At 39.6% G+C, this 288,358-nt stretch overlaps 1 protein-coding gene across 2 annotated transcripts; it reads left to right on the forward strand.

Annotated features, from left to right (window-relative positions):
* Window positions 1-23,487: 23,487 nt before the first annotated feature.
* Window positions 23,488-240,228, forward strand: PBX3 (PBX homeobox 3). 2 transcript variants are annotated; one of them, XM_063432286.1, is made up of 9 exons: window positions 23,488-24,882; window positions 26,411-26,484; window positions 201,505-201,746; window positions 216,300-216,490; window positions 218,352-218,487; window positions 227,851-228,016; window positions 228,541-228,653; window positions 229,704-229,793; window positions 236,245-240,228. In XM_063432286.1, exons 1-9 carry the CDS (start codon window positions 24,686-24,688, stop codon window positions 236,338-236,340), a joined length of 1,305 nt encoding a protein of 434 aa, XP_063288356.1. In that variant the 5' UTR covers window positions 23,488-24,685; the 3' UTR covers window positions 236,341-240,228. The 2 variants fall into 2 exon arrangements, with proteins under 2 accessions (XP_063288356.1, XP_063288357.1); XM_063432287.1 differs by lacking the exon at window positions 228,541-228,653 and having other exon boundaries at window positions 236,245-236,335.
* Window positions 240,229-288,358: the final 48,130 nt, after the last annotated feature.

Raw genomic sequence — 288,358 nt, forward strand, 5'->3', positions numbered from 1 at the left:
TTTGTTTTGAGACCTAGGGGTGTCTTTGTGTGGTTTAGAAAGGAGCCATATGCAGGGGTCCATGGTGATGGTTGTATGTAGGATTCGGGACACTAATTGAGCGATTTGGAGCCATAGGTGTATGTATGTGCCCTTAGTCCCGCATCCTTTCCAGCAGAGGTCAGAGTCCGATCTGCCCGTTTGTTTTAGTCTGAGGGTGGCTAAGGTACCATCTCATAAATGTTTTGTATGCTTGTTCCTTATGGTTGACACAAATGGAAATCGTAGCCGTGGCCTCTCAGATGCTGTTTAATAACATAGTGCTCCTTCGGTGAAGGACTGGGTGATGTGTGAGTATATCATTGAAATTTGTCCTTTCTGTATGGGGCATTTAATGCAAGCTTTTTCAATTGGTGTGGGGGGGGCGCGTGCCTTTTTGTTTATAGATCGGGGTATTTAAAAAGCTTTGGAGTTGTAGATATTGAAAGTAGTCGAATGTCGTGAGCGGGGTGGTCCTGGGTAGGTCGTTGAATGGTATAACCTGTCAGACTTGGTAGAAGTGGTGGAGTCTGAACAGTTTGTTGTGTTCGAATCGCGCAAAGTCAGGTGGTGTCATGCCTAGGGTGAATACGGTGTTGCGTAGTATTGGCATAAAGGGGGATGGGTTGGATATGAGGGCGCATTTGGAGGCCATCTTGTCCCAAACTTTAATAGATAAAAGTATAGCGGGGGAGGTAGGGGGGGAGAGGCGGTCGTGCCTGTTTTGTACCCATATATATAGTGAGGGGAGGTCTCTGCCTAGGATATCATGTTTGAGATCCACCCATCGTTTGGTTCCCGCTGGTGCATGTAGGTTTTGAATGTGGGTTAGTTGCACTGCGTGGAAGTAGTGTGTAAGGTGCGGTAGGCCTAGCACCCCTTTTCTGTTCGGGACATAGAGAGTCAATCGCTTGATTCGGGCTCTCCTATTAGCCCATATCAATGTATCTATTTGTGTTTGCAATTGTTTAAAGTCAGTAGTGGATATTTGTGAGGGTAAGGCTTAAAATATATATAAGAAACATGGTAGTACGTTAATTTTATGGATGCCAATCTCCCCAGCCAGGAGATGGACATCCCCTTCATGCCTGTAGGTCTAGAGACACTTGTTGTATGAGAGGTAGGTAGTTAAGTTTGTATGTCTGGGTAAGGTTGGCCGGTAGGTTTGTGCCGAGGTAGTGAATGCTATTGGATTGGAATTTGAATGGGTATGTCCGTTTTATTCTATGAAGGGTGGTGGGATATTAGGTGTATGGGAAGAACTTCTGTCTTGTCTATGTTTAGCTTATAGCCGGATATGTTGGCGTATTCCTCCAGTGCTGAAAGTAGGTTTGGCAGGGAGTGTTGGAGGTCTGTAATGGTAAGTAGGAGGTCGTCCGCGTACGCTGTGGTTTTGTATGTTTCACCCCTGATTTGTATGCCTTGGATTGCTGGGTTGCCTTGCAGTGTCTGCAGGAGGGGTTCTAGGGATAAGGCGAAGAGGATGGGGGAGAGGGGGCAACTCTGTCATGTGCCATTTCGATTGAGGAATGAGCGTGGGGTTGGTTAGGGGGAGGAGTAGGTTTGCTGTGGGATTCGTGTTTAGTGCTTCGATGGCATCGATGAAGGGCTGTGGAAAGCCGAATTTGTGGAGAGTCGCGAATAGGAAGGGCCATAATAGCCTGTCAAATGCCTTTTCGGCGTCAAGGGACATGAATAGTGTCGGGATGTGTCTTGTGTGGCTGTCCATAGGAGGTTGTATGTGCATCTGATATTGTCGCTGACTTGTCTGGAGGGGATGAAGCCGACTTGGTCTGGATAAATGAGTTTTGGTAGGAATGGTTTCAATCTGTCTGCAAGGAGTTTAGTAAATAGTTTTATGTCCACGTTTAGTTGTGAGATAGGTCTGTAATGACTGGGTTCAGTGTGGGATTTGTTTGGTTTTGGCAGCGGGCATATGTTAGCTTTGAGCATATCCTGTGGTATTGGGTCTCCCTGGAGTATGGAGTTGAATGAGTTGCAAAGGTGTGGAAGCAGAGTCGAGGCGTAGGTTTTATAGTATAGCCTAGGGAATCCGTCAGGGCCCAGACATTTGTTGGGTTTGAGTGTTTTGAGGACTCTTGCGAGTTCCTCAATAGTCACCTGTGCAGTTATGCTTTGTGCTGTGTTGGGAGATAGTGTGGGTAGAGTGATCGATTTTAGATATTGGTCCGTGAGCTAGGTGATTGTGGTGGGGTTTTGTCGGGCTTGTGGGTTGTGGTCGTATAGGGATCAAAAGTATTCCTGAAATAGTTTGTCGATTTGGTCTCAAGAGTCCTGGGGTTGTCCGTCCGGGCCTGTGATCCTATCAATACATTTATGTTTGTTGTTTTAGGCGGCAAGCCAGGAGGGTGTCTACTTTGTTTGACTTTTCGTAGAAAAGTTGTTTGGTCCACTGGAGGGCTTTGGACGAGTCTCTGTTCATGAAGTCTTTAATGGATTGTTGAGATTGTGAAATTTGTGTGAGTATTTTTGTAGTAGGGTTGTGTTTGCGTTTGACTTCTAGGGTGCGAAGTTCCTGGAGTGTTTGTTCCAGGGTAGCCAGTTGTTTTTTGTGAGCAGATGAGAAAGGCTGATAAGTGTGCCCCTTATGAAGGTTTTATGTGCCGCCAATAGTGTGTTTTTGGAGGTGACCGAGTCCGTGTTGAGAGTAAAGTAATCTTCAATTGCGGTTAGGATGTTTTCCTTGATGGAGGGGTTATGTAGGAGTGTAGAGTTGAGATGCCAAGACCAAGGGCGTGCTCTATTAGGAATTGTAATTGTGAGGGATATGTCTGCGTGGTCAGACCACGTGATGGAGCCTATGGCAGTTATTAAAACTGAGTCCATGAGGAAGGGAGAGACCAGTAATAAGTCAATGCGGGAGTTTGATTGGTGGGGGTGGGAGTAGAAAGTGAAGTCGAAGGTCGTCGGGTGTTGTGTCCTCCAAACGTCTATTAGGTGTTGTTGTGACGTGAATGATTGGAGCAGTTTTCCTGCTTGGGCTGTCGGGGTTTGGTTGTGGGAGTGTGTCCTGGCCCTTCATTTGTCCATATTTGGTAGGAGGGTGGCATTTAGTAAGAGATGGGCCAGCAGGGCTTGCCAGAAACTACTGGATGGGACATAAGGTGCATATACAGATGTGAAGGCATATTTGTGTGATCCAGCCCCTCCGGAGGCTGTGATCTATCTCCCTTGGGGGTCGGTCACTATGCGGTCTATGGGCAAGATTTACGGGTCATGATTGCCACTCCGCTGACCTTGCCCTCGGGGGAGTTTGCAGGGTAGTAGTTATGGAAGTGACAGTTCTTTAGTGGAAATGGTTTGTTGTGTGCGATGTGTGTTTCCTGCAGGAAGATAATGTCAGCATGTGTCCTGTTGGCCCAGCGTAGGAGCTGGTGGCATTATGAGGGATTGTTGAGTCCCTTTCAATTAATGGATATACATTTGAGAGTGTAGGTGCCTGTCGGTACTTTATAAGGGACTAGTCTTTTGATTTCACTTTGGGGACCCGGCTCCAGCTAATCCACGGTGGTGTGCGAGGAGGGGAGTGGTAGGAGATGTGCGGGGGAGTATGAAATGGGAGGGGATGAGGGAGTGAGTGGGAAGAGGGGGGGGGAGAGATCGAGTCCCCGAGGAGGTAGGTGGGGTGAAGAAGTTAGGGAGGGGTGGTAAGCACGGTGGAGCAAATCCCTGTTCTTACACCTAGGATGCCAGGTCTGGTGTGGGCGAAAACAGTGTCCCAGACTGCTATGGACAGATGGGGTGTGTCCGGTCCGGGGGTGAGTGAATCTGTATGCAGGGGGGGGGGTTATGGGTGGGTGGTGAGTCCAGGGTGTTCCGGAGAGTTGGTCTCAGATCGTGTGAACCAGTCCCCACCAAGCTCAGCTGGTGCTATATCCCAATGTTTGGTATGTGTGCATTTGACATTGGGATATTATCTGGCGAGCGTCGGTGTGATCTCAGCCACATACCACCACTTAATAGGTGGTGGTATGTGGCTGTCTTGGGCTATCTTGGGCTGTAATGGGAGTAAAGGTGGGATAAGGACGTGACTGAGGAGGGGAAGAAAATAAGTAAATATGTGGAGAAGTTGGGAGGGATGGTGAAATCAATATTTGAGTTACCATAGGTTGCGAGGTAGTCGTCTGGGTTGCGTATGTATTTTGTGGGATGACGAATGCGGTTGCCCGTTTTAGCCCTCTGGTGTGGTGCAACCTTTGGGTTATGGTGTTTTCTGTCGGTGCGTGGGGGAGGAGGGGAGAGAAGGGGTGGAGGGGTTTGGTTCCCCAGGGGAACTCATGATTTGCGTGTGCCAAGAGGGTCTGTTGCTGTGGAGCATTATGTGGAGCAGTTTAAATACATGAATGAATATTACATAGCGATAACAGTATCATAACTTGTCACAACATAACAAAACATAATTTAAGGGGGCCCAAAGCCCAACATATTCACTTTCTCAGTGTTTAGATAACAAATTATAGGTATACCGGAATATATGTGGAACATTCTGAGCGGAGTAGGTAAGAGGCCCTACTGTCCCTTGGGTTACCCCAGTGTCTGAGTGCCTTCAGTGACCCTCCCAGTTCCCGCCCATTGTCTAGTTGGTTGTAAGGCCCCTAGGTGTTGGGTGTGGGTTCCGGGGGGAGTCTTCTGGCCTTGTTCTTTCAAGTGCCCAGTGCCTATGCTCAGTGCCCATGCCAGGGTGCGCTCAAGGAGTGGAGTGGATTCGGAGGGCAGTGCGGGGGGGAGAATTGGTTGCTGGCCTGAGGCATGGGTGGTTCGGAGGTGTGCACCGTAGCACTAAGGGGGAGTGATTGGTGGCCGTGGGCATGTCGTCCCCTACCGGTGCGACCCAAGGGTAAGGTCGGGGTGGTTGGCCCAGGGAATTTGTCTTGGGGGGAGGTTGTTGGTTTAGTCCCTGAGGGCCTGGTGAGATTACTCGAGGTGGGTCAACAAGGTGCCTTGCGGTGGTCTGGGTCCCGGTAGGGGGAGGGTGGTATATCGGACCCCTTAGAGTGAGCACTAGTGGTTTTGGTACCTGGACAGGTTGATGGTGCAGTTCTGCAGTAGCATGCGCTGGCCGTGTAGAGACCCATCTGTGGGGGTGTCATTCTTGAGGGGAAGGGGGTTGCAGACCAACTTTTATCATAATGTTAGGGAGGTGATTACACATAAGGATTAAACAGTTAATGCTATACAGATGGAACCTTTGAAAGGGTTAAGATGCTATCCGGGGAATAGAGAAAAAAGGAGAGGAAGGGAAAAGGGAAAGGGAAGACAAAGACGTGAAACAGTGGGTATCATAAAGGGGGGCTAGTCCCCTGTGACCTTGTATCAGGAAAGTCATTGAGCAGTGGGTATCAGGGGAGTGCTCGCTCCCAAGGGTGCGTTGAGTAAGTTCAGGTGGTGGCTTGATGAGGGTCCTTGTGCGCTGGGGTTGGTCTCTTGTGGATTTTGTCGCGGCAGGAGGGAGATCTTGCGGCCTCTGTCTGTCAGGTCCGGCGTTCTTCCCGGCTGTGCGTCTTGAATGTGTTGTTGAAGTTCAAGGCCTAGGTGGTCAGCAAAGTCCTTAATTTCAGCTACGGAGTGCAGGGTGTAATATTGATTGTCTTTTCTGGCGACAAGTTTGAACGGGTGGCCCCACATGTAGCACCACCCGTTCTGGGTCAACACGGTGGTGAGAGGCTTTAGGTCTATTATTTTATGGAGTCATGAATTGCAGTTTTGGTAAGTAAGTCACTGACTTTGGCCTCCATCTGGTTCGTCCTGGAGGTGAGTGCATCGACATCTGCTTTGAGGTCTGCCCCGTGTCTTTCCAGTTCTGCAGCTATGTAAGACTTGATGTCCTCCGTGACCTCCCTCAGCAGTTTTCGTAGGTCTCTTTAGTGAGAGGGGCGTCTGGTTCCGACTGTCAGGAATGAACTGAGATCCAACACGCAGAATGCAGATAAGTAGTAACGTATACTGGACCCTAGAATGGCCGGACTAACGTATAAGCACAAGGGTAGTCAAATTCAAGCCGAGGTCAAGGAGTACAGAAACCAGGACGAGCAAGTAAGCCAAAGCCGGGTTAAGGAATACAGAAAGCAGAATAGTCACAAACAAAGCCAAGATCAAATACACCCTGTTCCAAATTTTAATGAAAATTATATTTTTACTCAGCATAATTCTCATGTTATCAACTATTAAGAGTACAATTCAAATTCTATTGAACAAACCTCCTAATGATAACAGTATTTTTTTTAAACATAAAAAAACCTTACAATGCACTGTTCCAAATTATTACGCACAGTAAGTTTCAAAACACTTTATAGCTTGTAAAGAACTGAAAATTGTCATTTGTTGTGTTTGCAGCATATTTACTGAAATCAAAAGCTATTCCAATCAAACTTATAACAACATTTTAACTTTTTAAAACATTTTAACAGGTCACGTTACATTTTAACATAGGACCCCTTATTTGATAGTAGCTTCACAAGTCTTGCATCCATTGAACTTTTGGCAGTTTCTGCTTGAATTTGTTTGCAAGATGTCAGAATAGCCTCCCAGAGCTGCTGTTTGGATGTAAACTGCCTCCCACCCTCATAGATCTTTTGCTTGAGGATGCTCCAAAGGTTCTCAATAGGATTGAGGTCAGGGGAGGATGGAGGACACACCATGACTTCCTCTCCTTTTATCCCTATAGCAGCCATTGATGCAGAGGTATTCTTTGCAGCATGAGATGGTGCATTGTCATGCATGAAGATGATTTTATTACGGAAAGCATAGTTCTTCCTTCTGTACCAGGGAAGAAAGTGGTCAGTCAGAAACTCCACATACTTTGCAGAGGTCATCTTTACACCTTCGGGGACCCTAAAGGGGCCGACCAGCTCTCTTCCCATGATTCCGGCCCAAAACATGACTCCACCACCGCTGACATTGCAGCCTTGTTGGAACAGGGTGGCCGTCCACCAACCATCCACTACTCCATCCATCTGGACCATCCAGGGTTGTACGGCACTCATCAGTGAACAGGACAGTTTGAAAATTAGTCCATGTATTTTTCTGCCCAATGCAGCCGTTTCTGCTTGTGAGCATTGGTTAGTGGTGGCCGAATAGAAGGTTTATGCACAGTTGCAAGACTCTGGAGAACTCTACACCTTGATGTCTGTGGGACTCCAGAGGCACCAGCAGCTTCAAATATCTGTTTGCTGCTATGTAATGGTATTTTAGCAGCTGCTCTCTTGATCCAATGCATGGATCTGGCAGAAATCTTCCTCAATGTGCCTTTATCTGCACGAACCCGTCTGTGCTCTGAATCAGCCACAAATCTCTTAATAGTGCAATGATCATGCTTAAGTTTTCGTGAAATATCTAATGTTGTCATACCTCGTCCAAGGCATTGAACTATTTCACTCTTTTCGGCAGCAGAGAGATCCTTTTTCTTCCCCATATTGCATGCACCTGGCAATCTAATTATCAGAGGTGTCCGAGATTGTTTTCAGTGATCAAAAGAGCCATGAGACACAATGCCATCCATGAGTTAAACTGAAAAACAAAATATTTAATCTTTGTGACACTTAAATAGAATTTGCAACAGGGTGTATAAGCTGAAATACAGAATACAGTATAGCACTATTGGGACCAAAAATGGACCACAACAAGGCAAGGAACCTAACCCTTGGAATCCTTTTTATACTGTGGCTGTGGCTTGTTAAGATGGTAGCCACGCCCCCAAAATGTCATAATTCGAACGTTTTGGCGGCACGTGGCGTCATTAGCGTTATGACATCGACGTCATAAAAAGGGGCAAAGCTATCCCGGCCTGCGTGAAAATGGCTGGAGTAGGAAGAGGAGAGCTGAAGGGGACCTGCCACATCATGAGAAAGATATGTACCATGGGGAACTTTTCTGGTCACCACAGAAGGAACCCTGACACCGATATGGTCTCACTTTCGTCTGTGTCTGAACCTGTTAGGCCTTGGTTCGAAGATGGCCACCTGTGCGGGGTGCGGAATAAAGATGACACCGACGGCGTCTGGTCTTTTCTTTTTTTCGTGCCCCTCATGTTTCTCAAGGTCAGTGGAGTTAGTGGCTGTAGGTTTTGGGTGAAAATTAAGCTGGATGTTTGCGGATGGAAGAAAATTATAAGCTAACGGCTCACACATCTTTCTCCATGAGAGGTCAGGCTCCGCCCCTCGTAAAATGTTTTTAAACCCTTTATTCACCAGACCATTGGGGCGAAACGAACAGGTGAGAGACTGGGACATTATAACATTAGGAATACAGGTTTTCATTCCTAACGCTATAGTGTTCCTTTAAAGTAAAAGTTGACTATTTTTCCATATAATTTTAAATCAAACAGTATGAAAGTTTTTGACACAGCCTGCCTGGAAGGATTAAAGAAATCAGGACCTATCAATAGATTTCAAATTAGCTTAACGTCTAAAGAAAAAGTAGCACTGGAGGATTTAGCAGATAAAGACATGATTACAAACCCAGCAGATAAGGTAGATAGTTATTATGAAAAAGGAATTCTATTTAAAAGAGATTTATATACAATTGTGTTAGCAACCCCTGATATTAAAAAAGAACAAACTATACTACATTTTAGATGGGAAACTTTTAAACAGGGTTTGAAATGAAAATTAATATATATTTTTAAATATAGAGCACCCATAAATTTCCGTTATTTATATATTCCCAAAGTTACACAAGGACACTACAAATCCAATTAATCCATTTAAATGGGAAGACAGATTTTTAGTAGCAATTTGTGATGTTAACAGCCGATATACTAATAAAGAACATAAGAAGGGCTGTGAGGCATTTAGGAAAATACCCGCAAGCATAGATTCATTTTAATATGGAAGGAATTGAGATGATCCTTAAAAACATTTTTTTCTGGTTTGAAGGTGAATATTTGTTATACCTTATGGGAACAATCATGGGGACCAAGTTCGTACGCAAAACATATTTATGTCATATTCAGAAAATGTATATATATTCCCACCGTAGCTGGGTGATGAACTTGGTTCTCTGTAAAAGGAGATTATATTTTAAGTAGAGAGGAGATAAAAAAATCTTTAGTAATGCTATTAAAATTAGATTTTATGTAATAATAAGTTAACATATAATGGCAGCTCTGAAATAATTAATTGTTTAGATCTTGAGTTTTTTGTTGTAATTTTCAGCATTAGTTTAATAATATAACTTGTATTCTGTTACAAGTTTAATATTATAAGTGATTTTAAAAGTAATGAACTAAGCATGTAATGTACGGAATGTATACTGTTAAAGTTGATTCTTATAGGCATTATAATCTTGGAAGCCTTTTTGCCTTCTTTCAAATATGGCGGTATAAGAATAAACATGGAACAAGGATTCCCAGAAAATATTCACTGAGGGCAATTATGCTAATAGGGCAAATTAGATTTCCAGAAGAGCGATTTTTAATATGGGACTGGCACAAAGTAGATCATGCACCTGGAAGATAACCCAGATGGTTGAAACACGTTGTGCTTTAGCACTTATAACTCCTTTATGCAAAAGACTATCGGATGATATAGAACCTCAAGCCAACGTTAGGGGTTGATACCAGAAAAACTTTCCAAATTTGGAGCCTTATAATCTGAGTCTGTTGCTCAGCAGTATGTCTATGTTATTTGTGTCCCATTAAGAAGGTAAATATTGTGTGTGTCGTCATTTTTCTATTTCTGTATCTAGGCATCATAGATGCCATCAGAGAGGGCTTGGTGATCCGCTTAGAGAATAAATAGAATTAAATATAGATGGAATTGATATTTCAAATGGAATCTAGTGGAACCTCCGCATTAGCAATCCTGCAAGTTGGAGCTTGGCAATAGGTACCTCACTGACCCTCACATCTGGTCAAACCTCTAGACATGTTTGACCAATATTTGGGGGTACCATCCACAGACAAAAGGCGCCATAGGCACTGCATCATCAATTTATTAATTAAAACTTATAACAAAGCAACAGTTCTGAAATCAAGCCTTATGATCGTGAGTGTAAGCAACTTGTTTTATGTTGAAAAAAGATAATATAATAGAGAGATGGGGGTGACACTTTGTCAAGCATAAAACTTGTCATCAAGTGTATCAAACATTTATTCCACCTGACACAGACGCTAGAGAATGGAATTATTAAATTAATGTCATGTTACACAAGATTACTATACTCAGAGTATAACATGATATGGACAGATCTTCCTAAACACTGCTTGCTTCCAAAAAGAGCATATTGACCAATGTCATCTGTACAATATCCTAACAATAATTAATTTCCCAGAACCCTCGGTTCTCTCTCTGTGAAAATTACCTAATAGAAACTAAATGTCATGCCGAATTTGACTTCAAAATATTAGCAGAGAAAGGCAATGGTTAAAATCTGGAATTGCACAGGAATTTGCACACTTTGGTTTCGTTTGTCAATTCTAACCCAATTAAAATAGAGAAGCACGCTACAGTCTAGACGTGAAATATGTCATAGGAAATTCTCCATTTACAGGAAAATGTTACATGGAAAGGCTGCTGTTAAGAAAGTGGTTCCTAAGACAAAGAAGACACTAGAACTGAAAAACAGCAATAGTATAAGCAAGAGTTATAATAAGGAAACATAGGATTAGATGTGTTTATTTGAGACAAATTATATAAATTAAAACAATTAAAACCATAGCTGTTTGCTTCACATTATTGCACAAGTGTTTATTCCAAAGATATATATTTGAACCTCAGAATAAAGAATAAATTATGTTGTATTAACTACAATTAAAATGAAAGGGGAATTGTGACGTTTGGAATTTAAAGGGACAATCATAAGTAGCCACCCCTCTCCCAAAAAAACCCTAACCCCTACCTACTTCCCCTCACCCTAAAAATAATTAACTAAGTACCTGTAAAAAAAATAAAACTTACCATTTTATGTTTTCTTTCTTCTAAAATCTTCTTTTTTAAGCCCCAAAAAAGGCCAAATAAAAAATCCATAATAATAGACGCACTTTAAAAATTTTTTTACAAAATCCTTCTTCACCCATGGAGGGCTCTGCGCAGACTGAGCTCTGCAGGGCAGGGGAAGGCTTATAAAGCCTTGCCCCGCAATTAGGCTCAGAGCACTCTGATTGGTGGGTTTAAGCCATCCAATCAGAGTGCTCTGACAGGTAAATGAAGAGACCGACAGGTAAGCATCTACATTTACCTGTCACAGCACTCTGATTGGAATCCACCAGAGTGCTCGGTGTCATTTTACACAGCGTGGGAAAGTTCTTTGGAATTTTTTTATCACCCCTGCTGGCCTTGGCCCATGGCCATCGTGGCCCACCGGGCATTTGCCCAGTTTTCCTAATGACCAATCCAAGCCTGCTACCAAGGATGTAGTTATCGTGTCCGCACAATTTAGTACATTGTGCACACAAGTTACTTAAATCATAGGCATATTTTAACTAGCTAAATTTACAAAATTGCATGCACAAGATATTACAGCGTGGCTGCGATGTTAAAAAAACACATATCACCTCCGGGGGCCCGTGTAAACTAAAACATTTTTAACACAAGTTGAAGGTGATTTTCAGTGGTTTATTCAATTGTGTAAATTATAGAGCAAGAACGTGTGCCTATTTCATGGACATTGGCCTGGATCTTCATCTCCATTAGCCCTATTTTTATCCAGCAGTGAATAGAGAGAGAGAGTTACGGTGGTGTGTAAAGGAGAGAGAGGGATCTGTGTAGAGGGGAGAAAAAGATGGAGATAAATAAGGGGAAGAGGAGACAGGGAATGGAGGATCATATGTAAATGTAGGGAGGCCAATGTCTAATGAAGAGAGTGATGAGGGGAATAATAGAGAGGGAAGGGGGTTTGGTGGAGGAAGGCAATGCCTAAGCAATGGAGAGAGATGGGAAGAGACATTTAAAGGCAAAGGGGATGTTTAAGTGTGGCTAAGTTAGTGTAGTTTAATTAGGCATTGGTGGTGTAATGGTGGTCTTAATGCAAATTTGTCTAATCACAAAGCAAATCACACATGCTCAGTATGCTCCTAGTAGTGATTTTTCAATTGCACCATATAGTCTCCAGCAGCAAATCCCTATAAATGATTACTTACAAGCTAGCTTACAGGTAGTGCACTGAGCGTGTAATGCAAAGGATTTGAGTTCAACTTTCCCATATGGGGACTATTTATTTCTACTCAGTCTGTGCACATCAGATTCAGGGGTTGCATTTTTTGTACGCTCATCATGTTTCCACAAGTGTTATGTAGTTATCACATATATATTATATTAATATATTTAGCGATTGTCCTTGTCCAATACAAATGTGCATTCCTAACGCTCTAGTGTCATAGTCACAGTTTTGGTGACCATCATCTTCCACCCTGAGGGGCTAAAAAGGTAGTTTTCTTACCATTTCTCCCACGCCTCACTGCTCTTTCCATGGTCACTCAGCCTCCTTTATTGAGATCATCAGTCTTAATGATCTCAGCCAATCCAATGTGACCATATGAGTGAAATAGCTGAGTGGCTGTTGTGACATCCATTAGTTGCATTCAAACCCTACAATGTAAACATTGTTGTTTCTGCAGAACGGCAATGTTTTCACTTGCAGCTTTAAAACTACAGGGAAATGGCACCCAGACCACTTAATTGAGATGAAGTGGTCTCGGTGCCTATAGTGTCCCTTTAAAGTAATAGAATGTGAGCAAAATATTACTTTGCTGCAGAGGAAGTTACACAGGTTAGATGACTGGGTATTCAGATGGCAGATGAAAATTAATGTAGATAAATGAAAACTTATGCACTTCAGGATGGGGAATACACAAGCAACTCACCCTAAATAGTAGTTAGGGAAAACAACAGCTTGGACAAGGACAAGGAAAACAAGGATTTTGTAATAGTTATAGACAACAAACTAGGTAACAATTTTTAAGGTTAAAAATTGCTACGGCCAGAAAGGTATTGTCATGCATGAAAAGGGGTATTAATTCCTTAATAAATTGATGGTAAGACCATAGCTAGAATAAGCCACGCAAGCTTGGGCACCTGATCTAAAGAAGCATATTAATGCACTTAAAATGTGCAGAGGTGGGCTACAGAATTAATAAGGAGAATGCAAGATTTAATTAAGCAGAAAGGCTAACAATATAAATCTGTTTGGTTTATAAAAATGGCACCTCAGGGGCGGAGCTTGCCAGCGCAGCCGAGCGGACGCCATCTACTTGGGGTCCGATAAGATAACTGATTCCCTGCGGAAAAAAAGGATGTACCAGGGGCAATCCAACCCCGGTGACACCACCATCAGCTTGGGGGATTGACCTGCTGCCCACCGATGCCCTTCTTCCAGCCGCCGAAATCGGGCAAATCTAAGCGCTGGTCCGGGGCCTACAAAGCACCGGCCTAGCTGGGACACGCTTCTTGGAGGTGCAGTACTTACCAGAGCTGACGAGATACCTCCACAACCCCCACAGAGTCCCACAGCAAACCCGGTGGACATGAGGCACAAACAGCAAAAGCCCTCGCACGGAGATGTCCAGGACTCAAGGGACATAAGCACAATGCTGCAAAAGTTGGCACCATCCAAAATGGCGGCCGGGGAGAGCGGGAGCACGAGGAGCACCTCAGACAGGATGGAACACAAGGGGACACAGGCCACAGTGGTGAGGGATGACATGGACACCACACATCTTGACTCCATAACCAGCAACCTAGCCACTAAACAGGACTTACAAACTCTCTTACTGAACATACAGAAACTATTGGCAGCGGACACAGCGGCAATTAAAAAGGACGTTAGCAGTTCACAGACCGCGTCAGTGCCACAGAGAATGACATACAAGATGTCCGCACAGAGATATCAACTATGCAAAACACCCTAAGCAAACTTCAGTCCGCTAACCAGGTACTTACCTCACAAATTTCAGTGCTAGAAGACCGCCACAGGCGTAATAACGTAATTACTGGGTCCCTGACACAGTAACAGCAGAGGACTGCCCCACTACCTGCGATGCCTAGTGGCCTCTGTGCTACCGGCCCCAGCGGCGAGAAAATTTACTATTGACGGGGCGTACCGCTTACCTGGACCCACCAAGGCACAACCAGCTGCCCCCAAAGGACACTTGCTGACAGCCCTGAGGGACAAAACCCCATATACATTCGAAGGCTCCCAGCTCACGGTCTACCAGGACCTCACAAGGGCCACCCTACAATGGCACAGATCTCTACAACCAATCACATCTCAACTACGCATGTTAGGGATCGCATACAGATGGGGGACCCCACGATCCCTACTGGTATCACACGAAGGAGCCACACACAAGCTGGGAACTGTCTCCGAAGGACCAACGCTCCTGACTGCACTGGGTCTACACATGCCCACCGCTATCCCATCTGGGCCGCCGAACCCTGGAGGCTTGGATCCAGCTAACATTGCGATATTTGAACCAAGAACTGGTGCAGCCGCGCCCCCACCAACCTGACTATATAACATGCTACAGAAAATCGCACCAAGGCTGTTACCCATGGTGTGCCTGCGTTTCCTTTAAGTTTGCTTGTTTTCTTTTTCTTTCATGTTATCTACAAATGTTCTACAGCTCTCTCACACTCTTGACCACCCTGCCAACCATGACATACATGCTATAACGCAGCACGAGCGATATAGCCTGACACGGCCTTAAAAGGTGTCTAATATACCGCACCTACACGCGGTCACAGACCGACGATCCCCGCTGGCAAACAAATTTTATACACCCCCCGCCACCCTCATGGTTAGGGGCACCCCACGCAGACGAGAACCTCAACACCAGAGGTGCTCAGACCTACACTACTAGCATGAAGAAGGGCTACTGCCCCCCTCATAACACAACGGACACCACCGGTCACACTCCTTACTTTACCCCTCACTCTTACTCTACTCTCCCAGTTCAACATGCAAAACACAACCCTCATGCAATCTCTAGATCGAGTCCTACATCACCCCCTCAACCTGTCATTTGTAAACGTAATCTTGACTCGTGTTACCTTGTTTAACTACCATATAAAACGGTGCCGATACCCTAACAAGTGATATGATCTTGTACTATCATCTTAACTGTATTGCTGATGTTTTGAAGCGTTAATATGTCTATGCAACGCACCAACAAAATAAAGAAATTTACAAAAAATGGCACCTCAGAGGATATATGATTACATTATACAAATATATTCAGGGCCAGTACAAATCATTGTCTGGAAATCTATCCATAAATAGCTCTATACATATGGTATGAAGCCACCCATTTAGATGGCATAGGAATGTGTTCTTTACAGTAAGAGTAATAAAGATGTGGTTTTATCAGAGTCTGTGCAGATTTTTAAACAGAGAATTGAAGAATTCTTGCAAAAACATTGTATTCAGGGATATAATATTTAATTAGAAAAATAGATGTAACTGCCATTATGGTGTCTAGGTGGAAATTTACCCTAGTTTGTTGCAAAATTGGAAAACTTTTTAAACTCCCCCCCCCCCTTCTTTTGGATCAACAGCATTAACAGATACAAGAAAGGTGGAACTTGATTGACACATGTCTTTTTTCAGCCTACGTATAACTATCTAAGGAACCGAGCAGGATACTGCATATTGTAGACCTGGCTAAGTGGCTTGCCAAACTGGAGTTAATGCATAATGAGATGTGGCTGTTAACATCACCACTGAGGTAATTTTTCCCAGGTTTGCCCTCACCAAGACACAGTACTATGTCTGCCAATAATGAGAAGCATAACTGTGGACATTTTTTAATTCAACTCCTTTGTTCTAAAATGTGCAAATCCTGGTCAATTCTCCATGTTTCTCGGTTTAGTTAATAACTCTCTGATGGGTTCCTTTAGTAGTAATCTGAGGCCCATTCATAGTAACACAAACACAAACCTATAAAAATATAGGCCACTATAGGTGGAAAATAAAAAAAATATAATCATGCAACCAAGAAGTAAGAATTATTTTGTTATTCTTCTATCTGGCCTACATTTTGTTAGTTGCATGTCATCTCATCCTACCTTATCAGAAATCTCTGTGATTTGGGCTCTATGTTTATAGAAAAGCTTACCATTTTTGCTCAATTTTATTTCAGATTTGTCACAGACAATAGAGCATTTTCAACCGTGTATAGTCAGTTTATCGGAGCCTCGGCAAATGAAAAACCAAAGACAAATCCAGCAGGGGGAGAAATAGAGATTGAATGGGATCGACGTTCTGATGCTGCATTGCTTGTAACTGTGAAAGGGTTAATCATTTGATGGAAACATACTGGATTTAATGATTTTTAAAAACCCACAACAATTAATGTTTTTTGTGCTTTATTAACAATAGGAGTTTTGTTAGATCCTAGGATAGAATCTCTTGAAACTCATTGACAGGACGCTTTGTAGCTAATGAGTTTTAATTTAATAATTACAATTTTATGAGACTGTAGTACCTTGGCCCTATTTTAATTAAATCTTCCAGTTTTGCACACTGCAACATTTAGCTGAGAAGCTGAGATATGATGATACTACTATGCTTTTATGTACGTTCAGAGACATTATACAGTATGGGGTTTATTCACTGAACACCGAATGAAAGTGAAGTGAGAACCAAATAGAAAAACGCAGAAAAATGATTCAACTCAGATACAGTTTTTCAAAAATTCTGTGGTTAGTCAATTAACCCCTGTCTTTGTAAATCAGCAAAATTGTGATATTTCTGTCAAATAAGAATTTTAAACACTGTTTAAATTCTTCAGCTGATTACTGTATTCACTACCAACCAAATACTTGCCAAATTGTGCTGAATGAATTTCTGCTATTTTCTTCTGAAACTAATTTGAAAACAGGTGAAATGAACTGAAGTCAAAAGGCAGCTGAATAAAACTCCCAGCAATGACCACTTACGCCATTCAAAATTCCCAAACAGGGCCACTCACATTGTTACACCAATACAACTCGAATCAAGGCTAATAACTCCAATATATCTTACAGAGGGTGCTACACATGTAGTTGCGCAAGTATAACAAGTAAACAGGGGCCCCCACAGTGTCGCCCCAACATAACTCTATGCACAACAACGGGCCTTGTTTAATCTGGAGAGACAGGAAGACATTGCTGATGAAGGTGACAAGAGTGAATGTTCTCTATGGCCCCATTCTGCCTCCCTGAGTGATCCCCCTACTGTCCACATGACAAGCCCTGCTCTTATCTATTGCACTCTAAAACACACTTAGCTTATATAGACACGGTCGACCTCTGTATAACACGTCATGCATCTTCTGTGCTGCTGCCTCTGTATAACAGAATGGATTTCCATTATCACAGGCAGGCATGTTTTAATTGCAATCCCCATTGTCTATATCAGGGGAATTAGAACAACCAAATTAAGCCAATTTGGTTGCTCTGGTTGGTTGCAGCTCAGCTGTTTGTGACATGGAGATTCAGTAGACAAAACCAAATGTGCCTTTTGTGAAAGAAAATGGGTTAAAACATCTGTAATAAACATTCAGTAAGCGTTTTTTTGGTTGCAGTTTGGTGTTTAGTGAATATACCCCTATCTATCGTGCAAAAGTCCTTTGTGTTTTTGTCAGTTCCACGTGTGATGTTAAAATATAATTTGTGTTTTTTTTTTGTTTTTTGTAAGAAGGCAGAAAAGGCCTTATGTTAGTGTTAGTGTCACTAAACATATAAATATTCTATTTAAGCATATTGCTAAACGACATAAATGTACCGTATTTAAAATAAATATATGACTACGGGTAAACCCTATGATTTATTTATTTATCACTATGGTCTGCTTACAATGTTTGAGCTGCCCAAGGATAATCATTTTACCTTTAGTATTTGTTTGTATATTTATTCCAGGTTCTCTTTTTCTTTCTGTGCTCTGTTTTGTCCTAGAAATGAAATAAAAATGTAAATTAAAGAAATTAGAACAGAATCTGAAGGGAAAAAAAATCAATGACGGAAATGTTCTGCAGATAAATTGTAATCATCCTGCACAGCGATAATGAGATAAAGATAACATTCACCTGGATCATAATTTGGATCACCATTTTGATGACAAATAATTCTTGTTGTAGCTTATTTCCCACCTGTAAAATATTTAAAGTTATCTGTGCATAGGGGACCCATAGTTTTTATTCAGAGTGATCCCCAAAACTAGTGATTACAATATAACACAAAACAATTAGTAAGATCAGTACATTGAGCCGTATTGTGAGTCACATAATAGGTTAGTGATGTCATTATCGCTTTATTCCCCCGCACACAGTGATGTAAAAATGGGGTTTTCAATTTCCAAGTAATAAAGTTAAGAAAGGGTAAAATGTGAGTATATTCCAAGAATGACAAGTCAGCACCATGGAGCTCCCAGATATTGGATATCGAAGTTATAATACACATAGTTACATAGCTGAAAAGAGACCTGCGTCCATCGAGTTCAGCCTTCCTCACATGTTTTTGCTGTTGATCCAAAAGAAGGCAAAAAAACCTAGTCTGAAGCGCTTCCAATTTTGCAACAAACTAGGAAAAGATTTCTTCTTGACCCCAAAACGGCAGTCAGATATCTCATTGGATCAAGCAGCTATTACCCCACTAATTAGAAATGATATCCCTGTATGTTATTTTTTTGCAAGTATTTATACAATTGCTGTTTAAACATCTGTATGGACTCTGATAAAACCACCTCTTCAGGCAGAGAATTTCACATCATTATAGTTCTTACTGAAAAAAAAAAAAACTTTAATTTGCCTTAAACTAAATCTCCTTTTTTCCATCCTAAACATTTGTATATTTATTGGATATTCACCCACATTGTTAGCACAGAAGGTATAGGGATTGTGTGCCAACTTCAGTAAATATCAGCCCGAACAAAAGCCCACCTAATTCCTCAATATACATTTGTCTTTCCTCATTCAATATTAGTTAGGAAAGCTGTTAAAGAAGATCTGTCACGTTACAGTATTTCATAAAAACATATTCTTCATGAAATTCAGATCAAGATTGTGCTGGAATTTCACTGAAATTCCAACACAATACAAATAAATCATAAGACAAAGTACAGCTTTGTTTTATGGTAAAACCTAAGGTTGACTTAAGGCGGAGTTCCGATGTCAACTTTTGTCCAGTCCAAGCAGCAGGCACAAATGCCAACTTTGGGATTCAGGCTTCAGGCTCTGTCTATGGAGGATCCTGTGTTCTCGTGTTCTCCATAAACCTCATTGTTGTCCTTTTGCGAATCCCCTGCTATGTTTACATTGCAGGGTTAATCCAGCCTCTAGTGGCTGTCTTCCTGACAGTCGCTAGAGGTGCTTCTGCGACGCTGGATGCGAAAATTGCATTCAGAACTTCTATAGGAAAGCATTGAGAAATGCTTTAATATGAACTGTTTGAATGCGCATATGGCTCTTGCCGCGCATGCGCATTCCACTCCACTCAGGCAGGGGAGGAGAGGTCACCAGTGCAGAGGAAGCCCGGCGCTGATTAAAGGTAAGTGGCTGAAGGGGTTTTAATCCCTTCAGCCCAGCGGAAGGAGGACCTTAAGGGTGGGGGGGACCTAAGGGTTATATAGTGTCAGGAAAACAAGTTTGTTTTCCTGACACTATAGTGATCCTTTAAGAGGAGAGCTGATAGGGATCTCTACAGAAGTGTGTTTTTAGGGATTTTTTTGAAGGACTGCAAAGACATGGAGAGTTGGATGTCCCGCGGGAGAGAATTGCATAAAGATAAGTCTGTTATCCCTTGATGTATTGCTAGCCAGAACACTCAGACTTTTTGAGGGTGCACAGCGGAACAAACAGGCCTTAAGTTAACTGGCAAAAAAAATTACACACATGACACAGTGGTAGGATGCTTATTAAGATCTTCAAACTTCACATAGTATTTTATACCTTTTCAACAAAAAGCAAGTTGACGTTTGTTAAATTTTCTGTACATCAATAGGCAGATGGTCAAGCATTGATCATCAAGATAACACTTTGCCTTTAGAAGTGGTTCTAGCTGGGCAGGCTATCATTTTTTTCTACTTTATTGGTCATCTGCCGAAAGCATTTGTGACACGTTCTTCAAAAACAATTCTAGTAATTTTCCACAGGAAACATCTAAGTTTGTGAATAGGCCAGGCTGGAGCATATCTGCAAAAATGAAGGAGATGTAGACCAGGGCACGGTTATGAAGAGCTTTATAAGTAAGCACAAGAACTTTCAACCAAATCCTAAGGGAAATAGGAAGCTAGTGTAGAGACTGACAGAAGGGTGCGGTTTGAGAGTTACTGGACGTAAGGTAGATGAGTCTGACAGAGACGTTCATTATGGACTGTTAACAGGCAATCTGGGCAGCAGAGAAAATATCTAAATAAAATCAAAACATACAGGAAGCTATACATCTCCACAAAGTAGAATAGGGCACATATATTGCTCCTTGACAGAAGTGGACTTTGTAAGCACCAATGTGTAAGAGTGGGTTCATGCTTCTGAGTAAAGGAAAATAGAGTGCATTAATTTCAACTGGTAAATTGTGGAGGTACATTGCAATCATCTGAGAGACTAGGATCTCATTGTGAATACTTTCAGCTGCATGTATTTAACAGATGTACAGCTATAGCTCATCGTTAGGACTTTACACCATATTTTTTGCTCCCTCTAGCAACAAATGTTTATCCAAGTAGTGCAAACATATTCTGCTCTTCTTTTGATCTTTATGCAATCCCTTATACGTATGATCTTCGGCCATTAAGGAATTTTTTAAATACAAATTGATGTTTTATTGGGGCAACGAAATACTGTTGAAGAGAAATGCTTGGCTGCCTATATCACTGTGAGCATGGCTGCCTTGGTTAGTGTCCATGTGCAAGTGACCATAGTGGTGGCATGGATCAGCCACATAGAGACAGATATCAAGGTGGTCGGATCTAGTGATGTCATTTATATTTTAGCATAAAACTAGCAATGCTCAAGTGTTGTAACACTGTTGTAACACTTTAGGAAATTTAGAACACTGTTAGGGATAGCTGGTCAGCAGAGTTAAGTTAAGCCAGGCCTAGGCAAACAATCGATCCCCAGATGTGCTAGAATTTCAACTGCAGTGATGTATTACTACTCTGTAGCATGACAAAGCATCATAGAAGTTGCAGTTCTACGTCATTTGGAGATCTACTGTTTGCCCAGGCCTGGGTTAAGCTGCCTTGACTTTTCTAGTTGAATCGCTGCATTAGGACTTTACGATGCATATAGCTAAAAGTTTTAGTTCATGTTTTGAGGGTCTATCAAACAGCTAAAGGTGCCTCTCACTATTTAAATATTGGTGATGGGCTACAGCCAATTCGCCAGGCTCTAGTATATTTGAATTGAGCCTTTCTGGATCTTCCATGTGTATATATGTTTGAAGTATATTTATATTTATTCACTACTTCCCTTCATAATAAAGTGAATTGTGTTTGCAATTAATTTGGAAATAAAGTGAATTTGTCAACCAGGCTGAGATATCTAATTAAACTCATAATAAACTAGCTTATCTCAATAAAGCAATATTAATTTTCCTATGTTTTTTTTTTTTATCCAGTCCCATTGCAGAAAGATCAACAAGAATGTAATTCAAATATTTTATGACTCAAATATTGTATACTTGTTAATTATACTCCAATCAAATAGCGCCAGGATTCCTGTCACTTAACAACACACTGGCTGCCATTGCTTCTCTCTCCTGGTAGTTTGTTTTTTACCTGAAAGGAATTCTTGCACTGACTGACGGGAGTATAATTAACAATTACCAAATACTGTACTTATTATTAATCATAGGCCTATTTCAGAGTATATGAATATGTTTTATGGCTGCAGACATCTTATGATTTAAAGCCAGACATACAGATAATGATGAACAAAAATATTATTATTTATATTTTTAGAACACTGTCACAATGTTTAGTTGTCTTTGCATCAAAAACGAGTTGACTTTTATAAGTAACTTACTGCTATTAAATATTAAAAGACGGCATGTAAACTTTATATCAATGCCCATTTACTATAATGTGCTCTTTTGTCTCATAGATTTTATACAGAAAACATTTGCTTTCAAAATTCACTTGACACTCCAAGTACATCATTTTCATTCCCAAATTATGAGTATATTTCTATTAAAATATTTTAAAGAGTTTTAAAGGATATTTCATATAGAAATGTCTGCATAATAAACTTGCTACTACATATAAGGGATATCTATAATTTGTATATTCATTATCATTTTATTATAATGATAATGCCTTAGCTTTAATATAATTCTTTTTTAATTTCTATTTTTAAGAAATTACACCAGGGATTCTTTGGTACCTAATTAACTACTATTAAATATTAGTGCCTTTACACCGTTTTATTATTATTATTTTTGTAAATGATAAGAGATCTCAGACTAGGAGGCTAAGTTGTAGGATTGCTAATGCAAACAATGAGTAAAATGTTAGCCGTGGCTGTGATTCTAGCACTGTGTGAGCGCTGAGAGGAGATGTTGTGACATGGCTGGGGATGCTCAGATGCTGCTTCCAGTCACACAGCATCCCTCATCCTCCCTGTCCTGCCGCTGCCATGGCAATCAGAGGAGGACCAAACTCCCTCGCAACCCCGCCCCCCCGACGGCGAGTCAACGTTCGAACCGGCCAATCACAAGTGGCCGGGCGGGCGGGAAAGTGGGGCGTGGCCAGCCTACCTTGCTCGGCTCGAGCCGCCAGTCTCTATAGGTAGAGGTGGGCGGGGCCGAGACTTCCCATTGGCTGCCTCTCACCTCTCCGTTAGCAACGGCGCCTGCACCACTCCATCCTAGCAACCCCCACGCCGGCGCCATTACTCTCCGTTGGCAGCCCCCCCTCCCCGCTCCGCCCCCCCTCCCTCCATTCACTCAGTGTTTTCCCAGTCTCCTCCTCACAGGCCGGGGGCTAGCTGCCGTGAGAGAGCGCCCGCCTCCTCTCCCTCCTCCTCCCGGGGCCCAGGACACGAGGAGGAGGAGCCTGCCTCCATTATTTATATTTTGTCTCCCTTTTTATTTTCCTCCCCTCCTTCAAAGTCTGACACGTCCGCAGTGAGTGAGTGGCGTTGGCAGCCTGTCAATCCGTCACCGGGGCCGGCAGCGGCAAATAGCGGGCAACACAGCACAAGCCGGAGCCATAAATCCCCCCCCTCCCCGCCCGGGAGCCCCGGCACCGGCCCCCCATCCATCTCTCAGCTTCATCAAACCCGCCGGCCGCCGAGCAGGAGGAAAACAAACTTTTTATGATTGCTGCTCTGAGGCATCATTCTCCTCATCATCCTCACACCGGGCACCTTAACCATTTCTATCACCCACCCCAGCAACCTGGCTCTGCTTAATACCCTCATTAATACTCCGAGCTAGCTAGTACTGCTACCCCCACAACCCCCTGCACACAACTTTCACACAGACTTTTTATCACCCCCCCACACCACCACCACCTTTTTTATAGATACACATATATATTTCTTTTCTTTCTTTGACTGTTTTTTTCATTGCTTTTATTGGAAGGTGGTATGCAAGGAAGCTCCATCCAGTGCACTGATTTATTTGTTTCTCTTTGAAAGGAGACGAAAAGAAGAAGAAGAAGCTGGAGATTGAGAGGCGCCTTAGATTGGAGAGAAATTGCTATTTAAAAAAAAAAAAAAGGGTGTGAAGGATTGAAGAACCAAAAGAGCAGCCCTGGTGTGAAATGAAACAGATACCATAAAGAAAATAAAACACACAGACGATCGATGGACTGTGCTGCCAGCAGCGAGGATCGTGCACCATGTGTTATTATTACCTTTCCTGATGAGATCTATCTGACTTAATTGTGGGAAAATCCTCTACATATCTGTCATTTGCTTTGCTTCTTCTTTTAATTATTTATTTTTTGTATGGATGGGGGACGAGCACTGAAAATAAACTTGACTGAACAGATAAAGCAAGCAGCCCCAGTACATCAACGACTGACAGAGAAGAAACGTGTAGCTTTTGCTTATTAATGACATCTTTAAAAGACGTGCCTATTTTTTTTTCTGACTGTTTGCTGATTTGACTTGTTTTGGAATAAAAACAATTGAAGTTGTCATTAGAAATATATAAAACCGTTTTTTTTTCTCTTATCAAGCAGCTTTCTGAAAATTCTGAAAGAACTTTAAAACAAGAACACTCTCCATTCTTTTTGAAATCTAGACATGATGTGCAAACCACTGCATGCCTTTCACTGCTTTTACCTCAATGGGATAAACTGTCACTGGCCTTGTGTTTTATGAAAATTTTCATGACCAAGAACTAAAAGGGAAAAAAAACAAAAAACTTGACAACTTTTTTATGACTTCCTGCAGAACAGCTTTATGGTGGAGTTACAAATCTGACTTTTAAAATATACAAAACAATCAGAAGTTTGTTTCACCTATTGTGCTACTTGTTTATTTTGTATTATCTGTGTTAGTGTCCAGTTCATTTCCAGATTTGTGGATGGGCCTTATTTTTGTGGAATGAAGATCAACCATAGAGCTTGAATTGAAGCCAGCCTACCCAGGGTGATAAGAGGTCTCAGGCTGGGATCTGAAGCTTGTCATTGTTGATGTGTGGGGCAGTGACCCCCCAGCGGTACTTTTCCTGACTGTGAGGTCCTCCTTGCAGTCTGCGTTGCCATTGATTGGGTTGCGGTGAGGAGTATGGACGAACAGACAAGGATGATGCAGACTTTAGCCGGAGTGAGCATGGCCGGTCACTCAGTACAAGGGGGAATGACTTTGCCTCCTCCCCATGGACACGATGGGACAGACGGGGACGGCAGAAAGCAGGACATAGGAGACATCCTGCACCAGATCATGACCATCACTGATCAAAGCCTGGATGAGGCACAAGCAAAGTTGGTTTTCATTGCAATAAAAAAAAAAAAAAAAAAAAACAACAACAAAAAAAAAAGCATCACCCTTTTCCCTCCCCACACAATCACAGCAGCTCATCACTCCTGTTCATCCTGGAGTGAGCCACTTCTCCGTGCAGGCAGTTTGTCAAATAAACCAACACATGTTTGGGTAGATATGAGCGAAGGCTGAACGATGCAGCTGGAGGCTCCTTCTCCTTGCGTGGGGATGAGATGGTACACAAGCACACTGGTATAAGCACAGCTCGCAGCAATAATCAGGCTCTTGTTTAATCTTGTGTGTAGATATACTCCCCTGATGCCTGTAAATGCTACTTCCAGGACCCCTATTGTCCTGCCTCTGGGGTAGAACACGTCCCTACGTAGGAAAAGTGATAATTATATATAAATGCACCTTGACAGAGACCACTTTAATTTCAGTCATTTATAGGTGTATATATATTGTCAGGCAGATCCATATAAATTTAAAAAAATCACTCAGGTGTCCTTTTAGGGAGTTTCTTTATTTAATGTCAATCCCCATATAGAGTATTATTTATAGGTACAGCTCTGCATCACTTAGTTTCCTACCAACAAATATATATGATGTAGATTACATGCCACTTATCTAAATAATCATGGACCAATAACTGTTTTTTTTTTCCTACTAAATCATTTATTGTTTTATCACTGGCAACATGTTTGCATGCTTTGTACATAACACTCTCTCTTTAAAAGGGTTTATGTAGAAAGCGTGCACAGTTGTGTTTTTTAATCATGCTTTGTTTATGTGACTGTGCTTAGTTTATTAGCTTAACATTACAAAATCCATCTGCCATTCATTTCCTAAGGAGCTCCTATCGTCTCCTTATCCTTCAGCAAATAGAAGCATTATTTATTTTTGTGTGTACATTAGCTGGATTATTTCTGGAGTTGCTGCAGTTTAAATAAAATAATAAAACAAAATGATTTTAAAATACATGTTGTATGGTAAACGTGCTTGGAAAATATATGTTAGACAAAAGTTGGCCCCTTTTAATAAATCAGTTGTGCTTTGAATTAAAGCTGCTTGTTGAAGACACTGTTAGATTTATATTTACAATAATAGCAAACTAATTTGACATGTGAGTAAACATTACAAATTGCAACCCCTTTATGTTAAAAGCTCAACTTGCAACTTATCTAACAGCTTTGGCATGAATAGCAGGTGTTTCTTTAATTCTCCCCAAAGTAAAACATGTTGATGAAAATTAATAAACAACATATGGCATATAAATCAAGTATTTTTTATGACAGATACACGAGTGAAAGTAATGCCTATGTATTGTTTTTTTAGTGGCCATGGCATATTATTGTAGTTTAGTCCCAGATTAATTTTCATTATTAATATCCAAAATATTTTATACTGTCATTATTATTATTTATAATGTATAGTTTTTATTGTACATCACTGTTGTATATGTTGGCACATGCTAAAGAATTTGTAATATGTCACTTTGGGGTAATATTTTTATACTTAATTATTTTTCAGAAAACACGCACTTAATTGTCATAGGATGAAGCCAGCCCTCTTCAGCGTTCTCTGTGAAATCAAAGAAAAAACAGGTAGGGGAATGCTATTTCTTTTATCTACACCCTGAAAATGGCTTGTGCTACATACTGTTTGCCCTGGCTGTACACAGACTCATGTCTTGGAGCTGGGCAACGCCATCTTTGTTTCCTTGTCTATTCTGTGTATTAAAATCAGCTTATAAAAAGGAGGAAAGTGTTAATAACCTGTCCATAGCTAAAAAGGTGGAAACCGTGATTATTCTATAGGGGATGGGGAGGGTAGATTTGAACCTGCATCAGACACAACGTTCTTCTCATAGGTTAAGGAGCAGTTGGATGTCTCCTTGGTTTTATCATTTCTTTAACAGGACAATGCAATTGGCAGGTATATGACTTTAACCTGTTAATGTCCAGTTAAATATGCAATGCAATCCATAAAAGAAGAGCTAAGGAAGTTTAGGTTTTGCAGTTTAAGATATATGTTTCCTATATGTGATGTGGTCCCCAAAAAAGAGATATTGCTACAGACCTGTACAAGCAGGGGCCACAGGAGACTAGGTCCTGGTATGTGTTTGTGATGAAATGTGTAGCCCATCATTACAGCTATTTACTTCTCAGAAATGTCCAAATCCCCATCATGAGATCAATAAAAGAATCTGAGCTGCTGACACCAAATCAGATTATTAATTAACTTCAGGTCTCACTGAAAAAGAAAACTGTTGTGAGTTTAAAACATTTTTTAAAGGCATCCTTAAAATGCACAAATAAAATAAATATTTAAAATAGTTTAACACAATTAGTGTTTTGTGTGCTTGTTATGCCTTGGGTTCTTGATTTATAATAGGTATTATTACTTTTGTTCAAAGGGCAGTGTTAATTTGCGATGAAAACAATGGTTATTGCCTCTTGTCATATTTCCGAGATATAGGAAAATTAATAGATAAAAAAGAACGTATCGCAGACGTACACAAATATATGCGTGTTATTGTTCATGAAGAATGTTTTATTCTTTAAGTATTTTCTACGTCATGGAATAAGTAATGTTATAAAATTAATCTTGATATATGCTCTTGTATCCAATTTAAAATATATATTTAAAAAAGTAGTACTTAAAGTAGTAGAATTATACCCTTGAAACATTACTATATAAAGATTATTTTATTTTCAAAAATATGTATTTTCCTAATTTCATATATTTTTCACCAGTATTTTTCACCAGTTTTTATGGTTAATCAGTATTATTGGTTAGAAATTCATTAATAATGTAATCTACAGAATGCATAAAAGCTACCCTAAAATTTGATTGTTTTGTACCAGTGGGTATTCCTATGTATTCCCTAAATTGCTAATATAGTTTATTAAATAATATAATTTATCGATTACACTGGTCTAAAAAATATTATTCATATAAAAATACATATTTTTGTTCTCATTGGTTTATTCATTAAAGTCCTGGGTCCAGCCATGCGGAAGTTAAAATACTCATTCTATATTTTGTTTTATTTAATTTATTTATTTCATAAAAAGTGATCATTAAATAATCCAGGGATTTCAAGGGTGTCAGATCACCAGAACCCATTAAGGGTGTCAGTTTCAGTGTTGAGCTTGTCAGTGATACATTGTAGCAAATCAAATGACTACAATATATATATTAATTGCTGGCACACCTAATCAATCACCGTCAATTTTCGTGTGTGGAGGTTTTTTTTCCCTTAAACCCCCAAATCTATCTCTTTAATTGCTGCTTTCTGTTGGAATAATACATAGTGATCTGATCATAGGAACACTTCCATAGCTAGCAATAAGCTGTGCATATTTTTAGTGTCCTTTACATTATGTTAACAACAAAAACATGAATTTTAATTGCATCAGATCATTTTCTTGATCCAGGTGTGAATACGCAGCAAACCACAAAATCTTAACCTGTAAATTCTTTAATTTTAATACGATTATAGACAAAAGGACACCAGAGCCACACTTAAAATATTTAAATATAGCCCTGGGTGTATATGAAAAATATAATTTTTGTGTCATCTTGCACTCTAAAATATGTAGCTATTTGACCCATATATGCTAATTATCATAAATGTAGATTTGGTTATGCTATAATTAAAAACTCATAATAGCTAGAAAGAAAAATCTCCAATCTCAGTCCATTGAAGGTTAGACTATAAGGAAATGCAGTCTCTGTGGACAGGGGGTTTATCCAGTGCATATGTCCAGTGATTTCCTAGACTCGTATGTGAAAGTAAAATTGACAATGGAAAAAAATACATAAATGGATAAGGACTGGCCTATTCCATTATTAATGAGAAGATGTTTGTTTAAATAGTCATTTTAACATACAGAGAATCATTGGGCTTTATATCAGTAACTCGTGTTTTGGTTGAAATTCTGGCTCGTATCGTATTGTAAGTAAGACAGTAATCACCTTGCATCATTGTTGTGCTGTGATGTAAAGACAAGTGTTATTCAGAGAGGGGAAAAAGAATAGACAAATGTAATTTGCACATTGCATTACTGTTATCTGTCCGATTTTGTAACAACTGTGCTGTAACGGTAGAAGCAGCTGGTTCTGTAGTTATAAACAATGCTGAATTTCAAGTGTTTGTTTTTACTCTCAGTGGCTGCAATCTGTTTAATGTCAGCGAGGGCGGCTGGTTTGTGTGCTTATATTAACATGGAAACTTTACCATATTAACCATTCTAAATGAAAAGGCTCATGAAATGCTCTTTGTCTTTTAACCATATTATTGTTTCAAAGCCTATGCTCTACACCCCATATCTATCAAAATGCTGGATCAGAGGAATAATATTCTTTATTTCATTTTACATGACGATTGTTTAATTCTTTGGCAATTTTAATCTTCACTTGAGATCAGAAGCCAAGTTGACATCATTAATGACACATAGGGCACGTTGGTATATGAGTTACTTTTATTTTGACTAGAAATGCACTGGGCCTTTCTTTAAAAATATTTGTGTGAATGAGACCAGCTCTGAAGGTTTTTGTACATGTGTGCCTTCTAAAAGGCAGCTACAAGGTTACAGGCATTTATAATTATTTTACCCATAAATATTAGTTTTAATTAAATATCGGTTTTAAGAAAATAAATATCGTGTTTGTGTGTTTGTATTTTGGATCCAAGACCTTTACTTTCCCAGAATTACCCTCCTATTGTGGGTTTGTGCATTTTGATTAATTTTAAATCAAGCCAAGAAAAAAAAAGTCTAAGATTAAGCCTGCATGCTCAATGTTTGTTGCATGTAGATGAAGAATGACTTTTTTTCAAATTAAATAAACAGGCTCTAGATTTTTCAGCTAGCCACAGGCATAAAAATCAATACACGTGAACATATGATTGTGTATGGATGTTTTTTTTTTTTTCTTCTTTTGTCAACGAGCGCAGCCTGAATGTAAGTTTTATCCCCAAGTGGGTATACACTGGCAAAACTGAGATTGCTTCATTAGTATTGTGAACTGAGAAAATTAGAAATATTTCTTAGTTTGTCATAGGAGACCTAACAACCTCATTGATCTCCGAGAACACCAGATTTAGATTTCCACTGAGTTGTGACATCCGTCAGTGATGAATTGCAAAGAGTTTTGGGTAACACACAACACGGACTTTTGCATCCCTAAAACATTTTGTATTTTAAAAAGAGTCTGCTCGCTGACTTCTTGCATTTTTCCATTCACACAATGAAAGGTAATGGTTTTTGTTTCTGATCTAATAATGTAGCTTATAACACTTATAAAATGAGGGTACACTGACAGTTGATAGTCACCCATAAATATATGCTCACCATGGAGCAGAAAGCTTAAATGGCGTTCATTTAATAGTAATGTCTAATGGCATACGTGATGGTTTGCCAGATTTGTGGCCTTTTGCGAGTCTTATAAGCAGGACCTACTTGGGAAGATCATAAAATGTAATGAACTTCTCCAGTGAGTGCGGTGTCCGTAGGGGAAGCTAGAAGGACCGTCTCGGGCTAGTACAAGGATTTTTATATGCCTAAGGAGGGTCGGTAAAAACGCTCAGTGAATGTTTTTGACCCAGAAAAAATGATGTGAGTAGTCAGTAGGGAGACATTAACTGCTTCAATGCCAGTCCAGCCTGTAGAGAACAACATAATATGCTGTTTGTCCATATATTTACTTAAAGGTTAACCTTGTAATAACATATTGAAACAATACTTTTTAATGAACTAGCTCCAATGTTTGTACTAGTACACAAACTGAAGTTTCATATGCATTTCCAACTAACAAGTTTAGTAGGTCCAAATTCTTAAAAGATTGGTGAGCGTGTCTGAATGTTTCTGTCTAAAAGGATCTGTATGTTACACCTTTTGCTTTATAAGAAAGTTACCTGTATCTCCGATGGATATTCAGATAATTAACAAAGAAACCTCTCCTCGGCTAGTACTGTAAGCAGTGCAATTTTGTCAATGTATGGTATGTGTTAAAAGGGTCATATTTATTTTTAAACCTTCATTATAAGGTAAATCTCAATTATCTACAGAAAATGTCTTTATATTGCATGGTTTTAATTTTAACTTCTATTTTTGACGTAACTATTAGAATAGAAATTTCTCATTCAAAATGTAAAGGCCTTCCTTTAGAGAGTTATCATAGATCGCATAGCTGCATAATGCTTGCCGTCTTCACTAAAATGTTTCCTTTAGAAACCCATGGCATTACTTTAAGAATGACCGATTTCCTATTGTCCAGAATAAAAATATCTGCAATATCTTGGAAAATCAATGTACGTGCACACATTTGGTACAAATAAAAGCAGCTTCAAAACCAATTTAACCCGTTTTCAGATTTCTTCCTAAACGTAAATACAACCCACTTTGACTCAGTGTTTTCTGTTTGAAAATTCATAGTGTGATTAAATGTATGTACAAATGTTTTTGTTAAATCTTATTTTTTTTTCAAAATCCCATTTCCGTTCCTTTTCCATTTTTATAAACGGATACGTTTTAGCTATAAATTTGAATTTAGACAATTGGCAACAGTTTACCATTCAGGTTAATATGTCCAATTTGACACTGACATTGCAGTCATCAGCTGACCAAATTAATCTTGCTGCTCCTGCAGCCTTAGTTCAGGTATCACAAGAGTTAAACAGCCAACATGATTGAACTTGATTATAAAGGTCTGTTTCCAGAGAATATCATAGCTTCCTCTTCTAAGGTTAAACGCCATCCAGTTATCAATGCAAACTCAATAAATGAAGATAATCATGTGCAGTTCGAAAACATTAGTGAGCACACCATTTATATTATGTATAATAACTAAATAAGATATATTAATGTTTTGTCCTATCCCTGTTTATTATACTTTTTGTAGACAATGTGCATTTTTGTCTAGTAACACAGGTTCATAGATTCTGTGCTAGAGGGCAAAAGGTTATAATAAAACTCATTTACCTGGTCTTTTTGAATCAGTTACTTAATTTTTGTTTTCCTGCCGTAGATAAGCTACATTGCTCCCTCAATCTCAGGTTGCCAGTTGTTATAAAGAAATCCTTATGTTAGTAATATATAAAATGTGTAATTATTGCAGTGTTGGGATAGAAGAATATTACACATTTATTCCTTTCTGCACATTGAGATACGTTTTATGAGGACAGCATGAATGTCATATATTTCAAATGGCCCTATAAAAGTTATCACATACTGAAAAAGAATATTGGAATAGGGCTTGCCATATTCTCTATCGTTTACGGGGTCCCTCCAAGATGTTGTTATACAAAAAATCTGTCTGTTGCCGAAGTTAGCGTGTAAAGTGGGGTGCTTGTTTAACCTCTTCATGCCACCATCCCAGAGAAATCAGAAGGTACGTAATTGGAGAGCATGCATTTTACCCCATATGCACTGAAAGGCTTGCCTCTGCCTCTGTCAGAGTGGGGGATAAGGGCAGAAATTATATATGACATTGATTCAATTTGAATATTGACCTACATGTAATTTCAAGAGATGCAGCTGGCCAGGAAAAAGCAATAAGAACTAGATTAGTGTCAGTATTCCTTTCACAACATATTTGCTAACAATAACATATTATTTATATATTAATAGTTACTAGTTCACTGCACATTATATTTACATTTAGTATATATTACTTAGATGGATTACAGTACAGTGTGCATGTTTTGTTTGCTGGAATTTTCCAATACAATGCTATAGTCAGATAAAAAATAAATAATCAGAATGCTAGAACCTTTAATGTACACAGTTTATTTAAAGCTTCTTACAATACATGCATGTAGAGATCAGTATATATATATATATGTGTGTGTATGTTTTGTACAATTCGTGAAGGATATACAGACTCACTCTGACAGACTCTACATGATCTATTTACTAAACCACACGTTGTAGTGACTTGGTAACTTCATTGCAAAACCTAGACTTATACAGCTAAACTGGAAAAAAATCTCCAAATCAGCTTTATTAACAGCTTGTCTCTGTTAGCATGACATTTTTTTTTTTTTTTTAATTCATTACAATTAACCGCTGAATGAATAACCTTAAAATGATACAGGCTGTACAGTCTTATTCACTAGTCGGCTATATACTTTTTTGTTATTATCTGATTCATCATAAATAGTAGTGACCCTAGTTATATGTATATCTCCATCAGTATTGTCTTTGAGGCCCTAAGCCAGGGATAGGCCACTTTCAGCACTGCGGATGTTGTGGACTACATCCCCCATGATGCTCTTACACCTATGATGCTGGCAAAGCATCATGGAAGGTGTAGTCTAAAACATCTGGAGTGCCGAAGGTTGCCTATGCCTGCATAAGCTATGTATTAGTGCACATTTGACATCACGTGTACAAAGTAACATGTTTTAGTGAATACAAGGATTAGCTGTGTGACTGTCTTGTCTTATTGCTGGAAAGAAATGTATTTGTTTGCTCTGACATTTTATTCCCTCCCTTATTGCACCAATTCATGCCAGGAGAAGAATACAGTGTTTGTTTCTCCACAGCTTTGTTTAAACCCACCCTCTTACCAAGGCTGATGAGACATGCTTAGATAGATAGCACCAGCCTTACAGTACATGCCTTTCCTATCATGCTGACCTTGTGTCACTTTCTCTTTTCAGGCTGCACAGGTTGTGAATTATGAACGCTGTAAATAATTCACATCAATATTTAATATAAATTATTAAAGTTTCTGTCAGGTCTCACTGTCGCTGCTTCTGCAAACTTTGAGCAATTTCACAAGCCTTACTGATGAATGGCAATTTAAAAACCTACAACTTATAGCAAGGCTTTCAGTAATAATGATGTAGCGAAAAAAACAGCTGGAATTTCTAGCCATATGCCCCAGTCACCCCATAATACACTTATTATACTGCATTTTATACAAGCTAATTTTCAACCCATTGTACAACTATACTGAATTCATTGGTGCTTTTAGCAGTCTATTATTGACATATAATATGCATGCAAACCCTCAATCTAAACAGACTCGTTACAGCTACATCACTCGCAGATTTGAACCCTTTGATATAAATCTTTCCTGAAAACCCTACATACAATTGGCATAGACTAATATAGTGCATTTTCCAAATCCCAATTCTTTAATTTGTTTTCTTAAGCTTGAAAAAACTTTGGTTTCTTGTGTTTTAAAGCAATGCACACTTTGAACTTGCTGTCACTACTCAACAACAATAAGATTTTATTTATGTATGCATGTGTGTGTGTGTGTGTATGAGTGTATATATATATATATATATATATATATATATATATATATAGCTATGCTTTGATATTAGTGTATATATACTAGGTATTGAAATTGCATTTCGAACTTCTCCATATTTCCTGTGAATGGCTTGGATATATTTTCTTTCACCTACTATTTTTTTATTTAGCTGCCCTTCAGTTTCCTTACATCAGCAAGTGTGTGAGAAAACACAAATTAGAATTCCGGCATTTTTACACACTTCCTACAATCTCCCTGGTGTGTGTTCTCCTTACCGTTCCTTGCAACAGCAGGGAGCTTATAGAAATTGCTAATAAATTTAACACTGGCACAGAGACGTAAACCCACGAGGATTCCTAGTTTGTCACATAAAATAGCAACACACACAGCTTTAGTTGCCAAGTATAAGGGTCATCTGCCCTGCATGTGTCTTTTCCTCCTCAAAACCCACATCATAGCTTGTTCTTCTGTTAACTGTCTGGTGTTAGCAGATAGGGACATGGACCAACAATTTGAAATGATGAAACATATTTGAATGTGATGTGGTTACGAATGTAATGCTGCATCAGTGACACAGGGAATCATAAATGAAATGTTTCAGAGCAGGAGATTATAAATAATCGAAATCCACATTTGTGCCTCGTGTTGTTTTTTTAAGTCTGTACTTGTGTTCTACTAATGAGAGAGTTTTCTTTAAACTCTGAAAGAAAGAAAGATCAAGTTGTACTTTAAGTAAATAGAATATAATTGGACTGAGTTAATTCTGTGTCGTGCAGAAAAATTCAAATGTGTTGAGGTTATTGCTGAGCATTATGGGAAAATGGTCAACAACAGAAGGTGTGCCAACAATGAGCATTTAATGTTCTAGAGAAAAATTAATATATGGAAACAGTATTTCCATTTTCGGTAAGTAAATCAATAACGAGAGAGCATTTTACAAGTTTATAGAATAGTATTCATATATAGTATTCAAAATATATTTTGAAATTATTAGAGTTGCAACTAGAAGAACTAATTAGCTATTCAGATTGACCCTTCTTCCTGTATGTGTATGTATCACATAAATCAACATGCTCAGCCTGTCTGAACGTTTTAACATTAAGATTTTCTGTTACGGTCTAGAAGTTGATCATACGATAAGGACACATGAAATTATACATCTCTCTTTCGAGTACAGTATGTCTTGGGATATAGTGCAGACAAACTAAGTCAGCAATAAACAGTCCACAATTACCGTAAGTCGCAAATAATAGCTTTGTCTCACAGCTGGTGAAATCATACTCAGACAATGTTTAAAAAAACAGTCCTCTTCTCGACAGCTACACATTCCTGTTCCCTTGGCATTAGCCCTTGCTTTACAGACACATACAGCACTACATTGTTTGCTTTTATTAATATTATTTAATATCATGTTATATAGTGTCCAATCGATAGGCTGCATATGTGAATAGCAGCACTTGGCATCATAGTTGGCATGGTTTAATGCTTATCATTATTGTTATTATTATGACCAATCTATTTAATACATTGATGATAGGTGTTTTGTCTCTAGCTATCCCCCACATGATTTTACGTTTACCCTGTTTGCATATACATTATCAGCTAGCTGTTTTTTGTGTTGGTGCAGACTGAACATTTTTTCTGACCCAGGGCAGAGACACTTTACCTCCCTCTGTGTCTTATTCCTTAGGTATCATTCTGCATCTATTATATCTACAATTTTTCAGCAATTTTGTGGAAGAAAAGATTGCAATTGCTTAACGAGGAGATATTTTGTATTTATTTAAGCAAATATGTTGGAGCTTTTGATCTAATTAGAACCCCTAGGAATCTAGGGTAAAGATCCACCTTCTCATAAAAGCATTACAGTAGTGTAAATGAATGCACATCTTTCTATCAAACGTACTCATTTAGCCTCACTTGTACACTGCTATTAAATAAGCCCTTTCATTTATTCCTAATGCCAGCATGCGGATTATTAACTAGATTACAGTGTGGAAATTTGCTCCAAATTATTTAGGGCAATTTGCTCCACTGTTATGCCTTATTTTTTTCAATATTTTAGCACAATAAACTTCACAGTGATTATCCGTTTTTATTTTAGAAATATTTTTTATCTGTTTTGTAATTTTTAGTTGACTTGAATCAGATGGGCAGCCATCTAGTAGATTGTAAGCGTTGGTACCATTTTCCTGTCTCTGTGTGTATGTGGCTAATGGGTTTATACATGTAGCCTCCATTTGCACTGCCGCATTGTTTGTTGTAAAAAGGAAAATGTAATAACAATAGGAACTGACAGTATATTACTATGTTTAATTAATAACTTTAAAACCTACAGTAACTATGTATTATTGTCTTTCAGAGATTTTTATTAATGATAATAATTACTTATGTGGGAAACATGCTATGTGCACACACATACATACAGAGGGAGACTTAAAGGAACACTATAGTGTAAGGAATACAAACATTTCCTGTCCGGAAGCACCTCTCGTGACCATTTGAGTGGCTGCCACTAGAGGTGTTACTAGGCACCAATGTAAACAGCATTTATATTGAAAAACCTGCAAGTACAGGCTATAGACACCAGAATCAATACATTAAGCTGTATTTGTTCTGGTAACCATAGTGTCCCTTTAATGGTTGGACACATTTTGGGCTTAGCATTGGTGGTGATCCACACATCCACACACAGAGGTCCACACACAGATGTTCTACCGAGCTTCCCTGAACTTATGTCTTCAAAGAGGCTCAGAGGGAGACACTGATCCTCCCTGTATGAAGTCCAGATCTGTATGTTCTACCAATGGTTTCTTGCAATGTCAAGATATACCCATAATCATAGACTGCAGTCTATGTCATTGAGAGTAGGTTTAAATGTGTATTGCCTGACTTTACCCATGCTATTTATACGCAGTGTTGTGGATCACATGTGTCATCTCTCTTTGTTACCAATCTGAACTTCACATAAGTGGTCCTTCATTCACACAGTTAAATAAGTGTTTAAAGCAGGGCTGCAAATATCCACTCACCTTTGGCGAGTGAAAATCCAGCCTAGTGAATCTCCTATGGACCATCCACATTTACAACGGTGAGTACATTTTAAGGCTTCAAGAGTACACATCTTACATACATTTGTGCACACACATACTACAACTATTCTACATATAAATACTCAAATACAGTTTTAATTAGATGATGCACACAAACATATGTATTCACTGACATTACACATGTCCATTCACAAAGATGTTTTACACTTTTTTTTTTTAAATGAATACATCTTACTTATAATCACACTGACATTACGCAGACACCACATTTCACATCAGTACACAAAAAGATGCACAGACTCTTAGCTCAGCCATCGACTGCACCGACAAAATTCACTACTGGCACAGAAGCAGGGAAGATCACAGAGACTAAATTTCTGTTTTCAAACACTGTCTCGCGGAAGGATCCTGTCATTGTACTAAAGGTTTTACTCATATTTTATATATATATATATATATATATATATATTATTTTTAAAAAAGCAACAACTATATACTTTCAAAACTTGATGAAAGGATTATTATATTATAAAAAACGTTTTGAGGTGATAGTTGTCCTTTAAGAATTGGTGAAAATGGATAGATTCCTGTATACAGATTACACTTGTATTTAATTGCAGGTGCCAACCTTGCCATAGTCATGTATATAAGCTTTATACAAAACATTGTGATTCATATCTCAAGACAGACATTTGAAAAAGTCTGTCTCAGACAAAGCAGTTCTAGGAATTTAATTTTTTTTTTTCCAGAATGCCCTGACAAATTTGCAGATGAGCACAGGTACGTTTAAGATTTCTTCTAAATTTTCTGCAGGCACCCTTTGCAATGGAGCTCTAAAACACAACTTTTCAAAGCAAGGCATGGCCTATTATTATTGATACATCCATACATTGTTTTGATGTGGTCAGAACAGGCATAGGAAGTTAATAACATGGTGCAGAACCGTAACAATTTACATTAGAGTCCCATCTGCCTCACTATAAAGTATAATAACAAAGAGAAGTTCTTGGATGTTCGATTATCAAATAGCGTAGATACCCTTATAGTAGTAATTGTCCCTCAATTCATTCTTACTGGTATCTCACAATTTCTTAGGGACATTTAAAAAAAAAAAACAGACACTGTCAGATGCTGGAAACAGAACTTGGAAACGCAGTAGAGATTTATTAATCTAAGATGTAAATTGGAAACCATGACATGTACACTATCTTTGGCCAGGGATTGTGTAAACTCTGCTGTTCTGGGCAAAAACAAGTCAACTAAGTCTTTTATGAAACATTTAACACTTACAGGGTTATTCACTAAAGCTAGACTTTGAGTTCATCTACTCTGGCCTTAACTTTGAATTCACCATACAGATGTCAGAGAACCTCTGTCAGTCCTTACATTGGCTTCCTGTATCCTATAGGAGTCAATTCAAGGTACTAATCCACACCTATAGAGCACTGACCAATTTTAGCCCCTCCCATATTTCTTCACTGATCCGCAGGTATGCCCCTTCTCGGTCTCTCCGCTCTGCCCATTACCTTCTCCTGTCTGCTGCTCGCACACGTACAGCCAACTCTCGCTTGCAGGACTCGTGGGTGGCTCCTTTCCTTTGGAATAGCCTGCCTACAACCATCAAGCTCTCCCCTAGTCTTCAATCATTTAAAAAGTGCCTCAAAACCCATCTCTTTAGGAAAGCTTATGGCCTCCCAGAGTAACCTCTATCTTACATACCTGTCCCTTGCTCTCTCCTAAAGGGCAACACTCTATTCTCTCCTCTAGCTCTGCTTCACCCCACCTTGATTAATTGCTACCTCCTGTCTTGTTGGGTTTTACGCCCACCTCCTTTAGACTGTAAGCTTGTTTGAGCAGGGCCCTTTTCTACCTATTGTTCCTGTTAGTTTTTGTAATTGTCTCATTTATTGTAAAATCTCCCCTTTGATAATATTGTAACGCGCTCCAGAATATGCTGGCACTATATAACTACCAGTAATAATAATAACCCTTAAAGGACCTGCCACCTCAACATTATTTTTTAATATAATAGACATTCCATCAAGTTTTGAAAGGACATTTATAATTTTTTTACATATCAAAATATATTTTAAAACAACAACAACAGAACCCCCATCCCAGACAACTCTTCCCTTACTTTAGTATATAACAGGACCCTCGATCCATAATGCATGTAGCATGGCATTTTGTGGAGGCTGGACACTTGTTTCATTGCTATCAAACAGGTCAGTGATAATGACTGAGTTGGTGAACTCCTTAGATGTGAGGTGTACTCGATTCACTCTCTTGATACTATGCTTGGATGCTTGATTAGACCTCTGACCGTTATAGTAGCTTCATTACTTGATGTTACCACAATGTGAAGCTTTTTGAGTGTAATCAGTATATTTATGGATACTACTTTTTTTTTTGTCTGGATGTATTATTTTATAGATTGTTTCTCTACTATTTTGAGAGTTACGGTAACTTGAGCTTTGGTTTTGGACTTTTTGGATAATTTTTGTATGCTACTTAGGTTCATAAGTTATTAAGATATTGTTGGATTTGCTAGTATCCCTTATTGTGACATTAATTTTAAAGGGACACTTGAGGCATCGTAACCACAATAGGTTGTTGACGTGGTTATGGTGCCAGGCCCAGTTGCACCAATCATCAGACAGATGGGCCAGGCTTTGGATGAACCGACATTTATTTCCGGGTAGCAGTGTATGTAAGTCATGCGTGCCAGCAGTGACCTATTAATTCACTGGTGTGAGTTTGTATGTGAACTGAAAAATTTAATTCCGGGTTTTCTGACTGACAGAACTTGGAGGCAACATCTGCTTTCAAGCCCTATTTTGTTAGTTTGGCAAATCTGTCAAAGGTAATGCTAAAGCCCTGTCAGCATAACCACTTCAATATATTGAAATGTCATAGTAGATAAATTATATGTATTGTTTAATAACACCAAAAACTTATGAGTGGAGTACTGTAGAAATTCACTCAACCTCATACAAAAAACAATTTCAGAAATGTGTGGCAAAAACAGACTATATAGTAGTATAGTATGACAAACACTGGTGAAATAGTGAGACACAGGGAATATCACACTCACGTATGTCAAAGCCAACACAAGACCAGCTCTGATCTGTAGCGTAGATGTGTCAATGTAGATGACACTGGCCTTCTTGAAGATGGTCTACACTTGTAGACACCCTGGAGACTCTGATGGTGTAGCACAGTACCTATAAAAGTATGAGTGTGAATATAGCCAGATTAAATAGTCTCTCACCTTCTAAGGAGGTTTCAAAGGATGCTGGATCTTATTGAGCAGAAATCCAATTAACAATTGTCACGGTGTTTGATCAATTCAGGTGCCTGTATCATGAGATACTCGATGCCAATCTTTCTGAAGTTTTGTCAGCGAGTCCATTTTTAAGGTTGAAAGCCAGGAGCATTGGACATGGAAAAGTGCCATTGTTCCATCAGTTGCAGGCCATCTTCTGGAGTAAACAGCGTCTTCTCCACTCCATTACACTTGGTTATCAGCTTTGTGGTAAATTCCCATTGATACGGAATACTTGTTTCTCTCAGGGACTTTGTGATTTATTTCTAAATGCTTTGCATTGCGTAGAAGGTGGAAGATCCGTAAAAAATTGGATTTGTGGATAGTAAGCAGATCTGTGGTTCCCCCTTTCTGGATCAGTTATTCTTTTATAGTGTAGTGGTGCACACGTGTGATAGTATCCCTATGGAAGGTGGCAGGTATGTGTTTTGTTCTCATCAGCCGATGAGTACGGTCAAGGGGGAGATCTTGAGGGAGGGCTTGCCTCTGGTAGTAGTGCTGGGAAAATTGTACTTATATTATTTGATTAGGCTGAGGACCCCATCTTGGTCTCTCTTGAGCATTGGGAAGACGAGGGCCGTTATTTGCAGTGGCGTCATTGCGGCTTAATGTTTTTTTGCTGGCTCGATGGGCCATGTCTGTGGAAGATGAATACTTTGTATCTGGTTGGAATTCTCAATTAGTTGCTTTGTAACTCTCTGTGGATCACCCAAGGAAGACGGAGCCGAGATCACGCACATGTCCTATTCCGTAAGAGTCACTTGTTTGGATTAATTTACTATTTATTTATGAATATTATGCAAAATGTTCTCACATGTCCAATCAGGGTTTTGGTATAGTACTTTACCTTAACTTATTCTTGCTATGGCATTCATTCATTTACTTGTAATTGCTTAAAATATCTTCACAGATGGTGGTGTGACAATCCCTGGATCACTGTGTATGTTTGTCAGGATTTTGACAAAAGTCACTGTGTGAAATTCATTTTTTTCTTCTTCACAGTTATGCTAAAATATAGAGTATGTACGAAGAACCATGAGTGCTTACACGTGTGGGGGGGGGGGGGGGGGGAGGGAGGAGGAGGGGTGTACATGTATTTGGGTATGTGTGTGTATATATATATATATATATATATATATATACACATACATACACACACACATACATATATATTGCAGTCTGGGTTCTAATTTTTTTTCCACACGTATATTTTTCATTGCATATATTGCAGATATTTTTTTTATCTATACTATAGTACTATAAATCTATATTGTACGCTTGTGGGACCAAACATGAATCAAAATGGAGCAATTACAGCATTGGTCGTAATTTAATCTAGACAGGATTCCAGCATCTTGTAAATTCACATACTTAGCAGATGCCGATAAGTTTGGCAATTATCATTTTCTTTTCTTTTCTTCTTCTGTCTTGGCGAACAGTAGTAAAACAGTGTGCGGTAAAAGTGTTTAGAGAGAGAGATAAATAAGTTGAACAGTTTTGCAATGCAAAATGGTTGGTGGTATGTGTATTTTTTTTTTCTTCAAGCCTTTCTTGGCTTCTTCTAAACTGCTATTGTGAGCCCCAAGCAGATTTTCCCATTGCTAATGTCCTAGAAGTATTAATTCACTTTGAAATGCTAATTAGAGGGCATTATGCAAGAAATGAGATTAAGTGGCAGCGTGAAGCCATTTGCCTGTCAGTAAATTGAGAGTTTTAGCATCAAGAAGAGCTTTGTTTTTTTTGTTTTTTTTCTGTGCGTTTCTCTCAATTTTGCATATAAATAAAATTGATTGAAAGCACTCAAGAAGCTTCCAGAACCATGCAAGATCTTTGTATCTTTTTATACATACTATGTTACTATTTTACTTACAAGAGTGCAGCCCACAAAATGATATAACTATTGGGTTATAGCTTTCTGTGTCTTAGTTGTGTGCAAACATTTGAAAATATGTTAGCTGTTTGGCTATGACCGTTGATTGTAGGTTGTGCTCATAAAAGCCTTTTACTATAATGGTTCTATTATTCACTTGCATAATAATAAAGTAAAGTTTGTGTGATGCTAATTGTGTTATTAGTTTTTAAATCCCTATTTTTTTCTTACATCTCTTAAAGAGACACTGTAAGTACTATAACCATGTAATCTCATTGAATTGGTTATACTGTCTGGAGTCCCCTGGCACTGTCCATCCATTCAGTGTTAAACAATATTTGAGCTGTTTAATGTTGAATGAACGATTCTGATCACCCACGGACCGGCCCCTAATGAGGTATGCCTAAGGTAGGGATTGCGTACTTCTGTTTAGCCATACTGATTCATACCTGACACTCTCAGCCTATCACAGTCACCCATTACATAGTTACATAGCTGAAAGTTCAGCATTCCTCACATATGTTTTGCTGTTGATCCAAAAGAAGGCAAAAAACCTAGTCTGAAGCTATTCCAATTTTGCAACAAACTAGGAATTGTCAGGGTACCTGTGGTCTCTACCTCCGAAAGAGGTAGAGACTTAGCTGTTCCTCCATCCAGACGGTCTGATGGCTCCCTTCCCCGCGGTCTATCCGGTCATGCTAGGCCGGCCGCGAGGGAGTGACTGCCTTTTACAGCATCTAGGCAGGAAGTAGTCATCAGGACACTCCCCCGGAACAACCTGTCAGTCAATGGCTGCAGGACCAATCAGGACGTCTTGGAGGCGTGGTTACTGCTCTGAACAGGGTATTTAACAGAGCTTCTTTCATTAGCTCATTGCCCTGTCGTGGTTCTAGCTTGTTCTAGTCACTCAGTGCTTGTGTATTCTATTATCCCTTTTGGTTTTGACCCGGCTTGTTTACCTTACTCTGCTTATCTCTGTTACCCTTGATTCGGCTTGTCTCTCGCTTACCTGTCTTCTGTTACCCTCGACCTCGGCTTGTCTTTGACCATTCTATACTGTACTACTTACGTTAGTCCGGCCATTCTAAGGTCCGGTATACGTATCTGGCTACTGTTTGTACTCTGCGTGTTGGATCCCTGTCCCGATCCTGACATTACGACAGGGCCAATGGATCCTGCAAGTACAAACAGTCAGCTGGCTGCTCCTGATCCTAGGTTTGAAGCCATGGATCACAGAATGGATCAGATGGCGCTTGCGCTACAGGCTCTATTAGCTTGTGCCAATAACCCACCAGAGGAGATACGTAATACCCCTGTTTCTCCTGTCGGTTCAGGTCTAGAGGTAGCCACAGTGGGTGCTTCTTCTCACATTACCCCCCCAGTACGCTATGGTGGGGCTCCTGAGAAGTGTCGTGGTTTTTTAAACCAAATTAGTATCCACTTTGAATTGCAACCTCGCTCTTATCCTACAGATAGGGCAAAAGTAGGATTTATTATCACCCTACTCATTGAGAAAGCTCTGAGATGGGCCAACCCACTATGGGAGAACGATAATCCATTAGTTTATAACTATAACGCATTTGTAGCTGCTTTTAGAAGAACATTTGACCCTCCAGGTAGAAAGGTTAATGCAGCCAGATTACTGTTGCGCCTGAGACAGGAGAACCAAACACTGGTGGATTATGCACTAGAGTTCAGGTCTCTGGCGGCAGAAATCAAGTGGAATGAGCAGGCGTATATGGATGTATTTTTGAATGGCCTATCTGATGTAATCCTTGATGAGGTTGCTACCAGAGAACTCCCTGAGAATTTAGAGGATTTAATTTCGTTCATCTCTCGTATAGATGAACGTCTAAGAGAGAGACAGAACACTCGAGAGAGGAACCAGAGACCTTCTTTTAGGTTAGCTCCCGCTGTTCCAAGTCCTGACTCCACGATATCTTTGCTTACTGAACCTATGCAGATAGGGTATACCCGCCTCTCTGAGGAGGAAAGACAGCACAGGAGAAGAGAGGGTTTGTGTATGTATTGTGGAGCCAAGGGTCATTTACTCTCGAACTGTTCTAACCGCCCGGGAAACGCTCGCACCTAAGTCTCTCTAGAGGACAGGCCTTGGGTGTTTCTATTTTGTCCTCTACTCCTGATTATAAAGATCACAGGCTTCTGCTACCAGTTTCCTTAACTTGGGGGAAGGAAGTAGTAAGGGCTATGGCATTGATAGATTCCGGTGCTGCTGAGAATTTTATCGACCAAGCCTTTGCTAGTAAGAACAATTTCCCATCCCAGCTAAGGGAGACACCCTTGGCCGTTGAGGCCATAGATGGTAGACCACTACTAGACCCTGTTATCTTTCGTGAGACCATACCCATTAATTTAAATGTGGGTATCCTACACGTGGAGAATTTATCTCTTCTGCTCATTTCGTCTCCTTCCGTTCCCATAGTTCTGGGGTACCCATGGTTGAAAAAACATAACCCTATTATCGATTGGGAGTTAGGAGAGATACTCTCATGGGGCCAGGGCTGCCAGGATCGGTGTTTGTGCAAGGTTTCTCCATTAGCTAATATTAACATACCGGAGAATCCCACTCAGTCCACAGAAAGACAAATACCAAACCTTTACCTAGACTTAAGGGCAGTGTTTGACAAGAAGAATGCCGATTCTTTGCCTCCACACAGGTCATTTGACTGTAAGATTAAGCTTCTACCCGGCACTATGCCTCCGAGGGGCCATGTATATCCTTTGTCTGTTCAGGAAAACTCTGTTCTAGAGGAGTATATTCGGGAGAATTTAGAAAAGGGATTCATCAGGAGGTCTTCTTCTCCGGCCGGGGCTGGGTTCTTTTTCATTAAGAAGAAGGATGGCACGCTGAGACCTTGTATCGATTACCGAGGCTTGAATAAAATAACTGTCAGAAATGCCTATCCTATCCCACTGATTACCGAGTTATTTGATCGTCTTAAGGGCTCCAAAATCTTCACCAAGTTAGATCTCAGAGGGGCTTACAATTTGGTGAGAATCCAGCAAGGTCACGAGTGGATGACGGCATTCAATACCCGGTATGGCCATTACGAATACACTGTTATGCCATTTGGACTATGCAATGCTCCTGCAGTATTTCAAGATTTGATTAATGAGGTACTTAGGGAGTTTCAGCATGATTGTGTTATTGTTTACCTGGACGACATACTAATACACTCTAAGGAGATTGAGACTCACCATAGACAGGTCAGAAAGGTATTACACAAGCTGCTGCAACATGGTCTATATTGCAAATTGGAGAAGTGCAGTTTTGATCAGTCTCAGGTAGACTTTCTTGGATACGTGATTTCTGGGGAGGGTTTTAAAATGGATCCTGTAAAACTTCAATCTATTTTAGTCTGGCCCTTGCCCAAAGGACTCAAGGCTATCCAAAGGTTTATTGGTTTTTCCAACTACTATAGGCGCTTCATTAAAGGATACTCCTCTATCATTGCGCCTATTACCAATATGACCAAACAAGGGGCTGATACTAAGTTCTGGTCTAAGGAAGCTCTGGGTGCTTTCAAGACTCTCAAGGAACTTTTTGCCTTGGCTCCCATTCTAGTCCATCCTGATACGACTCTGCCTTTCTTGCTCGAGGTCGATGCCTCTGAGACAGCAGTTGGGGCTGTTCTGTCTCAAAGGTTAGGGGTGGATAAACCGTTACACCCTTGTGGTTTCTTCTCTAAGAAATTTTCTGGGCCTGAGAGCAGATATGACATCGGGGAAAGGGAACTGTTAGCAGTCATTAAAGCCTTAAAGGAGTGGAGACATTTGTTGGAGGGGACCCTACACCCTATTACGATTTTGACGGACCACAAAAACTTGTCCTATATTGGGGAGGCTAAGCGCTTATCCTCTAGACAAGCTCGTTGGTCCTTATTCCTGACTCACTTCAATTATGTACTGACTTACAGACCTGGTTCTAAAAACTCTAAAGCCGATGCATTATCTCGCCAATATGAACCTTCTACTGTACCTGAACCAGTTCTTTCTTCTATAGTTCCGAAATGCAATATCATTGCTAATACGAATCTCAGGATTCATTCTCCATTACTGGCCGAGATCATTAAGTTGCAACATCTAGCACCTAAACAGACTCCTGCGAGCCGTCATTTCGTTCCTCCTGCTCTTCAACTGGAACTTTTACAGTGTTTACATAATAGCAAGATGGCGGGACATCCTGGTATTCGCAAAACTTACGCGTTGATCTCTAAGGACTTCTGGTGGCCTGCTTTACGGAGGGATATTGAGGAGTTCATCGCTGCATGTGAAGTTTGTACTAAAACCAAACAACCCCATACGCTTCCATGTGGATTCCTGCAACCCTTGGAGGTTCCAGAAAAACCATGGTCCTGTTTGGCCATGGACTTTATTGTCGATCTACCTATCTCTAAAGGACAGACTGTTATCCTCACCGTGGTTGACAGGTTTACTAAGATGGCACACTTCATTCCCCTGCCTAAACTCCCGTCTTCTCCCGAATTGGCAGAGATATTCGCTAAGGAGATTTTTCGCCTACATGGGATACCCTCTCAAATTGTATCGGACAGAGGCTCCCAATTTGTTTCCCGCTTTTGGAGGTCCTTCTGCTCTCAACTTGGTATTAAATTAAACTTTTCTTCTGCCTATCATCCTCAGTCTAACGGAGCTGCTGAACGTACCAACCAGAAAATTGAACAATATTTACGATGCTTTGTTTCTGAACACCAGGATGATTGGGTCGGTTTGATTCCTTGGGCGGAGTTTGCACACAACAATCTCGTTTGCGATTCTACTCATTCAAGCCCCTTCTTCATGAATTATGGTTTTCATCCGTCTATTCTTCCTTCGGATTCCCCTTCCCAGGGGGTGCCGTCGGTTGATGTTCATGTTGCCAATTTGAGGAAGTTGTGGGATCAAACTCGACAAATCCTTGTGCACAACTCTATGTTGGTCAAGAAACACGCTGATAAACGTAGAAGGGCGGCTCCGGTCTTTGTTCCAGGTGATAGGGTATGGCTGAGCACGAGGAACATCCGTTTAAAAGTGCCCTCCATGAAGTTCGCTCCTCGTTATATTGGACCCTACAGGGTGCTGACCCGTATCAATCCAGTTGCGTATCGTTTAGCTCTTCCTAATACCTTACGCATCCCGAACTCGTTTCACGTTTCATTGCTGAAACCACTCATATGTAACAGATTTTCCTCCACAATAGCCCCTCCTCGCCCCGTTCAGGTGGAGGGTCAGGAGGAGTATGAGGTTAACTCTATTATTGATTCTCGAATCTCCCGGGGGAGAGTACAATATCTGGTTGATTGGAAGGGATATGGTCCTGAGGAGAGGAGTTGGGTACCTCAGGAGGATGTTCATGCTCCCCGTCTCCGCAGGGCGTATCACTCTCGCTTCCCATCTCGTCCCGGTTCATTCCGCCCGGTGGGCGTATCTGAGAGGGGGGGTACTGTCAGGGTACCTGTGGTCTCTACCTCCGAAAGAGGTAGAGACTTAGCTGTTCCTCCATCCAGACGGTCTGATGGCTCCCTTCCCCGCGGTCTATCCGGTCATGCTAGGCCGGCCGCGAGGGAGTGACTGCCTTTTACAGCATCTAGGCAGGAAGTAGTCATCAGGACACTCCCCCGGAACAACCTGTCAGTCAATGGCTGCAGGACCAATCAGGACGCCTTGGAGGCGTGGTTACTGCTCTGAACAGGGTATTTAACAGAGCTTCTTTCATTAGCTCATTGCCCTGTCGTGGTTCTAGCTTGTTCTAGTCACTCAGTGCTTGTGTATTCTATTATCCCTTTTGGTTTTGACCCGGCTTGTTTACCTTACTCTGCTTATCTCTGTTACCCTTGATTCGGCTTGTCTCTCGCTTACCTGTCTTCTGTTACCCTCGACCTCGGCTTGTCTTTGACCATTCTATACTGTACTACTTACGTTAGTCCGGCCATTCTAAGGTCCGGTATACGTATCTGGCTACTGTTTGTACTCTGCGTGTTGGATCCCTGTCCCGATCCTGACAGGAATCAGCTATTACCCCACTAATTAGAAATGATATCCCTGTATGTTATGTTTTTGCAAGTATTTATCCAATTGCAGTTTAAACATCTGTATGGACTCTGTAAAACCACCTCTTTAGGCAGAGAATTCCATATCCTTATTGCTCTTACTGTAAAAAAAACTTTTTCTTTGCCTTAGATGAAATCTCCTTTCTTCCAGCCTAATGCGTGGCCTTGTGTCCTATGTATAGCCCTGTTTATGAATAGATTTCCAGGTAATGGTTTGTACTGGCCATGAATATATTTGTATAATGTTATCATATCCCCTCTGAGATGCCGTTTTTCCAAACTAAAGAGATTTACATTTTTTTAACCTTTCTTCGTAAGTAGAATGCTCCATTCCTTTTATCAATTTTATAGCTCTTCTCTGCACTTTTTCTAGTGCCATGATATCCTTCTTTAGAACAGGTGCCCAAAATTGCCCAGCATATTCAAGGTGTGGTCTTACCAGCGATTTATAAAGAGACAAAATTATATTTTCATCCCGAGAATTTATGCCCCTATTTATACATGACAAAACCTTACTGGCCTTAGCAACTGCAGATTTACATTGCACATTGCTGCCTAATTTGTTGTCTATAACAATTCCCAAATCCATCTTGTGTGTGGTTATCCCTAATTCACTACCATTTAGGGTATAAGTTGCTTGTGCATTCTTGACCCCGAAGTACATTTCTCTACATTAAATTTAATCTGCCATTTTAGTGCCTAGTCCCCCAATCTATCCAAATCCCTCTGCAGCAAAGCAATATCCTGCACACATTTTATTACTTTACAAAGTTTTGTGTCCTCTGCAAACACTGAAACATGGCTTTCAATGCCTATTTCAAGATCATTTATAAATATGTTAAATAGAAGCTGTCCCAAAACAGAACACTGAGGGACACCACTTACGACTTTTGTCCAGCCTGAAAATTTACCATTAATGACAACTTGTTGTACTCTATCCTTAAGCCAGTGTTCTACCCAAGAACAAGAATATTCATCTAGACCAATTTCTTTTAGTTTTAAGACTAACCTATTGTGAGGAACCGTGTCAAATGCCTTGGCGAAATCCAAGTAGATCAAATCCACTGCAACACCCTGATCTATACTTCTACTTACTTCTTCGTAGAATACAATTAGGTTAGTTTGACATGATCTATGTTTCATAAAACCATGTTGATTATTGCTTATAACAAAGTTCTTCACAATGAATTCCTGAATATTATTCCTTAATAGCCCTTCAAATATTTTCCCAATCACAGAAGTTAAGCTCACAGGTCTATAATTTCCAGTCAAGGATTTTGAACCCTTTTTAAATATAGGAACAACATCTGCATTCCTCCAATCCTCCGGTACAATACCTTAAACAAAATAATCTTACAAAATTAAATACAGAGTTTTACTTATTTCCCCACTTAGCTCCTTAAGTACTCGTGAGTGAATACCATCAGGCCACTGGGAGTAATGCTTCCTCATTAGCCCAAGCAGCACAGAGGGAATAGGATGCTGAGTACCCGTGTATAGCATTCAAACATTAAAAATGGTTTAATGCTGAATGGACGTGCCCCATCAGGAGACTTCAGACACTATAACCGCTTCAGTGAGATGACGTAAACCCACCAGGCACATCAGTGAAGTGGTTGTAGCGCTTGGAGTCCACTGGTGGCTTCTCATCTTTCTGCATTATCCATTTTTGAACATGTAAACACTAAGGTGGAGTCCCCCAGTCACCAGTCCTCCCTCCTCTCCTGCAGTCCTCCTAAATGCAGACGCATTCCCTTGGGCAGCAGTGAAATGCTAAGAGCGTCAGCTGATGCACTTTTCTGAATCATTACGCTCTATGGTTGGCTAGTGTTAGGCTTAGTGCTTGACTGAAAGCCGGGAAACCACCACTTTGTTGTTTCTCAACCCAATGCCCTGCTGGGAAAGATGGTAGCCTTATCCTTATGTCAAAGGTGCACATAAAGAAACTTGTATAAAGGCAAGTACATCTGGAACATGTGAGTTTCTAATGCTTTTGCATTTAGTCAACCTATGGGAAATGTGTCTAGCTTTATAGTATTAGTGTATGGTACTCACACTAAAAAGTAATGGGCAATGGAAGTATAATTATTACATCTACTAGACTTTTTCCATTTCCACAAACGTTTAGTTCGAGTCATCCTTTAATGTGAACAAGGATGTTTTTCCTCATTGTGTTGAATTATGTTAACCTGGTAGTTCTAGTCTGTTACTGCCTAGTTCTATTTATACTAGTATTCCAGTCTGTCATTGTATAGCCCTCTATTGAACAGCTGGAGCTGCATCATCAGGGTTAACCTTTGATGTGGCCAATAATTCATAGCAAAATAAGCTTAACAATTGAAAAGAAATAGTTAAAAATGGCCTGGGAGAGCAACAAGATATAGTGTTTCATTTAAAAGAAAGAGTGTGTCAGACCATTCATAAATTTGCCATGTTTTGCATGAACAAACAAACTCATTGTACTCTTTTAATAATACCTAGTTTAGAGTAGGGCTTGACAAAATTTGTCAAAATTTGTGAGCCTGACAAAAGTGTTAGGAGTCAGATTTTTTCACCATTTTCCGACTTTTGTGTTATTTTGTAATATTTCACATGTTGTAATATATGCGTGTGTGTGTATATATATATATACTACATGGACAAACATATTAGGACACACCTATAATTATTAAATTCATGTGTTTCAATCAGATTCAACACCACAGGTGTATAAAATTAAGTGCCTAGCCGTGTTGTCTGCATTTACATACATTTATGAAAAAAAATGGTAATTCTAAAGAGCTCAGTAAATTCAAGGGTGGTACTGTGATAGGATGCAATAAGTCAGATGGTAAAATGTCATCCGTGCTAGATATTCCATGCTCAACTGTAAGTGGTATTATTGGAAAGAGCAGTTTGGGGGAGGCCCTTTTCTATTCCCGCATGACTGTGCCCCAGTGCACAAAGCAAGGTCCATAAAGACATGGTTGGATGAATTTGGTGTGGAAGAACTTGACTGGCCCGCAGAGCCCTGACCTCAACTCATTAAACACCTTTGGGATGAACTCAAGTGGAGATTGTGAGCCTGGCCTTTTTATCCAACATCAGTGCCTGACCTCACAAATGCTCTATTGTGTGAATGGGCAAAAACTTCAACATAAACACTATAAAATCTTGTGGAAAGCCTTCCCTGAAGAGTGGAATCTGTTATAGCTGCAAATGGGGGACCAACTACATATTATTGTCTATGTATTTAGAATGCAATGTCATAAAAGTCTCTGTTGGTGTAATGGTCTGCTGTGCCAATACTTTTGTCCATATAGTATTTATTAGATGTATAAATTAAAGTTTACTTGGGTGTGGGCAAGTGTATGGTTTTAGTGACATGTGAACAGATGTACTGAAAGTATGTGTATATAGGTATAAAGATGAATGTGTATTTGTAAAAGTATGTGTATACATAGGTGTAAGTTATAAAAGCATTGGTGGACTATGAGAAGGCATGGCTACAATGTGTGTAATTCTATTTTAAACAGACTCTATAACCCAGTGTGAATCTGGCAGATGGTTAGGGTACATTCAGCAAGTGCTGTGCTCATAGTAGTTGAGGGATAACCCTGCTAGCACTTAAAATCTACAAGTGACCTTAAAAGCACCTGTCTGTCTCTTGCAGTCCTTACTCCCCATCCACGGTATGAATAGGGTCAGCAACATGGAGCAATTAGCAGATTGAATATTGGGCAGCTTCAGTGTAAAGGAACTGCCAAGTGGTTAACCTAGTTATTAATATGCAGGTCCTGGCTGATTGGTCATATTTATGAGTATGTGGCTGTTGTAGCTGCTCCAATAGACCTTATGTTAAATTAGCCCTGCAATGTAGGCAATAACCTGGGTGCTATGTTGACATTTCTAGATCACCATGGTGTCCTGGTGCCTGGGATTTTTAAAGCCCTGTTTTAGCGAAACGGTAAATAAATAAAAACTTCATATCAAATTTGTGTTGTCACTGGTTGAAATCTGCAGCCATTTGGAATACAATTAGTGATCCTTGTCAGCAATCAGAAATTACTATATTAATAAATAAATGGCGGTTAAAATGTGCAAAATGGGTGGGCGGGGCCTGACTCGCAAGCTAGCCAGACGTGTTTTCGGGGAGCTCCTGCCAGCTAAACTCTTGAAACTACCCAAATCGCACACAAAATAGCTCCAGAATACTCCAAAACCAGCACAAAAGCCTCATCTATCAAATGGGACACCGAGGTCTCCCAACTCTCATGACTTAGCCAACTTTTGTTTGCATTCTGGCCCTGCAGCCTGCCAAGATTATTGATCTGACGGCTGAGAGAGGTGGCCGATCTCCCACCTGGGACCAAGTATTCCAACAAGCACCCACAGAAGCCCTGTTGCCATCCCCCTTTGGACCAGTGGGGGTTATCCCGGTCCCCGCCGGACACACCAACGAATAGATGAGATCTGCTGAGACCTGAGATCTGCTGTACCTAAGGACCGCGTGGCTGACCTAAGATGGCCGCCGCACCAAGGCCTTCACCACAGCCAGCCAGCCCAGAGAACCTGGAAAGGCAGCAGCAATTCGAAGCCAGATTAAACAAAGTGTGCAGCGTCTTCTGGACCTGCATAGCCACACGCTCCCATACCCCCATCTCACCTCTCCAAACCTACCATAGACCATGGAGGCCTGCCACCGCAGTCAAGCTCCACGTACATGTTTGTTCGTCCACCCACTTTAAAGCACTGCAGAATTTGGCGCTATATAAATAATAACATAAAACATAATAATCATGCTCAGACGAGACGAGAAGGGCGAAACCCAAATGTGGGGCCGACAGTTGGAGCACGGAAGCAGGCACCTCGTAAAGGGCATTTCTGCCGAAGTTTTGCCAATTCTCTGAACAACCAACGGCATGGACCACAGACCGACAAGAGAAGTCCCCACACCACTCGCTCACACCCGCTGGCGGCACCTACCGACCGTGACCAGAAAACACCTGGAAACAGTCTCCAGACTTGGGTCCTATGTGTGGCTCGGCGAGAGATGGAAGAGGCGGTCAGACGAGACAGTGCTCCAGCCCTTGGCTGTTGGGGAGAAGCTAAGTGTGCCACCCATGAACACTCTCCCTGGATAAGGGGACAATATCTGTCGGCATAGGTTGAACCAGAAGCTCACATACCGCAATGCAACAGTGGCTGTGACACCAGTTGTATATACTATCTCACTCATTGTCATACACAGTAATATTTGCATCTCATGTTATTAATGTGATTGGGTGTCCAACCAGTGGTATAATAGCATGCTTTTTTCTGCCAGTTACCCATAACAAGGTATAACCTTAACCAGCAGCCACACAAGTTGTGGCCTAACCTTAACAAACACACTCGGCTAGCATACACCTCAGCAGGCATACAACACACATATATGTGCATATAGCCTGAACGCATCACTGGAGGCATGCTACTATTATCCTATTTTTACCCTATGCTGACCTCTACAAATGCCAAGTTATATAACCCTGTATTACCCTAATACCTACTCATCTTTTGTCATGACCTACATTATCTTGTTTCCTTATTTAAAAATTGTCATGATACTCAATGCATTGATGTGTCTGTGAATGTGTCTGTGAATGCTGTTGTGGCACTGCAGGACTGTTTGTAACTCATCTTACACAACAAAAAGAAAGAATTATAAAAAAAAAATGAATATTTGCAAAGTGTGGTAAACTTACTTTTTAAAAAAAATTCAACTGAGCTCGAGTTTAAACAATGATGTTTTTTTAAAGCAAAACTGTCATATACCCGATTGATTGTGCTATATATATATATTTTTTCTTTTAATTTTTGATTAATTTTCATTGGCTTTCCTGGCAGAGCAATAGCATGCAATGGAAATGAATTAAGCCCATAGTGTAGTGCACCTTTTCTCAGTATTGTGCATGAGTGCACCTGGAGCATCATGTGGTTTGAAGTTACCATGGAAACAGAAATGATGCAGAGGTGAGGGATCTCTTTCTGGTTCTAGCTACAAATACGCATGTTACTTACATTTATCTCATCTCTCTGAGTCAAACACATTTTCCACCACTTAAATGGTAATAATAATAATGATTTTATTACCATTTGAAAGAACCCTATGTTGGCGAAATGCTTTTAGTTTGTTTTTAATTACTATTGTACTATTAAAGGAATATTGGCCATTTTACTTTTTAGTGCCATATACCTTTTTTATCTTTATCTATTTTGACCTGTCACCTAGAATTTCAGAGAACAACTCACCAAAGAATCCCAGGTGGGGATTATACCACCTGCAGCTTGAAAATAGTTCTTGCTCAATCAAATGTGAGTATAAGACCTTTTTTTGTCAATCTTTCTTTTATTGAGGCAATAGAAGGAACGTTATAGAAAGAAAAGGGAGTTTTAGTAAATAAACACATCATATATGCACGAAGAATGCAGTAATACAGAAACTCCACTATATGACTGCCTCGTTTTTTAAATCAAGTGTAGACAGACATCTCCTTTTTTTTTTGCAAGCTACAAATGTATTAGCAAGATACACGCAATGCACACAGGTTTCGATAGGAATGACTGAAAAGACATTGTCGGTGTGATGAATTGCTAGACATTATGATTAGTAGATAGTGCTATGCTATGAGTAAATAGTAAGGTAAGGCAAGAGTGGAGTCACATGCATAGGAAAAATAAGGCACAACGGGCTAAACTGACGTGGTTTATAGACCACTGAATCCCCACATATCTGCTCATCCCTTAAATAGATTCTCTAAAATATATTCGCCCCATACAGGCTACATATAAAAATAAAAGAAAATATAGGCACAAAAAAAAAGTCACTATATAGATTGAGTAGTCATGACATGAGAATGCGAGATGGTGACCAAGGAGGGGACGTCAAAGTGGTGCATGGGGCAAGTCCCAGTGAATGATTCCAGCTTCAGCCAACACCAATACTCGGGAACCAGCAGAGCCAGCTAAGAAGTGCGTTCAAATTGGGACGGAGCATGGCCTCCCTCCAGCCTCAGGCCATGATGAGGGTCCGCATCTTGGTTCCACGGACTTGAGAGCTCGTAATTGAGGTCAAGTCCTTCCCAGTGGGGGAATAGCAGAAGCTCCTGGTCTTTTGCCACCGCCTGCGGTGGGATTTAGCCTCTGTGGAAGATGCAGAGGTAATTTAACCCTAATGGCTCTCAGCCCAGGCGGGCCAGTGGAGGGAAAAACTGGTGTACATGTGGAAGTTGTGATCAGAGGGGGCCCGCTCACTCCCTGCTCCTCTTCACCTCGCCCACTTCTCCAGCTCATAGTCGGCACCGGCATGAGGTAAGTTCCTAGTTTCGCTCAGAAGCGGCTGAAGGTCGCGTTGATGCGCTGTGTGATGCCATCTATTGAATGCCATTGGTCAGGCTCCGACTGCATGGGCCCATGCTTTGGCGCGGTTGCAATCTTGGAAATGTGTGCCACAGCTGGGATCTGTGCTGGGACAGCTACTTGCAGTCAGGTACGGTATATGGAGCGGATCAGTGGGGACCGGTATAAACCCCACCAGTCCAGAGGGGGTGGGGGGATTTAGCAGGGTGTGGAGCTCACCCGGTCAGCTAAAGAGTGAGGAGAGCATCCGTCTCTCCCCTTCTCCTTCACAAGTAGGCCGCAGGGTCTAAATTCTAGCAATCTGTTGCCGTAGGGTCCCGAGAGAGGTATCATCCGATTCATGGTGAGTCCCTCTGCAGGGTCAACATGCGGCAGTGTTTGTGTCTGCGACCAGGTCGAGGATTCGCCCCGTATAAGATCTTTTTACTAGTTATTTTATACACATTTTATGCAGAGAGAACTATTTTGCTTTGTCTTTTTTCTTTTTGGGACACCTTAACTCTGAGAAATTTGTTGGAAGTGCTGTCGCCTATATCCTACCAGTGGGGGTCAACGCCACTGAATGTAAATCACACCAGAGCTTGTACTAGCTCCATTATATGTTCTCTATACTACCCATAATCTGTTTGTGACATACTATACTATTTTAGTTTCTTCTTCATTTTTATGGTTAAAACGGATTGAAGAAGCAAGAATCTCCAGATTCCCACAAGAAGAACAAACTGAAATAAGGTCTTCATTTATTGTAATTCTATTTTTGGACTTTTTGTTATTCACCTTTTCAATTTTATTTCTGTAATTTTTATTGGACGTTTTCTGATTGTATTTTATCTACTGATATTTTTACCACTAATTTAATATTATTTATTTGTGGCGAAACCTATTTTAATTTTGTGTACACCCTTTTATCCTGAGGTTTGTGAGGGATCCCCATACTTTAGATTTTGATGCCTGTATCCAGTGGCGTAGTGTGGGTTGTCAGCACCCGGGGCAAGGCAAGTAATTTGCGCCCCCTAACCTGTGGATTTTAGCACTCGAGTCTCTTCCACTAGATTAGTTAAAGAAACCCTTACCCCCCCAAGCACATGTATTGTTTGTTATGAAAATACTTATGTAATTAAAGTAAAATGCCCTCCCGCCCGCGCCACCCCCACCCATCCCTTCCCCCGCCACCCCCACCCAACCCTTCCCCGCCTTCTAAATACACACACACATTCGCTGACAGATACGCATACACTAGCTAACAGAAACACACACACTAACAGACACACACACGCACTGACACACACACTAACAGACACACACACTAACAGACACACACACACTAACAGACACACACACACACTAACAGACACACACACGCACTAACAGACACACACGCACACACACACACTAACAGACACACACACACTAACAGACACATACACACACTAACAGATACACACACACTAACAGACATACATACACACACTAACAGACACACACACTAACAGACATACATACACACACACACTAACAGACATACACACACACTCACATTTTTAACACATTTTTTTTAAATGTAACCCCCACAGCATCCTTACCTTTGGTAAGGAATGCTGGGGGGGGGAGGGGGTTCTCTTCCTCCCTGGTGGTCCAGTGGCTGCTGGGCGGGCGGCATTGGCGGGCGGCAGGCTGGCGAGGGAGCACTTCCCCTGAGCTGTCTGCTCAGCTCCCTTGCGCGTCGCAGAGTGAGGCTGGGAGCCGGAATATGACGTCATATTCCGGCTCCCAGCCTCACTCTGCGGCGCGCGAGGGAGCTGAGCAGACAGCTCAGAGGAAGTGCTCCCTCGCCGGCCGCCCACCAATGCCGCCCGCCCAGGCTTTTTTTGCCGCCCCCTGGAAAATGCCGCCCAAGGCAAATGCCTTGTTTGCCTCGCGGCTAATACGCCCCTGGCGCCCCCCCAGATGTTGCGCACGGTGCGGCCGCCCCTCCCTGCACCCCCCACGCTACGCCTCTGCCTGTATCCATATATTTGCTGGCTGGTCACCTAGCGCTGATTCATCTGTTTGTCTAGATATTATTGTATTACCTTTTCTTCATAAACACAAGTTATTATAATTATTATGAATTATGACTGAGTTGTTAAACTCTGGGATTCGAAAGTCATTGAGTTTGGGTGTATCCAGTAGATCTTAAAGAGATGAGTTGGACAGGGACTGGTTGACAAGACATAGTGGTCTTGGATTTAATAGGAAGATAGAAATGGTTACAGCTGAAGTTCCAAAAGGGATTCAGTAGAAATGGAAAAACAATTTTAGTAAAAAGCAAAGGACATATATTAGGGGGGGAATTGGGAAGTTAAACTAGTGCTGTGGATGAAGTTATGGACCTGTCATGAAGATATCAATGTTTTATAACTTCAGACACCTGCTTATTCTTTTTTTTGTTAAACTATGCTTTACCCTCTGTGTTTACGGATACTGTGCAGGTTTGGATTTGAACATACCAGTCAAACCATGCAATGATTCGTTTTTGACCTCCTGGATGTATATTTCTTACCATTCCTGAGTAAATTACCCCTCCATAAAAGGTACAGGCTGCGATTATACAGAGGCTAACATGATCCATAGCAGTAACACGCGAGTTTTATGGCATTTTATGCTGAAGTTTTCTCAAAAATTATAGCACAATCCTGTCACAATAAAACCAGATGATAGGTAATAACAGGCAGGGGGAGGATTTCAACATTTTTCCTCTTGTTGTTGCTCTTGAAGGAATTGATTGTTTTTTTCCACCTAGCTGTAACAATCCTTGAAGAATAAACTATTACAATCATTTGAGCATTATTGAGGTAAAATGATTGCCTCTCATTTTGTAGGCATTAATAGATTAATGGATCACTTATGACGTTGTTATCTGAGAAGTTATTTTTTTAGGATATTTTTTATGTTAAGGGAGAACAGGAATTGGATGTACCATATTTGAAAATCCTTACAAAATGAGTATTATTGGATTAAGGGGTTGTCTGGTTTAAAACTTTTATGGTATAACTTAAAAGAACTGTTGTCAAATGTGTAGATGCCATTTTATACATGTAATTAATTCTTAAATTTCATTTTTATTTAACATGCATGCCTAAATTTGGATTCCCGCAATGATGTACACTGCCCAAGAATTAAAGTTTCTCTGTCACCTCAAACTTACTTTTCTCCAATTATTTATTTTCTTCCCTTTTCAGAATCTTTTCTTATTTTCTTCATTTCTTATCTAGTTCTCTTTAAAACTTAAAAAAAATTGACAAAAGGTTGGGGGCTTAAGGCAAGCTCCACTTCTTTTGTCAGTCTAACAAAGGGTAAAGCTTGCCTTAAGCCCCACCCTTTGCCAAGTGTAGGAAAAATACATTAGTCAAAGCGATCCCTATTTTTTCTTATGTTTTAGAGAGAAATAGATGAGACTTGAATAAATGAAGAACAGATTGTGAAAGAGTAAGAGAAGAGGAAACAATAGGAAAATGAGGTTGAGGTGATAGAACCACTTTAAAGAAGTCAGGATGATCATTATCTGTATCCAGACTTGCAACCCGATGAATGCTGACTGTTATCGCCACTCTATTCAATCATTTCTGGGTTTCTTTTCACTCACAATGATAGATAATATTATCTTGTGAAAACATGCCAGTGCACATGGATTTTCTTTCGGATGTATAATTATTTGTTAAAATATAAAACTGAGTACAAGCTCTAGTAGTAATTGTAGAGAAGGGAAATTACTGCAATATTTCTACTCAGTGTCCTTAAGTGATCTCCGCATTCTATGAGCTTCACTAATTTCCACTAGCTCAGTTAAACAGAAACTTTAGGGTAAAAGGTACCCAACATTGAATTCATTAGAAGAATAATGCATTACAAAGCACCTGGCTGATTGACATTGCCAAAGATGGAGTTGCACCCCAGTTAAAAATGTCAAATATCAGAATTTTATTTAGAATGTGCTGTACAGTTCTTTGCACTATAACCCCTTAATTAGGCTGAAGTGGTTATGGTGCTTAGAGTAACCCTCTAAGTACATTTACTTCTTGTTGTGCCACAATGTGTTAGGGACTGTTGTGAAGAATAATTTGTAAATAGCTTGAATTCAAAATGTTTTTTATTTTAAAGTACCATTACGTATGGTAAAAAAAAAACTGATTACAGATATATTTATATACAAAAGAAACAGTGATAGAATGTGAAAATTTTAATAACTGTTTGTTTGTATTTGGGCCAATAGAAATAATTTACAAAGACTTGTACATATCTAATTAAAAATAAAAACTGCTTAAGCCCTCCATATTTAACCTATTAAACATACATCTGACATTTGTTCATCTCAGTCCGAGGAAGGACTGCCAGTTTACCAGCAGTCTGCCGCTCTGAGCCTGCATTTAGCTGTAAATTTGTCTTCTGCAGCTTAATGAAATCTGCTAAGATCCAAACAACCTGACTTATTTTTTTGCAAATTGATTGCAGAGACTCTGCCAGCTTAGTTTTGCATGACAAAATGGCTCTTTTTTTCCCCTTTGATTCTTCTACATTCCTAGGTAGGTATGGCAAGGATGCTAGTTTTTAGTTACATGTTGCCAAGCTAAATAGTGCATTTTGACATCTCAATAATTAAGATTTCATTTACAAAGGCTAGAGTCACCAAGCCCTGCTTTACAGTCATTAAAATGCTTACTATATTACCTGCAAAGATTTTTTTTTCTCCTAGGATTGCTAGCTTTTTGAGAAGGTAGTTTTATTTTAATGCATGACCATACAGTTGGATTTATACTGCAGAAAAAGAAGGATTATGTATACTAATCATTCACAGACACATTTTGTTTCTCTGGAGCAATATCATTTATGGTTAAATAATTGTTGACTGTCCAAGTCTAAGCTGAATTTTAGCAGAGCCTCCAAATGTTTCTCCTTTTACCGGGCACTCATCCGAGTTGGGCAACACAAATGTAAACATTTGGGTAGCCTCCAGCTACTGGTCTGTTGGAGACCTCCTCAGTCTGAACCAGCAAGGCTTGCATCAAAGGGGACACTCTCCAGGCCTCTGTCCAAAGCCTGGAGGTAGAGGCACTTGTGCTTCAGTAACAAGTCAATCCGGACATACAGGGCATTAATCTCCAGAACTACAGATAAGTAGCGGATGCAGTCCCCAGGTCCACTCCCAGTCCATCACTCGATAGGGAAGAGAGGAAATCAACCAAAGAGTAAGTACTATGCAATCTTGAAATTTAGCACAGAGCCCGTTGGTCAGAAATGGGTGGAATCATGTTCAGGTGGAAGCATTCGCTGTAAAGAGGATCATCCTGTTGGAACAAAAAGCACATGAAAATGTTGCTGGAGGCTCATTAGTGCTAGATGCAGCTAGTGAGGAAAGCAGTTGAAACTAAACAGGGTGTCTGTAAGAGATGGCATCCTGTCAGCTCAACAGTCCAGCTACAGACCTTGTTACACCACCCTCTGACTGTAAATCAGACAGCTGGTTCTGTTACTTCCTGGTTTGGTTAGCTCAGTGAAGCTAAACTCAAGAGGCAGACAATTGCCAAGAGCATCTGCCTTGCAAAGACTTCTCATCCTCTTTGAAGTCTGTTTGGACAGCCACAAAAAGTCTGGGGACAAAGGGGCAAGCTATTTTTAGGCATAACCCCAATGAAAAAAAAAATGCTCACATTAATTAGTGCATTTTTCAATAGGGTACATCTACTAAACAGGGATTTTTTGTTTGTTTTGCATTTTGGGCAGTGGAGTGTTCCTTTAAATATTGCAACGTATTGGAGAAAATGCCCATGAAACCTAAAACAGAATTAGTGAAATAATATGTTTAATAATGTTTACACAATTAAATGATGAGCCCATTGAATGAAAGTAGATTAGTTATGTTTTCGTCAAATATAACACAGGTAAATGCTTTGCTAGAAGTGAGTATTCTATAAGATTACAAATTGTTTAGAACAACCTGTATTTGGTATTGTGTTGCTCTAATATATTTCAAACACATCTCGATATATACTGCTTGTATAAAAACTATTTTTTTTTGCTGAAAACAAAATTAAAAATCTATTATTTTAAAAGGAAGGAATATATACATACACTTCTCATGACTTACATGTTTCAGAGCAATACAGTAGCAAAAGTGATTGATTCTTAGCAATTTGTCTGGCTGGGTGTCATATATAGAAACTGTAGATAAGTAGCTGCTGACTCAGGGACATTTGAAGGAGCCATCTAAACATGGTTTTGTGCAATATAACTTTGTATATGTTAAAGTCTCTGACCATCCTCATTTACCCTCTACTGCTTGACTTACCCAATAGTAATAATAACACACATTACACAGAGCTGCTGGTATGTCACCCCAGAGGTGGCTGCACGCTGACCTGTGAGGAATAATTGTAAGAACACAGTGGCACTGATAGATATTATTACAGATTGCCTGTCCGGACTGGAGCTTTCCAGCAGGAAAGCAACTTGTCTTGTTCACAAAGTGCTAGTGTTCTTGCTCTTATCCGCAGCATCAATATAACCCATTCTGTCAGGAGCCTGCCTGTGGTCAGCAGTAATGTAAATATTTGTTGGATGAGTGTGTTCCACAGACTTCAGTCAAATGGTGTAAATCTGTTCTAAACAGCTTGGTAACTATATGCTGGGAAAACAGATTCCCATTCATCCAGGAAACAATTGTCTTTAGCTGCTTTGTTATCTAAGTGGATGTACTGGGACTTATGCAGCCACCATATCCAGGCTGGCTGCCACAGGCTGGAGATTGCCACTGCCAACACATATTTCCTCTGTACCATTGCCAGGACATGAGGGTATAGAGGACATATATCGTGCCCAAAACAATTTGTCATTCAAGGATGGACTGGCAGTTCGTTTGCACAATACTAAAATGTGAGAAAGCAAAACAAACAAAAAGAGCTATTTAGTCATGCCTACTTCTAATGGTTGACTTTAAATTTAGTTTTTTTTTGTTTGTTTTTTTAATAATGAAACTATTTTTAGTATTTAACCAGGAAGCAAATGATAAGCTTTTGCATTTTCCTCAAGTATATTCTAGACTTATAGGGACACTATAGTCACCAGAACAACTACAGCTTAATGTAGTTGTTCTGGTGAGTATAATAGCTCCCTTCAGGTATTTTCACGTAAACACTGCCTTTTCAGAGAATTCAATTGATTCAATGCATCTCTATGAGGAGGTGCTGATTGGCCAAAATGGTGTTTGGCCCCGCCCTCTTGACGATTTTAGCTAATGGCTAAAAATCGGCAGTTTTGATGGTGTAACCAAGGGGGCGGGGCCAGCGCCGGTGGACATGTGGAGAGCTGAAAATAAGGTGAGTTTTAAGCTTTTATAGAGGGGCTAAAGGGGGGGGGGGGAGGTAAACCACCTCAATGGTGGGATTTCACTATAGGGTCAGGAATACATATTTGTGTTCATGACCCTATAGTGATCCTTTAAAGAGGAACTGGCACTGACAGAAAATTATAATTAGCCTTGCACTCCAGCTCCAAAAAACATTAAGTATCCAGTGCTTAGCAACATTAGTATATAGAAAAAGATTAATATACCAGCACTTAAAAAAAAAATTAATATACCATTCTTTAAAAAATCAAATGGTCGACATTTAAGTTCTGGCACAGAACTTTCATCAGGACAAGCATACCATTATTCATCTCCAACCAGAAAGAAGAGACTCTGGTTTGGGTTATTCAAGCTGCCCACCTCATACAGTAAACACACACTAGAAGCCTTCCCCTGTAACACTGCATATTAACTGAATTAACTCATTAAGTTGCAGTGGGTTCATATTTACACAAAGTAGGGCTTTATGTTGAAGTCACTATTATTCATCATTCTCATTAAATAATTATTAATGTCATTATTTTATTTTTAAATGTTGTAGGATAGGTAGTAGGATGCTGCGTTCTAACAGCTGAATGCATTCAGTTTAAGTTATGGAAAGTGGGGTCTTTTGTTCAGCCTCACATAACCACAAAACCACCAATTCTATTATTGGAGAAAGGGCTATGGAGAAGCAACTTTTGCATTTACATTAGTCCGAATTGAATGCTGCTTTTTTTTTTTTTTTTTTTTTTGGCAATGATCTTATATTTATAGTACAAATACAAGAGGAATAGGGTTAAAAAGTTAAGTACAGGGGTGCTACTATCACCTATGTGAGTCACTTAATCACATAAACATAAACCATACAGTGAAAAAAACTTTAGGTGGTGAGAGCACTCTTAATTAAAATTGCACATTACCCTTATTACACACTTTGGTATATCAATGCTTAAAATGTCCTGTAAATTAAAAAAAGAGAAAACCGCAGCATAGGGTAATAACGTAAAAGCTCACAGTGTAACTTAATTAATAACTGGTTACACTAACATGGTCTTGAGCCACTTAATAAAAGCTGGCTCAGACTAGGCGGATATAAGGTGAATGCACGTGGTTATCAGACTCCAAGCTGTTTCCCCTCCGTGGTCCTTCAAAATGTTGTTGCTTTAAAATATTCCAAGATGCAGGAAATATTGCAAACAATTTATTAGACACACTCTCTAAGGCAGCTTGATAAAAACAAATAAAATACAATTGTTATATCTGTAAAGTCCACTTGTGCATAGATCAGACTTAACGCGTTTCGGCAAAGCCCTTCCTTCACCTTTCCTTCTGATGGTTTAAATATCTTCAAATTTGGCGCCTTTTTCCGTCCGTCTTGATGTCATCAGACTTCCGTTCTAATTTCCGGCAACGTAGCCGCATCATCCGTTTCGGCGTGTATCTTTGCAGCTTCCGTCTTCCTTTCATGACGTCACGACGCTATCTTCATCATAACGCCGTGACGTATATTCTAAGGGACGGATCGTCCTCCGATCCTATTGCCTTTGCCCTCACTAAATATGAGTTCCCAAATGTCCAAGATGGGCAAACTACATGTTCTCTACATAATTTCAACATTTTCATAAGAACTCCATATATTTAAACTAAACATTAAATAAGTGACTCAATTATGATATTCTTAAGGCATATTCCATTATTACACATATATATCTTTAAGTTGTTAAAAAGTTTTTAAGTTTTCTATACACATATATTTTTAAGTTGTTAAAAAGTTATATAAAAAGTTTTCTATAAGATTCTAATACATGTTTTTTCTCCTCTCTCCCTAATGGATTCCTTGTTTGAAACACTCGTATGAATTTATGCTATAATGGAGTTTGGAACCTAAAGAGTATTTATCGTATAGATTACAGTGTGCCATATAATGATTTTTTAATAAATGTTTTTTGTATTATTTTATTTATTTTTTAATATAATGGAATATGCCTTAAGAATATCATAATTGAGTCAGTTATTTAATGTTTAGTTTAAATATATGGAGTTCTTATGAAAATGTTGAAATTATGTAGAGAACATGTAGTTTGCCCATCTTGGACATTTGGGAACTCATATTTAGTGAGGGCAAAGGCAATAGGATCGGAGGACGATCCGTCCCTTAGTATATACGTCACGACGTTATGATGAAGATAGCGTCGTGACGTCATGAAAGGAAGACGGAAGCTGCAAGGATGCACGCCGAAACGGATGATGTGGCTACGTTGCCGGAAATTAGAACGGAAGTCTGATGACATCAAGACGGACGGAAAAAGGCACAAAATTTGAAGATATTTAAACCATCAGAAGGAAAGGTGAAGGAAGGGCTTTGCCGAAACGCGTTAAGTCTGATCTATGCACAAGTGGACTTTACAGATATAACAATTGTATTTTATTTGTTTTTATCATGCTGCCTTAGAGAGTGTGTCTAATATATTGTTTGCAATATTTCCTGCATCCTGGAATATTTTAAAGCAACAACATTTCGAAGGACCACGGAGGGGAAACAGCTTGGAGTCTGATAACCACGTGCATTCACCTTATATACGCCTAGTCTGAGCCAGCTTTTATTAAGTGGCTCAAGACCATGTTAGTGTAACCAGTTATTAATTAAGTTACACTGTGAGCTTTTACGTTATTACCCTATGCTGCGTTTTTCTCTGTTTTTAATTTACAGCACTTATATTTATAGTAATTGGTAAATACTGGCATTGTATGTAGTTATGGTGTCGGACATTTTATTTATTCCTGCATGCATCTTATCTTTGTGTGTAAAGTCAACTTCTTGATAGAATTAAAAAATTATTACGTTACAGAGTTTCTTCTAGATTGTAAGCTCATTTAATGTTGGCTTCTTCATCTATTGTCTTGTGTCTGTCAACATTATTTTTGTTTGCAGGTACTTGTAAAATAACCCCACTGTATAACTGTAAAGCGCTGTGGAAAATGTTGGCACTTTATAATGATAATACAATCAGGTTCCAAGAGTCTCTGTTTTGAGCAGCCTAGACCTCCATAAATAGTTTTCTCATAACTCATTTCCCATGGTTTGTAAATAAATTTGGGGTAGTAGTTTTCCGTAGCTGAAAAGCTCAGTAGCATTTGCGACAATCTCCAAGTCTTGTTTTTACATAAACAAATCAAATTAAGATATCTACCGAGCTCAATTTGAATTCAATTATTTTAGAATCTGATTTCATAGGGTGTAGGTTAAAGTTTTATATTTCTAACCAGTCAGTTCCCATGGTAATTACCGATAGAGACATATGAAGGATATAATGACTTGGTCTAACATTAAAATTAGCTGAACAATCCTGTTAACTCACTTTATGCTGTGTGGCTATCGTTAACCTATTAATTAGAGAAAACCAGTGAACTATGTGAAGCGCACTACAGATGGCCCTTGAGTTGTGTTAAGGGCTTATTCAATGAAAGGAGTAGAATCCCTATAATAATGCATGCTTTCCCACTTCCAATCTTCTTGCAGTGCTCAACAATTCCTGCATAGTTGCCAATGGGTGGGAATGGTCTTAACAATAATGTAAGAGATATTCTCAATATTGTTTTCCTAAATGACAGGGAATTGAGCTGTGGGCATGGGTATGATCTATACACCAACTGCTTCATTAAGCTAAAAAATTTTGGTGCCTATAGTAGCCCTTCAATGTACTTGTACCTCATATATCTATATTCTATCACCAAGTGGTTGATTTGTGTTTTGTTTTTTTGTGTTTTTATTAACAAAAATACTTTTTTGTTTCATGACCCTTATGCCGTACCAGTAACACACCAGTTCAAGTTCATTATGTTTCTCAAGTGACATAGCCAACTGAATGATAGGCTGACTCTCATGGAAAATGTTGCCAGTGAGTACTGCAGTGCGAAAGGTAAAACATTGCTACTAAACAGTTTAGTTCAGTTTTTATATGCAGAGTATCAAAGTATTTATATGCAGAGAATCAGGCAGTGCTTTCAGTTTCTGCCTGGATGGGACTGCAGTGAAGAGAGTGAGGTAGGGACAAAGCATAGAGCCAGGGGAGGATTACCTGAAACTGCAGGGGAGAAAGTGCAGGGATAATTCTAGCAACATACTTTTTCCACACATGAAATACATTCTATTCTTTCCTCTTGTGTCACTTTACCCTACTACCTCTAGAATGTAAGATCGTTTGAGTAGGGCACTCGACACCATCTGTTTCTGTGTGTGTTACTTGTATTGTCGCTGTAAATACTTGTCTGTTAGTCTACCTATTGTACAGCAGTACGGAATATGTCTTAATAGCAATGTGTAAAAGAATGGAACAGGTGGCTATTAGACAGCCAATGAGAGTGATTCACATAACTTATTACAGGATTTAATCAGATTATTGGGCAAACAACCATAAATATGTTTATGCTTTTTTATTCATTTTTGTTATACTCTCCCTAACAGCAATAGAGGGGCATAGTAAGGGAGATGGAAACTGAAGTAACGCATCACGCATGTTTTATCAAACAGACACATCTCAAAGGTATACGATTACACAAAAAAGGTTAACAATCTGAATAGAAAAGAACATGATATAGTTTTATTTTTTATTTTATTGCAATAAAAACTGGTGGGGTGCTACCCCACCTGTCCCTATGGACGAGCCTTCACTGTTTGCAGGTTGAAGCTTTATGGGATAGCTGACTTGCTATTTTTGTGTTAGCAACTAAGTTATTTTTCTGATGAGATGCAACTTTAGCTGTGTCAAGCATTTTTTGTTGTTTACAGTAAATTCTATTTTCCCCATGTCCATCTTTTCAGCAAACATGTTCAACCTCTGGTGAATGGGCTAATTTTGTTCTATTTTGGCTGCAACTTGATAGTTGATGAAAAGAACCCCTAAGACGAGTTCATGTTCTACCCCGACTCCAATACAGAGCTAAATTTGGTTTGCTAATATTTTTGTGGTTCTTTCTGTGAACTAAAGAGTTAATAAAGGATCAAACAGCATCTAGATATCTTGGCAAAGGATATTAAATAATGTGTAATCCACTTCCAAGGACACTGCCATTACAAATTTGAAATTCCTAAGTGAGGCTACAGAGTTCACCCCAGTAATTCATCTGACTTTTATTTACACATTCTTTCAGCATGAGGTAGAACCTTTCTTTCTCAGTTTGAAGGAAAGTTTACTGGAAAAATGAATTGCATTTAAATGACCATTTCTTATCTCAGACTACAGTTCATACTGTTATTATTATTTTTTTTTTTTACATATGCAGACAATTTTAAAATAAATCTGTCTGTTAAGAGAACTATTATCTGAAATATTAGTTTTCTTATATTGGCCACTTTTTTTTTTAAATGGAAAAAAACTTACACTTTGCAATAAACTGCCCGGCGATCAAAAATAGCTGACTTCCGATAATCTGTGATATAAAAAAAATGAACTCCATACTTTAATAGTTTGTGAAGTAAGAAAACCCATAGTTCTGAAAATGTAAAAAAAATATTAATTATACGACAGAATATAACATATTTTCAAATATTAAAGAATAGCACAAAATGAACTCAAGACAAATGCTTAAAGTGCATTACTCTTCATGTATGTGTGAGGATTTATTGCCACTAACCAAATTAGTCCAGTAATTATTTTGTGCGTTTGTACTGTCCAGTATCAGATTTTTATGTTTATCTAGTTATGGAAATGCTATTAAAGGAGCATTCCAAGTCTACTGTAGTGGTTATGGTAACATTCCTGGTTCCCACCCAGACCCTGCACTGCATCAGGTCTTCTCAAACAAGAAAAGCCAAATGTCAGTTTGTTCAATGCAGCTACTTATTAAACCCGTTCCTTGGGCTGAGAGAGCTCAGATGACACTCTCAATGAGTGAATGTCAACATCTGCATTCGGCTTCTCCAGTTTGAGAAGACTTAATGCAACGCAAGTATTCGGCAGAAATGGTTTCACACATTACTCAAGGACTACTCCAGGTCACTCCACTACTCGTTATGGTCCCAAGAGTGTCCATTTCAGTAGTTATAGCAACACCTAAAAATTGTGCTGAAGTTGTAGAAAAGAAAACAAAATCATGATCGATTTTACAGCCTTGCTGGAGAGGAATTAATTTTGTTGCAAAAACAAACAAAAAAACACATTTGTTAGCGTTTTAATTACTGGGGATAAGTGTGTGTAAAAAATAAAAAAGGTTTCAAGCGCTTACAATGACTCTAGTTTGGGGGTAATAGCTGCCTTTTACATTGGACATCTCCTCTACTGATAATTGTGTGTGTTAGAAAAAAAAAGTTGTGCCTTTTAGTTGTGCAGTGCTCCACCACACTGTTGATGGCTGAATATACTGGTGTGAGGCAGATTATATCTAAACATGTCAAGATTTTGTAATATTTTTCAAAACTCTATTGGTATAAACCATCAGGGATGACACATTTGCTTTAACATGACTTTTGAAGTCACCCTATGGTTTTGCATTGGTCCATCAAATCCAGGAAGCCCTAAAATATATGATTGTCTAGTCTTCTAGGAGAGTATTAGAAAACAACATCAATGATTAGTTATTTGATATCTTTATAGTGTTTGTTGTTTTCCATATATGTGCATGAATAGGTTTATGGTATTGAACAGGGCATGACCTCTCATTGGGTCCAGGTTGAGTTTTGGGATTAACTGGGCATAGATCAACAAGTCAGTGGGCAGAGTGAAATTCAAGGGGTAGATTCTAGCATCCCACCATGTTTAAACTTTACCAACCGCTGTAAACCTATTGATTAGTACTTCCTAAAAACATTAAATAACATTAGAAACTGCATATAAGACATGTTACATGGTTTTGTTCATAAGCCTGAGTGGAACTGACTTGTTCTTTTTTTTAACAGTGGCGGACATTAAAAATCATTATCTTACAAGTATGTTAGTGCTAACCTATTGTATTAGAGAGGTTCCATTGTCATTGAGTTGTAACAATAAAGTCTAAAAGTGTAATTATACAGCTGTTTAATGTCCCACACTCTACCGGTGTCACCATTGTGCTCACTGCTCTCTTATGTGTAATTATTATAATTCCTTCTGAAATATAGATGATAGTAGGATGCTTACGATTTGCTAAAAGAAATAAAATTAGTAGTTAGGACTTCAGCTTGTGACTTTCATTTGTTAAAATTTCAACCCAAAATAAGAATACGGTGCCATTTATGCAGTCGTTTCAGTAATTCTGATGTGCGTAGACGCTAGTCTGTATTTAATATTGTAAGTATTACATTTTATCACAAGTTGATTTTGGCAAAGAGTTGTAAACCATATATTTTCATAATTTTACTTTGCATATTTGTAAGTGAAATGTAGTTAATTGTGCTCAATTTAATGTTAATTGTGCTTGTGGATGTAAGCAAAATAAAATAATATACTCACAAATACAGAAAAATATTTAAATAGTTACACATCTGACTTGATGAAACAGGTTGCATGTCAACAAAGCTTATCTGTTTTAAAATATGTTTAGAGCTATAAGAATATGCTGAAGTGCCCAATGTATGAACAATGTCCGTGCCTTCCCATAATGTGTTATTCCATCTATTACACCCCTGTTTCTTACCTTTGTTGCTGCAAAGGGTCTTGCAGGCTGTGTGAGAGATATGACTGGACACTGCATCTCTCTCACCCCTGCTTTGTATAATGCACTCATTTGTACTAAAGTCGATACAGGATAATTATTCATAAGTCTCAACATTTCAAATGGATGAAGAGAACAGTATAATTGTAAAGGAGCACTATAGGGTCAGGAACACAAACATGTATTCCTGACCCTATAGTGTTAAAACCACTATCTAGCCCCCTTTGGCCCCCTTTGCCTCCCTAAAGATAGTACAATCTTACTTGTATCCAAGTCTGAAGCTGCTGCCTCTGCCTGTGAACTTCCTCTGACATCATCAGAAATGGTAGCCTGATCTAATCACAATGCTTCCCCATAGGATTGGCTGAGACTGACAAGGAGGCAGAGCAGGGACAGAGCCAGCACAATTTAAGCACAGCCCTGGTCAATCAGCATCTCCTCATAGAGATTAATTGAATGAGGAAAGTTCAGTGTCTGCATGCAGAGGCAGGAGACACTGAATGTTTGGATGCATTTCAGGCAGCCATGAGCCAGGAAGGATCTCTAACAGCCATCTGAGGAGTGGCCAGTGAAGTTATCACTAGGCTGTAATGTAAACACTGCATTTTCTCTGAAAAGAGTGTTTACAGCAGTGTTTACAGCAAAAAAAAAAACGCCTGAAGGTAATGATTCTACTCACCAGAACAAATTCAACAAGCTGTAGTTGTTCTGGTGACTATAGTGTCCCTTTAACCCCTTAAGGACCAAACTTCTGGAATAAAAGGGAATCATGACATGTCACACATGTCATGTGTCCTTAAGGGGTAAAGGGTGTTTGTGGTGGTGTGTCCTGGAGCAGGCAGAGCAGGTGGTTTTTATATTGATATAAAATATAATTTATAACAAGATCAGCTCCATGTTTTTACACAAACTAATTTCTAAACATATGTATTGTAGGTAAAAGACAAACTACTGTGAGTATTATTTCTGTAAAACTTTGTTATACACTCAGACACACTAACAACATGGAGCACCTAGAAAAGAGGAACATTAGAATAAAAAAGAGGGGTCGGGGGATTTGGGCCCAAAATACAGATTGTCCCTCATAAATAGGAAAATTTGGGTGGTATGATTACAAATATTTCAGAGCCTGTAGCACTGTTAATAAGGGAACAGTGGTATATCACCCTCTCCTTCTACATACTTGGATTTGATGGTGTCCTATACAACTCCACTGGACCCTGTCACAATTACACCCCCCACAGGTTCCTTGTTGTAGTACTTAAAAACATTTATTTTTATATGAGCTAGCAGTTCCTAGGAACTAAAACTGTATCCCCTCTTTGCTTGGTGATTCAGCAATAGCAACAAAAGATTATATTTTCAACCCTCCTACTTATTGTTTGAAAACAATTACAGTTTTGACACAATCAGTTGTGCTTTAGTATAAAAATACTAAGATAGAGAAATGTTCTTCCATGTCACACTGTTCTAATATTTACATTGTGCAGTAACGTGTCAACATCCCTGTGTGGCAATTCTGATATGTTGCAATCAATAACTCTGTCACACAATAGAAGCATCCATTTTAATCCAACCTTTTAATCACTTTTTTTCCCCAAGAGATGTGAAATTAACTGAACATTCAAATAAGGAATCTCCACAGTCTGTGACTGTATTCATGTTAAACAGATAAAGCAATGATTTTTTTTTCCAGGGCAGCATTGTGCCCTGCATTTAGAATTCACTACTGCATATTGTTTCTTAAACATGGCTAAATTTACTACCGCACAGCACCATTCGATATCTGTTCACTTATGTACATTGTAATTGAAAGTATTGTATTTTCAATAGGAGTAAAACAAGATTTCCCTATCGTTATACTGACTGATTAAAAGCTCCTCTTTTCCATTAAGAAAGGGAGCAATTTCTGAAAGTGCTTTTTGGTATAGTTTAAAATATAAAATGTAACCCTATCTTTGCGCCAGAGAACTGGAGACTATAACGTGTTCCATTTATATTATCTAATGCTCAACAAATTTATTTTTTCAGTTTTTTTGAATGCCCCAAGTCTTCTAAACAATAGATGATAATAGGTTTGTTTAATGCAGTACAGTTTATGTATGTGTGTACATGCCTGTCTGTCTGTCTGTCTATCTGTCTAGTCTTTTTTTGTATTGAGATACATAATGTGTGTGTGTGTATATATATATATGTGTGTGTGTGTGTTTTATTTTATTGGTATTTTTTAACTGTATTATAAGGCTCTGATAGTATTAATGTTAACATAGGTTTGTCTGTCTGTCTGTCTCTGTCTGTCTCGTTTATTAAAAAAAAAATGTATTATTGTATTGCCATGTGAATAATGAAGATAATTTTTACTGTCCAGAGAAAAGATGTTTGTATATGAAACATAAAATACACATTTTGCCCATAAATATACACGTAGCAAGAAGCAAACACCATAAATGTTTATTTATTGGATTGCTATAAAACTCGGAAAATCTATGCGTTACAAGCAAATAGCTACCTCTCTCTCTGTTTCTGTCTTTCTCTATATGATGCTGTCTGAGTGGAGAATCAAACCTAAAACCCTAACCCTATCACTGCTGTTTGGGGCTGTATATTTACACACTGACAATCATCGCTGAAATACAGGTATTATAGGAACACTACAGATGAAACAGTTTTTCATAATCCTCATTATATAGCTTGTATTTGTGTGTGTGTGTGTGTGTGTATATATATATATATATATATATATATATATATATATATATTTATTTATTTATTTATTTAGATATTAGCTTCTTGGTATTGATCAGTCTTTGGGGAAATATTGAGAGTTATTAGCTTAAAGAGGGTCAGAGGCAGAGTCTGCTTCCAACACAAGTACTCTCTCAGTAATGACGCTGCTATTTATAGATCTCCCATTTCATTAGTAGCAGAGTTTCAGGGAAGAGATTCCTCCTGGGGAATGGGATACTTGAAGTTCATTTTCTCCCTCACACACATTAAAGTGCAGGATAGTAAAAATAAAATTGAAAAAAATCCAGCCTTCATCCCTGTGTATTTATCTAGCACACAATCTGACATCTGGATTAGCTAGTATTCCTGTTTGTGTGTCTGTGTATTTGTGTGTGTCTGTTAAATATAGCAGCAAAGTCCCTGGCCGAGTGCACACTCACTGCACAATTTATGTAACTGTATTTGTAACATAGCTGTGTACTTTTGAATGGGGTAAATGCATGGTCTTGCTTATCACTATGCATTGCGATTTTAATATTCTACAGTCAACGTAACAAAATAAAAAAAGTACTATAAAGATATTTTTATATAATATGTATATGAATTTAATGCAGTTGGTGCCGTACACCATTATTTTACATTTATACATATGTACCTCCTCCTGTCCCTCTGTCTACACACATAACTCTAGTATTTGCAAAGATTTTGTATTCCTTTAAGAATAAATATTCCTAATTTTGTTATTGCTTTAGGAGAATATAGGCGAATATTTACTTAGTTGTGATTCACTTAATTAGAAGTGACTTCCGAATGCTGCCTGGGAAGGTATTTATAGTATTTTCTTTGCCATATTTGCATTCCAGAAATTAAGTCCCCCACGCCAGTACTCGGCATGCCTTTCATACATTAGAATGATGAATTGAGAGCAGAAATGGGGGAAAGACTGCAATGCAATGAAAATTTAATCAGCGTCTTCTGCTGCTTTAATAAGGCAAATAATTCTTATTGGTCGCCGCGTTAAGATTTCTAATATTTAATTCATAACAAACCTTGCATTATTTCGCAGCAGTCTCAACAGCTACACTTTTCAGTCTGCCAAAAGGCAACCATAACAGCTTAAAAGCAGATGTAAATGCCTACTTCAGCTAAAGTGATTTGATCTAGGTCGGAGAAAAAAATCTTCAGCAGTGTCACCAAATCATTTGACATGTCCGTCCAAGCTGTTTACCAATGATGGAATCATATTAAGTATAGATTCAAACCAAGGAGGACTCCCTTAGAGATAATACGACATATAATGCAGATATTTCAGCCCAAGTCAAAAGTCCAAGAGTATGGATCTGTTTAGAACCATTGTCTTTTTTTCTTTGCTTTGTTTTTTGTTACACAGACAGATTATACTAAATATGGATTTAGGTGTGAACAGTTTACAGTTCAACTGCCTTACATGTGGGGGAATATTTCGATTACATTTATGAGAAAAATAAAAACCTAAAAACAAACCAGCAAAAAAAAAAAAAAAAAAAAAAAATTGTGACCAGATGACTATTTGTTTCTGCTCCTTTTGAGAGTTTGATAACTATGAGAAAAAAAAAATATGAAAAAATTAAATAGTTCTAGTTGCAACTAGAGAAGGCTAAAAAAAAATAAAAAATCCAATCTAATATTGCTATAAAAACAAAAAAAAACACATTTATGGACTGCATCCCCAAAATATATACAGGTTTTAGTCAATGGCACATCAACAATATAGAATATAAGCCAAAAACATATATTTTGTTTCGCTGAAAACATCAGAGCCTGCAAATAATTACAGGTGCAGAGCTTCAGTGCTTATACCCAATGACCTTTAACGACCTCAAGCAAGGATAGTAGGTAGTGCTTACTGTAGTGCAGTCTGGAAGGCTGCATAGCAAACTGAGGAATCGGGACACATCAATAGTATAATAGTGGGCTAACCTTATAACTGTCTAACGGTCTTAGTGTGTAAATCAGTGGTAATGTAAATAATGTTAAGGGAAAATTGGCCATACCTTTTTTCTTTTTTTTAAAAACATAAGACAATCATTTACAAAGCATTACACTTCCACAGTAGAAGTACAATCAGGAATAATAATTTCAAATTGAAAGTGGTGTCATAACTAGGAATTTGTATTTCCCACTGGACTGGATATGACAATTGATCTTCACTATCTACACACAAATCTAATAACAATCTGATCTGTGCTCTGTCTGGTGTCTGAAGCAGCTCTATTGTATCCTGATTCTTTTCTGGTCTCTGATTCTGTTCTACTGTCGGTTTCCCCCCTTTTAATCCTACCACAATGAGTAAACTACCCAGGCAGCTAGGTAACTGTATCAATATAGACAGAAAGGTATACAGAGTTATCAATATATTGATTGATTTATATCTTTATCTGTCTATAACATAAAATCAGAGTAGCCATGTTGGTGAACATAGGGAAGTCTTATACATAGTGTTATGATTCTTATGATCTGTGCTGTGCAGCACAATATCTGAAAATACAAGCCGTTCAATCGATACAAATAACAGCAGACATCCAGAACAAGGTGTCCCCTTGCAAGAACTACCATATTCTCTAAACTCCTTTAATTGATGTCATTTTCCCAGAGGATGCGGGCTCCCGCAAGCCCCAGAGCCCACACCGTCCACCCTCACAGCGCCCTGACAGTCTCCGGCCCATGTTTGGCATGACAGGAATTAATACACGCAGGCTGCAAGAAAGCAGTGATTAATGTCAGGTGAGAGAGGATGCTTGCTTGCTCTCTCGCTCTGCTTTGATCGGGATTGAGAAGTGGGGAAGCCTGATTTCCTACCAAGCAGAAAGCAGAGGTCGCGCAGAGTACATTAAAGACAATTTCTCTGTCCTCACCTTTACAGTGCTTGTAATATTTGTAACACCTTTACTGATATAGAGACAGAATACTCAATATTAACAAACATAAGTATTTTATATACTTCTTCAGCCAACTCATGCAGATATTTGTTTAAACATTTGTGATTTACCCCCCCCCCCCCCCCCCCCGCCATAGTCTTTACCCTAAATTCCGATATGAATAAATACTAGATAAATGGTACAGAATGATATAATGCATCATTTGGAATAATGTATTCTGAACTACAAATGCATCTCAATAGTTTTACAATTCTGGTTGCTTCTGCTTGATCCTAAGACACATAATTACCTGCATTTGTATTACTTATTTGTAAATGTAAAGGTTAAAGAACAAATGAGCGTATGCCTCAGTGAACTAGTAAGCTTGTTTAATGACCAGTAAAGGTAAGAATTTCATCCAGGTAAATGCAATTTACAGGCTCTGTGTGAGCCTCAGCAATTGTGCTGATCTTTTCACAAGGCTACAAATCGTGGAGAGATTTTTTGTATTTTATGTTTTTTTTGTTTTTGTTTTATAATTCCAAGATTATAATTAAATATGGAAAAAAATGCTGGAGAAATATTATGTATGCAAATTTCATCTTTATTTCGTAAAATAAAAAAAGTAAGTTCTCCAAAATTTCCAGTTTAAAATCATGTTAAATCTGGTTTAGGGTCAGTGTAAATTGCAATTTTAGATGTTATGATAACCGTGTGTGTTTGTGCACCCCTCTGTGTATATGTTTATAATATTGTTACATACACATATACATATTACATTTATTCTTCTGTCCACTCCCATATCTGTAGCATATATCATGGTAATTATGGCTGCTTCAGTAATTTAAAGACTTCTTCTACCATTATTCTGGGCACAGTGCCATATTTTATATTGTAGTTAATGACACATTTGTTTTTTATTTTATTGTCATATTAATTAGTTTAGGGATGTGTCAATGACTCTTCTGTCTGTATTTTAAATTAGTATAATGTTAAAAGTATATTTAATATTTACATCTATATTCTGGTAAGCTACGAATATATACAAAAAATAATGGATGATCATAATATTAATAAATGCAAATATTTTAATCTATAGGTGTAATTTGTAAGTACCAAGGTAGAGGAGCATTTGCAATTGAACTAAGCATTCCTTCTCATGCTCAATAAAACCTGTATCTTTTTGTAGTCAGTCTGCTGAAAATAAATGATAATAAACTCATTTCTTGGTGTTTTCAGCCTTAAGACATATCCTGGGCTTTTATACCCCAGTGAAACGTGAGCGAGGAGCCTGTCAGTAGCAGTGCATGACAAAATAGATTATTAATGAAGATCTGATCTCCAGAACTCTATTAATTTATGTCTGCCTGTCGCATCTCACAGATATATCAGCCTCCTCACTCAGGGAAAAAATATCTGCCAACATTTCTGCTTTGTTTTAAAGTTCTCCCTAAGATAAAGGATTCGTTAGTAGGAACATGGTGTTGCAGACGCTGTAGCTGAATGAAGAATCTTTTTTTATCACTTATCTCGAAAGTGTGTTAAGAATATCTAACTACCTAGATAGGTATTCAGATCAAAAACTTATTCTATCCAAATATTTTTAATTTGTTCATTTTTCGTTACTCGATGTTGAAAAACGTGTCATCCTTTTTTGCAGAGAAAAACGTTTGATTTGGTGACATTAGTTAAGCTTTGGAACTGATTCTCACTGGTCCATTTAATAACCACACTTAGAGCCATATGTTCTAAACAAAGAATAGAAATTAAAAAATATGTACTGACCACATGATAGAATTATGAACTCAATGATGGTAGCGATACACAATGAAGCATGAAGTTGGTTAACAATATAGCAACTATGCATTTATTGGTGACATTATCCGTGCATCTCTTCATTCAGTAGAGGAAACAGTGACGATTTTCAACCATATATTCTGTCATAGTAAATTGCTTATTTATGTAACTTTCGGATAACCATTTATATAATTCTTGGAATTTAATAAGTTAAAATACTTCAAAGTCTTATATCTAGCTTTGAGTTTCTGTTTCTTATAAGAAATGTTAGGGCTAAAATACCTTATCTCTTGCATTTTCGTAGTGTCCTTCTAACCTACTCACTGTACAATCTGTGTGATTTGGTATAGTTCTTTGCCGTTCATATAGAGAAATTAGAAATATATATTTATATACATTCATAGACGCTCACTTTGTTGTACGATCAGAATGATGTCCCTTTGCAATCCCAGCCCTTGTTACTAGCATTTTATTTATTAATTTTTTTTCCCTTGGATATGAGGGTATAGCAGCTTTTCAGATGTAAGAATGAAAAATGAATGTCTCTGTCTTTAGGAAGTAAAGGCAGAGTGCTCAGTTCCTTCATATCACCTCCAATAAATGCATTGAACCCCCTCCCAACCCCCATCTGTCCCCTCCTCCCAGACACATAGACGCATTTTCGAGGCGGACAGCTATATTTTTCAGAGTGCCTCGCGCTGAGAGATTTCTGCTCTCTGCCTGACATTAGACACCAAGAATATTTCCTGAAGTCGGGGGAATTTTGAAAGGAGAGGGGGAAAAATGAGCACACTGCAGTATGATTTTGTGGTCGGTTTAACAACAGAGGAGTTTAACCTCTTATTGATTTAATTCTGGCAAATTGCTGACCTAGAGTGTTATTATCAGTAAAGGGTTAATCTTATCCTTGTTAGTGGCATGATCAAAAAGGAAGCATATGACCCTGTTGCCTAACACAGAGAAGGAAAGCAGAGGGTGTCTGCATAAGTAGCAGAGCCTGATAGGAGTAGGAGCAAGACTTGTGTGGCTGATGAATATCAAAAGGAAGAGGGGAACCGGAAAGAGGGAGAGCAGTAGAGGGCAATGGATAATATCTAACAGGGAAAAAGAAGCATGGAAGGGAAATTAGATGAAAACACTATGCAGTAGTAACAGTGAAAAGAAAATATGTAATCCTCTTTTATTTTCCAACAATGACGAGGCGAGATTATTCTGAATCGGTTCGCTCGTTGAAAATATTGGGAAAGCATTGTAGCGTCTGAGATCACTGGAAAGGGTGAGAAAGGAAGATACTTAGCAAAACAAGCTTTCCCTTGCCATGTGTGTCCTCACATTAATAACAGTTTGCTAAGCAGCTTGGCCATTTCATCCCTTGGACAACAGTAGCCTTGGCATGCAGCTGGATGCAGAATTGAGACTTATTCTTTCAGTAGGACCCAAACTCTCCTCCAGCACAGGGAGAAGGGGCCGTATGTGTTGCAATTCCCTCTGGCAGCAGTGGGATCATATCTTTGGTTAAAAAGAAGCGGCTGGCATTCTCCAAGAATTTATTTCCCCCGCTGGTCTTGCCAGCCAGATTTTTGCATGCGTGCATGAATATTCTGACGAGAGCTGGGACTGGAAGCATCCCACGGCCGCACAAAGATGCAAGTTTGGCCAGCTCCCTCTCTAGAAAGAAAAATTGATGGCTGTGCAAACAAATCATTTCTATTTGCCAGTGCCTTAACCATCACACACAACAAAGCGAGGAACAAAAGATAAAATAGCCCAATCAATCTGTTTAGCAACATATGCTTTACACAGGGATTTGGATATGAAGGTGTCAAGGTGGCAGATAAAGCTCTGTTATGTCACAGTCTAATTTTATGGCCCACAGTATGTTACTATTATAGAAATGTGAATGGGTTCTGGAGCAGGGTTTGCTGCCGATCTGACGGCTGGCTGTTATCAAACAAAACCACAGATGATTTTCAAGGTGGACAGATACACATAGTCATGCACACACGTTTATGTGATTCTGTTTTGTGTCTACAGGCTCTGAATGTCACCAAACATGTTACGTATTGAAACTGACATATATCAAAAGAACTCGGAGTTCATTTAACTTTCTTCCTTATTTATTTTTAAATCTACTTAAAAGAAACAGCTAGTATTTTATTCACTAAACACCGACTTGCAGAGTTTTAGCCATAATAACTTGTATTTGTTAATAATATCCAAGTTTGAATAATTATTTCCCAGTTAAGTGATTTGTCCAATATTCTTAGTACGTTATGCCTGTGCTTTTGCACAATGGCTTGTGTTTTTATATGACCCAGGCTCAATGAGATGAATTGGTTGTAGTCCCTACAGTGTCCCTTTAATAGTGTGTGTTGTGCATCGCAATGAAGCTAACATTTTTAAACATTCTGGTGAAATCCCAACAACTCACAGTTTAATAAATAGCCCTGCTAGTGTGCATGCAACGATTTTATAAGGGTTTTAAAGGGCACCTGTCATGCACAAAACTTGTGTTTTAAAGAGCATGAATCCTATCTACACATTGTGCTAGACGTTTTTCTAGCAAATGTGTAGATTGGGAGAAAAACGAAAACATTCCAAAAATAGGTATTTTTCCCACCTGTCAATCAGTTCTTAGGAATAGACTATATGAAGAGGCAGTGCTTCTGCTCTCCGTGCATAGAAACCACAGTGCATGCATCAGGCGCTGGATGGCAATGAAGCCAGTGTGCTGGCGTTATGGAGGAAGTTTACAATGCTTGGTGAAGCGTCTCCAAGTAGGGCAAATCAGTGAAGGCATGGGGTGGAGCGAGGGTGGACCAGACGGGCTACAGATGTGTAACAACTACCTCTGTAAGAACAATGCAGCTCAGGAATGGAGGGTGAGGTGATTCATGACAGATACCCTTTATTAAGGTATTTTTGAGCGTTTTTGAACACTTCCCCATTTTTAAATTCCTTCAGCTTTACCAGCTTTACTTTTTGCAAATAAAATATGGTAATTCGGAACAATAGTCTCTTTCGCCACATAATAAAGAAAAACACAAGTAGCATTGGATCTTTTAATGTAGTCTGCAAAGAACCTTGTGTTGGATGGAAATGTTATGAGGGGCAATCCAACAAAATTCAGAAGCTGATTGAATTAAAAAACAAACAAAAAAAACCAGGACAGTGGCATGTGACACGTCTGCCAGAGTAACAATTTTAGTTCTAATTGAGAAAACCCATATTCTGCAAAACCTTGATATGACTAAAGAAATGGCTTTTCTAGAACTGGAGGAGTTGTGGAACATGAGGAAGAGAGGCCCAATTGAAATGCCATTGCTTGTTTGCACAGATGTAAAGAATATAATCAAGTAGGGTTGGCTATTGTTTGTATCCACATTAGAAAGTCATATGATGATGCAATTAAATATATGATCCGAGATTCAATGCTATATTTAAACACTCCCCAAGTTTTCCTCTTTTTCTGAATGCGTAAGCCATATCTCCATTAAAAGTAGTGGGTGCTACCACTACTTTTTTCCAATGCGGACACTGGAGAAGAGGCCGAAGCCTATAAGCCCTTTCTAAAACAACAAAAATATGTATTTATTTAAGTCCTCCAAAATAGATTGCAGACATTTTATAAGTGTCTTAAATAGGCATTTTAAAATTATATTGTATCCAGGTCGTTCTAATAAAACAATTCTCAAGTGTAACAGATCACAATTTGGGTTCTGGTGCAATGCCTTTTATTCATGTAATGTTCTGTTTGCACCTGCTTAGTAAATAACAACCTAAGTTTAATAAGATGCTAGGGAATACTGATGGAATCAATGTTCTGAAGCACATGTCGATTATCTGTTCACAGTCTGGATTCACAGCTTCATGTAGCAAAGCAAAAGTACCCCGCATCTACACATACATCTTTCTGTGGAGTAGCAAAGGACATTTGTCTTTGCGAATTGTGGTGAGATTTTAAAGAGCGGATTTGACAGGAGACATTTTGCTGACATGGAATATTTTGTTCACTTCTGACTCTGGAATAAGTGCTACTTCTGTCATGGTGATTGATTTATATTTGTTTGAGGCCACACTGCTCTGTACTGTTCATGTTGCTTCTTTTTCTTTTTTGTCTTTGCTGTTGATCAGTAATGCAGAGTATGATAACACGTATCTGCCACCTCTCACTCTATACGGTGGTATGAGCCACATACAGTTTTTTCCATAAATATCTCTATTTAAACACAACAGTGTTAAGATTTTCTTTATTCGAGTTCTATATTTTATTTTCCAGCTTTCAGCAAAAAATTAATGCAGATGATATGACACAGATAATTCCGATTATTCTTTTCTACCGGACTGCTTATTTTACTCTGTTGTCTAGAAGCCTTCACAGTGCCTCAGAAGCTCAGAAGCCGAGAGCCAAGGCCCCTAAAGATATTACTGTTGATATATTACATCTAATGAGTATTTTATATAGAACTACTTAAAGAGTGGTACATCTTCCTTTGCTAATTAATATAATTAATCCGGACAAATTAGTCAAATGGGTATTGTCTACTCTGAATTCCATTTTTTTGTCATTTGTATGGAATGCAAGTGTTGACTTCCCTTTTGGTTATTGTTGGGGATATTAAAATGTATGATTGCTGTGTTACTTTCCTATTGTATTTTTATTATGTTCTCTATATTTGGATTCTTGCATTGTATGAATATTTGTTTACCCCTTGTATACATTTTGCTGTTTTCAAATGCACTGTATCTAAATAAGGTAAAAGGGACAGTATATGTCTTTGTTGAGCTACAGTTACCTTCAACCAACTATACCTCAACCCAAAAGAGTGAAAATTATGATCCAAGCCATGTGGCTCTCGCCTCTTTTTAAAAGATATTATTGTCAATATAATAGAAGTGATTAACGTAAGACAATTTATGCAAAAACTATGTAAGCAGGTATATTAATAAGCAAAAAATAAATAAATGTAGGAGCGAATTTTGTGTAGATAATCCTAATTCTATTTGTGATGACATTACCTCGGCCAAGAAAGTCTGGCTCTGAATCACTTTCTCCACGCACACACAGATTGTTCCACCGTACCAAGCCAGGCAATGACTAACGTGCATTAATCAATTGCTGTGTAGTAGGACTGTGGCTGACGAAATCTACAGACAAGAGGAAACCATTTCTTTCCAATCTGCATAGCATTGCCACCAACTGAGAGACACTTTAGCAAGCCATCAGAATGTAGGTTCAGTGTCTGTTTTCAACATATAAATATTGAATGCTAACCATACAATAAAGACCATTGGCTACTAACATGAGTAGTCATATTTATTGAAAATAATTAATATATGCATGCCTTTTTAACCCACAGATTTAATTCAAATGTTTTAGTGTCTCAGGATACCTGAGAAAAGCAAGACAGTAAACAACATGCATTGTGTAGCCTCCTGTTCTACATAATTTTGCTATTGTTTCTCCTACTCGTGACTACAGGCCATATTTTGTGTTTTATTAAAAAAAACTTAATTACAAGCCTTTAAAAGTGGAATTCCACCTGTAAAACTAATTTGGCACAGTGTTTCCGCAATCCATATGGGACTGGTGTCAAGAGCAAGTAATTTACATCACCTTCTGACCCCACTGCCCACTAATGGCTCGGAAAATTGCTCATTAGAGCATTCAGCACCTAACAAGCTAACACCTCAACATCTAATATTAATGTTAGGGTACTTCTGTTTCCATTTCTATAACCACATCTGATTAAGGGTCATAAAAGACAGAATTCTCAAGCTGTGTGAAATTTTACAGAGTTGCAATAAGGGCCACTGCTAAATCAATTACATAAAAAAATGTTTTAACATTGTTCTCATGCATAACCTTAACAAACACAAAATATAATTTTAAAAGTTAAATAAACATCACTTAACATTTAAAATTGTTTCTCTCTCCTTTTTGGGTCTCTAAGATGTTTCAGAGTTTTGACTACCTCACAGCTGGTGTGTTCAAGTAAATTTGGACCAGAATGTTTACTTTTGGTCTTGAAGAAAGCTGGTCAACCCATTAAAATATTCCATTAGTATTGCGAACTAAAATATGTATAGTTCTCAGAATTACCGCAAAAGCTTAATGTTGAAAGCTAGTTCTTTCCAGAGTGGACCATCACTCATCAAGAAGTCTTCATAAGAAGCCAAGTGGGAGAGAACACAAATTATATGTCCCGACTAACAATGGTTCCAAAGAGATGGTGGAGAACGCACACTGAAAAAAAAGTAAAGTGGTGTATGATTTAAAAAAAATGCCCACAAAATAGTACATTATTATTATTATTAAAATTGCAAGTTCTGTATATTGTAAAGACTTTACACCACAAGTTGTGACACAAACCCATTAAGAGAGGGTAGTGATTGTTAACTTTGTCTCGCTTGGATGGATGTGAAACTACATGAGTACCAAGGTCAGCCAGGACTTATCTTTATGATAGGCTGGATATGTTATCAAGGGTTTTGTTTTTCTCATACAAGCATTGGCAGCTGTACTGACGTTATCACTGACTGAAGCATGTCTTCACTAGTTGAAATTAAGTTCTGTGGATGTATAAGTAGAAAATCATTATTCTTATTTCTCATTCAAAACCACAAAACCATGCGTTTATCCTTTGGCTTTTCTACATTTGGCACCATTTTGCAACACAGGGAATTGCAGCCCAAATAAAATATTGTTTGTTTCCACAATTTTAACAAATAGAATGGGTCAGCCACCCTAGTAACTGTTAGGGGGTGCAAGTAACAGTGTTTTGTGGTTACCTATTATATATAACATTGTATCTGTGTTCTTAGTAAAAACAAACCACTTTGCTGTCAATGACCCTGTCATAAATTGCATTGGGACCAATACTGGGAAGTAAAACAAAAATAGTCTTAAAATATGTTTTGAAATCTTACTTTAAGCAAAACATGCCAGTTATATATTGTATATTGTATATGTGTAAGAACGCCTTTAAAATACATTTCCATAATGGCATTACAAAAAAGAGATCATGATGATGATTTTAACAATTTTCAATTGGCTGGTATTCTGTCCTAATTAAAGTAACATTTTTAGAAATACAATACAAAAAATGAAAGATAATTCTGAGAATGCCTTTCATATGAGCTATACTAAATTCAATTTAAACTGTTTATGATAGGACATTTTTTTTTCAGTTTCGAACTTGACATAGCAGGAGTGCATCATAATTGTTAAAGCCTCTTGAATTCCTAGTTAGTGATAGATAACGTCTTTCTTGCATCATGGTATTTTGTCATAAATACAATTAGGGTTATCTAATAATGCTACTAACATCTGATTACAGTAGTCTAATGGAACCTATGATTTTCTTGATTAGGAATATTCCAATAGAAAAATGCTTTTTAAAGCAATTTAATAGACATACCCCCAATGAAAAATGCATGCATAAAATTGCAGATCTGCTGTCTGCAGCCTTTGCAAGCCTGACCCCTTTTCCTCCTAGCAGTCTGCTCCAGGAAATTTAGCAAAAAGACCCTGATTTTGATCTGTAAGCATGGCTTTCAGCCTAAATTCTCCAGGCTCCCATCCAGGGAGTCCACACAGAGCTAAAGCGCTCTCTGTGGATGCACGGTGTGTCTGTCACTTCTGTTAGATCTGTGGCAAAAACTGTGCAATTATTTTAAAAAAGTACAATTTTCAAATAGAACTCAGCACTTTTATTAAATACAATTAAGATGAGATGTTCCTGACACATAAAGCACTTGAGCTGAAGTATTTTATGTGTGTGGAGTGTCCCCTTAACAGAGGAGTTTCTAACATTCCACAATTTAAAACAATGTCATGTTAGAATTGCCTGATGATGTAAAGTGCCCAATGTACCTTTTGACAAATCTCAGAAACTTTTGGTTAGTTAGGTTTTTTCTTTTTTTTTCTTTAAAATTGAATTAAAAAATAAATAACTAGCGAACAGCATTAAAAATGGTCAACACAAGCTATGGAGAGTGTTTTAAATATGATTGTATCATGGAAATTTCTTAAGCTAGCATAATTTAACAAAACGCACTTTCTCCTATTTTTTCATTTATACAAAACATTTCTTTTCCCCAAAGCTTCATAGTTCTCTCTTTACATTTTATGTATTTCTTGGGAAGCCAAATGTATTGGTGTAGAATTATATTGCATCTAAAATGGCATTAAAGGGATTCTCCAGTGCCAGGAAAACATATTAGTTTTCCTGGCACTTCAGGACCCTCTTGTGCCCCTCTCCCTCCCACCCCCCGTCCCAAGTTGCTGAAGGGGTTAAAACTCCTTCAGTGGGGGGGCGGGGCCTGGCCGCCGGCGGGATCAGACGCGTTCTGTCTGAGCTCCTGCTCCGGGACTGGAAAAACGGCGAAAACCGCTAGAAATAGCTCACCCAGCACTCCGAAACGGCAAGCAAACTGACCCCCAGCTGCAGAGGTACACGGGGACACCCGCCAAGACCACCAGCACCTTCCCGACAAGGGCCTGGGGCACATGGGAGCTTGAGCCGGGACGAGACGGCCGCTCGCCCGGGTCTCCGGCCGGTGCCTGGCCTCCCCCCCCCCCTCTGGACCGGGGGGGTTATCCCGGTCTGCATGGGCAACCGGAGGTGCGGCAAGCTAATGAATACCCTGCCGCAGATCACGGGGCAATCCTCATTAAGATGGCCGCCGCACGCCAGCCATGTGCGCGACCTCCCCGCAAACGGAGCGAAGGGGGGAAGCCTTCCAACACTGCAGCCGGCCCCAGTGATATACCGGCTGACCATCACCAAAGGTACAGTTGATGAGCATAGAAAAAGGGGGCATTAAAAAGTAACACCCTACAGGCTAACCCCTATCACACTAAGCCACAACGACCACCGCAGGGACAGCAAACACTGACCTGGGGGGCCGAACAAGCTTACCACCCACCCAGCACACTGCCAGAAATAGCCCTACTTAAAAGTCTGGACCAGAGGCACAGCAGCCACAGCCGCCCATTACCAAGACACCGTCTTTTCCCACCAGAATGCTGACAAATGGGGTTACCACGGCTTGGAAGACAGACCACCTACTTACCTCTCACCCAGCTTGCAATAAACTGACCCACGAACCGACGAACAGACGCTAGTGACACCAAGCTCACCACGATGGCTGACCCAGACCCTCAGAGGACCGAGAGGGAAAAATGTATTGGAATGCAGCTGCAGCCTCAGAAAACTCGCGCACAAAAGCATACTGCTTTTATTACTCATGTTTGCCTAGCAATTGTTTAGCTTTGTGTATTAGCCTGCAGTGTTATAAGCCTTACCAATAAGCAATATGATTAGCGACATATGCAAACTTCATATATATCTATCTCACTGCAGCCTTGTATGAGAGTCATGTCAGAATAAAATGTAGATTTCCCTCCTATACTCAGACGACAGTATACCACAAACCTAGCGTGTATCCTTCATCTTGAAAATGTAGATGCCATACACCACTCTTGACAGGTATACTTTGTGCCACAGCCTCGCTACACCTAGCCTGCACGCCTCGGTTTGTTAGCACGGTTATGCTTAGGGATACCCATTGTATTTTAATTCTGATTCATAAACTTACACAAATAGGATATGCCACAGTTTATTAAGCTGGTGACACTAGCACCTCACAATAAGTCAGTCAGTTAACCAGAATCCGTACCTCGTTTGCCCTACCTTACAACTGACATGTTGATTTAACTATTGTTGAAACTGCTTTAAAATATAAAATGTGCAATGTTCAGATAAGCCATACAATTGTCTGTAAATGTAGACCTAAAAACTGGCAATAGCTGTTGTGGCTTTGCTGGTATCGTTGTATTTTTCATGCACAATAAAATAAAGAATTAAAAAAAAAAAAAAAAAAAAACTCCTTCAGTGACTTACCGGAGTCCAGCGCCGATGTCCCTCGGCGCTGGGTCAGGCTCCACCTTCTATCCTCCACGCCGACGTCAGCCGGAGGGGGAGACCTAAAGGCAATGGCCGCGCACGCACATTAGACCTCCCCTTGGGAAAGCATTGAATAATACTTTCAATGCTTTCCTATGGGGATTTCCTTGACGCTGGAGGTCCTCACATAGCGTGAGGAGGTCCAGCGTCGTTTCTAAGAACACGGAAGTGTCCTCAAGTGGCTGTCTAGTAGACAGCCACTAGAGGAGGACTTAACCCTGCAATGTAAATATTGCAGTTTATGAAAATTGCAATAGTTACACTTGCAGGGTTAAGGGTAGTGGGAGTTGGCACCCAGACCACTCCAATGGGCAGAAGTGGTCTGGGTGCCTGGAGTATCCCTTTAAGTATCCAACTGGCTTCTTTTTCTTACAGAAGGAGTTGTGCGTTTTGTATCCCTAATACTCCCTTCTCATGAAATTGCTAAATAAACCCACAATTTAACATTTTCAGATATTATTTAAGTTTTTGTCATAATCTATTGCCATGTGTGGAAATCCACATAGTAACTCCAAACAAAAGCCTATCTCCACTTTACTGCCTTTTCTCTTAGTAAGTAATAAATTGATAAATAAAGTGTTTCATAGATGAGTTCTTTCTGTTTATTGCTACTACAAGATTTGTTGCTAAGGCAGCACCTTTTTACACGTAGAACAAAAGTCAGAGACAGAAGCAATATGTAACGGAGGAGGGAGGCGAGAAATAATCTTCCAAAACACACCACATTATGGATATATTTGACAACATTAGCAATGTAAACTACAGATTGAGCATATAAAAAAATAACTAGCAGGGAGAGAATTTTACAGTAATGCCAGGAAACTGAGCTTCTGTGATTTTCATGAGCAATCATCAGTTATGGTGTAGCAAGTTCACAAATCAGAAATGATATCTTCAGGCAGCGCTGTCAAGTACTATTCAAATAACACCAGCCTCGTATGTGAATAACAGCAGACATTTTGAATTAATTAATCAGTGGAGATAGCCCGATCCCTCTTCTCATTAGTCTGCAGGTCGGGAACAGGGAGATGTATGTGATGACGATGATAGTCTTGTCTTTAATGGTGATTTATGAAGATTCAGGATTGAGTGAGATTTGTATGAGGTTTCAGGATAAAATAAACCTGTTTTTTTCATTACTTACTCCAAATTCATTGTCAGGAGAGAGATGTCCGTGTTTACTGAACTATCCCTGCAAATTCAAAATATGCCATTCTATTCCTTCAGTGTTAGAATATGCAGTGTTTTAAGACTTCATTTGCACCGAACGGACTGTGTTATGAAACACAAATAGTGTGTTATTATATTACTTTCTTTTGTTTAAGTCAAGTGTTTTTGCCCCTTTCTCCTTTTAAAAACTCTGGTATTGTTGCAAAAGCTAGCACTAAATTCCATCTCACTTTGGCCATAGTTTGGAAATATTATATTTTACTCTCGGTCTTAAGTAAATATTTGAACGAAGAATTTGAGATGGATGACCACATCTCATCACTTCTCACATCTCCCTGAAGTATTTGAATCATTACCATTCTTTCTTTTTCCTTTTAACTGCTTCTATCTCCCCTCCTCTTCTTTACCATTGTTTTGACTTTCTCTCTCCGTTTTCCACTATTACATTTATTTATTATTTGGTATACTTACATTTTATTATTTTGTCTCTCACCTTCAAGGAATACAGAGACTCCTTGCTAGGAACATACATCTTTACATGTGAATGTACATTTACAAATGAACGGGCAATACAACTGTAAGCTTCTTTGTATTCACTTGCTAAACATCAGTTGTGAAATTACAGTTTTTTCCCTACAATATAATATACTTTTAATATACTTTTTGTTAAATAAAAACTTAGTACAAGTTTACAAAATAAACCATTGTTCTTTTTCTATTGCTAAACAGTATATACTGGGGTAGAATAGTTAATATTGGGCTAAAGGAGAAGTTATTAAAATGACCCTTAATGAATATAGGGGAAAAGTGTTTGCAATTTTGAAATCAAGAATGATTATAACATTTTCCCCCGTCTGACACACATTTGGTTATTGCTTCAGTCATGTATAGTGCAGTGTGTTACCAAAATAATGTATGTGATGAGCTGCAATGATGGTATATTAGTATATTTCAGCTTTGGAAAATGGCTTTTAGTAGGTGTTTTTTAAAAAAAAGTTATATTCTTTATTTTTGTGTGCATATATAAACATACAAGCTCAGTTAGATATTTAAGCAAAAGTAAAGTCCAGGTATTGGTAGTCAAGCATCGCAGTAAATGTCAAAAACATTGCACAGTTTTATAGGTAAGATCTAATGTAATTGAAATGATAAATGTAAATTAAATGATAAAACAGTGAAATGGACTAAGCGCATCTCCTGCTTGTGGGTTGTGTTGATCATCGTTGAGTAATCATTCAGGGCAGGGATCACTATATGCCTCTAGTACTGAGTAACGTAATAATGGTAACCAGGCTGCATATGCATGTTATAGAGGCTCAGCCCACCATTTGGGACAGTAAGTGCAAATGGAACTATAGTTCCAGCGGTTTAAGTGTGGGGGGGAGGGGAAGTAGGAGCACGAAATGGTTGTTTGCATTCAGAGTAGCACCAGTTAGGTTATCAGGATATTTTTAGAGCATATTTTCAAAATCTAACTAAACTAAGACACAACGTATAAAACATAACTAAACAGGACACAAGTGCCAGGTCTTAATAGTGCCAAGGTTAGAGAGAGTTCAGGACACTGATGTGGAAGAAATATCTCCTCGTCAGGCTGCTGGCACGAATGGATGAACCCTCGCCAGATCCCAAGAAGTGGAAGTCGTCGGCACCACTGTAGCAGGTTGTTCAGGTCGGGTGTGGCTATGTCGAGTTTCCGCAGTGCATCTGATATTTCCGCACCTTCATACACTTTCAGATTACCAGTGTCCCGAGGTATGATCAAAAGTCTAGGCCTGCCCCAACGATAGGGTATGTTGCGAGTTAAAAGTTCCTTGGTCAGGGGTCTTAGCGATCTGCGCCAGTCCATTGTATCCCTGGACAGGTCGGGATAAAAGGTCAGGGTATGGCCCTCGAAGTGTAGAGGAGATTTGTTGCGTGTGGCTGCCATGAAGGCCACGCGGTCTTGGTCCTGCTGGAATCGGATGATTATATTCCTGTCCTTACCCGGGTGAGAGTGGTCAGTCTAGGAAGTCTGGCGCAGTTGTGCCTTGTCGATCTGAAAAGCATTTGCGATCAGCGTGGGGCAGCCCTCCTTTGAGGCCCATGGAGGTAATCAGCCTCTGGATAAAGGGCTTCAGCGCCGCTTCCCTTATCCTAAACCTTTGGTTGCTTGCATCATGCTGTCCTCTGTGCTCTCTCTGGTTTCCACATCCTGGACTTTCTGGCGGAGGGTTCACATCTCCTCCTGAATCTCTCTAAGGTCCGCTTTCCACACCTCCCGCATGTCTGCCAGGAGCCATTTAATGTCTCCTTTTGTGGAAGGCGATGAGTCTTCATCTGACCCGGGGAGGTGAGTTCTTCCTCTTCATAAGACTCCAAGGCCTTTTCCTCCTCATGAGGCTCGGGTGCTATCTTAGGCGACTCTGGGCGAGTAGACCTCTCAAAGGAAAGCTTGATATCAGGCATTCTAGGGCTCTCCAGGAGTTGGAATTTGCGGTGCTTGCGCCCCATATTGTCATATGCTGGGGGGGGGGGATCAGTTATGTGTCTCCTGAAGGCTCACAGGGTGACAAAAATGTCAAGATTTAGAGTTTGGTGCAGAGCTCAGTAGAGACACGTCTGTGCTGCTGCTCTGTCGGCCATGCCCCTAGATGTGTTGTTTTAATAGGTAATGCATTTGTGTGGTTTCTTGTATATTGAGTTGTTGTATGATTTTGTATGATTTTGTATGAGTTAGAAATGGACAGACCCGATTTTAGCAGGTCAGTCCCAATTACGGGGTCCTGTTCCACTGTCCTGATTTAGTTCTCCAGTGTCCCGCATGCGGTGGCACCAGGGACCTGTTCTTAAGAAGCACAGCATGAGCTGTGAGCAAGTATACTGCAAAGAGGGCTTCAGCAGAGCACACTGCAAGATTCTGCAGGCAGAGTTGGCCAAAAAAGACCCCTTATGTCCTTGATGCACTTGTTCTTTAAATCTTCATTTTTTAATGTCTATTCTGCTGTATCGAAAGCCGTAACAGACATATGTGTAGTTTGTATTTGACATACTTGGATATTATTTCTACTGCATTATATTACTGTGTTCATTTGAATAGGTTTGTTGGTTTGCTGCAGACACCGTTTAGTGAACATGTTCCTAAACAATGGATTGCTGTTAGGGTGTGTGGGAAGAGGAGCTAGACACTGCAGTTTCAGACCTTTTTTTACAAGCTTATCTCCACAACTGTCAACTGCTGCTGTAAACCTTTACTACCAACCGTTAACTGGCTCTGCTTTAATTATAGGCAAATTCCTCATTCTGTCCTAAGAGGAAGTTCCAACAGTTCTATATTTACAGCCCATAACAGAGTTACTAACCCGCTGATACAGATGTCAGCTCCATAAAGGAAGCCAGTGCCTGCCAGTGAGAGCACACAGCCATATCTGTATGTGTGCTCAGAAGGTCAAGAGAGGAAATTAGTAGAGAAAGCTAGCGCAGCTTGTTCATATCAGTGCTCAGGGCTACAAGGACCGAGCCTGCAACAGAACATCAGAATAAAGGGCCCATCCTTGTATGCTTATATGTGTGGTTGTTCATGTATGTGTGTGTGTGCATGTGGATAAAAAGACACAGGGATGTTTTCACTAAACAAAGAAGGCAAATGAACAGCATCTGAATGACCTTTAGTTATCACATTTCAGCTGATTTAACAGAATGCAACCTGTAAGTATCTGTTAACTCATCACAAAGCTAATCTAGGCCTTAGTCATTTCCATCATTTGATGCTGTGAGATGGTGTTTTTTTTCAGCATGCCCTGCATATTAATAGTTAAATGGCAAACTGTTTAGGACTTGCGTCTGCATAACATTTTGTTCTTGTGAATTTATTTCTATATGTATTAATACTCGAGTGGTCAAATGGGCGATTGTGTTCTATTGGTCGATCTCAGACAGCTGACTGGTAGATTTGTATTGGTAGGGACTGAGAGGGTCTTGCACACAACTAGGGTCTTGATATGGCTGTAACTCATAAATTAGAGATCCAGTGACAGCCCACTCCGATAACTGAGCGGGCCGGCTGTATCCACCCCTAATGTAGCCTAGATGGTCTGCATCCTGAGGGAAAAGGGTGCTTATGACAGCACATTGTGGCTTTAACACACAGGTACTCTTCATTGGTTGTGAATGGGGCCAGAAAATGCTGAAATTATAGGAATATTATTATACTTACGGTATACACCTCTAAATATCCAGATCAGTGGATTGTCCTGTAAGAAACTCCCTCACCCTAAAGGCTCTACTCATCCACATTACATCAGTGGGGTATATATCTGTATCTGTGTGATTAAGTGCATATGTGACTGAGAGTATGTGTGATTGTGTGTATCTGGTAGTGTGATTGTGATTGTGTGTATCTAGTAGTGTGATTGTGTGTATCTAGTAGTGTGATTGTGTGCATCTGTGACTGTGTATTTGTGATTGTGTGACTCCTTGACTATGTATGATTGGGTTTATATTTATGATTGTGTGGGTATGTGTAATTGTGTGCATCTTTTACTGTGTGACTTGTGTGTCTAGGATTGTGATTGTGTGTATTCTTAGTGTATTTCTTGTGTGTAGCTATATGGAAAGTGTGAGAATTACATCCAGCTTTAATGTGAGGACTCGCCTGTATGTATTGGATTGTGTGAGAATGACTGTCTGTATGTCTGTCTGAATGTATTGTAATTTGTAACCCTTTGTGCCATTCTGTGTGTCTCTGTGTGTGTGTGTGTGTGTGTATATATATAATGTGTGTGTGTATATATATATACATACATACACTATAATACAATTTATAGAATTGGTATAATAAACATATATAGAGAATAATATATTCTGTACTAATTATATATAATATACATTTATATACACACATATAAAAATTAGTTTGCTGGGATGTTAATGTGGTACATTATAACATGGTTATCAAAAAAGTAGATCCTGTGTCACTTATGTGCCACCCCTGTTTTAATATATTCTTGTCCCTTGTAGAAGATTTTCAGCATTGCAATTCATATTTCTTTCCTAATTTTATATCCTACTCCCACAGATAAAATGTCAGAATTTAAAGTGTGAGCTGACTATCTACACCTCACTTTATATTAGGTTAAAATTCTTATTGGTTGGGATTTGAACATGAGATTATTTTTCTCTGTGTGTGCAGTGAGGGGCCTTTCCAGTGCTCCATATGTATTATGAGAAGGCAAATATGTTTTGGAGGGTGGAATAAATTGCCAAATCATTCAAATAGTGCAGGTTTTATGGCTATGAAAAAAACATTACAAGAATTTGAATGTGCCCATTCATTCCTAAAGAATGATTCTTAAACTGCAGGCAGAAAGGCAGAATGCACAGGTGTTATGAAGTGAGTCGCTCATTCCGACGCGCCCAACATATGCTCTGTATTATTCCCATTATTAATTGAGGTAATAACATGTAATAGTCAGCCGATGAGATACAAATGGATGCCATTGAGTAGAATACTCAGACAGCAGAGCAATTACCCAGACAGCTCACAGTCAGAAAATCTGTTCAAATCTTAGATTATCTGGGATACACTGATGACAATACCACCTTGTCAGGTCTAAAGTATGTGCACAATATGAGTTTTAATTGCACTTGCACATTAAAGGGAAATTATTACCTTATTACAAGTTATGTTAATTAAATGCAGCATTGTAAGAAGCTTTATATGATGTGCATTGGGATGAAAATAAATGCTACTTTATAACTGGTGTGTATTTGATTATTGTAACCATGTGGCATTGGGCATGCCCATTTATAGGAGCACATTTTTGCCAATATGACAAGAGTAAAGGTAACACAAGGGCTATTTATCTCTGTTGGACAGGCAGACTAAATCAATTTCTATATTCTGGATCTGGCACACAATGCCAGGAAACCACATAGAGGAGACTTGGTAGAATTTTTTTTTTACGGTAGATGATCTTGCTCGGAAATAAATTACTTATCCCATAAACCTTGTCTGGACAGGTGTTTATGGTGTTAGATCGTACCCCATGGACTAGCATGAGAAGTTTCTGATCGGTGGAGCATTTTGCTGCTATGGGAGGGATCTTTTAAATCTTCATTCAGCTGTTATTAGTTGTGTAAGTACAGGATTTTAGGTGTTAGTGTTTTTTTTTTTTTTTAAAGGGACACTCCATTTACCCAGACCACTTCTGCCCATTGGAGTTGTCTGGGTGCCAACTCCCATTACCCTTAACCCTGCAACTGTAAATATTGCAGTTTTCATAAACGGCAATATTTACATTGCAGGGTTAATTCCTCCTCTAGTGGCTGTCTACTAGACAGCCGCTAGAGAGCACTTTCTGGTTTGTAGCGTCGCTGGACGTCCTCACGCTATGTGAGGACCTCCAGCGTCGCTAAAATCCCCATAGGAAAGCATTGAAAGCATTTTCAGTGCTTTCCTATAGAGAGGTCTAATGCGCATGCGCATTAGGTGTTCCCTGCCGGCGGCCGCGCATGCACAATCGGGGGACATCGGTGCTGGTCTCAGGTAAGTCACTGAATGGGTTGGGGTGGGAGGAAGAGGGGACCTGCAGTGCCAGGAAACCGATTTGTTTTCCTGGCACTGGAGTGTTCCTTTAAGCTTTTTTTTGCACACACCAGGTTGACATGCCTATACTTTGAGTGCGTCTGTACCCTCTCTGAGTGGATGCGTCCCTTGTGGCAGTGTTGCAGGTAATAAAATTTAAAACAGAGAAAGGACACAAATGGCGCTAAATTAATAAGATCCGGTGCAGCAAAAATCACCGAAGTGTAATGTCACCACTTACACTAAAATGTGATAAATTCTAAAAAATAAAGTGATTTGCGCACACAGAAAAGACAGGTGTGAGTTTTACCTCTTGCACAGGGTATTCTTGTGTGTTCACACTACATACAGTATGTATCACCTATATACAGGTAAATAAAATACACATAGTGTAAACTGTAAAAAACAAATAATGTTTTAAAAATGATGTATATCATCAAACTCACACTTTTCAGAGCCCATTTAAAGTTGGCTCTAGACTTATAGCGCTTTTCATCTCACTCTTGAGATATCCAGTATTGGAAAGATGTGTATATCCACAGGAACTTGGAACTGGTAGCTTGCAGTGATGCTCCAAAAAGTCCAAGGCAGGTGTGTAGTTAAAAGTGTTTTATTCCAAAAGTTATTTTAAATTACAAAATAAATATATACACAGTAAAATATATATATATTAGCAGCACAACGCGTTTCAACCTTTCAATAGGTCTTTCTCAAGTGCATCTGATTTTCCAATGGGCTCTAAAGCCCTAATATATGCCAAACAATCAGTTAATTACCTTAATAATATTCACATCTGTGAGTTAGTTCCCACCCATGTCCAAACATGGTCACAGCCGGAAGTGTTATGCCACACTCAATATGGCTACATTTCCGTCTGTGCACTCCTTTCCCCAGCCCCCCCCAACATGTCCGATATTTCATTTATCTTTGTCAGTCCGTGTTCCTTCAGTTTGCTGTTTATTCTTTCGGTCTCCATTTCGCCGCGTCACTTCCGTTGATGACGTCGTGATGCAGTCCGATACGTCACTTCCGGTTGTAGTTTTTCCGGTCTCTCATGATCTTCCAGACGGTTTCAGCGCACAATTGTCCATCATTAAGAAGGGCAAAAATGCCAATAGTTCATATTGCACATAGATAGGAAAACGTTTAAAAGGAAGGGAAAACGACATATTAATGTTGGAAAAGAGAAAAGGTATTCATGTCTGGACATTAGTGGAGCATGTGTTTTTTTTGGGCAAAACGTCGAGGCCACTAAAAGTACGGATAAGTGAACATGTTAGGAATATCAAAAAAGGTTTTATAAACCACAGTGTATCCAAGCACTTTTTAGAAAAACACAGCTCAGACCCTAGTTTTTTAACCTTTTTTGCTATAGACAAAATTAATTCCCACTGGAGAGGAGGGGATCTCCCTAAAAAACTAAGTACCCAGGAAGTAAAGTGGATCTTTGAAATACGCACCTTATCTCCCTTGGGTCTCAACATCGACTTTGAGATTAATAGTATTTTATAATAGGGTATGTTTGTACACATATATTTGATATACATTCCCTACATATCTTTTGTCTTCAAAATTGCACTTTTGGATGGAGGGGGTAGTGTCCATGTAATGGTGGCATTTCCTAACATTAAGAATCATTCTGGGATATGTTTTCTTATCCTACTGTGTATTATTTATATATTTTTTAAAATGCTCCACTAATGTCCAGACATGAATACCTTTTCTCTTTTCCAACATTAATATGTTGTTTTCCCTTCCTTTTAAACGTTTTCCTATCTATGTGCAATATGAACTATTGGCATTTTTGCCCTTCTTAATGATGGACAATTGTGCGCTGAAACCGTCTGGAAGATCATGAGAGACCGGAAAAACTACAACCGGAAGTGACGTATCGGACTGCATCACGACGTCATCAACGGAAGTGACGCGGCGAAATGGAGACCGAAAGAATAAACAGCAAACTGAAGGAACACGGACTGACAAAGATAAATGAAATATCGGACATGTTGGGGGGGGCTGGGGAAAGGAGTGCACAGACGGAAATGTAGCCATATTGAGTGTGGCATAACACTTCCGGCTGTGACCATGTTTGGACATGGGTGGGAACTAACTCACAGATGTGAATATTATTAAGGTAATTAACTGATTGTTTGGCATATATTAGGGCTTTAGAGCCCATTGGAAAATCAGATGCACTTGAGAAAGACCTATTGAAAGGTTGAAACGCGTTGTGCTGCTAATATATATATATTTTACTGTGTATATATTTATTTTGTAATTTAAAATAACTTTTGGAATAAAACACTTTTAACTACACACCTGCCTTGGACTTTTTGGAGCATCACTGCAAGCTACCAGTTCCAAGTTCCTGTGGATATACACATCTTTCCAATACTGGATATCTCAAGAGTGAGATGAAAAGCGCTATAAGTCTAGAGCCAACTTTAAATGGGCTCTGAAAAGTGTGAGTTTGATGATATACATCATTTTTAAAACATTATTTGTTTTTTACAGTTTACACTGTGTATTTTATTTACCTGTATATAGGTGATACATACTGTATGTAGTGTGAACACACAAGAATACCCTGTGCAAGAGGTAAAACTCACACCTGTCTTTTCTGTGTTGCAGGTAATGCCACTGGCCCACTCCCTTTTCACATGCCTTTTTGTATCCTGCTTTACAGCATGCCAAAGTAGGTATGTTAGCTTGTATTTCTTTTAGCTGCACAATAAAAAAGTAATGCAAAATTTTACATTCCAATACATTTACATTTATGGAGTGTGTGCACAGGATATGAAAACATTCCTATTTTCTGTTAGTCTTCTTCATAGTTTCCAGTGAAGAAGCAAGTGCCTTGGCAGCTTGCATGCTCAGTCAAGTAACTAACTCCATTTAGAAAACACTTCTTTGAAGTTCCTATAGGATAGGAACAAAATCCTTTATTAATAACGCTATAGTGCCCTTGTCTCTATTTAGATTACACCCATCTGTAATAAAAATCAGTAAAATAATAGGTTTACTTACCTCATCTTCAGTGCGGAGACTCCGTCGGTGCTGCTCCGCCTCCCACTACATCACCTTGGAGGCGTCGCCTTCCATGTGTTCATCTAATCCAGGGGTTCTCAACCCAGTCCTCAAGGACTCCCGAACTGTCCAGGATTTAGGGATTACCCTGCTGTGTCTAATGTGTTTTTAGGGGTGGGGACACAACAGGGTAATCCCTAAATCCTGAACTGGTAGGGGGTCCTTGAGGACTGGGTTGAGAACCCCTGGTCTCATCGAATGTTCCTCATAAAGGACATTTTGTGCATGCGCAGCAAGGTCCAGTGCCCATCCAATCAATTGCTTCCTATTGGAAAGCACGGAATTGAATGCTTAACTGTGAGCAGCATTTGGTCACATGACAGACTTTCTGTTGTCACATGACGGACTAGTCTGTTGTTGCTGAGTAAGCACCTCTAGTGGCTGTCTGTAAGAGGTGCGTTTAATCTTGCAAAGTAAATATTGTTGTTTTCTACAAAAGTGTAATGTTTTACATTTCAGGGTTAACTACAGCACCCAGACCACTCCAATGAGATTACGTGGTATGGGTGGACTTTAGTGATCTTTTAATAAAACTATAGATATAGTAATTGTGCAAGTGTAAGCTTGTTCAGAATCATTTATAAAATATTGAGTAGGGAAGGTGGGGAAGTATCAGGAGTGCTTTATTTACGTGTACCACTGTCACTGTCATTCATTATTTATTGCATTTGGCAGGTAAGATAGCTCATTTGATCATTAACTGTTAACTCCTGTTTTATAGTCACTGCACAGAGACCCTACCACCTCTCATAATTTTATTCTTAGAATGCACTACTACTATAATGCTGACAGAAAAATGTGCAAACAGATCCTTTCACAATTCTTGCCGTGCTTTAAGCTAAGTTGCTCTCCCTCTTTTCTTGATTCAATACCTTGCAGTCTTGTTTTATTGATGTGCAAGAGTGATATTTTTGAAGGCTGAACGGGAGTTCTGACGGGTAGTGCAGGCTTTGTTGGCTCCTTGGGAAAAGAGCAAACCGTTGCTTACTTTATTGAATAGAACAGCCCCATAAATCGTATATGTGATTCAACACCAAGCTTGCTTGTAAGAGAATGTTGTAAGAGACTTGCATCAAGATGGTCTTAGAAATACACAGTTTGCAATGTTTAGAGAAGGAAACTGTGTTTGGCATCAGTAAATACATTTATTTTAACTACATATAGTTTATGTTATTTGTGATATATATTTTTTTTTTTTTAATAGGATAGTGTCTATTACTCCATTTAAAAGTTAGGAACCATTTGATCAAAACAGAGCTGAGTTTTCATTTTCTGAAAACAGTTCCCTTTTCTTTACTTCCAAGGCAGCCAATCAGCATCAACTGCATTATTTGGTAGGGCATAATATTTGGTACCCACGCATTATCTGTAAATACAAGTCAATAGATGTACTTACCAAATGGATCTTAGCTGGGGAAAGTAACATCCATTTTAATCCAGTTCTTACCTGTCAAATATGCCTTTGTGAAAATACACTTTTTGATTCTTTATTTCTATTTAGTTAAAACCTTCAGAGTCAAATACAATATCCCAAATTTGTGGGTTATTCTGTTAAAAAAAACTTTCAGTATTCCAATACATATTTGCTGTTAATATACATATTATTTCATTTTGGTTTGCTGCAGTTAATTAAAACATATGCAATAACATATATACATACATCTTTGGCAAGTGTAATGGGAGAATACCAAATACTGCCAATATTTGCCATAATGTTGCACTGGCCACATCACAAAATGTTGGTTGTTGGACAAAATGTCTGATTTAGGAACCTGAAAATCTCTAGAGATTTTTGATGACAGATCAGCTTGGGGTACAGTTAATTGCTGACAACACAGGCAGCAGCTTTAAATAAGATCCCAGTACGAATTATGTTCAGTAGCAAAGACCTTTTCCTATTATCTACCAATTCAAAATGCCACTATGTTGTACGTTAGAGTCACACAAATTGCTTTGTTACTGCATGCTAATCCTTCAGGGGTTTAGAAGAAGACACCATATTACTAAAGCTTCCAAAGATCTGAACAGTCATATCTAGAAATAAGGGGCAAATGTGTTTTCTGTCTTTGAAGATGAGTATTAAGATATTCTCCTTGTACATGGTCAGGAATTATATGGACAATATGTGAGATGTGAAATTGAGCTGTTTATTTGAGCTATGTGTACAATTACATGCATTCACATACACAGGTGTATATTAGAATGCATTCAACTAGTAGCCTGCACATTATGAATGTTTGCCGCAGGTAAAAAAAAAAAAACGGGGATGAAACTGTAAAAATGCTAATAAAGATTCAAGAACTGCTGGCAGCCTGGAGCAGTTCCTTAGCTTCAGATTGTGTCCGATTTACCTCTGTTTCATTTGAAGTCAGCAGTAGAACTAACTCTGCTCATAGTCCTGGCTTGAAGGTAGCCTCTGGCAAACTGCTTTATCGCCTTGTGTTTCTATTTACTGAAATCTAAGGGGGTCGTAATAAAAATACAGTTTCCCAGCATCTTTCCTACTGACCACTGTATGCTCTCTTCTCTTGCCAACTATTGCCTGCCAAGGAACCTATTGAAGGTTGCAGCACAGTTTAGCTCCGAATACATAAATTGCTTTTTTGCTTTTGCAATGCCTGACTTGTAACAGGTCCTTTAAGACACACACCACAACAGTGACTGTGAAAACTGTAAGGTGCTGTAATTGGCAAACTGGTGTGTGATTTCTTTGGTCTTATATCGTCGATTTTCGGTAATTCTGAGAAATGTCAGTTCTGAAATGGGACTTAGCAGGAAATACATTTAATTGATGTAATGGCTTCCAAGCAAAAAACTTAAATAAAATTGTAGGATGTAATGTTTTACAGGGATGACATAAATTCCCATGACATATAACTATCCTGAATTCAATTCTCAGTACACTTTAAGTTAAGCATGTTTCACTGTAAGCAACGTGCTAAAATTTTTCCAAGTATTTCAATAAAATAGTTTTGAACAAAAATGTAATACTTTTACTTATGTTCACCAATGCCTTATTTTAGAAATATAAAAAGTGTCAGCGCTTCAAAAAGTCTTAATTTTTATAAAAAAAAAAAGGGAAAATGTGACAGTATATTAATTTACTGTGTAGTCTTTATCCACCTCCACAGTGGTGAATATGCGTTAACCAAATGTAATAACTATATTTCTGGTATTGTGAGCAGAAATAAAATGGTGTTGAGAATCCATAGCTCGGTATTGCAGTAATGTCTTTACAAAAATTACTTCAAGTGGGATAAAATCAAACACAGTTTATTTGACAAATGGTTAAAATAAGAATCCTTGTGAAAAATAAAAGAAGTGGTATAAAATATAATGATAACCACTAGTAAGTCCGTTGGAGCAGCTGAAACAGTGTAAAGCCCTTTCTTCAAGCTGCAATAGTCATGGTGGAACCAGAGGGACGCCGTTGCCTCAAACCACTAAAAATTACTGCTGGTACCGGAGGAATGAAGATGAATGGAAGCTTGATCCTCAGCTCATCAACGCGTTTCGCCCGTACTTGGTGGACTTTCTCAAGATCTTGAGAAAGATTCTGCAAATCTCTCCAGAATATCTCCACTGTTTCAGTGTTATAGAACCTCGAGGTTAGTGCGAGTGTGTCTAACACTCAAATATATAGTGGAATACTGAAAGTTTTTTTTTAACAGAATAACCCACAAATGGGATATTGTATTTGCACTACAAAGATGACTCAGAGGGTTTTAACTAAATAGAATTAAAGAATCAAACAGTGTATTTTTACAAAGGCATATTTGACAAGTATGACAGGACTTGAAAATCGGTACCGTTTTGTCAAAATTGGCATTGTTTGAGATTATATTTTAGTAGAGTAAACCAGCTTGCAGTATATATTCTCTCTAGTTAAAATTTACAAACGTAGGTTATGACCCACCGATATTGGGGTACTATGTAAGAAGTGGTGGGCTTAAACCATATGGCTGTATGGTGTGATTACCGTAATTTTCCCTATTTTGAATATGATAAGTATTCTTAAAAAACCTTGAAATGTTATTTGCGTGTCTGCATAGCCTTATTGCTATACTGCAAAAGTATAACACCCACCCCGGTTCCACCCACTCCTTAGACATTTGTAATGCAGGGCACACCTCCCATATGCCACCTGGAGCCATGTAACAGCTACCTCTTTTATTTAATGTTCCACGATTTACCTTCTCTCATCAAGGACAACCAACATACTAAAACAGTTTCCCTTTTCATCAAATCATTATACCGTATATACTCGAGTATAAGCCGACCCGAATATAAGCCGAGGCCCCTAATTTTACCCAAAAAAACTGGGAAAACTTATTGACTCGAGTATAAGACTAGGGTGAGAAATGCAGCAGCTACTGGTAAATTTCTAAATAAAATTAGATCCTAAAAAAAATATATTAATTGAATATTTATTTACAGTGTGTGTATGAATTCAGTGTGTGTGTATGAATGCAGTGTGAGTGTATGAATGCAGTGTGAGTGTATGAATGCAGTGTGAGTGTATGAATGCAGTGTGAGTGTATGAATGCAGCGTGTGTATGAGTGCAGCGTGAGTATGAGTGCAGCGTGTGTATGAGTGCAGCGTGTGTGTATGAGTGCAGCGTGTGTGTATGAGTGCAGCGTGTGTGTATGAGTGCAGCGTGTGTGTATGAGTGCAGCGTGTGTGTATGTGTGCAGCGTGTGTGTATGTGTGCAGTGTGAGTGTATGAGTGCAGTGTGTGTGTGTATGAATGCAGTGTGTGTGTGTGTGCGTGTGTGTGTTGCAGAGCCTTGGTGGGGGGTGGGAAATTTTTTTATTATTATTTTAATTTTTTTTAATTTTTTTTATTTAATTTAATTATTATTATTTTTGTATTCTTATTTATTATTTAATTATTATTTTTTTTTATTTTAACTAATTATTTTTTTTTCGGCCCCCCTCCCTGCTTGATATATGGCAGGGAGGGGGGCTCTCCTTCCCTGGTGGTCCAGCATTTGCAGTTCAGTGGGGGGAAGGGGGGGCTGGCAGAGCTGTACTTACCTTTCTTGCAGCTCCTGTCAGCTCTCTCCTCCTCCGCGCCGTCCGTGCAGCTCCCTCTGTCAGCTCCCAGTGTAAGTCTCGCGAGAGCCGCGGCTCTCGCGAGACTTACACTGGGAGCTGACCGAGGTGCTGAACGGACGGCGCGGAGGAGGAGAGAGCTGACAGGAGCTGCAGGAAAGGTAAGTACAGCTCTGCCAGCACCCCTCTCCCCCCTGTCTGTATTATGGCAATGTAAATTGCCATAATACAGACTCTGACTCGAGTATAAGCCGAGTTGGTTTTTTTTAGCACAAAAAATGTGCTAAAAAACTCGGCTTATACTCGAGTATATACGGTACTCTCCAGGCATGCCAATTTTCATTGTTAGATATTGTTACAAACCATAATTAGCTTCAGATCCTTGTACATCTCAAGTCACTGCCCTTCATTAGTTTATATTATTACATTACTTGATGGACCTTGTTCCCCGTTGCTACAGAACATGTTGGTGCTTTTTCAATAAAATATTGCACTAGGAATGTCTGACTAAGAGAAGCATTAAACTGTGTGATATCGTTAACTGTGTAAACTAATACATTTAATTTACCAACACACAGAAATGAGTTAATTTGTTATAACAATGTCAATTGTTGATATATTAACGTTAACTGCATATCAATACTTTCAGAAGGGTTATGAATTTACTGAGCAGATAAATTCTGTTACAAGAGCTCATTAAACCCACGTACATAGAGTCCAGCATGAACATCAATTTATCAACATTCATTTAAAAATGTTCCCCAGGTACAAATCTGCTTTGAACTTAGAGTGGTACTGGCAGAACTCACTTCACTCAAATGCTTAATTCCTTTAGCATGAAATGCTCTAATTTAAGAAGACAATTACACTAGATTTGGGGGGTATATGTTTAATTTTGTCTCCCACCAAAGGGGCCTCCAAGATTCATTGGCAGGGTTATTTACTGAAGTGAGAATTCAAAGTGAATTTCAAATTTATGGCCAAAGTATCCGAACTGGAAGCATAGCTTACTTAGAGATTTTCTAGCGTGAGATTTTCTAAGTTAGCTATGCTTCCAGTTTGGATACTTTGGCCATCAATTTGAAATTCACCTTAAATCCCTTTTTTTTGTCAATATCCATATGGGAATCATACAGTCTGCTCTGGCTACCAACATTCATTTATTTCCTCTTCTTTTTTTTATCTAGAATTAATAGAGCAAAATAAAACTAAAGGAGAAATTACAATCGTGCACCGGATTTTTTGAGAGCTTTATGTCAATGCATCATAATCCCACTGTTCTCACACTTTTTAACTATGACCATTATTGGATTGGTGGAAAAGAGTTTCCTATACCTTATTTTATGTTTCAGCAATTATACCCCAGTTGAGGAGAGTGTGTGTTTGTATTTAGGGACATGACAATACGGACCAGTAGTGATGAGAATTTGTGATGAATAGTTGGGGCTCATAATACATTGCATTGCACTACCTAGAGATGACTGCTATGTCCCAGCGAGTTGACAATGAGCTTCCAAACGCTGATTCCACATTACCATCCAGCAAGTTCCCATATATTGCAGTGATCCTCAGTGAGGCTCGAAAAATACTGCAATATCAAATTACTGGAAGCTCTTAATATAAGGATCTATTATTATACTTAAATGTAAGAAATGTGAGTTTCTATGCAGAAGTTCACTTCTATTTAAGCCAAGATTTAGCAGAGGGTTTTGGCGTTAGTTACTGGGAGAGCCCCAGTTTTGACAAGCACCTCTAAATTGGTTTGACTCTGAATGGAGACATGGCACCATTTTTTGCTCCATAACTTCTACAGTGCCCTGTTATTGTAATTAATGGTATCATTGTATTTTATATGAAAGCTTTAGCAGCCCAATGGGCATGTTTGTAAGTAGTAGAAGACAGTCAAAGTACACTAGTTTTCAAAACAAGGAAAGTAATTTAAATGGAATCTCTCCAAAACTATGGTCATTTATTGTCTCATTATATCAGAATAATTGTTGCGAAATGCCAAATTTTTGATACAATTTGTAGACTCAATAAAGAAACATTGTTCTTCAGTTTTGATTTGTCCTGTAATAGGATTAAGGCACAGCTGTTTTATCTGTTCAACATTAAAGGAGCACACTACTTAACTACAGTCAATCCATAGCAATCTTTACTATTCAGTACTCCTTCCAATAAGGTCAATGACATGACACTTGCCATAACATGTTCATATAATGCAATAATATAGCAGCAGTTTAATGGGATTACATTCTCGAGTGTCTGGTTTAGTTCCTTGTGCTCAGGTCAATTATTGCTATATACAGGCGATGCGAAAATGAGAAAACGCATTAAAGTAACAGTAAAAGGTATTTTACTCTAATCTGAGTTTAAAGTTATAAAAAAATCTTGTTCCAGGCCTGAATCTAGTGTTATATTTGTGACAATTACATGGTTCTTAAACTAGACCAGCCTACACAATGAGGCTCGACGAGCTGGCCCTTTCTCATTTCCTGTCTGCCATTGCTGAGTGAACAGAAAGGCTTACAGTGACTGGCTGCAACATTGAAACATAGTACATGGCTTATATCACGGAATATGGTGTTTCTTCACATGTGTTAACAGCATAATACTCTTTATAACAACTGTTGTTTGAGCAAACACCCCTAGCTAACTGAAAAGGTATCCGATTATACATTCTGGTAGGTTATTAAAAGAACATGATTGCAGAGATTATGGATGGCAGGATTAATGAAAAAAAGGATTTCACAACAAACATACTACAAAAATAGCTGTAGGAAAATAGGATGATGGACTACAGTGTATCCCATACATACACCACAAATATCATATACACATAGTAGTCTACATGTTTTTCTATAAATAGGCACTGTATTAGTACGTCAATAAATAAGTTAAAAAGCAATGAATTCAACAAGTAAATCCAACAAATTATATAACATCTGCAAATCCAGAAAAAAGGAGCGTAGATAGCCCGCCAAAATTTTGGTAGCTAACAACTGCCTTTTCAAGGGATAAGGTAGTGTATCCTGCACTAAACGCCATTTGTAGTTGCAGAGAGATAGCAGCTGCCATTTTCATGCCAACCACATCTTCGTAGCTATTTCCCATATTGTTACATTTTTTTATTTATGCTTAATTTATTCCCTTTTTCCCTTTAATTTATTCCCTCTTTTTCTGTCATCTTATTATTTATTTAGTTCATTTAGATTAAACATTTTTACTTGTATTTTCTGTGTATATTGTCTTTTTTCATTGTGTGTTGTGTTTTCCTTTTTTTTTTAATTTATGCTGTGTGTGGAGATAGTCTTTTCCTTTTGACTTCATATTTTGTGTATTGACAATGTGCAGTTAATGTGCTGGACTATGAATATATGTTTTTAATGTGGCAATCGTGACTGCACTTTCTTCCCCATTTTTTTATATATGTAGTATGCGCTGGATTTAATTTGTTTATTTGAGTGAGACTGCTTTTATTTAAAGCCTTCAGTGTCTGAAAGCAGAGGGATATATATGAACATGTGTGGATTAAACTGTGACGTTGTGAGTGATTTTTTCCCGGTCTGAGTGCAGCGTGTCAGCACGGATGTGCTTATTTGAGTGAGAGTGCTTCTATTTTGGAGGCTTGCATTATCCATAAGCAATACATTTGTGCATGTGCAGATATAAACTGGGAAGTTGCAACCTTAAGTAACATTAGTTGGCTACTTCTAGCTTGTCAGTCTGCATTGTTGTGCCACTACCACAGTATAACTTAGACTAAGGTGTAAGCAACCGTTGGCACTGCAAATGTTCTGGACTACATCTCCCCTGATGCTTCACCAGCATTATGGCAAGGTTGCCAACCCCTGGCTTAGATCATCCTTGATTTTTCCTAAAGTCTATCCCAAGTCTTTATTTATCCATCATTTGCATTGACCTGGACGTTCCAGACCAAGCCTTTTGTCCCATCCAAACCTGTTGTCACCCAGAGCTGTATTGCAAAAAATACACATTCTTTACTATTCTCCAGTTATAAACATATCTGCTTATACTAGAGAAGTAGCATGTTACATGATTATTTGCTTTTGTGGCACATAAGCTTGTATCTCCTGTTACGTACCTGTCAGAAATACTGAGGTGGCCTGCCTGATGACCCCATAATACTACTGTTACTGCACCATGTCAGCCAATTCGATTCACATTCCATTCTTATGTCTATCCTAAGAAAGCAATAAAAAAAAACGTTGTCAGTGTACTGACAAAGCCAAGAACTTTCATATTCATGTCATGTTCCAGTTCTTTTCTATACTTTCTCATATGCGGAGGTGATTTAGTCATCAGCATTGTCCGAGGGGCTGTCAGAGTCTGAAGGCTCAACCTGTGGGTGTTATCATAAAGACTTGGCCTGTACTCCTAGCCTGGTCCTACACAATTAATCTAGTAAAAAGATCCAGTGATCTACATGGCTTATTATTATTTTTTTTTATAAAATTATAAAACTTTAAAACATATATATTTATCAGTTGATCATGTATTTATTGAATAAATAAACAATTGAATCTTAGCAGATGTTTTCAGGGGTACATTTCAGATCTTAAGTAAATGACTTTCAGTCCCCTTCTTCAAGCAGAATTGGAAGCAATAGCATTCTTACCTACTTCCAAGGAATGACTAACCTTTTCTTCAATCTCCTGTGCCAAACCTGCTCCATCATCCAACACAATTTGATTTAATACTATAATTAAAGAGGATCTTTAAAATGTTAAATAGAAAAAAGTAGCTCTACTGCAGTTTTATTAACTGAGACAATAGACGCAGCAACCCAAGAAGAAGTAGAAAATAAATGGCCTGGAACTTGTAGCAAGTTGGAGAAGCCTCCTGCCAGGGAAAGAGATTTGGAAAGTGTAAAAACAGACAGAAAGAGAAAAGAAACTGTTGTCTTTGTTTTCACTTCTACACATGACATGTCGGCAGCATGAAGGACACAACTTATTCTAGCACAGTGGATTGGCACGGCTTGTCAACACTTTGTAATGATGTTAAGTCAGCAGTATGTAGGATTTGGGATGCCACGATGTCTCATTGTCTCCCGGGATGCATGTTTTAACTGTGCCACTTCACCAACTCCTCACTGAATCATTAAAAAAGAAAAGTCTGTGTTTCTTCACTAAACCTGTAGCATCTGGCAGCTGAAAAAGTGCAGCAGAAACGAGCAACATGGTGCAGAGCATGGGAGAAATTTCATATTGTGACAACACATCAAAATAAATTGCTGTCAACAGACCCAAACACAGAGTGCTGTGATTTTATCTGACGTGTGAAGGGCTGAGACAGGCTGTCTTGACAAGTATTCCTGGAGCACCTGATATATACACAAGACAGTGATATAAATCTGATTTGCCTGATACGAGTGTGCAGATATAGTTACAGCTGTAGAAAATATCCCTATTCTCTTATTATTCGTACACATGCTGGTCTTTGATTCTGGTTCCAGATTCCATCATCGTCCATAGTTGCCCAATAGTATCGCTAGTTGCAAAACATCTTAACCATTCTGCTGCCAGAGGGATCTGCAGAAAAGGCGGGGAGACAATTATTTGTACATATGTTAGTTCTGCCAGCCTATTACGGTTCTATGAAACAGATCTGTAAATTAGAGCAATTTTTGGTACCTACAGGGATTTGGTTTGCAAAGTGATAGGACTTGCCTAATTGTATTTACCTTTCACAGACAATCTGCTTGGCTCCTACTCAGCACCATTACAGATCGTTTAGGAATGCTACATAATCTCCCCCAGATTCTGACCATCCTACAAGTATAAATACTGCATATTTCATCTTCCCTGTGGCAGCTGTACGCGTACAATGATGCATTGAAATTTGATTCTCTGTATATCATCCACTTGTATGCATATTTCACTTCAATCATCTCAATGTAGATTGTAAATGGCGAAAGTGATTGCATAGGGGCGCCACACTTTCTGAAAGGGGAAAAAAGGAATGTGAACATAATCTACATGCAAAGATATTATGCAAAATTCTGGTTTCTCTCATGACCATCATAAAACAATATTTTGCTTTGCATATACATGGTCCCTAGAGACCTTATATGTGAACGGATAACATGTTGGAAAAACTAGCATGCCTTGCTATTTGCTGTGCCTTAATATGGCGTTTGCAAAAGGTAGACTGACAATGAATGTTTTTATTATTATTACTTAAACTTTGCTAAAGAATATTGCATAAAATGGTCTGTTTTGTTAAATACCAACAATCTTAGAAATATACTGTCTCATTGGCCATACTATTTCTATAATTACTTCTCATTCTCAATTTGGTTGTTTGTGATTACCAGTTCATTTAGATATAATAACAAGAGGCAGAGAGACAGCCACTAGAGGCTGGATTAACCCTGCAGTGGAAACATAGCAGTTTCTCTGAAACAGCTATGTTTTTAGTTGCAGGGTTAAAACTAGGGGGACCTGGCACCCAGACCGCTTCATTGAGCTGAAGTGGTCTGGGTGCCTATAGTGGTCCTTTAAGTCCATAAAACTCTGGTACACCAAATGTAATTAGGCAATGTTTTGCGTTTTAACCGTATTGGGTTTTCATTTGATATCCAGTAGTTATTGCCTCTGAGCAGGTGTTAGTGATGCCCTATCTTAGTTTCAAGCTTAATTAAGTTCTGGAAGTAAGCCTTTTAGTTTTCTAGATTGTAAACTTATTTGAGCAGGGCTTCTTCACCTGTCTCTGCTAATATTTTGTATGTCAACTGCATGTCAATTATCCCCATTATATGATTGTAAAGCACTGCGGAATATGTTGACGCTGTATAAATAATAATTGGACTTTACCTATGTATCTGGATTGAGAAGCTAAACAAAAGCAGCGTAGGAGACCCTTTATATACCACCACCTTTGCTGCAGAATATGTTGTTGCTATATAAATCTTATTAGTAATATGTTGGTTTTGACACAAACACTTTTTCTGCTGGTGTCCTCCTGACATAGTAAAGTAGGTTAAAAAAAAAAGATGAATATAACAGTTAAAAAGGAACTGTCACTTCCTCAATATTAGTACAACTTAATGGCTAACTAAATGTTAGCTATTGCTTGTGCTATTTGTTTTATTTCTTTTTTTTTTATCTTCTTTTGTTTTTATTAACATGCTTTGCTGGGCAAACCCAGACAAAGTATGTCAATTGGTTAACTCTTGCAGTGCCATATAGATGGTGCATGCAAACATATAGCATATTTAAAGAAAATGCTGTGCATGCATTTTCATGTGTCATCTCTCAGTTAGATGCCATAGTTTGAAAGTGCTTGAATGAGATCTTATGGGGTAGAGGAGACTCCACAGTAAGGAAGTACAGTTGTGATAAGTGTTTTACCTACCTCCACTGCAGTATTTACCCCAGTAAATGCTGAAATAGTTGGGAAACAAGGAACTGTCACTTCTCTGCGGTTCCTTTTTAAAATGTAAATTCAACCTGAGTGGTGTAAACTTGTACGTATCTTTGCATAAACATTCCATTTAGACTGATCTTCACTTCACAGACGATCAGGCTGAAGGGGAGCTTAGACAGTGACCGTATAGTCCCCAGATAATCTGCAGTGACACACAGCACTCACCTTCTCTCTTTGAATCTTGACCTTTGATGTAAATAAATATAGTTATTGATTCTTTATCAAATCTAGGATCATATGTAAAATAATGAGTGAGTTTTGGTGACTGAATCATGAATACTCCAGTACATGGGATTGCAGAAAAGGGAAACCAAAAGTACGCAGATACTGGTGCGTACAGTATCAAAAAGTACCTAATGAACTGGTTTGAACATTAGATTGGCACAGCGCAGAGTTTTGCCACTCACTAGCCATCCAAAGCATTACATTGACAAAATGATTATCTCAGCTGCGGAGGTGGGGTGACTGCGGCAAGACCAACGCGACTCGTTGGTAAAGGTAAAACATACCTTTTAAATTGTCACGGGGTGTGTGTATGCAAATACCTAAATAGGTAGTGTAACACTATCACATGTTTGTATTCCTTACAATATAGTGTTTTATTTGGCTTTTATGGAAAAAGAAAAAGGAGAAAGTTTAAAATACGTTTCGTCAATTATAGATGCTTCTCGCTCATGTAGCATGTTTTTCTATTACATTCTGATTTTCACCTATTGAGATTCGGCATTAGTTACTAATAATATATCTGTGTAAGTACGTGCGTCTTTAGAGAGGGGGAAAAAAATGCCCATGAGAAGAAATACTATGTATTCACTTTTGCGTTTTGACTATAAAAATGACATATACAATTATTTTTGCTTTATACCTTAAGATAAATAAATGTACCTAATGTCATTATACCAGGAGTGACTACAAGGTATCCGTATATATTTGTGTACCAGATTAATCTATGACTTTTAATTTATCTGTTGGATATATTATAAAAATGTGTAAAAAGTAGATCTGCCATTTGTAGTTTTATTTCAAAACAAAAACCAAGGTAACATCGCTAATAACTTGAAATGAAACCTTAGAAGTAAAAATTGAGGTTTTTGTTTTTTAAAAATGCTGGTCGCCTTTTACCAGTATTGTTATTTTATCCCTTAAAGGCTGCTAATGAGAAATAGAGCCTCATTATGATTTTAAGGATGAGAGAGGAATGCTTTTAATTAATGATATGTAAATGCTCTTGAATTGATTATGTTAGAATATCAAGAGAGATGGGTAGAAGCTGTGGTGTAATATATTTTAATTAAGAATTAATTAAAAATGATGGCAATTTCATAAAGCCTTGCAGAAAATAGTGGGAATTTACTTTCTGTCAGGAGTAAATTAGCTTGTGATTAAATAAAAGGGCCTTGCATTAATAGCAGAGTTATTTTTACTTTGCGCTATGAAGAATTACACACTTTCTCCTAAATATGTAATCTCTAGTTTTATGTAGTCTTTCCTCTAAGCATTGTGACGGAAAAAAAAAAAAAACTAAAACTAACAAAAGTTTTAAAGAAAATACATTTTGATATCTTTACCTTTTAAACAGTCACCTTGAAAATATTTGACTTTCACAAAATAGCAGAATGAGCAGGGTGTCTCAGTCTACCAGCGTCGCGCCTTGTCCCAAGTTGCTTTGAAATCTCGTGTCTCATTAGATCTCTGGCTTCGATCCACACTATAACGAGAGTGTGGTGGCTAGGGTACTGGTGGGACGTGTCCAAGGTGACCTGTGTTTGAATTGAAGAAATCACGAGAAACCTGGAGTTATAATCCAGGGTTTGCAGTTTCTATACTCCTTTAAATCCATTTTGTGATTTATTTGATACACTGCATTTACCCTATATCCTTCATACTGTCGTTTCCCTTTACCCTTTCTTCTCACATCACCTCCTTGCTGTGCTTTTTCCTTTGTAGGTTCATACCCAGCTGACCTTTTCTGACTCAACTGTTATGGCCAGCAATTTTCATCCTTTTGCTTAAAAAAAATAAATAATGTGGTTTTATTAACAAAGATTTGAATATTATGTTAATCTGCTTTGCAAATTTATTTGAAAAATCTTCATTACTTGTGAGAGTTTTCAGACGAATGCAAAAAGTCAAACAACCTTGGTCACGTCTGTACCTCTTTTTCACTTTTTTCCCCTCCCCTTTTCAGCTTATTTATCCCTTACTGAATCTGCACTTATCACACATCTCACTTTCATTTTCCCTATACCAAGCATGGGCAACCTTCAGCACTTCAGATGTTGTGGACTACATCTCCCATGATGCTCTTAGTGCAGAAGTTTGTCTACCTTCCTGGGCCTTGTAATAAAAATTCTCTTTGATCCCTCCTAGAGATATATATATATAGTTACATACATAGCTGAAAAGAGACTTGCGTCCATCAAGTTCAGCCTTCAAATGTATGGAAATATTTGTAGTTATCTATTGGCAGTTTTTCAAACCTATTTCTATATAGAAGAACACATTACCATTTATCTTATTTTGTAGTAGGTCCTGAATGTTGGTAAGACAGATAGATAACACAATTTATTTCTATACAATGCATAGATTAATATGAAAATGTAACTTATGACTAACCTGTGATCGTCCAGTCGAAGATTCACCAGATGTGTTGCCATGAATTTGAAAGCCATCCCTAATATAGAATATATAACACATGTTGGAATTCCAAAATAATGCTACATGACAGGCTGCCATTATGCATATGCAGTATGTGCTGTTTAGTGGGACTACTGCCCACATCCCTCCCTCTCTGCCTACAATTTTGGATGAAGAACTCAACTAAAGGAACAGTCCTGATCTCCATACACAACATGAGTTCAGCAGCACTTAGCCCTGGGAGGGAGGCAAAGACTATCTCTGAAATGGCTTTAAATTGACTTCACACCCATCGGAGCATCAGGGTTCATTCTCTTTAAGTATTCTCTTCCCCACCACGATGCCACCTAATTGCTTCTTGAATAATTTCAGTCTTTCTGCCTGGACAGTTGTGCCCGCTGGCCCAACCGCATTTACCATTCTCGGCGTGAGAAGCGTTTCCTTCAAATGCCTCAAATTAGTTTCTGCCTTAATCTCTGGTTCTATCTCTGTTTGTGTTCAGCTAAGATCAGATCATTACTTGCTCAGTAAAGACTTTTAACGGGCATGTCTCACTACTAATAACTTCTATTTACATAAACACAACACTGGTTTTCTTTAGAACTTAGTTCAGTTCATTATCCACTTTTTTTTTTAATCATTTGTTTGCCTATTATATAACATTTAAAGTAGGCTAGCAATAATGTTTCCCCCCCCCCCCCCCCCCCCAATAATTTTAGTCTTTAGCGTCTAAGACCGGAGCTTAACAAAAACTGTGGTATTTAAAGCCATGTTTGCTGTTTTCTCTACTAGACATTTTCATAAAAATCTTTTTATCTTGAGAGATGGAAAGAAAATAGGTAACGTAAATCTCTAACTTTTGATATCTAAAAATGCATTGTAACATTACAAAATGATCTTAACTCTTTCATAGATTAATACAGCCATAATGTAAATGTTTGCTTTGTATGCAATTGAATTTAAAGTGTTCAACATGCTGTTTCTGCATTAACTGGTTTTCCATTGCCCTCCAAGGGACCCACGCACTTAATTAGCCATCAGATATTCACTTAAAAAAGGGTTAAACCAAAGGCAAATTATATATGCGTACCTGCCAGCCAGCTCTTGTCACACACCCATCAGCCTGAAAACATTAAATGAGTCGGAAAACATTAGCCAGATATGACAGCAGCAGCTTTTAAAGCATTTAATGCGTCTGCTACCACTCAAACTACAATGACCCTCCCAGGACTGAGGGAGTCACAGGGACTGCTGGGGGGTTGTTTGTGGCTCTTTGTGAAGTGGAAGGTTTAGAGGTGTTAATCATCTTAGATAAGAGCTGGCATGCAATCTATTATATCTCAACTGTGTTGAATACAGGGAGCCTTTTTACAGTACAATATATAGAAATCTGTCTGCAGTTACTGCTTAGGAGAGAACGGTGGTCAGTATATTCTGTATTTGGCCCACCGCAGAGTCTTGGGGGAAAAAAATAAAATGTGGTTAGCTTATGACAGGCCCCATGAATAAGAAGTGTTGTAGCAAACCATTTCAAAATAACTTTGCATAGACACTAGAGTGTGCTCTATATAAGAGATGATGGCAGCCATCAAATGGGGTCAGCAGGTGTTCAAATGGCAAACTGGGCTGATGTAGGCATTCCAATCTGCCATCACTTTCCGTGTTTAAAGAAATCTGCATAAACATTTTAAGGGCCAGAACCTGACTTTTTCTGGTCCTTCGAGGTTGACAACCCATTTACTCTCTGGGTGATGCATGCCACATCGCAGTTGTGGAAATGATTTGTCCTTTCCTTTGTGTTTCTTGACATTAAGGAACTAGCAGCAAAGATCCAGTAACAAAAGGAACATTTTCTAGCTTGGCGAGGACTGCATCATAATTATACAGTTCTTAAACCTTCAGACCCCCTGGCTGCTTTCCCCCCCAGCTGTGCGCCAGTCACTTCACACCCCTGCCGACTCCCCATGCCTTCCCAGGAATCCTTCCTCACACCACCCTCTGCGTTACAATCTGCCAGCGCAGATATAATTGCCGGGTAGCTCCTCTCTCTCTCTCTGTCTTTCGTTCTGAGCCTGTTAAAGTTGGAGCTGACACTGCCCTATGAATCTCCTGTCAGAGACAGCAGAACCTTCGCTTTTAACTCTCTCTGGGCCAATGTCTTGAATACCTCTACTATGACTAGCACATAACATGAGCCAGAGTGACTAGCTAGGGATTTTTCATTTTTACCAGCAGGCCCATGACACATAGGAAGGATCGTTCTGGTTTCATAAAACATATTGGTTATTATGCTGCATATACCGTATTTGTTTTTGCTACTGAAATGAAATGCAGTGTACTAGCCTCCGTTAACAATTTGTCTGTTAAGCACATCAGAGGCCAGTTAGAGCCAACTTGATGTTAGTGTCAGAAATTGCAGTATTAAATAACATTATGTTTATCATAATAATATTTACAGATATAGGCAGATTCACAACATAATATTGCACAGGGCCCATTTTCAATATTTTGTCTACGTGCTGTTTAAGATAGCATATATCAACAAGTTTCTTATAATGCATATTTATGGACTATCATGGTCGCGTATGCATGTGTGTACATGGACTAGCATAATTATAATGTATATTAGCTAGATATTGAGTGTACCATTCAGAATTGCTTCCTTTTTCTATTTCCTGTAATGTTGAAAACTCTGTTTACATTTTTGCATTCTTTCGTATTCTTCTTGGTTATGAATATATATATATAGATAGAGTGAAACAATATATATAAAACATCCAGAAAATCACCATGAGAAAATAATACCTCTATATAACTTGTACTGTAGATATACCAAGTTTCCTCTAAAACTTCACTAAAAACACACACGATATCCACAGATATGAAAATGTTTCCTATTTGTATATATATTGTATGCTTGTATATAACAAGCCTCTAACTATAGACTGACCTTATATGCAAAAATCACATATCTTGCTAAATGAAGTCAGTCCTGAATTTCTTTGTGCATTCAAAAATTGATGTTTTGTGTGGTCTAGCATTATTTTACAACTTGTATTTTCTTAAGAACCAGCTAATCCTATTTCAATTTACTCCTCTGGTACATTGTACTCATAAAGGTCATACATCAGTTAAACCCGTGAGGACAAAAAGTTAGGCAAATCCATTTTTATTTTGACCTGAGTGGTTGGGAGTTAATAACACCAACAAAACATGATTAACATCACACGATTAAATAATTCATTTTTAGAAAACAATTATAGAACAAGAGAAGTGGATATGAGAACCACACATGACACCAAAATGCCACTATCAATATTTTAAGATTGTTAAGAAAAAAGTTAATTGATGTCATAGATAGAACATTATACTTCTAACTAAATGTAAATGTCATTGATTACAGTTAGTTAGTCAAAAATAACCCTATGAAATTGTATCCTAAGAAAATTGCAGACACATAATGCTAAAAACTGTAAGTGATAACATATTGTAGGATTCACATCTTTTCCTCCCAATCATCACATTTCATAACTGGCATTAACGTTTGCTCATTTATGCTTATGTTCAGTTTTTAAAATCTTTCTTTGCTCTGAAAGATGTTTGACACAAACCGAGATGTTGTCACCGGAAGAATTTGCAAACTGTACCATATATATACCCTACAATGAGCTGTGTTTGCTATGGTGCTTAGACTGTCCCTTTAAAGACACATTGCATTTTTTTTTATAAAACCTGGACTTACAAATAACCAGTTTGGTGTATGCCAGGAACATTGGCAATATGATGACAGACAGTAGACACGAGAGGATACTTAAAGAGGAATGTGCATATTTTGGAAAAGGGTAGAGTCAATGCATAGAATATCAGTACACGATACTAGAACAGGACGATGTTGTAGTTCGTACAGAATAATGTACACTGTGCCATTCCATCTACAGATTTTGTGCATGCATCTCAGATTGTTTGACAATTACAAATCCCTTAAAGGGACCACAACACTGAGGGACTGAGTGACTCAGTGTTAGCTAGATTTCCTTTTTGTCAATATTGCTTCTTGATGTGCTTCAAGTCAAAATGTTGGAATGCAATTACTGTTTTAAACCGTGAGGTTGTATTGCTAAAATATCTTCTTGCATACCACACTGGATTAAATTTTAATTTTAACCTGTATTAAATAAAGCCGTTAACAATGCTGGAACAGACAGTGTAAATGTCTGGTTTTCAATGAGGTTGCAGTAGCCACAATACATTTTGATGGAACTCTGAATTGGTTATCTGTGTTCTGACTTAGCATGCATTATATCAAAATAAGTTTGTTTTATTTAAGACCTCTTATATAAGAAACAATAAATTGATTATACTTTTGGAATTAGGAGGAACACAGGAATTTTAAACCTATGAACCAATTTAAATGATTTATGTGATTTGATATGGAATTGTGTTCCTCTCCCATCTGTTCAAATGTTGTAAATTTGTCTAATTGTAAACCCCAAAACTGCTTAGCCATGCTTCAGATAGCTTAGAGAATGGACTCTCAGATCAGAGCCTTTTATCTGGCGAACAGGAGGATCAAGGAATGCATCACCTCCTGTATTTAACTTTTACCCACAATCTCCTACACAAGATATCTTGGCGTTGCATAAACTTTTGACTTCCTGGTAGTACTGCGTGTGCTTAATTATTTCAAATGTTCAATCAAGCGAGCAATCTGTAATTAGAGGTCCTGTAGATTTGTACTCATAAAAACTGGCTGCTTTTATAAAACACTTAGCTAAATATTAGGTACAATCTGTACATTAAATTAGAATTAGCAATGTTGTTTATTTTTTATATTTTTTTTTTATATTTTTTTTTTTGCTCCATAAAAAAACATCCTTTCTACTTCGCCTTCCCAAACTGCAATGTACACAGTCACACTTCCATATGGTGAGAAACAACTGCAGAAACGCCAACTCCGGAAAATGGAGTAACTTCAAAATGTAAATTTTTTAATTTATTTTTTAAAGAAGATTTGCATATATTTGATGCATTTAAAAATAAAAACTGTCAAATTCTGCCAGGATTGTACCTTTAATGGACACAAAAATCACCTATACCACTTCACCTCAATTAAATAGTCTGGGTGAAGTGGCCATGTCATTTTAGCCCTTCAATCTAAGACACTACCGTTAAGTAGATACAGGAATGTTTTGATTGAAGGGTTAAACACACCTTTCTTCTTGACAGCCTGCATTTCTGCACACGTGAAAGAGTTTGACTCAATTATGTGACGATCAGCATCCTCACACATTGCATGAGGACGTCAAACGTCATCAAATGTTAATCTTAGGGAAGCATTGGATGCAATGCTTCCTCCTGAGAAGCATTTGATAGAGCGAGAGGGGTGCCTGCCCCTATGTGATTTTCATCTGTAATGATTCTCTATGAGAATCATTTAATTGGATGAGAATTGTGAGAAGAGACAGCCGACAAGATGACGACATGGTAGGAGTTGTTGCTGACTGCAAGGACTGCGATGTGACATTGAAAATTACGTTAGAAATACGGCATTTCAAAGAACTTTTGAATTCTAAAAGGGGGGGGGAGCGGTGAAAGGGTTTGTTAAGAAGGCATAAAACAATTAAAAGAATAAAAACGAGTTATTCCACCCATTAGTTTCCCTTTAATGTCTGCAATGTTGTATCACTTTTATTATCTTTCCATTCTTCGAATCTATCTTTTCATTCAAATTGTCTATTTATATTCCTAAATGGACCTGTTCACTATGCAATGATGCCTAATATCCTACGACCTCTGTCCACCATTATTTAGTCAACTTTTATTTATTTGACCTAGTAAGAAGGTTTGTAGCTGCACGCAAGACTATTTAATTCTATTGTTTGTCAGTATATTATCTATTATACCATAAGGACCAGGACAAATTCCTATACAATATGGCATAATTGGCATGCCATTGATCATTATTTTTTTATCTATTTATTAATGCAAGCTCTGCCATTTCATGATATTGTAGTCTGTTCTTTTAGTGTGTATGGTGCTACTTGACAGTTGTATCTTATGTTTTTATTTTTATTTTTTTATTTTTGCACTCTTAAATAGTTCTTTAACCCCTTAAGGACCAAACTTATGTAATAAAAGGAATCATGACATGTCACACATGTCATGTGTTCATAAGGGGTTAAATGAATGAACAGGATACTGGAGGCTCCAAACAACTAAAAACATATGCATACTGCCAGGATCAAGTGAAATAGTATTAAAAAATACCATTTACTGTGCTTCCTACTTTAACCTATTCACTGCCAGCATGTGTGAAAGTGCTAAATGCCTGGCAGAGGACACACTGATTGGCATAGTATGCTTCAGGTTCCCCTCCCTACTGGAACTAGATGCAATATATCACTGTCAGACCAGCGCCCTTCGCACCTCAGCATCTCTACATCAGGTGCCCGGGCGGCACTCACCACAGCAGCTGAACAATCCTGACACACTGTCCCCGGTGGAGAACCGAGGTGAGGCACGGTTGGGAGGAAGAGAGATTGGCGTCACTGTCTGTTGCCTCCTTATGAGGGGAAGCCTGATTAAAACTGAAAGGAGGAATTTATCGTTAGCTGCCGACACGGGCAAAAATAATCCTACAGGGCTGGGGGCATACAATTTCCATGCTCCTCAGGCTGTGCCTGTTATCATTCACCCACATAGTGAGAACCACTGTCATCCTTGGCTCTCAGTAGCTACTATAATATACTGGACACTGCCAGATGCAATGCGATTTATACTAATGATTATAGTCTATTAGTTTATCTTTATATTCGTACCTAAAGCTTTTTCCATCAAAATATACAATATATTCCTTTGAATCTATCGCTATTTCTACCAATGTTAATGTATATATAACCTATTATATATAACCTATTCCTGTATTAAAAAGAACATTTCTGACTCTTTGTAAATACTTTAACTGCTGAAAATCAGCAAGTCGGGCTGCTATGGATTACGCTTCCCATGATACTGAACCAGGTTCAAAAGCTATAATGTCAAAGGTTATCGATCACTTTGCTATGGACTATGAATCATGAGTTCTGATTTACAGCAGACAATCCAGCTTTTATTGAAGTACAGCTCTGTGCTTGTACTTCAGCTATGGTTTTGCCTGGCAAAGGTTAATGTGAGTTGCAGTCTGCTAACAGCTGGAGCTCTAATATTTTACTTCTTCACACACACACTCTTACACCTATGAAACAAATATGTATGTCTGTCTATCCCTATCTGGCATGTTATCCATTTGTTATTTTGCAACATCTCATACATGCGCATATATGGTGGAAAAGGAAAGCTTAATCCTATTGATCGTTTTTTTTGTTTGTTTGTTTGTTTTTTACATTTATTTAATTAAACTTGTTTCTTGTATGACTTGTATGGCTATACCTGTTTAGCAGGTGCAGCCCCTGGTGTTGAATGAGCAGAATTGTTGCAGGCACAGTGTAGATATCCTAGTTCAGGCATAGGCAACCTTCGGCACTCCAGATGTTTTGGACTACACCTCCCCTGATGCTTTATCAGCATTATGAGTGTAAGAGCAATATGGGGGATGTAGTCCACAACATCTGGAGTGCCAAAGGTTACCTATCCCAACCTAGTGCAACACAGTATAAATGAAATTAATAAGAGCAGTTGGAAACGATGCATATATATATGTGACACTACACACACCACTACAGGTCATCACAATGTGTGTAATATCTCACTACAGACTTATTGCTAAGCATGATGCTGTACAATATAGACAGGCCACTGAGTGCTTTGTTAAGACACAGACTTGTTTCAGTAACTGTTGGTTCCCAAACTTTTTAGGTTAGAGGCGCCCTAAATATTTCAGTATTCTTCCAAGGCACCCTAAGTCAAAATTTCTAGGTTGTATATCTGTACAGTGCTGCCACATTTACTGGCGCTATAGTGTAATGTACAGTGTTGGTGTTTGAAGGGGTGCTTGTATATATTTATTGTGTTTTAATAAATTGGTGTGTTTCTATGTGATGTTTGATTGCAGGGTGTGTCAATGTAATGTTCACTTTTAAATGTGGATGTATATTTGTGTGAAGTATTTGTGTTTGAGTGGAAGGGTGTGTTTGTATATTTTTTGTTTGTTTGAAACTTTGAATGCAGGGGTGTGTTTGTATGTAATATTTGTTGGATTACAGGAGTGTGCTTGTATGTTGTGCTGGTGTTTGACTGCTTGGATGTATGCACATACATACTTGCTTAGACAGATATTCATGCACATTAACACACAGATGCATATAAATACACTGACACATACACACAAATTCATATAGACACCGACACATACACACATATAGATACACACCGAAATAAACACACATGCACCCTGACACAAACATCGATACATGCCCACACCATGACACAGATAGACACTGACATAAAAACACACACCCTGACACACAGATGCACATACACAGATGTGTGCATGCACACAGAAGCACACTAACATATATTTATATGCACACCCTAACACACACACACACACACACACTCATACACATTCACTCACACTCATATACCCTGACAGAGAGACTCACATATAACCTGACAGACAGACACACATACAATGACACTCACCATGACAGACACACACACACACATACCATGACAGTCAGACAAACACATACACATACATGCAATGCTATGATGGATACACACACATGCCATGACAGACCCCACACAAATGCCATGACAGACAGATAAACAGACACACCCACATGCTATGCCATGACAGACACACACACACATGCCATGATAGACAGACACACAGACATGCCATGCCATGACAGACAGACACACACACATGCCATGATAGACAGACAGACACATGCCAAGACAGACACACACACACATATGCCATGACCGCCAAACAAACACATACATGCCACAACAGACACACACATACCATGACCCAGACAGACATACACTCACACTGCAGACAGACTTACACTGACACATACCCACATACACTGACACACATTATTGCTTTTTAAATAAAATCCGCTTACACTGGGGTCCAGTGGGCAATCGACTGGTGGATTGTGGAGGTGGCCGTGAGATCTCCCTGCTCTGCTCGCGCGCCACTGAATGAGGCCTGGGCCGGAGTATGACGTCAGCAGATCAGGGACATCTCAGCTCCCGCGCTGCACGGCAACAATACTCGCAGCCAGCCCATCGCCCGCCTCACAAATCCCCCAGTCGGACACTCCGCCTCGGCGGTAACTGGCTCACATATCCCAGACGCCAAGGCAAAATTCCTAGGGATTTGTCGAGACCTGTCATAACGTTTAAAAATCTAATGTTACTAGCCAGCAACAGTTTGACATATTACTCTAGGAGGGCACCAGGGCAGCTGGCTGTTGTAGTTATAGTGCTTGGAGTGTAAATGCTAATTGTTCTTACTTGCAAGAGTGAGGTTTGCTCTGGAGTCCAGTTAATAACGGGATAGGCTGTGACGACTTGGAACAAAATCTGGCGATAGCCACTTTATTTACTTTTGACTCCATTGCACCAGACTTTATTTGGAAAATGAGAGACACATTTCCTTTGCACATACAAGTTAGAACTTCCACAAACCGTTTGGAAACAAAACCCCATAGGAAAACATTGATTCAATGATTTCCTATGGGGTAGATCGAATGCGCGCGTGGCATTCACCACACATGCACATTTGGTCCCAGCATTGGCTGACGGTGGAGGAGCGCGACCCAGCATCAAAGGAAATCGGTGCTGGAATTATGTAAGTAAATTAAAGGGTGTTTTCACCCTTTCATGAATGGAATAGGGTAGCGGGGGGGCTATGGGGGCAAAGGGACACTGTAGTGTTTGGAATACATCTATCCTAACACTAAAGTGTTCCTTTACTCTGGTGGCATTAACTGTAAAGATCACAGTACCCTTTGTATAATGTATACATAAACTGTTGTATATTCTCTGTAGATCTATAAAGAGCTACATTACACATACTTTAAATGAATTTAAATAAATTATCTATAAAATCACATTAATGTACCTACACTCTATGTCTTCCTTCTTTTAACTATGCAAAATGATTGGTTTCTTCTTTCCTTTTTCTATATTTTTCTGTGTTCCTCCCTTCCTCTTTCCCCCTCTCTGCCTCTATATCTCCCCCCTTATCTTGCTTTTATTTATTAATAAATGACAGCACAGCTCAGTGAAGAACAAGGGGAAAAAACAAAACAAAATATTTTTTTTTTAATAGCTGGCGCTGTGTCTCCATGACAACATGTCCCCCCCCCCCCCACCACCTTCTTCCTCTGGAGGAATATCACATTAGGGCCTAGAGAAGTTTTAAAATCTAAGTAATGGAATGTGTTAGCCACTGTGCCATCTACTAGTCATTTCGGCCACGGTGCATAGAGGTCATAAGCTGAGTTCAGTGAAGGGAGCCAGGACGCCAAATGATGCTGAGCGTGCGTCTGGGATATGAGAGGAACAGAATTACAAGAAGAGTGCAGACCTGCTGAGGCAATTACAGCTTAATGGGGTCATTTGGAAGGCAATTGCTAGGGGTTAATGTAGTATGGAGAGATGAGGTGAGATTGAAGCGAAATTTGGGGGCTGCGAATATCTTAAGATAAGAGAGATCAGAGAATTTCTTTGCAACCAATACACAGATGAGTATATTCACATGACAGAGCAGGCATTGAGGCAGAAGAGGGGCAAGGAAGGGGGGCCTGAGAAGGTGGTGAGGAAAAGCAACAGAAATAAGATCTCCCTGCATATCACATATGTAAACGCACAACCACGCCAAAGAAAGTGTAAACATTAATATCAGGGAGAGCTGTTGTATAGACGACCAGCTACAACGACCGTCAGGTGCTTAATTCACAGCATCCTGTGAACAAATATGACGAACTTCAAAAGTTCTTCCGGGTGTTGCAGACTTTTATTGCCTTTTATGTCAATAGCTAGTGTTAAAACATGTATCTGATGATTGTATTTTATATTATGCACAACATATCATTTTAGTAGTAAATACTTTTTATTTTATTCAGTCATTTGTAGCAGAGGTCGCAGATAAATATATAGACACAGAAATGCACGTATATGTACTACGTGCACATATACATGTATACTTGGTAGTTTATTTTTGCTGAAAAATAAAATTAAAACACTCATTGTATGCTCTAATTCACAATATGTTGCATTTCTTTGCATTCAATGAATCCACATTGTAAAATAATATTTTTTAAGGTTTCCAGGACACACAATAGGAATCTGTTGGGTTTCTTCTCAAAACCAGCTTTTACATGAACAAAAACAAAAAAAAAAATCACATTGATTATACACTCTTTGAGGCTTTTGAGCACATCGCGTTTCCCAGCATCAGAGCAAAGCAAAGAGATTGTCAAAATATTATATGAATATCAGCTAGCATTCCCTGAATGGGTATTTGGGTTGTGCGGAAAAATTACAGGTGTTTCAATTAAAAATGTCAAAACTCTGATGGTATAATGAAAGTCATCATTTTTGTGTTAACCTAGATTTTAGGCACGTGTCTACAAATCAGTCCTTAGGGCTGGAACTCAATATCAATATGTAGGCAAAATATTTTTAGAATATTCTAATAACATTATGCACATGGGAGTTTTTTGTTAAAGGGACAGTCTCAGAATTTTTCTTATCCCCTGTGTTCCTTTATCCATTCAGTAGTAAAGGCTCCCTCTCCTTATTTTTAAATAAAAAAAATTCATTGAAATTACAGTTACATTTACCTATACGTCAGTGCAGAGACTAGTCACTGTAGCCTAATCCTCCTACTGTGATGTCATTGAGCTCCTCCTACTGTGATGTCATTGAGCTTGATGACCATTGTCCATTCAAATGCTTCTGTTAGAGAAATACTGGACATATAGCACATGCTTCTCACAGAGGAAAACCCAGTGTTTGCTTTCAGTTATTTAATCTATTTTACTAATCTATGAAGTCACTTCCAGTTCAAAATGTATTTAAACTGTTTCAATGTGTGGCATGACAAAGGCTCCTCGCTGAGCTATGTTCTGGCTGCGTACTTGTGTGAATTGTATTATGGAGACTGACTTATGGTGCCAACAGTCCTGAATTTGCTGGTACAGTCCAGCATTTTGGGGTAGTCAGATTTCACAATGCAAGCGGGAACTGGGAGCTAAACTTTAGCAGAGGTTGCTGTCCTACCTGCCTACCTACATCCTGGAAGGCGGGCATGGAAGATTGGAAGGTACGAGACACCAGGATAGTGTTTTTTGGGCATGTGCTTTCTCATTCACTTTTGTTTGTACTCATTTATCCATTATATGCAGACACGTTATATATGTGTATGTATGTAGAAGTGTGTGTGTATATATATATATTTTTTTTTTATTTTATTTTTTTTTTAAAATACATATATGTATGTATATGCAGACTTTCAATTATATCCAGAACAAAAGAGGCTTGTCTCTGAATATTTCTCTATTAGTTTCAAATCTCTCGCCAATGTTTTGGTTATAGACAGTGGCCCTTCTTAAGGATAAAAGTATAAAGAAGATGGCATATTACATTTTACAGCTGTAATACTATAATGTAAGTATATTGAATTTAATTCTGTTGGCTATAAAAAGCAATGTGGGATGTAAAAAGGTGAATGATGTGAACTCCTATGTGCTACCCTGGAACATTAGTTAAGGATTTGCTCTTCAAGCTGATCCCCAGAGTAACACCAAGCTGTGATCTGCAGAGCAGAACTGGGCCCTGGGTCACTGGGCAGGAGAAGCAAAACAGAACCTGTGCAAGGGACATTCTAACACTGTGCTAAGCAGTGAATCATTCCTCGGACTGTATTATATCTCCAGAGTGGAGTCATAAACCCATGTCTTTAAAGGGGCAGTAAGCATCTATCTTTGACAAAAACACTTACAGGTTATCGTCAGTAAGTAGTGTTATTTTACTGTCACAATATAAATTATTTTACTTATTTAAATGCTGTTTTGTATGATTGTTTTTTGTGGTGTGTCCACGTTGCATGTTATTGACTCTAAACTTTTGAGACTATGGGGTGCACATCCTTCACTGCTAGAATATAGGTTTTCATATCTCTCTTATTCTACGTCATACTAGTAGTATAATAACATACAGTTCCATTGTGTCCCATCAAAGCTTTTTCTGGGGAATGCGTAGCCGTGGATCCGATGAGAAAGGTTCTTTATAGCAGCCATACTCTGCAGTGTGGGAATGAAGGATGTACACAGAGCAAGAGTGTTGATGCTGTAAAGGGTGTTTTCTTAACTATGTCAGTGCTTTCATGCAGCACTTTATACCCAAACTCAGGTGAGCAATGTGTTAAACGCTTTACATGTGAATGTTAACAGTAGTACGTATATCTCACCTTAATAAATGGGAGAGAGAATGGAAGCTGAGTATGTTTCTGTTTGATGAGACTGTCTCTCTTTACCTCAAACCTAGGCACACATCAAGAAAAAAAACCATTAAGAGAGAAAGGGAATCTAGAAATTATGACTTAAAGTCTGAAGGGTTGGAATTCATTGTTGGCCACGTCTGTACTGTTGTAAGGTAGAAAAATCAATGATGCAATCTTTTCCCTCTCTCCTTGTCCGAGCCCTAATTGAAATGGAAAATCAGATGAACGGCCAGCAGATAATTGTTTTATCAATACTGCCTGCCTGCCCTGGAAGGGTCAGGCTGGAATGATCGTGAGCCAGAGGTATGACGGGGACAAAATGTGAAATTGAACGAGGAGGAGGTCATAAATCAACTGTGACAAGGAAGAGTGACCGGTGTGTGTGCAGCTGCTGGGACAGACTTGGTCTACTGCGTGGGATGCCTTAACCCCTCAAGGGGATACAGGTGTTCCTAATAATATCTCAGGGATGTTAATTGTAATAATGTGATGCTAGTGGGCAAAATGACATCAAGTTGGCACAAGAATATTTCATGTCTTCTCAATATATAATGGCACTCAATATCCATTTTAACGGAGCGTGTGAATAGTTTTGAACTGGGTTGTTTGGACCAGAAATGTTAGACCGCCTTTGAAAATCATATCAAGTATTATACATAGCTGCTCCAAAGGCAGCAATGATACTGCAAGAAAAGATACAGTTGGGATTAGCAGATACTGTACATTATTTTAATAAATATTTTTATTTTTATTTTTACAGGGACCTCATTTAATCACATGATATTAGCTTGTCAACCCAATTCTTTGGAAAATTATTGCAGTGACTATTTTTTTTATAGTAATACAATAAATGTAAAATGCCAATATACAAACACCTTTGTTTAGAGTGTTCATATTCGAAGGGTCAGAAGCATTTACCTTGCACTGAGGAAAACTGTACCTTCACAATAAACATTTATTGTGGGCAATTTCAGAGAGCCCGGTGATTACAATTGGCCTTTTCCCCTTACATTGGACCCAGGGGTTAAAAAGCAGCAAGATAAAAAGGTGTGATTAAACATAAATAAAAATAGGCAGTTAGAATCCTGAGACATATTGTTACATACAGGAAAAGTGGTATTATGTGGTTGCAGAACCATTTGTCAACACAAAATGAAGTAATATGCATCTACTGTTGCCCCATGTTCTTTGTCAGTGTAGTCCCCAAGGTATGAGGTGTAGTTGTAACCTCTCCTCTCTGAAAGATCATGACAGGAGATGCACAGATAACACGTCTCGTATATCTGACTCTGATGTAACTTGTTTTCAGCAGCAAATGGCATGATGTTGAGATATATCCCCACCTGACAGTTTTTACCAGCTGGAGCATCAAACTCTGAATCTGCAGTCACGTGGGGATCCAGGTTTAGTGCTGCCGACCATCCGACTGACATCAGGAGGCAGGTTGTGTCCCTTTGCGGCTTTCGCATGTGGAGATTTCCTTAAGTCTCCATTTTGCCTTGCCTAGAATGTGTTTTTTCAGAAGACAAAAAAAAAAAAAAAACAGTGTCTATTTTGTATGTTTTATATGTTTATATGTTGACTAAAGTAATTCTCATTAAATCTTAAATTTAAGGCCATAGTAGCCAAACCAGAACATTCTCCTAGACAGCTATGCTTCCAATTCAGCTACTTTGGCTCTAAGTTTAATATCCACCTTAAATTAGCTGTCACTTTAGAAAATAATGCTATGAGTGTGTATACTCGTAGCACTGATCTAGACCTCATAACGGTTCAATAATGTACCTATACATGATAAAGGCCAGCCGGCTGAAGCATTGCATTTTATACTAGGCTTGTAGCACTTAAACAAAATGTTGCTTCTGCTGCTCTACATCATTGCAACCTGTTTCTCATACACATTAATTTAGCCAATATAGACGTTGATTGAATATATTTGGATAAGCTTTTTAAATGATTTGATGTTTCGAAACATATTTCAATATTTATTGATATTTTTTATATATGATATATGTTTTTTTGTTGTTGATATTTTGAAAACATTCTAAAATATTATCCATAAATATAAAATCATTTAGAAAGATTATCCAAAAATATTAAACTGAGGCCATAGTTATAAATGTTAACCCATTTGGAAAACTTGGCTCCCTGTGCTCTGTGAGACACTTTGTTGCTCTGGTCTCTGTGTGTTTGCTCTCTGGAGCCAAGCAAAAATGTTTGCTGGGTGCAAATTTAAGTGGATTTACACCTAGTTTTTGCTGACATAGGATTTATCCTGAAAGAGTAGACCGCTTAACAGTGCTATGAAATTTGATGGCGCTATATAAATAATAAAATAATAATAATTAAGACTCAATGCCATTTACCAAATGGTATGGGGGGTTGTCTTTTCTATAGGTTTCTGAGAGAACCATTCTTCTAGGTCGATATGGTGGATACACAGTTTTGCAGTAGTCGAGACGAGAAATGACAAGAGCAAGGATTAGTTGCTTTGTGCTGTCAGTGCCTAGAAATGGACAGATTTTAGAAATACAGTGGCACCTCGGTTTACAAACGCCTCAGTTAACATAATTTTCGGTTTACAAATCAAAATCCATTGAAAATAATGCCTCAGTTTACAATTTTTTTCCGCAATACAAAGGAAGATTCCCCAGGATGCATTGCATCTGGGAGGTTTATTGCGCCGCCCCCATGCATGCTGGAGTCAAGTGGCGTAAAGTGTGGAGGTGTTGGAGCGGCTTTTGCATCGAGTTTTGGAGCCATTCTGAAAATAGTTTGCAGTGGTTTTGGGACTTTGGGACTTTTGGAACCTTTTTGGTGCATTTCTAAAGCGGTGGAAAGGTAGGGAGCTGAGCTTCGTAGTTTGCATGCCTTTTACTGTGTGTTCTGCATTGTGGGTTGGTTTCCATGTCAGCTCATTTTGGCTTTTCCGGAACTGATTATTTGGTTTTCAATGCATTCCTATGGGAAACTGTGTTTCGGTTTACACATTTTTCGCAAAAATAAACGTCCCGGAGAGCGCATTAAATTTGTAAATTGAGGTTCCACTGTATTGCATGGTTGGATGCGGCAGTATTAAGAAAGAGGCTTAATAGAAATGAGAATGTTAGACTTGTGGAATATGACAGTTGGCAGGAATTGGTCAAAGTCTTTGCTAGCCTGGCACTGTACGGGTTTGTACGTAGGCAGGCGGGCTGTGTTCGTAATGCACTCCTGTCCTGGACTGGCCAGTTTGTGTATTTCACAGTGCGCTGTGGCGTCTGAGGCTAACCTGGCTACCAGACTACATCATGTGATGATTATCATTAGTAACAATAAAGTCGGTGAGAAACAGTCTGTGTCTCTTAGGCATACACATATTTCCTTCATATTGTGCAGATTATACTGAAGCACAGTTTACAAACTCTTCTTCTTTCAAATGTACGGTCTATACATATATTGCATTCTCATATATATCACATGCTCACCATCCACACTGAGATCCATGAGTTCCCTGTGCAAAAAAAGTCTGTTCGTTTGGGCAGAAAGTTCCCTGCCTATTCCTGCACTCAGTATTACTAACTCATGCTTCCCAACTGTCCCAATTATGGCGGGACAGATCCGATTTTCGGGTGTTGTCCCCCTTTTTGGGACACTAGGGAACTGCCCCCAACAACTTTAGCACATCTGCATAATTAAAAGTGTTTAGGGCACTAGGACCCTGCAGGGAAACAATGCACCCAGCAGGGTCAGCCCTCAGTGTGCTGGCTAAAATGATTGGCAGGCAGCTTGATGTGTATTCACACCAGGCTGACTTGCCAGTAGTTTGGGCAGACATGCCCCCTTCCTGGGCAAAGAGTGTTATTAAGCCATCCCATTTACTCGCCTCCTACCAGTGTCCTGATTCTGTGACTTGCTGATGTTCGGAGATATGCTCGCAACTACTGTATACTTTGTATGTCATTGTGTAAGAACCATCCTAGAGTGTCCCTTTAAGAAGGTTGCTGGGCCTGACTTTCTTTTTCTATGCTTAGTTTCTAATAAGACACCCTCACATCTTCTTTGTTACAATCTCTGTTCTAAAAAAATAAATAAAATGTTCTCATGTTGAACCCTAGGATGTAAAGTTTCTCATTCAGTTTAATTCTTCTCCAACAAGAAGAATGTGAAATATTTACTTTCAGGACTCGATGAAAATGGTAATTTATCAGATATGCACTACTGAAAGTTTCTTACCCATCAATCTTTAGAAATTCCTAGTGTTTATTTTTATACTGTAGTAGAGAGAGAAAGACCAACTCCCAGGTGACTATTTGGAGAACCCTGAAATAAATAATGAACATACTAATAACATTATTTATTATTATTTTTATCACCATTTATATAGCGCCAACAGATTCCGTAGCGATTTACAATATTATTAGAGGGGGGAATTTAAATATAAATAGGACAGTTACAAGAAAACTTACAGGAACGATAGGTTGAAGAGTACCCTGCTCAAAAGAGCTTACAGTCTCTAGGAGGTGGGGTATAAAACACAATAGGACAGGAAATAGCAATCAAATAAGGTGGGAGTGAAGCAGAGCTGGAGGAGAGAGTAGAGTGCTGTCCTTTGGGAGAAAGCAAGAGACAGGTATGTGAGGTAGAAGTTAGTCTGGGAGGCCATAAGCTTTTCTAAAGAAATGGGTTTTAAGGCACTTTTTAAACGATTGAAAACTAGCTTTCCTAAAGAAATGGGTTTTAAGACACTTCTTAAATGGTTGAAAACTGCGGTAGGCTATTCCATAGGAAGGGAGCCGCCTGCGAGAAGTCCTGCAAGCGCGAGTTGGCCGTATGGGTGCGAGCAGCGGACAGGAGAAGGACACGGGCAGAGCAGAGAGACCAAGAAGGGGCATACCCTGTGAGGAGATATAAGAGGGGCTAGAATTATTCAGTGCTTTAGAGGTATGGGTTAGCACTTTGAATTGACTCCTATAGGATACAGGAAGCCAATGTAAGGACTGACAGAGAGGAAAATCAGTCTGGCGGCAGCATACATTACAGACTGTAGGGGGGCAGTATGGCTATTGGGAAGACCAATTAGGAGAGACTTACAATAGTCCATGCAAGAGATTACTAGAGCATTGACAAGCTCTTTATTAGCATCTTGTGTAAGAAAGGGGCGGATGCGGGCGATGTTTTTAAGGTGGAATTGGCATGATTTGACAACAGACCGGACAATTGTGCTTGTAAGGATGGGCTGATATGGGTACCACCAATCTGAAGGGAGAGTGAGAGAGGAGGATAATAATATTAGGAGGAGGAAAGACAACAAGTTCTGCTTTGGAAAGATTGAGTTTCAGAAAGCGGGAGAACATCCAATCAGAGATAGAAGAAAGGCAAGAGGTGACATGTTGCAGGACATCAGGGGGGAGGTCCGGGGAAAGGAGATATATCTGGGTGTCATCAGCGTACAGGTGATATTGGAATCCAAATGAGGTAATAAGTTTGCTAAGAGAGGTAGTGTAAAGAGAAAATAGAAGGGGACCAAGGACAGAGGCTTGGGGGACGAAGGGTGGAGGTATCATTAGAAAAGGAGACACTGAATGAGCGTTGGGTGAGATATGAGGAAAACCACGAGAGGACGGAGACCAGGGGATTGAAGAGTTTGGAGAAGAAGAACATGATCAACTGTGTCAAAGGCAGCAGAGAGGTCAAGAAGAATTAGTATGGAGTAGTGACCTTTGGATTTAGCTGTGATAATGTTGTTAGTGACTTTAATAAGGGCAGTCTTAGTAGAGTGGAGGGGGCAGAAGCCGGACTGAAGAGGGTCAAGGAGAGAGTTCGAGTTGAGAAAGCAGGCCAGACGGGTAAAGACTAGTCTTTCAAGAAGCTTTGAGGAAAAAGGGAGCAGGGATATGGAACGATAGTTACAAGGGGAGGATGGGTCAAGACACGTTTTCTTAACATGTGTACTACAGTAGCATGTTTAAGGACAGCAGGGACAGTGCCAGAAGAAACAGAACAGTTGAAGATGTGTGTTAAGGAGGGCACAAGACAAGAGGAGAGAGTTCTGATAAGGTGAGACGGGACAGGATCAAGTGGGCAAGTGGTGGGGTGAGACGAAAGGATAAGCGCAGCCACCTCTTGTTCAGTAGCCTGGGAGAAGGTTGGAAGGGTTGGAGAGGCATGATCCAGGTGTGGTTGAGAAAGTGAGGGGCATGGTGGTGAGAATTCTTTCCTTAGCTGTTCAATCTTGTTAGTGAAGTAGCATTCAAAACTATCAGCTGTAAGGTTAATTAAAAATGCTAGTTATTGAGTCCAAAAGTTATAAAATGCATACATGTGGTGCTTTATTGTAAATTTCATTAAACAGCTAACCCTTATTTATTTGTAACTGATTTAAAGTTTTCAGCTCCTCTATTATATACACCCATCACGTTGATGACATGCTGGAGCATCGATGGGTGTTCCTAAGCAGCGATAAAGGCATCTTAGTGGGAAGGATGGATATCAAAATGTCAGTTAATTACATTTTTGCCAGTTTTTGCTCTCAACGACAATGTAAATTGTGTTCTAAATGTTTGTGAACTAAAGTCCTATAGGCTGGCTAAATATCATGAGTTGCACATAAATTTAATGTAGCTCACAAATATCTTGGTAACCAAGGTTAGCCATCAATGTTTTAGATGGGAAGTTATTGTAAAGAAAGACATCATCTTCATTACCATTGTGTTTAAATTTCTATTGTCAGAAGAGCCTTTGTCTGATTTGTTCCTCCTTTCATGGCAGAATAATGATAATGAGTTTCTTACTGACAATGCTGTCAAAGGCGTTCTTTTATAAAATATGTATTTATGCATATATATATTCAGATATATATTTTTATACATTTATATGTATATATTCACATTTCTTTATGTGTTCTAGCTTTACTCATCCGTTTCATGCAATGTGTCATAAAAAGAAGGGAAAGCTATGAGTATGAGTATTTCTGGCAGTCTATGTTCTTTGAGCCAATCTGAAATGCACAAGGATGGATATTATGTTGTGCTACAATATATCTGAAAAAGGGATTAAAAAACAAAACAAAAATGTAAGGGCACAAGAAAAAAGAGATGGGTAACACCTATAATTTAGGCTTTTATTATTTTTTTTGTTAATCCAAAAGGAAAGTCAGCTGGTATAACAGTTTAAAAAAAAAAAAAAAAGAATGTGTGGCCTTACAACAACAGATAAGTGGCATGCATCGCTCAAAGTAAGCACTGCCCTCAGGTCTTTAGAATTTAAATCCCCCAATGGAATAACTTGGTGTGAGCAGGGTTAAATTCCTGCTCATACCAGAGATCCCAGGGTATCAATCAATATGTGGAGCTGCCCTCTGTTAGCTGGGGCCTTTTCAGTGGCCTCAGACTTCCATATGAGCTGCATGCAATGCTCAAATAAGCGCGGCATGCAGCTCTTTAAATTGCAATTTAAATACTCATTGACAGCAATGTTATATCTCAGGAGATGTTGCTGAGTATAGTAATGATACTTTTATTACAGTGGCATAGTGACTTAAGGGGTCACTAGGGGTTAAGTGAATAATTCAAATATATCTCTAGTGAAACAGTAAAGTGTCTACTTGTAAGGAATCTGCTGGTACCCAAAATACCAACAGAACAGAAACATGTTGACTTTCTGTGGCCATTTACTTCATAGATTTTAAAAGTTTGTTTGAGCAGGGCCTTCTTCATTTCTTGTCTCTGTCAAAATTGTTTTATATGTAATTTTCTTGTTCTCAGATATCCCCAGTAAAGCACTGCACAATATATTAGTGCTGTATAAATGCAAATAATAATATAATATTAACAAAGTATTTAACCAGGAAAGGTACATTCAGATTACTCTGGTTTTCAAGTACGTCCTGGGCATGTTACCTTAGCCCAACATCCAGGGGTTGTAACTATTACCCAATTTAATTATAATAATTTTAATAATAATATTGTGTGCACTAAATAAACTTACCTGGCGTAAACCAGATATTTACATTATTTAGCGTATTGATGTTGCAGCTGCACTTATGAGCTAAAGTATTTTTCTGACAAATTTCTCCCTCCTCCTACCTCCCTGTTGCTATTTAGTATGCCTGAACGTGGTGAGACTCAGAGGCTCTTGTACATTGCAGGAGAATGTGCAGGTGAACTTTACTTTTACTGTTTTTCTGCACGATATTAAACGACTGACTAGTAATGAAAAATATTTTACTGGTTAAAGACAGGCAGTGGAGCAGAAAGTTAGTGGGGATTGGTTTAAGTATTCGTGGGTTTTGGAGAAGTAGGTTAACATACCATCATTGTGCCGGTAGGTGATCTATTACGCTAACTTGTAGGATATCTTCTATTTGCACTAGTCTTTATGCCATCTCTGCATCAACATCAAAGGAGGACATAGGGCAAGGCAGGACTCCAGACTCCCAACAAAATGTCTTAGTAAATTAGGCCAGCTGAGAGCTTTGTATTTTCTGCTTAGAGTCCACTCCTTCACATGAAAAGGTCACATAAAAGAAAGTCAGGCATGTTTTATATTCTGTTTCAGGTACGGATATTACACAGCGACTCTAACAAGCTGCGGAAGATATAAATATGTGACCCTAAGATTTAACCTCTTTGCTACAATACATATTCAAAAAAACTAGCCTGTCTGGCATTTAAGACATTACAGCATACCTACTCTTCCCTCTAACTTTCAGAATCATTACATGAGAATGAAAACACTTTGTTTGGTTTTTATTGCATTTTTTTTCCTGCATCACACTGGGTGAGCTTCAAAATTTGTTTCCGCGACCTCCAGCTAAAAACACTTAGAGAAAATCACCATTTTGTTTCCAGCTACAGTCTTTTCCCATTTTACTCCCAGTCTGGCGCAGGGAATTGACAAAAATATGAAATTGATTTGGTTGAGGAGTGTTAAAGAGCCGAGAGCCAAATGTCACAGCAATGAATGGCCACCGAGCTGGGAAAATCGATGTGAAGGTTACGGTGGGGCTGGGCACAATGCTATGTTCCTGGAAGAGATCAGTCTACTGCGGCCTTGGAGAGCCATCAGCAGGAAAGCCTGAGAGATTTAATGACACTGGATACAGAAGAGCTGACAGTGTAGATATATACACAGCAGGGGAAACGGAGGAGCAGAATTTTGGGATAGGTGTGGAAACTTAGACATCTTTTGATCTCTGATATTGTTTCCTTTTCAGCTGATACTGAGGCGCTTTAGTTATAGCCACATTATCTACTACAATGTAACTGAAATGATGATGTTAGCCTCTACCACTATTTTAGTGAGGAACAACATTAATTTCATAGGCGATTGAGAGTTTTTTCTTTTTTACCTTATTCTGTGAACACTTTGGTGGCCATTTTTGTTATTCAATAGGAATCTCAGTCTTTAAATAACACATAAACCACACTAAGAACCAACACCACTACAGCTTAATGATATTGTTATAAAACAAAGAGTCTTTGAGTGCAGTCAGTCTCCTCCCCTCTAAAATCTGACCTGTCTGTTTCCCCCAAAATAAAGTAGGACTTTATTCGTATACATCTGTGGAAATTTGGACATCGGCGATAAACTGCCTACTCTGGGCATCCTCCAATCACAACCTATCATTACTGTCTAAATTTGTACGTGTAAGTCCTGATAATGTAGAAGTAGAAAGGACAGACTTTGAGTGCCAGAAGAGACTTGTTTTTGTCAAACCATTGAAAAGCTGTGTGACGAAAACCAGGGGGACTGCACCCAAAGACTCCTGGCACCATAACCGCTACAATAAACACCAGTGGTTATGATGCTTGGAGTACCGTTTTAACTACTGTGAGCATTTCCTCTCTTCTCACTCATTTCTCTCATTGACCGATATATGTTGATGGTGTCCATTTTTTCTCCACTTTACACTCCTTATGTTCCATTCAGACATTTATTTCTCTACCACTTACTAATCTCTGACTTTCCTTTGCATATTCTCTACTTTTTTTTAATTTTCTAAACCTTGCTTCAGGATAATGTTATTGTCCTTTATCAACCCTCCCTAATACAGTTTACCAGTGTTTCACAAACCATTTTACTTTTCCAAAATCCTATCATGTCTCCTAAGCATCTTTACACTATATCATGGACGCTAGTTTTTCTTATTTTTTTCCACAAAGAAAAATTACCTCATTAGTGTAAAATTCCCCAATGCAACATCATGTCAAACAGTGAAGATTATAACGTGAAAGAAAAAAAGTCAGATAAAAAAAATAAATAAAAAAAAGACGGAAAATCCTCTGCTAGTGGACAGCATCGTAAAAATGCCCCCTACGTTGTCGGGACTGTGTTTGGAGAGCCGCCGCCATATGTTACTTGGGTTTTTTCACTGGGATTATGCCATCATTATTGCTGATAAAAGCTGTTTACTGCCTTGGCAGAGGATCCCTGCTCGGAGCGTTCTGGAAATTGGCATACAGTTTACAGAAAAGTTCATTTAATGCCAGATGCCACATCCAGGGCTTTTGTTTATACTGCGATCACTGGCTTCAGCCAGGCCTAGCTTTTCATATTCCTGTTATCTCTATCTATTCAAGCCATATATTATTATTATTCAAAAGTAGATTTTAATGCGTCAAGCACAATTTCTAGATAGCTGCTAAACACAGTACATTTTAATAAAGTTTCCTCAGGGGCATTTAAATGTTACTCTTAATGTGAACAAGTACACCTACTACAAATATAAATCTATGCATGGCCATATATCTACCCAGACATTATATTATATTATAGTATTGTATTAAACTCCATCTACCACTTTTTACTTCACTTATCACTTACCTTACTTCACTTATCACTTCATATAAATTACTCTGAATTTCAACAATGTATTTATTCCATCCCACCAGTGGAAGATGGCATATCTTTGCAGATTGAGAGGAATAATTAGGTGAGAAGATGTTAAGTATACTCATGACACGTGAAATAATAATTCAGTTTTGCACATAGGAAAAAGAAGGTGTTAGGGAGAGTTTTTTCCCCCACCCTAAAATTGTCCCAAATGAGAATGGGAAAAAAAATCTAATTAAAATACCTTCCGACAATAACAGAATCAAACGTGAGTGGGACATTTTAATCTTGAGTAGTGTTGCAATGTGGAAACAAACATTAGTGAAAGTAATTCTTCAGACTAGGAACTTGTATTTCTATTATAGGTGAGCACGGCAAGTGGGTTGTGAGTGCATAACTAGAATTAATTGAGCTTCCTGCAGCCAAGAAAACTGGGCAAAAAACTTCTTTGTGACAGGGTCAAATCACCTAAACCAAAATTATCTGAGGTAAATCTAGAGTCCACGGGTTTGCAGTAATGTGAACAGGTGCAAAATGTTCTGATTTTATATCAGTCAACAAGTTGTGATAAACATGTTCTATACATTATAGTCCTGTTACTATAACTGAAAATCTACTACAACATTTTTTGAGTCTCTAATTTATGAAATGTATGGTAAATACAATGAAACATTTATTCAGTGAAGTAATTTGTTATTCTTAATAGGCAAGTTGTCTGTGCGCAACAATGCACTTCTTGAATGGCAGTGTTGATGTTCGAATAAAGGCACCTAGCCTAATTATAGTGTAAATGTTATTGAACTTGGTTTGCGTGTTGTCAAAATAGAATCTGTTTGAAGTAGACTGCCATATTGCAGTTAGAAGTTGGGAGGCATATATGCCACAATATGAATTATAAAATGCATAGACTAAGGGCCTTTGAAGGCAGTTTGAGGTTGAACACAAATTCATAATAGTTACCCCCAGTTCAGAGGCTTCAGTTGGATTTTGATGATCTACACCAGACCTGTTAAAATGGTGGCCTGTGTGCCTCCAGAGGCTACTAGACTAGTGTCTCCCAAACCAGTCCTCAAGACCCACCAACAGTCCAGGTTTTGCCAGTACCCCCATTGGAATAAAACAGGGATATACATAAATCCTGTGCTGTTGGTGGGCCCTGAGGACTGGTTCGGGAACCACTGTGCTAGACTCTGTTTCAATTTCTGTGTTGCTGGCTATGGACCATGTGTTGCTGCTGCATAGGTTAAAGTCAGAATAACCATAAATACATTCTTCAAACCCATTATTACTGTTGGTGCAGTTTGTTATGGATCTTTCCTGCTTGCAAAATTGTCTTAGTGTGAGAGGACAATGAGCTTGTGATGTCACATCCCATCCCATCAGTATAGCCTTTCTCATAGATTCGGTGCTGAGTTTTACGAAGGATCAGTAACATCTGCAGGGTCACATATCTGTCATTGCTGGGTAGATAGATGCATGAGAGTGCATCAGTAATATGTATAGCAAGATAATGTGATTCTTGTGTGTGTGACACAATAAGGAAAGTGAATATGCTTTGTGTCTGTGTAGAGCTTTGATTAAACAATATGTGCTTGCCTTATTGGACCTGTATTTTGTACAGGGAAACCTGACCCCTTCATCAACCAGTGTTGTAACCATTGCTCTCTAATTTTTTACGACATAGGCTGCCTATGAAATTCGTATGAGGGAGCAATGAAATAAGTTGTCATTGTGGACGCTGTTTATTTGTCAAAATTTGGTTGGTTACATTTGGCTCATCAACTTCTACTTGTCAAACAGATCTAAGCCCAGTTTGTTCTGATCATCACCTTCCTTCCCTTACATTTTGATTATGAATTCATGAATCAGAAGTGATTATACTTCATATGCATACAAGTCCTTAAAGATTTTCTTGCTATATGGGTTTGCCTAACACTGGATTTAATGGAATTATAGATCATTCATGGGGTTAATACATTTCTTTTTTTTTTTTTTTGATAATCAATTTTTATTATCAAGGGAAAACAGTGAGTTTAGAGCTTGCAGGCCCTTACCAACCACATAATGTAAGATTACAATAAAGTAGCATTATACAAAGACAATATGGTTAGATACAGAGTCAAGTGCGCTTCCCGAGCCAGCTTATAACAGGTAACATTGTACAGTTGTATTTACATCCCATAGTGGGAGTTGCAGAGTGTTGTCGTATCGATATGTCATGGAGCTGAGTGCGTCAGATTAGAGCTAGAGCGATGTGGACACAGTGGCGCCCATAGATACCCTAAGGATGCGGTTCTGCGAGCGGTAAGTATCTACAATATTCGTCGATGAGTGTGAGTTTGTGATTCGTTGTGTTGGGTGGTGGACCAACAAGGGGCCGTGTGTGTATAATGGGGTTAATACATTTCTTCCACAAGATGTGACCTCTTTAGAGAAGTTAAGTGTAAAGTTCCTATGTCATCTCGTTCAGCTCATCTATCCGGCCTCTGAGAACAGCGCAATCAATAATTCTCCTTTCGGTACAATTCAAGCTGGACTTGCAAAGAGTATAAAATGGACTGCTTTGGCCACTATAAACTTTAATATAGGCTCAGATCATCAAAGAAACAGGAAGATATGCAATATGGGACCCTGCACCAAAACCTTTCTCATGCTTGCAGTATACCATCAATTCCCAACTTAACAGAAATTAAAGGAACTAAATTAATAGCAAAGAAAATTAAAACCATTTCGGTTAAATATTAACCTTTATTGATCATAGTTGAAAGTTCAGTTATTTTATTTTCTCTACATGTTGCTCACTGTAAAAGGAAAGTTGTAATTCTCTAATTATTATTGATGCCTTTTATGTATCTAGTGCTAATAGAAGGGGTATATTTTTAGAACGAGTGGTGGCAGGAGAACCGAGGTATGGATGAATGTGTTAAGCCTAACTGTTTGGATGAAACATGTGAATTAAGAATGCTGCTGTAACTCCCTACAACATAATCTTTTGAATGTCTGCTCAGAGCTCAATAGAGTTAAAATCTCATCTCTGTTGTATATGTTTGTAACTCCAGCCCAATTAATAATTTGCATAATTAGCACGCATATTAAATTGGGACCGGCCTTGCGTGTGTTTGCAGTGACAAGGTAATGAAGACATGGAGGGGCTGCTGCAGGCTGCCGTCAGCCTGCACAGGGAAGCAGTAATTTGCGCTGGGACTGACAGGCCAGTCCAGGCAAACCCTGTTTGGCAGCTTTAATCGGTGACAAACGGCTCTTAAAGCCGTAACAGTGTTTCTGTCACTTACCCGGTTTGATGTCACCGTTAGACACAATAAATCAATAGTGTCAGAATTCTGCAATGTTTACAGCTAGCGAGCTTTATTATTTCATATGCTTCTGGCCGTGGACATCTGCAAATTGTCACAGACAGGGCCCTTCAGAACAGTGCACGTACAATTTGATCTGTGTGTGTGTGTTAAATATGCAGATGAATGTGAGCACTTTTTTTTAGCAGTGATTTTGTATAGTACAGTTATATATTTTTATACATCTATGGAAAAAATAATGCAGTAAAGTCCATTTTTATGTGTTCTGTATATATTTATGATAGTATCAACAAGCAGTAAAGTAAAACTTGAATAGTATTGGCCTCATCCATAAAACATAGACCTACTTCCACTTTCCACAATCAAAGACATAGCTGACATCTACTCCAGGTTGTCTTTTTCAAGTAGACTGTTGGCTTATTGCAATGAGACTAATTTCCAGTTATTATGTAGGTACTTTATGTGGCTCGTGTGTTCTCTTTATATTTAATTTATTTGATAGATAACCCATTCATGTACCGTTGTATACATGATGACACTAGACACATAAAATCCTTTCTACATATAGTATATATAGTACTGTAAAGTCATGTGTGCTATCTCATCATGTTTTGTTGTAAACCTATGTACAATGGCCACTCTTTGGCCATTACTTGCCCATGCTCCAAGCTTTACCACTGACAATCATAGCTCCTACAGTCAAGTTCTTACCTATAACCCAACATCATTTATTTTTCACATAGAATCCCACATTCAGATCCTCCTCCTCTATTGCTTAAATTTGCTGATGAGACTATTCTCATCCATAAACACAGCCATTCAACACTGATACATCCGCTGTTTTTTCCTACTCTACATATCTCACAGCAGAAATCATTGGTGCTATTCTACTTGCTGTCTCCTTTTGAAGTGATGGCCACCAGAATCTCTTCAAAATATTCCCTGTTTAAAGTAAATTTACATTCATAACAAATATTTCCTCTACTTCAAGCTAGGGGATACAAGATGATAAAATGCCCTAGACACTCATCTTTGATTCCATTCCAACAGAAACCTTCACGTTACAATTTTTTTTGCTCAACCCTTAAACACTGCCCCTACATCATTACTAATTACAATGTCCTACTCCACAATACTTCAACCCACAGCAGTACCCATAAACACACTGCAGTCATTGGTGGAGATCATTAGCTAACAAACCTTGGCTGGCCTTAGAACACTACCATCACAGCACTTAGAATGTTAATTCACCACAGTGTCTGGAACAATGGTGAAATGACAGCTTCTATGGGGGGGGGGGGGGGGGGGGGGGGGGGGGGGGGGGAGTTGAATGTACAGGGGACTTCAGAAGGGAAGAGAGAATAGGGCATCGTTTTAAGAACCCACGCCTTCCATCCTTTTAATGATGAATAGAAAATGTGACATCTGAAGCTTGGAATCAAACATGTTGTGTCCACACAAGGGGTCAGTGTGCATAACCTTGCTTGATGATGCCCCAGGCTGCTCCCTACCTTCTTCTATCCACACTTAGAAGACAAAGAAGAAAGCCTGGATAATTAGGCCAAGCTGATCGGCAGGAGGTAGCAGCCTCTCTCAGACTGCCTCTTGTATATTCATGACCCTGGGTGATTGATGGAAGGACAGCGATTGTTGGAGAGGTAGGGACGAGAGACTGAGATGCTTCTATAAGGGGGCTTGCCGCCTCCTCATTTGAATTCTATGGTGTGTGTCATCTACCTCCAGCAGGACATCTGGTACTATGGGAGGGTGAACATTTTGTTAACATTTTCATTGCAAAAGCAACCTTAATCACAATTCAATTAACACTTTATTTGTTGTCAATGTTTTGCTCTAGAAACCCCAGCATCGCAATGGTTAAATAAGCAATGACCCCATACGCATAGACAGCATATTATGTGTGATTTTCTATGACTCCGATTGTTAAAGATCAATATCACCTTATGGGTCGATTGCTTGGGAGTTGTGCAGCGTATTTGAATATAAAGAAAATAAATTCCACCTGCTTTCAGCAAGGTTAATGTTGTTTGATATAGAGACTGCAGTTGATTATTTTACAGACATCGCATTTGGTAATCCAGTTATGGTAAATGACCCATTTCACATAACGGCTTGCTATAATTCCTCCTACTGCTCTGTGTTATGGCAGTCCAACTCCAGTTCTTAGGGGCCAATGATTGACTAGCTCTACAGAATTCTACATAACAAAAAGATTACAGATCTATAAAATTAAATGGTTAATTCTGTTTTACAGAAATCCAAAAACTCTGGCAGACCACTTTCAACACCAAACTTCACTTCCCTAGTAATCCACCTGCCGCAGTATCTCCCTTGTTGTCTCATGTACCTATGTTTGTGGTCCCACATTTGGCATTTGGTCACTGTGGCTAAAAGGTAGATTCACAGCTTTGCTAGAACTACAAATTCCTTTAATGTTTTGTCAACATCCATGGAGCTTACTGTTTGATTACCCTTGCTCAAGGTAACCATTTTCAACCACTAGTGTTCTTCCTATGTGCGATAGATAGCATTTCTCCCTACAACATTTAAATAGAATTTTGTTTGCCTATCGCCTTTGATTTGACTGTCTCCAAATCAAACAGCACAGAGAGAATGTAATAGGAGTGAATTCTCCACGTATAGAAATGATACTTTTTTTTTCTGGTTCATCCACACAATTCTCATTTCTTTGTATTAATACACTTTTGGCCAGATCATATGTAGAGTTTCATTCTAGCCAGATAAACAAATGTTATGTTAACCTCATCCGATCACATGCTACAGTTAAGCCAACTGTTCATACAACAGGATTATAACAATTAATTTCCTTTAACCCACTGAGCTCTTGTTGCTCATTCCTCTGGCACTGAAAGGGTTTTGCTCCCTGTGAATCACTCATTCCTATTTCTTTATCATCCACCATGTCTCCCTCCTCTCTCCCTTTCTCTCAATCTCCTCATCAGCTGTGCAATTTACGGCCACGCTCTGGAATTAACGCCCTCGACTGCCATCTTTGTATTTACACCAATTAACACATAAACTCTTAATTACCCAGATCAGGGGAGTTCCCAGCCCATAAATGGGAAGTGACACTGCAGCTGCCAGCAGTGAGTCAAGGTGACAATGAATGGGGACATATCAATTAGATGACAGTCCCAGGGAGGCACGAGTGTGCACTGAGCGGAGGGTGCGAAGCGATGGGCCATGCTTAGCCGAAGCTGTAGGCAGTTAGAGAGTGACAACCTCGCGTTCAGACAGAGATGAAATGCTGCTTCACATTTTATGTCATTGGATATTTTTCATACGTACGGATGTAATTTGTTTTATTACGGAAATCATATTTTTTTACGAGATTCTCTCTCTGGATTCCAGAGCTTTTCGTTTTCAGAGAATTATATAGTAACTTGCTTTATTTGTATTGTGATTAACATCCTTATATTGGTTTTAGCCTTCCACAAAAAAAGAAAAACAATCAAATGTCCTCTGTATAATGGCTCTGATTATTAAGACACGTGCCTTATAAACGTCATAACTAAAATCCTTTCTTTAAGAAATATTTCCTAACATGCTTTTTGATCTCCGATACACATAGGGTCAACGTAATTAGATAAAATAGTTGTGCTTTAAAAAAAAAAAAAAAAAAGGCCAGAAATCGTCAGAGGTATTTTTAACAGCTTAGCTGTTTTAGTCTATAAGTCTGTTGTAAACTCACTGCAACTTTCTGTTTAGTGAATTGAACCTCTTAACTTTCATATTATGGACTCAGTCTTGGTGAGAAGAGCTTAGTTAAGGTATTTATCATATATAGATATAAATTTCACAAATTGCCATGCAAATGTAATTGGTGTAATATGGTCCCTCTCAAAAGAAGTTAAAAGAACACTATTGCTTTACGTATGCTAGCTGCTTAGATGACCGATTCTCCCTCCCGTTAATATTACAAAGTTGTACTTACCTTTTTTCTGTTGCCACGGTGCTCTCTTTGTGGCTGCACCACGTTATTGGCTGAGATCATCAATCCTCATAATCTCAGCCAATCTAATGTTTCCCCAGATGGTAGCTTTGGGAGGCTATGTGCATGGTTTGACTCAGTATCACAGGGAAGGACCTCTAATGGTCGTCAGGAAGACAACCACTAGTAGTGTGATTAACCCTGCAATATAATTGAAATCTGTCACTTTCTACCAGGGCAAGACTGGGACAAAAATTCCGCCTCGGTTGTTAAGGGCAGAGGAGCCCACTAGGAGGGGTAGGGCCAAAAAGGGAGCATGTTATGTCATCACCAATGACAAACCCCCCCTCCATTCCCACCCAAATTAGTTTGTTAGTTTGATGCCCCTCGAGAGCATTCAGTGCTCTGGTTGGAGTAAATGTCCTGTTTTTTTTTTCTGCACAACGTATGCATGCACTTTGTTTGCTAGTGACTTGTCTGGTGTCACCAATAGTGGGATACCAGAGAACAAAAATGGAACAGGGCTGTTAAAGTATGTTGCATGTGTGGGATGCTCCTTATGATGGTGTATGTGTTTGGAGGTTGCTTGTGGGATTGCATGTGTGTACAGTAGACTGTTTGTCTTGTAGTAAAGGTAAAGAGGTCTGTTTGTGGAGTACTATGTGTGGCTAGGAGCTTTAGTGTGTGTGTTTCTAGGATTTATAGTATGTGTGTGTGCATGTTTATAGGGCCTGTAGAATGTGTAGGCCTAGGGGATGTTGTGTGTGCATGTAAGGGCTGTACTGTGTGTGTATCTAGGGGCTGCATGGGGTTGTATTGTGTGTGTGTGTGTGTGTATATATAAGCTTTAGTATTTGTATGCGTATAGGGGTTGTAGTGTGTGGGGTTGTAGTGTGTGTGAGTGTAAAGAGTATGTATTTATAAGGATATGGAGTTGTGTGTACTGTCTGTATAGAGAATGTGTGAGTGCATCGATCGTGCAGTATGCGTTTAGATCGATGAGTGTGTATAGTGTCTTTTAATATGTAAATCCAGAGGGTGTAGTGTTTGTATATAGGAGGAGTAGAGTGTGTGTAGTGTGTTTGTGTATGTAAGTGCAGTAGTGTAGTGTGTATAAAAGGGGTAGGATATGAGCTTAAATAATTAATTAATATATATAAATAAATAAAAAAACACAAACCTTTTACTTCCCCTTCCTGCTTATTACTTTGTAGGGTGAGAGGGGGTCATGTTGATCCTTGGTGATCCAGTGGGCTAGTGTTTGGGTCTGTACATCTGCAGGTGCCTCTCACGAGTGCCTGTGCCAGGTTACCACCGCATTGCTCTAACAATATCTGAGCTTGCAAGAGGGAGAAACGGAGGCTGCCTGCCTCAATTCTCCAGTCATTTAAGCTCCCCTCCGGTTCGTGAAGAAATAGTGCTCACTCTTAGAGCCAGTGCTGCACTGCATGGGCTGGCAGGGGAGATCTTTTGATTTCCCCTGCCAGCCTCAGCCCGTAGCCATCGCAGCCCACTGGGCGTTTGCCTGATGACCAGTCCTGGCTTGCTTTCTACCATCTTTGACTGGTCATGGCCATTGTATTCTAAATTTGGTACATTGTACCTTTAAATTGCTCGATGAAGCATTCTGTAATAGTGGACACAGTTAGATATTTAAGCACAATGTAGTTATGGATTACTTTTCTTTAGCGATCAGCCACATTATGTGAAAGATAAAAAATGTAATCTTTAAAAAGGAATAATCATTGCTGTTTCTACAATATTCTGGTGAGTTGCATTGTAATTTTACAAGAAGCACAGGTATCATATGCTGTTTGTCTCTCCTATGAAACAAAATCTTAACAGACATCGCGATGCTCACTCCTACATGCCCCAGCGTCATGTAGATAACGGAAAAAGCCTCATTAAGTGACGTACTTAACGAAGAGAACCATTTCACACATTAAAGCAGAAGGTACATTAGCATAAATGTTTAACTCTGCCAAAAACATGTAGTTACTGGAGGAAAAAATGCTTCATGCATTACCATGGAAAATCGCTCAATTTGCCTACATAAAATTCCTCGGGCCTTACATATCTTGATCTATGCTGAATGAAAATGAGAACAAAGCGTTAGGACCATATTTACTAACTAGTGCTCTTTCTATTGTATGAAGCCTGGAATCCAGCGAGGTTAAACAGTGTAGGCGTCATGCCTTAGTTGCTAGACGAGCTATGCTTGATTGCTTATCACGTTTGTACACTGAATAAAAGGTGTAGAAAGTCACTGTATTATTCTAGTCGGTGGGCGAATTATTAAATGCCATTATTAATGCAATTTTCATTCAGAGGTGCTGTTTTATTTCTTATGCTTAGCTGAAGATGTAAGAAAAGAAAATGAAAGTATCGAACACGGCTGCTGTGTACAGAGTGGTACATATATTGAGGGTTAAAATATGTGTTCTATGTAGCTACCGATCATATTGAGCAGCTACTGGTTGCATTGACAAAGAAACTGACTCTGCAAGGGAAACTCCTTTTTCTCTCTCTTTTTTTTTTTTTGCATTTGAAAAAGTCAAGTCACTCCAGGTCCTCTACTTGCAATGCCAAGGGATCAAATCTTCAGCATGTCATTCCCTCATACATTAAAAGAATGCTTTACTCGTAGGGTTTACATTTGAAGTGATGGCATATTTATCCTAAGTACCAAATTGCTATGGTCCTTTATTTATTGGTTTATATATATATATATATATATATATATATATATATATATATATATATATATAAACTCATGGACTTTACCATAAAAAATTATCTGTCTTAATGGATATAATTATTTTTTATATATAATTATCCTTGATAAGCAAGATGATGGTGGGTATTTATAACTGCAGAAATATTTGCATTAAGTATTTGTTAATTTTAGCCATATGCACTAGATACGGCATGCTGGCCTGAAATGACCCTGCTTGCTATCTTTTATCATTATTATATCTACATGACTCCCCCTTTGCAGCATATTTTGCCGTGTTGTACACTGATACCAAATTCCAGCACATGTATACTCACATGTAACGCTGCATTCACCTTCAAATATGTAGCCATTCTACCTGAATAAATGTAAATTACATCTACCTTAGACACACTAAGAACCCTGGTAAAAAAACAAAAATGCATAAAGCAAAATATCTGAGATGTCTGAGCACAACCTGAGGATCGGTTGTCTGTTGGGCGAGAATTATGGCTGTTTTCGTTAGGAGAATGACTGGAAATTAGCTCCAGTCCTCCAGCAATCCGTCCTCCCGCCCGGAGCATCTCAGTGTGTTTATACATGGCTTGTATGGCAGCCTTCATAAGACATTTACCCCATGATTTGCGATGAGCTTATGTGTGAATAATTAATGGCAATTAATCCTTAATTACAGTAATTAGGCAAGTCACAGGAAATTAAGCTGCAGCTGGAGAAGACCATGCCTGCATAGCGAGGGCTGAGGGGCTGTGTGAATTTGCCTTTCACTGACAAGCAATGCCAAAGATGAGGGTTTAGCGGTCCCTCCCGGCTGGCTGACGAAGAAGAAGGAAGAGTAACCCTTTTGGTGTCAGCAAATACTAGAGGGCTAAGAAATAGAAAGATGCATTCGTATAGACTTTTTATGTATGCTAGATTTGTTATAGACTGAATTCGGAAAGGGGAACAATGTGCTTGTTTATCACATTCACTTTAACTTTCACCATAAAATGTCTTCAAGAAGACACGGAACCCTGTTTAGTAAAAATGGATGTGCAGCGAAGCTGCTCTTAGTGATGGAGGTAAGGCTTCCGTCGCTGTAATTGAGTATCTGGGAATCCCAGTCTGTGTAAGTACCAGCCTCATCCTCCGTTGAAATCGAAAGCTACTAATGCTGCATTTGCTTTTATGGGACAATACGTGATAACCACTTATGAGATCCATGAACCATTGTTGTCTCAGATGTTACAGCATACTGATGGCTGCCTTACTTATCGTCATCTGTGAATTTTCTAGTCCCTGATCATGTTTTGAATTTCGGCTGCATTGCAATTGGTTGAAATCATCAAGCAGGTCCCACAAAATGCAGCTTTCGTTTCAAACTGGTCTTTTTTTCCATCTGCAAGTCTCTTCACCATTTCTCTAAAATGCAAGGATGCTTGCATTGATAAAATGCTGAAAATATAATCTAGGCTGGGCTTTCCTAACACTATACATGTCATTATTACTCATTTCTATGTATTTAAAAAGTCTGTAGAGTTAATATATATATATATTTTTAAATGGCTGGCTTTGTATTATTTTCTTATTGTGTTATTGTCTTTTATTATTTTTTCCTGAATAACATATTTATTCATCTTCTTTCATTCAGTGTCAAACCCTCATCCTCTCTTTTTTTCCTAATCTGACTATAGATTTCCACCTCTGACCAGATTGTTCACACACATATATCTAACATAAATATGTTTTGTCTATGTGCTTTCTGGTTTGTTGGTGTGTCTCTTAAATACAATAACACAATTTATATTTGTATATGGTTTTATACACTTCACTGTATCTTTTTAGAGTTATATCTTTTAAAGTTATATTTTATACTACATTGGGCTTTATTTTTTTCAATTTTGCTCTCCTCTTTGCTATGTTACATTAAGCTAAAGTGGTTACCCCCAGTAGCTAGTTCAGCCTGACACACACTCCCTCGCTTCCCTTTGGACTTTGTCCTTTTTTTTCAGCTTACTTCATTTGTATTCCTGCCTAAACTTATTTTATTCAATAAAATACAAAACGTGCACGGGACTGTGCTGTTTCACATAAAACCTACTGTATATCTATTAAGACATTACAGTACTGACCCTATCACCCTTTAAAATATATCATCTTGAAAGTGTGGGTCCAAAATATGCCCATATGGTCCAATATGGCTACCTACAAATGCTTGATAAAATATCATTTATAGTTAAAGGATAACAATAACCCTGTTGAGAGGTGGGACCTTTCCATGAACTGTGCATTATCTTAATGTGCAGTAAAATCTGAAATAAAAAAAGTTTTACCTTGAATCCAGAGCTGGGTGAAACACCTGCCGCTAATCTTCTACACCCCCCTTCGACGTCAGTGTAGCCGTTTGCGGACCAATCATAGGCTCCCTCAACACTACTTTCCTCTCCTCCTCCTAGTATGTCATGGAGGAGGCATGGCCTCCAGACGAGGAAACCTGATATGCATGCATCCATGCTTCCCCATAGGAAAACATTGGATCAATGCTTTCCTATGGGGGACTTCCACATCAAATGACCGAGTTTTACCCCGTCTCCATGAGCCATAAAATAGTTAAATAACCATTCGAACACTTACCTGTTTCCAGCACGAGGTGCCTTGGTGCTCGGTCAGGATCTTCCCACTCCGACGTTAGCTGATGGTGGGAACCTAATGCAGCGAGAGTACCATGTGTGCATTAAGTCAATGCTTTCCTAATGGGATGTAGAAGACGCTGTCATTTCACGGAGTTAAACTCTGTGAAACTGTAGTAAGCGCCTCTAGTTGCTATCTGGTAGACAGCCACTAGAGGCAGCCTTAACCTTACTAATCATTGCAGTTTCAGAGAATCTTCAATATAAACATTGTAGTTTCTCTGAAATTGCAATGTTTTACATTGCAGGCGTAAGGGGACAGGGACAATGAGATGAAGTGATCTGGGTGCCTAGAGTGTCCCTTTAAAATTACAGAACCACTGCACCCAGGCCACTTCATTGATATGAAGTGGCCAGGATGACTTTAGTGATCCTTTACTATGTTGGTGTTTTGAAAATAAACATCCTATAATAATAATTACCCGGGATAGAAATTTAGGAGGTTTTGATTTTTTACTTGATGTTCAGCATTAATTTTGAGGCACTTAAAATTTTCCGCTCGTAAAATTAGAAAGGCAAACAGTCTTTCCAATAACAGCTGGAAAAGCCACAACTGAAAAAAGTGAGTAAATGATATTGTACTCTTTGTCTTTACGGACGGGTTAATTGCTGCGAAAACTATTAAAATAGGATTTGTGTCAAAAGCACAAAGAGTGTCAGATTCTCTCTAAGCCCTTAATTATGAGTTGTCAACACTTAGCAAAATGAGCCCTTGTCCTTAATTAGCTTTGATTTAGTATATTTATTGTTAGAAGGTGTAAACAACCGAATAATTATTTTCATTCTCACAAACTGGCAAAATAAAGAAATATCAGTGGTGTCAAAAACTGTTAAAAGAACATGCAGTGAGAAACATTTTCTGAAAAGGACTAAACACTTTGTTTCCAGAAAATACTAAAATGTTCAATCTATGTGTTTGGGGAAGAATAGTTCTCTAGACTAGCTCTCTAGCACATCAAGTATTTCTTTCTATCTAAATAAATAGAACTTTCATACTATTAGGGATTCAAAAGATCAGTTTGCTTGTCTTTTTGAGGGCTAGTGATCATTATATGGAATGCTAACACACAAGATGTAGGCCAAAACACTAAACAGCATGGAAATGTATGACATATAGGAACCAGTGCAGTATTACCAGCCTTTATGGGAAACTATAGTGCCAGGAAAACAAACTTGTTTTCCTGGCACTATAGCTTCCCCCTCTGTCAAGGCCCCCTCCGTTTTGCTGAAGGCGTTAATAACCCCTTCTGTCACTTACCGGGGTCCAGCGCTGATATTCTTCTGCGCTGGCTCAACTCCACCCACGCTCCTCCCCCACTGACGTCAGTTGGTGGGAGAGACCTAAAGCGCATGTATGGCAATGGCCGCTCTCGCATTAGGATTCCGGTGACACTGGAAGTCCTCATGCATAGCGTGAGGACGTCCAGCGTTGTTTAGGCGACCAAAAGTTGCCTATCCACATGGAAGTCCCTCCAGTGGCTATCTGGTAGACAGCAACTAGAGGAGGAGTTAACCGTAGCAGGTAATAATTGCAGTTTATAAAAACTGCAATAATTGCATGCTCAGGGTCAAGGGTGATGGGAGTTTGCACCGAAACAACTTCAATGAGCTGAAGTGGTCTGGGTGCCTTCAGTGTCCCTTTAAGAGTTGCCAGGATCCATGTAAAAATTCTAGTGATGCTAAACGTCAGAATAAAGAGACATGTACTTTAACACAAGCCAGAGACATTGTTTCATAAATACTCATAATCGAAAAACTAGCCAGGATCAAGACGCCAGAGCACAACATAACTAGAATAAAAGACAACTTGAAAAGCTTAAGTCACAATGAAGTATGCAGACACACTTAACGATGACAAGAACCACTTAAAGGCTGTGAGTGCAGGGTTTAATACCCTGTCACAGTTACAAAATAGAATTACTTTGGCTATTGTAGAGGGTACAAGTCTTGTTCAGATTGACCTGGATGGACTTTATAATTCAATGAGGTGATGGCGGTATTTACAGTGTTAGAGTTACATACCTCCAAAGTATCCCTATTTAGGAAGGACAGACCCTAATGTGGGTCCAAATCCCTCTGTCCCTCTTTTCTAGGAGCTCCATGTTGTTGGTGTCGGAGTGTATAACAGAGTTCCACGGCAATAATACAGTAATTTAAACTAATAAATATATTTAGAAATCAGTCTGTGCAAATAAGATACATTGTTCTTGTTCATGAATTGTTATTTAGCCACCTAAAATTTCTGAGAAGAGCCCCTTCCCTGGCCACACCACCATTTATTTACACTAAAATGAAATGGTCGCTCTGTCCATTTGAAATATTGGGAGGTATGGATATACTGTTAGTGTGCCAGATGGATGCTGTTGAACTGCAATAAATTTCACCTTACATATGTAACAGGATAAATATGTTTTCAAGTCATGTTTATTTATGCCTATATTTAAAAGAAACATATTTGGCATAAAGCATTGCACACTGGGACCTTCCTGCCAGACCTGGGACACAAGTAGGTGAGGCATACATGTAGACAAATCATTATTAGTATAGCTCCTACTTTAAAAAAAAAAAAAAAAAAAAAAAAAGAGAGAAGAAGGCTCCTGGGAGCAGAAATGCTGTTTTTTATTTTTTATTTTACAAGACTTCCGCTAGGGAAGCTTGGATTTTATCATCTCAGGTTACAAATAAAACACTATTTTATCATAAAACTGCTTGTAAACTCTTGTAAAACAGGGATCTCATTGATTGATGTTATCAATAGTCAAGTTATGAAACACTTTGTAATCATTGGCATTTACATGAGTCGATTTCAGGAGCAGACTACCAACATGGAAGCTCCCAGAAGTCATATCTTGTTTCCATTTGTCCAAAGACAGTGGGGGCAGAAAAGGCACTTTGACCTAAGTTAATTCAGTTCCAAATGTTTGTGTGATACAATTTCTATTTAAAACATCTGCTTTTTTTAAATTTTCTTTTTTTATAACTATACTAGGTGTTTGTAATTATATAGATGTATCTTGCTTTTGTTTCAGAGCTTGTTATACTTTGCACTCATTTTTGTAAAAGTATTATTATTATACCAATATTTTCAGCAGCTCAGCTCAATACCAAAAGTAAAATGTAAAAATATACATTTGCAAATGTGTGTATACTTTTGCCTGATGTGGAATATGTTGGTGTTTAAAAAAATATAAAAAAAAATGTAATCACGCAATTAAAAGAGACTCAGTAACCAATGATCTTAGATCTCGCACCAAAGTCAAATTCTCCATACAGCCTGATTCTCCTGTGATGTCACTCCCCCTTGTTGCCGAAGGAGGTCTTTATTGCAGATTCCATCCACAAGTGAACCAATTCAGGATGATGATCTGTATGCACTGTCTTTGAAATATACAATTTATTGTATTTTGAGAAGCAGTTGTTTACACAGTGCAGTGGAGGAATTATAAATATCCTTTTCTCGAACATCAGCTGAAGTTCTGACAAATCCCAAAGCTTTCCTAACTAAAGTGTCAAAATGTTTCAAAATCTAAAGCTTTTACCAACCAAGAAAATAACCGAATTTGGTACACTCTAAGCACCATAATCACTTCAGCTTATTAAAGTGACTATAGTGCACAGAGGCCGTGGGTTATTACCCTCTATTTTCTGTTAAATCGTTTTTAAGCTTCCCCACTACATCCTGCAATTCCGTTGCTTCCAGTTATGGAAGGGAATATGCATATTTTGCGCATGTTTCAATACATGACTATTATATTGCAATTGTTCGAGACGATAGAGAACCTTTTTGTACAAATAAATCTTGAAATATTCCACCACCTCAAGTGCAGATATGTCACTTTGGAGGGTATTTGCCAAAAAAAATGCAAAGACTCCGCAAGTGACAGTGCCACTTTAAGAAATGAAAGCTGTTTACATTTATTGACGGCAACAAGTCAAATCAAAACTAAAGAAATTACAATGACAACAAGAATCTTTTCAAACCCCTAAGAAGATTTTCTTCTAATCAAAACAAATCCACTTTCTCTAAATTGCAGAAGTTGTTTCACTGCCTACACACGTGTGCAAATGCACCATGGGTAGGTAATCAGCAAATCTCAACATGGATGTGTCTTAATGGCCAGTCATTCAATGCTAAATTAGTGCAGTTCAATCAAAACAAAATGATTCTTTCTTCGGATATAGATTGGAGCTTTGATAAATGACCATACAGGGGGTATTTCAGTCTAAGAACCAGTAGCAATGACTTCCTGACCATTTTACCATTAACAGCTTCATTAATTCCTGGATGACAGAGACTTGTTAAACAGGCATCCTTTTAATCCTGAAAAGGGCTGAGCTGCTTTGCTATACACTAAATTCTGGGAATGGTTGTTTATATTTTGAATTTTACATTGTGCAATATGCATAATATGTAATTATGTATGTGTGTGTTAATATATATATTAAGAACAAAGAGGGACCATTTAAAGGGACTCTGTAGGCACTAGAACCATTTCATCTAATTGAATTGTTTTTGTGTGTATGGAGTCCTCTGACGCTGTCCCTCAATTCAGTGTTAAACCATTTTTGAGCAGTTAAACGCTAAATAAGGTGCCATGGACGCCTACAGCACAGCCCAAGCTAGAGGTGTGGCTAAGACAGAGATTAAACTCTTCCTTCTTTCCATACTAATTCATACCAGCAATCGTGACTGTAATAGGCTGAACGCTGTTAGTTCTCAGACCATCACAGCTGCCCATTGCTATTCAAGCTAATAATTACTTATTAGTTCAAGCAGTGCAGGGGGGGCTGCTGCTGGGGACACTCGTTCAGCATTAAAACATTAAAAACTCTTTAACAGTGAAGGGAAGGACAACGCCAAGGGACTCCAGACACTATAACCACTTCAATCAAAACTTCAAAATAGTAACTGTGCTTATAGTGTTCCTTTAATTTGAATGCTTTGTGTGGAGGCGGGGCTGTTCTGAGTTTTTTTTAGGTAACTTTACTAATAACAATTTATTCAACTAAAATTTGGAACAAGGGTATCTTATTTACACAGACCGATTTCTAAACACATTTTTTTGTAGTTTAAAGAAACATTACGGTGAGCATTATTGCTGTTGAGCTCTGTTACACTCAGACACACCAGCATTATGGAGCACATAGCAAAGAAGGACATTGGGATAGAGGAGAGGTATTTGAGTCAAAAATAGAGACACTTGGGAGGTATGGTTTATGTGTGCCTATACCTGTTGTTACTCTCCTCTTGTGAGAGTGTAGAGCAGGGGTTATTCCACCTTTGGCACTCCAGATGTTGTGGACTCCCATGATGCTTTGACAGCATTACAACTGTAAGAGGATTATGGGAGATGTAGTTGACAACATCTGTAGTGCTGAAGGTTGCCTACCCCTGTGCTAGGAGAAACCCCTAGTGGGTATCTGTGCATCAACATCTCAACAACTTTGTATCCTGGTATTTGCTTTTTGTAGCACAGTGCCGAGTGACTGGGTCCTATCTAATTCAGCTTTCCTGCTAGAAACCAGAATTAGATGGGGGTTACTTGAGGTGCATAACACCTAGGACACTTGGGGCGGTGGTGACTGTACCCACAATGACTTCCATCTTTAAGTCAGCATTGCCGGCTCTTTAGAGCACTGACTGAAAAATTCCACGCACAGACCTACTTTAAAAAAAGTGTTATTAAGATTAAATACAAGGGAAACTCTGTAGGGACAGGCAAGTAGTGACATCTGGGGCTGAATGTAGATGGAAAACATTTCAGACCCAGGCTGCTAGATTGAAGGGCATGGATCAATTTTTAATTTACTTGTATGTACCGATGACTCATTTTAAAGAGAGAGATGTGGCAGAGAAAGAAGAGAGAGGGGGAGCTACAAACGTACATAAAGAAATGGAGAAAAGGCAAGGACTGTAGAGAGAGAGAGAGAGAGTTTGTGTAGAAAAAAGATCAGAGAGTAAGTGGTAAAGGATGAAGGGGGAGATGGAATGTGAGTGAAATAGGTAAATAATGGGGAGATAATGTAAGAAGGGGGCGCAATTATTCCTCAAAAATAGCAATTAAAGTCACAGAATTCTCTCACCAGCCTTGGATTTTCCAAATAATTTCTCAAGCCTGTCTCTCCTTCCAGCCTATCTCCCCAACCTAGCAAATAAGCAGCACATTTATTTTAATATGTAGAATTGGTTTGCTAACAGGGTGACAATTTGAAATGGACACCCCACTGTGTCGCAAACACTGCAAAGATTGTTGCCTATTTACCCCGCCAAGGCACTTGTTTAGAAGCGAGACAGTCCTCCCTGGAAACGTTTTAAAGTGCTGTAATTTTATTTAGGATAATGAGGATTTATAACAGTTTACCATACAAGAACCTGCCTTTAAACTGCCTTCCAAATAAGCTGTTTAGCTTTGCTGAACTGAGCGCGGGTTTAGATGAGCACTAAAGAGACGCGGCTTTAATAACTGCATACTCTGCACATTACAAAAAGACTAATAATTCACTATTTATTTGTGTCATTCTTTTTAAATTAGTACGAATCCCAAACCCCTTTTTTTCTGGAAGATCAAGCCATATGCTTTGAAATAGAATGAGCTAAATCTGAATTGGTTTGTTTTGAATATTGTAGTTTCTGGAAGATTTTTTTCTGATAAATCATAAGGGTTTTATGTAGTGTCCCCTTGCAAATCCCACTTAAAAAAAAAAAAAAGTCTTGCAACTACTATTCCTGATGGGTGCCCATAATAACTCTGCAATTTAATTCCAGTTATAGTTTAATAAACACACAAAGGTTGTGCAATGGCTAGAAACCTGTACATAAAGAGGATTTGAATACCTACTAACGCCAGTTTCTGTATGCTTCTGTATAAGTCTAAATATATTTTGTTATGCTATTTGTGATTTGTGAAATTAAGTAGATTTTTTTCCCTGCAGCACTTTTGGCTTCTATGTATTGCCCATGGTGAATGCTAGAATGTCTTTCCTCTCTTATATACATCTGCTGGTGTTAGTACCAGTCGGGTCGAGTTTTCTTTATGTTAAAGAGACACTTTAGGCACCCAGACCACTTCAGCTCATTGAAGTGATCTGGGTGCAGTGTCCTAGGTCCCTTAACCATTCAATGGTAATTATTGCAGTATTTCATTAACCGCAATAATTACCTGCCAGGGTAAACTCCACCTCTAGTGGCTGTCTATCAGACAGCCACTAAAGGGACTTCTGGGTCGAATGAGGACATCTAGCATCAGTAAAAACTCTAATGTGAGCGCAGTGATCGCCGTGCATGTGCATTAGGCCCTGACTCTCTGCTGACATCAGCCAGGAGCGGATGCAATGGGACATCGGCGCTGGAATCAGGTAAGTGACAGAGGGGATTTTTAACATCTTCCGCACCACGGGAGGTTGGAGGGGGGGGGGGGGGGGAGAGTTAGAGGGAACAGGCACTATACTGAGCTATAGTTCCGGGGAAACAACTTTGTTTTCCTGGCACTATAGTTTCCCTTTAAATATAAATGTACCTTAGTACAAAATACACTTTCTGTCATAGAAATTAAAGTCTATCAAGGCAAAGTGCCCTAATGTTAAGCATCTTACAGTGTCTTATATGTATTTCCATAGAATCCAAATATTGACTTACCCTATATATATTTCAACTTCTTGTGTGGCCTTAAATATAAGTATTGCTGTCTGTTTAAAGCAGTTGTAAAGGAGCACATTTTAAATCTGTTCTTTTGATTTAGTACTGTACAAGCGACATTTTTGGACCATTCACAACTGTACTTCTTATATATTACGGCTATGGAAGATTGTGTCTATAAAATAAATACCATGAACAGAGATAAAATTACACTGTACAGCACAATCGTTATGGGGGACATTTTTCGTTTGCTGTATTGAAATTGGCAAATTAATACTAGTCTAGTAGTTTTTTCGGATCTCAGCTTAATTGCATTTTGTTCCAGCATATACAGTGCTTTAAGTAGATAATAATGTACTGGTGCCATCATATAAAATTTTATTTGCCTTGCAAGCTTGGCAACACCTTCAGTGTTACCAGTCTGATTAATTCCTTCATTAGGAAGTTGTAGAGGGAGATTTTAGGGTCTTACCTATGGGCATGATGACAACTGCCCTACTAAAAATTGTGTTATATTAAATGTGATCTTACTATGGAGATAATATACTGTTGCCTTTTTTTTTTTTTTTTTAATCAGCCTTTAAATATTTAAAGGTGCTCTGTCCTCTCAACATCTCTCAACGATATTCCAAAATGTGTTTATTTTGGTCTCCATTTGTTTGTTTGCTTGTTTTTTCTTCACCGTTTTAGTTTTTTTTCCAGTTGATGACATTTTTCCATCATAATGCGTGATGCCCAGTTTGTAGACACTGAGGAAGACAAGAGGCTGGGGGGCGTATTGTGTGATACCTACCCTTGCGGGCTTGACTGAAGCTCAAGGCTTTGCCAAATTTTGTTAACTAGATTACATAGATAGGTTAGTGAGAACTACAAGGGGAAGCGAAGAAATATATAGAGCTGATGAAAAAAAAAAAAAATACAAAGAAATATTTTTGTATTTTTAACTTGTGGCAATGGCTACTGTGTATCAGTCAACATACAACCAAAATGGCTGGTTTCTAAAACATGTTACATAAGAAAATATAGATTCTATAATATGTTTATCTTTCTAAAGTAAAGTCAAATCTATATGTAATCCACAGATACTGTAATATATAGTGCAGTTAATGAAAATCTATGTAAAATGTTTTTGTGTGTTTTCATGTATGTTATTCTCCTTGTGTTAGGTGCTCTTCGGAACTTAGTGAATCTCGAGAATACTGAAAAATAAAGGGTATCTTTTTAAATGGTAATTAAATTTTATTATGGACATTTATATTTAGATTGTTACACCTTCCTCGGGACTGATGAGGGTTTAACAATCCACACAGAACGTCACTAGTAAAGTTAATTTGCCGTATTAGGAAGGCTGCTGTTGCACGGATTATGGTGTCTTGATTTTATAGACAGACTACAATAAACTTCACACTGCAAGCATTTCTGTAAAATGGGTGCCGGCAACTACCTATTCACATCTTATCCCATAACACAGGTATATATGTAGATTAAAAAAGCATATGACTATATGCACTGTAATGTATTTCGATGGGTAGACAGTTTGACATATAGACATGTCAGGTAGCCTTGGTTCTCTATGCAATGTTTGAGTTTTATATGTATCTGTTTAGTACAGCACACTAAGGTCTCCCTGTGGTTTCAGGTCCTCTTATTATGGGCTGGCGAGTGGTGATATTAAAGCTTTATGTGGCTCCCGCAGCCGCCTGCCTCCGCTCACAAGGTCAGTGTGTTTGCTGGTTTAATAGCTCCCCATCAAGAATAAAATCAATGAGCTGCCTCACATAGCATCTCCGGGGAATCTCTCCGATTCCAACCAGCAACGAATCAAGCTTGCTTTTGCAAGGATTTTTTTTAATAGTTTTTTTTTTTTTTTAATATGAATGTTTTTCTGCCTTTTAACAAGTTGTAAGAAAGGGTGCATTTGGCAATGTTTTGCAATATTCCCATCTTTTACATGTCCATGAACAATGAGATTGAATAACCTTCATGTAAAGGAACACCAGGCAGCTGAGGTGTTAGTTTTGGAATCTTTTCTTAACAATAAATGCGACAATTACAAAATGGGTCAGTTCATTTCTGTAATGGTTAGATAATTTTAGTCAGTTACTTAAGTAATGTAAAATAGGTCCCAGAGTAAACAACTTCATGAGCCCCTCCAATATAGATGGCAAGCTTTGCAGATCATATTCTGATTTTAAAAATTATGTTTTCAACAATGATGCTAAGGACCATTTCTTGTGGATGGACTTAGACAGTCTTCCATCTTTATTCCTTTACCTTATCTGCTTATGAGAATTGATTGCTAAAGCAGTGAAAACAGCTCAGCTGCCCCAGTGATCCCGGGTTAAGGTAAAATATAAATAAAATCGTCATTGTAGGGGCATCCACATTAAAGGGACACTGTAGTCATCAGTTGTAGTAGTTGTTCTCGTGAGTATAGTCTGTCCCTACAGACATTTTAATGTAAATAATGTCTTTTCAGAAGAAAGGCAGTGTTTACATTACAGCCTAGGAACACCTCTAGTGGCCACCCCCCAGACACCACTAGAGGTGCTTCCTGAGGCAATGCTGCACAATGTGCACCACTGCCGTTCAACGTCTCTACTCTTTGCATGGAGGCACTGAACATTACCCCTAGCATACCACCATGACCACTTCACCCCTCTATGAGGAGATACTGTTGGCGCAGTGTGGTGTTTTGCGACACATTTACAATAGCCTCCCAATGCTTTTCTATAAGAAAGCATTGAATTCTCTGAAATCATCACATCTGATGAGTAAATCATCTTCATAACCAGTCACCATAAACCAGATCACATAAACGGTGGTTTTAGAACTAAATGTGTAAGGAATACGCCATACATTTACATTTGTTTTCCTGACACTACAGTGCCCTTTAAGTTGCAGTTCTGTTTTATTGTGCAGAGCAACAGAGCTATATTACAGACCTATGAAACTTGCAGCCCCATACTGATTAATACTAAGATATATTTTTGCTTGAAGTTGCCTTTGCTTACAAGTGCAACAAGCAAGTAGTTAGTAGTGGAATTCCTAAAACTGTACTGGTCTCCATGTATGAGGTTTGCAACAGAGTTAAACATGGGCAGTGGCTATACTGTGAGATAGGCACAATTATAAATACAATTAATAGGGTTGGATTTATATAAAGCACATAGGAAAGGGCATGCTGTAAATATGGAGCAACTGAATAATTGTACAGAAAATAAAAAGGGTAATAAAGAATGTTGCAACAATGTAAAGAAATATAACGCTTTATAGTTACAGGTTTTATGGGGCAAACGAAACATGCAGTTTGGCTGCTAGGAGATAAATTAGCCTGCCAAGCAAAAGTTATTTATATGGCAAATTTTCTTTTTTTTTTTTATATATGAACCGATGGCTAGTCATAATCTAATGGAAATCCTCAGTTTTGCATGCTAAATTTGAAATTAGTTACATAACATGAATTAAATGTCAAACATCTTCTTCAGGACTTCAGGAAACCCTCTTTAAAGCATTGAAGCAGAGTTATACATAGATAAGTGAAATAATAAAATCCAATGCATAATTAGTTATATGCAGTTGTGTAAATAAATATAAAAAGTAAGGAAATTTGATAAGAAATAAATAATAGAGACAGGGATAGTTTTTATGAAGCCACTAGGGGGAGTTGTAAGAATTGTGCAAAGTATTAGGAAGATGATTTAATACTAATTATGATCTAAGTAAATATGCTAAATTCTCTATTTTCACGTTTGGGATCCACATCTAAGACAAGACACTATGATATTGTTGAAAGAGTCAGGTATTATTATACAGCTTCTGTATTACAACTGAGCCACAGAGAGGGGCCTATGCGGTAAATGGTAGGAGGCAGACATAGTTTTAAGGAGACTGGAAGAAAACCTTAGCAATATCACCCTTTGTACAGCGCTACGGAATCTGATGGCGCTATATAAATAATAAAATAATAATAATAATAATAATATCACAAATGGGCAAAAATTACTATACTCTAATTTTTATCATGCAGCAGACTGATTCCTAACTCTTTTCTTGTCGGGAATATAGAAGGATTTACTACTGACCTCAGTGACCTGTTTACTAAACTTAATTCTGTTAAGCAGCTAACAAAAGCAATATTTAATGCAATTCATGCAGACAAAACTAAATAGACATCGGAACACAGGAAATTGCAGTAATAATTGTCATTAAAATGTGATGAAGGAGATTCCTAGATACTAAAGGCATGCTCTTCCTCACCATATATCTGACAGACTTGTATGGAAGTTATTAAACTAATCTTATCAGATTTAGTTTTGCTATAGGTTGTTTTTTTTTGTTTTGTTTTGTTTTTTGCAGTAAGGGTTACGTAACATCTTTATGGCCTGCTGAGGCCTATACTCCATTAGGACTTATCCGCATAGACTTCATAATAAAACAAACATTCTGACAGGAATTGTTTCTTTAACTGGACATAATTCAGTGCATTTCAGAACCACTCATATTTTGCTGTTCATATTTCATTGAAATACTTCTCTTTCTCCATACACATATTTTATGACCTCAAAAATTAGCAGAAAACATTGGAAGTTGCAGCCCACCCATAATTGCCAACAGTTCTGAATTCGCCAGGGCAGTCCTGCATTTTGGGGTACTGTAAAAACAGGTCCCGGGGGTCTGTCCCGAGTTTTAAAATCTGTCAGCAGGTTTAAAAATGTGGGAAGGGACTAGTCACTAGGACCATGCATAGAGCGCTTCAGCAGTGTTGTTAGCTTGAGAGGCAGGCTGTCAGTCAGTCTGGCCACCATCTTATCTATGCTGCACAGATTGGCCTTCTTGCCAGGTGGGCACATCCCATTGCTGGGTGCATCTGTCCTGTTGAACAGAGCCTGCTCTCTTCCCTGCCCATCACTCTCCCAGAAAGGGACGCAGAGACACTACAGAGAGAGAGAGACAGCACAAATTTGTATGAAGCGGAGGAGAGCTGCACAGAGGAAAAGAGACAGTGTTCATGTGATTTATGTTAAGATGAGGGAGAGCCAACACTGATGTGAAGGGGACATCTGTAATATGTGTGGGGTGGGGGGCTTGTCTTGCAGACATTTCCCCATCTCTATCTGCAATGTTAAGAATTAGATTACCTCTGTTGCCAGCAAGCAGTGCATGCTGACAACAGACATAAATTATGCACAGAATTGACATTAGGCAGTCTAGAACAGAGTTCCAGTCTGCCTATGTCACGTGTGTTGGTGGTGCAACCAGCCCCAGCACAAAAATGCAGATATCTCTGGATCTGCAGTGTTTCAATCAAAAAAACACTGCACATACGGACTCCATGACCACTTCTAAAAAGCATGGTGGTTGGATTAACCATTTAAAGGTAAACTCCAGGCCTATGAAGCACTCCAGCATGCTGAAGTACTTTATGTGTCAAAAGTGTGTACTTCTTTTTTTTTTTTCTCATTTTACAATTTTAATAGAAATTGGCACTTTTGTAAATTAACCTTGTTACACCCCCTGGCTGTTAATCAGACAACAGGCACTGTTACTTCATAGTTTGGTTAGCTCAATGGAGCTAAACTCATGAGGCAGCAATGTCCAGAGCACCTACCTTGCAAATACTTCTCATTAAGCTGCATTGGGAAGTCTCTGATTGAACAGACACATTAAGTGTGGGTTGCATTAGGAGTGGAGGACTTGCGAAGGCTTCAGGCAAGACATCTACAACTTTTGCAAGCTGATTTTAGATACACCCCCAATAAAAAAAGCATCATTTTAAAGCATGTATGTTTTCACTCGGGATATCTCTTCCCAACAGGGATTTTTTGTATTTGGGAAAACAGGGGCTTCAAAGCTTCAAAGCTTAACATATTTAGCGCATTAGAAATTTTTGTTGGCTAGACTTGGCTAGACTTTTGTTGGCTAGATCATTGACACATCAGATATGTCGTCGAAATCTGCCTAACTCCTGCTATTGTGTATTAGCTGTGTATATCAGAAATATCTTGTTAGTGAATCTTTAACTATGTGACAATTGTGCACAATAAATTTAACCTAAAACAGATTTTTTAATGATAACATTTCAGATGTTATCTACTAGTTTTACTGGCTAGCCTGTTCAAATATATAATAAAATATTCATGCAAATAAAACCATTTACTGGACACTCGCCAATTAAAATAATTTGCCAGTATGCTGTTGACGGCCAGTTTTGACTCGATTTGAGTTTGACTCAACTACATTTAAAGCGGTATAGCCTAAAAATGTGCATTCACTGGAAATCGAGAGTCAAAATCCATTTTATTTGTTTGTTTTCTTGATGCTACAGATGAATTGTTTTTCCATATTACCCAAAGGTTGGATTATTGCCCACCCAAAATAAGGGTTATTAAACGGTAACTAGAATTTCATACTGCATCGCATGCACTTATGTATCAAGATCTATGTTATGACTCTTATGTATGGGTGTGTCATTGAACTAAATGCTTTTTTGAGTGATCACCAGTATTCTGTACAATTGAAGAATTAAATAATTTTTTAGTTGAGAGATTAGAGAAAAACTATCGCTTCCAGAAAAATAACTGTTCCTTGTCCCTTCACCTCAGTAAATGCTATTGCAGCATTTGCATGTGGATATAATCAATCAGAAGCCATTAAAAACAACTTACCTCCGTTGCACTTGTCTGTTGGAGCAACTTCTCCACCTCATAATGCTTCAGACACTTGGGCGTGTAATGGAGGAATTCTGCATGCAAACTATCATTGCAGTGCCTTTTATGCAGCATTGCCTATCACGCACACTGGAAGAGTTAACTCCTTTACATACTTTGCTTGATTTTTCATGTAAATGAATCCATAAGGAATTGTATTTTTTTTTGTTTTTTTTGTTTTTTTAGCCCAAACAATGTCTAACTGTTAGATACCAAGTTTTGCTAAAATTGAGAATGTTAAATTCCTCTTTAAAATTTGCAATTCTTTTGTCAAAGCTAGACAAGTGTTGAATTAAAGGAGCACTATAGTGCCAGGAAAACAAACTCGTTTTCCTGGCACTATAGGGTTATTAGGTCCCCATCCTCCCGCTCGGCTGAAGGGGTTAAAACCTCTCCAGCCACTTACCTTAATCCAGCGCCAGGCTCCCGACCTCTCCTCCCCCTGCCGACGTCAGCTCCGAATGCACATGCATTCAAATTGCTTATAGGGAATCATTACTCAAAGCTTTCCTATGGACATCCAGCGTGTCCTCAGTGCGATTTTCGCATTGAGGATTGTGGAAGCGGCCTCTAGTAGCTGTCAGGGAGACAGCCACTAGAGGCTGGATTAACCCTCAATGTAAACATAGCAGTTTCAGAGAAAGTGGTCTGGGTGACTATAGTGGTCCTTTAAGGAATCTTTCATTACCAGTTCTGTATTGCATGCATCAGCATTGCAAGTTTGTGTGTGTGTGTGTGTGTGTGTGTGTATTTTCTTCTACAAATTCCTGAGTTGCTACAGTATGTATCCCTTTTAGATACCTGCTTGGACTATGTTACTTAAATGTCTACAAAGTAACACATTACAATATGCTATAGCCTGCAATTACACAAAAGGTTAAATCACTTGTTTACGGTTAGTCAGTTACACAAGCACGCACGCGCACACACACACACACACACACACACACACACACACACACACACGTATGTGTATATATATATATATATATATATATATGTGACTATGTGATTGTATAAAGCAGTCTGAGATATTACAGCATACAATTATAAGAAGCAACAGGAGTTATAAGGAGCAGTTATGCACAACAGCAGGTGGAGTATAAAAGAGTGTTTATATGGACAAATTGGTTGAGTTACATGCAGAGCTAATTTATGTAAAAGCTTTGTCTGGACCATTAATGTACATAATTATTTACAGCACAATTAAGTACAACAGTACAGGAATAGCATGAATAAATGCTGGTGAGAAGTACGCAAGTTGTGGTTATTTTTTTAAAATAAAGGATTAAGAATTTTAGTCTTGGAAATCCCTCCCATATATGATAAAAAATACTATTCACTTTTAAAATGTAATCTGTTTGTGCAAATACCCAGATATTATATAATGACCCTTTAACTCTGCCTGTTCCAATAAGTTGCTTGGCCAATCAGGAGCCTCATCTAATAATCTGTGAGACTGCCTGTTTAGCTGCATAGGATGTAGTGGAAGGAGCTAGTATATTTTAAAGTGTGTGTGTAAATAAATATATATATATATATATATATATATATATATATATATAAACAATGTTTGGTATGTCTGGCACTCATCCTAAACAAAAAAAGAAAACAGATATAAATATATATACTGAGGTTCAGAACACAGCGCAGAAGATATATATTCAATCAAAAAAAGAGTGCATCCACTGGATACCACAAATCAAATTAGTGTATTAAATTGCAGCAAAAAGATTGTTTTGAACTTTCGGTCTTTATCAAGACAAAAGGTTGAAACATTAATCTGTTTGCTGTTTTTGTTTTTTTGTTTGTACACCTGTGGAATATGATTTGTATTTTAGAATGTAATGTGAGACCCTCAATCGCAGTGCAGGGGCAGGATACACATGTTCCGTCCTGGACAAGATTGGTGGGAGTTGCACTCCCAGACAGCAGCTGTTTTGTTTATGGTATATTAGTAAGAGAGAGACACACTGTCTGTTTCCCCAGGTTAGGGCTGAATTAAGGACATTGGCCACCAATAGGAGATGATGAGTTCTGCAAGTTCCTTGCAGGCGAGGATGGATATTTCCTGGGGCTGCTCTAAGAGTAAAGTAACCTGTCACTAAACCTGAAACAAAAACCATTCAAACTTCACTCTTATGTCTATTACATGTATCAAAAAGATCTCAACCAATATAAAAAAAATTATAATTTAAAAAAGTGTGTGTTTGAATATATATATATATATATATATATTTATTCAAACAACTCTCTCTTAATGTTTTTATTTAATTAGTTTATTTTATTGATTGTTTAATTTTTTTTTAAAATGTATAGGTTCATAAACCCACCCAAAGTGCTTTAGCCATATTCCACTGAACCACTGAATATTAGCCTTTAAGGACAAGAAACTATTGAGCAAAAAAAAAAATGCACCACATGGAAAATTGGGAGAAGGTATGCAGAGAACCCCCTGTTTAAATCGCATTCTGTCAATCTTACATTGACACCCACCTCCCCCCTATTAAATTGAACAGTAGTATTAATACGGACTTTGGAGCTGTGTAGCATTTTGCTATGATGGACGGTTTACAATACTACATAATACAATTCTCTTTTTGCAGCCTCCCTAGATAAACTTGGCCCACGTTTTATTACAAAGTAGGTGGCCTGGAGGAGAAATCTCTGTATTCTTTGCTTTTGGTATAAAATATGCACTGGGGTTTCTTATTTCATCTCCAATCTGTGTTATTCTGTAAGAATGCAGCAGTGCCCAGGGTCCTCTTTAATATTTAATTCAACAAGTTTTTAATCTGTCATTATGCTGTGATGAAGTAAGCATCAAGTGTCGCTGAGAAAGATTAAATTATACTTGGAAATAGGAATTGAAATGATTTAAGGCTGGGACTAGAGTATTTGCTTTGCACAAGTAATAATAGATGTTGTTCCGTGCGTCCGTGGATGCTTGTGTGCGTATATTTATAAAGAGATAGAAAATAACTGTGTGTGTGTGTGTATATATATATATAGTATAAACAAACACAAAACCGAATAGCACTGCTGGGTCTTTTTTATGTTGATTAAAACTTAGCCTTTATTGTCAACGTTTCAGTTTTAAAAAAGTTTAGTCAGAACCTGATTAACCTTTTTATTTTAATTTATTTTATTTGAACATTTTTATTTAGGGGTGCAAAGCCAATGAGTTGGTAAAGTAACAAAAGGGAGAGCATTCAAAGGACTTATTTGAAGGTTTTTCTCTTGGAAAGTCCTGTGAGTGTTCACCCTTTTGTTTCTATTTGAGTGGCCGAAGTAATGGTACCCGGGCAGGTACTGGTACCATTGCATAGACATTGAGGCCCAATCCCCGATTGAGTGTGTGTGTGTGTGTCTGTCTTTCTATTAATATGTGTGTGTATATATATATATAGTTACCATATCCACCATGTGTTAGGGACACCTAAGGTATACATCTGGTTGCACAGCACATGAGTAGTATGTAGAATTCAGAAGAAGGTGAATAAGATTAATTAATTAGGTAATGAAGAACCCTGTAGAATATGCATTATACACACTGCAGGGCAACCCTTTTTTATGTGTTTTCATAAATATGACACAATTATGTGTCCCTGAAAGCATGGCGTTTCATCTATCTATCTATCTATCTATCTACACACATACATTTATATACATATATATCATCCTGCTGAGTATCTGAATATGTTTCCATTACATGTTTCTACAGAACAGCAGAAGTCGCAGCCCTCATCATTCATTGGCTGAGAGCATCCGCTGTCCGCTGCCAAAGACTGGCATGACTCCTGTTTCGTGCTGGTTGATGACACCCGTAAAGACACTGCCGGAGGTGAAGTTACACCCCAGGCAGCAGAGGGGTTAAACTTCATATGTGCAGCATTTCAAAGCAAAACACTACACATACAGACTCCAGGCGCCATGACCACATCAAATCACTGAAGTGGTCAAGGTGCTTAGAGTAACCATTTAAGTAATTCATTTTATGCATTTTCTCCAATTTGCATTTTTTATGTTTTCCAGGTGGGAATAAATGTATAAATTTGTAAACAGTGAGGGAGTTGAGTTTAACTACTTGAATGTTGGATTTTTTAACCTCTGATAGCCTAGATGTTTCGTGATAAATGTGCTTGCTGTGAAGCAATACAAGAGGCAGCATCTGTCAAATTTGGCCTGATCGTATCTACCCCTTAAGTACCTACCCTTGTCACATAATGTCTGTAATACCAATTCCTGGTTCCAGGGCACCTGTTTAAGTCTCTGCAGCTCAATATGACACCATTTAGCTGACAAGCACTAAATTCTTTAGTGGTAATCCACTTTATTATTGTAATATGTAAATGTCTTCCTTAGCATCACAAGCCGAAATCCTAGTGTGATCAGGGAAAGTCATATAAATGATTAAAGATTTCTATTCTAATTCTGTTAGGAAACGCGGAAGGTTCTGTTCCAACATTGAATTAACCCAATCTATGCCTTTTTCAAAACCTGTCTTTGCAGTAAACAAAAATGCACTCACCTATATTCACCTCCAATAGCACTGTAAAACAGACAGGCTACTTGCTGCCAACGCACTCTGCTGATCGGGCAAAGTAAATGCACGGCTGTGTACAGAAATAAATAAACCAGAGCGGCTGAGTCAATAAGCAGGCTGAGTTCTGCGCCTACAGCAATGGCGGACAGCTCATTTTGTAGATGTGCGAGTTTTGTTTACATTTATAATGCAGCTTTATTTAATGCTGACAGATATAGCTTGTGGCAAATGATAGTCAGAATGTATGAGCAGTCATAATGCTTCTGTCTTCTTATAGTGCAGCGATGAAAATAAGCACTTCACCTCTGTTTTTATTGAGCAAAAGATAGCAGACAGCTATGCTACGCAAGGCTATTTATTGAGTTGTTTTACTGGCTCTGAACATGCCGCTTTATAGCCGTTGTGAAAATGGACTTTTGCTGGTGTGTGGGAAAGGAAATAGCTCGGCAGTGTGGAAAAGCTGTAAAAAATATCTCTATAAATTATTATTATTTATTTCATTTTTTTTTTCACTTGAGTTAGAAAATGTCATTTGAGCAGCAGAGAGCAGCACAACTGCAGATAAGTGCAAGTACCTTTACAAAATTGGGGATTTAAACAGAGTGCAGGCACACATATTACCGTGTCTTGCAAAAAATAGCATTGGAGATTGCTAGCTTACGATGGGTGGTGTCTGGTCTACCAACAGACCATTAAATCAAAAGGTGTGTTTACAATTGCAATTATTTATATAGCTAGTGTACAATTAACAAAACAAACACTAAATTCTAATAAAGCATGATTAACATTCTGGATCAGTAGATGAAGAGGGCCCCGCCCAAACGAGCTTACAATTTAGTCATTATCAGGAATTCAGATATTTTTTACAGTATCTGGCCTTTTATTTGTATATGTGGAACGCAAAGATCATTTGGAACTCTGACTAGATGAAGTGATTTATATTTACTAAAAAAATATGAAATAGACAAGCAGAACAAAAAAAAACAAAAAAAAACTTAGAAAATGCAAGGGACAATATAGCTTCCTGGTTTTTGAGATTTTTTCATTCATAAAATCGGTCACATTCCAGTTCTAAAACGTCTAAAAATATGTTTTTTTTGTTTTTTTTTCATATTTTGCTACCTACTTTTTTTGTGATATTGCATATTTATATCTATTGATGTATTCCTTTCTGACTCCTAAAATATCTATTTTTGTATTATGTATATAAATATATAATATCAAGTTGATTTGTTAAAATGTACACGCATTGACAATTACATATGCAGAAGTTCTGTTAGGGATGGTGTATATTCCTATTTATAAATGGTTGGAAAATAACAATAATTGATTTATAGAAGACATTTTCAAGTAGGCATACTATGTGATCTACAATGTACAGATTAAAAATATTCACAAAGATAGGGCCACACTTAGTATTAGCACTGCTCCAAGCAAATAATATTTGCATTCTTTTGGTGGGACCTTGATTCTTGACCATTTGGTGGCTTCCATGGGAGGTGTGTGTGTGTGTGTGTGTGTGTGTTTTTGATGCACCCATGTGTCTCTATCATTGATCCAGTGTTGCCAGTCGTACATACACAAACTGTATTGTAGACTCAATTTAGGCAACATATAACATAGGTTTTTTATAATTATCATGGAGTACTCGTGGGTGCTTAACATGCCTATAGTATACCGTGTGCATGCAAAACATTATAGTAGCATTAAAATTAAGAATAAATTGAACATGCAAAGAAAAACAGTAGAGCTGCCCAAGATTATAACCCACTTCTTGAACTAACAGAGCAGGTAAGGCGTTGTGGCTGTTTAGCATAAGAGTGTTACTGGATGTTTAGCTAGGGTAGCTTAAGAGGTGAACCTCTGTGGCCCCTTACATTTTCAGCAGTGGGCAGACTGGAAAGGTCTACTTAAGATGCCCGGGATAGCCAAGTAAGTGTGAAGGCCAGGAATAGTTATAACGGGCTTGAGATAGGGTGACAGGCATATATTGTCTCTCTGGGAAATCGCATCAACGCCTAAGTCATATGAGTAGAGCATAAAACAGAGGATCAACAAAAATTAAACTAAAATTAAGGCATAATGGGTAAGCCCTGGAAGCCATGATCAAATCATGTTTGTCAAGTCCTGGATCCAGATGACAAAGTCAGATTTAGCCAACTCCAAGGCTCGGGAACTTGCGGGTGTAACTTGGAGTCAGACCATGGAGGGGGCTAAATGTGGCAACCCTTCAGCCCTGGGCTGTGGGGAGGGCCTGCATTGATGTACCACAGACTTGGGTGCTCACGGCTGAGTCCGAGTCCTTCCCTGGCGGGATGCGGTAGGATCGCTGGGATGTTCCCCGCCTGTGGCGTCGGATTTTATGCCTCCGTGGGTGATGCATAGGGGGCTCTCGGCCCAGGCGGGTTCAATGCTGGAAGCTTATCTGCTTGGTGAGTAGTTGTGAGGGTGGCTCACGGACCCTTTCTCCGCCCATCTTCCATCTACATTCCCGGCCTGTGTTGCTGCCGTGCTTCGTGCCTTTAGTTGCGCCCAGAAACATGCGAAGAGTGCATCCAGATGCTGCAACATTTGGTACAGTGCCGAGTATCCATCTTGCGCTACATGTTGCGTCCAGAGTTTAGGAGAATGAGGCCTTTCTGCCGTTTTGAAGGGTAGCCCTGTGGCCTTTTCCCCAGCGTTGACTGCTGCGGGAAGTAAGCAGGATGCGTGGAGCCGAGCAGTGGGGACCGGGATAACCCCCACTGGTGCAAAGGGGGTGGGGGGAGAGCAAATCATGAGTCTCAGCAGCAGCTAAGGAACCAGGAGAGCGGCCGCCTCACCACGATTCTTTCAAGCTTAGGTTCCCTGGTCACGATTATTGCCGGTTGCCGTCTGTTAAACGTAAGTAGAAGGGGTATTTACCCCGAAATCTATGGCCAGACACAGGAGCTCCTGCTGAGCACGTCTGGTCCGCTTGGCAATCAGGCCCTGCCCTCCCCCCACATATATCCTAGTGATTATGGCAGTCTAATGCTGCTCCCAAATGTGATTGACATTTACTGCATGCTCTGCCTAACAGCAGACTGGCTTGAGGATCCCTTCATGTTCCGTCAATGAAGGTCCTGTAAACACATGAAACTTTACATGTTATTGTATGACGGCTCATTTCAAGTTGCTGAAATGTACTCCATAGAGAAACATTTTTGCTCACCATTTGTATGTATGATTAACTTTTTGTGTGTTTATTTTTATGAAAACTATTTTATATATTTTCTTCTCTGGACTCAAAAAGAACAGATGCTAGGGAGCTCATGGGTCCTGTTTTTACATATATAAAATCAAGTTAATGTAGATTACATCATTATACAGTAAATGTGTTGTGTTTGTCCCTCTCGCTGGCATTTATCACATTCTAGTTACTGTGTTAGTACTGAAGCTTCAAGAGAACACAAATAAAGAAAGGAAACAGTACTTGGCTAAATTGTAACATTCCACTACATGTGACACCTCTCTGCTGTCAAATACGGGATTCGTATTGATCACAGCAACCAAAAAGAATTGTTGTTATGATCATCTTGTCTCTACCACACTTAAGCAATCATTTATTGTTTAAATACAGCACAGGCTGTAACAAAACGCTGTCAAGAGCATCACACTCATTAACCTAGCAGCTAATTAGCCGCCTCCTGCTTGAAGCCTGACAAGTTTTGCAATGTGAACCTATCACTGTGGTGTCAGTTTGGGAGCGCAGTGGGAGGAGGTGCCCATTAGGTGTTTGTGAGTAGAGGCCGCACATGTAAAGTTCCCATTCTATACTCCCACCAAATGTTACCACCTCTAATACTCTTCTCTGTAATTAAATTGGCAGCGCTTAATTATTGCAATAAGTGATTTAACTGTTTTATTTCATGTTAGGATGAGGGCTAGTTCTGTGAGACAAAGGTTTAACTATTTTATCTCTCCTACACAAAGTCACTACTTATCTGAGATGAGAACCAGACTGTCTGATTTCCTCATCTGAGATCTAAGGCTTTTTTATGCTTAATTATTACTTTCATTTTATGTATTCATTTAACTTATATTAACTAAACATAGGGGATGCTAGCATAATAAGTTATTACTTTCATTTTATGTATTCATTTATCTTATTATGCTAGCGTACCCGTCAATATAAGGTAAAACCTTTACAAAAGTTATCACTGTTTATAATTTTGAAAATGTAATGTAACACAATATTTCTCAAGTTTCTCAATACAGTACGGCAAAAAATAGCATATTGTTCTATATAACTATATCACACACACACGCAGATGACTCTCTTCCTTTAGACACTTTCTTAACACAATTACTTCTTAGTTTAACTGTTCCTATCATTCCACATGCACATTTACTATAACTAACGCAATTGCTCCAGCTTCCATAACACTTCCATATAACGTTCGCTTTTGTTCCTTATAAAGAACTCTTTTATTACTATTCCAATACAATAATCAGACGTAAGTCAGCAGACTGCCAGATTAATACCCTGTGAGTGTGTGAGTGTTTTTTTAATTCATTTCTTTTTTCTTTTAAATGTTAGCAGGATTTGGAGTTGTAGTTACCGGTATATTTTTTTTTATTAGTTTTTAAATATGTTTCCACAAACAGCAGATAAAAGAATACCAGGAAAGCATCTGATAAAGAGATTTAGCAGCACAGTGCAAACAGTGCTGTGGATATAAACTCCTACATACAATCCTCGGAGTGTGGAATATTAGCGTTAATTTACAAAACAGACTCATCTTACATGCAGATAGTAAAGACAGATATAACCCTGGGCAAGTTTAATTTCAGATTGGGATTTCACGTAATGTTTTATTCATAGTATTATATCAAAAGTCCACTGTAATCAAGTTAAGCTCTAAACTTTAACCGTTACGTCAATTTCAATTCCGCAGGACATAGATAAATTATTCTGCCCTGATTTTTTTCTAAAAGGGGTAGCGTCTGTACCCCTCCTCAAAGATTTCTGCTGCTTGACCTGGTTTGAAATTTTTGGCATTTCTGTCCGTTTAATTAGTATGTCCTCCAAAGACCGGGGCAGCTCTTCATGCACATCAGGGGCCTAGGGGCATTTAATAGTAGTTGTTCAGTGGTAGATTTGCATGTTTCTCTCCGGGTCTGAATAATGAATTACCTTGAAGATCATTACATGCCACTTTCATTCCCGAAATCAGGCCACTGCTTTGTAGTGTCAGTGTACAACTAGACATGATATGCAACCCTTAAATAATTGTACATGCTGCAGATTGCACATCATGTATATTCTGATTATGAAGCTGATATTTTTGTTGAAGCACCTTTTCAGTGCATTATGACATAACTAATTATTTTACATGTGTTGCTAAATCTGCCTACGATGCCTTGATCCAGTTAACTAATGACGACATTGGTTCCGTAATGATCAGTTTATGTCTCCCATGTTTCCATCTTTTGAAGAAACAACTCCTTTAGGAATTCTGAACTCCTCCGTCTTTTTTTCTTTACTTTTTATTCTGGAAAAAACAAGGTGCATATGGACAAATCTAGTATTCAGATTAGTCAATCACCATATTTACCCTGCACGCTTCCTGTTTAGTACACTTGATTTATAAACATAGTATGCAACAGATTGCTAATGTATTTTACATTTTGTATTTAAAACGGCATTCATTTATTAATTTTTAAAAATAATTGTAGTAAATTTGGGTCATGCAATATATCAAGGTTTGTTTATCATCCTCTGTGCTATTTTGCACGCTAAAAATATATATAAAAATCTATCTTTTATGTCCTTTCCTTTCTACACACTATTCCAAACACAGTATTGGGCCTGAGTGTTCCATCTGCCTGGAACCGTTGCCACTTTCTCTCAGCCTTCTGAACCACGAAATCAGGACTGTGAAATCATCTTTCCTGTTCCTGACCTGTCCATCCAACATGTTGAGGTGCGTTTGACAGGACTGGTCTTGCAATGTTTTCTTAAAGTAAAATGAACCTGGTTTCTAGGTCTTGCTGCTCTATAGTTTAACCATTCAGCTTTAAACGAGTTAACATGAACATCGTCTCAATATTCTCTCATCAAATGTCTCTGCCTCCCAATTTAAAGGTCACTGCCTTAACTCGGCTTAAGTTCCACTTGACCTGAGCTGTATTTAAACAAAATTCTCACCTCCAAGGTGAGCTTCAATCGCTACACTACCCACCACTGATCTGTGATGAAGAATGCAGGACTACAAAGGGCACAGGCTCTATATACATTCATACATATATTGTCATATATGTAATCTTTATCTACCCTTTAACAGTAGAAAGAGTTCATTGGCTTGACCTTGGTAATCCTAGTTATCTCCCTTGAGAAAGATGCTTGCGACTATGCTGCCCATCATCTGAGAACGTCTAGTTCTTTAGGACTCCAGTGAGTCCTAGAGCCGTATTTATGCATGTTGAACTTCTAGACGACAAAGGAACTGCCCCTTATAAAGATATTTTACCAGGATAACATTCAAAGAGCCCTTTGTGATTTTAACTGGTCAGCTAGAACTTAAAAGAAAATTGTACATATGTAGACACATGTAGCACTTCATCTTTTCAATGTATTTAACATTCTCTGTCGATATATGTACGTTTGTATTTTTCTGTACCATGACAACCAGTCCTACTGTTAATGTAAATGGCTGTGTGAATGGTGTTTTATGCTTTAGTGAAAATATTTCCCTAGCTTGTGCAACATCACTTCGCTTATTGTTAGTAACAGATTAATTGTGAGTAGTCTTCTGTTGCCATGTCAGTCTGTATCGCAAACCTTGCTAAATGTCATTTATAATCCAGAATTTGGATTTTCACTTATGATACACAAAGAGTGAGAAGCCTATATTTTCACTATTGTCTGTGTGTCCTACTTTCAGAGAGTCGTTTAAGTAATACCAGAGATGTCCTGTGACAGGCAGGTGTAGACAAGCACAATGGAGTGATGTAGCATTGGACAGACAGGCTGGTGACACGGATATGAAGGGGGCAGTTAGTCTTGAACTCGAAAAGTACTGATACTTCTTTTTTGTTTCTTTTTTTGAAAATTAACACTTTCAGTGTCAACACTCCCATTACCTACGCAATGTACAGCAGTCATTAGAGGTTTGATTCTGGTGTATACTTAAAATGTTGTCTATGTGTTCATCAAAAGATATTCATTGCATCTCTTAGTGTCACATATTCCAATGAACTGCAACCTTTTGAAGATGGTTAAAGGAGGTTCGGGTATTTGCACAAACTGGTGTGCTGCGTTAAATAGATTAAGATTTGATGAAGGATGGCCGGATACTGATACCTGTGAAAGTGGATTTATCTGGCTCCTAATGTTTTTTCTTATTATTTTATATAGTTTCCCTAACTCCTAAATTTAAGTAAGCCTCTCTCTGTAAAATATGTAATATAGCTAACCAACAAAGTAGACAAGTCCATAAACTGGAAGAGGAAAATAGTTCATATTAAGGCAAAGTATTGGTTATGTTCTTTTGTTTACCAGTTAGTATCTCTTTGACATCCTTAGAAACAAAATTGATGCTCTATATGTTCTATATATTCCTTTTTATTTGTGGCATTTTTCATAAGAATTGTGGATGTCCTAAAGTCAGGCAATGAACCTTTGTGAAAATAGAGCAGGTGGCCTCTAAACAATCAGGTAATTATTACTATCCTAACTTAGCTGATGTCGAACATGTATCAGTTAATGTGTTAACGACCCGTTAATTACTTTATGTGTGAAAAATCTAAATTCCCTGGGGCACATTCCCCCGGATGTGTCAGCTTTAACAAACCAAGTGTATATAACAGACTGCAAGTCGGAACAGAAAATAAACACAAGGAATATTGTAAACATAAATTAGAAATGAAATTAGACTTGAAAGCAGATATATATCTCCCTGGCAGAGTTGATAAGCAGTTTTCCGTATTATCAATGCCAGTATGAAGTGAGTCTGCTACTCTCTCTTTATTTCCACTGGGAGAGAATATACGTTAAGGGATTAGCTTTATGTTAGGGAAAAATGAATGACTTTATAGTGAAAATCTTGTAATAAGTTATGGGCTATTAAATCCTTTGTTGCACTGTAGAGAAATATGGGACGCTGTTGTCTTGGGATTCTACAGAAAATGTCCCCCCTCACACACACACACACACACACACACTCACAAACTTTTATTAGCTTTCTTTTGCAAACATAAAATGGTGAGGTCTCTCATTTGCAGATGAGAGAGGAGGAACCCACAGATTTTGGAATTAGGCTAGAGGACGGGAATAAATACAGAACATTTTGATTGCATAGTATTTTGTGTAAATTAATCTCAAAACACACAGACAAACAATATTCCCAAAATGAATGTTTTCCTCAACAAGTATAGATTTGACAATTGTAAATATTTCCAGTTTCCATAGGTATACTCAGAATTCCATGTGCTGCTTACCAATAACCTAAAGGAGTGATATTTGGTTTTATTTGTGGTTTACTGCTTTGTCTTAAAAGTCCTAATAATAATGGAGGCATACAATTAATTATTTCCCTGCACGTTATTGTAACACAAGATGTCTAATATTAGTAGTGTTGCCAATAGACAGTTACCACAGAATTCTATCGTACAAAATGGTACTTCCTAACAACTTATTATTTTACTTGTTTTTTTTAATATACTGCTGTATAAAGGATACATAGATTGCTTACTTATACCGTAAAGAGAAAATATTACACAACTGACTTACCAAATATTATACTAATAAACAGGGATGGCTTTCTTTTTGATCAAATTAAATACATTGTATGAAGTGGCGTAGGCTACTTGCTGCAAGTAGGACAGTTATGCATAATTGAAAAAAACAATAAATACCAGAGCTATACATGCGTCCTCCAATTCCCTGTATACCATTTTTAAAATGTACGTCTGCCACCGGTCTCTTTCGTTCGCTCCAGGCTTGTATTGTGGCCTGTTCTATCAACATATTGCATGCTATTCTACTACATACCCAAATACTGTTGATGCTTGGCAGCAGACAGGTTAAATACAGTTTGTTTTAGCTGCCTCCCCATATGGTGCAAGGCCATTACAAAAGGTTAGACGTACCATTACAACTGCTCCAAAATGAGGGAGGAAGCGGTTTTATTGGTCTCAAACTCCCACTTCAGCCATGAGAGCAAACTAGCATCAGTTTAAAGGTCAGGCGGCTGCGGTATGACAGAGGGAAGGGGGATAATAGAGGTAGGGGGTAGGTGAAGAAGCAGCTTGGCGCTGGGGTGATTCCATAGCATCAGTCTACAGAATTATGGCTGCCCAGAGACTCAGTATCACTTTAATGAGTCCGTCTGAAGAGGTAGAGACTGGATTTATGTTGCTGCTCATAATTTTCTGTAGAGACTGTTTATGGCATAGTCTTAAAACCCACATTGCTCATTTTTTTGTGCGTAAAATATCTCTTATGTTTTAGGGTGTTTTCAATAGCCCCCTAGTCTCACTACCCCAAATCCTTATTAAGATAATGCATGCGCTCTGTTTTAATAAAGTGTTTTGTTAGTGGGGACAGGTAATTAAGACTCTTACCACTGTGCTATAATCAATAAGCTTCTAAAGTGAATCCTCATAACTAGGTCAGCTATTCAAGAAATATCACTTTTTCCAGATCTTCATTTCTGGAATAATATTACACTCGTCAGTAATTCTGTGAAAAGCAGACTTATCTTCTAAAGTGGATCTAAAACAATTAATCAATTCTCCAAATGTGTATTGAAATGTGTATTTTTCTTTACAGCCTTTGTGCAACCCACTCTGTATCTCTAAGGCTCTTTATTATTAAAAATCCAACAATGCTTCATATCCATAGTGCCACAATAAAGAAACAGGAGAAGATTAAACTTTTGTGACAATGTGAATATTTAAATTGCTTTTTATTCCCTTTTTTTTTTTTTTTTTTTTTTTTTTACATTTCCCATAATAATGCAAATGAGAGCTGAAGGAAATTGTTAACCAAGTATAGTTTACAAATGATAAATCTTGTTTTGCTTACATTTTGCTTCAGAAACTGGTTATTATTTCTGTTTGTTTTTTTAGTTTGTCCAACAATATAAGAATATTTAATATTAGAATAATATGTCATGGGCTAATTTACCACTGCAGAGTTCTGCCTTGTGAATTGGCATATCTGCGGTTGCATGTTGTCAGTGGGAGCTGGTGAAGTTAAAAGATGATGGACTGCTAGATATAGCGTGTTGTCCTTTGCTTAACTAATCACATGTACACACCCCCTTTACTAATGATTCATACTTTTGCGGACAACACCACAAACCTATAAATACAGGTATTTGTGAAACACCATCTGCTTTGTTAGACAATGACAGCTCTAGAAGACAGGATAATGTGCAGAGTTGTATTTTAAAACGTTTAGGATGCAAACCCATTGGGTGATGTAAAAATCATGTTAGAGTATGTCTGGGGGTTCAATAACCAGAAAATGGGTAAAGCAGGGCGTGACAAAGTTGCTTTAATATAGAAGCCAGCTAAAAAAGTTCGGAGCCAGTTTTTTTCAATGACAAAAATACAATTCTTAAAGGAACATTATGTAACGAAAATATACCCCCAACTCGCAGGATTCAACTCGACAAAAGACAACACAGAGGAGAGATACGTCTACCGGACCTTAGAATGGCCGGACTCGACGTATATGAGAGGAGACAGAGTCAGGAACGATCCGAGGTCAAGGGCACAAAGAGACAGCGTAAACTAGGACTAGCTGGGGTCTGGTACACAAAGATAAAGAGATAACGTAGTCATAAACAAAGCCAAGGACAATACGAAGGAACACAACAAGCGCTAAAGGGAACTAAACAGAAACCACGATAGGGCAGGGAGTAAAGGGAGAGGTAAGTTTAAATACCTTCAACTTATTCTTGATTGGCCCCTGTCATATCCACGCCCCCAATATGTGAGAGTATGGGGAGTGTGGGGTGACAGGGGCCAATGGGAGACCGTTTTGATTTTCGGCTCCCACTTCCCCTTTAAGAGCGCGCTCTCAAAGCTAGGCGGGACACGTGACCGCATCACGCGGTCAGCGCCCGCCGTCATCGGCACTCGGAGCGCGCCGGGAACAGAGTACCTCGGCCGGCCCCCGGACAAGGTAAGTAACGCTACACATTATAGTCATCAGAACCACTGTAGCTCAATGTAATGGCTCTGATGTCTATAGCCTGTTCCTTTAAGAATTGTATATTTGTTGTTGAAAAAAAATCTAACTCCTAATGAAAGTTTCTGCTATCTAGACACTATCTCCTATGTTCATTCAGCATCTCCACGCTCTGCATGGAGGAGCTGAGTGTTCCCTGTAGAGATGCATTTATTTAAAGCATTTCTATGAGGAGACGCTGATTGGTGCAGCATTTTGCCGCACATGCTCAATAGCTTCCCAATGCTTTCCTATGAAAAAGCATTGGGTTAGCTGAGATCATCAAGATTGATTATCTCAGCTATGGAGGCATGCTAGCCGCAGCGAGATGGGCACTTCATTGGAAAAAAGGCAAGTAAAAACATCATTCCCATGTGACCGAAGGGAAGCTGGTGAGCTAATCATGTACTTGCACTGACAGATAGATACACACACACACACATATACACAAACATATACACAGACAGACAGACACATGTACACAAACATAAAGAATGACACACTCACAGATATATGTACACACACTGACAGACACATTCTCTCACACACTCTCAAAGCATTTTTCTCATTTCATACACAGACACACACACATACAGACATAGACACATGACAGATATACACACACACAGAAAGAAATATAAATACATATATTACCACCCTTCTCTTACCTACCTTGTGGGCGCAGAAGGGGCTTTTCTTGGGTCCAGTGGGACTGGGAGCAGGTTACAGTAGGGCTGGATGCGACTGATAGGAGTGGGTGCCGCTGATCCAGACTCCCACTCTCCTGTCTCTGTATGTCAGTGCGCCGTGAGGAAGTAAAAGGAACGTAACTACTTCCTCCCGGCACTGAACCAGCGAAGGGGAAAGGGCGGGCCTGCATGCAGGCGGGAGGCTCTGCCGAATGAGCGCGCGGGCAGCTCAGCGATCAGAGACATCTCTAAACTGTTTCTCTGTCAGCTTGTCCTTCTCCTACGGGGTTTCAGTGCCGGAAGGAAGTAGTTACAGTTACATTCACTTCCTCCCGGTGCACAGAGATAGAGAGACAGGAGGAGGAGGGGACGGGCTGTCGATTCCAAGGCGCCAGGAAAAAATTCTTAGTCGCCATGGCGACGTGGCTCCTGGGATTTGTCGAACCCCGGGGTTCGAAGTAGGAAATGACTCCAGATATTGTCTGAGGATTGCCCACACATTTATCTTTGGGGACTTCACCACACCAATAGATTAAATAAGGTTTTTGTTTTTTTCAATGCAACAAAACCTGTGAGGGGCACTGTCTCTATGGATCAGTGTCTGTTTTATATGATACATTAATTATTAAGTAGGCAGCTATAAAATGGGATCACTTGTACCTTGGGGTAAGATTTTTCAGGAGAATAAGTTCAAGATGGAAGCCCAAGCCTAAAGAAAAATCTGGAAAGGAAACAAACAAAAAAGTATAAAAGGCAAATTCTGAATGTATTTTATAGCATCGCTTAGTATGTTTGCTATTGTTAAATGTATTTACTCTCAGCATCCTAATCCTTTGAGAAACAGATTAGTTGCTATTGTACTGTAAAAAAAAAAAAAAGAGATGTAAAATAATTCTGGAGTAAATCCTGCCTTAATCTAAATGTATTCTTAAGTAGCACACAACTCAGGTGTTTCTCAATACTACTAATCGTATCATCATTATTATATTGAAAACCAAGCCATCTGTATTCTGTAGCTTTGTCTGTCTATAAATCTCAGAAATGAAAATTAATACAAAACTACAGGTTCTAAATGGATCAGTTTGTTGCTCGTAAATTGTTTCCTTCTAATGAGCAGTCAACTAAAAGAGTATAAATAATCTACTTGGCAAGTGTTTGTATAATAGACAGGTCATAACTTTCAAAGAGCTGACAACATTTTAAACATCCCAGGAGTTAATGAAATAGTGTGTTATAAAAGTATTGTGAAATTGTGCAAAAATGTGAATGTTCACACATTAAAACATTGCGTGACCCAGTTCCAAACAAAACATGCCTGAAATAAGTATTTTAATTCATTTTTTATTGGGAGCAAGTGATCATTGGATATGTAAGCAAAGGGAACAATCAGGACAAAAAAAAATGAAGTAATGATATATAAACTATAATTTTTGCTAAAATACTGTTTTACTATGCTACAATTGATATTCATTTTTTTTTCTTACCCAACCTGTGTATTTTGGCCTACAGTTAGCAATTTGACTTTCAATACATCATAATTCACTGTTTTGTGAATAAACCCAAAAGTGTGTTGTTTATATTTTCATTTTGTTGTCTCTTTTATATTTTAATACATTTTATTTTATTTTAGCTGCTTATTGTTAGCTGACTGGTTTTAGAAATGTGTTTTTTTGATTGGTTGTTACTCTATATACTCATATAAATCAATGGCTGATGGATATAAGTGAATTTTAGATGCCAGACACACCTGAAACACCTTTTTGTATTGCAGATAGGGAACAGGTATTCCCATAACGCTCTTTATAAAATACTAAATTAAGGTACGCGTTGACATTTTTGGACAGATATCTTGTACTATTTCTAAAGCAATGTATAATTATTAATTAATTAATTAATTATGCTTTGTCACTTGACAAGAGTGTAGCGCATTTATAATAATGATGTGCTCTGCACAAGCTTGGGGCTTTTTATTAGGTGAGTCTCTTTGATGATGCACTCCCAATATTTGTATTGGATTATATCTTTGAGCTATCACGACCTACCTAGATGTCTATTTGGATATATCTATAGCTCATTCATACACAGTTAGTTATCTTTGTAACTTGTAAGAGCCAATGATTATTGATAATTCAATACATTTAAAATTCATAAAAAAATAACTGCAATTAGAATTAGATTTATTTATGTAATGTGAGTAAAGGAATTAAAGTGTAGTTGAAGGACCATTTAGTGCAGGTCAAACCAAGAGCATTTTAGAGATGCATCTTTACCGTCCTAAGCTCTCGATCAAACTGGCAGTTGTGCAGCAATATACATTCCTCTCAAGCTAAATATTCTGGCATAAACATTTACTGTCCACGAATAAAAAAAATAAATATGTTTACCAGGGAAAGAAATCTCGTCCTGCGATTACAACTTTCTTATCAGATTCAAAGGAGCTTCTGAGGAGGCTGGTAGAAAAACGAATATAAATCTGCCTCTAAAAGAGGGCTTCTCTGAGCAGGGAAATGAAATAAACATTTGGAGTTTTCGCTACACAGAGACTGCATGCGTTTTATGGTGACTAAATTTATTTCACTGCAGCTGCAAACATAAGATTTATCCTTGCTGCGTGGTAAGTTCCAGTGAAATCTACAGTGTATGGCAAAAGACGAGTTAAAATGTATCAGTTGCTGCTATATCCTCGTGTAATATGTCCCCCCTCCCCCCCGGCATCTCTCCAGTTATCGGGGGATAACATCAGATCTTGAAACAATACAGGAAAATTACTACCTCGTTATCAGTTGTGTTAATTAATTTGACCATGCCGCAAAAAGCAAAGAAAAATAAAAAATAAAAAAAATAAATGAAAAGCTTTACATTGTTTAATTGTTCCTTTACAGTGAAATACTTAATAGTCTTTGATCACTGTGATAAGATTACAAAGAACTTAATGTAGATTAATGCCATTGTATTGCCTCCACAGATGCTTGAATGAATATTGCTGTTCAAGAGTTAGACATTTTGAGCTTCATGTTAATGGAACTGATAAAAACATTGTAAGGGTATTTTTTCCCAGTTCATGAAATGTGTTGGACAAGTTTGTCATGCAGTATTATTGCTCCTTGCTTTCTAAGGGAAAACAGCCTGTCATTGTGAATGCAGTGCTAGGACAGACTCCTAGCAGTAGCTACTCCACTCCTGAGATCATTAGTACAGACAACCTTGGTTTGTTTTTTTCAATGCTTATCATAGAGCAGTAGTTCCCAAACTTTTTAGGTTCAAGACACCCTTAATATTTCAGTATTTTTCCAAGGCACCCCAAGTCAAAATTTCTAGGTTGTATATCTGTACAGCTCTGCGGCATTTACTGGCGCTATAGTGTAATGTACAGTGTTGGTGTTTGAAGGGGTGCTTGTATACATTTGTGTTTTAATACAGGGGTGTGTTTGCATGTAATGTCTGTGTTTGATTGCAGGGGTGTGTCTGAATGTAATGTTTACTTTTAAACGTGGATTTACATTTGTGTGAATTATTTGTGTTTGAGTGAAGGGATGTGTTTGTATATATATGTTTTTGAGTTTGAAAGCAGGGGTGTGTTTGTATGTAATATTTGTGTTAGATTGCAGGAGTGTGCTTGTATGTTGTGCTGGTGTTTGACTGATTGGATGTATTCATATACACCACCACATAATTATATACATACTTACACAGATATTCATGCACATTAACACACAGATGCATATAAATACACCGACACATACATACAAATTCATATAGACACCGACACATACACACAAAAAGATACACACCGCCATGCTCACATGCACCCTGACACACACAATCATTGATACATGCCCACATCATGATACAGATACACACAGAGGCACATATACAGATGTGTGTTCACACACAGACACAGAAGCACACTGACATAAATAAACACACAGATGCATACGCTGACACACACACACTAACACACACCCTGACACTATACACATACAAACACACACTCATACATACACTCACACACATACAAACACTCATACACATTTAAAAACTCATACACATACACACACTCGTACTCACACTGATACACACACATACACTACACTAATACACACACATACACACACTCACACACACACACACACACACACACTCAAACTCATACAAACACTCACACATAAGTTATTTTTTCATATCTCCAGCCACCTGTAAGCTTACCTTGCATGTCAAGGAGGGTGGCTTGGAGTCCTGGTCCTGCTGGGGGGAGTGAAGGGGTCTGGAGATCTTCGTGCTCCTCTCCCCTCATGCTGCTGCTGCCTCCTCTCCCTCCTGTGCCGTCTCTCCGCATGAAGCTGGAAGTGACAGGCTGTGATTTCCTCCCAGCCGGCCGACATTACAGGGACCCGGTCGCGGTCTTAAAGACCGTGGCACTCGACCGCGTCCCTGTTGAGCAATAATGTTTCTTCGGTACTATAATCATAGTATCGGAGAAACATTCCACGGCACCCCTGATGATGCTGCACATGAATACCTTCGAAAATTGAAGATCTAAAATGAGGAAACTCCTCTTGACTGACAGCCACTCAAGGTGTGGTTTAGCATATTGTAAACATTGCTGTTTTTCCGCAATTGCAATGTTTTACTTTATCAAAAACAAAAGGGGCAGGATATACACACCAAAACTACATTATTAAGATTACGTGATTTAAGTGCTTGGAAAGTTCCTTCAACTATCATTCCGTACCCTTAGCATCACAAGGAACTACATGCAAGTTTATCTCTGGCGTGATACAAGTTATACTCAGAAGAAGTATATAAATCTCTATTTTGGCAGTTTCCTAGAGCTCTGAATGAAAACCAGAGGAGGAGGAAACAAATAGGATACTCTCTTATGTACATGGAGTGGGAGCAATTAAAACTGACCTTTGTGTGACTGGCGGAGAAACCAACAGAATAGGGGCTCCCTAGGACCTCCAGGTAATCAGAACCAGAGTTTTGTGAATATATGCAGTATATATACAGGAACCTGAGAATCAAAGTTTCAAAGGGGCTAATCAGAATTAACAGCAGATAATATTTGATAAGGAACTGGAATACAGAAAAATATAGCATGATGTGCAACGTTGTGCTAGATTAATAAAGAAACAATTATTAACATTACATAATTTTAAAGACAGGAACATATTAAATAGAGGACAAGGACATCAAAACATTCCGGAATAAGATTACATATATCAGGTATAATAGAAAATTAAAAGAACGCTATAGGGTCAGAATACACAAACATGTATCCCTGACCCTATAGTGTTAAAAACACTATCTAGCCCCCCCCCTGCTTCCACCTTCCACCCTAAATATAGTGAAATCTTACATTTATTGGTGTTGGTGCTGGCTCTGCCTCTGATCTGCCTTTTTAGCTGACATCATCAGAAGTGATGATCTCAGCCAATCACAATACTTTCCAATATCAAATCATTGGATTGGCTGAAATTGCCAAGGAGGCAGGCCAGGCGGCAGAGCCAAATGCTGCCCTGGCCAATCAGCATCTCCTCGTAGAGATGCATTGGATCAAGCATCTCTATGAGGAACGTTTAGTGTCTCCATGCAGAGGGTGGAAACACTGAATATCAGTGCTGAACTTCCCAAGGAAGCACCTCCAGTAGTCATCTGACGAGTGACCACTGAAGATGTCCCAAGGCTGTAATGTATACACTGCCCCTTCTCTGAAAAGACCGTATTTACTGTAAATATCCTGCAGGGACTGACTATACTCACCAGAGCAACTACATTAAGCTATAGTTGTTATGGTGACTAGAGTGTCCCTTTAAGAACTCTGGAAAACATGAAATAACAGAACAGAATTGTCCCTTTCTGGGACTATAGATACCAGATGAAGGTTTATCTTAAAAGGTATCAATGCCATAAGCACGTGACACATTATGTAGACACAAATAAATTATACAACTGACCTAGCTATAGGGATTAATTAAAACAAAGAATTGTTGGATCTAGCCTGGGGTATAACCAGGAAAAAAACTAAGGAACAAATGTTAAGATGAACTGGGCAAAGAATAAAAGGTCCAAGAATCAGGGTATACTGGACAAGTCTTGTCATAGTAGGTGGAGTCAGCACAGCACGCACGGTTCTCCACACCCAAAATCCAAGCTAAAAGCATATGAACTAGCAGTTTGCTGGAACTTTGGATACATTCCCAGAAGTTACAGGATAAATACCCAAAATGTTAGAACTATCCCATTAATTCAGGCCAAAGTTTAGAGGATACATGGGGAAATTGCTAGAATTCAAACACTCCAGGAATTAAATCCTGCCATATGCCAAACATAAAGTTAATACTAACTGGTGGTGGCAGAGGCAAATTTACCCAAACATCAAGATAAAATATCTGTACATTGTATATGTATCTTTCTTGCTAGGAATACATTTCAGCTTGGTATAAGTAACTAAACCTCCTCTGCCCCCACTGTTTTCTTGAAATGAAAAATATAGCGTTCTGATGTCACACTTTGGCAGTCATATTTGCAAATGTGAGTTCAGAATTGATGAATCTAGTATTAAAGTATATAGTAATATCAAGATCCTTGTCAAAGACATACTTCCACACGAGAATTGATCCACTGTGTTTCTAGGACTGATGTGGCTTTTTCCAGAAACTAGTTTGCAGTACAGCAGGAGGAGACCGAAGAAAGATAAAATGAATAATTGGTCAACTAATAATGACACCACCAAGGGATAATAAAAGAAACCGTCAAGAGTGCCGTTGGTCAGGAACAAAGGTGGCACTTAGGATCAATATGTACACGTTAAAGAGACACTATAGTCGCCAGAACAACTACAGCTTATTGCATTTGTTCTCGTGAGTAGAATCTTAAAACCTTCAGGCTTTTATGCAGTAAACACTGTCTTTTCAAAGAAAATGCAGTATTTACATTGTAGCCTAGTGATAACTCCACTTGCGACTTCTCAGATGACTACTTAATGTGCTTCCTGGGGCAGTGCTGCACAGTGTGCAATACTGACATTCATTGTCTCCACCCTCTGCATGCAGACACTAAACTTTTCTCATAGAGATGCATTGATTCAATGCATCTCTATGACGAGATGCTGATTGGCCAGGGCTGTGCTTGACTTGTGCTGGCTCTGCCCCTGATCTGCCTCCTTGACAGTCCCAGCCAATCCTATGGTGAAGCATTGTGATTGGATCAGACCACCACTTCTGATGATGTCAGCAGACAGTAGGCAGATCAGGGGCAGGGTCAGAGGCAGCAGCTGCAGGCTTGAATATATTTAGGGAGGCAGGAGGGAGCCAGGGGGCTTGATGGTGCTTTTAACATTATACATGTTTGTGTTCCTGACCCCATATGGGTCCTATCAGGAACTCCTAGCATGTGCCCTTGGTGTGCCAACACACTATCTCTGTTACTTTGCAGCAGCAGTATATGTGTAAAGCACAGAACCTGCATGTCACAAGCAACGAAGATTGTTAACAGTGTAATTTAGAAATGAGAATTTAAAGTGAATATTACATTTAAAGGAACACTACTATAGTGTTACAAATACAAAAGTGTATTCCTAACGCTATAGTGTCCTAGGCCCCCATCCCCATTTAGATAAGGTGGTCTGGGTGCCTATAGTCCCTGTAAGGTCAAGCTAGCCAAATTAGGAAAACAATATCCAAGTCAGCTATGCATCCAGTTCAAATACTTTGGGCTTAAGTTTAATATTTAGTTGGAATTAACTTCCCAATTCTCACTTTAGTGAATAACCGTATGATGTAGACTCAAGGGTACATGTGAGGTTAATGGTAAATTGTGATGATGGACCACTGTATAGTCATATTAGAAGTAATTCCTAATTTTTTATTATCACGCAACAACATTTAAAACATCGTTTTTAGGTTTCCATTATGTGTCACTTTTATGTTATCTGTAATTTAAGACATAAACATTTTTCTATCATTTTACTTTGACTAATGACTACAAAAAGGTTGCATCCAATAGAAAATTCAGTGAGTTACAACATTAATGCACTTCTACAAAAATACCTGTTAAAAATTTCACTTTTACGAATTTTTGTTTTTAAACCTCTCAATGCTAGAATGAGTTGTTAGCGCATGGTGCTAGAATGTCTGGCAAGCTTTTAGCACTGAGGAGGTTAAGGTTTCATATATTCATTATTTCATAGCACCTCTGCTGGTGACCGAGGCTAACTAGAAGTTTTAGTGACAAACGCCAGATGGATTTAAACTCCCTATGTAGTAAAATACATCTTTCACAGCACATCTTTCCTCTGTCTCCTATGCAATCACCGAAACATGGGAGATTCGCACCAGGAGAGGCCGAGTAATCATTTTCTTCCCCCTCTCTGCTAGGTTTTCCAAATTGAAGTGGACACATGATAAAAATGTCAGCCCCACTCGGCACATCAGCCCCCTAACAGGATTACATGTCAGTCCTTAATGCCTGGCTGTGTTTCCCCCTCACCATGAATGGCTGCATTATTGCTGGCAGAAAGTTCCGGTAATATATAGTAAGAGACAAGTAGCTCTTTATGGCCAGTGATTATTCGCTTTGAATGAAACCTGTGATTTATGTCCATTTAACTGAGCAGCTCCTTGTAAAATTCCCACCGCTGCATTTTTCCTCAATACAGAATGACTGAAGCGAAAGTGACAGGCGGCTTGGCGTGGAAATGTGCAGAGCGCTGCGGTGTTATATTTAATATACCTGACACAGGAATCGTTCACCAGTTGACTAACCCCTGCATTGCCAGAGGTTTGGATGTCCAGGGACAATGGGTTCTCCACGGGACAAACAAACTATTCAGAATTGTGCCTATTGACTTAGTTAGAACTATCATGTACCTGTGTGCCCAGTGTAATGGAATAAGTTTCAGGAACATGGTTTATATAGAATAATAGGAATATTTATTAGCAGTTTTTAATGTAATCCTGGGGTACTCAAGGAAGTGGTTCTAAGAAGTAGTGACATAAGTTTAAGTTAAAATAACATAGGACATTAGAGTATTCGTAGCACATAGAGACAAGAAATGATCTGCTTATATAACATAATAGATAGATTTGTAGAAGAAGAAAAGGCGTTAAAAGCCATAATTGTAAAAATAGGCAAATTCTTAAATTAATAAACATAAACATTGAGCCAGCCAGCCAGTTCATATAGTGTATTGATTTGTTAACTGATTGTAGTCCTGGCTTTAAGTAATAGTTATGAGAGTTTTTACAGGTTACCCTGGCACCCATGTTTCCTGAAACAGTATTAATTTAGGACATGACAGGGTAGTGCTGGACATGGGTTGTGCCTTTGATGCAGTGGTTCTGGCTGGTATAATGCAGTGGCAGCTATGCCAAAAAACTGGCCCTTCAGTGTCTAAAAAATGTCCATGTTGATAGGGATCCTTACCAACCACAGGTGTCAAATCAATGTATTGAAATGTATTATTATTTATTATAACAGGACTGTGCCACTTGAACCAGGACTGTTGGGAGATATGGGGACACATTCACACTAAGGCCTAAATTTAATTCATTTGGATATGCTTTTTAAATAGTTACAATATTTTAGAAAAAAAAAAACATTTTACAAATGATTTATCTACAGAAGTCACCATCAAGGTCTACGGGAATATGTGAAAATAAATCATTTGAAAACAAATTGTGATTATTTGCAATGCAGAGCCAAACAAACTGTTTGTTAAAAAAATGTTTTGTTGTTATACCATTATACCAATTAATCTGTTGCTGCCAATGTCTTAAATGTTGAACATAGTGCTTAATTTAAAAAAAAAAAAATACAAAATAAATATATATAAATGTAAAATAAAAAAAGTTATTATGGGGTTATAATATACTTTAAAGTGACACTATAGGCACTCAGACCACTTCAGCTCATTGAAGTGGATTAGATACAGTGTCTGTATTGCCTGTAGTCCTGCAATGTAAATCATTGCAGATCTTGAGAAACTGCAATGTATACATTTGTAGACAGCCACTAAAGACTGTCTTAGTGCTGCAGACAGCCAATAGAGACGGTCCGTGATTTTACTGGACTTTAGGTTTCCTAACGCTGGATGTCTTAACGCTCTGCATGAGGGCATCCAGTGTCAGTGAAAACCCGATAGGAAAGCATTGATTCAATGCTTTCTTATGAGGAGGGCCTTTTCAAGCTGGACAGAGGTGGCAAGTGGTGTCCTTCAGGGTTCTGTTCTGGGACCCCTTCTATTTAACATCTTTATAAATGATCTTGAAAAAAGTATTGAAAGTCATGTTTCAGTGTTTGCAGATAACACAAAACTCTGTAAAGTAATACAATGTGAGCAATATATTACTTTGCTGCAGATGGATTTAGATAGACTGGGGGACTGGGTACTCAAATGGCAGATGAAATTTAATGTAGAAAAATTCGCACTTCGGCGTAAAGAATGCAAATCAACTTATACCCTTAATGGAAGTGATTAGGGATAACAACACATGAGAAGGACTTGGGAATTGTTATAAACAACAAACTATGCAACAATGTGCAATGTCAATCAGCAGTGGCTAAAGCCAGTAGCGTATTGTCATGCATGAAAAAGGGCATTAATTTTCGGGATGAGAATATCATTTTGCCTCTTTATAAATCACTGGTAAGACCACATCTTGAATATGCTGTGCAATTTTGGGCACCTGTTCTAAAGAAGGATATTACGGCACTAAAAAACATAGAAACATAGAAACATAGAATGTGACGGCAGATAGGAACCATTCGGCCCATCTAGTCTGCCCAATATTTCAAAATACTTTTAATTAGTCCCGGGCCTTATCTTAAGTCTAGGATAGCCTTATGCCTATCCCACGCATGCTTAAACCCCTTCACTGTCTTAACCTCTACCACTTCAGCTGGAAGGCTATTCCATGCATCCGCTACCCTCTCAGTAAAGTAATACTTCCTGAAATATTTTTTTAAACCTTTGCCTCTATAATTTAAGACTATGTCCTCTTGTTGTGGTAGTTCTCCTTCTTTTAAATATAGTCTCCTTCTTTACTGTGTTGATTCCCTTTATGTATTTAAATGTTTCTATCATATCCACCAGTCTCGTCTTTCCTCCAAGCTAAACATGTTAAGATGCTTTAACCTTTCCTGTAAAGGAACATTTTAGCTATGAAGAAAGGTTAACAAATTTAAACATCTTTAGTTTAGAAAAACATTGCCTCAGAGGGGATATGATAACATTATCCAAATATATCCGGGGCAAATACAAACCATTGTGTGGAAATCTATTCACAAACTGGACTTTACATAGGACACGTGGTGGTCATGTGTTTAGACTGAAAGAAAAAAGATTTTGTCTAAGGCAAAGGAAATTTTTTTTTACCGTAAGAACAATAAGGATGTGGAATTCTCTGCCTGAAGAAGTGGTTTTATCAGAGTCCGTACAGATGTTTAAACAGCAACTGGATGCATACTTGCAAAAATTGAATATTCAATTATATAATTTTTCAACTGTAAGGTAATAGCTTCTTGATCGAAGGATATATCTGTAATGCCCTTACAGCCCTCGACGCTCATGCACATTTATCCCCTGTCGGGTGATGTTGGAGGAGTGCTTATCCAGCGCCGAGGGACATCTACGTGGGAATCACTTAAGTGAATAAACATCTTTAACCCTTTATATGCTGTGGGTGGAGAGAGGCGTGAGGGAGGGGGGAGGCAGAGGGAACTATATTGTTAGAAATACAGGCTTATATTCCTAACTCTATAGTATCCCTTTAAGTTTAATGTACAGGGTAAGAAATACTTATTTGTAAATATTTGTGTTTATTCAATAAACTTTGAATTGTAGAAGGATGTGAAATCCAAGTGGCAAAATTTTGGCCGAAACAGCTCATCTGGAAAAATTCCCCATGTCCGCTATAGTCCCAGCTTGGCTATTTTAACCTAAAATTTGACATTTGGTTTTCAGTTTACTTTAATTCAGAGTTTAGTAAACAAAACCCAGTTTGTGTAAGAATAGAAATGGTTTGAAGAGCATTGTGGGGTATATCAATGTTATCATGTTGGGAAATGTCTTGCTTGTATTAATAACAGGGTGACTGAATTTACAAAATCATGTTGGATACCTTGGCTGCATAATTGGTACAATGTAGTGCTATAAGAATATTTACTATTGACTTGATGTGTTGCTTGTTCTCCTTAACCCCTTAAGGACCAAACTTCTGGAATAAAAGGGAATCATGACATGTCACACGTGTCATGTGTCCTTAAGGGGTTAAAAAACAAAACCCTGGGGCGGGGTCTGGCCGCCGAACTGAGAGGATGCAGAACAGAATGGCTCCTGCTTTTCTGGGCAATAACTACTATATACAAGCTGCAGGTGTCCCACAAACGACCCAAAAAGGTCACCAATCGAGAGGGGAACTAGCGGGGCTCACACTGACACCAAACATGATGCCATCCCTGCAAGGATTACCAGAGCAATATCTGCGGCCTACAAGTCCACACGGCACTGGGGAGGCGGCCGCTCCCCGGTTGCCCCCAAGGGCAAACAGCTGGCGACTGGACCCTCGTTCCCCCCCCTATGGACCGGTGGGGGTTATCCCGGTCTCTGAAGGACCCCAACAGCACAGGGGGATGTACACCCAAGCAGCGCTTACTAACCTGAAAATGGCGGCAAATGCCCCTGAACCACAAGACAAGGCGCACTGGCCCGATATTCTACAACGGCTGGATGCCACATTTGCAGCCTTCTGGACAAAGCTGGAGGAACGGCTGGCTGGGGCACACACCCTTGAAGAGCACCTACCGACGGCATTATCCTCATGCCCTCGGCCACGAGGCGGGAGAGCGGGAGGGCAACACATCGCCTTACTCAAAATGGCGGATACCAAGCGGGCTACACACGCCAGTGATGCCCGAAGCGACATCCACACAAGGCAAGATAGACTCTTCCTTAATGTAGGGCAACAACTGAGAAGTCGGAAGCTCCATTCTGCGCAGCAGCAAACTGAGACCTACCTGCCTCGGAGAATCATGCCCAAACCAACAGCTCTACCGGCTCTGGGGAAGGCGGCGCACCGCAGGGTCAGACGCTGCACTTCACTTAGACACAAGGCGGCTGAGAGACAACCTTTCATGCGACCTCGGACTGGAGGGCTGAGTCGGTCCGGGGCGCGGTGTAGCACCACATGTACAGAGAGAAATATAACCTACCTGCCTGCACCCCGGTACCGCGACCGGCGATACGCCTCCATAAGCAGACGGCCTCCAACTATCAAGTCCACCCCACCGGAGCGGAGCTCGGACCTCGCTGTCATAAAGACATCTTGCACCTCACGGAGAAGCTGGCTGCAACATATCGCCGAGTGGCTCCACGCTACCCAGTGGCAGGCCTCAAGATCTGGCGTGGGTTAGGTACCTAGGGCGGACTGGCTGCATGTGCCCTGCGGCAGTTTCACACTTCCCCAGGACGCCTGTTGCCTCTACCTGCGGGGCTGTCATGCCCAACCCCTGATAGCCGAGGACTATTCTTACTACAGATGAGCACAGTTTTCATTGATTTATTTTGTTCTGCACATATCGTTATTTTACATATGTCTGTCTCATTCATGTAGTGTTGCTCTAAGGGCAATGCCAGAACCTAACATTAACAATGTGCCTGAACTTTAAACTACTCAACATAGTATATCCTCTACCAAACATATAAGCTTGATGTCATTCATTTCACTCAGCTGTGTACCTAGCTAGACATATAATTTTACAAAGAGCCCAGATTTTTATGTGTGTAATGCATGTCCCTCTCTTAAGCACAGGCAAGCGTAGTTTCAGTGTGTTCATACTGTTAATACTTACTTTAAGCTACTGAGTCAAACTTGTTTATACATGTTAGCTACATTGCATGCTTAAAAGCTCCAACTACTCGAGAACCTAAATGATTGCTATCATATTACTTTAACTAAAATTGTGCCTGACAATCTTTTGCCGCAACCTATAATGCAATGTTCAATTTTGTACCTTGATGTCGCTGTTGTGGCGCATTGAAGCTTGTTACTACTCTTATGCACACCAAAAATAAAGAATTTAAAAAAAAACCAAAAAAAAAAAAAAAAACCCTGCCATTTCAGAGGGCTGCTAGCTTTACTTTGCTGCAAGAAGCTTAAATGCATAAGCCATACTGTTTTTATCTGTAGTCTAATTCGATGCATCCATATCTTAATCAACAGATTATAATTGGATAGATGCTTTTGTTTGTCATTTTCTTGGCATAAACAAAACATTACCAGCTCTGAGGTGCAATCCACCTTTCTGATTGATGATCTTTCCTCGCTACATGTTGGGAGAGTTTGTTGGGCTCCAGAATTTGACACTTTACCATTAAATTGATGGCTCTAATCGTTTTATTAATGTTCTCAAATCTGTTTGTGTTACTCAGTGTTCATACATAAAATTCCCCATAGTTGTGAGATATTGGAGATCACTATGTAAGCTGGGATATATAGGAAAACATTGCATTGAATAAATGCCTATATATGGAAACGCCATTTTGTATCCTCTGGAAGACTTTATATTACAGTTTCAAAATGGTTGTTAAAATGTATTGTTTAAGGAAACTGAGAAGAATACACCTTCTGTGGTTCGTTTATTGCTCCTTGTATAATTTTTAGATATCACACCCTTGCCCTATAGTCATTTCCTGTTTTGTACATTTGCTTTTGGCTTTGTATTTGTGCGTCAGTGAAATAATTTGTATTGCCGAGTTTGAACATCATATTCTTGTACAGACAAGGTCCTGCTGGTTTTTGTCTAGCAGATGGATTCATTGTATTTAACATCATTATTATTTATAAAGAAAAAAAAAAAAGGATATTGCTTTAATACCATTTTTACTATACCATACAATATTTTTTTTATTAACAAGATGCCAAGATTGGTACTTGCTACAAACATGACATTTATTTAAAGAAATGTGTTTGTAGTGAATATACTGGACAACATTTTATTCGTAATCTGTTTCTAAACACTGATTATTATTTTTTCTCGGTGACATATACATCCCATTGTTCCATTGTTCTCACCCCTCCTGGTGTGGCTAGTGTATAATAGACTCTCCTCCATCCATTGTCTGAGTAGTTGCTAGCTATAGACAATACCCCTGCTCTTTCTTTATGTAAAGCACCAAAATAATTTGAAGTAAAACAGACAACTAGCCATAAATAGAGCCAAGGATGGAAATAGATTTCATATATTGTTATATATGCAGATGGCAGACCATTATTTACCCTTTTAACAATGATATAAACTCTAGTCCATTTTCATACTACATTTGCTCATCCTTTTTAATAGTGTAAATGAGCAGTCCCAAGTGTATACACTTGTTACTCATATAAATTCCATAGCACTGGTGTTGTCCAAACTCATTTCTTGTAGCAGTAAAATGATTTGGCTGCGTTTAGTTCCAGACACAGCGTGCCCTGCATGTGCACCTTAAGTCCCAGATGAGGGCATTGATTGCACTCTGCAATATTGTTCTGCTGGAAAGAGGCAAACGTACGGTCCAGGCTCCGCAGGGTGCTAATCTGTTTATTTATAATTCAAAAGCTTTGCCCATATATTAATGAATCCTTAATGAGCTGCTGAAAAAAAGCCAGAGATTATTACATTTAACCATACCCTGCAATCAGGAGGTGCCCGGAGTGGACGTTTTACTGCGGCGTTACAAGAGTGGGAGCAGGTATTACAGAGAGGTTAATATTCTGACCTGCAATTTCATTAATCGAGCTGGAATTACACCTCCTCTTCAGACCTTTCTTTATCTGCTATGTAGACCAGGATGGCAGGTGTTTATGCATTGAAAGATACTTAATTAGGATTTGTTGAAAGACACCCAGTGATCAGGGAGACCTCGCATCTCTTACATGTGTAACAAACACAGAACCATGTTGAACAATGCTTTGGAGTGTGTTAATAAAATTTAAGCCCCAGAACAGATGAAATCTTACAGGAGCATTGTGTTTTAGTTAGCTAAGAACACGCATGGGACAGACAGTATAACCGAATGTATCAAAAGCTATTCACAGGTATATTCAGGGTAATTATTCTCTGGCAGCTTTGTAATTAGCAGCGTTAGTAGGGCAATAAAGACGTATAAACCTAAATGTACACATTATATGGCAGAGGAGGGGGGTTTGCTTTTGTTGCAATAATACAGAGAAAATGTTGAGCCATATCTTGATTGCAGAACAATCATTTCGGCATTTTGTCAAAATTAAAATGTCTACAGACAACACATGTGCTAAATACTTTTTTGTTCCTCTTGGTTGCTTTGTCGAAGGCGTTTTTCATCTAAATGTTTTTGGCACTCTGACATTTTAAGTAACAGCTTTTTGTAGAACAGTTCAAGTTTCACCCCTCTGGCAATTTAATGTTTAAATGCATTCAAACTGCACACATTGTTTTATAAAAAAAAAATTGCTTTGGAATTCTGAAGGTTTAAGAAATCCTGTGGTGCATTCCTTCAAAATATTGGTTTCCCCATGTTTTCCCCAGGCTTTTACACATTATCAACCAAATCATATTCAGAAGCCTTTATATCAAGAGTTGAAAGAGGCTTCTCAGATTTGGGCCAGATCTGTAAGCAATGCGTAATGGATAAATAGATACTTTTTTTTTTTTTATCAAATATTGAATTTATTTTCCCAAGGCAGCCTCATTAACTTTGTTTTTGTTAGTCTAACCTGGACCTATTTTCTCTCTTCCTCCAGTCCAGATTATCTAAACCTTTTCTTACTCTATTCTTCTTGATATCTTGACATTTAGCTCTTGGTTTTTCAGAGAATTAAAGGAAGACTAGGCTAACTACAGCCCGAGGGCCAATGTTCCTATTGCCCATTTAAGCACCCCTGCAGTATTTTTACCCATCTTGATTGTAAATGCTGGTGGCATACAGGCAACACACTCGTCTCCACTAGCGTCTTTCATATCCACATTATTATGTCACCTTCTGTCCCACAGGTATCCCATATTATTAAAAACGTTTTCATTAATGTGTGAATTCACATGACAAGCCAGCTGCAGATCTATAAATATAGATAGATCCTTGTGGGGAAACACTTAAAATAATCCTGTATGTTCTGCACAAGATGTAATAGGTCCATTCCCAGTTGCTGATCTAAGCATTTTGCTCCAAGGGTAGTTTCATCAGGACCTCAAGATACTTCCAGCAGATGTTCATTTATACATTCATTGTTGTATTTGCTGATGTTTTTGTTCAGCATTTAAAATCTGAAAGTTACCTATGCTACAGTAGCAACACCAGTGTGTCAGTTTTTTTCGACAAGCCTCAAGAAAGGTACAGGAGGAAAAAGCCAACAAAGTAGATACAAAATAAATTTGAAATATAATATAAAGGACCACTATAGTACTAGGAAAACAAACTCGTTTTCCTGGCACTATATGGTCATTAGGTCCTCCCCACACTCAGGGCCCCCCTCCCACTTACCTTTCTTCAGCACCGGGCTCCCTCGGCGCTGGGGAACTCTCCTCCTCCTGCCAATGTCAGCGCCGAATGCTCTGAAACTGCTATGTTTTCAGCTGCAGGGTTAAAACTAGAGGGACCTGGCACCTAGACCACTTCATTGAGCTGAAGTGGTCTGGGTGCCTATAGTGGTCCTTTAAATCAAAAAGCCTGTTACAGTACAAGTAAAGGCTATTTTGAGTGTAATGAGTGGTGAGCAGACTAGTTATCAATGCAATACATGTATAGTGACCAGTGGTCACTCTACCATCCTTCCATTTCTTTTGCTTTGTGCATATATATAGATGCAGTGACTGTTGCATTTTAGAAATATGCATGGTGTGCATATTGCAGTCTGACTTCTATTGCGATTTTTGTACATCAAAATAGAGCACCGCAAACATTATATAACCCACATGGTAGTAAAGTTCATAAAGAGAATTCAGCCAGTAGTTACTTAGGTAAACAAATGTAAAGAGGTTAATTGTATTGGGATGTGATCTGTATATAGTATTATTGCACTTTTAAAGGAAATGTGATTTGAGACAATTTGGATGCTCAGTCTTTATCTGGGAGTTAGATTCACTTGAGAAATTCCCCATAATTTGCATTATAAACAATAGTAATATCCCTTGCCAATGCAAAACAAAAGTAAGAATCCTATGGTATTGGTATGGCAACTAATTAAACTGGAGTGCCAATAGGAAATTATAGGAATAGTTATAGACAAAACCTAAATAGTGAGATTTCAGTTTTTTTTAGAAGCTGAATAATTGAGTAGCCCGTAAGCATGGTAGAACGAATGATGCAAAGGAATATACGTAGTTATAGTCATTGTTCCATGCATGAATCAGATTCTGATCTGTCATGGCTGAGCACTGCTTATGTACATAGTTACATAGGCTGCCAATAGTCCACTTCAGCCATTCTCACATCTGTTTCTGCTGTTGATCCAAAAGAAGGCAAAAAACTCAGTTTGAAGCTCTTTCCAAGTTTGCTACAAACTAGGGAAAAAATCGTTCTCAACCTCAGAATAGCAGTCAAATCTCCTCTTGGATGAAAAAGCTGTTACCCCACATATTAAATATTTTATCACAGAACACTATGCTTTTGCAAGAAATCCTCCCATCCATGTTTAAACATCTGTACAGACACTGATGAAACCACTTCTTCAGGCTGAGAATTCCACATCATTGTTTTTACTATAAAAAAACCTTTCCTTTACCTTTTCCCTTTCTTCCAGTTTAAATAGGCAACCTTATGTCTGATATATAGCTCTATTTATGAACAGATTTAGCAGACTTTGGTTTGTATTATATCCCTTCTGAGGCACATTTTTTATAAACTATACATATTTAAATTTGTTAGCCATTTTTCATAACTAAAATCTTCCATTCCTGTTATTTATTTTGTAGCCCGCCTCTGCAATACTTGTACTGCCATAATATCCTTCCTTAGAACAGATGCCCAAAATTGCACAGCATATTCAAGGTGTGGTCTTACCATTGATTTATAAAGAGGCAAGGTTATATTTTTATCCTGAATATGCCCCCTTTTATACATGACAATACCTTACTGATGATTGAAATTTAATGAAAAATTTATTTTATGAAAAGATAACTTCTGTTAAAAAGAATGAATATATAAAAAAAGGAAGACTGAAAAAGAAAACCTCAAACACATATAAGATAGTACTCATTGGTCAATGACAAAAATTATAATTGTCTAGAATTCTGATGGTCTGTAGCATATTTATTCCCATCAGAAAAGAAAGGACAAAAAATACATTTGATGCATTTGAAGTGACTGTTTTAGACAGGAGACTTTAGTTTTATCCAAAATAACACAATTTTAAATTGCACTATAGCATGTATTTTTTTTTTTTTACAATGTAGTTAATATATGCCTCTTTGAACCTTCCTTTCTAAGAAGCGATTGACATTGTAGAAATGTTTTATTTCATATGATATGCTGTTATGTATGGTCGTATACTTGGTTCTGGCACATGGTACTTTTTTCCCCTTACATATTTTATCTATTTCCTTTGAAGGTCTCAGCATCCGAGGAGCTCAAGAAGAAGATCCCCCAGATCCACAGCTTATGAGACTAGATAACATGCTTTTGGCTGAAGGCGTTTCTGGACCAGAGAAAGGGGGCGGTGCAGCTGCCGCAGCTGCAGCCGCTGCTGCATCAGGTGGATCTTCAGATAACTCAATAGAACATTCCGACTACAGAGCAAAACTCAGTCAGATCCGGCAAATTTACCACACGGAACTGGAGAAGTATGAGCAGGTCAGTAAGACACTACTGTAAACAATTTGCAGCTATTTTTTAGCTTTATTAAAAAAACAAAAACAAAAAAAAAAACATGATTTTATATGGGAGGATGCATGATTAAATATTACATCAAAACAACATTTAATGAGATATTAATGCACACTCATGATTTTTTTTAACAGTATCATTAACTGCTCTAAATAGTATAATGAGAAAATATACACCAGAATTTAAGTGATTGTGAATTAAGATACACCACATGAGCAATTGTTCTAAGACTATCGTCACAGGTAAATTAGAACGGCCTTTAACAAAGCAATGCTATTGGTGGTTCTTTATTATCCATATCCAAACATACAAAGCATATATATTTTCAGCAGTTTTTTTTTTAAACATAAAGGGCAAACAATCGCCAGTGCCACCTGATTTTCTTCAAATAAAAAGCTTTAATCCCAAGCTAAAAGCAGCCGCAGCAACCACAATGAAATGTAAACCTTCAGTGACAAATAGGCAAAGCTCAGAGAACTGAGTTTCAAAGTAGCAGAAAAAGTATCCATGCGGCAGATTGCTGTAGCGGAATGAATCACTTTCTTTTTTTTTTGGTCAATCTTTCTTTTATTGAAGCATACAAGATGGGGTACACAATAAAAAGAGGGAAACGTATAGAAGGGTTAGTACATCGGTAACTTTGAGGGATTACATTTCCGGAATAGTGATGCCTCATTTTTTGTAAAAAAAATTTTTGTCTTGTCGTTTAGCAAAAACAGATTATAACCAGGAGCAATGCCTGTCTAGATAGGCTATTAAAGGAGTACCAGTAGGCTATGCAATATCGTAGACACTCATTAAGTAAATAAAGTGTGAGTCAGGCTGAAGTCGTACCAAAAATAACAGAACAAAATATAACAAAAGCAGCGTTGAAGATATTCACCGGTTGTAGGCAGTTATGACCCTTGCATGGGCTAATCTGAATATAACATGTCTAGCGCTATCCCTTCCAGTAGTATCATACAGGTGGACTGTTGCTTATAAGATTAGGTTTTAAACATAGAAACATCAATGATATTCCAATATGTGACGGTTCCCTGTCTGTACAGTATAATGCTTACTTTTTTTTTTTTTTTTTTTTTTTTAAATTTGTATTTTATTGGTTTTGTACACATGGTATACATTTCTCATTGTATGTGGTATAGTAAGAACAAGTAATAATGCAGTATGGTTACAAGCACAGTCATATGCGATATTACCATCATGAGCCTTACACTCTCAGTTAAAGTAACAGTGTCATGGAAGCATATAATGGGCAACATCATTTACATTTATGTGCTGAGATTATCGCTTAATGGGGTTGTCTGGCTTTGGAATCTCGCAGCCCTGAGCTATGTGTATACGGGCGGTTATGCGAGTACGGCGCTGGTTGCAGTGCCGCTTGCCCTGATGTCGTGAGTTGCTGACAGTATTGCACTCTCTAAGACATTGAGCCTAGATAAAACATTTAAAACAATTAGAACAGTTAAACATGCGAAACATCAGAGGGTGAGAGCCGTCTAGTGTTGACTGCTCGAGGGGTCAAAAGAGTGGGCAGTATCCAGCCTCTGTGGACAGTGAGTTCCCTTAGGTGCTGCGTTCCGCACTGCTCTTGCCGTGTTTGGAGGCAGTCATACCAAAGCCTTTGAGGAGAGTCTCTGGGTCATCATTGGGGGTCAGAGTGAATGTCTCGGTGCCCTGAAGTACTACTAGTGAACCCGCTGTGTCCCATCTGTAGCGGACCGAGTGTTCTCTCAGTTTCTTAGCGACCGGCGCTAATTGTCTCCTTGCAGCAAGTACAGAGAAGGGGAGGTCACTGTATAAGGCCACCTCACAGCCCTCTATTTTGACTGTCCCCAGCGTTCTGGAGCTGGCCATAATGGCGGCTCTCGCTGTAATGTCTCTGGTTGTGGCTATGGTGTCTCTGGGGGCTCCTGCTGGTGCCGCTGGTGATTTGCGCACTCGGAAGGCAGTCACGATTATTGGGGTGTCTGTGTTGCACCTTGGGCCCATTGAGGAAACAAGTCTCTGGGCGAAGAGTAGCAGGTCTTCGTCGCTCACCGTTTCAGGAATGCCCCTCATACGAATATTGCGGCGGCGGTGTCTGGACTCCAGAGAGACCACCGTGTTGTGCAGGCGTTGAACCTGGTCGGCGAGTTTGTCCAGCCGTTCCGTGTTGTCTTGGAGGCGGTTGTCCCTGCGTTTCTCTCTGGTCTCCACCTCCTGTACCCTTTGCTGGAGGATCCCAATTTCAGCCTGGGTCTCCTTTAGGTCAGCCTTCCAGACTTGTCTGAGGTCTGTTAGCAGCCTTTTGATGTCCCCCTTTGTGGATGGGGAATCATCATCATCCGAGTCAGACATGTGAGGGGTGTCCTCGGGTTGGGGTGATGTCTGCGAGTCTCTCTCATCCTGGGACTCCTCGGAGGTCTCCTGCGCCATGTGCGGTTCCGGCGCCATCTTAGCAGGCCGCGCTTGAGGAGGCCTCTGGAAGGCGATCCGAATGTCGGGTGCCGCGGGTCGCTCCATATGGATTATCTTTTTATGTTTGCGCCCCATATTGTCGGCTGTCGGGTGGCGGGTAAGGTAGAGGAATCTTTCGCTGAATTTTCTATGTTTTTAGTCTCTTTATCCGTGGGGCCGAGACGGAGCTCCACAGATTTGCGACCGTTCAGCTCCGTTGTCGGCCACGCCCCCCATAATGCTTACTTTTTAATCAAGTAAAACGGTCACAGATTTACATATAAGCTCCTCGGGTTTGACTCAGGTGTATGTGAGCATGTGCCTTCGATTGTGTACTAGGCATGGTGGCAGGCATGTGTCAGTGTCGCTACTCTGTCTAAGCTCTAGAAATTATTCGCTGGAAGCAAATTATATTCGTCATATCAAGAAACATGTTACCTGCGATGCAGGGTATAAGGCATGCATAGTATTAAGCTTATTGTCCACAAGTGTCTCCAACCGCTTGGTAGGGCCCACAGTCTCGCTGTTAGGGCATGTTAAGGCATGCAGTGCTGGCAGTGTGACAGTGTCCCGCTTCGTCGAGTACACAGGGCCCCCATCAGGTTCTCCTTCACCCGATGCCTTCTTTGTATAGGCGATGAGTATCCGGTTCTGGGTTTCTGTACCCTGCTGCAGTACTGGTGTCAGTGAGGGTGTCCCCCCATCCCCAGGCTGGTGTGCAGGCCTGCATCTTCTTGCCACAAACTCGGTTGCCACTGGGGTCCAGGTTTACTCCACTTGTGGGAGGGACGGAGGAGCTGGTCTTTGTCCGTCGCTTGCGTTGCTTCTTCCTCCGCCAGTGTGGACGATGCTTGTGGGCTCTTCGCCCTATGACCTGCAGCCCGGGTGGGCTAGGTTGTGCGTGGATGGATAGGTGAGGCGACTTTGTGCCCAAGGGTATTCCCTCCACTCCCACGGTTCCGCTCACCCTTCATCGGTGGCGAAGGTGTCATGGGTCGGGCTGCTTGTTGCCGCCTCATGAGTAAGTCCCAGAAGTGGAACAGTATCGCCTCTAGTCGCTGTAGGGGTGCATTCCATGGTGTTGGTTACGGTGTCATGTTCACCATGTGGGTCGCGTTGCCGGCCGCCATTTTAGCTGTGCTCTTTGAGGGCCTGCAGTTTAGCATGCCCGGGTCATGCTTATGATGTCTTCTCGGCTGGGTGCTTTTGGAGTCGAGTGTGGACCGGGATGACCCCCACCGGTCCAGAGGGGGGGGGGGGAATGGAGGTGAGTGCATGAAGGGGTTGAGATCTGGCTTTACCATCCAGGAGAGCGGCCGCCTCTCCCTGGCTTAGTCGCAGGTGGGCCCCATATGCGTTGGTAGGGTTCCCGGGCAGTGTGAGACTCGTTTGTTGGTGAATTCAATGCCCCATGGTTACCCTGACTCGCTGAGTGCACGCAGGCTCCAGATCGTGTCTGTTTTCGGTGTTTATACCCCCGATTTCGTCGTTTATTGGGAATGTATTCTGCTGTGACTGAAATGCCTTGTGACAGGCAGAATTGCCAGAAATCTTGGAATCTTTAGGCTCCGCCCCCCATGAATCACTTTCTTAAATACAAAAATAGCACAAATGAAGTACACACCAGGGACCCCTCATCTACACCTAACACGTATCGTGCTCCTCCCAGCAGGTAATCATAGGTGATTAATTCCGCTACCGCAAGCTGCCGCGTGGATACTTCGGCAATTTATCCCTGGATCCTTATTATCCATACCCTTGATAATGTTCAATCTAACAACAAACATACTCCTAGAAGCTTTTAGTAAATCCTTACGGAGATGCTTGTACACAAGTGTCCTGCACATTATCCTTTGATGATCTAATTTATATGACACATTGAGAGCTGTCGTCTTGGAACTGCACTCAAGTTGGTTTTTGCCAAAGGCAAAAGTATGGTTCGGGTCCCTTTGCCCCTGAGCATCTGTGAAACCCCAGCTCCTGTAGCACACAGATGTCTTCTAAATTCACCCCAAATCTGGAAAATGTAGGAGACCATCCAGAGACGGGCTTATATTTAGATATCCCATTTATGTCTACACATTATCTTTATACAGTGCTGGCAATATACTAACAGGTTTCCAAAGAATCTGTAAGGACACAGTGAATCCTTTTAACGTCAGTGCTTACTTTTAAATCTTGGTGCCTGAGGCACTTTAAGTTAGTAGCCTAATGTCTCAAGCAGGACTCAAACTAATTCCCCCCGCATAAGAATCAATGAGCCTGTTCTCTTTCCTTTAAGTGAAATTAGTACCTTGTAATTGTAAAACTCTGCTACTAAATTATTGATATGATAGTAGAAAATAAGGCAAATTCAAATATATAAAAGAACGTGTTTCAACAAAAAAGAAAATAATTCAGGAAATTTACTCTAATTTGTGAAGAGGTTACACATGGTCTGGCAACTTTATAGTAAACATGACCACATCAAGTAAAAACCAAAGGAAAAAAGTTACCTGCGCTCTTTCCACATCCCTATGTTTTTTTAAACAAATGGAGGTTTTTAGTTACCTCCAATGGCCATGAGAGGGTATGCCCGCCTGCCACGTCATCTTTGCCAGATGCTCAAGGAAGCAAGGTGAATGGTTAGAGTTAGGTGGGTCCTAACTCTAACCAAGGAAGCAAGGTGAATGGTTAGAGTTAGGTGGGTCCTAACTCTAACCAAGGAAGCAAGGTGAATGGTTAGAGTTAGGTGGGTCCTAACTCTAACCATTCACCTTGCTTCCTTGAGCATCTAGCAAAGATATTTATTTTTGTGGTGCATTCAATGGGTACATACTCTCGTAATGCCACAACAGCAGTAACAAGAAAGGTGGAGAACATAGTTTTACATACATATGGCATAGATGATTACTGCACACATTTTTATAAGAATGAGCATTGTTACAGGCTTATCTTCCGTGTCTAGAGTATATGCAAAAGTGTGTCACCGTTGGCGAACTAGACATAAAGGTATACGCTTGTGGTACATGTTAGATACTGAAGAATTCAACAGTTATGTATACACGCAGGCTCTTTTAGTTATGCTTTGGGTAGACAGTAGTAAGATGTGAGGCTTAGCGTGCGTGTGAGAGGCTGTGGGGTTGTTCCACTGACTACATCACTACGAGTGTTTCATGCGCTTAATAAGTGTGTGTATATTCCTGAATAGACTGTTCTATCAACTTGGTTATTGAGTAGCTTAAAGACATCAATCACATAAATTAGCAGACAAATAGAAGTGTGCAGTAGGTTTTAACTTTTTCACCCCGGGTGGTCCTCGCCACAGAGAGATGACAATCGACAATTGGTGGTGCTCTGAGACTCGCTTGGATACGGCAGTATAGAGGGACAAAGTTCTGGACCCTGTCATAATGGGTGTTAGGGTTGAGTGGCAGTCTTTCAGCTTGGGTTGCAGTCGGGTGTCCGCCATGTGTGGGATGCAGAGTACGCTGGTTTCGCTAAGCACCGGTCGGGTCACTTCCTTTGCAGGCAGTCGGTCCGTGATGGTTCAGGAGGTATGTTGGGTAAGGCTGGGTCGCTGGAGCGGTGGTGTCTGCTGTGGACTGGACACTTGAGCGTGCTTGGTCGGTAGATTGCCCATACCGACCTCCACTGGTCGTTGGTGTTGCTGTATGTTTTGGCGTGTCATGCTTCAAGATTGACCGCTCCTGTGTGTCTCACCTCCGAGCCGGGCTCCGGGTTCCATGTGGGGTCTGTGCCTGTGTTTGCCGATTCCCGTGCGGCTCATGTTGGATTTTCCTCCTTCCATAGGTTGTTCAACATGCGGTCGCCGCCATGTTGGAATCAGCCTGTGCACCCTAGGCCTTGCCGTGGGTTGGGTTTCCGGCGGCTCTGCATGCGTGGAAGTCATAGGGTGGGGACCGGGATCACCCCCGCCGGTCCATGGGGGGGGGACAGGGCAAGAACCACCTAATCCTGTGCTGCTGGCATATCACTGGGAGGCAGGATAGCAGGGCAGCGGCCGTCTTCCCCGCTCACTGCCTGCACGGTCTCCCCCTTGGTTGTCAGAGGGCACCCTTCCGAGGGACTAAAACCTTAACAGCAAGCCTCTCCTCGGAACCAGGATGTTTGCTTGCACTGGGTCACCGCTGTCGGTCGTCAGGTAGGATTCAAGTTGTTTTTTGGAGCTATAATTAGCACGGGTTGTAGGAGCAGCTTTGTTGTGCGACCGTTCAGCATGGCGGTCCGGCCCCGCCCCCCGAGAGGGGTATTTTTTATATACATCCCTACATGCTTATTAACCCTTAATAGGGAACACATGGGATGGGCAGCAGCATTGTAACCTACCTGTGTGATACAAAAGTGAAGACAAATACAAAGAAACGGGGGGGGGGGGGAGAGCAGCTCTGTAAAGTAGAGTTAAGTGAAATGTATTGCTTGTCTGTGCCTCTCTCCCTCCCCCTTCCTTATCCTGCCACAGGACGTTGTCCCTCTTCTATCCCCCGTCAGCTTCTTGGGATGGAAACCCCTGTTGTTTTCTGTTGGAGCCCCCATGTAGGGGTCTGTGCATGAAAAACCTTGTGTGAGAAAATAAACAGAGGTCGGTTTGGGGGGGGAGGGGGGCGAGGAGGATGCCTGTTTGTTGTTCCTGAGTGGCTGAAGTAAGGTATTAGCTGAGGTAACCGGTCGGGTTACCCGGGGTCCGCTAGAATGTCTCAAAACAGCTATCTTAAGACCAGCAATCTAGATGCCTAAAGATTAAATTTAGTGTATTGTAACAGATTGATGCCTTTCCAAGTATGCCTACTATGCTTCCTACAACCTCTGTTTACATTATTTTCCGGTTTTGTGTCTAGTTTATATGAGCAGATGTAGTGAGGATCTTTTTGTAATGTGAGAAAACAAATGTTGAAGTTATTTTATATCCACTATTTCATCTAATCCAGAGCTGTCCAGCTGGCAGTCTGCAAATTGGATTTGTCCCCAAATGGTTTTTGTATAGCTTCTAGCTTTCTCAACTAACACACTGTTGTATTGCTTCATAGATGCAATATACTCGACTCCCTCCCCACTTTAACCTTACTGATAAATGGCATTAGCCATTAAACGGTTGGACAGTATTATATTACTGGAAGCCACTGCAACTGGGGAGATTGCTCATTTGGCTAGGACACCAAATGTAGAACCTGTTGGAGAATCAGAATTTTAGGTTTTATTCCCAGCTGGGTCAACTCATGTTTTTTTTTCACATTTGTATGTCAACTGATATTATAGTTAAGCCAAATAAAATGCACTGAGAATTTTGAGTCTACAGAGAAAAGCTCTACGTAAATAGATTTTTTTTTGTCTATGTGATGGACAAAATGGAAGTATCTCTGTGTGTAAGTCAGTGTTCTTGATGTAATACATCTTCATAATGATTATGCAGCCAAAGAGCCCAGCTTTAGGTTGGATGTAAATATAGTTATGTCAATAACCCATAAGAGAGCATATTTTGAATCATTTTTGTGCACCTCAGCATCAGCTTTTATTCTTTATGTGATTAATAATGGGTTGTGAGTCAAAAGGACTGCTATACATAGATAGTCTCGAGAAAAACACTAGTATGAAACAGCTTGTATATAAAAGAGACTTTAACAAATGTGGCTCTATAGTATCCCCACAAACCCTACCCATGGGTGGTGGGGGCTTTCATATTGATAACGGTAGGTGGAACACTAACACCTAGTTCCCCTCCCCTGCCTCCACCAGTGGATGGTGTATGGGGCCTATTATATGGATAAATGGGGGACCTAGTGTCCCCCTGCTTTTGATTGATGGTAGGGGCTTTAATTTAATATATAGGGGGGTGGACATGCCGTTGTCCACATCCCCCTAAAAAAATGAATTCCACCCCCCAGTAAAAAAACAAAACACAAACAACAACCCATACCTATCCTAGTAATAGTGAACCACCCAATGCCGAGGGCACAGGGAGTATGTTACTAGTGACTGGGCAGTAATAATATTTTTTTTAATGGTAAACAGTCCCTGACTGCTTGCTGTTTAGCAGACATGTGCTACTCTTTGCATGATGAGTGGGGCCATGGGGGAGATATAAAACCTCCCTTGTACTAATGTTGGGTTCATAGTGACCACCACAGGCAGTTTTGTAACATTATTCACACTGGCTGCTTGTGTCCCCAGTGGGGAAATAGTTAACTCCAAAGCATCCAAAATGGATTGGCCATTTCAGGCGCTTCAGGATTAGTGCATATAGTAGCTGGAAATTCATGTTTTCGGCCAAAATGCATAATCGGCCCAAAATAGCAAATAATCCGAAACTGAATCTCAAAGTCTAATATATACAATTTAATATTCTCATGTTGTGCTACTTGAGCAAATTATAATTAGACACAACCTCCTGCATCCCCCATTCTTGCAGAATATACATATATAAGGATGTAACATGCAGTGTTTAATGGAAGGACAATGAAGGAATCACTTTAACAGGAGTGCATGCATCTTTCTTAAGGGCGTACCCAGATTTTAATTATCTAAATGTAAATACTTAACAAATTTTACTTAGAGTAATGAGCTAGAGTGCATACTACATAAATGAGATGTTCTAATTAATCTTGTATGAACTAGTGCTTTAAAGGGATGCTGGGTGAATCCCACTAACCCTGGGCCTGTGCCAAATTGCTAATCAGCCTTTCAGTTCATACATGGCTTCCCTTAATAAGTTGAAAGACGTTCAGCAAGCGTTTGAGGAAATAAATCCCCTCCTATTCCCGGCTCCATGCTGAAAAAAAAAATCACTTGTTAAATTCTCCCTGTGATAACAAACAGGAAAGAATTTCGCCATTTTAAGCTTACCTTTTCGACCTAGTGTTTACATTCTCATTTTTTATTTACTCATTGCTTCCCAGGCTTTATGCTATTATATCATTATGCCATTTTTATCTGTAATGATCTGCTCTGATTTGTTTCCTTTTACTGATTTCCCTACTACTTTATTTAATTTAGTAACAGTGAGCAAATTTTGGATAAGATTACATTAGTCTTCACTTGTACTCTTAAATGAACACTTTACAATCTACAACTTGCTGCAAATGTTGTATAAATAAAGATTAAAAAAAAGTTTCACATATTGCCCTGACACAGATCCGACACCTCTGATTTTAACATTGGGTCAAACAGTAAAGTGGATCAAATGATAAAATTATATATAAAATTCCCATTGCTGATATTTTTGTGATCTATAGACACCTTTTATATGATTTCCTGTGCAAATATGTAATAAACTCATGTACTGATTTTGGAACACAGGATGTTGCAGTCTATCCGATGCTTCTAAGTAAAATTACTCGAGCAAGTTCTTATTTTTCCTGGGACCCATCATTATTTCCATTTATTGTCTCCATGTTGTATTTGAATTTAGATGCCTTTTGCCTTGTTATTGTTGTTTTATTTAAGTAACTGGCAATTTTCAGAATAAAGATTCAGAATAAAATAAAATGCTGTTTATTTATAGTATTTTTTTTCCACTTTGTGTTTAATCTCCAACATTTTTCCTACTGTTTAGTCACTTTTACATTTCACTCTACGGGGGAGATTTACCAGGGCAAAACAAATGTTATTCTGGGGCAAAGAGCTAAAAAAGGAACCATCACCATGGAAACCAATAGAATTTCTCTCCACATTTACTACTTTTCATCCAGAATAGCATGTTTTGATAAATCTCACTTTATAGTTTTCTCTACACTTGTGCCTTCTATTCATTCTCACCTACCATTTATATTTTTTTCTTACAACTTCCACATTACTTTCCCCTCTATTCTTTCTACTTTTCCAATTTTTTTTTACAATCACGTGTGAATACACACTCTCAAAAATAAATCAAAAAATAATTTAAAACAAAAAACATCATCTCTTTCCTGTTTCTCTTAATTTATTTCTCTCAGCCATCTCCTGTTCTTCCCTCACAATGTGTCTGTAGAACAAGGTTTAGCAGACAGTAAACAATTTCTTAGATCCAGGAGAAAGGGGTACCATTTGAAATCTTTTCTGAAAATAATTTTTTTATACAGCAAAAATATGAAAATATATATTAGAAAATGAACTGCGTGCATTAAAAAAATATACATTGCTTTTGAAACACTAATTAACAGAGAATGAAATCTAGCAAACATAATACTAGGGCAGGCAAATAATACCAAAATCACGTGGAATAGTACTTGAGTTGATCAAAACATGTACTATCAACTTAAAAACAGTGGATGCATTTGAAAAGACACAGCTCTCTCTTTTTTGCGTGATAGAGAAGCAGAGAGGAACATAAGGCCTTTGAATGTTGAGCTGTTCAAGTTCTACCAGTGAGTCCTTCCACAACTTCCACTGTATTTCTTTCTCTTCTTGGAGATTCACTTTAAGAACCTTACCTTGCATAACCTGAGGGCGTCAGACATGCTGTTGACCATGGACAACACGCCTCTTCTTGTGAAAAACTTTTATTCTCTAGATTCACAGAATGTGAAGCTGTCCTTCCTCAGATCTCAAATGAGCCCTAAGGTTCTCTGAAGGGATAGTGAATCTATTCCTAGATCCAGGTCCTTGAGGTCTTTTGCACGAGGGAAACACTTCCATGACGTGCTGTTGTAAACTAGCTACTGCAACATGTTCTTTCTGGAGTGGGTTGCATGTTTTCACGATGAACGTAGCCAAGAAAGAGACAGGTTGAAATGCAACTCAATTATGTTTTATGTATTTTGATGCCTGTGTAATCCATCTTTCCCGTAAGATGTAAGGAAGCTTGCCTATTGCAGAGTTGACTTGATGTGTTGTATCCAGTTACATGGTGCCTGACAGGTGTCCTACAACATTTTCTGCCTCCAGCTCCAGAAGCATTTCTTCTTGCTCTCTCAACTTCTGATTGTCCTTGTTATCTTTGGATCATTTTCAGTTTTCTTTAGGAGTGCATCTTCAATTATCTCTGGCGACCTAAAGCAGTCATCCAATCTCTGCCATACCATAACTGTTGCATTGGGAACATGCACTGATCTGATTTTTTTTCTTTGTTCAGAAGACACTGGTCCTAGTCATTTAGAGAGTTGGTCCAGTTTTTCTCTGTCAGATCAAAGTCTTGGGTGCTGCTAAGAAAATATGACTTTTTCGGACCCATTAGTCTTTTGGACGGTCATCAAACTTTAGGAGACCAGACCTCACCACTTTTGTACAGCTCTATCTCCTGCTGTCAGATGAGCATTCTTTGGGGGCAGACACTGGGCATGATTGTAGCTGGTGATGCTTGGCTGGACACTGTCTGTTTGTCTGTTTTTTCTCCTATGCTGCTACTCTTTTCTTCATAGTTTACATTCACATGAGGGGGATCATGTCACCATTTATTTGGTTTCCTGAAGGTCCAATAGATAGGTCTCTACGTGTGGGACCATTTAACTTGACACACTGTAGTTCTGGTTCAGTCTTAAAGCATCTGTTTGTATCAAAGCCTTCCACTGTTAATGGGACTGTCATAAGACTGTGGATCAGTGTACATCTTTGTGTGTACTTGTTCATACTCACAGGTGTGTTGAGGCTGCAGCACTTATTGAGGACAGCTCAGAGCAGGTTCAGTGTCTAGAACTAGTGCACTTAGACCTGGCAGGTTCAGCACTAACTGATGTCAGATCAGATTCACTAGAGACTCTAGTGCAGGGGTAGGCAACCTTTTAGCAGCACTGTGCCGAAATAAGATTGTGAAGTCCCATAGTGTGTCGGTCCTATTTCTTTAAATTGAGGTGAGCATGTTGCCATATACTGCTTGTGTTATTTATACTGCAGTTGCTTTGTATCGTTGTATTTGTGCGTATGAGTTATTATATGGTATATGTTCATTAATAGTTTGTGGTATCATGTATAATACCTATGAATTTGAGCTGTGTATGGGGGCTGCTTGTGGAACTGTGTGTGGATGGATATGTCACATTGTGTATTTGGTAGTGTGTGTCTGTGTGGGGCTGTTTGGGGTATTGCATGTGAGAGGCTGCATGTGGGGTTGTGTGCATGTATGTGGATTGTTGGTGGTGTTGTGTTTGTGCGGACTGTGTGTGTGTTTGTATTATTTGTATGAGGGGAGGGTTATTCTGCAGCTCTGAGGCTTCCCTGGGTTCCAGTGAGGATCAGGCTGGCCAGGCACAGCTCAAGGACAGAAGCTGCAACAGGAAGCTGTGGGCTGCTTTACTGCAGTGTGGATTCCCATTCATAAGTGCTGGGAGGAAGTGATCTGAGATCACTTCCTCTATGTGCTCCAATGCATAAATTGAGGATTGTCCATCACCACCTTTTCGTATTATAGATAGCTGAAGTTTCATTGGGACTCCTGACAGGCCAGAGCCTGTTTGGCTCTTGTAGCCTTGAGTGCCGTGCAAAGGCACCTCGAGTGCCGTGCATGGCACTAGTGCCGTAGGTTGCCTACCCCTGCTCTAGTGTTTGTGCACCGTGATCTGGTCCTTGGCATGCTAAGTGTGCTTTCCTCTGCATCTGAAAGCTGAGGGATGACTGGTGAGTAATCAGTGTCTTCTGTGCGCAGCACGATGAGACAGGTTACTATTCTGCAGTGTCTGACTGACGAGGATAAATAATGACGTGTAGAAAGAATCCACTCTATTTGTGGCTAGGCCCGCTATGTAGCAAGCGTTTTTACTTTTCTGCCCCCACAATGTGTCTGTAGCACAAGGCTTGGCAGACAGAGAACAACTTCTCATTAAAGATCCAGGAGGCGGGGGTACCGTTTTAAATCTTTACTGAAAATTAATTTTGGAAAACTGCAAGAATATGAAAATATATATTGGAAAATGATCTGCGTGCATTAGGAAAATGCAAATGTACGCACAATAGTGACAAATGTGCTAGATTGCTGTTTAAATACTAATTAACAGAGAATAGAACGGAGCAAACTTAATACTAGGACAGGCAAACACTACCACACTAACGTGGAATGGTATTTCAGTTGATGAAAACGTACTATTCACTTAACCCCTTAAGGACACATGACATGTGTGACATGTCATGATTCCCTTTTATTCCAGAAGTTAGGTCCTTAAGGGGTTAAAAACAGTGATGGTCTACTTACAGACTTATCCTTCCAAGGCCTGTATGAAAGACATGTGCAGCTCATTTCTTACTACTTATCTGCAAGGAAGTGGTTTAAATGCACTACACTGACTACCAGTAATGGATGCTGATTTAAAGTCTCAACCATCACAACACTAAGTACACACATATACACATTTGGTTATCAGAAAATATTACCTTTTTCTCACATTTCCATTCTAAATACTTATGTATGTTTCTTTCTTTCACATACCATCTACATTTTCTCACGTCTTTTATTTGCCCATGTATTCCTTCCAATGTGCAGTCTCTTATTTTTCTTTCTGTAATTAGACTTAATCTCCGATCTTTTCCTTTTTGTCACATTATCTGCTTTTTCTTTTTTCTACACATTTTTTTCTCTTGCAAATTAGATGACATTGTTCTTTACGTTTCACCGTTTCTTTCTTTTCTCACATACATGCCATTTTTTTCATATTCACCACCTTCTAATCATCATCATCTTTTAGATCACTTCTTTTTAAACTAGTTTTTCTTATTTACCCCACACCCTATATTTTCTTTTAAACAATACCTATTATTTCCATATTCTCACTCCAGCTGAGCACATATTCCCATACATTAAGTTGTTGTTCCCTTGATACCATCCTTCTCATCTTCTATGCACCGTACCTAGATAGTAGCGCAAGCTTAAAGGTACACTCCAAGCACTGTAACCGTTACTGCGTGCCCTAGGTCCCCCAATTGTAAGTAGTCAAATATTTTTAGAATAGTAAAAAGATAAGAAGTCGTAACTGCTCTAAAATTCTTTGTCTACTTACAGTGGTGTCACCAGGCCACTTCCAACACTATAACAACAGTGGTTATTGTGCTTAGAATGTACCATTAAACAGGGAACATTATATTACTGACACTGTCTGAAATATCCACATTGTGTAACAAATTCAAAGTGTACATAAATGATGTTACCTGTGCTAACCCATTATTTTGTTTTCCTCACCCTAGGCATGTAATGAATTTACCACCCATGTGATGAATCTTCTGAGGGAGCAAAGCCGGACGCGCCCCATCTCTCCAAAGGAGATTGAAAGAATGGTTGGGATCATTCACAGAAAGTTCAGCTCTATCCAAATGCAACTGAAGCAGAGCACATGTGAGGCTGTCATGATCCTAAGGTCGAGGTTTCTCGATGCCAGGTCAGTGTCAGTTCCCCTCACTATCTTCTATCTTCCATACTGATTTATTAAAACGTGATCTTCACAAATCTCTTGTAATTCACTATTTGTAACTCAGCAATGGCCATATCACCGTTACAGTGAATCTACGCTTTTTTTTGTAATCCTGACATGATTTTGTATCGACCTGGTCTTCCTTGTCCCGCACATGTTTGCATTGACATTGACCCCAGAAACCCTTGGACAGCTGGTGGGGTTAATAATAAAATAACAATTTCGTATTCAAACCCTCCCTCCTTTTATTATATTAGGAAATCCACTAGTCACCCATACGTGGGTGCTCGGGGAACAATAGAATGCGCCCTCACTTTTTTATTTTGTAGTAGCTCCCAACTGCTGCTCATGAAGGGGAGCTGGAGTGGGGATACTATGATATCCATGCCACTTTTTTTTTTTTTTTTTTTTTTTTTAGAGCCCCCAAACGCAGGCCACGTGGGATATATAGTGACTTGTCCAACTCTAATTATTTAATTTTCAGCCCCCATGGCCTGGATGGTGACACAGGGGAAAGAAATGCCAGGCCCCTCTGTATTTTATCAGCGACTGAGCAGCCAGCTATACTAATGGGGAGCTCATATTGACTCTTGTTAGGTTTTTATTTAACTATATGCCTGCAGGCTAATACTGCTGCCAGGGGCAAATAGTAACAAAATCCCCCAACTTTTAGATGTTGAATCTGTTGAAGCCATCTATTGAGTATTTTTTTTGCCCAGTAAGTGGAGTTAAACCAAATCTTCCGATATTTTCTTAGCGTAAAATATAGGTATAGGTTTTGACATTTTAAGCTATATTTTTGGGTTCCTAATATGCCTTTACGGTTATTTAATTAAACCGACAAATGGCTTATTTGGAGGCAATAAACATAATCAGCTGTAATTAAATTGAGGCCCAAAGTTGGAAAAATAAACACAATGAAATAACTAATTACTGAGTTAACCTGACAATTGGTCTGAAAGTGTTAACATTGGGGAAAGATTTGGGATGCAGGCTGGAAGAAAAGTATGAGAGCAATGAGATCCTGGCTGCCGCAGGCAGGCAGTTTGCTGGATGCCTTATGGCATAGTAGCCCTGGGGCCTGCGCATTTCAAGGTTCCCCACAGGGAGGTTGTCTGAATCCTATGAAACATGTATAAATGTCTGTATGTGATCCCATCTGTGCTGAGAGCCTTAGATTCAGTACTGATGAAAGATACAGAACATTCTTATAATTTCCATCATTTGTTTATGTATTGTTTTGAGTTGAACAGACAGACCATGGGGTTTGTCTCTTCAAATAATGGTTCCAGGACTCTCCTATACTAAGATATATAAATAAGGAGAAATTATCCTGGTATTCTTCTGTACTAGGAAAGAAATGGTTCTGGAATTCTCCTATACTAGTGAAACGTGGTTCTGGTATTCTCCTATAGAAGAGACAACGTGGTATTAGTTTTCTAGTTTAGGGAAAATGGTTCAGGTATTCTCTTATACTAGAATTAAATGGCTCTGGTATTCTCTTATACTAAGGAGAGTGGTTCTGGAATTCTCCTATACTAAGGAAAGTGGTTCTGGTATTCTCATATACTAAGGAAAGTGGTTCTGGTATTCTCATATACTAAGGAAAGTGGTTCTGGTATTCTCATATATTAAGGAGAGTGGTTCTGGTATTCTCCTATACTAAGGAAAAGGGTTCTGGTATTCTCCTATCCTATACTATTTTTTTTATACGATTTTTTTTTTAACATTGTTGGTATTAATGCTTCCTGTATGACAAATAAATATGTGGATTATTTCCTTTTTCTTTCCCAAAAAGGTTTTAATGTACCTTGTTGTTGTTTTGCAGGAGAAAAAGACGTAACTTCAGCAAACAGGCCACAGAGATCCTAAATGAGTATTTCTACTCCCACCTAAGCAACCCCTACCCAAGCGAGGAAGCCAAGGAGGAGCTGGCCAAGAAATGCAGTATCACGGTATCACAGGTGAGCAGGATGCACTCATTAATCCTAGCCTCAGTAATAAAGTCCTCCTATATTCACAGTGCCACCATTAGAAGGAAAGGGGTGTTGACATAATATATGACTGTTTTTAAGATTTTCAGTATCTGTCTCTTTGTGAAGTCCCAGGAGCGAGTGAGTTAATGGAAGTGTAATTCATTAATTACAACTAATTCTAATTACTTTAATTAACTGTAATTAATGCATTATGGCTAATTAGAATTTGCTATACCCCTGTGCATCATACATTTAATTGGGTTAAAACAATAGAATTGTTCTTGCCTGTCACTGAAGGTATTGTTCGTCTGAGTTTTGGCATCTCACCTTATAGGTGGCTCTGTAGCCGTTCAGTGCTAAAAGCGGAACATTAATAAGCATAGAGGCCTTTCGCCATTAACCCTTCTTTTGCCATGGAATTGTACAGTTAAAGGCATCAATCAAGCTTCTTGTTCTCAAAATGTTAAATGCCGCAGTTCATTTTTCTGCAATGGGTTGCTGCCAGTGTATCAACCCCTAGGTCCTGTCTTGTCTGATATGTCATATGTGACATTTTCAGGCATGTGCCAGGCATGTTTCAGATTTCTACAGTTAATTTTCAGCTTGTTGCTGCCTCATATACATTGTTTTAATATTGAACATAATAAATGTCACTTAAGAATATGTTTTCTTGTGTTAAAACCCTGAAACACACTACAGATGCATAGTGTAAACACCATATATTTATTTCTTACCAAGCATGCCAAAGTGCTTTCCACAGTGCTTTATATCTCAAAATTACACAAGCAAGTGAAATGTAAAGAGGTATCGAATTCAAGGGAAATTCATAAATACACTACTGACAGCCGAAATTTGCTATTGAAACTCCACATATACCTGTTATATATGTGTTGAAATACTTTTATTACAAACATGCAATAGAAGATGTATAAGAAAAGGCCCTCTGTACTTCAGCATGACAGCACAAGTGAGAATTCTGGGAAGTACTGAATTGTTTAGGAATTAAGGAATAGTATGCCAATCAGACAGAGTTATTTACTCAAGTTCAAGATGAATTCAAAGTGATTTTCAAATGAAAGGTCAAAATTGTAAAAACTCTCAAAAGTCAATTATGCTTTCAGTTTGGCATCTCTAGCCTTGAATTTTGTTTCTCATGGAATCCTGTAAATAAAATTTGTATACTTATGGTATCAGTATATTTGAACTCATGACTTAGTTAATATGTCAGAGTGACACCTCCCCAGGAATATTTGCAGTGTGAGGGTACACTTGCTGGACTGATAACCATGATGACTTATTTACCCATGAGGACACATGAAGTACATGAAAAGGCTTTTGTATTTTTAGATCTGAAAGGGGCAGTGAAAGTTTTGTGTGGTCCTGGATTCCAGAGAACCACTGGAATAATTGCCTGTTTTGGCCATTGAACCTCATGGCTGCTTTTACTGACATTGTACCAGTTACAGCATGCAGAACTCTTTTAGAAGCTCCCACAGTAAAATAGGTAACTTTATATCTCACTAAACTAATGAAGGGCAGGGCTGGCGCGTCCATAAGGCGGCACAGGTGGCCGCCTTAGGGCGCCAGAGCAGGGAGGCGCAAAAGTCCGAATCCCTTGCCTCTGGCTGGGGACTGGGACTATTTAACTCACCTTGCTTTCCCTGCAGCCAGCACAGAGCAGGAATCAGCCGGCCTCCTTTGATGAGTCAGCCGGCCTCCTCCTATACAGCCCCTTTCTCCATCATGTTTCCCATGTCCTTCCCGTCCCTTCGCTGCCCTTGCCTCCCCTGCTGCCCATGCCCCCCTCCTGTGGCCCATGTCCCCCCTCTACAGCCACTCCCCCCCACTTTAAAGCCCCTGCCTCACCCTCTACAGCCCTGTCTCCATTATACTGCCCCTGCCCCCCATACTGCTCCTGTCCCTGATCTAGAGCCCCTGCCCCCTCTACAGCCTCTGCCTCCATAATACTGCCCCTGTCCTCCCCTCTACAGTCCCTGCCTCCATTATACTGCCCCTGTCCTCCGCTTCTACAGCCCCGCCCCCCCAACAGACCCTGCCTCCATTATACTGCCCCTGTCCCCCCATACTGCCCCTGTTCCCACCTCTACAGCCCCTGCCTCCATTATACTGTCCCCCCTCTACAGACCTGCCCCATCCATACTGCCCCTGTCCCCCTCTACAAGCCCTGTCCCCACTTTACAGCCCCTAACTCCACTACTACACATCCCTTCCACTACAGCCTCTATTCCCCCACACGCAGCCCCTTACTGCCATCAACCTACTTCAGCCCCTAACTCACTACTACAGCCCCTATTCCCCAATTAGAGCAGCTAGCCTTCAACTACAGCCCTTGCCCCTCCCCACTACAGCCATTGCCCCTCCCCACTACAGCCCTTGTCCTTCCCCACTACAGCCACTGCCCTGCCCCACTACAGCCCCTAGACCCCTACTACAGTCCCTGCCCTCCCCCTACTACAACCCACTACCAGTCCCCCTCCTGAGATTAGGTTGTGGATCTGTCCCTGCTCTGTATGCCTGTGTCTGCATGTCTCTGTATGACTATATGTCTGTGTATGACTGTATATGTATGTCTCTATATGACTCTGCCCGCATGTCTCTGTATGCCTTGTTCTGTATGTCTCTGTATGTCTCTGTGTGACTATATGTCTGTGTATGCATGTCTCTGCATGCCTGTATGTCTCTGTATGCCTACATCTTTATGTATGACTGCGTCTTTATGTCTCTGTATGTCTGCATCTATGTCTGTATTTGTATATCTCTGTATAACTGTGTCTGTATTTCTCTACATGACAGTGTCTTTTGTATCTCTATGTCTGTGTTTTTATGACTGATTGTGTGTTTGCATATCTATGTGGCTGTGTGCCTGTATGGTTGTGTGTGGTCCTATATATCTATGTCTATATAGCTTTGGAGGAAAAAGACACACAAAGGGCCCTGGTGGATGGAGAGGGGTGGGGGCGACAAAAAGGGCTGAGGGTGGAGACACACAGAAAAGGACTGTGGGAAAGAAGAGGGTTATATGAGACATACAAGAGAGGGGATACAATACACTAAAGGGGAAATTCAGAAGGGGGTTTTACGAGACACCGGTGCAGATGCATTTTTTTTGGGAGAAGAGAATGGGGTGGCATAATGCATCTTCTCCTGTGTAGCCAAAAATCCTTGCACCGGTGCTGGGTTAGGGCCACTGCAGGCAGTGGTCCGATTTAAAGAGATATTGAAACTAAAAGGAACTGGCTAGATAATTGTGATTTTAATTGCAATTTTAATGTGGAAAACTAGGATTCTGATTTCGTTTTTAAGAAAGGGCACTCATAACACTGACACTAACACTGCTGCATTTCATAAGCTTTTTGATTTTGATATTAATAAGAAATATATTATCTTTATAGACTTACCCAGGCTGCTCAATTTTCACAAGAAGTTAAATGGGTGCTCAAAACTGCAAGCATCAAAACTGCAAGCATTATAATTACTACCCCACTGTAGTGCTTTCGTTACCAGGAATCCCCTGACGCTGTCACAATGTGAAGATTCAAAATATTTTTGAACTGTTTGTAAAGTCCACAGTCTTGCCTGGGGAAACCTGGTACTTGTAAAACCATTTTGGTGGCAGATGGCTGTAGTGGGCTGTAGTGGTTATGATGCTTAACATGCTCCTTTAATATTATTATTTTATTAAAAAAATATTTTTCACTAGCACCCAAATGAGAAATGTAGATGTCAAAAAGCTGAAAGTGCACTGAACGAGGAGAAATATGTAGAGTTATAGTCAAACATTAACTTATGGGACCAGTAGAAGTCATATATAAAAACATGGGTGATCAGCACTATATGGACATGCACAGAGATTTGAGCCAGTAGTGTGTTACCAATCTTTAGAATGGTCAGGCTTAAAGGGAAACTCCAGTGCCAGAAAAACGATCCTTTTTTCTGGCACTGGAGGGTCCCTCTCCCTCCCACCCACCAATCCCCGGTTACTGAAGGGGTGAAAACCCCTTCAGTCACTTACCTGGGACAGCGGCGATGTCCCTCGCCGCTGTCTCCGCCTCCGCGACGCTCCTCCTAATGATTACGTCGGCCGGTGGGCGAGACTAATCTCGCTCACCGGCCGAGGAGACCTAATGCGCATGCGCGGAAATGCCGCGCATGCGCATTACGTCTCCCCATAGGAAAGCATTGAAAAATCATTTCAATGCTTTCCTATGGGGTTTTGAGCGACGCTGGAGGTCCTCACACAGCGTGAGGACGTCCAGCGACGCTCTAGCACAGGAAACCTGTGCTAGAACCCAGGAAGTGACCTCTAGTGGCTGTCTAATAGACAGCCACTAGAGGTGGAGTTAACCCTGCAATGTAAATATTGCAGTTTATGAAAAACTGCAATAATTACACTTGCAGGGTTAAGGGTAGTGGGAGTTGGCACCCAGACCACTCCAATGAGCAGAAGTGGTCTGGGTGCCTGGAGTGTCCCTTTAATGTTCAATGGAAATATGTAGATCAGTTTAAGTTAGAAAGTCACAAATACAGTAAGTCAAGCTGGTTCAAGGGATATCAGTGGACAGCGATTATGGGGACAAAGCCAGTGTAAACCATGGCACTGCACAAGTGTCAGGAGGGCTTAAATAGGGAAACTTCTCTTTTTTCTTCCCCCACTGGGTATCTGACTCGAGACAAAAATGTTTAGCCACTTACAAGGCGGGTTTTAAATGATTACGCACCCTAATGACTTATACTGTATCATAGTCACTCAATAATTGATGCCTTGCACACTATTTAAAGTGCATCAGGCATATTTGTCCTTATTTTGGGGAAATTAAAGTTACAGCACTGTAGAATGTTTGATGATTTATTTTGATGAAAAGAGTGAACATTAATTCTAGTGTTGCCATAGTGTCACGGCAACTAAAAGGTTAAGTGATCTTGTTTGTGGTTTGGTGTCACATAGTCTTCAGTCTGCAGGGTCTTTAATAAAACAGGTGTGCAGCAGTCGTCTCATTAAAACCTCTCCAGTGAAAGAAATAAAGCTGATTTCAAAACATAAAACTCAATGCACCACTGCAGAGAGATGAAGCATTTACCTAATAATTTATAGACGTTTTTTTTTCTTGCCATGTTAACTCCGTAATTAGCTTAATAAATAAGCAAAACAAAACCCTTCTTAAATGAATCTGCAATTAGAACCAATTCATTAATTGAGTTTCAGAGACCGCAAAAGAAACAGATACTCATTGTCATTTTATGTGCATATTTTTTTTTTTCTGCAATAATGTGAATAAAGAACGGAGGTCATCCCATGTAGTCTTGTAATATTGCTGAGCTGTAACCGTTTTGTCATCAGGACAAGTGTCATATAAAGGCTTATTTACTAAAATGCTCATTAACGAGGCACGAAGATCCTGTTTTTCAGAAAATACTTGAAGGAACACTATAGTGTTTGGAAAAACATGTACTCCTAAAACTATGCTCCTCCAGTGGCTGTTCAGGTGTCCGGTCTCTCTCGCTGTGCAATAAAAAGGAGTTTAAACTTACCTTTTCTTTAATCTTGATGATCCAATCCAATGCGTTCCCACAAGAAAGCATTAGGAGGCTGATGCGCATGAGTTGCAAAATGCTGCGCCAATCAGCATCTCCTCATAGAGATTCATTAAATCAGCACATCTCTATGGAGAACATTCAGAGCATGGAGACAATGTAGGTGGTGCACACTGTGCAGCACTAGACTAGGAAGTACCTGTAGTGGACGTCTGAGTGACTGCAACTAGAGGTGTTCCTAGGCAGCATTTTCATTGTTGAGCCTGATGGGATTGGCCACAGACACCAGAACCACTACATTTAGCTGTAGTGGTTCTAATGACTATAATGTCCCTTTAAAGGATAATTTGTGTATGGTTGGTATAATACTGGATTTTAAGGGAAAATTATCAGGAATGATAATGAAAAAACCATGTCGAATAATAGTTGTTGCAAACTGTCCTGTCTGTCATCTGAAAAGTTAGATTCAACAAAAGAGAACACTCAACCTTTGTAAAACAAATACACATTATTTTGGAGTACCCTTGTATAGGAGGGATAAAATGTTCCTTCGCAATAGGAGGGATAAAATGTTCCTTCGCAAATGTTATTACATTAGCATGGGGGTTAAAACATATTATTCCTTAAATATATACAATTGATCCTACCCCATACAGCTCTAAAGCATATGCATACGCTGTGAGCATGCGTACAAATCTATTGTAGACAGTTCCACAATTCACATATAGAAACAGAAAGTATGGAGAATAGAATGTATCCATATAATCCTTAGAGGGTTTCAGCACAGGACCAGTATGTGTTTGGCAGGCATGGCCCATTGAGACAAACTATTGCTTGAGTAAAGCAATATTTCAGTGCCCTTGATTTTCAGTGCCTTGTGACCACTTAAAAAGTGTGTTCTTGTTTCTTTAGTTTGGAAAAAAAATGATATAGTCCCCAAAAAGGGTTATGAACACATGCTTTGAGGCTGCAAAATCCTCGAATCCCACTATTTCACAACAATTAGAAGTGTAACCTTGACCCTAAGTATTACATTAGCCCAGAAACAGAGGATAAGAGATACACAAAGAAAATACAAATGTTTAATAGCTTGTCCTTTAGATAGAGCCTAGTCAGTGGGTCTCAAATGGGTTTTAACTCATTTTTCACTCAGATACATTTCACCAGTCTTGCCTACTGTGACTATAAAAAAAAATATTTGCAGTGTCTGGTTTCATTTCATGACATGTAGGTAAGTGCAGAACGCACAACTTATCATATTAATATTTTCTCTTTCATAGAGTAATCTGGCAGTGAGCCCTGTCTGTATTGTTACAGTTATAGGGTTAGAAAACTGTATCAGATCTCAATAGAGTTAGCAGTAAATGAGTTAACTGCAAACATTAACCTTCTCCAAGTAGGCTGAAAGGTAAATACAATGGCACAATCATGGCATACCACAATCTAATATTGATTTATTCCATGTTGTAACATATATACTTTTGAACTTTGCAGTGTGCACCACGCCAATACACAACAGCACCATTTAGAAAATGTTATACCAGGAATTACGCATTGAGATTTCTCTTGTTTTCAAAAATGTCCTGTGATGCTCAACAATACAATCTAATATTAAAGTTACACATTTAACACCCGCAGAACATAGAACATATCACTAAGAACTGTACTGAAATTTCACATAATTGCATCGTAGTAGTCTGTTGTAATAGAATTGCTTTTACTATTACTTATTTGAGAGACAGATAATTCCCTGGTATTTTCTATACCTCTTTACCATTCCCTGATATTAACTGGTCCTTTTCATGCAGGTTAAATATAACGTATGAGCGGTTCTCTTTTCACTGCTTCCAATTAAACCTCGCTCGTTAGTTTAACCTCAAGGTAATGCCATCAAACAATGCATGTCAGGGAAACACTGCCCACAGTGGCAGTCATTAATTTTAATTGCCTTGATATTAAAGATTAAGAAGCTTCGGATAGGCAGGGACGGAATCCTATACCACGTGAAGAATATCCTGCACCCCAGGCCTCTTGAGGCTCTAGCAATATTAAAAAGTAGTAGGGAGGGGGGAGAATTGAAGCAAGCCTTTATTAGACATAGCTGTTGTTGAGAATACTGAATTGTCCCTGTTCTGCACACGCCAGAGATTTCCTCACTTCTAAAGCTGTTAATAAAGCAGTAATTTGATGATTTTTTTTTTTTAACAATAATTATCCGCCCGCCTTCATTAATGCATTATTGCCCCTCTGGCTGGCAGGTTAATGGTAAGCAGAATATATAAGATGTATCCAAGTATAGGCCAGGGACAAAGAAAAGAATGAGGTATGAACTCTGCAGGGCCACAATGGAGGGTGGTTTGGAGAAAAATTGTACTGTAAGACAAGCAAGCATTTTACCAGCTAAATTACAAGTCTTTCGTCTGTTACAGCTTCAAACTGTTCAATGCTCAAACCTGCCCTAATGAGCAGCGGTCAACCTCATTGATTTCTAACATCAGTATCTCACAAAATACAATAAAAAAAGATCAACGCTTCTTTGTTTGACTTGATATGGGGCTCGGTAGCTATGATTCCAACTGATTAGTGTAACTCTGTATAGGCATTACCTTTAACTCAGCATTGATACAGTCACTAAGGCAGCCTTCTCTGTTCATGTGCTCAGTTGCTGAGAGCTTACATCAAGTTTTATGAGTTCAATGAATAGCTTCATTTTGATAATAGTGAGATTAGTGCAATTCCACATACAAAAAAAATGGTTAAGGATATTTTGGTACTGTCAACTTCAACACTCAACACTTTTTCGGTTAGGTGTCTTTTTTTGTTTTTTTTTTGTTTTACACCATCAGTACCATTGATAAATCAGCTGACAGTGTCGTCATATATCATAGTATTGAATGCAGTTATCAGATCCCACAGTGTCCACTTGGTTTTTCTATATATGGACCCGTTTTCGACACAACATCCAGTTTCACTAGTTGCTTTTACTAAAACATTGCACAGATTTTCCATACATGTGATTCTTTTTATTTTAATTCAGTAAACTCTAAAGTTAATTATTTATGCCAGGAAAGCTGCAATTCTGTCTTCATCCATTCACCAAAAACATACCAAGCCGTACTTGGCAACACTTAACAGTATTCATGTCCAATAAACTGACTTACCAGCTCTCTGGATTGGTTCAACTAGGAGAATCCCATAGCCTTTTGACCCAATAATAAATCAAAATAAAAGCAAGGGGTCTTGATTGTTTGAAGAATGGTACATTCAACAATTCCAAACGTTACCCAAGCCACTAGTAGCTGACCATCTCTGAGATGTGGGCACTAACTAGAGCCGTAAATCAAAGGGATCAAATCAAAAACCACCTTCGTTGAAATTATAGGATTTCACCAAATTGTGCACCATTATACTAAGCTTTGACAATCTAGAAACCTTTTCAAACTTAATTTACCTAGTTTGTTTGCTATCCTAAGGGGGGAAAAATTGATAGATTTTTCCCTATAGTGTTGCTAGCATAAAAATACAACTAATCATATATTGTCATCCACTAAAAATTAGCATTTTAAAAGATTTGTAAAAATGCACAGTTCACTATTGGTACCATCTAAGTTTGGTGTGGCCAAGACTCGGTATGGAAATGTGAGTGGTTGTCGTTATTTAATTATTGAAAGCAAAAGAATACGAGAATGGAATACGGTATAAAGATATGTAGATTATATGTAACGAATGGTAGATATTTAGACCATTGCATTGAAAATGTTACTATACTCTTTTTTTTTTTTTTCCTTCTTTTTTCAGGTATCTAACTGGTTCGGGAACAAGAGAATCAGGTACAAGAAAAACATAGGCAAGTTCCAAGAAGAAGCAAATTTGTATGCAGCTAAGACAGCGGTGAATGCAGCTCATGCAGTTGCGGCTGCTGTGCAAAATAACCAGACAAGCTCTCCCACTACACCAAATTCTGGTGAGTTTGGGAACTCCCACCTTGTGGGCTGTAACATAGGGTGGTGGCACTCATAATGGGCCAGTTATAGTTTTTAGATTCGGGTAAAAAAATACGAAAAAGATTTGACACCCAGTATCTAGGGGTTCAGCCAATTTTTATTTTTAAAGCATCAGTTTAACAGAAGTGCTTCTTTACTAAGGATTAATAGGTGCAAAAGTATATATTTTATAAACACCTCTCTTTTGATAATGCTGGTGTTTTAATATTAACTGTTCCTTTACAACCTTTCTTAAGTCTGGAACAGACTTATCCCTGCACAGAAGAGTGGGGCATAAGTTCAACTAAACACTTCCCTCTTTTTTTATAACCATAATAAACTTTTAATTATTCTTCCCAGGTGATACACTTGGCCTGACTTAAAATAACATAAGAGTTTCCCCAGACTCATATGCAACCCCATTTTATTCCTTTTCTCCTCCATCTATTCACTTTTTTAAGCAACCTCTTCTTTTATTCAGCTCCTTCGCTCTTTCCTTTCCTAGGTTCTTCTGGTTCTTTTAATCTCCCAAATTCAGGCGACATGTACATGAATATGCAGAGTCTGAATGGGGATTCTTACCAAGGGGCCCAAGTTGGAGCCAATGTGCAATCACAGGTAGGAGTGACGCCCCTGAGCCATTCCAGAACTCAGAGCACCACCCATGACCACCAGTAAAGCACACATATAAACTAGCAGTGTGCACATTTTGTTACCATCCAGGCCCTGATCACTCAGCCTGTTTTGTAATCCTTGTGAATGCCTTCGGCTCTGACTTGAGTGCTCGGGGAGGGCATGTGGGGATTGGAGTATCTGTGGGGATATAACAGTTTATTTTGCTGATTAAATTACAAATTACTGTTAGTTAGGAATTCTAAAAACTGAACTTGGTACATAAAAGAACAAGAAAATAGCAAATGTGTAAACAGTACATACTAATTAAGTTTGTTAATGTTAAAATATAGCTTAAACACACGAATGCCACATGGTAAAAAATGTTAAATAATTCTTAGTGTTCTTTTATATTACTGCGTAATATACATAGCTTTGTAGCATCTTCATCTTCACATAGTATTTGTTTTTGTGCAATTTGTAGTGCTATGTACTACAGAGTAAGTGGAGAGTCAGATGGCCAGCTGTAAAGCAAGTCACCTTTGTTGGATTCTGAAAATCCATTTCATCATTTAAGCTGCATGTGAAACTATTTATGGGGCTTACTATTGTGACCAAGTAAGAGTTTTTAATCTGTTCAATTTCATGTATTTATAAATGTGTTCTGGTTATATCAAACCACCGGGTAATATCAAACCACACTATGTTTGATTTTTCGCTAGTCATGTAACATGCGTATTATGTATTGTATTCCTCCTTACAGAGGTGTTCTGATAGATGGGATTTAGGTTTGCCAGTGTTTTTGATAGTTATAAAGACACTGGAAGCAAATTACAAAACAATATAGGCAAACTAACACACCGACGACTAACTTTGGAAAGTCTTTGGGAGAAAACTTGCTTTATATCGTAATTGGAGATCACTCATAAACTATACTTTATCACAGCTAATATGTAGATTATGATAGTTCCAGGCTAACATTTTAAACTTGTGAATATATGCTAAACCAAAATATGAACTTGATGATTATAAATTGCCCTATCTGTTTTATTTCAGGTGGATACCCTTCGTCATGTTATCAATCAGACGGGCGGATACAGTGATGCTTTGGGAGGGAATTCGCTGTACAGCCCACATCACCTGAATGTAAGTAACAGCCTATGGCCTATAACGAGTATAACATTCTAACCTAAAGGAACACTCTGGTCACCACAACAAGTTAATTTAAATGACGTTGTTATGATGCCAGGATAACATTTAAACAACTTATCCCCAAAAGCTGCCTCCAATGCCGATCTACAGTTCCCCCAGCAGTATCCGGTTTCCGAAATTAAGCTTCAGGAAGCGCGGAGTACCACCGTGCAGGGGCGCCGCTGACTGGCTAGAGTTGTCAGCTGATGCTCTAAGCCAATCAGCAGCTCCCTATTCCTAAAAGTAAAAAAAAGTATGTACCTTTTTATGACCGGGATGTTTCTTTAACTCTAGCCCATATATAGTATCATGCTCACAAGGATAAGTTAATCTTACCTATTAAATCCAATTCCTCGGCTGATTAATATCTTATATTGAAATTTACAAATGGATACCATTATTTCACCATACCAATATTTATCTTGGTATCACATTAAAGACTGAATCTTTTAATTCTATCACCCCACTCTTAACCGTTGTGTTCAGAGTTTTGCTACACTGTTTTTTTCTGACTGAATGTAGTTACGGCATTACCATGCCTTAGGTTTTAAATACGAGTCTGATGATCAGTTCTGTGTTGGTCTCGATTGTGACAGCTACAGCAAGCTGCTTTGTGCTGTCACAATCAAGAATGGTTATATTTTCATTATGTTGTAATGTGTAGGAATGCATTAGCTTATATGTAAATAGCATAGTTGTACCTGAGTAGAATGCATCCATAATCCAATAATAAGATTATATACAGTCTCTTTATTTGAAAATAGATGACAAATATAATACAATTCTCAGTTTTGGAACGATCCTGCTATTTTTTATTTTTTTTGTGGAAAAAACTTTTTTTTTAAATCAAGTTAAATAATTAATTTTACATTTCTTTAACTTACAACAATACCATTTGAAGATTTTTTTTTTACATATGGCCACATATTTTAAGTTCTTTATTGGGAAATAAATTGTTATAAGAGACTATCTTACAGACAAACAGTGCTAGAGACTGTCACGTTACTTTCTTACATATTAGTTAGAGCTATAAATGAGACATAACAGATGCTTAAGAACTTGGACACATATTTAATAAAGGTATTCTGCTAAAATTAAGTTGAGGTTTTCTTCTGCACAAGTGTATAATTTAGTAATCAAAAGTATGATCCAGTAATGTTCCTGGAGTGGATCACATCACATATATGTACATACGATGTTCAGTTTTATCACTGCCCCTCTGGCCTCGCACTACATGCCCTTTCCTGTTAGACCTTACAAAACTACATGCCCTGCTTCATCCAATACCACACCACAGTAATGGTAGAAGGAGTTTGAGGGAGGTTAATAACCCCACAAAATGTAAAGGGAATCAAGATGACAAAATTATGAGGCTTAAGAGGCAAACAAAGGGTAAGATGGGAAGTAAGAGAGACACATGGGTGTAAAAGGGGTGGGGAGGGGGGGGGGTCGGGAGACATAAAAGCAATAGGGAGGTTAAGAAACATACAAGAGGTTTAGGCTGGTTAGGAGAGATATTCATGGGGTTGAGTTAGGATAGAGACACAATGGGTAGGAGGAGTCTGGATAGATGCACAAAGACACAATGGGGAGGGGTGATACACAAAAACATTACAAACTTGGGGATTGGTGCCAAGAGTCAGATTACCCCAGGTGCCAGTTAACCTAGACACTTGGTTACCAAAATGTGTTTTGTGGAGATACAGTATTAAACCAGCAGGTTTTTTTTTCTACTGATTTGAATCACAGTTCCTAAACCTAGCTAGCTACTATTATGTGCTTAACATAGCTTTACATTCTTTTTTTCACAAACTAGTTTCTAAATATATTTAGCATAATGTAAAGAGACATTACTGAATACTGTGCAAATAAATGAACACCAAGAAAAAAGAGCGTTAGCAGGATAAATAAACGAGGCAGAGGGAATTGTATGCCAAACAATGACTGCCACAACTTAAAATAGATACTTGAGTTATTATGTGTGACAGTGTTTGCTGTCCTTGATGGGCAGAGTTAGTTGCTAACAGAAACACTCTTAAAAACCATAGAGATGAGTGACCAGTGCCACGGTAGTATAATGCACATCCATGGGTATCTCTCCATAAAAGTCTCTGTTGGAACTTACCACCAGGCACAGCAAACCGTGCCTTTTTCTATGACGAAGCATCAAAGAACTTGGTATTTCTGTTAAAACGGAGAAAATGAAAGTACTTCACACATAAAATAACATATCAGCTGAATGATTGCAAGCTGTAATGGTAATCTTTACACATATTACTGTATTTTTCTACTACTTCTGTTCCATCTTGAATAGAAACAATTTGAGAAGAAAAAAACATATTTCTGGCATTTAAGCAATAAAACCATAAATCCCTCTTTAATTTCACACATTTCTGAATCTTGATTTTTTTTTTTCTTTGTAAGGCAGCAATTTTATGTGAAAATAGGTAGTATTTTTGTCTGCTACTTGATAGGAAAATGTAAATTTAAAAAAGTGTTGAATGTCAAACATTTAGAAGAATTTTCTGTTGTTAACACCACACTTATCCCCAGTTGTGTAAGACTAGAGATGACTTGTAGGAGAGAAATACTATGTGGGAGAATGGGGTATTTAAACATGCTGTCTCCCTCCATATTGTTATGTTGCGTCTTAGAGAGAGTGACTGTAGGAGCCAGTAAATGTCACATCAGTGAGACAGAGTTTGTGCATTATAAAATGATGCAGTTTATAGAACACTTGAATGTGCATGTGTTACTACCCTAACCAGTCTACTTTCATTCTAGAAAACTGACAGGTTAAGCAGTTTTTATGTGTGTTTTTTTTAAGCATATTATAATTCATTACTGAAATAGGTCCTCTTTTAGTTACTGTCAGATGTACAGGTGGATTTCAGCCTCTAGTTGTAATATCATAATGTTAAAGGAACACTCCAAAAACCATAATCACTACACTTCTGTACAATGTTTATTGTGTCAGGAGTGCCATCCTATCGTACCGCTTCAACATGGTTTGACACTTAAAGGATCACTATAGTGTCAGGAAAACAAACTTGTTTTCCTGACACTATATAACCCTTAGGCCCCCCCCCTCCTCAGGGTCCCCCTCCCCTGGCGCTGAAGGGGTTAAACCCCTTCAACCACTTACCTTAATCCAGCGTCGGGCTCCCTCTGCGCTGGGGACCTCTCCTCCCCCGTCGACGTCAGCACCCGAGTGGAGCGGAATGCGCATGCGCGGCAAGAGCCGCGCGCTCATTCAAACAGTCCATAGGAAAGCATTTTTCAATGCTTCCTATGGACGTTATGCACGCCGAATTCGATTTTCGCATCCAACGTCGCAGAAGCGCCTCTAGCGGCTGTCAGGAAGACAGCTACTAGAGGCTGGATTAACCCTGCAATGTAAACATAGCAGTTTCTCTGAAACTGCTATGTTTACATCTGAAGGGTTAAAACCTGGGGGACCTGGCACCCAGACCACTTCATTGAGCTGAAGTGGTCTGGGTTACTATAGTGTCCCTTTAACTTGATTGTGTCAGTTGCCTGATCTGCTTCTGTTTTTTTCAAAGCAAGAGAAACTGAATACCTATGTATTCATTGGCTGAGAGCATTAATTGAGCACTCTCAGCCAATGAATGGGTTGCTGTCGTGAACAAAATGCCTGGTGGGACTGTCAAATGGTCTGACAGACTACGGTGGGACAACACCAGTGCATTTCTGGAACTATAACCACTACAGTGAGCAGTTTGGAGTATTTGAAGTCTTCCTTTAACTGGCTGGATATATTGAATAATGGCTGAAGTCAGCCAACAGTCTGATGGTTAGTGAGCTTAAGAAATGCAAGCTAATTAGCATTCTGGCTAAGCCTAACCTGATACCTTAGGGTGTATTGGTCTATTTATACAAAACTGGGCTAGAGGGGAATAGAATGGAAAAGAGATCTTGACATGTAGATTGAATTTGCCAAAAGGTTTTAATATACAAAAATAAACTGAAAACAAATGTTATAAAAACAAGCATTCCTCCAGTAACTGCTCAATTCTTTGCCATTTAGCAGTTAAATCACTTTGTTTGCGCAGCCCTAGTGTGTGAGAAAACGGGCATAATCTCTATACCAAAACTGCCTCATTAAGCTAAATTAGTTTTTGTACTGAGAATATCCCTTTAATATTTGCTTCTTTGCAGCAAGTTTGTTCTCTGTACAAATCACCCAGAATGGATCAGACAAATTGAAAGTGTAATTAATATTCTCCCAAGCTTTGGCGTACTGCTCATAAGCTATAAAAATAAAGATATCAAGAATAATAAATAATAATTAAAATAAGTATAATGTAATGGGTTTCCTTAATTTTGTATTGATTAACAAATATTTTCTAACCACTAAAATCTTAAGTGACTGAAGAAGAGAGAGCGGGCAGCAGTGTAAAAATCAAGCAGAGAATATCTCTTTACATAAACTGCCATAGTTGTATTCCCTTCCTTCAACTGTCAGTCAATATTAACGATTTGCCAAATGATTGAAAATGTTGCGTTGTAGCAGCGAGGGGGGTGAGCGAATAGGATGGGTGATCATTAAATACGCAAATCATTTGCGTTTGAAATATCAAATGGCTTGTTTTGGGGGGTTATAAATAACGTATAATAACCCACAAGAAACTGTCTGAAAGAGGCTTTTAGTTACAGCTTTCCTTTTCATTTAAAAGATCCCGAAATGCTTCAGAGAGTTTGCAAAATCCTTATCAACATGATAAAATATGAAGCTGTTATTGCCTCCAGCATTATAGCGGACATGAATTCCATCTTTTCTGATGAGGTTTGATAAGGCTCTCTCTTATAATACAGAGCGTAATCTCAAACCACCAGAGGAAAGATTAATTTATTTGCAAAGAAAAAAAATCAGGTAGGGAGAGGGGGGTGCAAAAATCTGACTGACATGGGCTCTTCCAACTGCCTCGTGTTGTAAAAAATATTACACATTTGTTGTTTATAAATTAGAATGAGAAGCTATAAAGGACATAGGGGAAAGAGTGATAGGTATTATGAGTGATAGATATTACATATTTGGGGCCGTGCTGTCGGGAACTGAGCAGACCATAATAGATCAGAACTGTTACACATCTTTTGCCTTAGATTCACTGCGCTTAACCAGTTCAGCACCACAGGATGTACGATGGCAAAGGATAATCATAGCAGGAGCCACTGTTTGAAGACTATATTTCTCCATAGATTTTAAAAAATGTAGTGCTGTTTTATTTTATCACTATTTATTTAGACAATTACGTGGTTTATGTTCTCTGCCTCAGTACCGTATTAAAACTCATAACAAGTGCTTACATTTCTAATTTCTTACACATTGTTTTCGAATTGACGAAGCCCTTGCAACCAATATTGTTGAAATCTTTGGCAGTATGCAAAATGCTGAAAACGTGCATTTTAACTATTGATGCATAAATCCATCTCGATGTGTGTGTGACACATCGTATAAAAGAAAATTGTCTTAATTACTATACAGATTAAGTAATGTTTTTGAATATCCTGACAAATATTTTCACGTTAAAATAATTGGAAGAGCATCATAAATGTAAGTTGGTATTGGTAATTATTATTATATCTAATTTATTAGTTGTGCATTTTTGTTTTTTAATATTATGCTACTGTTTTGTACCATGGAATTTAGATATTTTAGGTGTATCTGGAATTTTAAAAGTAGCATTTTTTTTTTACGTTAGTACTTTTCATTGCATTATAAATATACCAGTGATCTGAGTAATATTTATAAGGCAGTCTCTTACACAGAAATGTGTGTTTTGGTTGTGTTAATTAGTTTAATCATCCATTGTTATAAAGTATTGTAATACACCTTGTCTGTATAGCTGTCATTGGTATTTTTTTTATATATATTGTTACAGTTAGTTAATTAGAATAATCAATATTTTATATATAGATAGTCAAAGGCTGAAGGATTTTTGTAGTTGCTAAGTTGAGTTGAATATTTGGTATGGTAGGGATCTGAATATATGGAAAATTATTAGGCATTGTAAGCTCAATTTGAAAACATAATGTTGAATAACTTTATCAACCCGAACGTTGATTAACCTTAGTACAGCATATATATACATATGGAGCACTTTTCACATAATGCTCAGTAGCCCTGAACAGTATCTTTTATGACCCTTGTTATGTTATGTTATTTTTCATTGTATATCCTGTTTGTCCATTGTACAGATATTTATAATTGGTGCTTTTATATAAATATGTTCGATATGCTTTGTGATATCTAATGGTAAGTCCTATAGTTTAAAAAAAAAATATTAAGGCTAGTTAACATATTACTTCTTTGCACAGATTGGTTTTATACCTTTGCTTTTAACATTACACGTGTAAACAATGCTCTTTCTTTTTTAATTTTCAGGCTAATGGAGGATGGCATGAAGCAGCAACCCCTTCCTCTGTCACGTCCCCCACTGAAGGACCTGGCAGTGTGAACTCCGAACCTCTAACTGAGTGACCCCCTCCAAGCTGTGTGTGCAAATTTGACTGCCTTGAGGGAGCATTCCGTGTGACAAAGCATCATCACAGCCTTCATACCATACCCAGAGAAGCAGTTTCCCAGGTTGGAGGAAGTTGCCACCCCTGTTGTGATTAACAGGGTATATTATTTTCTCCAGCTTGGAGGTGCTGCTTTACCTCTTTCAAAATGGAGTCCTCCAGCCTCACTTTCAAAACATCCATTGCAGGATACCAATAAAACCCTACAAGACATCATCTTTTTGCTAAGTCACCACTTTATAAGCACTTTATCTAATTGGGCCAAGATCTGCGTTAATATCTGTGAAATGATCTCCACGTCCCATCAGCACTTTTTAATAAATGGCTAAAATGAAGGAATGAACTAGCAGCTTTAAAGAGAATTGTTTGCATGTCTACCCAGAAATTCCAGGATTTATTTAAAAAACAAAACCTACAAATTACACTTTATACTCCTATCATTCAGATCTTGTTCCCTTGGTTTTTTTCTGTATTGAACAACATAGGTGTTACTGATCTGTGTTAGTTGAAGATGCATCCACTTTTGCAAAGACTTTGCTGCCACATTTTATTAACTCTGTTAGTGCTGGAGGAGAAACAGGGCATTGCCGGGCAGTACCCTGATCAATCATTAGGAATTGATAGGGTTAAACAGATTTCAAAACCACTATGGTAACTGCTTAGTCACTACTCATTAATTTCTCTTGTTCCCTCTTCCATATGCTGACTGAATATTTATTGTTGTTTAACATAATTTGAGAACAGTCTCAAAGTCTTCCCTAAACAGGAAAATACAAAAAAACGAATTCTCTCTTTTGTCTGACATGACAGTAAGATTGATGACAGGTCTGAGGACCTATGTAGAATGTTTATGTTCAATATCTCTAGAATTATTTCAAAATCAAGAGAAGCCTGGGTTTTATCAAATGACATGGTGTAAGCGATTCCGTTTTGTTTCTCTCAGTTGTGAATAACGCAGGAAATAAAACAAGAAAGATGCTTCAGTTTTTATTTTGCCCATCAACTATCTCAATAACAGCCTTGAGTCTAAAGTCAGTGAGATTTTCAGAAAGTGAGAGGCTGTTATTTATTCAGCTCCCATCCCAGCAAACCAAAGAAACAAGGAATGTAGACATGTAATGGGATTTTGGGGTTGTTTCTACCCATTTTCTTACACAGTTGATAGTGTGTACTTTAGATTTGTGTTTCGTAGGAGTATATATTACAATAACAAATATTGTGCATCTTTTTTGGGGAACTGCCACGATGACAAAAACTGTTTATTAAATTGTGAATTTTGGTATTGGAGATACAATATTATTAAGCGAATGCATCTTCAACTGTTCCTTTTTCTTTTCTTTAAGACATTATTAATAATTGACACTTAATGACCCTCTCTCTGCATTGTAAATACATCCCACTTGTCACTGGATGTCATTTCAGACCCTCCAACAGCTGAACAGTTTTATCTCTATCCCTTTGTGGTGTTTTACAGTAAGGGGTTACATGCTGTATACAAAATTGTCAAAATCCGCCACTTCAAGTGGCATACAGAGGAAAGAAAAAAATGTAAATATTGTAGCAAAAGAGAATTTATACATTGTCACCAAGCAAAACAGCTTTATTTACCTCATAAAACTCATAGGAACCAACAGACATGTCACGTGTAGTTTAGTGTGCTCACTTACTACCTCTAAATAACACGCGTAGTACGTCTTTATCTTTTTATCATTGTGTAATTAAACCAGCAGGTTGGAATATGAATTTATTGCAATATATAGCAATGCTGAATACACCTGGTGTGCCATTGTAAACCCCATAAAGCTTTCAGTTTAATGGCGCAAAATTTCAGATATATGTGTTCTGCTTCATTTAAACCCCTCATCTGCATTGTATGAACTGTTTATATAATCCCTCCAACTGCACCATTCAAACTAACATATTTCTGGGCCCACTGCCCCTATCACCCTATATAAACTATGTATATTCCCCTCTTATTGCAGTCTTTACACTAATGTTTTACTCCTTCCAGCCGAGCCATACATTCCCAAAAAATATCCTGAGCCCATAACCGTGCACCACTTTCGTATAACCCTTTAACTTCTCACATTGGTCCATACAAACGAACCATACAACTTTCTCATTGGTTACTTCATGTAAATGTTTACATTTGGTAAACTACTATAACCCCATTCCCAATGCTCCATATAAACAAGCTATTTACTTTTTTTTTTTTTTATTGCTTTATATAAACTCTAAGTTTATACTCTACCATTGCTCCATGAAAATCATCAATATGTCCCTCCTAATACAAATAGCATACGAGATCCAGCGCACTCACTCAAGGTTAACAAAATGTAATCGTGGTATGTAAAAACCCCACCTAGGTAAAAATAGTGGGGGTTTAGCTACAGTATATGACCACACATTACATAAGCCTGCCACAATGTCAATGAACCCATCCTCACATATTTCCCTGTAAAGCAAACTGAACACCTATCACATTACTCTCTATAAAGTACCTATATACTTCCGTATTATCACATAGACTATACAGAGATATCTGTAGTCCATATTCTCTTACCATAGATATCCTCTTGGCGTGATAGTCTAAATAGCAATATAGCCTACCCACGGCTTCAAATAAATGACCTATAGGCCTTATCCCATTGTTCCTAGCGTATCCTACCTCTCCATGTTGGTTTGGTACAGGATCATTCCTTAGAACTTAACCCATTTCTCCATATGCCCCTCCTCATAACTGCTTCCGTTGCTCCATAAAGCATGTCACATTTTCTGCTTCCGTCAAACCTTTCTACCAGTCCATATATGTGCTTTACAATATAACCAAGATTGGAAATATCATCACAAGACTGCAAGTCACAGCAATACTGTTTATACAGTAGTTACATATTAATGCCCTTTAATTTGGTTTACTGACATATCCTTGCCAAGATATTATTCTGAGATTATTCTGACACTATCTCTGTACATAAGCTAAGAACGATTATCTTCTCATTGTAAACATGGCAAATACTTTATAATTTAGCTGTTATGGAAGACACAATACTGAGAGTTTAAAAACTAAAAACAATAAGATGTCCTGTAATCACCTAACTTTATAAACACCATCCCCAGTGCTCTAAACAGTTAAGAAACACATACTGTTGATAATTAAAACATACTACGCAGCATTGCTATACAATGCCACAATTTCAATTTCAATGGATTTATAAAAATCCTTTACTTTGTTTTACACATACTGCTGCTTGTCACTCTGTTTTCCATCTTGAAACGTAATGTACATTGTAATCTTTTGGAGATAAATGAAAAATGTATCTTTTAAAATAAAATAATTATACACTTTATAAAGGTGCATTTGCAACTTTGAAGCTTAGGAGTAAACATGAGGTCTTATGTTGAAACACATAAAAATAATATTGAACAGTAAAACTGTTGTATATACTGAGACATTTTAAATGTTTTTTCATCTCGTTAAATCCATGCAAAAAAAAAAATCTAAATAAAATACAAAAAAAATTGTAATGCATACAAATTTCAGTATAGGAGTATGTAACAGGGAGGGTGGGTGTGGGAGGAGGTATTGTGGGCATTTTTTTAAGTTTGAGGTTTTTTTCGTATTGTATGAGGATCTGGCTGGGGTTGATTCACAGGAATACTGATGATGACGGCAATTTGTGGCAGTAATTCTAACGTATTGAAATCAAATCTGTTTGGTGTTAACTTTTTAACTGGATTATACCCCTGGATTGAAAAAAAAAAAAAAGAAAAGAAAAAAAAAATAGTCTTCCTTGTGGTAGTTCTATGTAGTTAAAAAAAAATATGAATAAAACGTTTTTGATTTGCTGATCCTGTGTGAGTTGTTTTTTTTTAAATATATTTTACCATACATTGAGTTACTAAAACACACTTACTGACTTGATCTAATCTTTTTTTCAGAGAGGTAATATGGCTCACTAAATGTTAACCTCGCTATATTGCTCATGCTTATCCAAATGTTACATTGTTAGCCAAACAATGGGCCAAGATTTAGCAGCTTACATTTCACTATGTGTTCTTAAACGCCAGCCATAAACTTTTTTCCCTAGGTTGTAAAAAGTATTATTAATAACATAGTGTATTTTTTCGAGATTCCTGGCAAGCCCCTAAGACACGCTGACCTTTGTGGGACAGATATTTCAGGGTCATTGTTAAGTGATTAATGTTGTGAAAGATGTTATGCACACCCCCAATTACTGGGGATTACGACATCCCATTGTACAGCGCTACGGGATTTGCTGGTGCCAGATAAATATAATAATAACAATGAGTTCACTTGGAGATCCTCCTTACCTTGAACTTCTCTACAAAGGTTAGTATATTATCTGAACGATCTGAAGATACTTATTGATCATCCCACCCACTTTTGGTACAGAGCAAGGTACATACTGCTATATGCCCATGTCTTAATAACGTTCAACAAACTACCAGATTCAAAGAATAATACTGACCCCTGCCTTTTCCCACAACCTCTAATCTTTGAAAACACACCACAGTTAATACATTCATGTCCTTGGCTAAACTGTAATTATTTGAACATTTCTCTGTATGGAGCATGTTCTTGTTCTGTGTTAATGCAATTATTCTATGATTGCTTGCACCTGCAAGTGAATAAGCTACACTAAGATTTAATTATATATACAATGCCTTGCATAAGCATTCACACCCATTGGATATTTTCACGTTTTGTAGTGAAATTAAAAAGGATTTTATAGGGATTTCATTTTACCATATGATTTACACAACATAGCTAAAACTTTAAATACAATTATTTTTGATTGTGTACAAGCCTTCATCAAGCGGCTATACTTAGTAGAAGCACCTATACCTACATTTAGAGCCATGAGTCTTTTGGCATAAAACTTTATTAGCTTTGTGTATCTGGATCCTCTAATATTCTTACAACTTTTCGTGGCACGATGTGACCAAGCTCTGTCTGGTTTTAATGGATGCCATTTATGAACATAATTTTACTGTAAGTTTATCAAAAGATTCTCAGATCAGGTTGAGATCTGGAGTTTAACTGGACAAGCTGTGCCAAGTCGTTAAACACCATGCAAACAGTAAATCAAGGCAAAATAATGTACACAATGCAAAATTCTACAATATTTATATGAAATATATGCAGGATATACAAGAGCTAAAAATGAAATCCATTAGAATACCCAAATTACCCAGCCAGAAAATCGACCCAACTAAGGGCTCATTTACAAAGTGGTTGGTAAATTCTACCAACATACTGTTATGAAAGTGGCTATCGCTAAACTTGGCAAGAAGCTGTTGTTACAAAGTCTCACCATTAGCAACTCTGATTTACTGATGTTACTGTTAACAATTCTAATAGGGTAAGTGGTAGCCGTTACCTGTACGTTTATGGCTGTTTTTAAGCTTGTTTTCTGTCTCCCCAAGTTTAATACCTGCCTCGTCTTGGTGGAAACAGACAACATATTTTGTCATTGTCATTATAGGAGTTAAAGTGGCTCTGTCACTTCAAACTTACCTTTCTCCTAAGGCAAGCTCCACTTTATTTGTCCTGATAGTGGAGCTTGACAAGAGTACGGAAAATACATAAGACAAAGAAGTTCCTAGTTTGTCTTGTGTTTTAAAGTGAAATAAATTTAGAAACGAAGAACAGATTCTGAAAGAGGAAGAGAAGAGGAAACAATAAGCGAAAGGTAAGTTTGAGGTGAAAGCAGTGGTGTACTAAGCAAGGGGGGGCGTTCTTCCCCGAGTGCCACTGGGGTGGTCTTCCCTGAGTGACACTTACCAGGGGGGGTGCCATTGCCAGGTTACATAAGCAGGGACAAGCAGCTGCAGAATTTGAAAGCCGGACACAAGTAAGGAAGGGGAGGCGGAGCTAAATTGACAGCTGAGCGGGGCTAAATTGGCAGCAGAGGCGGAGCTAAACACAAGATTTCTGCTTCCCCAACTAACAGGCTCCAGGATCTTCAATGAATCCACTCCTCCTCCAGCCCATACTGTCTGAGAGAGAGAGAGAGAGTGTGTGTGTCTACCTGTAATCGTTGGGGGGTGGGGGGAGTCTGCCTCACAGTGCCCATCCTTAAATCATTCACAGTGCATGCCCCCGAGTCTTCTAACAAGGATGCAGTGTGTTTGTGTAGTGGATGCAATGTGTGTAAAGTGGATGGGATGTTTGTGTAGTGGATGGTGTGTGTAGTGACCAGGGGCTTGCCAGAATTGCATATGCTGGGCCCCCTCTTCACAGGGATGATCCCCATCTGTCGTACAAGTCTCAGAATGCTTTGCCAGCTGGGGATCTACAATATGCCCATCCTTGCAGGTTTGTATTTAGCACTGAACTGTTTTCATGTGTTTGAATGTAAGTATGTTTTTGTATGCAGTATATGTGTGTGTGTGTGAATGTTGGTGTTTGAATGCAGGCATGCATTTGTGTGTAATGTATAAACTGCCACACACACTGATACACATACATGCACACACACCGATACACAGGTATACACAGCTACACACACAGATGCACACAGAATGACACACACTTACACACATAGATACACACACTGACAGTTTTACACAGATGCACATATAAACACAAATACACTCAGGTGCACACTCACACACAGATGCACATACACACAAATATACACTCAGGTACACACAGATACATACACTGACACCACATGGGTCACTTTTTATCAACCCTGCTACTTCTTACCTTTTGGGTGCAGGAGGGTGAGCTCTGTTGGCTGGGGCTGTTGTGAGTCAGGGTCTGGCTCTCCTCTCTTCTCTGCCTACCCTGTGCCTCCTCCCTCAAGTGCAGGTGTTAGCTGGGAGCGCTATTAGGGGTCTTGTGTATGCTATACTGTGTCTAGTAAAAGTATGTGCTTACAGGTGTGCTAAAGCCTTCTTTCCAAGCTATGCACGTGGGATACACGTATTAGATTCACATGTTCCAACATTAATGCCAGCTGCGCATCCTTCTCTCCACTAACCTCACTGACGGACCTTCTGATCATCTGCCCCTTGGTCCACCTTTATCCTTTACCACCTAAACTCATGCTTCAACTCATCACAATTCAGCTCCTTCCCCATTGCCTATAAGGCATAGCTGCAAAAACATATACTGTACAGATAAACACATACATTTGAATCCAAAATGATTGATATGCAGCAGGAATATCATTGTTTGCCAAACAATATAGGTATCGACTGCTCCTGTCAGAATTCTCTGAGCTTTAAAACTGTACAAACATATTAGAAGACAGGTGAGTACCCATGCAACTTTACTGTCAAAGATACACTACTACATTGAATTGATATCTGTCACTGTCTGTGGAACTCCAGTATAATTCCCACAAATGAGTTGGGATCTTACCACTGGCTGTGATTTCTCCTATATGTGCATTGGGTTGTTTTGGTGACCTGACTCTGATTTCCAAGTGATGTTTAGTCTGCATTTTTCTGTGCTTACTCAAGTATAAGGCATTATTTTTGTCTTTCATAAATAGCTATTGATATTTTAGATTTGCATTACAATACTTTGCAACTCCTTTGTCTCTTGTACTTCCAAACATGACATCAGAGGTTATATATATATATATATATATATATATGTATTGTTTTTATACACTGATGCCTATATTGATATCTGCATTTTCATACCCCTTTTGCTTTTACTATGTAAGTTTGGAGTTTCCAGACTCCAGACTAGATTCCTTTTGTGTTGAGGAGACTGCCCAGCCCCCAAAGCTTCAGACATTTTAGATAGTAATGTAATTTGTTTTATAATTTTCATAGAGCAGATATACAGTATGATATGCATTGTGAGTATATATATCAAAGCACTATCACTTTAATTGTTTAGTTTTGACACTGCATTTTTTTTTAAATGTTATCACATTAATTTGCATTATATATATACACAGGGGCGGACTGAGCACCCGGGCAAATCGGTCATGGACCGAGGCTCTTGGGGGCCCGCCCGCTGTGCAGGAAAGGAACAGGTGGCCGGGGAGTTAAGCAATCTTCCCAGCCAGCTTGCAGTCAGTGAGGGGCCCGCACGGTACTCTGCGGGCCCCTGCTACAAAATACTTCTCTTCTTTTTTGGCCCCTCTCCCCTTGTTCTGCCACACAGCCCCAGCAGTGCACACTGAGAGACAGCTAAGGGGGCCTTCCCAAAGACCCACTAGGCTGCCTCTCAGTGTGCCTGAAAGATAAATACACTAGGAGAGCTGTCTGTAAGCCTGATCAGGCAGCTCCGTGCAGCTCCCACCAGGGATTCCTCCTCTTTGGCTAAAGGTAAGGTCAGAGGTTAGCCCCTCTACCTTCTACCCACTACAGACCCTATATGCCTCTACCCCCAGCAGCACCTATATCCCCCTACCCACTACAGACCCTCTACTCCCAGCAGACCGATATCCCCCTACCCACTACAGCCCCTTATCTTCTACCCAGTACAGCCCCTCTACCTTCTACTCCCAGCAGCCACTATATCCCCCTACCCACTACAGCCCCTCTACCACCAGCAGCCCCTATACCTTCTACCCAGTATAGCCCCTATATCCCCCTACCCACTACAGCCACTCCACCCCCAGCAGCCCCTATATCCCCCTATCCACTACAGCCCTTCTACCCCCAGCAACTCCTATACCTTCTACCCACTACAGCGCCACTAGCCCCAGCAGCCCCTCTACCTTCTACCCACTACAGACAATATATCCCCTCTACCCCCAGCAGCCCCTCTAACCCCTGCAGTTCCTACACCTACTACAACCCATATACCCTCTATAGCCACCACAGTCCCTATACCCCCTTTACCCACCACAGCACCAATGCCTCTTGTAGTCCCACTACAACCCCTGCAGCCGCTATACCCACTACAGTCCCTGTACTCCCTACACCCACTACAGCTTTTTTACCCCCTGCACACAGTACAGCCCCTGTACCCCATGCAGCCCCTGCACCAACTACAGGGAGTGCAGAATTATTAGGCAAGTTGTATTTTTGAGGATTAATTTTATTATTGAACAACAACCATGTTCTCAATGAACCCCAAAAACTCATTAATATCAAAGCTGAATATTTTTGGAAGTAGTTTTTAGTTTGTTTTTAGTTTTAGCTATTTTAGGGGGATATCTGTGTGTGCAGGTGACTATTACTGTGCATAATTATTAGGCAACTTAACAAAAAACAAATATATACCCATTTCAATTATTTATTTTTACCAGTGAAACCAATATAACATCTCAACATTCACAAATATACATTTCTGACATTCAAAAACAAAACAAAAACAAATCAGTGACCAATATAGCCACCTTTCTTTGCAAGGACACTCAAAAGCCTGCCATCCATGGATTCTGTCAGTGTTTTGATCTGTTCACCATCAACATTGCGTGCAGAAGCAACCACAGCCTCCCAGATACTGTTCAGAGAGGTGTACTGTTTTCCCTCCTTGTAAATCTCACATTTGATGATGGACCACAGGTTCTCAATGGGGTTCAGATCAGGTGAACAAGGAGGCCATGTCATTAGATTTTCTTCTTTTATACCCTTTCTTGCCAGCCACGCTGTGGAGTACTTGGACACGTGTGATGGAGCATGAAAATCATGTTTTTCTTGAAGGATGCAGACTTCTTCCTGTACCACTGCTTGAAGAAGGTGTCTTCCAGAAACTGGCAGTAGGACTGGGAGTTGAGCTTGACTCCATCCTCAACCCGAAAAGGCCCCACAAGCTCATCTTTGATGATACCAGCCCAAACCAGTACTCCACCTCCACCTTGCTGGCGTCTGAGTCGGACTGGAGCTCTCTGCCCTTTACCAATCCAGCCACGTGCCCATCCATCTGGCCCATCAAGACTCACTCTCATTTCATCAGTCCATAAAACCTTAGAAAAATCAGTCTTGAGATATTTCTTGGCCCAGTCTAGACGTTTCAGCTTATGTGTCTTGTTCAGTGGTGGTCGTCTTTCAGCCTTTCTTACCTTGGCCATCTCTCTGAGTATTGCACACCTTGTGCTTTTGGGCACTCCAGTGATGTTGCAGCTCTGAAATATGGCCAAACTGGTGGCAAGTGGCATCTTGGCAGCTGCACGCTTGACTTTTCTCAGTTCATGGGCAGTTATTTTGCGCCTTGGTTTCTCCACACGCTTCTTGCGACCCTGTTGACTATTTTGAATGAAACGCTTGATTGTTCGATGATCACGCTTCAGAAGCTTTGCAATTTTAAGAGTGCTGCATCCCTCTGCAAGATATCTCACTATTTTTGACTTTTATGAGCCTGTCAAGTCCTTCTTTTGACCCATTTTGCCAAAGGAAAGGAAGTTGCCTAATAATTATGCACACATGTCATTAGACCACACCCCTTCTCATTACAGAGATGCACATCACCTAATATGCTTAATTGGTAGTAGGCTTTCGAGCCTATACAGCTTGGAGTAAGACAACATGCATAAAGAGGATGATGTGGTCAAAATACTCATTTGCCTAATAATTGTAGATTATGCTAGCTTTAGTGTACTGATAATCTTAATTTTATTAATGACAGGAGGCGAGTATTTGCTTAAGACTTTCTTTACTTAAGCTTCACAGCAGCACTTTTTTACTTAGTAACAAGGTAACCAATCAGAAAAAAGATAACATGGTATAAAAGTCCCTCCCTGTGACGTCACTTCCTCTTTCTGGCTGCGAACAAAAGGAACGGGAAACTGTAAGGGAACCGATAAGAAATCCGGAATGCCAGACGAGAAAGTTGATGCTTGAGAGGGAACAGGAACGAAAACATGACTTGTAGGAGAGCTGAGATGATGCTTGAGATGAAACAGCAACTAAACTTGTCCTCTTGAGGGGCTTTAGGCTGAAACGAAAAGAGCAGAGTCGAAACCAAGGATTAATCCGAGAATTGGACTTCTAAAATTATGGTGTCCAGTAATTAGAAAAAATCATATATAATAGACCACCTCCCCTAAAGTGTTAATTTATACAGCCATGGAGAGAAATTCTTAGCCCCTCCTGGTAGAATATACATAGCGTGTTACTCTAATCTGAGATAAACTTACCTAAAGAGGCGACCCAAGGGGGGGAAGAAAACGAAGGTGAATGGGTGGGAAATACTCGCCTCCTGTCATTAATAAAATTAAGATTATCAGTACACTAAAGCTAGCATAATCTACAATTTTATAACATGACAGGAGGCTTCGTATTTGCTGTTTTAACGCTCCCCCAGGAGGGCTAAGGAAGCGTGCACAGCTGGACGAAAGTAGAAGTTGCGGAACGTCTGTTCCCTGGACCAGTCTGCTGAGTGAAGGATGTCCCGAAGAGAGGCTCCAGCGTTGAATGCTCCTGATGCCGCCGCACCCCTGATGGAGTGGGCTCCGAAGGAGGTTTCAATCCCGGCCAGGGAGAGCAACCACCTAAGCCATCTGGCAAGGGTTGTGGTTGATACAGGATGATGGGGTCGGACGTATGAGATCAATAGTTGGTTGGAGGAGGATGAACGTAGAGAGGAGGTGACTGATAAATAACGAGAGAGAAGCGAGACCACACACAATTTTGGATGGTTAGGGAAATAAGGGTAAAATACTGAAGAGGAGTTTGATTTGGTCCGTCTGGACACGGAAAAGGTGACACCTTCCGGTGAGAAGTTGATAGCGTTATGGTCAAATGCTCGAACGTCTGATACTCTTCGGAAGGAGATTAGGCAAAGCAACAGAGTGAATTTTGCTGAGAGTTGACGTAGGGTTAGATCTTCGTTGTTCGGCCAAGCTTCAAGGAAGCGAATCCTGACATTAACGTCCCATAGATGGGAGTATTTCGGAGTTGGGGGGCGAGCTAGTTTAATGCCCCGCAATAGTCTACAAACCAATGGGTCCTGGCCAACTGGAGCTCCATCTAAAGGTACGTGGGCCGCTGAGATTGCTGACCGGGCAACGTTGATGGAACGGTATGAGCGGCCTAAGTCGAACAGATGTGAGAGGAAATTCAAAATGAACTGTCTAGGGGCTGTAAGGGGATCGGTATTCCGTTCCAGGCACCAATTGCACCAAGCACCCCAGGAGGAAAGGTAGCATCTTCTGGTTCCAGGCGCCCAAGAATCCCAGAGGAGTTCCTTAGCTCTCTGCGATAATTCTCAGAAATTCCAGGATCCCCTGAAAGAGTCCAAGCCACTAGTTGGAGGTGGCCCTGGATTATCATCGGATGAGGGTTCCCTTGAGGGTCCTCTAGCAGGTTGAGCCATGGAGGTAGAAGGAGGGGATGTTGGCAGGATAGGTCCAGGAGGTCTGGGAACCAAGCTTGGCCCTACCAGAGCGGGGTGAGTAGTACCAGCGTGACTTGTTGTCTGCGAATTTGGAGAAGGACTCTCGGGATCATTGCGAAAGGAGGGAAAGCGTAGGCTCCCGTAGTCGGCCACTTTTGAAGGAAGGCATCTACCGCCGAGCATTCTGGGTCTGGTAGCCAGCTGAAGAAATGTGGGACTTGAAAATTCGTTCGGGAGGCGAAAAGGTCCAGAGTAAACGGTCCTCTGAGCTTGGAGATGCGGAAGAAAACTGATTTGTGCAGGCGCCAGTCGCTGACGTCCCTCCAATGTCGGGAGAACCAATCCGCCGTAATGTTCGTCTCTCCCGGGAGATATTCTGCTCGAATTGTTATGTTGCGTTGGAAACAAAAATTGTAGATGTCCTTTGTCACTTCGGATAGGGTACGTGATCTGGCCCCTCCTAGTTTGTTGATGTATTGGACAGCTGAGATATTGTCCATTCGAAGGAGGATGCAGCAGTCTGAGAGGTGGTTGGCCAGACTGCGGATTGCGAACGAGCCTGCGATTAACTCCAGACAATTGATGTGGAGAGAGTGTTCCGCCGCGGTCCATGGTCCCCCGGTGGAAGTTGCATGACAAGTTGCGCCCCAGCCTTGGAGGCTCGCGTCTGATTCCACCACAAAGTCTGGAGTGGGGCCGAAAATCGCTTTGCCATTCCAGGCAGATATGTGGCGGAGCCACCAGTTGAGTTCCTTCCTCACCTCGGTAGTGATCGGGACCCTCTGGTCGTATGATGGATGGGTCTGGAGGAACTGAGCCTTCAGGCGTTGCATGGCCCGATAGTGGAGGGGACCTGGGTAGATCGCCTGAATGGAAGCCGAAAGTAGGCCTACAATCCGAGCTAAACCTCGGAGAGGTATATCCGCTTGTCGAAGCGTCTTGCGTAGTTCCTTCCTGATCGCAGTTAGTTTGGCTTGAGGTAGGCGGAGAACACAGGTAGAGGAGTCGATCTCGAAGCCGAGAAATTGAATGATTTGGGATGGAGTCAGTGAGGATTTCGCCTCGTTGATAACGAATCCCAAAGATTCGATCAATGAAGATGCGTAGTTCGTTTGTGACTGTATGCTGGATGCGTCGTCGCAGAGTAGTAAGAGGTCGTCGAGGTAGATTAGGCAGCGAATGCCTCTTGCTCGAAGATTTGGTTTGAGTAGTTTGGTGAAGCACCATGGAGCGGAACTCAGGCCGAATGGAAGGCAGGTGAATTGGAAGACCCGGTGGTGCCAAAGAAAGCGGAGAAAACGTCGGCTGGATGTATGTACCGGTACGGAGAGGTAAGCATCCTTGAGGTCGAGTCTGGTGAACCAATCGCCTGGTCGGAGGATGTCTCTGAGGAGATGAATCCCTTCCATTTTGAAGTGCCTGTATATCACGAAGGCATTCAACTGGCGAAGGTTGATTACTGGGCGAAATTCCCCTGATTTCTTCTTGACTAGGAAGATGGAACTTAGAAAGCCTTTGTCGTTTGGAGCTGGTTGAATAGCTCCTTTTGTCAGTAAGGAACGTAGTTCCGAATCGAGGAGTGTGGTTTGAGCTCTTGACATTATCGGGTAATGGGGAAAACCTGTTTGAGTAGGGAGAGAATAAAATTCTATCAAATAACCCCGAACTGTGTTCAGAACCCAGGTATCTGAAGACAGCGTCTTCCACATATCCATACAATGTAATAACCTGCCCGCATGATAAACCGTAGTAAGGTGAAAGGTAGGAAATCTCACCTGTAGGGTATCTGTTGCGTCCACGGGTTCTGCTTCCTCTTCCCCTGTCTGCTCTTTGGGTGTAGAAACCCCTTGACTGGTAGTTGGGGAAGAAGGATGAGGTGGGGGGTCGCTGGCGTTGGCCTGTGGCCCAGAAGCGGCTGACTGTACGACCCCTTGAACGGCCAGCCCTTCCAAAAACCCGTGAGGGTTGTTGGTGGAATACTCTTTTCATGGATGATTGTGCTTTGTTCAAAGTAGTGTATAAGTTTACATGCTTGTGTAACTCTTTGATATAGGGTTCTCCAAATAATAGACCCTTAGCCTTGGGGCCCAATTCTTTGGTACCCAGATCGGTTAGTTTGGCATCCATACGCAGCAGCACTGCTTTTCTACGCTCCGTACATAGGGAAGTATTTGCATTGCCCAGCAGGCAAATGGAGCGTAGTGCCCATTCTCTTATAACCGATGGGTCTAAGGGGCCCTCGTTAGTGAGGGCTTCATCAGCCAATAGTAGAATTCTTGCCAAGGGCCCCAGGACATCCAACATCTTGTCCTGGGTGAGGCGTAGGCTGCGTTCGATGCCCTTTTTTGGGTCACGGCCAGTTCTGGCTAGGTATGTGTAGAGCATTGGATCGAACTCCGGGGTCATGGCAACCTTGTCCGGCAAAGTCGGCCTAGGGCATTCAGCTCTTAGGCGCTTGCGGACCTCCCGGTCTAGTGGTCTCCTGATCCAGAAATGGATATATTGGGAGAGATGAATTGGGAGTGACCATTCAGAAGACCGAGGATATCTGATATGCCGTGGGTCAAATAGGGGTTGACCCAGTGTATCCATAAAGGTTTCGGCGTCTTCCGAAGGGTTCTGTTCAGGTACAGAATCCTCTGTTGTGAGATCTCTATTAAAATCTTGAGGGAATGGTGCCCCTTGAAAAGAAGCCCCAGGCCAGTCTTCTTCATCTTCAGAAGAGTGGTCGGCTTGCCATTCATCTAGGATGGCCAAGGGGTGTAAATCAAACGAGTCGTCCTCTTCCTCTGACAGAGTAGGTTGCACGGGATGTTTCGTTTTGGTGTCAGTCTGTTTCGGGCGTTTTGCCGGTTCTTTCCCCTTGCGTTTCGGTGGTTCTGGCCCATCCCCTTTCCAATATCTTTTATTGGGTTTGGAAGGGTTCCTTCTTGTGGAATCTGAATCATCCGCCTCTTCCTCAGAAGGCGGGGGCTCAGAAGTTTTAGAATCTTTAGGCTCAATGGGCAGCACCCGAGCCAGGGCCTTTTCCAGTGAAGCGGCAACAGCCGCATTTATAACAGCTTGTAAGTTTTGGTCTTGGATTGAAGCCTCCATAGCAATAGTGATGTTACCTATGGGGCAGAATAGGCCAGCATTAGAATGTATTGAGGCCGTCCGAAATAACACAAAACTTTATTAAAATGTTTTAGAACAGTGCAAGCTGTAGCTGGGGGTCACCCAGTCTTAATAACCTCCGGGAGTAATATTTCAAACCCGTATAGAGGTATAGCGGCACAGACAAAGCGGGCCAATCATGGGCTGTATATCATAACAGCAATCATAAATATATTTAGGGATTTACCCTCAAAATAACTCAGTATTAATGTAATGAAACTCAGGCTGAAGGGTAATGGGGTAATCCCAACAACGGTATTGAGTTGTTTAATATGAATTCGAAATATAAATATTTGGTTCCAAGTAGTACTTCCCATTCACCACCAGGGGTAGTAGTATAAGCCAGTAACTCATCAAATTGAAATTACAGAGTGAGATATTTCCAAGGGGAGTGAAATCAAACCTACTCAGAGGTAATATTATTATTATTATCTGAAAAATAGCAGTGTAAAAAATATATATATTTCTTTGTTAGAAATTAATATACTGCCGAAGTGCAGTTAAAATGGCCGCCGTGCGGCTGTTTGGGCTCCGATCACGGCTCCAAGAAAATGGCCGCCGCGATCGTGCTCATGCGCACAAGAAAGAGAAGCGGCCGTTTGGATCTCGCAGAGGTGCGCGAGATCCAAGATGGCCGCCGTGCGCGCTCGGGGCCGCTGGAGGCGTTCTCCACGGCCCAGAAAGCCCGGGAAAACGGGGCAAAATATGCCGACCGCAACCCGGACCGTTAAAATGGTAAATTTTAAAAATTATTAATTTAATACATTCAATAGATACACAACAGAAATGGAACTGTAGAATGAGGAAAGAAAAATAAGGTGGTAATAAGAACTAAGTTAAAAGAAACTTAGGGAAAAATAAGATAGGGTAGGAAACAACACCTAGGAATAAGAAACCATATTTAAAGTGAAATTATGACAGAAGCAGATAGGTAAAAAATAAGGAATAAAGAATAAACCACAGAATCCACAGAAAAGTAGGAGACAGTGGCACTCTGACCTGTACTGGTGTGAAGCAGCAAAGAAAGAGGAAGTGACGTCACAGGGAGGGACTTTTATACCATGTTATCTTTTTTCTGATTGGTTACCTTGTTACTAAGTAAAAAAGTGCTGCTGTGAAGCTTAAGTAAAGAAAGTCTTAAGCAAATACGAAGCCTCCTGTCATGTTATAAAATTCTGCACTCCCTGTAAAGTCCCTATACCTCCTTCACCCACTACAGGCCCTATATGACATGCACCAACTACAGCCCATATATTCTCTACAGTTCTTACCCCCTACACCTCCTATAGCCCCTATACCCACTACAGCCTCCATATACCATGCACCCACTATAGCCCCAATACCCCATAAAATCCACTAGTACCCCTACACCCACTACAGCCCCTATACTGGCTGCACCTACCTCAGCCCCCTATGTCCCCTACAGCCCCTATAACCCCTGCATCCACTACAACCCCATACCCATTATGTGACGCACTATTCAGTGCCAATTAATATGCATCGCGGTCAAGGGATCATACATCTTATACATTTCATTCAAATGGTAAGTAGTTATTGGTATTATTAATTTTTTTTTCAAGTCTTAACACATATTTACATATTGTTACTTATAAATGACAACAGTCTTGGAAATGTATGTTATCTTATAAATCATATATTTTTTAAAATATACATGAAAGGTTTTCATGACATGTGTTGTGTCCACATACATTTCGTTATTACAATCTATGAATGTGTCTGTATGTCTTATTAGATGTTTGTAGTAGTTTAACCTCCGGTTTGCTGGTAAACCTGATTTACCATGTCACAAAGTGATGCATGTCTAAAAAGTGTGTCACCAACATGGAAAGTATGGGAAGCACTTCTCTACAGACTAGTAATCATTCCTAGAGTATAAATGAGGAAGCAGCCTTAATTTAGTACACTTTGTTCTGTAAAGTATATAGAAGTAAAAATGTTAATACTCGATTCTGGAAGATAAGGGGTTAAAGGCCACAATCCAATTTGCAATTCAGGATCAATTAATTCTTTCTTTTATTGCTTAAATCACAAATATAGGGTCAGGAACACAAACATGTTTCCCCTTTAAAAGTAAGCGATCTTACCTTATTTCCACCCCCGTGCAGGCCTGATCCGCCTCCTTGGCTGATATCATCAGGATTGATATTTTCAGCCAATCCAATGGAAAAGCATTGGATTGGCTGAGATCGTTCATGAGGTGGGGCGGGGCCAAATACAGCCATGGCCAATCAGCATATGCTCATAGAGATGCATTCCATCAGTGCATCTCTATGGGGAAAGTTCAACGTCTCCTTGCAGAGCGTGGAGATGCTGAACGTCAGTGCACTGCCCCTATCTGTGCACTGCCCCATCTGAGGAATGGCCACTGGAGGTGCCCCTAAGGAGCTCTCAAAAGGCAGTGTTTACATCAAAAAGGCTGCAGGGACAGGGACAGGCTATACTCACCAGAACATGTACATTAAGCTATAGTTGTTCTGGAGACTATAGTGTCCCTTTAATAATTTGTGGTGTGTCTTTTCAGACAGACATACACACTACAATAACACTTCCTGAGAGGTCATTGTAAAGTCACTGGTTCAAATGTGAACATGTGTGTGCATTAAAACAATATCTGTATTTATTAAAAGTGCACATGATAAAGATCATTACATGATTAAATAGTACATCAATTTCAACTTTTCTCACATCAGTTTCTGCTGTTGATCCAAAAGAAGGCAAAAAAAAACCCAAAACAGTTTGAAGCTCTTCTTTCTCGACCCCAAAATGGTATTCAGATCTCGCATTGGATCAAGAAGCTGTTAACCCACATATATCCTTTGCAAAAATTAAAATCTGTAGAGACTCTGACAAAAATCACCTCTTCAGACAGAGAATTCCACATCATTATTATTACAACTGTAAAACAATTACTTTAGACTAAATCTCCTTTCTTCTAGTCTAAATGGGTGACCTTGTGTCCTATGTATAGTCCTGTTTATAAATAGATTTCTAGACAATGGTTTGTATTCACCCTGAATTCACTTGAATGCAAAATGAAGTGCTCTAAAAAGTCAAATCCCTCCTTCCTACACCATGACTTCAGCCATGCATTACCCTCCACTGCTTTTCCACTGTAGCATGTATCACAGGCAATATCTCTGAAAATACTACCTTGGAGGTCCTTTTCTTTAGTTTACTTCCTAATTCAATGAACTCATTCTATTGGACCCTCCATCTCCCTCTGACTTTGTCAAGGTACATATATGGACCATGAGAGCTGGGTCATCTTAGGTCCCTCCCAATAATCCACCCACTCTAATAGCAACATACTGTACCTGAGCACCTAGGATACATTAAACTGTACAGTTGAGATGATCAGAGTGGCAGAGTACCACCACAATGTGTCTAGCCTCCTTCACATTCTTGTTCCCACCTGTACTAAAGGGTCTGTTCGGCTAACTGTTAGAAGGAACGGCTTCCTCCAGCACAGCTACTCCTGAAGCTCCCTGGTGGATTGTTGGCTGATGTCAGTATTGTAGAGATGTGGGAAACTGTTATTAGTGAGAAAATGTAAACCTATTAAAAAAAGGCCAAGTTTTCATCTCAAAGAAAGACCAGAGACGATGTAGGGCAAAGCAAAATAGGGGTTGTAGTTTCATAGCAGCTGAAGGTTTGGACACCCCTGTTATATTGTTTTTATTTTTCCGAAATGCCATGTTATCCAATACCCAGAAAATAATAGACATAATTCAACACCTTCCATGCCTGTTCCTTTAAATATTCTCTTTAAGAAGAAGAGGTTTCTTGATTTTCATCTTTTGACTAGCTTTCTAGCTTCCATTCTCTTATCCTAATTTGTTTGCTATTTTCCCAATTTGTTTGCTATATTATCCTCAATCCCCACAGAGAGAATACAAATCCAAAATGTTACACTCTTACTGCATTGAGTGAATCATTAGATAAGAAAGGTGTAGTAAAAACATATTTTAAAAATGTTTATGTCACTCTTTGAACGTGTACATATGTCTGTATGCATATATATGCCTTTTTCTCCCACTCCCAAAACCCGTCCTTCCCTGTAGTGCACCAGAAGTTGCTTACTGCTCATGTAATGAAAAGGTTAATGTGAAAGTGATTGAGATGGGTAACATTAAGGTTGCCCGCCGGCCAATTTGCAGTAAAGGCTACACCAAGTCCCTGTAAAGGGTGAGGATTTTCTGATGCCTCTGGATGGGGTTCATTAATGATGCCCCTTGGGCGCAGGGCATGAGACAAACTATATAAGGGGTGGGAGGTCTGGTTGATGGCCCCAGTTATGAACCTCATCAGTGCCTGACAGGTTGTAGCCTGTGGGCCAGCGAGCTGTGATGAGGGGAAAGCAAGATGGGCTGTGTGTTCATTACTAGCATGGTCCCTGCTGACACACTTCTCTCCACAATCAAGGAGGGGGAGGTAGGCTGACTACCAACAATAAAACAAAGGGAAATGGAACGATACTATGAATAACTGCACAAACCTCCAAAAGTATTGACTGAGGATATGGAACAAAGGCTAATGCCAATTTCCTCAGATTGTTCCTATGTAATCTAAGAATTTAAGACAGAAAATGCCCGGATATCAATATAATCCAGATTAGGGAACAGTGCACATAAAAATACATTTCTAAATTTAACAAGGCTTACTAAAATCACTTTTTCAAGTAAACAAATATGGGGATTTAGTTCCACCATGTGGCTATATTGTGTTAAGCCCACCACTACTTCTCAGTACCCCAATATGCTAATTCAAACGTGGGAGACAGATTAAATAGTGCTAGTGCTAAATATGCTAAGTGTATTTTAATAATCTGTTGTATGAGCATAATAATATGTTGTATGTGTATATACAGGGGAAGATTGACAGTGCACTGGGCCCCCGGGCAAAATTAGGACCTGGGCACCCTGCAGATATAGATATATGTAGATATACAGGGCCGGACTGGGAAAAAAATTAGGCCCGGACATTTTTCAATCAGAGCGGCCCTCTAAGAAGGGGGCGGGGACAGAGAGGGTGTGTTTTGTCACCACTAATGACAAGCACGCCCCCTCTCAAAGTGAGCATGTTAGTTCAATGTGCAGAGCCCCGCTGAAGAGCTCTGGCATTAGAAAAAGGCCCTGAATTTGTTCTGCGCAGCGCAAGCAAATTTAATAATATGCTTGCGCTGTGTTTGCTTTTAAATTGTCTCTGGTGTCTCCACAAGTGGGATACCAGAGGACAAAAGGGCCAGGAAAGTGCATGGTGCATATGTTTGGAGCCTGCTTGTGGGATTGCGTGTGTGTAGAGTGTGGTGTGGTATTGTGTAAATAGGTCAATTTAATTTGTGTTTGTGGTGTAATATGTGTGGCTAGGCGCTGTAGAGAGTGTGTGTATAGGGGGCATAGTGTTATAGGGGATGTAGCGAGTGTGTGCATACGGGCTGTAGTGTGTGTGTATAGGTGACGTAGTGTGTGTAGGGGTTGTAGAGAGGGTGTGTTTAGAGAATGTTGTATGTGTTTGCTGACAAGGAATGTAGTGTGTGTGTAGGTGGTGCAGTGTGTGTGTGTGTGTAGGAGATCTACTGTGTATAGGACCCAGAGTGTGTATAGGAGATTGTGTGTGTGTGTGTGTGTGTAGAGGATTACGAGTGCATGTAGGGTAAGGGATCTAGCGTGTATCTGGAGCGTAATGTGCGTAGTGGTGCAGTGTGTGTGTATATATAATATATATATATATATTTGGACGTGTTGTATGTGTGAGGGGCGCAGTGTGTGTGTATGTGCTGTGTGTGAGGGTGTTTTTATGTGCCGTCACATTCTAGGTTTCTAATTTTCTTTGCCTGTTAACTCACTGAGGGTTATTATATATATATATATATATATATATATATATATATATATATATATACCGTATATACTAGAGTATAAGCCGAGTTTTTCAGCACATTTTTTGTGCTGAAAAACCCCAACTCGGCTTATACTCGAGTCAATAGTCTGTATTATGGCAATTTTCATTGCCATAATACAGACAATGGGGCTGTGGGGGCTGCAGAGATGTTACTTACCTTTCCTGCAGCTCCTGTCAGCTCTCTCCTCCTCCGCCGGTCCATTCAGCACCTCGGTCAGCTCCCAGTGTAAATCTCGCGAGAGCCGCGGCTCTCGCGAGACTTGCAGTGTGAGCTGACAGAGGGAGCTGACCGGACCGGCGGAGGAGAGAGCTGACAGGAGCTGCAGGAAAGGTAAGTAACATCTCTGCAGCCCCCACAGCCCCCCCACTGATCTACCAACCCCACTGGACCACCAGGGAAGGAGCCCCCCTCCCTGGCCAGCTAGCAAGCAGGGAGGGGGGACGAAACAAAAATAAATTAATGATAAAATAATAATAAAAAAAAAAAAATAACATTACAAATAATAAATAATAATAAAAAATATGAAAATAATTAAAAAAATAATAAGTAAATAAAAAAATAATGAAAAAAAATATTAAAATAATGTAAAAAAAATAATCAAATTGCCCCCCCAAGACTCTGCAACACACACATACACACACACTGAACTCATACACACACTGCACTCATACACACACACACTGCATTCATACACACTGCACTCATACACACACACACACTGCATTCATACACACACACTGCATTCATACACACTGCACTCATACACACTGCACTCATATACACACACACACTGCATTCATACACACACTGCATTCATACACACACTGCACTCATACACACACACTGCACTCATACACACACTGCACTCATACACACACTGCACTCATACACACACACTGCATTCATACACACTGCATTCATACACACTGCACTCATACACACACACACTGCATTCATACACACACTGCATTCATACACACACTGCACTCATACACACTGCATTCATACACACTGCACTCATACACACACACACTGCATTCATACACACACTGCACTCATATACACACTGCATTCATACACACACACTGCACTCATACACACACACACTGCATTCATACACACACTGCACTCATACACACTGCATTCATACACACTGCACTCATACACACACACTGCATTCATACACACACTGCACTCATATACACACTGCATTCATACACACACACTGCACTCATACACACACACTGCATTCATACACACACTGCACTCATACACACACACTGCACTCATACACACGCTGCACTCATATAAACACACTGTGCTCATACACACACTGCATTCATACACACACACACTGCATTCATACACACACACACTGCACTCATACACACACACACTGCACTCATACACACACGCTGCACTCATACACACGCTGCACTCATATAAACACACTGTGCTCATACACACACTGCATTCATACACACACACACTGCATTCATACACACACACACTGCACTCATACACACACGCTGCACTCATACACACACGCTGCACTCATACACACACACTGCATTCATACACACACACTGCATTCATTATATACACACACTGGAAATAAATATTCAATTAATATAATTTTTTTAGGATCTAATTTTATTTCGAAATTTTACCAGTAGCTGCTGCATTTCCCACCCTAGTCTTATACTCGAGTCAATAAGTTTTCCCAGTTTTTTGGGGTAAAATTAGGGGCCTCGGCTTATATTCGGGTCGGCTTATACTCGAGTATATACGGTATACATATATATATATATATATATATATATATAAAAATGGAAAATAATCTTGCACTCCATAAAGTAAAAGTTACTTGCCCGGTGCTTGTCAAGCACAAATGTAGAAAATTGTAGAGATGATAGCACTCTCAGGACTCCAATTTAAGATTTAACTTTTAATAGCTTACAGAATAAAAAATCGACGTTTCAGTCTGCTATACACAGACTTTCATCAGGACTAATACATACAGTACAAATACACACTTATATACAAATAAGAGAACAAGCAATTAACTTACCCACCACCGGAATTAACTCCCACTCCCTGTCTATCCGGTCCGAAAAACGCGCGGGTTCTGCCGTTGGTCACGTGTGCGTACGTGACGTCATCACGTGGCGTCGGCGTCATTACCACGTCACGTGATCGGCCGGGATGCAGCCTCATTGGGAGGGTGTTGCTATGCGACCAATGTGTCCATAGCAACTAAAAACAAACATCAACATTGCTGGAAGGACTTTAAGCGTAATGTGTCTAACGGGTATACCCCAAACAATCTGACCAATCCTCTGCACTGGCGAAAGGGTAGCACACCTACAGTCTTTGATAAGATATATACATTGAAGCCCAAATGTGCAGGCAGAGCATGTAAGACCATGTGATAATAAACAAAACACGAAACAGGCATCTAAATCAAAACAGAGGGGAATAGAAAGCCAACTGAATGATAACAAAGTAAACATAATTATCATGAATGGGCATAGAAAGAACATGTCATCAGCACTGCCTTTGAATATTACCGCGAAATAGATAACATCGGCTTTCACCAAACAACACACCTAAGTGTTTACATAAACCTATTGCAGTACACTACTAAGGGAGAGAGCCACTTACAAAATCAGGGATAACTCCCAAGTGTAGAACAACGAGTCAGGTATAATGAGTGAGTGCCTATCCCCCTGGGTGGGCACAGTCTACCATGCTGCTGACTCACCGTATAGGCAAGATGAACAAAATAACTGCTGGAATAAACACCTATAAAACATAAACGGGACTATTCCGAGTACATACGAAAAATGTACGCTTGCCATCAACACCCTCCTATGAAACAGGGAAGGTAAGCATATCCAGGTTGGCCATCGATCATGTTCCCATGCTGTGTGTGTCTGGGTGCTGTGTGTGTTTGGGGGTGCTGTATGTTTGGGGGTGCTGTGTGTGTCTGGGGGTGCTGTGTGTGTGAGTGTGAATGTATATTTTATTTAAATTGAAATGTATTTTTTTTATTAATAAAAAAAAAAAAAAAAAGTTATATCCCCCCTCCTCCCTTCTTACCTTTTAGCCTGGAAGGAGGGGGGGATCCGTTCTGCCTGGGGGGTGGGGGTGTTCTGTGCTGCCATCCTTCCCTGGTGGTCCAGTGGTGAGAGTGAACTTTAGCCTGTAGGCTAGAGTTCACTCTCGCGAGATCTGAGCGTTGCCGCGGTAACGCTCAGACCTCGCGAGAGGACCCGGCGGAGCAGCTGGATAGAGCTCCGCCGGTCCTCTCTCCTGCCTCCCTCCCTCACACCCTCTCCTGCCGGCGGTCGCCTGTAACTGCCTCTGGGCCGGTGAGGGAGATCTTTGATCTCCCCACCAGCCCATGGAGACACAGAGCAGGGCCGGTGCTCGGGTAGCGCTGGCCCTGCAGGGGACGGCAGGGGAGATCCTGTGATCTCCCCTGCCGGCCTCGGCCCCACAGCCATCGCGGCCCACCGGGCATTTGCCCGGTATGCCCGATGGCCAGTCCGGGCCTGTAGATATATATATGTAGATAGATAGATAGATAGCTAGATAGATAGATGGTGCCAGGAAATCTTTGTTTTCCTGGGACTAAAGTCTCCCTTTCAGTAGATAAAAATATACCTCAGTCAAAACTGGGGGATGGGGGAGGGGGACTGTTGTGGGTGCAGGGGACATGGGGGGGGGGGGCAGTGGTGGCAGGGGGATAAAGGATGAAGTGGGTGCTGGGGGCATAGGAGCATAGATTATAGGGGCTGTAGTGTGGGAAGAGGCTGTGTTGGGTATAGAGGCTATAGTGCGGGTAGGCAGTAATAGGGGCTGCAGTGGTTGTAAGGGGAAATAGGGGCTATAGTGGGGCTAAGGGGAAAATAGGGGCTATAGTGGGGGTAAGGGGAAATAGGGGCTATAGTGGGGCTAAGGGGAAAATAGGGGCTATAGTGGGGCTAAGGGGAAAATAGGGGCTATAGTGGGGGTAAGGGAAAAATAGGGGCTATAGTGGGGTTAAGGGGAAAATAGGGGCTATAGTGGGGGTAAGAGGAAATAGGGGCTATATTGGGGCTAAGGGGAAAATAGGGGCTATAGTGGGGGTAATGGGAAATAGGGACTATCGTGGAGTTAAGGGGAAAATAGGGGCTATAGTGGGGGTAAGTTGAAATATGGGCTATAGTGGGGGCAGTGGGTAATAGAAGCTATAGTGGGTATAGGGGAGAAATAGGGGCTGTGGTAGTTGCAGGGGCGGGATAGGGACTGTGGTTGATGCTGGGGGATAGGGGCTGTAGTGGGTGCAGACAGTAGTTGGTGCAGGGGAAAAGGACAGTAGCGGCCATAGGAGCACGTGCATAAAACCAGCATGCTAATGTGTCGCAACACACAGTTTGGAAAGCACTGCTGTAGAGGAATGATGACAGAAGCCACTAGTTACTCATTTAAAGCTTGCAAGCGTGCTGAAAATGTTAGATCACCCCCTTCCTTCCAAACAGTAAAGAAAGTTTCAATGAGTGATACCATTAATGCAGTCAGGGAGAGAGGAGCAGAGCTTGAATTGATTCCTTATATGTCTACGTGCCAGCTATGCATCCCATATTTAAAACAAATATTATGCTAATATATTATTATTTAAACAAAATGTACTTGATAGTGAAGGGGTTAAAAAGAAGATATAACATGGTGTATTTTTTAACCCCCTAAAGACCAATGGCATACCAGGCAATCTACACTTCTGTGTGTTCTTTACATATAGAACTAGATAATCGTTTTTTCCCACAAGTATTATTGTGAAATACATACAATTTTAGAAGGTACAGAACTTTCTGGGTACAGCCAATGACAAATGTACTGAGCAGATTTACTTTCAGATCCTATCTGTAAAGTGAATTATATTTCGGTTGTTTGCTCGGCTCCTGTTCCAAGGTTTTTGTGTGTCTGGTCTAGGAGCAGTGATCAAACATTCCTGTCTTGTGGTAGCACCCAGTCTGCCCTACTGTCTGATTTCAACAAGAACACTCCATGAAATACATACTATAGGACAGTTCTTACTATCAGTATCAAAAACAAAACTAAAAATGTTGTTCAACTTGCAGTAGCATTTGCTTTTCAAACTGTATTGCTTTCTCCATGTACTTCAGCACATATGTAAATTAAAGATTGTATAGGCATCAAAACTATTTTAGCTTAAAGGGACACTATAGTCACCCAGACCACTTCAGCTAAATGAAGTGGTCTGGGTGCCAGGTCCTTCAGGTTTTAACCCTTCACATGTAAACATAGCAGTTTCAGAGAAACTGCTATGTTTACACTGAGGGTTAATCCAGCTTCTAGTGGCTGTCTTCCTGACAGCCGCTAGAGGCGCTTCTGCGACATTGGATGTTAAATTTGCATCCAGCGTGCAGAATGTCCATAGGAAAGCATTGAGAAATGCTTTCCTATGGACTGTTTGAATGTGCCCGCGGCTCTTGCCGCGCATGCGCATTCCGCTCCACTTGGGAGCTGACGTCGGCGGGGTAGGAGAGGTCACCAGCGCCGAGGGAGCCCGGCACTGGATTAAAGTAAGTAACTAAAGGGATTTTAACCCCTTCAGCGCCAAGGGAGGGGGACCCTGAGGGTGGGGGACTCATAAGGATGCTACTCGTTTTCCTGACACTATAGTGATCTTTTAATGAAGCCGTTTTGGTGTATAGATCATGCCCCTGCAGTCTCACTGCTCAATTATCTGCTATTTAGGAGCTGAATCGCTTTTGTTTCTGTTTATACAGCCATGGCCACATCTCCCCTGGATGTGACTAGCACAGCCTTCATGAAAAAAAATGTTTCATTTTCAATCAGATGTTTGGCGAAACATCTGGCGAATTTCAATAGGAAAAAACTGAAACGCAAGCCTTATATTTGACTCTGTAACTTTTGAAAGCACCATAAAACCTGTACATGAGGGGTACTGTTAAACTCGGGAGACTTCGCTGAACATAAATATTAGTGTTTCAAAACTGTAAAACATATTACAACAATTATATCGTCAGTATAAGTGCTGTTTGTGTTTAAAGAATGCAGAAAAGTCACTTTTACTGACTATATCATCGTTGTAATACATTTTACTCTTTTGAAACACTAATATTTGTGTTCAGCAAAGTCTCCCGAGTAAAACAGTACCCCCCATGTACAGCTTTTATGGTGTCTTGGAAAATTACAGGGTTAAATATAGTGCTAGCAAATTAAATTCTCTGGATTTTCGGCCTGGGTAGTCAGGCAGTTCCCGCAAATTGTAATTAATAAATTGACCTAATTATGTAAAAATATTACATAAATATATACATAGAATTAATATATATATATATATATATATATATATATATATATGATCTAAGTATATATTATTTAATTTTAAACTGTGTTTTAACTTTATTTTAGTTTATTTCAGGCAGAAGGGGGACTACCTGTCATTCCAGGCACTCCCCCTGCTGGCACTGCTATGGACGGCTATTCGTCCATGTGATCATGGGGTCCTCGCAAGGACCTCGCGATCACATGGTCAAGGCGGACCGGATCAGATGCAGGGGGACTCCCTGGGATGCTAGGTAAGTTCCCCCATCGTGATCGCCGAACAGGTAAGTGAATAGGACGGCGGGGACGTACTATGCCGCCTGCGGCGTTTAGAGCCGGGTCCCCAAGGACGGCATAGAACGCCCACCATCCTTCAGGGGTTAAATATAGCAACTTATAAGCTTTCTTCATGGATAAAACCAGAAAGTGTTTTGAATCAGCAGTGTGTTACTAACCTGTGGTCCAGTGGGGCTGCTGCGCAGGCAGGTAGGCGGCGGACAGGCAGAGTAGGTGGCGAGGGAGCTCTTATCTTCTTGCTCAGCTACCTCACGTGCCTCTTAGTGATACCGGGAGCCAGAGTGATGTCATATTCTGGCTCCCGGCTTCATTAAGCGGCGCGCGAGGGAGCTGAGCAGGAAGAGCTCAGGTGAGCATGCTCCCTGGCTGCCCACCAGCGATAGAAACTGTCGCCCGCCTCGCGGGGGCTCAAAAGTGGCTGGCCAGCTCTTGAGCCCCCCAGGACACGAGGCAAAAAGGGGATCCGCCAGGGCATTTGGGGGCGGCTTTTTTGCCACCCCCTGCAAAGTGCCGCCCAAGGCAAATGCCTTACTTGCCTCGTGTAAAATACATCGCTGGCTGGCACCCAGACCATCTTCTTACGTTGAGATACTCAGTTTCCTATTTTAACATTGTTTTTGAGATTATAGTTGGATGCCAATATCCTGAAAAAGTCCTTAAATAACTGTATATGCACAAATTGATAGATTATAATAGATAGATAGATATATAGGACATCATGGTTACTATGACTCAATAACACAGGAAGTAGGAGCAAATAAGAAGTTATTGAAGTATCAATAATTCAATAAATCAGGAAATGTAGTAACCCATTAAATATAAGGGTCATTTATTTAACAGAGAGGAAAAGACATCCATTACACCCTCTTTAATGGTTTTACAAGGGTTTTTATCAGACATCATGTTACTTAATTAGAATAAAAAACATGCATATCTACACCGAAAGTGTCATAATGTAATAAACTGGTGCAGATCTATATTATTGATTACTGTTTTAATGGACTGTTATATGATATAATAAATATATGAGCATGTTTGGTTACATCATTACACCTATAACCATACTCTATATGGAATCTTAGGTCACAAGTTATACCGATGAAGATGTTGGTAAACATACAAATTAGACTTGTGCATGTAAAAAAAAACAATTGGTTTTACCAAAACGACTAATCCAAAAAAATGTTTTGTGTTAGTCAATTCGGGATGCGTCAAGTTCGGTTTCGGACACATTTTCCCCTTGTAATCGCTTCATGAAAAATTATTTGCAGAGACCAAAATTGGTAATAAATGGGCCAATCAGTCTACTTGCAGGAAGATGCACTGTGTGCTGTCACATTAAAAAGAGACGATTACAAACATTATTGTATGCAGTTCTGTGCAACCCAAAAACACAATTTAAAAGTACACAAGTGTAAAAAATCCAATAAGTTCTGGGTGTCTCAATGTGGTGCACCTGCAAATCCTGCTGGGACTGTCACTGGAGTCTGGGATATGGATGCACATGGATACAGGGCTGTGGGTACTCTGCTTCTCATGGCTGAGGAGCAGTAAAAAAACAGTAACTGAAGAGATTCGGGGGGTACTAGGATCAGGTTTCCCTTATTATATTATTAAATCCTCCCTTCCTACCACTCAGGCAAAGGGTAAACTAATGTATATAAATGGTCTAGCACAGCGGTACCCAAACTGTGTGCCGTTAAATATATCCCCGGTGCTGTGATCATGTGATCATAACACCGGGAACTGTGCCTCACTCTCCCCTGCCGGCTCTGCAGGACCGGAGGGGAGATCAGAGCTCTTCTTCACCGGCCCGCTAGCACTGTAATGCTGCAGATGGCAGGGGAGGGAGAAACAGAGGACACAGGAAGCTCTAACCTGCAGCTCCGCCAGGTTCTCCTCTCGCCAGCTCGGAGCATTGCCACGGTTACCACGGGAATGTTCACAATCTTGAGCGAATGAACTCTAGCCTCAGGAGCTGCTAGAGTTCACTCTCACCACTGGGACCACCAGGGCTTCTCCACCAGACCCCCAGGAGTTAGTACTGTCCCTGGCAAAGGTAAGTACGGAGAGGGGGATATGAAAATATATTTTATTTTGTTTAAATAAAAAAAAATATTGATTTATTCATCTGTCCTCCCTCCATACACACATACTGCCCCCATGCATATTTTGTGCCACCATACACATACATTGACCCTCCATACATGCACACTGTACCACTCCAACACACTGTACCACTCACACACAATGCCCACCATACACACATACTGCCCCCATGCACATACACTGCCCCCACACACATACATTGCCCCTCCATACATACACACTCCTCTCACACACACTGTACCCCTCACACACACTGCCCACCATATACACATACTGTCCCTATATACAGAGTGGTGTATTTTGGATTTGTGCTGCCACCCCTCCCCACCCTCCCCACCGCCCACCATACACACATACTGCCCCCATGCACATACACTGCCCCCACACACATACATTGCCCCTCCATACATACACACTCCTCTCACACACACTGTACCCCTCACACACACTGCCCACCATACACACATACTGTCCCTATATACAGAGTGGTGTATTTTGGATTTGTGCTGCCACCCCTCCCCACCCCCCCAATATTTAAATTCCCCCCACCCCTTCCTGTCAAGGCAGCACTTTGACTGACAGACACTTTCGTACTAATGCATTCACTGACATACATTCACTAAAAGATACAGTCATTGGCACACATTCTGTTTAATCAACACACACTTTCACTGACAGACACACACACACACACACACACGCTCACTGACAGATACACACACTCATATACACTGACAAACAATGACATACACAAACACTCACTGATTTGACACACTCTGACAGACACACACTATTACTCAGACACACACTGACAGACTCACACTCACTGACATACGCACACTCACTGACAGGTGCACACACTGACAGATGTACACACTCACTGACACACACACACACACTTAAAGACAGACAGACAGACACACACTGACAGACACACACATACTCACAGACACACACACATTCACTCACAGACACACACACACATTTCCCCCAACACTCACAAATTATTATTATTATTATTATTATTTTTTTTTTAATCCACCCAGCCTCCCTGGGAGAACTGGAGTAGATTACTTACCTGCAGTCCAGTGGGGCTGCGCGGGCAGGTAGATAGCGGACAGGCAGAGTAGGCGACGAGGGAGCTCTTATCTTCCTATTCAGCTCCCTCGCGCGCCGCTTAGTAATGCCGGGAGCCGGAGTGACGTCATATTCCAGCTGCCGGCTTCATTAAGCAGTGTGCGAGGGAGCTGAGCAGGGAGAGCTCAAGTGAGCATGCACCATCGCTGCTTGCGGCGATAGAAGCTGCCGCCCACCTCGGGGGGATCAAAAGTGGCCAGCCGGCCAGCCGGCCACGGTACCCCTCATACACACTGCACTACATACACACACTGCCCCCATATACATACATTGCCCCCCCTTACACACACAGTGTACCCCTCACACACACTGCCCCCATACACACACACTGCCCACCATGCACACATACTGCCCCAATATACATACACTGCCCCTCCATACACACTTACACTGTACCCCTCACACACTCTGCACTCCATACACACATACTGCCCCCCATATACATACATTGCCCCTCCATACACACACACACATTGGACCCCTCACACACACACACACTACTGCCCTTATCCCCTAATACAGCCCCTATCCTGGGAGACCCCAGGTAAGTTGTCAAACTGTTCTTAAACAGTTTGACTGCTTACCCTAGGAGGGCTCTATGCAATCCTGGCACCAAAACCCCTGCAGAATGCTGAAGTGGTTATTGTGCCTGGATTTTTTCTTTAAATAATCTACCAGTGCTGTTCCCGAGATTAGGTTCTGGATCCGCCCCTGACCGGGAAGCATTTCTGCAGAACAGGGGCTCAGTATATGCCGCAGCGATAAATACAACCTAGAAATTTGTTTTGACTTGGGGCACCTTAGAAAAATAATATTAAGGGTGCCTTACACCTACAATTTGGGTTACAATGGGAGTCCCAGTGTCAAGGTAAGTTTTAAAACAATCCATGCAGAGCTTAAACCTATACTACCCAAGAGTAAAAATAAGAGCAGAGTGGCCAGGCTTAATGCAATTCCTATAGTAGGTGAAAATAGCATGGTCAGGACACAAGCCAAAGTCAGGGGTTCCAAAGGTAAACATTAACAAAAAGTTGGGTTAAGGAGAATAGAGATCAGGTTAGTTAGAAAAGCCAAATCAGAAGCCAAAATATCACAGAAAATAAGGATTGCGCTCTTGGGATCACAAGGGACGCACAACAGGGCAATGAGACTGAGCATGACAGACTTTTATATAGGTCTGGACCCTATAGCCTGCTCACATCACATCTGTACCTCCAACAAGTAAGTGTGCTTTGGTGTTGTGTTATGTGGGGCAGATATAGCTTTAATTTGATGCTGAGATGTTCGTCTATAAAATGGCCCACTGGAGCAGCATTTTGCATCAATATTGACACCAGACCGGTGCGAGGTAGGACACTGGAACACTGGTGTCAATAGTGACGCAGATAGGGCAAGGATTGGGACATAGTCTTGGCTTTGTGCATCAAAGCTGTGTCGGCTCCAAAATTTATGTGAATATGTCAGTGAAGAGGACTCAGGGCAGTGACAGCATCAAAACTGACGCTTTGATGAAAAACGAAACACAGGTGACCTTACACCGTTTTTTGTCAAGCAGTTTAAAAAACTGTCTGACAGAAAACCAGGGGATGACACCAACTTGAATCACTGAATCATCGCACCACAGTTACTACAAAGAACTTTAGTGGTTATGGTGTAAACCCTGAAACTTTAAGGTACTTATAAAAAGTTATAAAGAGGGAGACTTACCCTAGAATTGTTAATACCATAAGTGCCTTTAATTCTAACTGTACTATATACAATTAGATCAAATACTGTCAAGTGCCTAATTCTTGAATATTAATTATTATGACTCTAATGCCATACGCTGTAAAAACAATCAGGGAACTAAAAGCGGGGGTCTGTTTTGGATACCACTGTTGTAATATTGTACCAGAGCATTATACAAAGCTAATAATGAGTCTATAGTGTTTATTAAACATTAGATCTCTTCATGAAAGAAATCAGAACACTATAGACAGTGAACAGCAGGAGGCACCCACATTTCATTATAACCTGTAAAGTGGAAGTTCAGGTCAGCAGGTGAAAAAACTAAACGATAACAATATGAGAGAAATAATACTTTATTATTATTGAAAACATTTAAAAGTCAGCCGATTCCACATTAATGTAAACTAAAAACGTATGTAATCAAACTGAAGATCAAGGGGAATCACAACTACTGCAGTTTCTGAGATGTAATGTTTTAATGGCTAATTCTAAGCACCATAACAACATTGCATCGTTGCAGTGGTTATGGTGCAGAGGTTCCCCTGCTCCCTATCTCCCTTTTGAATCTGGTTTAGAAAACTCTAGGTAGTGGCTGCGAAGGAGGAAATGTACTCCAACTTGTGTGTACACATCACATCCACTACTTGGATGGAGATCCATCCCCACTTTGTCTTTGCCAAGTGCCTGCATGTATGGGCGGCTAGTGAACATTATTTAGAAAACCGCAAACCGTGAGTAGCCTGATAGCAGTCGTGATATGGCTGCTTATTCAGCGGTTTGACTTATCATGTGTGATGACTGATGTTGTATAATCCTTCTCTCACCACCAATACTTCCAATTGGTATCCTTTTGAGAGAAATCCACTCTGCGTTGTATGTAATATCCCTGTGTCACCTCTTCCAAGAACTAACATATATCTTTATCTCCTTGTCCAGATAAATATATGACTAGCACTACTAAGGTATTCTATCCGATATTACAAATAAACAGCCAACACCATAGTTCTTACCAGAGAGAAATCTTTACTTAGAATCTGCGCAATTAAATATTACAGAAGAAGAATGGTACAGAGTTATAGTTACAATACATTCATAACACTCATACATTCCATCTATCTAATAATATCTGCTACATTGTGTATGTGCTGTGAGATGTTATGTGCAGCATGTGTGTCTTACCAAACCTAGTCTGATGTGATGTCAGTATCTTCTATTTTTAAAGGAATTGGTTCCCATGTTGTAAATAGCAAACTCCTCAGCTCAATTGATATGTAAATGTGATTTACTTTCCAAAGCCCAAAGTGTTGTCTATCATATTATTTTATTTAAGTGTTAACTCTCCCAGCCATCCCTTTTCCTCTAACCTAAGGTGTGATTTCCTAGATAGAGACTATAGGTGCCTTTCAGGTGCTGTATCTTTCCAACTATCTAAACAGAAACTCCCTTTGAAGATAATTCTTGACCTTCCATACACACAGACTTAATCAAGCACATATTAAACAGATATATATATATATATATATATATATATACACAATAAACAATACATAAGATCCAGCGCACTCTCCTATCTACTAAACAGCAACTTCAATGTTGACAGATTTTATTAGTTTTTAAAAGGTTTTGTATAAAAACACCTTATCTAGGCAAAAAATAATGGGGATTTAGTTACATTATATGATCATACATTGCATAAGACGTTGTGGCAGACGTTGTGGCAGGCTTATGCAATGTATGATCATATAATGTAACTAAATCCCCATTATTTTTTGCCTAGATAAGGTGTTTTTAAACAAAACCTTTTAAAAACGAATAAAATCTGTCAACATTGAAGTTGCTGTTTAGTAGATAGGAGAGTGCGCTGGATCTTGTGTATTGTTTATTGTATAATATGGCCCCCAGCAGCACCCCATTTAAGCATGTTCAGGTGAGTGCAACCACCCCCCCATGTTCCATATATATATATATATATATATATATATAATATTTTCCCCAACAACTGAGTATAACTGTGCCTGTGGAAAAAATAGCAAATGCTATATTCAGATATGTGTCCCTATAATGTCCCTGTCCCGAGCTGTATTAAGGTCCTCCTGCTCACCTCCTTTTTTGCATTCTTTTTAAATGTATCATTTATGTAATGTGTTAAAAATGTGTTTATTATATTAAAAAATATATATATTTTTTTTATTGTGCAAGGACATATAAAACAAAAGTACACTAACAGTGTTGTTCACCAAAGTGATAATTCCAAGTGAATTTTAACTGAGAATCAATAAAACAAGTGCCGTGGAGGTCTACCTTGGAATACACAGTACCTGTGCTCTATCAATTCTGCAATTAAAGTGAGAGGGTATTGAATTTTTTTGGGTTGTCCTATTGAGTTCACTGTAGTCCACAAAAGCTCAGTGGCCTTCATAGGTTTTCTGTTCAACAAAAAATGTTGCATTAAACCTTCCAGATTTTCTTTGATATTTTCAGCAAGGACTTTTAGTTCAGATCCAGAGAGATATATACAGCGAAAAGTAATTGTGGCTCTAGAGAGGAGATTGATTAGACAATCATATTTACATCTGCATGTTAACTCTTCAGCCCCTTTTTCAGCAAAAAACATCTGCAAATATCTAGAAGTCTGTTGGCAAGCTATCTGAACGGGGGGAGAACAAGCAGAGGTATTTTTACAGTATTTAGAAGCAAAAGTCAGGATTCCAGTGGTCCAACATATTAGTGGTCCAGACAGATCCGAAGCAAACCTACATTAAAGGAGTCATTACTATATTGAATAGAATATATTTGCTTTGTTTGCACCCCACAGTTTGGAAGTATAGATGCTTTAGTGACTGGCCCTGACTTTGAAGGACTGCCATCAACAACTTGAATGATAGTGGATGCGCTTCATTATGGAAAAGATGTGCAACGTTTTTGACCAACTGAGATTCAATAAAACAACCGAGGATTCTGGAGTCCACCGTGGCCCTTTTTATGTTATATTTTTCTCATACCACTGTAAAATAAGAGGATTTGATACATGAGGATTTAATATTAGAAGTATCAGGAAATGGTGGATCCATAAAATGGACTTCTGTGAGCCCACCTCCTCGGCCACATGGTTGGTACCACCACTAGCAAGGTGGCAAGTGTCCTTTCTGCATAGATTCACCAGTGGAGGTTTTCAAAGTTGTTGCAGGAGAGATGTAGTTTCTCCTAATGTATGCTCTCTAAAGCGGTTGTCCAGTTGAGTAGTTAAGTGTATGATTGCTTTCAATGAAGAGGGCACCCCCCACTTGGACAAGTTCATCCTTAAATGTTTCTGAAAACCTAGTCTGTATTGCTTTAATGACCTATTTATTGGAAGTCTCCATGGCAATGCTATTGAATTCTGTGGCATATTTGTAACTGTTTCAGGGCACAAATGGCAGACTGGACAGTGGACAATTGATTAGCATCATCGTTCGTGGCTGTGGAAAAAACTTTCCTTGAATTTATCAGACTTTGCCTATGGACGAGATAATGTACCCATGTTTGGGGCTCACCAGCAAGGAGGGAAAAAACTGTTGTGATTGTAAAGAATACATTGTGATAGGTCTGTGTTTACACTGAAAATAGAATCTGACTGTCAGTCATAAGCTCTTATATTTACTCATATCACCTGTAAGGGGATCAGGCAATGGGAGTGTAGGTTATAAGCAGTAGAGTCATCCACAGGAAGTAGAGCCATGTGTGTGGGAGGCGGACCTCTGCTAGCATCAGAAACATGCAGCTCATTCTTTTGGGGCTGAAAATGCACTTATCCACTTTGGAGGTCCTAAACTGTTTGGCTGAACGTGTTCAGCTGACATGTTATGTTTTAAAAAGTCTTTGCTATGTACGCATATATACATTAGGACTTGACAAGGGATAAAGTCCTGGTAGCAATAGATACAGAGATAATAACACAGGAGCAAATCCACAAGCATGGTCAAAAACAAAGCCAAGGGTCAAAAATATTATTTTATAGATATACACTGTAGAACACTAGATAAGAGCACAGAATGACTGAGCAGCTTGCTTAGACAGTTCTGTGCTTTTGAAGAGGGTATTTGTTTAGGCCATACCTACTGCCAGCATACCTGCACTGCCCCTAACTCCCAGCATCAGCTGCTCTTGGGCCAATGCAAATAATGTTCATTAATGCCCATCTGATGCCCTGCTCTCCCACAGAAGTGTAGAACACCACCACTGAGAGAAGGAACACCATGGCAAGAGACCAGACACTTTGGGAGGTATTTGTTCCTGTGTATCTGTTTTAGAACTGCAGCCCCATGGACATCCCACCTTGTTTGTTGGCATACAGCACGGGAGCTGGGAGCGAGTAAGTGGTGGTGTAAAACCCACCTTGCAAGGCCTCAGCGGTGCTACAGTGACACATGGAATGTAGAGAATGGATTTTGCCATTAAAGTGGTTAGTTTTCAAAAAAGAGTGACTACATATGCTTGCACAGTTGGAGTGATCCAGAAGTAAGAAATGGTTGTAGGCTCACAGAGAAAATGGATAATGTTGAGTAGGTAATGATTCTGTAATGACTTTTCTTGTGTGTCACGCTTAGGTGACAATGTAGTAACGGTAAGTGGTGTGGAGCTAAAATGTATAAATGTTGCCATGCAAGTGGCACTGTATCCTCAGTTCAACATGGCAATGTGACAGCATAGCCTCCAGTACTTCCAGCTCTGGTACCGATATGGATGAGTTATTGCAGTGTCTGGTAGAGACAGCAAGGTGGTTTGCTCTTTGAGTCACAAAAAATATGTATCTGAGTAAGAAAATCATAGAAGGATAGCTTTTATCTTTGTTCTATTTTTCAAAAATACTTTGTAAACTGTGTTGCCAAAGTTACTGCTCTCATGTGTGTCTATGAGACACAGTGTGATGGGATGAGTTTGTTAACTTTGTTGCCACCAGTTTCTGATATAAAGAAAACTCAATTTTGTTGTAGTCCATACCAGGCAGTATTGTGAAGGTTTCATTCTTTCTCAGGTGATATTTAGTGTATAAAAGCAGGAAAAAAGCCACAGTAACATGGAACATAATTGTCCCCTTATGACAAATTAGCAAATTGCACTAGCCAAGTCAGGTCACATACATGGAAGATTTCTTCCAATTCATCCTGGGGTAGATAATGCAGTCATTTTGGAACTACCTATCAGAAATCTTTAAGAATATTTTTTTGACAATAATATCTTTTAAGCTATCATGCCTTTTCTGAAATCCATACATATTCTGTTTTCTTGATAATCAGAAATAAAATTATTTTATTATAAACAGCAATATTTTTATAGGAATTTTATCTCCTCGCCTTATGTGAATAATTTTATTTTCAGAAATGAGATATTATATGCATGCTGACACCTATATTGAACAGAACCAGACTGCATAAGGCTAGTTTTAAAATAAAATGTGATTATATAAAATTTTGATGATAGAGTCTCATCCTTTGCACAGACTGTAAGTAATTGTCCCTTCTGGAGATCTGTAAATATGTTAATAACCACATCTGACACAGTGTAACAGTAACCATGAATACTGCAGGCAGTGTTTAATTTTTTTATCGAATGGATAGAGTATTAACCGTGCCACTTTAGTGCATGTAAGATTGTGTGAATCTTCTTCATATTTTATTTAGGCCGGTCAACCATACCCTCTCTCTAACTCGAATATTTTCTGGCTTCTGTGGAGTGCAGGTTGACTTTGACAATGAAGAATAAGGAAAACAATTTTAGAGTTCTCTTAAATCCAGATTAAAGCAGAGGAGGAACTATTAGCCATCCATCTTTCCCAAACATCTACAAATGTAATAGGGACAGAAGCAAGCATGTAATTGTCTATTACTCAAGCTTTTCTGAGGGTCTATTCAGTGAGCATTCATGCAGTGAAAGTTCAATATGTTTCAGTTTTTTTGTGTGTGTGTGGGGGGGGGGGGGGGGCATTTTTCTCCATTAGAGGTGCTAGCTGTGGACATTAAAATTGGTTAGGGGTTATATCCATCACTTCATAGTCTGGTGAGGTATTCAATAATAGATAGATACATAGATAGATAGATAGATACATAGATAGATAGATAAGCAGACAAGGGACATCGTATTTCTATGTAACTAATTTGAATTACACATTGCTTGCAGCTAAGGATGATAGGTGTAGGAATCATGTGCAGAATATTCCGGACGTCACAGTTTGTCTTCCACTACTGTATCTCCCTTTAGTCTTCCTTTGGTCAAGCACCATAACCTTTCTTCAAGCATTGATTAGGTATCCTCAGACGCAAATAAATTGCAGCTAGGTCTCATTTAGCTAGAGTAGAACATAAGAAGAATATATCATTGATGTGAGTAACAAAGATTAGCATATTTTCTTCCATTTATAAAACTAATTATGAGGCACCTAGACAAGGGTAGTTTTATGTGTTTTCATCATAATACAATCACATGGTAAGACCAAATCCCTATCTGTTTTCATATTCCAAGTGTTTTTAAGAAACCCTGAAATATTTAAAGCTATGCAGTGTATGTCATCCAGCACAACCCTTACATGAATGTTCTAGACTGTCTTTCATAGACTAAAAGGAAAATGGTTTGTAAATGTATGCAAACATATATGTTTTCTGAAGGTATGGCCACTCTACCATTGCAATGCATTTTTTTTTTAATTCTTTATTTTTGTAGTGCATATGATGTTAACATACAGGCACGTGGTACCCCAAAGGCAATCCGCATGCACATTTCAAAAACAGAGTGTATAACATGGAAAGCAATTGAGTACAGTAGAACGATGCACTATTTTTTATATATATAAACATGTTTAACTCGTAGTGTATTAGAAAGCTTGAACAGCTGTAACAAGTTAGGGCTAGCCATCGTGGAGAGGTATCCAAGGAGGAAAGGTATCCAAGGAGGAAAGAAGCCGCTCCATAACCCTGACCTTGAGTATCAATATGACAAATCATGGCAACCATCAGAGGCAATAAACAAAATAATAATAACAATAGTGGAGAAATAATAAAGAAATTAAGTGCAATCTACAACCTTGCTGGTAGGAAATATATCTGGCTTATACCCTGATTGCTTTAGGTCGCTTGTGAGTCCGCTTGTGGCGTTCAGTCTACGTTGTGTATAGGCCCTGCAGAGTGTTGTCGCCCAGTACCCGAAAGAAGAGAGTATGTCACATATATTAAACATTCAGGTCTAGATGCTGCTTGTAAGGTCATGTGGCCTAGTTAAGATGTGAGCATGACAAACTGTACAATATTATAACTCGCTAGAGTCGTAGTGGGAGGCCCTCTACTTAATATCCTATAGGATCATAATAGGCGGTTGATTTGTCTCAGTGGGGCCCTGATAAAATTTCCAGTGGTCTATGCGAGAAACATGTCGGTCTGACATGAAGTGTTATGACAGCATGCGCCTACATAATAGTATACAATACAACATAGCTCGGGTTCGTCACCATGGCTAGTGAGGGAAGAGTGTGAGGCCGAGCTAGAAAGTTACTTGTGTGTGCATTTAGGTGTGCAGAGTGTAACGGGCGCATTCAGCCACAATAGTATGCTTAATCAGCGTATTAACAAACTCAGTAACCAAGCAGGGGTCATATACTTGTAGATTATGCGTGTTTACGGATAAACAGTAATAGTCGTGGAGCTGTGCAGCTAAGCCACTCTGGGTTAATCAGCCGTGGGTTAGTAGCCTCTCCCCCTAAGGTGTTGCCTAAGGTAAATTCTGTACTTTTGAACAGCGTTTTAACTAAACAATTTGCGTCCCGTGTATTCTGCTCATGAAAACAAAATAAATAAATAAGGGGGGGTTGGTATGTGGGGTCTACGGGTAGGAACGGCTCTACTTCTTAGTGTACCCCTGTAAAACTAAATCAGTCAAACCAGGAAACCATTAAGTAAAGTAACCAAAAAGTCAATGCACTCCAGACGTTTAGTGTCCACTATACTGTTGGAAGTGTGCAGCTGTAATACCCTCAGTGAGTGTGGGGATCACCGTGTAGGGGTTAGGAGTCCCGTAGGGTCCCGTTGTGCCTTTCATTCAGCCCGTGTCTCGAGTGATCACCACTTTCGGGCCTTGTCATACAGATTAGGTCTTCCCGCCAAGGTACTCAGCGGTCGGCCATTAGTCGGAAAAGGCGAGTTGGTAGTCTCGTTTAGGCCTGCGGGTCGGCGCTCCTGGGTATGGTAGGTGGGTAATTGTGTAGTGGCCAACTCGGCCCGTCCATATATATGTGCAAACAATAATAACAAAACTGTGGAACGGTATCAAGACAGCGCTATGCTTTGTAGGCGCTCTCTATAGGGGAGCTCAGGTAGGGGCTACTGTCCGTGTAGCGCGGGCCATGTCTCTGGGGACAAAGGTCTCTGCGGTAGCCGGGTTCCACTCGTGGGATCTGGGTGTAGTGCGGGGCTGTTGCAGCGAGTCCTGTGGAAGGCCCAAGGCGACGAGATGTGACTTTGCCTCCTGTAGGTTCGTAATAAGGTAGGTATGTGCACCCTGGGTCACCAGAAGCTTGTGTGTGGAGCGCCATTGGTATTTCACATTGTGAGCGCGGAGCAAGGTGGTGAAAGGCCGTAACGTTGCGCGCCAGGCCGCAGTCCCTCTTGATTGATCTGCGTACAGCGAGAGAGCCATGTCTTCAAAGGCTAGTGGCGCGCTACTCCTGGCAGCGGCCATTACCGCCATCTTGTCCTGTCGATTTTGAAACTTTACAATTAAGTCTCTGGGTGCCGCCTGTGGTGCCGTGGGTGATTTCGGGGTCCTGAACATGCCGTCCAGTACAACCCCCTTGGCCTGCTTCGGCGGGAGTAGCTTGCTAATCAAACGCCGGAGAAAGTGGGGGAGTTCGGACTCTGGGACAGTCTCTGCTACCCCTCTAACCTTTATGTTTTGGGCTCAGCGTGAGTCTTCTAGCATCGCCAGGGTCTGTTCCAGTCTCAGGTGTGTTAGGTGTAGCGTTTTCACCTCCTGTTGGAGCGTGGACACTTGCCTCGATTGGGTGCGGCAATCTTGCTCCACGGTGCTCATGCGGTGTGTTAGGCCTTGTATGTCCCTTTTAATTTCCGCCATATCCACCTGGATGTTTCTGCGGAGCTCCGCTAACAGCTCCCTCATTTCAGCCTTTGTAACCGGGGCATCGTCCGGTTTCGCTTGAGGCTGTGTCGGGGCCTGCATGGCGGGTAGGCTTGTCTCCTCAGGCTCTGAGAGACCTTCGTCTGAGTCTGCGAAGTCGTCCATGTAGGCCTCCAAATTGGGCCTTGGCGCACAACGTGCTCGCTGCCACAGATCCCCTATGCTGGCGCCCGGCCGGGGCAGGTCGGTTTTTGTTTTTTTGTTTTTCCTGCCCATCGGTGGGTCTCCTGCTGCAACAGGTGAACGTTTGTAGCTGTTTTGTGGGGTAAATTAATCAAATTCTGCTTAAATTACTGCTGTGTGTCTCGGAGCTCTCTTGAGATGCGACCAGTCAGTTTGGCTGTTGGCTCCGCCCCCCCTGCAATGCATTTTATGCATTTTATATCTCACTTAATTTATTAATAATGTTGGTTTGGACAGATGATAGATGAAAACAGGTTAATGAAGAGATTAAATCAAACTATTTTTCCCTCCTCATCTGAGACTTTTTTACAAAGGTGATCAAACTCTGGTTTATCCATACAACTTTCACTTCGTCTTCGTCTGCTCTATCCACATCCTTGGGGCTGCCTCTTAGCAGGTTCTACCGGGACAACTGCCGGGGGGCACAAAATAAAGGTTCAAACATATTCAGATTGCTCTAAAGTGATAAATATCTAGACACTGTCATCAAAGAGCCATTTGATCATCCCCTGTCATTGCCGTAATAAAAAGGATTAATTTATTTTTCCTGACTGCCAAATCTCTCTGGTGTACCAGGGTTGAGGTTCCGAGTGCGTGGGATTAATTACTAAGTAATTACAGGCAGCAGGAAAATAATGTAGATGGGTTATGTTTTGCACCCACTTTAAATAGATTGCAAACTATGTAGAGCAGGGACATTAAGTAAGACATATACAAATAGGTCTAAACTAAAAAAAAAGTGTTTTTAAACTATCATTTATTGAGAATAGCTCTAGTTTACACTATGACAAAACTTATTTTTCATTTCTTTTTTTTTCATAAATAACATAAAGAGCAAAAAGAGAAAAAAGTGGACTAAAAGGGAAAGGTGAAAGGAGATCAAGACTGAGGAAAAAACCCCAAAGAATATTAAGTCAACTGGTAACTACGAGTTTAACATTAGGTTGTTAACTGCATAGAGAGTTGTAATTCAAGATGGCAGATTGTGTCATTACCAAGTGTGCATTTATATTACACTCAATGGCAACGGCATACCACCTTGAAATAGGAGCTAAAAGGTAGTGTTGGGGTTGAAGGTGCTCAGTGTATAGTGTCTGCGCTATATAGAATGAAGTTCTCTTCAAGGCAAAGGTGGGAGTCAATGTTATTTATATATGGCTCTCATAGTTGCAAATTATTTCTAGATTTTTTGGGCCTCACTGCACAAATAAATAATTAAAAAAAGAAAGGCTGCACAGTTCCACCATTTGTGATTGAAGAAGTTTGGTCACCTTAGAAAGGGTTATAAATATAGGGCTATGGCAACGTACCACCAATTCACAAAACGCTAGGCACGGAATGCTTTAAATCTGGAGATATGAAAAGAAAACTTGCAAATGGTAGAGAAGTGTGAGGAAAGATATGACCCTCTCGATAACCTGAACTACTACCAAAGGATAATATTAGTTTGGCACATGCTTAGAAATCAACTTTTACCAAGAACTAAACAGGCGTGAGATTGAATTTTCCATAAGAGTTGATTTATCACCTGGTAAACAGAGGTGGTTTGGAGATGGGAAAAAGGTCTCAAATGAAGGACAATATTAAAACCTGCGATATATATATATGTTTTTTATATTCTTTATTTTTGTTTGTGCATGCATGGACAATCTGGTTTGCTAAGCCACAACAGCTGTAGCAGACCCTTTATTATCATTAGAACGAGAAAACACATCATGGCATGTTAAAAAAATTTTTTTTTAAAAATGTGCACATTTTTAGGTAAATAAAGAGATTAGCATGGTTATCTGGCAATACAGGTGCTGAAACTTTGTCATGTCATAATAAGTGGTTTAAACTTCCCTGTTTGTCTGTGACAGTGTTATAGGGTAGGGGCCGCAGTGTTACGGCTAAATGTGTGAGCATATCAATATAAAGAGTGTATTTACAGACTTAGGCAATGTCGTTTGAAGTTGTGTGTGAGTGGGGTACAGTTTATGACATCGCAATCAGAGGGGTTGCATTGGCACCTTGGGGGTCATAAAGGCAACCTGGCATCGCCCGAGTGTTCAGGTGGTAATTGCTGCGTAAGTGTCCTTCTGGGTGCTTTGTGGCACAAATGGGGTGATGTTGGCTGGGTCCCATCTGCTGGTCGAGGGACTTGATCTCTTGTTCCATGTTGTGTCAATGCGTCTGCTGGTATGCCCAAGGTCTGCAGGAGTGCTGCTGTTTCTTGCATATTCTGCACATAGTGGACGGTGTCCCTGTGTTGGATGTGCAGCTTTTGTGGCGGGCGCCACTGGTAGCGTATGTCGGGCTCCTGGAGCAGGGTGGTGAACCGCCTCATCGTTCCTCTCCATTGAAGGGTGTCTCCCGTGAGATCCGCATAAAAAGTAAGGGTCATATTTTCAAAAGCATAGAGGCCTGTCCCCTTGAGTGCCGCTAGTACCGTCGCTTTGTCCGCACTGCTGCGGAACTTCACCACCAGGTCCCGGGTCGCTGTGGCAGGAGCTTTCCGGGGTTTGGGTATGCGGAAAACCCCCTCTGGTACTACATTTTTGGCCCGTTTGGGTGTTAGTAGGGCCCCCATTAGCCTCCGCAGCAGATGAGGTAGCTCTTCTGTCAGCACCTCTTCTGGTACTCCCCTTACTTTGAGGTTATTTTGGCGCCTTTCATCCTCCAGCATTGCGAAGCGCAGATCCGTTAGGCCCTGTTGTTTCTTTAGTTCGCCATTTCACCCCGGAGCTCTGTTATGGCTTGGGTCGCGGCCTCTGCTGAGGTTTCCACTTTGCCCAGGCCGCTCACCATTCCTTTGAGGTCAGTGCGGAGTAATGCCATGTCAGCCTGGATGTTTTTTTGGAGGTCCCCCAGCATTGCTTTGAGGGTTGCCTCCGTCACAGGTGCTGAGGTCTTTGGGGCCGACGTGGCTGTGGTGGTTGAGGCAGCCCCACGATGCTGTCGTCCAGGGACAGGTCCTCCGAGGAGTCAGTCAGTTCTCCGAGGTCGGCAGCCAACTTGGGTCCGCATGCACCCTGCGCTTGTCGGAACATTTCCCCTATAGTCATGCCCGACAGGAGCTTGTCTGACTTCTGCTTCTTCGCCTTTCTGCCCATGGTCAGCTTGGGGTCAGTTTCAGCGTTTTCCACTTAATTGTGAGGGTCTTAATTTAGTGTTAATCAATATCGCACACGGAGCTCGGTTCACATGCGTCCGTCTTGTTCAGTCGCTCGGCTCCGCCTCCATACCTGCAATATTTTTTAACATGGAAATTATGTAATTTTTTTATTTTTAATCGTGTCAGACAGTTATTGATGAAAAACAATTGTAAAGGTAGATGATCTTGTGTTCTTTTTACCTCTTCAAGTTCTCCCACTTCTTTTCAAACCCACCTTATTCTTTTAAAGGCAAGAGATGATTCTAGGACTGTGAGTAATATACTTGTACTGTTTGCTGTGGAAGACACAATACCAGGAGCTGTTTATTTTGCTCTAAGAGATGTTTATACAGAGCAGTATTGCTTGTTATTGTGAAGATTTAACAGAGTAAAGAGGAGTTTTTACACAAAGACAATACACGTAGCAACTAAACCACCAGAACCATCTACATATTGATTATAACCCAGACCTGCTGTGATTAAATTCTCCTCTAAAATCCTGCATTTTTAAAAGGTTTTGTTGCTCAAAATTAAGCTCCAGACATAATGAAACACAGCCACTATTATTAAAGAGTTATTGCAAGTCAACCCATAAAAATGCCATTAAACAAGGACATTTATTTGGCAAGACCAATGGAGGAGTTAATTTGGAGAAATGGTGATTTATCTTCGATAACTTGGAAACAATGACTAAAGCTTAGTGATGAAATGGGGAAGGATATATGCTTGAAAAAAGGAATGAGCAATGAATTTTATTGAGACAGATAGCAAGATTTTGTTGAAAACAAGTGTTAAATGTGGACCTGCTTTTTGAGGACATAATACATCCCTCTGAATATACGGGCACCTCAGTCTAGAGTGTAGACAAGCAGACCTTTGCATAGTTCAACCATATTTATACATTGGTCATGGTGTTTACAATAGCTTCACATTTTCTCATATGCTTTAAGATCCATTAAGATTACAGTTTTCATTATCCAGGTATCTCCACTTGACGGCTTACCTCAAGTCCTAAATTCTTTGATTCAAACCTACATCTACTGGATTTGTAGGTAGTCAACTGCACCTGTCAAGTCACATATAGTGTAACACCTAATTTTCCCTCAGATCCATGGTGTCTCCTGGTGTAGAAAAGACTATGGGAAAAAGTAGCTCAAGAGCATGACTACCTAAGCTCATGCTTAATTTTTCATGATTTTCAAGACATTGAAGCCCTTATCCACTTGAAAGGCTGTCCTATCGGGTAACATGTAATTTTGGCGTGCATGTGTGCCAGGATGGTGAACCCCATTTGTGAACAGGAATGATGTCTATAATAATAATTATGAACACCCATCATCCGGTATACGCCGGTACCACTCATAATAGCAGTCCTGCCACAGTTGGCAGGCCTGAGTCAACTACTTTGTTATAGGTGAGGATAAGAAGCATAATTCAGTGCTTCAAGTAATGTAGTCAAATCTGGTGCTTGATTTTTTCAAAGTATATATTGGAGTAAAGACAGAGTGGGTAGATTAATTAATTAATGTGAACAATACAAAAAAAAACTGGGGCTGTAGCCCTCAACTGCACATCTTGTAGACAAAGAATTTCTAACTATGGATAGTTCTCAAATCCTTATGCTGGATAACTAACAGGGTTATAATAATTCAAAACGAATTTCCCATTTAAGGCCAAAGTAGCCAAATTGTCAGCATAACTGGTCTTAAAATTGAAACTCACAACAATTCTCATTTTAGTGAATAACCGTACAATGTTACAAGATACACCAATTATACATAGACACATATCCATATTTATAGGCAATACATGAAAAGTGATGACCTGCAATAACAATGTATGTTCTGCATGAGGGAAGTAAATGAACGGAAGAGGAATCGTGCAGCACATGAATTCTACTTAATGCTGGTGACAGGTCAGTATTTTCATGAGCTGCCCCTCATTATTAAATAGTGATATCTGTTCATTAAATCAAAAGTAATCTGGCAAATAACTGGCTCTATGTGTTCTCCAACTCTCTTTCATCTACAGTCCCTCCCTTACACAGACAGTGGCCAAAAATACCCCCAAAATTAACTTTGCACTGAACTTTATTTTTTATTTATACTAACTCATGGTTAATTGGAAAAAAAACACCTTGGGGTTTATTTGCTAAACACTAAATTTAATTGCAGTGAGCTGAAAAGTGAATTTCAACATGTAGGCAAAAAGTGTTGACTTTGAGATATTCTCCAACTCAGTTATAACTACAATTGTGCTATTTGGGCCTAAACGTCCTAAACACAGCTCCTTCCCAGCTCTCCCTGCAGTGACATCATGCTTTACTATGGCGCAAGGTGCATCAAGCTGTGTTTATAACCAGACGAAATACAGCTCTTCAAAGCAGCGCTTCCTTTAATGACGTGATCAGGGGCTCTGTTGTCAAAGCCCCTGGCCAGCTTCCTGAAACCAAGCATCTGCAAGCAATATGCCGCCATGGGTAATTTCCCTACAGCCATTCACACTGGCTCAATTTCCACTTGCCTTCTGCAAGTAGGCAATTGAAGACTTTGAGCCCTGTAATAATGATAAAAAATATATATTTTCATGAAAAATATTCCCACATTTTCTGGGTTTATGTACATATCAGGTTTTTGCTCTGTCAGTGGAGTGTACACTCATTACTTAAAACTGAAGATCAGGAGTTTGTTGGATATGTAGTGAAGCATGAATGTAATTGATGCAAAAATAGGCATTTCAGCTGCAATCAGTGAACTATACAAGAGTCAATGATACCGTCATTAAAAGCAACACAAACAAGAACAGTAATATGATCCACTATCATTACTATCATTTTTTTTTTTCAAATGAAGGTGATTTATACAGTTTTGACGGTATTGAGTATTTTAATTATCATTAAGATTATAAGGCTGACAATTTAAATATTGCTTATATGGTTTGTCTTTATATGTACATTTATTTTTGCTCAATGGCGCAATCGACGCAATCATTAATTTTAGTGCATGCCGGAATAATTCTGTCATGGGTCCTTTAAGTGGTTAAGTTACCTTCAATTGGAAACTCAATGCTGTTTTTACCTAGCTTCCACAATATATTCATACTCTTCTTTAACTATTAGTTGCATTTTGAGTGTTAGTTTCCATATAGCTTTTAACTAATACATTTATATTATGTATCCATATGCATTATTCATTTTTAGGGAGATGGAATTTAATAGACAAAAATGTCTCACAGCTTCTGCTCCTCCCATTATCCCTACAGAAAAGCTTGTTTGTGGATTATAAACTTCCTTTGCATTCATTACTTTTTCTCATATCCGCACCCTGACTTTCCTCAGCAAACATTTCCTAAATTTTACTAACACCAACTCATCCCTGTTCTACCTTTCCTTTTAGAATATTTCTTCTGCTGCCTCTTATCTTAAAGAGACACTATAGTCACCAACAACTACAACCTAATGTATTTGTTCTGGTGAGTATAATAATTCCTTGTAGGCCTTTTCATGCAAACACTGCCTTTTTAGAAAAAATGCAGTATTTACATTGCAGCCTAGGGACACCTACAGTTGTTACTCCTCAGATTGGCACTGAATGTGCTTCCTGGGGCAGTATTGCACAATGTGCAGCACTAACGTTTAGTGTCTCCACGCTCTGCATGGAGACGCTGAACATTCCTCATAGAGATGCATTTCTTCAATGCATCTCTATTAGGAGGTGCTGATTGGCCAAAATGGCACTTGACCCCGCACCCTCCCACTTCCTTCCCTATGGGAAATCTTTGGATTGGCTAAAATCCTAAATTCTGATGATGTCAACAAGGAGGCAGATCAGAGGAGGGGCCAGTGTGAACAGGCCTGCAGAGCGGTGGAAATAAGGGAAGTTTTAAAGGGGGGAGGGGAGCACGCCACCTAAATGGTGGTTTTAACACTATAGTGTCAGGAATACATGTTTGTGTTCCTGACCTTATAGGGTTCCTTTAACTAATTAGCTGCCTCAGAAGCTATTTAGGGTTTATATATATTTCCGGATCTCTGGCCAACAACTTCAAACATCCGCTTCAAACTCCTGTCTCAACTTCCTATTATTACCTTTAAATTGTAAGCTTGTGAACCATCTTGCTAATAACTTTGTATACAAGTATTGTCATTGCTAGATTGTAAGCTCAATGACAAGCCCCTTTGTTCCTTTTGTATCAGTTTTTTTGTTGTCTGCATAATTAACAGTGTTCTGTTTTTTTTTTTACAAATTGTAAATCACTGTGGATCAGGGCACTTATCACCTTTTGTATACGCCTGAGTATATTGTACTGTATTTCCCCCCCAATTGTACAGTGCTGTGAAATATGTTGATGCTCTAAAATGCCAGTAATAACAAAAATCATATTATTTGGTTTGTCTGATAGTTACTTATTGTGACTAATGGATCACAGGCTTCTTACAATTTTTTTTTATTAATGTTACAGCGTTCTAGAACAGTTCATGTGAGAATCTGGAGATAAAGCAGAATAACATTTATCACGGCTAATAGAATCCAGCCCATAAATAGGACATAATCAGCAAAGTCTAACCAGTCCAGAAACTAGCCAGGGAATAAGAGCAAAATTGATTTCTTCCTTCTGCAGAACGAAATTGTTTCTTCCAAGTTCATAGGTCACAGGACACATACAAAAATAGTGCTGAGGGGCATTATTAATTCTCAGCTAATGTTCAAGGGACAACAATGTCTCAGAAGGTATTAGTATGTTTCGCTATGTATTCCCAAATTGAAACAAAGCAGTACTGACCTCTCCATGAAGACCAAACTCAAAGCATTTGGTGGTCATTATTTACTAAAATAAATGCCACCTTTAACCCATTTCCCCTTTAAATTGATACCACATTCCCTTACTTATGGTCAAAAGCAGCCCCAAATGATTTTCTTAAAAAAATAAATAAAAAAAAACACACACAAAATAACATTGCCATGTACATATTGAATTGAGAATTGCACTAAAATACAAAGCAGTTTTCCTGCTGTAATGAAATAGATAAGGCATGTATTAAACCAACTTTTCATATATTAAATGGCTGTTGCGGACATATGTAAAACTGCCAGCAGAGTAGAACTGAACATCATATCCTGTCTCTCTCGTGTCTCTCTGCATACTACTTGGAACTTCCTGTCAGACCTGGCAGAGAAACATGAAGATACTACAATATAATAGTAGTAGGTGGAGGGTTAACAGACACAAAATGGGTTGGGAATTAAGAGTCACACAAGGGGTAAGGGAGCTAAAAAAAACACTAGGTGTAAGGAGGAGTAAGAGACATTCATGATGTTAATGGAGCTGTGACAAATAAGGGTAAAAGAGTGTAAAGAGCTACAAGGAATAAGAGGGGTTAAGGAACATTCAAGGTGCTTAAAAATACACAAGGGTGTTGAGGGGTTAAAAACACACAAGGATTAAGGGGGTTTAAGAGACACTCAAGGGCAAAGTGGGTTAGCAGACACACAAAGGGGTAAGAGCAGGTTACTAGACACACAAGAGGTAATGGGGTTTGAGAGACACACAAGGACGGTTAGCAGACATACACAGGTTGAGGAAATTAAATGACTCCAGTGACACATGAGGAGTTTAGGAGAGACACATGATGGCTAAGGAGGGTGAGGTGAAAAACTATGAAGACAGGTGAATGAGGATTGCCAACACACAATTGTTCCCTAGGTTTCAAATAACACAGGTAAGCTTTTGGTCTACACTGCGGTACCTAAACTGGTCTATACCATGGTACTTAAGCTACAAAGGGACCACTCAGATAAACAGCTGTTTCCTTATGCTGTACATCGGTTGAGGAGAGTGTCTTGAGTTTTAAAGATGAAAAAACATTTATATATTTATATATTCTACACCACATTGATACTTTTACTTTGTATACGAATTTCCCAATTTCTACCTTGAAAGAGGAATAAAATGGAAAATGTATTCATACTTACCGTAATTTTCTTTTCCTGGTTATATGCCATGGCAGCACAACATTGGGTAGCTCCTCCCTATCCCCATTAGACAGGAATAATAATTAAGCCGTATAAGTACCACCTCCTGCCCCTCCTTCCCCAGTCACGTGTTCCAGCAATAGCCCCGGGTGGGACCCTTGTGCTGCCATGGCATATAACCAGGAAAAGAAAATTACGGTAAGTATGAATACATTTTCCATTTTCCTGGCCATATCCATGGCAGCACAACATTGGGTAATACCCAAGCAATAAACCAGGGAGGGAAAGACTCCAAAATGTTTTAAATGCAAATTGTATTAACACCACAACAAGTGAAAAACACAGAAATCAGGTATTGGATACAGACAGGACTGATTTAGCAAATTGATCAGACAACCCCGCTCTGACATCAATTTGGTAGCTCCTAATGAAAGTGTTAGAGGAAGACCATGTAGCTGCTTTACAAATGAGTTCAGGAGAGACATTAGCTGCGGCTGCCCAGGAAGAAGAGAGAGCCCTAGTGGATTGGGCTTTAAGACCCACAGG

Source organism: Pelobates fuscus, chromosome 9, assembly GCF_036172605.1.
Source record: "Pelobates fuscus isolate aPelFus1 chromosome 9, aPelFus1.pri, whole genome shotgun sequence".
Lineage (NCBI taxonomy): Eukaryota > Metazoa > Chordata > Amphibia > Anura > Pelobatidae > Pelobates > Pelobates fuscus.

Coding starts and splice junctions, on each gene's coding strand:
- PBX3 (XM_063432286.1), top strand. CDS start 24,686: ATGGACGAACAGACAAGGATGATGCAGACTTTAGCCGGAGTGAGCATG. Junction 201,747..216,299: donor AACTGGAGAAGTATGAGCAG/GTCAGTAAGACA, acceptor TCCTCACCCTAG/GCATGTAATGAATTTACCAC. Junction 218,488..227,850: donor GCAGTATCACGGTATCACAG/GTGAGCAGGATG, acceptor TTCTTTTTTCAG/GTATCTAACTGGTTCGGGAA.